Below are 278,160 nucleotides of genomic sequence, written 5' to 3'. Positions count from 1 at the left end.
AACCTCATGTTTCTCCGCAGCCAAGCATGAGTGACTGTGGCACACCATTCCCCAGTGGTCACTCCTTTGCTCTCTGCTGGGGAAATCAGCTATTCCCTTCACAAATGCTGCTCTTCTGCACCTGCCTGCAGTCTGCATGGTGTTTCATTTCCTCCTCTGCTGTGCATGGAGACCCCCATGGTTCTTGGGAAAAAACAAACAAACAAACAAACAAACAAAAAAAACCAGAATGATAGAATCAGATAATCATTTAGGTTGGAAAAAACCTTCAAGATCACCAAGTCCAACCATCAGCCTGACCTACTGAGTCCCATCACTAAACCAGGCCCCTTAGTGCCACATCCACAACGTCTCTTAGATACCTCCAAGGATGGAGACTTTAGCACTGCCCTTGATGTTGCTGCAGAAGTCACTGCATCTCTGGGACCAAAGATCAGCTGCCAAGGACAGTGGCAAAGACAGTACAGATTTGCTAATCTAGCTATGGGTGTTTAATGCACCTGCTTGCTTAATTGTAGTTAGAAACATTCCTGGCCTTGTCAGCTCTCTTCTGCTCTCTCTCAGACAACTTTTCCAGCCCGTGGGTCTGACACTTGACTGATCACTTGTTTTCTTCAGCAGTTCTGGGTGCTTGGCTTTTCTACATAGTTGGGCATAAGCATCAGACTCACGGAGGAGGTGACCCGTGAATATCCATGTGAGGAGGTGACCCAGGTGTCCACGTTATCAGGGATATGCACAACCGAGTTACAGCAGTTGTGGTGATGCTGCATCTAACAATGTCGTGTGATGTGGCACCAGGCAAAACCTTTGCTTCTTCCCAGTACAAAATTACACCAACACACTTATCTAGAGCAATTGCTGTTTGTTCTGCTTGGTTACTCTGCCACTTTTGGTACACAGTCAGTCAGCATGGGCCTTGAAACTACTGGTTGTGCTCAGGGTCAAGCAGGGAAAGGAGCAGGTGCACTGGCCATCCATAATAGTTAACGTGCAACTGCACAGCGGTATTGCTAATGAAGCCAAAAGAAAGGTCGTAAACAGACATGAAATTTGGAAGGTGCCTGCACATTTCTGCTTTCCCTATGTATTGCTGTAACGAGTCTTTCAGCAATGACATTCTTCGGCATTTAATTGTTTGGAGATGCCATCTGTGAGTCCCAAAAGCCACTGCCAGCCTCTTAACAGAGCAACATGAAACCAGTGTGCAGCTGATTATGCCAGTGTGGAAAGGATGTGTGACTACTGCCATCATTTCTCTAGCGTTGCTGCGGTACAGTGTTACAACCTGCACATCAATAATCTGCCAAAGTGAACGCTGGAAATAGATTGAGGCTTTCCTGTGGCCAGCTCCATTAAGGCACACTGAATGGCAGGCAGGACAGAAGATCGTTTTCATGGCTCTTGAAATACGTGGCTACTGCCAGACACCTGGTTTGAAGGCTGTGCAATCAGAACAGGAGTCTATCAGTTATGCAGAACAATAAACCTAGATGTACAACAGGGTCTGCAGGCCTAGAGGACCGCTCGAATACCCCTCTCAGCCAGGATGGTGCTCACCTGATAGCACTGCTCCATCTTTGAAAGAAAAATGCATTTCCACTGAGATCTACACATTAACGCCACCCAGCATCAAATGCGTCACGGTTGATTTCTGTTTGGCAGCAGCCAGAGGTCCAGGAGTAGTAAACAAAGCAACCGTTCAACCCTTCGCGTTATTTATGCGTTCTGCTTCCCACCGCTGGCAGTAACAAACCACGCTCCACCTGTCTGACATGGATCATTTGCTAACCAGAAGGCTGCTAGCTCCAAACCCCACCTGCCAGCACTCAGGCCCCGAGGTGCTGCTGCTGGGCTCCCTGCTAGCAGCACGGCCAGGGGAGATGGACGCTTGCCCTGGCAGGATTCAGGATTAGCTGCCGTGACCGCACGGGTGACCCATCCAGTACCCCATCTACAGGGGCTAAATTGGAACTGCTCCCTTGACTGTTTGGGGTCTTTGTTTTCTTTCTTTAGAAATATTGTACTTGCAGAAATAAAAGCAAATAATGTGATGTTTATTCCTAAGTCACTCTGTGTACTTCTTTTATTGATAAGGTTTAACGATGCATGCCAGACCCTCAGATTATTTATTTACCTGCAGCGTTTCATTTTTCACAATAACTCCAGGACCCTCAGGACAGCTTGCTTAGGCTGTAAAAAAAAAGCTCCAGCAGTCAGTGCTGGGAATACAGGTAACGATGCCAGCAGGTAAATGCAGTTAGGGTTCTCACCAGCCCGCGCTTAGTCACTAGGTTTTACCACTTTCCTGTGCTATAGGATGCATCACGAGCTGGGGAACCTTCTGACACAGAGGGCATCATCTCTGGGGCTGCTGTCCAGGGCTGCCCTGCCATCTGGCAGCCGAGCATCACACGTTTAGTTCCTCGCTCTCCGCATGACTCAGCTGAGCAACACCCGGCTCATTTTATGCTCCAAAGGCTCATTCATGAGATAGTAAGCGTAGCAAAGAGCCAAGCAAAATGTCAACTCCTGTGTCTGCTGCAGCCACTAATAGCACAAAAGGAAAGAGGTGGTACTGCTGGGGTCTGGTACTGGGGGGCTGCTTTCCCACAGCAGCGATGGGAGCCAGGCTCCCTCGTCCTGGGGACTGCCCCAGGTGTCCTCCCGGGAGCCCCTCGAAGTCTGTAGAAACCATCCCTTCTAAGTGACATGTTACCAAGGAGCGGGACATCTCTAGGGAATGTCAAGAAGCTGAAAGACAGCTTATGAATAACAGAGTCTAGAAGTTATGGCTCAGAAAATGGATGCTTTCAGGCACAAAATAAATATTCATTTTGGTTGAGAGAACTTTTAAAAAATTAAAACATACTGTCATCTCTTTAATCTACATTTCCAGAGAAAAGAGTTGATGAGATGTTCTTTCTTCCGTCCCTGACATGTTGTAGTATAAGGAACTTTAAAATTAAGGCAACACTCATCAATTTGATAAAAAATACTGCAGGTCCTGTGAGCTGGTGGAGATGGTCTGGGCCAGGGCAGCTGAGCTGCCTCTTGCCAGGGTCTGAAATACAGAGCAAACCTGGACAGAATGCCTCTGAGACTGGTCTCTGCTCTCTGCCTCAGACATCCCAGCATCTGGAGGGGGATCTCCAGTCCTTCTCTCTTGGACACAGTGAGCAAGCATGTTCACGCTGTAGGAGAGGGTGTGAAAAGCTGCCAGTGCCCACTTCAGCACCTCCAATTCTGTGCAGGGCAGGCAAAGGCCCTTCGTATCCCCTGCTCCTGGGAGCACCCAGGGAAAGCATGTCTGAGTGCTGGGCTGCCTCTGGGATTCAGCCACCCCATCACTCAGGTGCTGCTCACCCTGAGGGACTTACTGGGGCCATGCATCAGAGCTGGATGCAGCCTAGGACATGTGGCTAAGAAATACTTCAAAAAAAATTCCAACACAGCCTGCTTTCATATTCCTCCTTCTCGTTGCTCTCCACTTGTATGTGTTTTCCATTTTTTATCTCCAGTGCTGGTTTACCCAAAAGACGAGGTAGCGCTCCTGGAGGGACTCGGGCTGATGCTGCGATCTGTTTTCCCAGGCTGGGACTGCTAGGCATTAGAGACTGACTGGAAATCAGTGCAACAACTTCACAGCCCCATCCTGTCAAGATTTCATCTGAGTACAAAAATTGAAAACTAGTATCTTCACATATGCGATACATATTTTGATTTTCTGCTTGCTTGGCAGCCTTCAAAAGAAGCGGTTGGAATATTCCATTTACAGATGAAGATTGCAGCAGCAGCCTGTGAAAGCACGCTTAAGGAGAAGAAAGCAAAGCACGTGAGATTAGATTTTCCTGAAGTCAAGTCCTTTCCTTCTTCCTCAGCATTTCATGTGACAGATGCCAACCTACGAGCAGCCCAACCCACTGACAAAGGACTGAGGGCTGAGGGCATGGCTCACCTCGCTGTGGACGATGATGTCCAGGCAGATGAAATAACACCAGCAGTACTGACTGAGGGCACAGCTGAAAGTATGTTCACAAAAAGGCACCATGGTGGAGGCCAAGGCTGCCTTTCCAAAAAGAGCCAAAGATGGAAAGCACCCAAAGGTTTTGGAGTCTGCGGCAATGCCTGGTTCCAGCACAGCTTCACCTAGAAAAACACCGGCTGTAGTTCAGCACACTTCTCTGTCAGCGTCAATAAGAGGGTTTGCTCTCAAGCTCTCATGTGAGTGGTTTCAGGTGCCACAGCAATGATGCTTGCAGCATCTGCTCACGTTCACGTTGCACAAACCTCCCTGTAGCTTTAACATAGATAAAAACCAGATAGCAGTGTCCCTAGGGGACCCCCTACCTGACCAGCTCTCTTACGAAGTGCAGGGTTTGGTGCTTACAGGACACAAAACACGGTTCAGTGTTCACAGGACATGAAACATGCTCCTGAAACCTCCCAGAGAGCAACCAAACATCAAAGCAAGTATTGGCTGTGCAGCAGCCATGGATGTGCATCCCTGCAAGAGAAGTGCAAACCTGAGCCAGGCCATGGGTGACGCCAGGAGAGTGAAATCAGCAGCACCCAAGTTGGAGCTGGGAGTAGGAGGAGTAACATGTAAATTAATACTTTCTTCCAGGCAGCTGGACTTCCACTTGGCTAGAAAAGCTGACCGAGAGCTGGCTGAGAAGAAGAGCTACCCTTAAAAATCTGTTGGAGTTGATGGTTGAACATACAAGACTCGCTGACTTCAAGGCTGGGGCAGCAGCCAAGGATATCGACGAAGATTAGTTTCCAAGGTTTTGGAATGAGGGTGTGAAATCCACTTCAATCATTTGTCTGCCTTTGCAAACCGTGTTGTGAAGCTTGACTGGAACTCCAACTGGAACTCCAGAGAGGCATTAATTGCCCATGGAGTCTCGTGGCAGGGAACAAAACATAATTCAAGGCCATTAACTGGAGCTGATGTTTTGGGAGCTGCAGAGGTCCCTTCCAACCTCAGCCATTCCGTGATTCTGTGGTTGTGTGGTCATGCTCGAGAAGTTAACGCAGAGTTGTTCCCATTTCCAGGTAAAACTCAGCTGAGCCACTCAGCTCAGTGTAATTTTGGTCTTTTTTTTTTTTTTTGGAGGACCATTGAGAAAATGTTGATATCATATACACCCTTGCAAGGGTATGAAGCTGAGCACTTGACTTGAGATACTAGCAGTGCTGTGCCAAGGGAGATAACTGAGGGCCTTTTCCTCTTAGGAAGTTGGAGCTTTTTATTTTAATTTAATTTAATTTAATTTAATTTAATTTAATTTTAATTATTTCATTTCATTTCATTTCATTTTTTATTTGTCTGATATGTTGCCTTCAGTGTGTGAAAGGAAGGCTCATGGAAGAATACCCACTCTCTGCCAGGGTAGGAGAGGATAAACCCTCAGACCAAGTCTTTTCATGACAAACATTACCAGGAGATGGAGATCAGGATTGATTATGGAGATCTCAAAGGCCTTAGGAGGAACAAGATGCCCCAACCCTATTACCCATCAGTGAAAACTGTATCAGAAATTGTTTTGAGAATCTTCCTCTGCCTCCTGTGAATGAGACAGTCCCAGACATCCACTGTAGTACAGAAAATTACGAACACAAAAATATGCTTACGCTGGAGACTTAGAACAAAACCTGAAAGACTCAAAGGGTTGCCTAAATATATGAGAAGCTTCAAACCCAATTAATAACCAGTGTACCTTCTGCTATATCACCAGAAGTTAATGACATCAAACAATAATAATAATAAAAAAGGCTGCTGAGAAGTTAAGCCGTTTCTCTGTTTAAATTTATCCTGCACAGAATGCATTTTTAAGACAGGTTTAATCATCAGACCAGCCAGGAGAAATTAAGTAGTTGAAAAATGAGTTCTCCAAGCTGCTAGTAAAAACCTGCTCCAGACATTGTGAGAGGGGCAGGTGTTGATCTATAACAGGCACACGAGGAGATTTTAATTTATAGGCCTCCCATACAGGACTGGCAAAGTGTTTTTAATGCTGGTGAAAACCCAGAAAAACAGAGGGAAAATCATGACCTGGAAGGAACAGTGAAAGCATCGTAAGGAAAAAAAAAAAAGACTCTCATTACAAAGCAACATATAGGGAAGCTGCTAAATGCAGCATTCGTGTTACCATACTCAGCTCTGTCTTGGGATGTGGTGGGGTCCATTTTATATTTATTGAATATCCCAAATATCCTTAGGAATGTTGGACATTGCGGTGTAATAAAGTACTTCATTTTTTCAGTGGATGCCCTATGTCATGTTGCTTGCTAGGAGAACCAAAACCCTAACACCATTTGTGAACGGCAGCACTGAAACTGTGAGTTTGATGCATGGCGACTGCTCTGCAGATAATGCTGAATCCTTTTTTTTTTTTTTTTTTAATATCAAGGGCAAGGATGCAAACTCTGCCGCTCCCTGAATCTGTTGCAGATTTTGGCCTCTGCTGAGCAAAGGGACCACCTGAGACTCAAACAACCCCAAAACAACCCTTGAGGGAAGGGAGTTTGGAAGCAGTGGGACTGAGCCAGGAAGGGGAAGGCTGGCAAGTCCAGTGTGGAGGTGGACAGTTGCTTTGGAGGAGGACCTGACACTTCGGAGCAAAGCCTGGCAGGGCTGTGCAGTGGCCCCCAGCCTGGGTGGCAGCGCATCCTCCCTGCCACGCCACCCGCGAGAGCCACTGTCAAATGAGATGAATGGGAACCACTTGTATAAGAAAAGCAACATTAGTTAAAAAGTCTTAATATACATTTAGTTAATTACTAAGTGAATGACTCTGATGCTGTACAAAATATGCAGCTGTGTTTAATGAGCTGCTAAAGCGCTCTCTGTGCAAACTTTAATAACGTCGCTGTTCTCACGGAGGAAAACTCCTGCAGGGGAAAATGCATCTGTTCATACCTAAAATGTTGTGAGTGACAGCTCGACCACTATTATCTTTAGGGCACACAGTCGTCGTTTTCATTAGTATGATATGTTAAAATATTTAATGCTTATCACTAGTGCGCAGCCTTCAGGGCAGACTGTAAGCCCAGCTGTGCTGGTGACAGAGCAGGCAGCTCCAAGATAGGTTAAATAAACCTGGAGAGCAAAGTCAACCCCTGCTTCTTTTGGCTTTCCAGCCTTTTCCTGGCCTCAGCCCTGGAAACCTCCTTGTGCTTTCCCTGGACTGTCTCCAGCAGGCCTACATCCCCCGCTCAGACACAGCTCTGCAGCCCCCCGCGGAGACCAGCCGACTGCACCATGCAAGCAGGATGACTGCCCGTGAAACAGCCCAGTATGAGACTTACCTTCCCCATGGCAGCACCGTTGCCTCCTGTCTGGCTTGTGATTGTGGCTGAGGTGCCTCCAGGAGCCCTCCAAGCCAAGGTCAGGCTTGCACTGACTCCTGCCCTTCACTGCCCCATGCCGAGCTGCATCTCTAGTCTGTCAAGAGTCAGCTCCTGGAGCTGCTGCCTTGTGCCACTCTCACAAGTTGAGGAAAAGGCATTAGTCATAAATTAATGCTATGAAAAAGAAAAGCTTACGTACTTCAGAATAAAAGCCATATTGCTTTTTCAGAAGTCCTACCACAAGGCAGCACCCACCAGGCTGAATGTTAAACCATCCCGGTATACCCAACAACTCTGCTTTGTAGTGTAGAGGGCCGTACCAACGTCACAGCTTGTCCAGACCAGGACACGTGCTGATCATCTCACCCTAACTGCAATGACAATTCGTAACCAAGCTGCACCTTCTGTATGGTCTCAGGGAATGGGAAGCGAGCAGTGCAGAGGCAGGCTGTTAGTCTCAAAGTGCCCACAGGAGAGATTGCTGGTGCTTCCTCCAAAGCAGCAGCTGCTGGCCGTGGGCACCCCAGTGCCCTGGTCCTTTTGGGACATGTTCCTCTGGTGTGGCAAGAAGGGATTTGCTCTTACTGGGAACATTCCCACTTCCCAAGCGCTCCTTCTCCCCACCATTGCCTTCCCAGATGATGTGATGGAGATGGACCCTCACCCCATTTCAGATTCAGTGCCCCCAGTGTGGCACGGGCACGCCTGCGATGCGCCTACGCAGTTGGTCAGACGGTCCTGCACTCACCAGAGCATGGGCTGGGTGATTTAAGCTTTGAAGATGATCTCCAGTCTCAGTCCCGCACCTCTCTGCAGCTGAGACGTTTCTCGATTTATGGGCCCAGCTGCCTGGCGGAGAGGGGCAGCACACCGCCAGTATTTCTCTGAAAACTCGCCCCAAGGGTCTGCTGCTGCCACAAAGTCACTTTCAGCAACCTGATGGATTGAGACAACCTGAAACGCGTGGAGATCTGAGAACACCTTGAGAAGCATTTGTTTATCTGTTCTCAGAAGAAACCCAGCCACTTGGGAAGACAAGTTTCAGAGATGTTTTAAACATCTATAAACAAAGCCAAATATTTTGACTGCGGAGATGTAGCGACTGCCACGCATTACAAACACAGTCAGAAGCACATTCTGCTGAGCACATGAGCAGGCTGATGGATACTCGGTCTGCCTGCTATTTGCTGCCTCGTTCAGAATAAAGCACCGATGCTCTGAATATAAATCACGAATACATTATTATATTTTCTGCACAGAAAATGTTTTAGTCTTCCCTGATTTTCAGAAGACTCGAGAAGGACCGAGTGTAAATATTCTTGCCTGGATCATTTCTGGAGGAAAGCAACCATTAGCTGCGGCAAGAGCTACATCTTAACTATGCAATTACACTTCTGTCCTGTCATCAGCCACTAATGCCTAGGGGAGAGAGCGTTTATTGCAGAATTATGCTGAAAAAGAAATAAAGCACCTGCGTGCCCGGGAAATCCTGACTTGGCTTGCTTCGCAGTAGTGGCCAGGCCTATTAGCTCCATCTCCTGATAAATGTTATGAGCTGGTTGTGGTTTATGGCTCTCTGCTCAGGTTTCTATAGCTCACCTGTGAGTAACAGCTACGAACGTCTTGCAGCTTCGCGGATTGCTTCGGTGGGTGCCTCTTCCTCTGCCCTGCAAGAACCCTGGTCCCAGAGCTGCAGACTGCTCAGCACCAGCTCTCTCATCTGAGAAGCAGAGCGTAGAGTGAATTCAACAGTTTCCATCCAGGCCAGGAGTGTCCCCACCTTGTCTTTTATATCATTCGCTCTCTGCATTAAAATTTCATGCTGAGCCTCCATAAAGAGTACAAGCATATTTTGGAAATATACACGGGGCCATAAAAATCCCACTTCATACTCTGCTCTTTTCAGTTCACAGCTTTAAAGGAGGCTCACAAGATGTTTTATTGGCTGAGTTACTGGATGGGAAACGGCTTGTGGATGGAGCTAAGAGCTTCCTGAGATTTTTTCCAAAGCAGGCAAGCCTCCTCTGAGCCTCTTTGATCTTCAGTAACAAGACCTCCCAGGAGACTTACAGCTCTTCCTGGTTACTGCCAGGCTAAAGAGAACAGTATTTTTTTCTCCTTTTTTTTCCCTGCTGTTGAAGCATTTTGCCTTCTGGGCACAGCTTCCCTCCATAACAGCATGATTTTACTTGTCTTTAAAGAAAGGGAGAGGCAGGCTGGAGAGGGAGGACAGCAAAAACAGAGGCCAGCCAAACCAAAAGAACTAACCTGGAAGAAGATTAAGGATGAGAGCCTGTCTCTAATGAGCCCCGTGCAGGGAAGAAGAGGCAGGGACGGGCAGAGTGGCTGTGCAACCCTCCAGGTAGCGCGAGCCAGCAGCTAAGTGACCAGCACTGGGTTCCTGTCCCCAAAACAGGCACCTCGATCGTGCCACAGTATTAAAGGCATTGCAAAACGCACTGTGATACCAGCTGGGTTCCTGCAAGCTGCTTCTTTGTTTGGACCGACCTCCCAGGCCCATGCAACCAGCGCAGCCAGAGCAGATCAAGTGCAACCACTAGAGCTGGAAGAAGCTGAAGCAGAACTATAGAAAAAAAAAGTAGTAGTATCGAGGCAAGAAAACACTTAAGCAAGGGAATAAGGCACCTGGCTGACTCAGAAAAGAACATTTTCAGGCACTATACACCTTATAAAAAGATCTTGACACCAGGTAAGGGGATTTTTGTTATGGGATCATCAAAACTTTGAGCACAACAGAATAGCTTTCTGTTAACAAAACATTTCATCAGCGGAGTGATACAACTCAACACACCCATGAGTTTTCTTCCACAAGAGAAAGCAGAAAGGCTGCAGTAACCCTGCTCTGAGTGCATTATCGTTGCAGAGGCACCTGCAGCATCCTTTGCAGTGATGCTGGGGCTGAATTGAGCTCTACATCTCACTTTTCTGCTTCCTTGCAGTGCTGTTACTACAGCAGACAACATCCCCTTGCAGTGAGCACAGAGAAAAAAACAAGAGAAGCATGGACTGCTTCCCCACCCTGCCAACCTTAATTCCTCCCTCCACTACAAGCCCAGGGCTTGGATTTCCATGACACTCAAGCTAAAAGCACATAGCTCCGTGAAGCAACAAGTTGTTCTCATGCTCAATGTGGAGGTGTGTTTCCTCTGATCTGCTCACAGAGGTTTTCCTCTGGGCATGCAGCACACACCAAGTCCTAGACAGAGCAGAGGGGAGCTGGCTGCTGACCCTATATAGAGTCACTGTTTTGTTTGTTCCCCCAGGTCAGCTGGGCCGATGTGCTAAGTTTTGTGTCTCTGACTCTTTATTGAAGAGGAGAGTTGTCTTTTTCAGTGACAGCAAGTAAAGCCTTCCAGCTCTGCAGAGATTTGCAAAGGAAACATGACAGCGGTGGGTAAGAGAGCCCAGATGTGGGAGCACCAGAAGAAAGAGCAGAGCAGGAAGCAGGAGGCGGGTGGTGGATACGCAGCAAGTCAAGAGGCTGTGAGCAGCTGTGAAATCCAGGAAAGACTGCAGATAACGCCAGGGAACTGGCAGCTGGCAGGCGTCGGGAGGAGAGCTGGGTGAATGCTGGTGCTGGAGAACCAGTGGTGTGATTTCTCTCTCTTCCTGAAAAAGGCTCAGGGTTGGGTTGAGTTGTACAAGTAACAGCCCTGCAGCATCAGGAGGCTGAACTCGGGAGCTGTCCTACTCCCCCCCGTCACCACAAGGAACCCTGGCCAGATTGTTTGGGCAGGTGTGTCTAGGTGCTTGCAAGTGTCCGAGAATGGGTGAGCAACTGCAATCCGTCTTGCTTAAAATTAGCTTTTTCTTCTCCTTCTGCAGTTTCACTGTGAGTTTTACCACAACTCTGCTCTCTCTCCACCACCTCTGAGGCACTGGGGAGATTGGCCTCCGCAGGGCCATTCTAGCTAGCATTCAAGGAGTCCGAGATGACTCTACACCTGCTCAAAACTATCCCCCAGATAATGTTCGGAGTGTGTAAATTACATGGATAATGTAGGATAGCTGCTGCACTGCCTTATTTCTGAAGACAGGTGGGACTTCTGTTTGTTTCTTGCCACCCAAACGTTTCCAGGAGGTGACCTGCAGCCTCCTTGGTTACCAGCTGCATTAGCAGCTGAATTTGACAGCTGTGAGCGCTTTCTCTCCAGGGGCTTGTGTCTAACAAATGCTGAAAGCAGTTCAAGACCAACTCCATCTGAATAGATTGCTAATTTTTCACGTACTAGAAAAAAATGATAGCTACAAAGGCCAACAATGCAGATGAAAACAGCAAGCGATGTGTTCCTTTTTATCACTGGTAGGACAAGTTCACGTGAGCAAAAGATATGCATCATATTTACACTACACTTGTACCCAGAGCCCTCCCAGTCTTCACACCCACTTATATCTTGTGCAGGAAAATATCACTTGCATTTGCTCTCATTTGGTACCAGTGTGGATTTTGCAATGCCATACAGTCACATTGCATATATGCCATACAGCCACGTCCAGCCTCCTAAAAAATCCCTTTTCAAAAAAAAAAAAAATATATATATATATATTTCCAGCTATAGATTTTACCCCTCAGCCCAAATTTAAGGGGTAATTTGAGGTTGGGAATGGCTGAGCAGCACCTCAGGGAGCTCTTGTTTTGCAAGGACCTGCCTCCTCACCACTGCGTGGTGTTCCTGCCAAGAAATGTCCTGTGTTCCCTCATGCACAAAGGGAGCCAAAAATGCCACAGGACACATAGTCCAAGCAGAGGTTTTCAGCCTGGGATGAGAATGTTGTTCAAGTTGAACGTGAACTCAACTTGAACTCCCTCTGTTCAAGCCCTCTGGGTCCGATAGCCATTGACGTGGTTATTACCCATATAGAGGAGCGCAGGTATCATTTTGTTCTTCCAAGCCAGAGCAACAGACCACCGGGAGGCAGAGCTGAGCAGCAGAAGAATGCCCTCAAAAGAAACTTCCAAAAGGTAGTCTCAGACCCATGGCAAAACCTGTGGTTAAGCCAGCTCTTCCATCGGTAAAGCAGGCATCTGTACCCAGAAACCCAAGTGCTGGGAATGTGCAGTAGATGCTCTGTGAAAACCACTTATAAAGGGACAGCTATTCTTGCAGATAAGTCTATATATGTATATATATGTATCTCTCTCCTCCTTCTCCTTCTCCTTCTCCTTCTCCTTCTCCTTCTCCTTCTCCTTCTCCTTCTCCTTCTCCTTCTCCTTCTCCTTCTCCTTCTCCTTCTCCTTCTCCTTCTCCTTCTCCTTCTCCTTCTCCTTCTCCTTCTCCTTCTCCTTCTCCTTCTCCTTCTCCTTCTCCTTCTCCTTCTCCTTCTCCTTCTCCTTCTCCTTCTTCTTTCTCCTCCTCCTTTTCCTTCTCCTTCTCATTTTTTTTTGATGAAATGGAATGAAAAGGCTTAAGACTGTGAAATGAATGCCCCTTTCTGGCTCCAGACCAGGAGGCAGAACAAAAGAACACTCTGGCCATTTGAATATTTAAATGTGGTCCAAAGCCAGTATTTCTGAGACTCTCCATTTTATAGGGAAATGGATTTTTCACAATGCACACTGAAGCAGGGATCAGAGTGGCTGTAGGACCTCCAACCTGCAAAACTCAGCTGAATATGGCCTTGAGCAATCCCATATAATCAGGCCTGCTCAGAGCAGGGAGTTGGACTCAAGATTTTTGGAGGCAACCACCATTATTCTGCGATTCTGCGATTTAAGGGGTGGGAAGGGACTTGCTAGAGCACAGGGGAATGCAAGCCTAAGAAAGCAATCTCTTCTATCTCCCTCTCTTCTCCACACAAAAGCATAATGCGCAAAACATGAAATTTTAAAATCCTAAAAATATTCCGTGGCACAGTCTCACATGGCACAAGGGTGGGTGGGGTCATTCGGTCTTCTTTTTAACTAATTTTTCTTTCTTTTTTTTTTTTTTTTTTCTTCCAATTGAACATCAAACAGCTCCAGTCTGAAGCAAGGCCTGAAGGATTTGCCCTCCCCGGGCCTGGCCTATTCTTGCAGCGGCGCGAGGATGCGATCCGTGCTGAGATGTCGCGGTGGAAGGCACGCAGTGGGGACCAACAGCCCCATCGCCTTTCCTGCCTCTGGTTTTCCCAGCTGCTTTCACCACAGACCCGAGGCAGGATTCTTTGCCTTTGCAGTGAGATTATCACATGTTCTTATTCTTTCATGTCAAAGGCATTGCTCCATATCCAAGTGCTTCCACTCAGCCCTCAGAGCCATTTGTGAATTTGGGACCCCTAATGCCACCCATTGACTGCAGGTCTAGTAACCTCCAAATAGCTTCTGCTTCTTCTTTACTCATTTTTTTTTTTTTTCTGGAAAAGCAGTCACTTCTCAGATTCTACTAATTCTCATTGATAACTAACAAGATACACATAAATGCACAGGTAATATAAATATTATAGAATAATTTTATTGTGCATGTCTGCAATTTAGTATGTGTCATACACACGTGCATGCACATCCTGGATAACATAATGTATCCAACAGGCATGCAGAAACTACCTGGCTTCCAACCAGCAAATCCTGTGATGAACAGCAGTTCCTCAGCGGGTGGGGAACTGAATCATTAAGGTTGGAAAAGACCTCCAAGATCATCTGGTCCAACAGCTGAAATCTGCTGCTTCAGCAAAGCAAAATTCACCTGGGCCCGCTCCTCTTGCCCATGGGTGAGTCTGGTCCATGGATTGTGTGAAACTTCCCCAGTTTCACTAGTACCAGTCACGGTCATGTTCAAGAAGAGCTTCCTGATGGTCAAGGGAACCTCCCGTGTTCCAGTTTGTGCCCACTGCCTCTTGTTCTGGCACTGGGCACCGCTGCACAGAGCCTGGCTCTGTCCTCTGCACCCTGCATCATTTCTGCATCATTTGTTCACAAATTCTTCGTCATTTGTTCACTCATTCTTATTATTCTAGTATAATGCAGAGACTGATGAAATATCAAGATGCAGTGCCATGTTTTAGTCCTTTGCAGACTTATTTCTTGAAAACCATCATCTCAGTAAGCCCTGGTCTATAACTAGCCCTGTCTCTCGTCATAATACCGGGTATACTGTGTGCCATATATTGCAAATCCTGCTTACCCTTTACTGCTGCGTCCAAAGAAAATTGAACAGCACAGAGACCTTTGCAGACTGAGTGTCACAGACGTTACACAGCTGCTTTTGAGTTCTCAGCATTTGTCATCCAGGCTGCTTGGCAGGAATTCACGTTAACGATAGATTACAGTTTAATATTATGCAATTAAAAAAAAATCGAATTTCTTCCATGAGAGAGACTTTAGCATTGTAGAAAAAAGAGTACACAACATTGCAATTAAAAACTCTTATTTGGGGGGAAGACAGTGGAATAAAGTTTGCACAGGCAACATGAAATCTGTTACCTGCTAAATCCTGAGTACTCAGTTTTACAGTGGCAATCACTTTTCCTTTAATGTTGCTTTTTGTTATATATTTTATTAAGCCAGAATTTATTCCAGGCCAGAATCCCTCTGGATCCTTTCTCCTTTGGTTATTTCCCCTACAACATATTGGAAATGGCTGGAAAGCGCTCCAGTTTGAACTAACATTTCAAACTTTTAACTGCACCAGTGTAAAAAATGGATAGGCAGGTTTATACATCAGTATGGCCACCTGGCTTTCTTCAGAGAATTACAAATGCTGAAGAGCCAAATGTTGGACCTCAGTCCTGCAGGGGCACCAGTGATGTCCTCGAGAAGCCCACTGACTCTTCAGCCCCTGTCTTACCTGTACAAAAGTCCTTACTGCACCTCTCATTTGTCAAGGTCAAGCAACAGCTTTCTGCTGCAGACCTCTGCCACTAATCTGCTTAGTTAATTAAACAAATCCCCAGATGCAATTACCACTGCTAGTCAAGACTTCTGCAGATGACAAAGCCAATGTCCTGTTGACTTTAATGGGCGCCTGACAACAGGCACTCATGTAGGAACGGGTGTATCTGTTCCCTTGGTTCGCTCATTTGCTTGACCCTGGTAGTTTTGTACCCAATTAAGATGTAGCAAAGCCATCAGGAGAGCAGGCAGCCCAGGAAACAGCTGCCATCACAGGGCTTCTCAATGGAAGTCACCCAATTTCCACATGCCCTTGCCTTCCTACCTCTGTTTAAAAGCATCGTAGTGACTTTCCACAGAGAAAAGGGGCAGCTCAGTGAGTGAGTGAGAGAGATCAAGGAAACCAGCCTAATGATACTTGCTGCTCTTTACTTCTTCAACAATCATGGAGCCTTTTTTTTTTTCCCTTCCACTTGACCCTGCTGCAAAACTATTTCAGCCTTTTAATGTGGCTTTTAGTGCTTCCCTTTCTGCTTTCCTTTCAATAGCTGCCCAAACACAGCACTCACACAGCAGCCTCCGTGCACGACCACAGAAGCTTCTTCTTTGGTCCCCAAGAAATGTGACCACTAACCCCTGTTCCACCTTCAACCCATCCAGTGCAGGGAAACTCTTAAAATTCCTCTCTTTTAGTTATCTAGCAGCACAAGTAATCCAGGCTTGACAATTGCAGAGTCTTTTTGCTGCCACGTTCACAGCATTCTTGGCTCCAAAACCTATTTTGCATTTCCAAAGCTGCATGAACCAGACCCTTCCTGGCAATTGATTTTATTCCTAAATCCGATCAGAGCTTGGGGATGCTCTGGTTGCTCCCAGCCACCCTGACCTCCTCCTTATTTTAGCTCTCTCCACCACATCCTATTTCCACGTGAATTTCCTTGCTGGGCACTTCTAACGCCTGTAAAACAAAGCAATCCCTTTGGGAACCTTCATTTTCCTAAGGCTGCCGGGTGCAGTCACATCACAGCCATGGTCTCAGCTATTTCTTGAACGAGCCCTCTACTGAAAGCACAAAATGATGGGTGTTTATTAACAGTAGTTCTAAGTGATGTTTTACAGAGGATTTGTCCCACAGAGCAATGTGCAGAGATGTGAAATAAATCTGATCCCTGCTGTTTACAGCTGTTTGTGCAGCTGAGTCATCACTGTGGTTTATTCTAAGGGTCACCGTAACTGTTGCTGTTTCAGAAAAAAAGAAAGTAAGTCTAGAAAAATTATTCTTAAAGCCCCTATCTCAGCAGGTTCTTTTGTGTTTTTCTCCTTTATTACTTTTTTCTTTTCTAAGGAGGAGGAAGTGGAAGATGTTATCGTTTCACTTGTGCGAAATTTGAGTGTCTGCTTAGGTAGATGCTAATGCAAACATTGTCTTGAGTTTGAATAATTAAACTGAATTATTTTAAGATCAGCATCTACCTTAAAAGCACTAAAATCTTATTTCTGAATAAATGTCGCCCATAAATACTGGAAATGCCTGGCATATATTTTCCTTAGGAATAGACAGTATTTGCCTCTGAGCACTTACAATAAACATTAAATTCCAAATGCTTTCCACTCAGCTGCAGGACTCATTCTCCCTTTTTTGTCCTGTTGCTTCCATTCAAAGCTGTGCAACCAATTGTTTTTTCATTTACTTAGCAGTTAAAGAAGAAATTTCCAATACCATTTTTGTTTCTAACTGAGGCCCCTAAAAGTTAAAAATACATTGCACGTCAGCAAATGAATTTTAGCTGGAACACAACTTAAAAAACATAAGTTGACAAGAATATAAATTTGCATAAAAAGCCCAATGCAGTGCCTTGAAAACAGGCAAGATCAACATTTTCTGAGTTGCTGTGAGCAATCTGGTGAAATGGTAACTGCAGGAGATTTTTAGTGTCAGCTGAATGTGATTTGTTACTTTCCCGTGTTTATGAACCAGTTTGCTCACTCCACGGATTGTGGACTGCTGCTCCAGCCACAGACCCCACGCTGTGCTGAGCAGAAGTCATATTCTCAGTGTCTTGTCCTGAAGAGATTTATTAAATGCGCTGAGCAAAGACCTTGTAACTAAGGATCAGGTTAGGAAAGAAGATCGGTATTGGTGTAGCTCTGCCCTCAGCAAAATCCTACTAACTGCAACAACACATTTGGAAAATCCTTTTCGGTGCTGATGTCTATAATCTTGATATTTCACTGCTTTGAGGGATGCGCAGTCCTACTCAAAACTCACATTTGAATTCTGCTTGCGTTGGTCTGGGGCGTTGCTTTGTTCCTCAGACACATCCTGGATGAGATCTCATAGGATTTTCATGGATTTTGCTACATGCAGACATATGCAGGCTGGATAGACATAGGTTCCTATTAAAATCATCAGCAACCAGACCCTTACGGTACGTTAGGGCTGGCAGGATCTAGGCTTTACATCCCAAAAGGGTTTTATAACATGAAGTTAATTGCATCTGATGTTTCAACTCCTCTGTTCCATCGAGCTCATAATGAGACTCTGGCAAACAATTTCTTCTGAATAATTTGTTGCATGAATTCAACCTCTTTCCCAGCTGACAAAAGCCATGAATAGACTGCATTTCCTCCATCACATTCGCTGCTGCCTGAATGAATGGAAATATGTTTTTCCCTGGCTTGCCTTTCTTGGAGGGCAGGCTGGCTATAAAGACAAGGCTGCCAGTTCCCATCTACTCTTATCTTTGTTCGGTGGGGAGAGTCAGCCAGTCCTAGCTGCCCTCTATCCTACAAAGCAACCTGCTCATGGCTGTGGGGTGACTGGACCCCACATTTTTTGGGAAAGGCACAAGGCTGGCAGCTGCCACACGGCTGTCACCACGCTGCGTTTCCTCAGGAGGCTGGGATGAGCGGCATGCAGCACGCAGCGCCTAGGGACAGGACGTCGCCTGTCACGGCTTATCGAGAGAGGCAGAGGCACATTCTGCAAGCGTGGAGCTCAGAGCTGTTCCCCATGCTGGGAGCAGCTTGAAGTGCCGATAGCCCCGCTTTGAATTCGGGGGCTGATAAGCTTCCACACTGGTTTCACTCCCAGATAGAGAAATGCTTGTTTGACACGTTCCCTCAAGTACGTCAGGAGCTTTTCTGCCTCATTGGCCCAGCGCCGGGCACCACAATAATACAAATCAAAAAAAAAAAAAACACCACACATTCTGCACAGACCAGTGGTCCCTCCATTCCCGTGGAAAGATGAGAGGGGGACGGGGTGGCTGTGCCTAGCAGGAGCACGTTACTAGTGCTGGTAGAGCAATCAGCATGCTGAAACCACAGCCTTGCCCCAAACACCCCAGACTTCATGTGCTTTTCCAGCACAAGCAATCTAGGTGACAGTCCGTGGCCGGGTAGCAGCCAGAGGTCCCAGCTGACACCCAGAGGGACACTGCCCTGTTGCCCCCAGGCCAAAGGACCAGGATTTCCTCCGGGCAGCTGTCTCCTACCTGTGCTTGTGGCAATGCGGAGCACAAGCAACAAGGAGCAGTCTCAGTTTCTGGGGAGTAAGGCTCCTGACAGCCAGCATGTTCCAGCACGGCTGGCTGTGCTGAGCAGACACAGTGCCCTCAGGTCCAGGTACAACCACACACTCCTAAAATCGGTCTGCTCACAACCTCAGATCTCATGTCATCCGATTCAGCATCTAGCATTACTTTGCTCTTGGGTGGAAAGAGACCTGGAATTTAGCCTGAAGCTGGCTGCAAGTAAAACTTGCCAGAACTGCGAAGTCAACCCTACCTGATGACAGAATTTTTTTTTTTTTTCTTTCCAGACTGTGACAGCCAATATCCAAAATATCTCAATGACAAGTCTGCTGGACAAAACAGGTGAGTGTTTTTCCCTCTCTGAGTGCACTTATATAAGGTCAGGCTTGGGCTGTATGTAAGAACTGGATAGCTATGCTTTCCCTGAGGATTTTTAATTCAGCCCTGGGACATCCCATCAGAGAGTCAGGGAACCCCATCCCTGGAGGTTTACAGAATCTGTCCAATCCTAGTGCTGGTGACAACAGGGGGTTGGGTTGGAGATCCTCGGGGTTACTTCCCACCACCATTTTGGGGGGCTACAGCTGAACAGAAAGGCACCTCTCCTTCCCAGTGAAGACACAGCTCTACCCTAACGTGGCTGGTTTCAGGCTATCAGTGCAAAGGACACAGCCCATTCCTGTTCCCCTCGCAGAGAACAGCCCAGGACAGTGTTCCCTCCCCAGTCTCCATCCTGGCTTTGCCCACGGTGAACAGGACAAACACCTGGAGAAATGGGAGATCATTTCAGCTCACAGCAAGAAGAACGAGGCAATTACCTGGCCTGCAGACGTAGAAAATGTCTCTCAGCCAAAAAACTAGCTGCTTCTTCCAATTTGACCTGCTGGGAGTCACAGGGCAGCCTGTGCAGAGGGCAAGCTGGGGAGCACATCCTGCACCTCACGCCCTGAATGGCACAGCTCAGGGCACAGAGCCTCAGACACATCTCTCTGTCAGGCTCCGTGCTTCTTACGGTGCCTGTCCCACTGAAGGCAGTGAGACCCCTGCTCCCCCCAGGGCAGCTCGTCCTCCACATCCTTGCCTGGTGAACATAGCCCCATCGCAAGCAATGGGGTGGCTCTCAACCATCTCAGTTCTTGCCTCTGGTTGCTGCAGTTTATCACTGAAGGAAATGCCAAATTTATAGTTAGGGGACGTGTCCTGATCCAGCCATTGATCTTGGCATGACCAAGGCTCTATGATTTTCTTTCCTGATCTACCTCTGTCTTATTTCAGTGGACACCAGTTTCATTGCAAGCATGCAAAAGTTCTAATATTGATAATAACTCAGTGAGACACAGTATTATTTTTCTTCTTTCTGGCCATGTGTTTTTTTATTCAGAAAGACTATGACCTTCACATATTACTGCAATAAAGAACACAGCAATGCCATGCCATGACAGCTGAGTTTTCCACATACAGCACAGACCTTTCTCACCTATTAAAAAAAACGAAGAGGACAAACATGCACAATACCTTCCCTGCTCATACTCTTCTGGACAACTATTTTCAGCCTAGGGGTGTCCTGAAACTGTAGTTTATTTTTTTAATAGATCTAGCAGATGCTGTCCTGCACCCATAGTGTCTCTCGGAAAGGAGTTCCGCAAGTTTACACCTGAAGCATGATGAATTGCCTCACTTAATTTATTCTGGATTTGATCTCAAGCAGCATCATTTTATGACCCCTGGTTCTTCTACATTCGGACACTATTTCTTTCAGACCCCTTGAGATTTGGTAGAGTACTATCACATGCCCTCCCAAGGCTTTGCTTTTCTAAGCTGAAGAGTCCCAGCCTAAGTGATTTATCATTGCTCACAGGGAAGCTGTTACAGATCTCTGATCATTTGTCATCCTTCATTGAGCCTTCTCCCATTCTGCTCTTTCCTTTAGTAGAGATAGGGGATTAGAACTGAATGCTGTATGCAGCCTGATGGCAGTCCATGGATTGTTTTGAGAAGCACAGCAATACCCTTTAGTTTGTCTCTGTTCCCTTCCGTTTAATTACAAATTCTTGATTTGCTCTTTCAGCTACTGTACACAGAGCTGGCACTTTCATGACTTGTTTGTGTCGCATCCACCAGGTCTCTCCCTCTCAAGTGGTAACAGCCAGCTCACAACCCATCACTTTATATATAAATATAGGATTTTTCCTTCCCTGTTGTATCACTCTGCAGTTGCTTTCATCTGCTCCTGAAATTCCACCAGTTTTCCTTGCACTAGTAATAAATTATATATTTTTGAAAGTAATTTCAAAACAACATTCTTTTTCACGATTTTTGATTAAAAATTTGGAAGTCTTTTCTTTCCCTTCTCTCTCTCTCTTTTTTTTTTTTTTTTTTTTTTAAACTGACCCGCGTTTCAAATAAAAGAACATTGGAGAGCAGGGAACAGATGTGACTTTGAGAAACATTTGGTAAGAGAAGATTGACAGAAGTGGTTTCTGACCCCATCAAACTTCTCCATTTTCTTTATGATTATGACTTCAAAATCTTAGCTTCAGAGCACGTAAAAAAACCCTTCACAAGCAGGCACTAAGATAAGGCACAAACCATGCTATCTGCAAAGACTCGTTAGATAAGGGAAGGGCTCTTGTGGAAAGCAACAAAATTCATGCCAACTTGACAAAGAGGGCCAAGAGAAACTAGCTGTTTAAAAGAGGTGATATTTTGGCAGAAGAGAAAATGCTGCTAATGGAAGCAATCGCTTAATAAAGGTAGCTCCTTGTATAACAGCCTGCTCCTGTGTCTTGTTTGAGCAATTACATGGTGTTGCACTACGCAAGCACCGCTATCTAAACAGCTCAGTGTCATGTTCTGATGCCTTCCAAACCATTGCACAGAGACATTATAATTAACCTTAGTGATCCACCATTATCCAAACAGCAGTATTTTTATTTTTTTTTCTAGAGGCTCTGTTTTGCCCTATGGCCATGTGGTTAAGGGTGAAGGCTAGGAAATTATGCCCAGTTTGTTTTGACAGGAAGAGAGGCTGCATTGTCTCAGGGCAAATGGCACATTAAGGCTCCTTATACGTTGGTGGAAACTGGAATTTCCACCTACCACAGGTGGTTTCTGAAGCGAAGATAGAAAAAGATCAAGATGATTTTTCATCTGCTGCCCCCAGGAATCATAATTCATCTTGTCATTGTTACTTGGAGAGGAGAACAAAAAACATTAAGTCTTTCCATCTGACTGAACTTTACAAAATGTGCCCATTGGAGGTGTGAGTGTGCCTGAAAGCATGCAGTGCCGTTTGCTGTGCAGTATTCATGGCTGGTTATTTTACGTCTTCTCTCTGCATTGAGTTCATTACAACTAGTACATGAATTTCTTAGCAACATTCGTCTTACTGCTCACCCAAACTCCCTACTACACAAAACTGATAATCTGATTAAAAAAAAAAAAATCCCCAATGATACTTTGAAACTACTAAGAGGGGTGAGTCATCTCTTTAATTTAGGCCATGGTACTATCTGAAGCAATAATTTCTTTCGCTTAGAGAGAAAACAGGGCTGCCTATGCCCTCTTCCTCCTCTTCTGCATTTCAAACTGCATGCAGAACCTCACCCCACATGGCTCCCACACTTCTCTGGTCTGCCCACTTCAGACGTGACCACGTTGCAACTGTTTCTCATCTCAATTATTTAATGTTCCCTTTTTCTTTGTGAGCGATCACATTAACCCAGTCTCCTCATGTAAGAAAAATTATCTTCCTTACAGATCTGTGAGGTGCTAATTAGCAGCCGTGGCTGGGTGTTTGCAGCAGACATGCTTCTCCTGTCTGCAAAGCCTTGTCACCGTAGATGAGAATACAACACTGCATTAGGAAGCTGGAAATTTGCCCTGCTGGGCTCTCCATCTGCTCTCTGTCTAGAAAGACCAAAAACAAGTGTTTCCAATCAAAGCAGAAAAAGGAGCTCCAACAAGCTCCATTTCACTGCTCTGTCCCACAACTTCTTGTCTGTACCGTTTCATGAATGCAATATGCGCAGGAAAGGTTCTGGGACTGTTCTGGTGAAGGAGAGGGAAACCTGCACTTAACAGCATCTGCTGGTCTAGCTCTTCTCTTGCAGAGCTGTGTACTCTGTGCGTGTGTGTGTAATAACACCAGCCAACAGTACAAGCCAGCAGTGTGCCCTTGTGGTGTACCATATGTGGTGCGTGTGCCCACATATTGGGCTGCATTAGCTAAAAGGCCAAGCAAACTTATTTTTCCACTCTATTTGATACTACTGAGGCTGCACTTGGAGAACTGTGAATAGCCTGCGGTTCCCCAGGACAACAGTCATCCAGCAAGGGACCAGTAAGGTGACCAAAGGGCTGGAACACATCACGGGTTGCTTTTGTCTAGGGAAGAGAAATCTTATTGCTGTCATCAGCTGCCTTAAGGGGGATATCTCAGAAATACGAATTGGAAGAAGAGGAGGCAAAGTCAGTAAATTGCAACAAGGGAAGTCACAACTGGAAACGAGAAAAAAATTCTTCCCTGTGAGAGCAGTTCAGACCTGGAACTTCAATATGAGAAGAAGGCCTGCAGAGAAGTCCCTGAGAGATTTTTTCCCCATCACAGCCTTCCTGCACAATTACTAGCCGTGGTAAAGAAGGCTGCAAACACTATTTCATTGAGATAAAGGCCCATCAGCTTCTTTCCTTTGGTGGAAGAGAGATGCCCACTGCACAGATTGCAGGGCCCCCTCCCCAGCATCAACTCTGGAAGCAGCCCCTGCTTTCTGGTTGAAAGTGGAGCAGATCTCCACGCTGCAGCCCCCCCGTGGAGGAGCCCCCGGTGGAGCAGGTGGATGTGGCCTGGAGGAGGCTGCGGCCCATGGAGAGCCCCCGCAGGAGCAGGCCCCGGGCCGGAGCTGCAGCCCGTGGAGAGGAGCCCCCGCAGGAGCAGGGGGTCTGGGGGGAGCTGCCGCCCGTGTGGGACCCGTGCTGGAGCAGTTTGCTCCTGGGGGATGGACCCCATGGTGCGGAGCCATGTGGGAGCAGTTCTTGAGGAGTGGCTGCCTGTGGGCAGCCCCCACAGGCTCCGTTTGGGAAGGACAGCATCCCGTGGGAGGGACGCCGCGTGGAGCAGGGGCAGAGAGGGACCGTAAGGGAGTGGTGGAGACGAAGCGTCAGGGACAAGACCCCATTCCCAGTTCCCCTGAGCCACTCAGAGGAGGAGGTAGAAGAGGGTGGATGCGGGGGAAGATGTTTTTAGTGTGCTTTTAGTTCTCACTGCTCTAGTCTGTTAGCAGTTGGTAATAAATTACATTAATCTCCCTTACGCTGAGACTGTTTTGCCCATGATGGTAATTGGTGAGTGTTTTCCCTGTCCTTATCTCAACTCGGGAGCCTTTTCTCATTGTAATTTCTCCCCCCTGTTTTTCTGTGGAAAAGAAGTGAGAGAACATTGTGGAGGAGCTTAGCTGCCCATTGCTGTGGTGCACCAGTCTGTGTGAGCACAAGCAGTGGAGGAGAAGAAAACCACCAGGTCTGTACGTAAGGATTTCTTGCCTGGGTCCTTCAGCCCCAGAATATAATGAGTGCCCTCCAAAAACCCTTGAGCATTTTGTTATCTCAGGAGAACTACATGAACATGTTAAACTTGAGCAACACCCTGCTACAGAAATTCCTAAAATGAGCCCAGTCCCTTTGAGGCAAGGCCCATCTCCCTGCCTTGTCTACATAGCACCAAGAACACAGTAGCTTCTGCCCCAGCTATGCACCCTTGGCACAATTGTACTAATTTTCAAGGAAGGTACATTCAGGGGAAGAAGCAACATCTGTGTTGGTATCCAGGGACTTCTCTCCAGTCTTTCCAAATTAGCAGGCATTGCTGAGAGCCAGTTAGCTGCATCCATGGACCTGACTGATCCAGGAATAAATGTAAAACAGCCCAGGTTACTGGGGCTTGCAATCTAAAGCTCATTTCCACCTCCCTGCTCATGGCTGGGCAGAAGGTGAAGAGCTTTTCTGGGCAAGACTTCATTAAGGTTGAAGAATTGTGGCCGTAGACAGTTATTTTCTGTAGCAGAGCTCTGTGATGACTGATGCTTCATATTAAACCTGATTAGTATTCACAGCAGAACAGATATGGAGGTTTAGAGCAAGACTCTGATGTGAACAATAAAATGGAAAAACCCATAACATTGAAATGCTGCTGGTTGATTTTTTCCCCTCCAGTGTTAGCTCCACTTTTGATTACAATCCCAAATGCTGCCCAGGAGGAGCGCAAACAAACAAAAAATCTGGGAGTTAAATCACTTCTCTCAGGCAGTGCAGCTGAACGCAGCAACCACAGCTCTGGTCTTTGCTGCGGTGCCAACAGGATCTGGGGGTTCTGTGGGTGAGCTGGGTGGGGGAGAGGGGCAGGAGGGACTGAGGGACGGGGAAGGCATGGCATGCCTCATGCTGCCAGGCAGCTATGGGGAACTGGTATTTTCTCATGCTAGCCCAGGGTGTTGGCCTTTTGTGGGTGCTGCGCATCTCTTCCTCCTGCCCAAGGGAGGCCAAAAAACCAGGCTGAGATGTTGGACTGTGGGATGGCCAAGCAGAGGAGAAGGAATGAGGATGAAACACTGTGCTGACTTTTAGGGAGGCTGCCAAGGAAGAGCTGAAATTTAAGCCTCGTGTAAGTGTTCTTCCCAAGAATGCTCCATCTCCTGACCCTCACCATATTAAATGCTACTATGTTCCTCGGAGCTTGGCAGGTTAATTTCTGGGAAAAAAAATATGAAGCGAGAGTAAAACATTTCTTGAAGTGTCACCAACCACTATGGCATTGCAGGACACTGCAGAACTCAAAGGCTTTGCACTCAGCCATGTTGGTGAAGAAAGATGGAGGTGCCCATGACTTGGCAAACAAAACACACATTAATTTTTTTTGTTATTCAGGCGGGTTTTCTGATCTGTAATATTTTCCTCCTCTCTCAACATTGCACTTTCTTCTCTCTAGATGAAGCGCATTTACCAGGAAAAGCTTGGTTCCCACATCCCTTGGCCTTTTGCAGCCAGCCTCCACTCCAACCTCCAGCAGCTGCTGGAAGTTTCCAGAAGCCATTGGAAGTTTCTGGAAGCTTCTGGAAGCCACTTGGCCACTGCCCAGCAGACCCAAAGAACCTGCATCCTGAAATTCAATAGGGTGGGGTGCCTGAAGGATGTGCTGAGTGGCAGAGGGTTGAGGACAAAGCACAGAGACCATGCCAGGAGGGTTACGACCTGCCTACATGACAGGTATAACTCAGCGCTGGTTAGTGTCGGTATCAATGCTGATAACGCTTTCAGATGAACAGGAGACTACCAGGAACTACGTATAATTAGACACAGGTATAACAGCGAACATAATAAAGATGATTGCCCATTTATTAAACTTACACAGTAAATGTATCCCATTCAAAGAAGCACATTTTAGTTAGGGCTGGTCAGACGGATTTCCACCATGCAGAAAATGCTAATGCTTCAATACCTAATGGAAATACCTAGTGGAAGGAAAAGACAATGCTTCAACATTGCTTCTGGAAGATGAATTCCCCCTCCCACCTAAATTCTTTCAACTGTCCTGAAAGCGAGGATCTGTGACAGTCTTGTTGTGGTTATACTGCCTAAACAGTGTAATGGAGTATGGATTGTGGAGTATGCTAGTTCTAATACAGAATATAATCTACTGCTATATTCATATCAAACTTGGATTATCAAAGGATCACACGCAAATTTATTTACATAGAAGGAGAATGGTGGAGGAATTGCGGGAAGGGGAGCTGCTTCTTGCTTAAACGTTCACATAGAAATGCCCTGTTCGGTTTTCTCTGTTTCTGCTCCTATTCTGCTCAGCTTTGACTCACAGGCATTTTCTGAAGGAAAAAAAAAAAAGTCTGGCCAAAATCCCAGTGGTGTTATCACACACAAATGCATGGTCCCCCTGCTAGTGAGGGACACAGGACAGGGAGAGGTGAGAAGGCTTTAGCAGGATGCTGTGGCCAGGAGGGACACTGCAGCCTCTGGCTGTGGCAGCGTGTGAGCCACGCCAGGGAGCCTGGTGCTGAGCAGCTTCTGTGCCCGAATCAGATCTGTGCTCCTTTGAAGGCTGCTGGAAAGCTGGAGAGAATCCAGAAAAGGACAATAGAACTCGGCCAGCGGCTGGAGATGATACTTCACAAAGAAAGAGAGCTTTTTCTGCTCCAGTTATCGAGAAAAGGAGTGTGAGGTGGCTGGGTATAGTGCATGCAACCTTCGGGGGATACAAATGTTGAGAGGCTTTTTTAACTGAATGGAGGAAGAAAAGGCTAATGTTTCTGTTAGCATCTTAGGACTGGGGCTGAGGGGTTTTCTTTACACAATAGCAAATTCTTGAGGCTAGTGCAGAGGAAATGAGTGACACGGATGCATTTGGCTGGCCAAGTGCTGTGGGAAAGGTGAGTGCCCCATGCCCTCTCCCTGCCCCAGCCACAGAGAAGGAGCAGAAATTGTGTTGCCACAAGAATACATCCCAGTTCACGTCTGTCCCTTCCTGGCACTGCTCAGTCAGGGCCAACCTGCCCTCCTGATTCAGACACTTGAGAGGGGACCACCTGGCACTCAGTGCTGCAAGCAAACCTTCTGGCTTTGGCAAAGGAAAAGCAACATCTGTCTCTGAATGACTTAAAAGTGGCCCCTTAATTTTTTAATGCCATTGCTAAATTTCTGTGCATATCCCTCTCTCCCCCATCCCATCTCAGCCTTTAAAACCTAATTAGGTTGAAACGACTGCCCCAGGCCCCTGCTCTTGTTTTAAACCCATTGTGTCATGCTTAAATACCATGATGACAAGCGCATTAAAAATTTGGATGAATACACTAAGACCACATTCCTGCTGTGTGCAAAACTTGTGTTCTTCAGCCTTTTTCTGTGAACAAGACTGCTTCTCCTTTTGCAGCACAGCAGTGGTTTGCTGCCTGGAAGCAGCAGACAACTCCAACAGATGTCCAAAGAAGAGAAATCCCATTCCAGGAAGCTTAAATGTGCATGCACTGAAAAATGTCCAGGGGTCCACAGATTGAGAAAGCTGCATGTCAGCAACTGTGAATATATCAGGAAGGAGAATCTATTGTCTTTGTGAAGGTGTTCAATATCTTAAGTTAAATGTCCATCAATTAACCCAAGGTAGAAAGGTTGGAGAACATTTCCCTGAAGCAACTATAAATGTAATTTCCTGTAATTATGAAGCCCTTTCCATTGCCACAGCAGCTTTAAATGGCTTCACTCTACCTGAAAATCAGGTTAATAGATTTGGCTTTAGCTCATGTATCTGTTTTCAAAAAGCTGATAGATTATTAATAGATATTTATTCAGGTTACCCAAAGATGGATGAGGACCACACCATTCTTGGTGCTATATGAACACAGAAGTGCCCCAAGGCAGTCCTGTTCTAGTACTTTCATGCTATCACCATCTTCCCTCTATTTAAGCAAAACCCAGCAAACTCATCATGATTTGCATATCCAGCACTAACTGCACTCAGTGACACTTTACCTTCTATACCAGAGAGCCCGCACTGATGGGACACCCAGTGGACTTTGCTGTCCTGAAGGTTTGCAGTCAGAAACTGATGCTCAGTAGGACAGTAGGAACATATAAAAAAAAACTCTTGGAAGCATTGCCCCTTCAGGGTTAAGGAGCAGCTGACAGGATAGTGTTGCAGTCTGAAATTTCAGATGCTCAGTGCTGAACACAGGTCACACAGAAGCTCTTACAGCTATTCAACAGATATTTGATCTTACAGCTCGGGTACCTGGGGGCTCCTGCGGTAATTTTCTGTTCAGCTTTTCAAGAACTCCTTTTGGTTGCTATGCAATGTGCGTCTTTCCCCTGACTACAGATGCTAGTTTACATCATTCATCACAATTTGACTGATCTCCAGTGTGACCTATCACAAGAGTGAAGAATACAGTGAATAAGCATGGCTTATAAATGTCATATGAACATGCTTTACTTTTTTTTTTTTTTTCGACTACACTGTAGTTCTAATCCCTAAGCGCAGCAAAATACCAGCTCTTTGTATTAAAAAAAAAAAAAAAAAGGGAAAGTAGGTTTTGTTATAATTTGTATAAATCAGTTTGTCCTCCTATGTCCTCCTGTGAAATTAATCCCTCTTCCCTTGAAGTGTGCCTGGGGTGGGCAAGGAAGGTAGCAAGGCATAAACGCTTTTATTAAGAATACAAGGAAAGTGCGCATAGCCAATGGACACAGTGTTGTGTAATGATGAGCCAGATGACATCTTGTGGGTTAAGCTATTGTTGCTGCACTGTTTTAATAGGACACAATCTGTTTAGCTGGAACATTTGGCTTCTAGGTATATGAGCTCGGGAAATATCTGAATGTTAACTTTCACGTTCCTGTCTGCTTTCTGAACTTGTCTGAATGCTCAAATACATGCTTGAAGTTGCCTGTTCTTATTCCAGATGGCATCTCATTGGAAACAGTCATGCCCAATGTGTGCAAATATGCTGTGATGTGCAGAAATGTTTACTGGGCAACCATAGGTCATTTGGCTCCTCCGGCTGCTGCCGAGGGTCCAGCACTGCTTCTCCTAACCAAAGGGATCATATTCAGCTCCAGTAAGGCTCTGGACAGCCACAGCCACACTCAGTGATGCAAACTGATAGCAGTGGCTCGTGGTACTGGTGCACAGCCTGATATAGATCGCTGCATCTCACGTGGGACTTGCTGCTCCTTGAGACTCCTGTGTCACCACTGCCTGCTCCAGCCCAGGTGGGGAGAAATCAGGTGGGGATGCTACACAAGCCAGGGATCCTGCCTAAGGCCTATGGATGGGGCTCAATGCCACAGTATTGTGTCAGAAGTAGGGCACACAGGCTTGAAGGTTGGGATGGACCCAAAGAAGTCATGCTGCTCTTTGTGCTCCCTCCAGCGGCAGTCCCTTACCTTAGGTGCTCAAGGCAAAATGATGTGGTTTGGTGCTGACACCCTGCCCAGCGTGCATATTCCCCTCTCTCCAGCCTCCGCGCTGTGGTAAGGCATCAAGCAGCCCTAGAGCCCTGTGGAGAGCATCCCTGTCCTTCTGCTGGAGTCCCACGTTCTGCTTTCACCCCCCAGTCCTCTTAGCAAGCCCCATAACCACAGCAGTGACTCCTGACAACACTTTGCCCAGACAATGTAACTTAGTCTGTGGAAACATCTGAGCCAGCCTCCAGCTCTGCCTCTCTCCTTTTCCTCAAGGTTAGTTCCTTGTCAGCACTCTGCTCTTCACAACATGGCTCACGTGAAGGATCTAGAGCTCTAGCTCGTTCAAACTCAGTTAAACCAGTAACGTGCTAGCAAATAGCATTCGTGAAGTGAGGCACAAGCCACCAGTCCTCAGGATGCATGGAGAACCAGCCTACCTGTGAAGTTTTAGGAGAAGGCAGAGAAGCATTTCTCCTGCAATGCCTTGACCTGGTATTACAAGCCCAACATTACTACCAAAGGACGAGGCGTTTGCTCTTGGCCTGTCCAGCACAGCCATCAGCATCAGCACGGGAGGTATGGGAGGACAGCAGGAAGAAGACCATGCAAATGTCAGTAAGTCTGGGTGAGCTCAAACTCGCAGCACTTTCTTATGTACCATAGGGACAGGCAGGTATTTGCTGCATGGGCAACACATCTGAAATCTCAGTAGTTTTTCCTCTGCCAGGGTTCATTTTATACGTGCTGAGGAGCAAGTCATATTGAGGCAGGTGAGCACATGCAAGACCACTTTATGCTGGACACCGTAAGGACTCTGCCACTTGCATGGGACCAAGATGCCTGACAGACTGAAGCAACCTTGCTTGGAGAGAATGAGTTTAAAGTTCAATATTACTGAAGTTTAGGGTTGCTCCAGGGGGAGCAAAGGATTTAGGAACCGAGTTTAATTGACTTTCTGTAGAGTACGTGTTCCCAGTGGCTCCAGAAGCATTTGAACAATTCCTGCTCTGAAAGCCTCTGAGCTCCGGGCATAACCTACCCTGAGCATGGATGAGTAGCTACCTGTGTATCCTCATTACTCTTTCACCAAGAGTAATATATCAGGCCATTTAAGAAGGCAGCTAGAGATTCCCCTGGATATCAGCACACTTTGAAATTAAGTATCAGGTAACTCAGGGTTACGCATTTTTTCCATTCTTAACGAGAATTACAGGAGAGGTGTAGCAAGAGTGATTTGCCCCAGGTATTTGAACTCTTTTATTTTTATAATACACGATATTTCCGTATCTTACCCAGGGTCAAATTTGGTCAGGCTGTTATGGCTTGACCTTGGCACATTCCAAGGCTTTTCCCCCATTATTATTATTTCCTTCTCTGCTCTTTAAAGGAATTCTCCGTTCACTTTAATGAACCTCTCCACTAGTTAGAAAAGCTGGACATTTTTTAAGAGCTATGTGGCCAGGAGGGTTTTTCCAAAGTGCTCAGGTATCTGCTAGAAGTGTTCCAGCAATATAGCTGTCAACATGGAAAAATGCTAACAGCAAAACACTGAGATGAAAATTTAAGATATACAGAGGTGAAGATATTCATTTTCTGATTCACTGGCTGAGGTCCTTGCTTGGTTTCTCTCGCTCTCTTGAAAATGCTATTGAGTGAAAAGCATTACCCGCTGAGAGAAAACCATGTGTGATTTTCTCCTTTTCTTGAACTTGCAAAGACTGCGGAAAATAACGGGAAAATAGTGTAATGGGCCCCGCTGTGGATCCCTGAAGCAGGATCTGACCATCTTCCTTACGAGGTTCCCACTGTGGAGCCCACCAGCTCATGGCTGCTCAGGACTATAGGATGGGGGAAGCTCCTCCAAGCCCCCAGCTCCACTTGTCCACGAGAAAGCCCAGCTTTTTGGGCAGAGGGAAGCTGCACGCCTTTGCTAGCAGGAGATAAATCTGCTGCAATAACATGGCATGCCTGCAACCAGCCAGTGCAGAGGTAGAATCACCTCTCAGCTCATCTCGTCTTGGGTCTTGCTGCCTCTCCTCCCCTTGCTCCCTGACATTTTCTCTCTTTTCTGCATGCTCACCATCTGTTGGAGCTATTTTTCTGCATATGGGGATGGAGATGCTGATTTTTAAGTTCTCCCAGTGGATGATCCCAAGGAAGGGCAAGGGCCTGAAACTGTAATTTAACTGAATTGCATCTCTGAGCTGGAAACTCAGACAGCCTTTATTGCTACATCCATTCTCCATTATGTTTTAATCCTGGATATTACAATGGTAAATACAATTCCCAGTTCCTTTCCTGTTGGCCTAGAAAATATCCTACCAGTAACAAGTTAATGTTATCACTTAGATCTTGATATTATTATTATTTTTAATAATAACACACATATAAAATTATAACAGTAATTACTAATTTTGGCTGTTGCAGGCCAAGCAAAACCTAACAGCATAAAATCCTTCAGGGCCAGACAAAGAAACAGCTGCTCTCCTGAAACCCCAGAAGTGCAATTGAGCTCCGATTCACTCTCAGCATCCAGCCTGTAATTTTATTCCTGGTAAGTGCTTGCCTCACAGGGCACCTAGGAGTTAGGGAACCTGTTTGGGCAGCCTGGCTGCTCCGTGTGTTTTTGCTGAGCTGCAAACCCTGACTGCAATGTACACAGCTGCGGCAAATTGGGTGTGCTGTTTTAAAATTGGAAGTGCTAGTGCAGGAGAGGCTTGCCCACCCATCAGAGCCAGAAGAATCTGTTTTACTCCTATTGTAGGCACAGTCTGTAATTCATCTCTTGCTCTAAGCCACTGGCTTTGCTCTGACTTTCCTGGGAGCTGATTGAGCCGAGGGAAATTGCTGTTGCAAATCACACCGAAATTTTGTATGCATTTCCCAGTTGCATGTTTGACATAGTGCAAAACTCACATGCAGTGGTATGATCCAACAAGGACCCTCCAGGCCCCACATCGCTGCACACAGGGGCAGCACCAGCCTCTGCTAATGCTCCAGGTGCAGCAGGGCCAGAGCCTGCTGCTTTCTGCTCTAAGTTTGCTGGGGTCAAACAAGTGTGCAGGCCTGCAAGGCCACCTGCAAGTGTGTAACACGTATTCATCAGTGGCTGATGCGGGGTCTTTTCCCCAACAATGCCACTCAAGCTAATAAAAGATATTAGCTGACCCCAGAAAGCCTCCCTCTGCTTGCATGATCAAGCAGTTGCAGCTACAACCACGCTGCCGTGCCACTTCTCTTTTTGCTTCCAGGTGTAGTAGAGCCTGGATGCTGACCACAGATGGGTGTTTCCTGGGACTGAGCACGTTCTTTAAGGTCACTGATTGACCCGAACTGTGGTGTGGACAGGTTGGGTTTTCCTGGGAAGAGTCAAAGAGAGCAGCACAACTCCCTACCCTCTTCTTCTTCTCCAGGAATCATTTTACAGCCTCTGCTGGTGACAGACGTGGATGGGTTTGCTGCAAGGCAGTTGCTCACCTGTTCCTGAGCTGTGGGACCTGGGGACTGCAGTTCTGTGCTGCTTTGGTCTCTCAGGTGTAGCTACTGAAGAGCTGGGGCAGGACACCCTTGTGCGTCCTTCAAGGTGGCAACAGCAAATGGAAGCCCTGCCTTTGGGAGGCTGAGACACCATAATTAAAGTGAATCAATTACAGCAATGATTCTGATTTCAAACCCACTTCATACTTAATTCTCATTGATTTTAGTTTTACCAGTCGATCACAGAGAGGCAGTGAGGTAGAAGCATTGGTGGTGAGATGAAATCAGTAACCATCAAATGGGTACAGCCATGATAAATTACCAATTAACATCAGCGGGCTAAAAATGGTGGTGATTAACCAGGGAGAGTGCAGCTAGGAGCTGTGAAATTGGAGTGGCAATAGCAGGGCAGCTAGTTATTAAAAAGATGTGACAGCAATCAGAATGGCCTTATTGTATTAAAATACTCCCCCTCACATGGATTGTGTTAGCTGACTTGTCAATGGCATATTAAAAAAAAAAAGAAAAAAAGAAAAAAAGAGAAACAAGCTTCAGCGTAGAGACTGAGGATTATAAGAGACAAGGTACAAACACAATTGCTGCAGATATGACCCCAGTTAAAGCTGCTTTTGTGACATTTAAGCCTGACTATATCAGGCCATGGAGGGAATTGGCAGGCTTGATTGTCGCTGGAGCCATCATGTCCTTATAAACTCTCATATTTCAGTATCCCAATGAATTTATTTTCTATGGAAAACTGTGTTTAACCTATTTCCTGGCTTGTTTTGGTTGGACAGGACCTTGCTCATTTTAACTACCATGAATGCCACTTCTCTGTGAAGCTGCACTGAGGAAGGTGACAAATGTGACTCCAGGCAGCTCTGTCAGAGAGCTTTCCCCGACAGGAGACGCCAGTCCCTCCTCTCTGGTGTTCCCATCCTGAAAGAGCCACAGATGGATAATCCTTGCACATTGCCCACACATGTTGCCATCCAGAAGCTCCTCCAGTGCAAACCCATGGGACAAAGCACCAACAAGGAATGGCCCCCAGGAATCCTTTTTTCAGCTGCAGTCAGAAACATCCACCTTGCCAGACACAGAGAGGCAGGGAGTCCAACACGGACAACTTCCAGCCTTTTAACACAAGGTATTTAACTTTCTCGATTGTTTTAAGACTTTTACAGACAAAGGAAGGTCCACCCTGTTTAGGAGCAGCCAACAGTGGCTGCTAATTAGCACTGTGAGGAAGAATATTCTTCTCTTATGCCAGGATTGGGATAATGTCTATTACAAGCAAAAAGGGCACATTAAATAATTGAGCTGAGAAATGACTATAGAATAGGAAGGTCTTACACAAGCAGAGCAAGAGTTGAGCCAAGACCAGATCTGACTCCCGGAAAACCCTTTAAGCAATAAATATCAGCAAAGTAGTCTCCGTTTTTTTTTTTTTTTTTTAATAGCAGATAATGGACTGAATGCCTTACAGTCATACAGAGCATTCAAGAGCTGTTGCAATAAAGTGACAGAGAGGAGGCCCTTGTTGTTATGTTATTAGAGATGTTTTTAATCTCACCTACCATGGGATTACTGGGGTTTGCATCTCCCATCAGTCTTGCTTAGGCTGACAGGCAAGCACAGCAAGCCCAGCTCCCACCAGCAGCTGTGCCTGTTAGCTGCCAGCCCCCACGGAGACAGCTCTCTGAGCTGCGTTTTTAAGCAAGGAGAAACCACGGTGCTCAGTGGGAAGAAGGGCTGTGGAGAAGACTTGCAGAAGGAAGCAGCAGGTAGAGGAGCAGATTGGGGCCAACATCTTTGTGACAGGCTGATTTGCAGAGAGGTAAGGGGAGAAAAATGTTGGGAGAGAAAAAACAGGTAAGGACGGGGACAGCGGAATAACAGACCCAGTGGGCTTCTCCTGACTTTCACCTTGCCATAGCAGCTGGCAACAGTAAGCAGGCCATGGACATTCAGGAAAACGAGGGTCAGAAAATGGTTCTGGATGTAGTACTTTGGATGTGCTGTGTGCTGCAGGAGACAACCAGGCCAGGGATGCCATCCAAGGCACAAGGGCGCATGATATTCCTGTGGGAAGACGGGGCACTGTACCAAGACTTGGCCCATCGGGAAACGTGAGTCCAGTCACCTCACCATGTACCTGCCTCCAGAGCAAGTAGAAAATCTCCCTGTACAGTGACTACGCAGAGAGCAAGAACACTGCTTCGTCCAGCTTGCAGGTGGAAAGGAGCATTGCCACCTCTCCTTTGTCCCCTCCCTTCCAAGCCAGTGCAGGTGCTATTGTAGGAAAAAGCAAGGAATGAATAGCTCAAATCATAACCCAGAGCTCAACCTCCTGTAGGCCAGCATGGACGTTAGAGATGCTTTCAGATGAATGTGGCCCTGCACAAAGAAACAGTCTGACTCAGAATTAATTTAGGAACTAGGAGAGAAAAGAAACAACAAAAAAACCTGCACCTTTATTGTTGGATTTTTGCCTTTGTAACACAGTGAAATTTAAATCCTTAAATTTAACTGCACAGAAGCAGGTTTGGGCTGCCTGCAGGCTTTTTAGATACAGCATAGAGACAAGCTTGCTTTCTCTTCAGCTCACAATGCATACAACATGGTGTTAACCAAAAGACTTCTCCTGCTCCTTAGCCCAGATGTGTATTAGTATCTTCCCCTTAACCAGGGCAACATGTCAAACTCCTGTATCTCTCTCAACGATTGCCAGGACTAGTGTTTCTAATAATACCCAGCCTCAAATTTTTGATGGCAGATTTCAGGAGGATTTAGTATTACAGCTTGGTAGCCAGATAAAGCTAAATCCTTAAACAAAATCCTCCTGCAGTCTCAAACCTTTCTTTAATACTCTCAGAAATGTGCACTATGTATTTTTTTCAGTGAAACCATTACATGAAAAAGTTGCTCTGTGACTGCAGGTAATAGGGATTCATAGTGTTTGATAGCTATTAATAGTCATAACATGTTATCACGAAGCACCGTGAGTGGTTACAGTGCCTTGCAAATGGAAAAACAGTGTAAATGTGACACTTTAAATGAAAAAAACAGGAGTCCATAACTTTTACTTATAGTCTGGTTTCAGTAGCAGAGAGCAGGCTAGCTTGGAGGGGCCTTTTATTATTTCTTTCCTTTCTTTGATGTGACATAGGTTTACAATTTGTTATAGGGAGAGAAACCCTTTTTACTAATTAAAGCACCATACGGAGTTGCTCTTGCTGTATTTTTAGACCCTTTCACAAGCTCATTTTCAAACACATGGCAAACTTTTCACTCCCCAGTTCTCTTATCCAGTTTCTTTGTGCAATGGCTTTGCAAAGTGCTACAAACTGGCTTAGGGCTGTAGGTTATCTGCCTGGAGGTCTGGTTCCCTGGACAGATGAAAGGGGAGAAAAATTGCAGTGAATTTTCCTATCTCCTGCTACACGAAGATGGAGAAACACAAATGGGCCAATTTCTTAGAAAAAGCTGCAATGCACAGAAAGACTCTGCAAGCTCATTATTACTAAATTTGTCATGTTGTAAGGCTGTCTACAGATGCCAAATCATTATGACATGACTTATTCTGATAAATCTCTTGGACAGGGAGCACAGATAAGTTTGCTTAAGATCAGACCACCAAATTCAAAAGCTTTTACTATTAAGTAAAATTATGCAGTGCTATTTTAACAGACATGCATTGTGGGACAAAGACGACCATTTCCATACCCAAATGTCTCTTGGTTGTAAGCACAGTTTGCCAAGCCTCCCTTGTAATATAAGGAGAGGCTCTTTCACTTACAACAGCTGTTTCAGATCTGCATGATACAGAAGCTGCGTTTGGCAATTCTGAATTTAAAAAGTTTGTCAGAGTGTCTTAGGTTGTCCTTTTGGTAGTACTCAGGTACACTGTGTTTCCCTGAGAAGGAAAACCTTAAAATAAAAGGCAAAATAAATTCACTACAAAATTCACATCTCAAAACTACCTTCTGAATGAATACTCTGGGAATTGCATTTGCATGCTGTTCCAGCCAGGAATATAAAGCAAGGCAAAGCTTAAACTGGCAGTTTCCTACAAAATAGGAAGTGAGTTTGGACTGTCTTCTGGATGAAAGAAGCCTGATACCCCTTTGAAAACTCCAGTTTTATGGCCTCTAACTCATGATGTCTTTATAAAAACTCCCTGCCTCTTGAAACTGCCAGCCTCTCTGCCTTACAATTTCCTTCCACAAGTGAGTCCCACAGCTCTCAGGGCTCTTCATGACCAGGTCGTATTTGCTTTCCTCACCTCCTTCCTGGACCAGCCTCATTCCAGATCAGCTTTTCTACTTCCTGGCTGATTCTTTCAACATCCTTCATTTGCCCTTTTTTTTAAAATTATTATTTTGCTCCAGTAACAGACTTCCCTTGTGTGTGGCTTTGGCTTGGCCACGGGGGAGCATTACTGTCTCCAAGCAGATATCAAGACTTACTTTTCAGCCTGCCTTATTCCTGTGACAGAAGGATTCAGCCAAGTTTCAAAGCTTCCCTGACAGCATTTCTGTAGTCTGCAGTGCGCTCAGAGGAGAGCCTTCACCCGCTGCATGGGGACTTGTCGCTGATCTGAAGCTACCTCTGCTGAATATCAGTTAAGCATGTGTTTTTAAGCTTTTTGGCTGGTTTTGGGAACTTGGGGGAGGTGATTCAAACATGACTGGAAGGACACTTTGTGTCTAAAGATGATCCATGTCTGGAGCATCTGCTGCTAAAGTGCTGAGAAATAAATTGATACTCGATGTTCCCATCCCCTCTGTGTCACAGAGGGTGGACAAGGCTGCTCTGAAGGGCCTTGCTGAGCTACGTTTCCTTTGCTCCCCTCTGTTGACTCAGTTGCAATATGTAGGCCGCAAATTTTGTCTTCAGTCCAAAATACTATGTGGGTGAAGGCCTTCAGGATAGATTGGGTGTGCAAGGAGGCTTCTTGCAGAAAGCACAGCATATTTTCCAAGCCACGGCCTCCTGGTGAGACATGTCAGATTCCTCCCTGCTGGGTCAAAGAAATCAGTCCTTTAAAGGGATGAAAAAGTTTCACTTTGGAAAGGAAGGCTTGGTGCTGTCTTTAAACACAGCAGCTTTGCCTTTAATATTACGTGTGTATATAATGGTGCACAGAAGCTGAAGAGATTGTCTGACTCTAAACACCTTTGCTCCTGCCTTTTTCCCAGGGGAAATCATAAGCACTGGCCTGTGCTGCTTCACGCACCTTCCTCGCCTGGAGGCAAATGAAGCCCATCAACATGGAGCTCCAGCAAGGTGCCGTGCTTCACTTTTTATTGCACTCTTCATGGAGACTGGAGAGCAAAATCACCAGCAGGTTTCTACCTTTGTGGTATTCCTGCTCCAGGAGAGACATTGGGTAAGAGACCAACAGAGGGCCCTTCCCACCCGCATTGGGAGTCCATGAACTTCCTCACACGGGCCACAGAAATGCCCAGGATGGAGAGATCCCTGCACTTCCCTCTGCGTGGAGGCTGCCAAGCAGCCCAGGCCTTGACACTGACGTTCCTTTCTCTTCTTTGTTGATTGGAAATATCTCCTCAGCTTGCCTCTTGCAAACGCTGCATCTGTTGGAATGCTGCATGGTCAGAAAAGACACCCACCATGCCTGAATGGATATTGCTGGGGCTTGCTGCCACTTCATCGCAGAGCAAGGACTGAAATTTGACATATTGAAAGCTGAAGGAAAAGCTCTCTGGGCAAAGCAGTCCAGGGGAAGGGAGAGAAGAAGAGATGCTGAAAGCCTGAGGCTGTGGTGGAAGCACTGTTAGCTCCAATGAACCGTAACTGAAGAGGGAAGAGAGGAGCAAACAGATATGCTGGGTAAAAATCCCCTCCCACACACCCCATCGAAACTTTTATCCTACACAAAGCCACATTGTGTAGCTTTTGTGTAAGCCAAAGCTTACATTGCTCCTTTCTGTGATCTCCTCCTGGTTATGAACTGTAGTGTTCGGCCTGGGGTTGCTTTCAAACCTTCTTTCTTTTTCCTTCGCACTTCCTCAGCCCAAGGAGCCAGACTTCCTTCCACCCCAGACCCCACCATACATTTCCAGACCTTCTCCCCTTCCAGCAGCTGCCTCTCCTTTTTAATTTTATTCTTAGACCTACACCACAGCTGTCTTTGAATACCAACCTCAGGGCCTAGTGTCAGCACCCTTTGCTGTCACCACTGCTGCTAAAGAGATTTGCTTCAGTCTCTGACTCAGGACTTTTTTTCATCTTGCATGAAGAGACCACTTCAGACTCTGAGAGGACCCTGTACTACTTAACAACACAACCTGTTATTCATAAGGCATAAAAACTGGGGCATTTGTGCCATTGGGTTGGAATACAGAACCCTATTTGACTCTATTCTCAGAAGAGCTAAATAAAGATTTTTTGTCAGGTAGGCCCCAAAAAGAGATTTTAACCCTGCTGTGACCAGAAATAAAACAAGGCCTCCATGGTTTATTTCCACAGTTGCTTTTCAAGGGCCAGTAGTTTTCACTGTTTGCGTTTAATTAGGGAGCTGTGCAGATGACACTGCCATATCCCTCCGTTCGCTGTGGTGAAGGACACTGCTGGTACATGAAGCTGGGCTCCTAATTAGCACTTGCTTCTGAGGGTTGTAAAAGAGCTGTCACTTACAAGGTGGCAGACAACATCCCAGGGCCGTGAGCAGCTGGGTGCTGCCATTGAGCCAACACCTTCACTGTGGCCTCTTCACAAGGCACAGATCTCCTGAGAGTGGGGATCCATTCCTACAGCTCCCTCCTCTGCCGTTCCCCATCAGATGGAGGCCGCATCTGTATGGCAATACACCAGCAATGCTGGCAGCCAAAAAAAAAAAAGGAAAAAAAAAGAGTTGCCAGGCAAATCTGAGCAGTGGGAGGATTTTCATATCCTGTGGCCACCTGGCCTGCTGCATGCAACTCTCCTTCATCTCTCTCCTTTGAGGGCTTTCAACCCCTCTTCTCCACCTCCGTGCTTCCCCTTTCACGGCTTTATCTATTCTTAGGGCAAAGTTGCCTCTATCTCACTAGCTCATTCCTTACCCTTCCACATGGGACAACCTCACTGTATATATCCCCAGGTGCAAACAGTGAGCACAGCTGGCTCAGCAGCAGCAACTTCCAATGCTCCACAAAAACACCTGCTTTCTCTATGCTGAAGGTGACCACGCATCTATCACTGAGGTGATAAAGGGGGATTAAGCTCCCTGAGAGAGACCGGCATGTGAGACACAAAGCCCACCAGTATGGCCGTTCCATGGGCTGGCCATGCCCCATGTGCTCAGCAAGCTGGTGACACACGGTGGCTCCTGGAGGTGCTGTCAAAGTATTAACGCTGCACAAAAATAACCAAATTGCTGCAGGCTTCAGCCACCGAAAGCTAAAAGTGGGAGAATGCAGTATTTACGGTTAACGTGCTATTTTTGCACTGTATTTTCAAAAAGAAACAGCGGTACCAAGGCCCTGGCTCCATCTCTGGCACCATCTAAGTAAACCGAGGCAGGAGGGTTTTGTACAAAGCTATGCTCTATCCCAGCTGGGTGCCAGCTCACGGTGGTCATCCAGCCTGCAAAAGGCAGAGCCTGGCAGAGCCTAGCATAGGTTGGCTGTAGCTTGGGCTGGACCACGATCACGTTCCTTCTCCACCCCTGCATGAGCTTAGCTGGGGAGGTGTGCATAGAGACTGCAGCCTTTTTGATGGGGAGCTGGGGATGTGTGGAAATCGCAGCTGAATGAGAGAACTGTGGCAGAATTTGTGGAGGGGAAAGGACATGGATGGATAGAGAACAGCTAGCCTATTAAAAGAAAAGGATGGTATGTAAAAACGTCTGTGACTTCTGGTAGAAAGGTGAGGGGATAGAGGTCTGGGGATAGAAGCGACCCAGAGAAGGGGTAATAGCAATTAAAACCCAATCACCTGGACTGATGGACGGGCTGATAGTAAAGACAAGAGCAATGACATGCTGGAAAGCCCTCCCTTACTATATTGCTCTGCAGTCTGGAAGCAGAAATAGGAGAGGCAGGATTCTCATGCTCCTTCAGTCCAGCCACACTAGAGGAAATCAATTGCCCAGCAATCACGCTGCTTGGTGCTGGCTGACACAGGCTACAACCCATGTAGCCGACAGGTTCCCAATGCCAGTGAATAGAATAAAACACAATAGAGCCCTCTGCAGTAATCTGTATTTTGCTAGATCTGAGATAATGTTTAGCACTGTGGCTGACAGGAGGAAAAAAATGAAAAAGCCCAAACAGCTTTAATAATAGATTTTGGAGGACTTTGAATTGTCAAAGACATTTTCTAGTGACAGTTTGTCTGAATCATATTTGGCACTGGTAATATACCACATCTCCTGTCATTCTTTTAATTACTTTAGAGCCTTTTAAAGGAGCATTTTAAAAATTAATTAAGAACACCTCTGCTTTCAGACCAAGCATGAGAAAATAAAATATCCCCAGCTGTTGCATTTTAAGTGGCAGATTGTCCTGGTGCTGCAGATAAGCTTTCTGAACAAACAGCATGCCAACACCAGAACAATCCCCAAAGATAACTTAATTTTGTATCCATTTAAAGGTTTGGGAAGGGAAGTGTAACATATTTGAATTTAAGGAGACAAAGGCCTCAGTTAACTAATTATGTTACCAGAAGTCTGCACAAAATGGATTGGTTCCACTCATTGCTGATTAAAGCTTGAAAAGAAAAGAAAGCTACACCACAGCTGAGTGTAGCCTAAGGTAGAAATGACTTGCAGAAGATTTCTTGTGTACAAAACCAGAGGATATGAACTCTTTGGAAAGCAGGAGAAATACCAATAATTTTGGATTTATATTAGAGCTGAACGATATTTTTTGAGCTATTTACCTGAAGAATTTCCTTCTCTGCCCAGCATCTGAACACTTTTGTGGTGTCTGGCAGCCATATTCAGGAAATTTATTCAGGTGCAGGTTTGGGGGTTGGTGGAACGGTGTTTTCTCTTCTACACTTGAGCTGTTTTGCTTGGTTATAAATGGTCAGCAACATCCTGGCAGGGTAGGCATGAGTGAATCTAGGGAATGTACTGAAATTCACTGTGAACAAGTAAAGATGATTATTTGCTGAAGATGCATTCCTGGACATCCAGGAAGCGTGTGTGTGTGATGGGGACCTGCAAAGGGCCTAGCTAGGACCTCATACAACAGCATCTGTCCCACTGATTCAGCCTTAGTCCATCTCATACATGGATGCAGGTACAGGACTGGTTGCAGCAAGAGTGAAGAGGGGAAACCTGGAGGTTCACTGGATGAACAGCTTCAGTCCTGACACTCTCAGTGCTGTTGTGGAGGGGCGTGGTGTGAAAACACAGCAGCAGGGGAGACAGCAAATGCTGCAAATGTTTTCAGAGAGGAAGGCTCAAGCATCTCCTAGCACACCTCCAGCAGCTGCTGTGAACCACCTGCCCACCAGGAACGCCCCTGGGGCAAAGGTGCCTTGTGTCTCAGCTCCTTGGGCCATGCAAATCAAACCAGGCTAGCCGAGCAATTTTCAAACTACATGGGATTAAACCCAGAGGCTAAAGGCATTACCCCAGAGCACCTTTTGCTGCCCAGCTGCAGCACCGGGCTAGCTGAGCAGCCACTGCAACCCTGCTGCTCTTGGGATCCCTCCCACAGGCAGAGGAGAGAGGAAGCGAACAGAAGGAACTCCCCCGACATCGTCATGCCTGCTGCAGAGCATGACAGATCAGAGCTGCTGATGGTAGGGAGCCAGTGTGGGAAGTGTTTCCCTTTCTCTTCTGTAAAAAGAAAAATTAAATAATAACGAGCCAGACCTGGAGCTCCAGCTCACTAGTGCTGTCCGTTAAACATGTCAGCCAGTGCATGCAGCATGTGGCCCATCATCCCTTCCCTCTGTGGGACAACTCTGCTTTAAAGGTGTAGTTTTTGTTTGTTTGTTTCATTTTCTCCTCATAGCACTGATAAACCCCCAGCCTGCAATATCAGGAACACTTTTCTTCCAAAGGAGGAGGCCAAACAACTGGGTTAAAGTTACATCTACCCTCAACCCGTCTGACCATGAAGCAGGGTCTATGCATGTTATGTCCCTGGTGATGACTTAGTTGAAATCAACTGCAGGTGAAATCAATGGCAACTAGCTTTCAAATAGCCTATTTGCAAAGGTAATACATTAGCTCACTGAAGAGGGACAGCTACTTTTTTTTTTTCCTTCTGATTCTCTGAGCCGAGGCTTCCTCCCCTCTCATCTCAAGTGGGGAACATATTAAGAATGTCAGTTTCCAAGATATATTTAATTCTTGACCAAGAACCGCCCAGTAGATAGGGAGAAGAGGAAAAAGAATTGTATTACTTTTTCATTTTCTAAAGGTAAGAATACCCTGTCTCCTACGCTCAACCTGTTCTCGTTCATTTACCCTGTGAAGAGCAAAACAGCAACCAGGCAAATAAAAACTCTGTCCTGAAAACAGCTGCCAGCTAGCCAATCCCTTGCTTAACTTAGTGGGAACAGTTGAGGAGCTTCCACATAAAAGGCTCCCCTCTATCGAAAATGGCTTGATCTGATCATGGTTGGATTCAAGATGCTTTTCTTTCCTGAGCTACGTTTGAAGCTGGCTGTGCTCTAACTGAGAGGTTGGACCAGAGATCCCAACCTGCAAAAACTCTAGGATTTTATGTTTTCAAAGCTAGATTTTCAATGCTGGAGGGCCTTTCCTTCAGAATTTTTGTATATTGCAAGTAGAACTGAAGCATATTTAAACTATCTTACCTCACAGTATTTCCTTCTGCGTAACCCCCCTTCCCACTCTAGTACTATTGTTTTAACTTACCCCTGGTGACATTTACTTAGTGAGCTCAGTTTAGAGGTTCAGAATCATCAATAAAATAACATTTTTTTTTGGCCCAGCTTGAATGGGCAGGCCGATGAATAACTTAAGGTGACTCCCTGTCCTGCTGAGGACTGTGCTAGCCATAGCTTAGCCCCTACAGATCTGGTTCTCTTTGCCCCCTCTGGGTGCACATCTAGTGACTCTTAATTGTGTTCAGATGTCCAAAACTGCAACGGAAACAATCCACTCCTTTAAGCACAGGCCCTTCATTCAAGTGTGCAGAAGTGTTTCTGCCACCATAGCCATCTGTGCAGCCACCCAAGGGGCTTCTCCTCAAACCAGAAAGCTGTAGCTATGGCACTGATGTAGAGAGGGAAGCAGGTCCCATCACCACTAGTACTGAGGTTCCTTGGTTAGACTTGGCCATGCAGTGTGTCAATGGCTAGATGGGGCAGGGTCTACTAAGCCCTTCTTGGGCCCATGTGTTCATGGGGTATAAATTTCAGACCTTCAGGTCTCCTTGTTTCTAAGGTTTGTGGTGGCACAACTGACCCAGCACACACATAAAGCTTTCCCTTCGCAATCTGCCATCAAAAGCTTGCTGCCAGTGTCACTAAAGTCTCATTAAAGATGGCAGTTACTTATTTATCTCTAATTGGCAGCAAATAGCAAGGAAAATGAACAAAACAACCTCAGTTATTTTGCTGGTTTATCAACAGATGTTTTGAGGAGAGCCACAAATAACTCTAGCCCTGAACTAAAACCCCTCCATGACGTCACTGGAGAGCTCTACCTGTTCTGCTGCTGGCTACACCGTGTTTCTGAAATAAATATGTTCAGGTTTAGCTCATATCACTGCAGCAACGCTCTCAGCCAGCTGGGAGGCTGATAAGAAAAGGAGGCAATAATTTACAGAAAAAGCTGAGTATTTCTGTTCAAAAGCATCCATGCCATCCTTGGAGCTGCTGCACTCTTACCTGAAGGCTTGATTGTCTGATGCAGTTTGGAGTCACGTCAGTTAACTATAAACTTTAACTAATTGCTATATATAGAGCGTGCTTGAAGGTCTATTGCTGGAAATGTTAGCAACAGCTCAAGAGAGTCATCCCGCTTGCCTTTTTTTTTTTTTAATTTCTTTAGTGCTGTTGCTCTGTGCAAGCCTTTCCCTGCGTGACCTTGGCTCTCAGAATGAACAAGGTTAAAGCAAATAAATGAAAGGCTCTTTGAAGGTTATTGCGAAAATTGATCTCAGAAAGAGCTAGAGATTTCCTGGTTGTCATAAAGCATCCAGAAACATCTCTGGAGAGGCTCTTACCCCGCTGTGGTTTCCACACATTGACTCACATGATCCCGTGTGGGCTCAGATGAAATGCAGCCGTCTTGAATTCTGCAGTGATATATCTACGGGCTGAGGAAGAGTGCTGCATCAGTAGGGAGTATTGCTTCATCAGATGCATGGGTCTGCAGGCCCAGGACAGTGTTAAACAAGCTGAAATTTTTCAGGGCACCTAAGAGATCTGGGACCTCAGCTCTCATTACAATACAAGGATTTGAGCATCCGCAGTGCGTGAATTGCCTTGAAACTGCAGCCCCCACTTTGCTTATGGGTCATAGGATAAGGAAGTCACAGGGCCAGACTTTTCATTTGCATTATCTTGCTCCGAGCCTCCTCTACTTGCAAAGAAGGGATGGGATGGGATTTTCCATTTGCTGAGTGTCATCCTAACTTGACTGCTCCAGGGCCAAGGGCAAAGCCCTTTGTTGAGCTCTTTTACACCATGAGCTGCTCTGCGCTGGCAGACACTGAAAGGTTTACAGGTTACCCAAAGGCTAGGTCCGTAATGGCACATCTATACAGTATTACAGGTTCTGGGAGAAATATTTCTCACAACTCCTCTTTGGTTTGGATTACAGAGACAGTAAATGATTCATGGTTACAACCTAGAGAGGCTGGTTTTGGCTAGAGCTGTTGTGCTGCCTTACAAACAAGCAAATTTGCTGAATGACATTTGGCCAGAAAGGGGTAAGGCCAGAGCATGGAAAACAGGGACAGGTCTCTCTTTGCGCTGGTGATCTGGGGTTATGAAGGGAGGAAATGCTGCCTCTGTCCTCCTGCTGTTGTGTAGTGTCTCTCTCTTGCTGTATGAAATCCTCTTAAGCCTGTTGAAACTGGAGCACAGCAGCACAGCTCTCTCACGCATTTTAATGCAGATTCACTTACCATCGATTAACCGTTCAGAACTGCTTTGATTTCAGGTGCATGTCTCTTTGTTAAGCACTTGTGAGTGTCAAATTGATTTAGCTACAGTGCTCATTTATATATTTCTCTGGAGCAGAAGTTAACCCACGAGACAGAGCCTTTAGAGGAGTCTCTGTGGAAACTCTGGATAAATGACAGGAGTCAGGCTGCAAGGTAAGGATTGCTGCCTGGCAGGGAGCTGAGCGAAGCTTGTGAGTCACTCTGTGTGCTGAAATGCTGGAGATTTCAGCCTGGAAGCAGGAAAGGCCAGCCTGCACGTGAGCCACTGTGCTGGATTTACAATCCCACCTCGCAGGAGCCTGTACCAGCAAACCCTCTGAAAGTCTGGGCAAAGCTTTTCCCTTAGCAGCACCTTACACCCAGGTCTTGGAAAAGTGTGCCTGATGTCCTTTAGCAGGCTAGTACTTAGCTCGAGGAGGGAAGACCCAAATATCTACTTGGGGAAAAACAGGTGGGAACAGCCCTATCTGAATGTTTCCCTGGCTGGCTGCCCATCTCCACTGTTTTGCTGCTGTTCCAAAAGTGCTGGTCTTTACTTGGTCCTTACTACCTGCCCAAGGCTCCCAGTGGATCACTTAGTAGTTTTTGACCAGAAATCATCAGAAAGCCTACTTGACACAAAAAATTTGCTGTAGGAGAAGTATTAGAAGTGCTACTGTGGTTTGATAAGAACTTAAGTTTGACATGCTAAAGGTGTTAGCAGTTACAAAGAGGATGGCACCTCCTTTCCCAGCACTGTTCACCCTAAGAAACACGAGTCATTAGTCACCTAGCTTTAGTACTGCTTCAAATAAAGTATAGTCTGGAAAAAGTACGGTCTTCCTTTACTTACTCATTTAGAAATGGCTTTGCTTATTCCCACCTCAATTTAATTTGCACTATATATGCATTTTGGAGCCCTCACCATCAGCTTGCATCTGAATAAAAAAATAGCTGTTTCCTCAGCCTGCCAGCTGACACATCTCCCATTTCAGGCACACAGCCAGCCTTCCACACCTTCTGTTCAGGAGATGCGTTGCCCACCCTGAAAACAGGTGTCGTGGCTGTATGTCCGTGCAGGATCCATACGAGACAATTTGTGCAGGATTGTCCCTGGTACACTGTCCCTAAGGTGCTGAATACAACACAGACTGGAGGTACTGCTGAGCTTCGTTGAGTCAGATTATGGCACTGCTTCACAATCTCCAGACATCGCTTATATTGCTACTCCCCACAGGAGAATGCAGAGGTCACTGCCAGCTCTAGGGGGACAAAGAAATTGTCCCCTCCAAATAACTGCTCTGAGTTTATACAGCAGCACTGTTGTGTCTTGCAAGAACTTTTTCTGCATGTGACACATTTATAATTTCACTTTTTGGAAGAGAAAAGCAAGCAGGGAGAAGTCAAAACCCTTATCTCAACTGTTAGGCAATATCAAGACTAACAAGACTTGTTCCCGGGATCTGAACCACCATAAGGGAATAAACTTTGAGGGGAGGGTCCATCCCTCTTTTCTCTGCATTCCTTCCCAAGCCCGCAGGTGATTCCTCAGAGGAGCCACTCATTATTGCACGTGGCTTCTAAATCAGACCAGTAGTAAGTACCAACCACCAGCTAACTCACCAGAGTTTGCCTGTGCCTTGAAAAACATGCCAGCTGAAAGCATGTGATAACTGCTTTAGTCATTGCTCTGGGTGGAATTTCTCTTGGGAAATCTCCTTTCCAGTGCACTCTTCCCAGCCATGCTGTGTGCACAGGCCTCAGTACTCTGCACCATGTGGGGAGGGGGCCTTCGCCTGCTCCATCAGCGAGAGATTTTTCCTCTTCCTCCCTGAGGCTGACTTTTCTTCTTGCTTTGCCTCATTTCCTTGTCTCCTGAGTCCCAAGCTGAAATCCCCATCAATGCTCCAAAAAGTGTACACAAAATGGACCAGCTTATTGGAAAAATGCCACTCGGAGAGTTTTCTGCCTCCACAGTTGTTTCTTCTGCCTTCACATGAGTCCCTCTCTGGGTGCTTCATTAGTTCTTTCAGGCAGGCAGAATTTCCATCTTATTAGCTGGAAAAAAATGCTTCTTCAGCCAAGATTTCCAGAACGATGATTTACACAACAAAACCAGCAAGCCCTCACATTTTATAGCAGCACGTTAAAAAATCCATTTTCTGTAAGGTGGAAGAAGATATTATGCAAGAGGGCAAAAATCCCTTTGAAATCTCCTTGGTGGACCCACAATCTACTTGGTAAGCTATTTAAAAATCAGCACTTATAAGGTATGTGTCAGCCTCCAAATATACTAAGTGCCTAATTAGAGGTTTTTGCAGTGAGTTGCGATGAAGGCTGTGTGTTTCTGTTCCCTGCTCAGGCAATCCTAGGCAGGTGAGCACTGAAGGAGATGATGCAGATACAACCATGTTTCCCCCAAATTGTGAGAGGATTTGCTAGAGCTGACTAGAAATTTGTGGGGAGAAAAGAGCAGGAGCCTTTTACGTCAGTCCTAGAAGAACACCACACTTCTGATGGATGCCATGGTTTGGCAGGCCAAGGTCGGCGTTATTCTGACACTGGCCTGCTCTTGAGACCCCTCTTCTGTATTGAAAAGACAAGCTACATATTTGTGCTGCTGTTAAACGTGGAGGGGTTTTAAAGAGACCCATTAAATTAAATGACATAGTTCTGCACAAATTCACAACAAACACAAGAGAAATAGCTGGTATTCCACCATCTTTTAGTCATGGCAGGTATTAAAGGGACAAGACTAGAAATGAAAGCAATACAGCTTCAGAAAACTCTTCCCATAGGAAATCCTCGCATTTTATATCTATCGAAATACCAAACTGGATCCAGAGAAAAACACTTCTTCGTCCCTTGACCTTGAATTTTAGATTCGTTTGCACCAGATATGTTGAAATTTACTGAAAGATATTCCATTCAAATGAAAAAACGAAACAACAACAAAACCAAACACAGTTACTTTTCCTTCCATAGTTTGCTTTGTTTCAACTCAAAGCTACTTGCTCACTTATTTCTGCAGATATTGGGAAGGGAAATACCAGCTTGTCATGACAAATCACGGCACTTCATTGCCAGAACAAACATCCTGTCCATGCCACTGTAACCATAATACATCAAGCTCTGTCAATGTGTAAACTTTTTGGAAAAAATCTATCATTTTCCTCCTCTCTCTGGAGAACAATGCAGATTAGTTTGCACTGAAGATTAGCATCAGTTATAAGACACATCTGTCCACAAGGGAGATGGAGATAATATTTCTTCTTCATTTCAGATAACAGTAGGAACCATTAGGGCACCTTGTATTTTATATATATATATATATTTATTTTTTTTTTCTATTTGCTGATTTAAACTCCTTGTTTCAATAAGCTGCACTGCTCATGGTCAGTGAGAAGGCAGTGGAGAAGGGTTTGCTGGGAGCCCTGGACTCCTGTGTTCTGAACTGCTACGGAGATCAAACAAAAATGAACATCTGCTGTTGAAATTCTTTCCCATTATTTTTCGAAATACATTCTTATTTCAGGAGGTTCCAAGCAACCATCCTTTTTTAGCTGGAACACAAGAAGTATTTCCGAAAACATCTGGGAATTGACAAGACAATACAAAAGAACATATTTAAGAATCACTAATCATTTATAATTAACTACAGCTGCCACTGTGCACAAAGACACAATACTAGTTAAAAAAGACACACGCACATGATCATATAACCAAATCATCCCTGTAAATATGCAAAGCCAGGAGGTAAGGTGGCTATAACTCACATTTTATGCATCATTTAAGAATATCTGGCTGTCTGTGGGAAGCAGGTCAATCCACCTGCTCCAGAAAAGTGCAAGACTTTGCAAAGCACAAAGAGTTGGGTCAAAGTGAGGAGTTTTATCTTGATCATATCGCATCGCTGGTACAGTCTCTGTACCAAGAAGAAGGTGGTACCTGACATAGGTCTAGTATAAAGAGCGTATCACATTTTCTGGATTTTTTTTTTTCATTCTTAAAAAATGTATTTCTCAAATGAAAAGTCCATACCTGGTTTTAGCTTTCAATCAGTCACGGAACCAGATGGAACACTCTTCACATTTGCAATGAAATGCTCCATTTAAAAACAAACAAACAAACAAAAAAACAACCCACAAACCAACAATGATTATGATAATTTGGGAAAGAGGCTACCATCAATTCAACCAGTTCCTTCCACAGAAGCCCACCGGCATCTCTTAATCTCTCCTGGGAGTAATGGACAAGCCAATAAACCAAGGACTGGAAGCAAAGAAAAGTAATTCATAAACATACTGCTGTGTCTTTCCTGTATCAGCAGAGAAAATGAGGAATGCCATGAAATTCTTAAGTTGTGGGCAGTCATGTGAAACCACTCAAAACACAGGGTGTGTGGAATTCCACGTATTGTGCTCAGCAGATATTAGTGGAAAAATCAGTGTCTGGTCCATTTAAAAGGCCTTTTGATGCATCTCACCTCCTCCATTTGTTTTATGAACCCTGAAATATAACTTTGTATCCTCTCTGATTATTCCCCAAAATCCTTTCCAGGGAGATTTTCACCTAAACTTTCCCTAGAACTTCTCTTGCATGGGATGCCCGCTCCCGGCTGCTTTGACGGACCGTTAACGTCCTGGGAAAGAAACCTCTCAGCTCTCTCACCCCCTTACCATCATTTTTTTTTTCCTTTCCCACATTTAGGACATCCACATCTTCTACCACACCTGGCAGGGCTCATGTCTTGAGTAACGGCAGAAAACTGCATTTTCCAGAGCAGCACCATGGATATCTGATCTCGCAAAACTAATGCAAAGGAAAAAATAATAATGTTGGTACCTCTAGGAAAACTCTGTGGCTGAAAATGGCAGGGGCCACCTCTGGATGTGGGTGGTCTATAGTCAATAGTGTAGGTAGAAATGAAGCAGAGCGGAGGAGCATAAGGCAAACTCCAATTTGTTGATCCGGGCTGCAGTGGCAATGAGAACTGCCGACTCAGCTGTCCCCAGCGCATGCTGCTCGCAGCTGGTTTGTGGCTCCCTCTTGCTCCTGAGGGAGGGTTATTTTCCCTTTACCATCAGTGTGTCCAGGGCTGGACAGGGGGTCCTTCACCACCCAACCCCTGGGTGGTGCAAGGACCTGGCTTGCAATCCAGTGTTTCCCCCTGCCAACGCCAGCTGGGGCTAAACTTGCAAAGATTGGCTATGGAGCGCGCTAGTTCATAGCAATTACAGATGTGCTGGTGGGAGGGGGTCTCTGCAGGTCTCTCGTCCAACCTCGGGCTGAGGCTGGGACTACCTGCAGCACTAGGTCAGGTTGGTTGCGTCTTTGCCTTGGAAACTTCCACAACTTAAGCCCACACAGATGCTTTACTCCTTGGCTCTAGAGAGGGGAGAGGACTAGGTAAGGCCTTTCTGTAGAGACACCACAGTAATTCACCACGGAGCACAAGTCCTCCACTGTCGTGTGTCATAACAGAACCCCATGGGGAAAAAGTCCCAGCTGTTTTTATCTCCCTGGAAACCTGTGGTCTCATCTGCTCAAGAACTTCTTCATTCTCACCACAGCCACTGTCTGCTTATCACACGCAGGAGGCATCGCAGCAAGACAGTCTCCGTGCCAATTTGCAAGGGAGGGAGAGCGGCGGGTTTCTCAGCAGCCTCACAGAGGGCTTTAGAAAGGCTCATTTAAACATGCAGAGCATGCACAGAAGGAGAAGACGACTGGAAATCTGGCTGGGTGAACAGCACTTAAAAAGGGAGCAGCCACTGTAAATAGCCTGACAGCAAAACTCAAGTGCTCGCTCACAGCTCCGGGTTTGTTGGTAGCTCAATCGATTTGCTGTGCAGGGGCACTGACTGCGGTGCAGTGACCCTCGTCGTGTACTACCAGCTCTGCCAGGCACCTCCATGCTGCCTTCCTGCCCAGACGGGGAAAAATAGCTGCCAAGCACACAGACAAGCCACTTATTCTTTCTGTGCCTACAAGAAGCACAGGGACCCAAAACTTGTGCTCCATTCCACTTGGGGTCAGCCACCCTCTTTCGGAAGGCAAATTAATTGCCAGCGAAGGATGCAAAAGGTTTGTGCCAGCTCCAGACTAAGTCATCATTTGGAGCAGAAGAGGAATGTGTCATCCCACAGTGGTTTTTGGTATTAGCATGGGAAACATGCTCTGCTTTCTCTGACTCTGTTTATTCACTTGCCATTTGAGAATATCCAATTACCTGCAAATTGCACCAAGCCCCAAGCTCTATAAAAATAAATAAATAAATAAATAATTCGTGGTCTAAAGAGCCAGAACACCAGCAGGATTACATGGTCTAAAAGGAGTAAGCCTCTCTTCCTGGAGGAGCTTGATTTTCTAAGGAGGTTCCCCTCGCACCTCTGTCACACCAGTCCAAAATAGCACACGGGCACATACCGTGGTTGACTACAAGCGTAACTCCTTTCAAAGCTGTCTTGGTTTGCAGTAAGGACCATTTCAGTTTCCATTTGGCAACGTTACATCAGTGTCTCAAGAGCTGGTGGTGGCCTCCCTAAGCACCCAGGTCCCTACAAACCCAGCCTCCAAACTGACACCAGGCATCACTTTTCCCACTTGTATCACAAAAATGGCACATTATGACAAATACAATGTGAACAAAATGTCAGGATCAGAGAGAAGAATGGGAACATGGGCAAATCAATCCAACAAGTCTCTTGTGGGCCTACAGTTCAATTTTTTTCAGAGGGAGAGAAAGAGAGAAATCTCCCTACCCCAAAGGACACATTTGGGGTAAGTCTCTTCATACAGTTGTAAATCCAATATTCCATTTAAAAAACATTGACTTTTTTTTTTTTTATCAGTTAATAAACAATTCTCTCTGGAATCCTGTAATGACACTTAAAAGACGGGGGAAAACAGCTCCACAGCAATACAGAAATTAAGGAAAACTCCATTTCAACAATTTCCTCTTATGATATCCTAGAAAGCCTCCAAAGTGCATTAAGTCCAAGCTGAGCTGTAATCTCCCACAGGTTATCATAATCTTTCTTCTGAACTAAGCAAGATGAAAAAACAGCCAGAAGTGCACGGAAAGATAAGCAATGGGAAAACGGGTTATCTGCTCACAACATCTACGAGCTCCTGGAGACTGCATGCAGTTTGCAGCCAAGCCCATCAGCTAGGTCTTAGTATATTTAGCCTGCACTTCTTGTTACACCAGAGCACAGCAAAATGTGATTTGCCTTGGCTGGCCAAGGTAGAAAGTATTAGGTAGAAGGCAAAAGTAATGCAAGTCGGTGTGGGTTTTGAAATATGGGGCACTGTTGCCCCAAAGTTCCCTTGAGAAGCACGAGAAAGGTTGGGAGTGCAGAGGACAGAGTCCTGCCATGCCTGGAGAAGTGCTGGGTTGGTGCCAGACCTTTTTGGCAAATATGGGAGCATCCTGAAGTGATAGCCCAAATCCCATTTACTCACACACTTACCTTTTTTGCAAAGGTTCAGTACATTCAGTCCTGCAACCTCACCTGTGGCTCAGAGCTTAGGGCATTAACATCACTGCTTTGACTCCTTGCTAGCCCAGCTGTCAGTAGAATAGAGTCCAGAACACCCTTTCTGCTGCTCCTTTGCTCCTTTAACCCAATGGACAAGAGATCTCCATAGCCGTTGGTGGAGAAAGACATTGAGGTATTGGAAATCCTGAATTTGCTCTTCTATGATGTGTGGACACATCTTCCCAGCTCACTCTAACTGTGAAGGGGGCTGACACCACGGAGCAATAAATGCAGAGGGGACATCCATGCTCTTGCTAATCCCATCTGTGAGCTCAAACTGCTCTGAGGTCCTTGGGTGAGCAGAGTTGGATTTCCCCAGGAAAGGCTGAATGCATTTCCAGTGCTGCAGAGGAAACTGCTGTTAGACCTGCCTGAGCTCATCACTCTCAGTCCTGTGCCTAGGTGAGATTTAAGGTTTCTTTTTCACCTCACTCACTTTGCTGGAAATGGGGCCATTTTCTAGGGACTAACAAACAGTGCAGGGAACTGACAGCTCAAGGAGTAGTAGGGACCATTAACCTTGCGAAACGCCAGTCATCTGCAACCTGTCGAGGATGTTATTTCTGTCAGTAGCTGGGAGTAACTCCCAAACAGCACCTTGATTTATTTTTCACTTTGGTTTGAATGGGTGGTGCTGCTCTGATTAGACTTCTTTGGATCATTTGTAGAAATTATGAGTTCTTTACTCCAGCTTCTCCTATCCATCCTGTGTTTGATCTGAGACTCCCTGTATTTGTAGGTGCTCTCAGCTTCTGTGCTCAGTTATCACAAGATAAAGGTCTGGGAGGCTGACTATCTTATCTCAGTGCCCGTGCTTGGGTGGCACGGACAGTGCTCCATCCCACACAGCACATCCACAAGGCACGTGTTGCACCTGCGTTTTACTTGTACAAGACAGTGACCAAGCTGGCAAGGACACAGGACAGTGCTAACTCCCTGAAAATCCCCTGCCATTCCTCCCTTTTATCTTCCACAGTGCAAGGCTCCATGCTGAATGATGAGTCTCAGATCCACCCCAAACACTTGCCAAGATGAAGGAGGAAAATGTATGAGCGGGTGCCACAATACAGCTTATTAGTCATTACTGATCTTGGCACAAAAGCTGCTGAAATCAGTTTTGGTGACGATACAAAGTTAAAGGCTTCTGCAAGACGAAGGATGGAAAGCAGAAAGGTCACGATAACTTCGAAGCTTGGAGTGACAGGAAAAACTGGGAGGAAAAGGAGCGCTGTGGCACAAAACGCAGAACAAAATTCTGTGTTTTCAGGTATTAATAAGCACAGCTCCTACGGCAAGGGAGCTTCAGAGGCTGGAGGCAGCAGGGAAGGGAGGTCTGGCTGTATGAGTCAGATACACCCATTCAGCGCAGGCATGGATAGGGTGAATGGATGGAGTTATTTGCTGCACACACCTATCAGTATCCTGGCACACAGGCACCACTGCTTACACCCCTCATCAGGCGTCCGGTACAGAGCAAATCATGGGGTGCATAGGGGGAGAAAGGCCACTGCACGAAGGAGACGAGGACTCGGTGCAGACAGCCTAGCCAGGGGTGAGGGGAAACTGCCTACATTTCGTATAGAAAGTACCAGCTCAGGGAGGAGTGCAGTTTTGGGAGAGCCTTTCAGTGTGTGCAGGGAACAGAGGGAAACGGTGTAGTGTTGAGCAGTGCCTGAGCAATCTGTAAGTGGCAGAATACAACACAACGATTTTCCCAGCAGCAGCTGGGCCTTGCGTGGATGGCTGTGTTTCTGTGAAGTGTGCGGCCTGGTCACGGCCTGCACTGCCTTATTGCAAACCTCTGACCCACAGCATGATGCGCGCTGGTGGGAAGGGTCTTTGGAAATCTCCGAGGACAGAAACCCCCCACATCTCTGAAGGCTGCACCACTCCAGGGCAGGGTTTTTCCTACTGTCGAACCTGAATTTGCAGCACCACGGTTTCTGGCTGTTACCCTTGTAATAATGTCTGTCACAGTCATCCTCTCTGCTAATTCCCTTCAAGCATCTGTAGCTGCTCCTAGGGCTGGACTCCACATGACCAGAAGGCAATAAGGGTAGAGATAACCAGGTACTTCCCCCTACAGTGAATAACCCAACACCAAGAGAAACATGTGAAATTACCTTCTGGGTGCTGACACTAAGCACAGCAGAAGAGATGCATAAGACTAGCAATTTTATTAAAGAAAAGAAAGCATGCTGAAAATGAGAAATTGTGCTCTAAGGTTACGAATTTTCATTTCTTTATCCTTTTGTAGAATTTGAAACCATAATAAGATCACAATTTCCAGATTTCACAGATAGCACACCTTGAAGAGTGTGAATCATCATTTTCTCCATTTTTAACTCCTGAAAAGTTTTGCTCATCTTTAGGTTTGAAACTTCAGGTTTGTCTGTGTTTTGTTGTTTCTTTTTTTGTTTTGTATTTTTGGGGTCTTTTTGCTTCTTTGACTTATCAAGAGGCAGAAAGCAGCTAAGTTGTTTTTTCCTCTCATCTCTAATATTTCAAAAGTTGAGGATATTGTGCAAGCTTGCAGATCCTACCTCAGGATCATCTGTCTTCTAACATTCAGTAGGAAAATGTCAGATGTTGACAACTTTCAAAAGCAAAATTGAAACAGCAATTTCAATTCCAAACTTTCTTTTTTTTTTTTTTTTTCTTTTGGCAATTATTTTTGGCTCTAACAAGTCTACCTTTTGAAAAGGCTCTTTTCAATCTAAACTCCATTGTCCAAAGGGGTTGTGATTTGAGTCTATTGCCTCTGGTGTCAAACCCAGCTAACTCTGAAGTCGCTGCAAAAAGAACTGGATCATTACAAACAGGAAGAAAAGGCTTTTCTGCCTATTATTAGCACACGTGTATTGTCAGCAAAAAAAGCCACGAGCAAGGGTCAGAGCCTGTAGTAGTCATTTCTTTCAGAAATAGCAGGTATGCGAGGACTAGCATGAGGCTGGAATCCAAAAAATAGGCCAGCTGAAACCTGCTTTGCCTCATTTCAGGATGGACTGGCCTGGCAGAGCCACCCTTGATTCAGTCACTGAGTCATAGAGGAGCTGATACCAAGCAAAGCAGGAACACATTAATAAGTAAGAAGTATTGTCTTCTAATTATCCCATCTCACAAATCATTCCTGCCAGAGTTTTGGGTTCGAACAGAGAAAAAGAAACCAAAAGTGTCTTTGGTGGCCAACTTGCTGGCCCCGTGGAGACAGGACCGCTTGTGTAGGTAACTACTTCAGCATCCCAGTCTCTGCAGTCTAGGGGCTGTTATCACTGAGCTAATGAAGCACTTGGGTCTACCTTGTCACTGCTGTAACAATGGCCACTATTAATACTGGTGCTGACTATTAATACTTTTTCCTCTACTGGTACAGGATGCCCCCATTCCTTGGTTTTCAGCAATAACTAGCACAGAGGCCAGGCTTGCATCCTTTCGCCTGCAAAGAAAATGAAACAGCACCTGGAAATCTGCCACATGGGAAAGGCTGGGGGAACAAATTGTACTGCCAGGGACAACAGGAGAAAAGAACAGCAGAAACTGTATGCCCAGGCATCTTCGCTAAGCTGTAGTATCTTACAAATTTGGGGAAAAACAAATTCTCGCACTAAGCTGTAACCTTTTCTTTCATCTTAAAAAAAAAATAAATTGCAGAATTTAAGGAAAGCCAAGGCACTTTCACCATGTTTAAAGCTGTCTGTTTTTTGTTTTAATTACACCACTGATGGTTTGCAAGAACTAGGATTTAAAGCAGAATGACAGTGATGTTTGGGTCTGCCTAACTTCCGCGTGGCCAATGGTTTTATGCAACTCCCTCCAGCTATCTGCACCTCCTCTATTTCTTCTTCCATTTCCCTGCCTGATTTCAACCACAGACCTGGGATCCCATGTTGTGCCATATCTAGTGAAGAGGGCTTTCCATTAGTGCTAGTGATTATGGACAGGAACTGTTTCAACTAATACATAATACAACTCGCTCCACGGATTACAGATTATAGGCTGGAGCTTTCCACCAAGCCCAATCATTTCCAAATGTCAGATCTCTAGATTTGACCTCAACATTACAGGATGAAGTCTTGTGCACTGTTGGTGCTGTTGTGTTTTGTCTTTTCTACAGAAATCCCAATGTGGGATACAGACTTGTACGCCTGTAAAAATGTACTGACAATTTCCTATTAATTAAATTACCTAGTAATACTGTAACGTTTTCCAACTGTGGAAAAAAAAGAAAAAAGAAAAAAGAAAAAAGAAAAAAGAAAAAAGAAAAAAGAAAAAAGAAAAAAGAAAAAAGAAAAAAGAAAAAAGAAAAAAGAAAAAAGAAAAAAGAAAAAAGAAAAAAGAAAAAAGAAAAAAGAAAAAAAAAAAAAAAAGAAAAAAGAAAAAAGAAAAAAGAAAAAAGAAAAAAGAAAAAAGAAAAAAAAAAGAAAAAAAAAAAGAAAAAAGAAAAAAGAAAAAAGAAAAAAGAAAAAAGAAAAAAGAAAAAAGAAAAAAGAAAAAAGAAAAAAGAAAAAAGAAAAAAGAAAAAAAAAAAGAAAAAAGAAAAAAGAAAAAAGAAAAAAGAAAAAAGAAAAAAGAAAAAAGAAAAAAGAAAAAAGAAAAAAGAAAAAAGAAAAAAGAAAAAAGAAAAAAAAAAGAAAAAAGAAAAAAGAAAAAAAGAAATAAATGCTAGGACAAATATAGTGAGGTGACATATGGTGTTTTCAACTACCTACACAGAGGGAATTCTCTTATTATTTATCATAGCACCTCAGGCCTGGAATGTTCATGGTTTCTTAGTAAAACAAAGATTATGACCTATCACTTTTGAAAGCTCATCCTATGCTTCTTCAGCTCGCTCTCAATAAATACTTACTACAAGTAAGTACTAACAAGAAATAAAGGAAGCAGACAGTGGACAACCAGCAGATCATCAGTTCCAGGAGTAAAAACTGGAAGGTGTTTGGAAGAGAATTTACCAGGAAGTGGTGTTCTTGTCTCTCCCGTGATCCTTTTTTTTTTATTATTATTTTTAATTAATAGTGTCGGAGTGGGGAAAAAATGAAAAGAAACTGGAGGGGAAGGAAAGAAATATGGAAGGAAAGAGAAATGTTATTTTGAAAGTAATGGTACTAAAGAAACCAACCAGATCTTGTTGAGGAAAGCCCAGAAATTTTAAACAGCAGAAGAAAAAAATCCCATGGAAATCTTTAATTCATGAAGATATTCTTCCATGAAAATGCATTAAGGTGCTACTGGAAACTCCCTGACAAGGTGTACTACTGTTTGAGAACCGAGTCAAATGGAGATATTCCTGCATGTCCTAAAAGCTACAGACTAAATTAAACTTTTGCAGGGAAGTTACGTGCAGTGCTGTGCCAAGACAGTTATCACACACCCAGCTGCAGAGCTCCAGGTTTGCTCCTGAGAAATGATCCTAGAGAATGAAATCACCACAAACAGCTATGTGTCACTGCTGTCACTGAGTATCTGAATGGTGGTCCTGTCCTCCCGCACACCACTTGCGCTTCTGCGTTGGGCATTGTCACGCTTTGAGGTACACCGTCCAGTCGTCCAAACCACCAATAAAGGAGATAAACAATATCAACCCCAATACCAGCCCTCTCAGAAACATCACTTGCAAGCCTCTGAATTTGGAGCTGTTGAGCCTGATGAGCTCTCTGAGCTTTATCGTCTACTCAGGCCCACTGCCCATACACTGCCTACTGCCAGCGCAGAGCAGTTTGATCTATTATGACCTGATCTGCCGTGACTCTGAACCTCCAGGTAACCCTTCTCAGCAGTCACTTCAAAACAATGAAAATAATATCAATATGTACAGTGGGATCCCTTTGATCCCTACCTTCGAAGACCAGTTTTCTTGGCTCGAGTCCCATTCTCTACCAGTAAACAAAAATGTCAAACAGTGGCCATGAAACCGTTGTGTGTGTTTACTTCAGCATGCTGCCACACAAAACAAAGATCAATAAAAGAGAAAATAAAAGTCAGAAATGGCCATTAAAAGTTTTGTCTAATTTGTATCAGCTGTAAATGAAAACTGTTAGAGTAGTACTGTAGGAGGCTTTTTGCAAGAAGGTGAGGAGCCCTTCCATTTAAACAGCCTGACAAGCTTTGCTGTCGGGCAGTAGGGAGGAGAGAATCTCGCTTCCTCATCTCTTTTTTTATGCACTAACAAGAAAACATAGAAAAGCTGACATTTTTCTGACAAATCCTTAGAGTTAATCTGTTTTATTCTGGTTGCTGGCATTGGAGTAGTTGAATCCCCACCTACTCGGTTCTCGCTTATGCTACATTAATATTTTAAGACTTTTCAAAATCTGCCTGATTCCCTAACATAATTTGAAGAAAAAAGATGTCAGAAAGGAGGTTACAGGTTCGAGCTCCTCTGCTGTCAACTGTCTCCCCCCACACACACACCTGTGCCCCACTGCTGACCTGTCAGTTATTGAAAGGACATCCCAGAGAGACTGATGTATATCTTAAAAAACACAGAGAGATTCCCTTCCATTCAGGGGAACAAACAAAGAAACAAATCAAAAGGGGAGAAAATAAAAGTAAGGAGAGGTGGTCCTCCTAGCGAGAAGGGCTGAGAAACTCTAAGGTAAAAATATCAACGTACATTCTGACATGTTTTCCTTTCCCAAGATTCATTTTTTGCATTCGTTCCCTAACTATGTTGTAATGTGTAATGCTTATTAGACTTGAATTGTAATTCATTTAATGCAGCCATTGCCTCTCTTGGCTGCTGCAAAGCATGTATCTGTTATCTATAGCTCAGAGAATGCAGCTTAGACAGCCTGACGATGAGAAAAGAACTTTTGAAAAGAACTTGGGCTAACTTGAAAGGAAAACTGTCTCACCCAGCACCCCACAGATGCTGTCAAAAGTCAGACTCTTACATTTTGATGTGCCGTTGAATGATAGATATAAGAAAATGGTCTGTATAGCTTATCTAAGGTGGACTATTACTGGACATATAAGCAGCCTTTAAAGGCTGTAGATGCAGAGGATGATAAGGAACAACCCTTTTCAGTCCGTTTCCAGCAATATCTGATCATGGCATCCACCTTTAAATCCTCACTGCTGACATCATATGACTCCTTTGCCTATATGTGACTTGGTGGGAACATTTGGAGGTCTCCAGACCTACCTTGCCTTTGAGCAGGACAGTTGCAAACACTGGATCAAGTCAGTCATGGCTTTGTCTAGCCAAATCTTGAAATCCTCCAAGATAAACAGTAGCAATGAAAAGAGCCCCAAACAAACAAATGTCACAGAGATTAGGATGAATGTTGACATATTCAAACAAATTCCTCCTTAATTTTTCAGAGTAACCCAATGGATGAATATCCAAAGAGATGGGAAAGCAAAGCATTGCTCTTTAATGGACAGTGGAGATTTTTTTGCATGCATGTCTTCTCTATGGGAAGAACTGAGATGTGATTGTAACTGAATACAATGCCTCTCAGAATCTTCTTAGGGCTTCTATGAAAAAAAAATAAATCAAAGAAATGAAGGAATTCTTTAAGGACAGCTAGACTACTGAGAAGCTGTATTGGGGGAGTGGCAAGGAAAGAAAAAGAGAGAAAAGTCTTGAAGAAAAGCTCAAAAAATACCAGAGATCTTTGTTACAGGCAAAATAGACGCAGAGACCTAGATGGCTTTCTGCAGCATCTCTGTTTCTTGGTAACTCAGACCAAGAGGTTTGGCTGCCAAAAATTAGGCACACCTGTCCAATTATTTTTTCCAACTAATTTGAAGGTGTATCTGACAATAAATACGCACTGAGCTTAACAGATTTCATCAGAAACAACATATCCTACATACCAGAAAGAGGTTCATGCTGCAAAACAGCAATGTCATGACCAAGGGGAAGATTGCTTAATTAGCTCATTATTTTTCTCAAAAGCGATGGAAAAAATTAGCTGACTGCGGTATGGCTCTGCCCGTGTTTCCAATAGTTACAAGACAAAGATTTCTAAAGTGGTGAAACTTTCTAGATTAATAGTTCTCTCTCTCTTTCTTAAATGGCAGTCTATTTTGTGCAGATGATATGGATTTTGAGAGCTCCAAAACTTCCTAAAACAACTCTCAAAGTAAAGGCATGAGTCCTCCTTGCTCGAGGGCACAAGCCAGGTGACAAAGTCAGGAGGAAGAACGCTTTGGGGGGGAGACAGTTTCCAGGGACCTTCCCAAATGCTGACCAAAATGAGCTCCTCCATCCAGGGGCACTTAATACTGAGCATGGCAGTCTAGAACATCCCTTTGGCCATGCCAGCCCCTTCTTGGAGCAAAGGCAGCAGGACACCAAGAGTTTCTTTGCTGTGGGCAATGACTGCTTTCCAAAAGCTGGAACACGGCACATGGTTCAGCAATGGCTGGGTTGCTCCAGCAGGTTTTACTTGGCTCCAGCAGGTGTTACAAGAGTGAGTGCAATCTGTTCTTGGATTGAGGAGATGCTTCCATTAGAAGGATTTCATTTCCTCCCACTCGCGAGGCTGCCTGTGTAGAGTGAGCTGTTAGCAACAGGGCATGGGGTGGGAGAGCTGCTTTCTAGGCATCACACACCACCTCTGCCCTGCCCCAAGGATGGGTTTGAGACAACAGCTCCCATCCATTCACACTCAGGGATGTGGATTTCCCCTGCCTTCCTTTACTAACTTATCTGGATGGATAAAGTTAAAAATGCGTGTGGTTTAGGACTTCAATTACTTCTATTTACACCCACGTAACCCCTTAATCCATCACATTCCTTATCTTATTGTTGGTAGAATGATGAATATTTGGGAATGAACTAAATGCCCTAAAGCTGACAAACTTGAATACATCTTTTCTAGGGTTCATATTTGGGGCAACCTGGACACAAAATCAGGGTCTTTTACTGCAGCATAGAGCCCAACAGACTGTCTCTGGCCCCCAAAGGCTCTCAGCTCAATACCATGATGAGGTCAGGTAACTTGACCAATGGCACAGAAAAAATCTGTGCCAGGGATGGGATATGACTCTTCCTGAGTGCCTCCCCGTGAAGGAAGACGTACCTTTTAAGCCCTGACCTCTCTGCACAGTACCAGCTATGATGCTTAGGCCAGTTGGTTTAAGACCCCCTCACCTCCCCCAGACAGGCATGAATCTGGACTTGAATGTACCCACAAAAAGAGACACTGTTAAGCTCACTAGCTGCTCACAGTGGTGGCTGGTCCCCCTCCCTGCCAGAAAACATGCTTCATTTCTCATATGAACTTTCCTGGCTTTCTTTGTTTTCTGTTAAGGTTTTCTCCACTAGATTAATACAAAGCTCTTAATACCTGCTATTTCTTCTCCATGAAGCTGTGAAGCCCTGTAATCAAGCTGCTTTTTGATCTTCTTCTCAAAAAACTGACTGAGTGCTTTAAGAATTTCTGCAAGGCATTTTTTCCAGAACTTCTCCCTTTCTTTCCAAAACTGCTGTTAAAGAACACGCGTGCTGTGCACCCCAGCCAGCAGTCCCCTTCAGCAGCCCTATTAGATACCAGCATGACCAAGGTTACACAGTACTCCAGATAAATTGACCTTAGTGTTTTGTTAGTGTTCCAGAGCTTTGACTCACGATATGTTTTTGGTTAATCTGCCATAGACAAAGGGCTCCCTGTCGCCACCTGTCCACCCCAACACTGCTGTAGGAACAGAGAGTTTACTGCCTTAACCACATCAATAATCAGCCAGGCATGCCAGCATAAGCTTCATCCCCAGGGTATGAATTTGCACCCCTGGGTGACCCAGCACGCCAGCCTGTGTCAGAGGCACAGTCACGTCAAATGGAAAGGCATTTTGGACACGGCAGAGTGCTCATCACCTGTATCTGCTTGGTATCCTTAGGGTCAGAAGCGCTGCAGATGATCTCTGCATGAAAGATTAAAGCCTTCAGAGCTTTGATTCAGCAAAGCAATTACATACGCTTTTTACTTGTCAACACAATGCTACTTGAAAAAGAGCTGGAGCATTTGGCAAAAGCTGAGTAGAGAATTCATTGCTGAAACTCATTAAAATTGTCATGAAAGATTTTTCCTAAAATCAAGCAAGTTGATCAATGTATTTGATTTTCAGTTTCCTTTTTTTTTCAGGGACTAGGAGAAATATTTCAGAAAGTTTTTTTTCACAGAGACCAGCCTCTGATTTACCATCAGGGCCACGTGCAGGACAGCAAACTGTGGCAGAGCTGTCTGCTCACTGAGGGTATTTATGTAACAAATGGAAGAAGCAACTCTGAGGTCTTAGCCTTGGCAGTTAGGGGGCATTAAACATCTGAGAGAAGAGCAATGCTTTTTGCTCTTCTTGACATTTAATACTATGGAAGGGTTGAGGAAGCGCTATAGCCAGGACCATTCTGGGCACTGGGTGGTAGAAGCAGGGGAAAAAAAAAAAGAGAAAAAACAGCTAAGACCAACAGATCTGCCTAGATATACAGCTGAGGTTAGACTTTCGTGTAAAAGGATTTATGCCATATAGGAACAAGTTTCCTCCTGCACAGGCCCTTTGGGAAGTCCCACAGTCCTGTGTACAATGGTTCATCGGGTTGCCAAGAAAGGATGCAGGGCCAATTGCACGGCCTTTGCAGCCAACACAAGGTCAGAGTAACAAAAAAAGACAGCACTATCCGAGCCTTTAAGCTGTCCTCTACACCAGTAAACTGCTTTCTGGGCAGCTAAAGCAGACAGCACAGTTCCCACATTTGGCAGGACACTCTGAGGCCAACCAACCAGTCAGGAATAAACACGGAAAAAAGATGGGTTTCACCCTGAGCAGAGCACTGGTAAATTACCAGATGGAAGTTATAAACGGCTACCGAGACACTGGGAATACCTGGAGGGGAAGGGCTGATTTAAAGTCCAGTTTCTAGTCCAATCTGTTCTTGGACCTTGGATCTCCAACTATGAAAGATATTTATGCTGCCAGATAAACCTCATCACAGTCTGTCTTCTGCCATAATTGAGTTTCTGCCTCATCATCCAACAGAGAAATGACTCAGCGTCACTTATGGAAGGAAAACTTTGTTTCTCTCCTCTGTCACTTCCTCCAGATAGTCTTGGGGTGGGGGGAGAAAAAGAGGGAATTACTCTCATTCACATCACCCCAATGTTTTAATAATTATTTTTGTCCTAAGTGCTCTGTAGTCCAGGATATATCACATCCTTCTAACCAGAGACAAGACATCATGGGAGATACCACTTGGTGCGTGAGCCCAGCCCACGGAAGAGAATGTTTGTATTGTTTTCTCTAAGTTTTCCACTTTTTTTTTTTTTTTTTAAACAGAAAGATCCTATGGGAAACACTGATTTTTAAAAGGTTGTTTTTTCCACCTCTCAGAAAGGCTAAACTATTCCCAACCAGCTCTGCTCAGAGTAGAATTTATGACCCTACAGTTTTTCCACCTGGGTTTACCTATCAAAGCTTTGCCTCTTTCTAATCAATTTAAAAACATCTCTTCTTCTATTATGCAGATGTGTGGGGATTATAATGGCTCTAATATCTAAGAAGAGCCATACTAAAAACACAGCCTACCAAATAATCTTTGTGCCTGCAAAGCAATGTACACTCCTCCACACACTGACATTTTTCTACGTTATGAACACAAGCCTACTCATGGCATCTTAATCTTTTGATTAAGAAACCTTTTCTTCTCATCTGCAGAGAAGAGCCAAGAGCATTTTGGAGCCTTAAACACTGCTGAAAAGGAACATTCAATATAACGTTATCAGGTTAGCAAGCTGTAGCCATTTACAACTTGCCCAAGATGCTGCTCTTTGCCTGGCTCCATAAGCACAGTCATTTCAGACCCTCTGATCACTTTTTAGCCCATTAGCTGATTTCAGCCCAATCTGGCAGGGAAACCCGAAATAAAATTAATCTCCTATGTGTGTATTAAAAATCATTGTCCAGACAGAAGAGAGGAACACTCAGCAGGGTCCCCACAGCCCTGGACTAGCCCCCGCTGTCTCTGCACTAGCACAGCTGTCCCTCAGGCCGCGATGGGGGGAGAAGTTTATTTTTGTGGAAGAGAAATCAGTTTTGCAATCGATCTGCTGCTGCCTGTGTGGAGCGAGACGGGAACAGATGGCCCAAACACGGGGTTAATGCTTGCTGATGAGGACCTGGGAGGTGGGGGAAAGTCTGCCAGCAAGGAGATGGAAATCACTCCGACAGCCCAGTCCTGGGCTGGCAGTCGGTTGGTGAAGGAGCAGCACGGAAACAGGACCCAGAACATCACACACAAACACAGAGCTGCCCACGGGACTGCTGGACTAAACAAGGTCCCTCTCGTGAAGGAAAAGTGCCCTGCTAGCAGGAAGGGGACTGAGCCCTCAGGCTGGAAAGAAAACACCGAGAGCACGTAAGAGCTGGAGCCCCTCGGTTTGGATTTCAGGTAGTGCGTTACTCCTCCTTTACGCCAGGACAAGGGAGAGCAGAAAGAAAGGTCACTGCCCACAAACACATTGCTGCCTGCGGGGTGGGAAGCATCAGCAAGCAGCATATTCAGCAGAATAGTCGCGTTGTCCAGATATGGCCTTTCCAGGAAGAATTCAATTCTCCCTCTACGCATCCGATTTGTGGCTACAAAAACGCTGTCCGTTTTTGTAGGGGGTAAAAAAAATGCATATTTTCCACTACCAGCTCTGCAGATATTCTCCCTCCTCCCTGACATTAGCTGCCTACCGTTCAAAAATCTGCGTAAGATATATCCATCCCTCTAGTCACATGCTGCCAGTCCCTAATGTAAAGCACGTATGTTCAGATACAAGCCGAATTCTTTAGAACTGATCCCGTTCTTATGCTTTCACAGATATTTCATCCCTCCTCCAACTTGTCCACACTTCCCTCTCTCGCCCTTCCTCCCCCTCCCCAAAACAGTAAGCACAAAATCATAAGAAAAAAGAAAAAAAAAACAACCACACTACGACATATAAAACAACAGAGCAACTTATCTGGACCAGATGGCACCCATGAAAAACTGAAATACAAGCACGCATCAATTACTGCAATATTCAGCCCTTATAAACTTTCAACAAATATGTTCGCATAAACAAGATCCTACATTCTGCATCCTAATTAATTTTCACATTTGTACAAAACCTCTTCCAAGAATGAGAAAAAAATATTAAAGGAACACTTGCTCAAAGTTTCTTTTTTTTTTTTTTCCACTTCTATTCCCAAAGTACCCAAAAGAAAATTCTAGTTTTTCTGTTTCAGAAGAATACTTGAAACCCCTTCTCCACCTTTGTAATAACTCCAAAGGAAGGTTGATTTTTCCCACAGCTGTGCTTTTATTCTCTATTCAAGGGGGTTCTAGACATTTAGATGAACAGGAAATTTACTATTGCTTGAGATCAAAACATGAAGTCAAGGAAGCAAAAGGGAACCCGAACGCAACGAGGTCCCAATCCAATCTGCAGAGGAAAAACTGAATTTTCCAAATAACCAGTTCTTGGACTCAGTAACTGAAATGGGGAGGTGGGAAGTAGGAAGACTTCCAGGATCAAATCTAGGCTATTCTGCAAATCAAAGTGATTTTGGCTGGGCTGAACGCAGCCTTTGCACTGGCGCTGCTTCCCGCCCCAGCTTCAGTGGCTGGCGTGCAGCCCACGTGTGTAAATGACATTGGGTCTAATTTTCAGTGTCATAGACGGTCTTAAACTGGGAAAAGATTGCAAGACCATTTGTTATCCTACCTTAGCTGTCTGTCTTTAAGGCAAAAAGTTCTCTTTGAATGTCCCTTCTCCCCCATCAAACCTTTTCATGTGAGAAATTCTCTGATATTTCTTAGTTATTTTGTTCCTTCATCCTCTACCCAGCAAATATATGAGAATATGAGCTGAGTTTGAGAATTCCTGTAGGTCTTCTTGTGCTGATTTCTTTTTTTGGTATCTAAACAATGAAGTTTTACAGCCCTCTGTTCTTCTGCACCCCATCGCTTACAAGAAATATAAAGTCATCCTGTTTATTTCAGGGGGATATACGGGTTGGCATGGCATACGGTCTCTCTGAGCATGTCTGGACACCTTTTACAAGGAAAATACTGAGAGGAGAAGCTGCATCGGTCTGTCCTGACTGCTCTTCAGTCAGCCAGAGCATGAAGGTGTAGTTATTCTTCACAAAACTGAAACCTTCTCAACTCTCATTTCATGAAATATGTGGTCACGACCCACCACAAAGTCTGGAATTCTTTAAGGGTTTAGAACCACATCTGAGGGGGAGGGGACTACTGTGTTTTGGCCTAAATGTTTAATATTTCTCTGTGCATTTCTGCTTTCTCTGAATGAATTAGCACCCTCCCACCCAGGGTCAAGAGCTCCGAGGAGCATCGAGAGCAAGACAGTCTCGAACATAGCAGAACGCATGAGCCAGACTGCAGGAGAGGCATGCAGAAACAGGGGCTGCCTGGGTTGCTCCCAGTGTAGGCTGGGTAGCTGGCACAAAAACGTGGCACGAAAAATTAGAAAAAGTGGAAGAAAACAAGGATGGAAGCAGGCCAAGTCAGACGGTGCTGACAGCGTGTGTCCTGAGCTGCAAGGCTGTAGGAGCTGAATGCAAAGGGCCCCTCTAACCACATCCCGAGGAAAGGGGATGAGGATTTGCTATCCACAGTCTAGAGGCACTGGGCCCCTTCTCCAAGTGGGAGCAACCTCCCCAGCCCTACGGCAAGGCTGGGCATGCAGCCCCCATCCAGGGCAGAAGCATGGCCCTGGGCATCAGGGGTCAGTCTCCCTCCAAAAAGGTGGTTCACACAGCACCACTTGCTTTTGTGGTCTCTCCCCATTAAAAGGCACCACTAGTGTGCCCAAACAGGTTTTTTTCGTCCCGGACAGCTGCAAGGGACACATCCCTGTATCACCAAAGGCCAAGCTGCATGCAAGCAGCTACAATGGGGAAGGACTTCTCCATCTGACTGCGTTATCCTAGCTGTAACTGCATGGACAAAGCAGATAAAATGAAACAATTTTGCAGTTTGGTTCAAAGCACTTTGCCCTAGCATCTTCCAGAGCAAAACTAGCTCTTCCCTGTGGCCCCTACCACTACGTCTTTGTTTTACCTAACCAGCTTAGTGCAGCTCATAGCTTCACAGCGTATATCAGATATAATGCACGTCTGTGTGCTTTATGGCTGTGTAGGAGTTCGCAAAATTATATGTTTCAGCTCCAATAAAGTCTTTTGTTACAGAAAAAGCCCAAAACGAAGCTAAGGGTTATGAGAGAGACAATGGTTCCTATTAATCACAGCAGAAACACCAAACCCTCTCATTTGCAAAGGAAAATATGGGTACGTTCATTTAGAGGAGGAATTGTCAAATGTGACCTGGCTGTCAAGGAAGATGAAAGCTGATGGATACGCAACATTTTGTGTGAAGGAGGTTGACAAAACTGGCATTCATTCTCACAACGCCATGGAAGTGATTAGACAACTGTTTCTCTATGATAATTTACTCTTGGTGCTATTGGGCTCTAAATACTGTGGAATGATGCTGGATTAGGAGCTTTGATTTTATTTTTCCTCTATTTTTTTCCCCGTGCCAAAGGCCACTTGGATTTGCTCCAGTGCTAATAGCTCTACAGCTGAGTTGTAACACCAGACCATGCTGGTATCAGGTTTTTTTTCCCCCTCACATGTGTGGGAATTCTTCCCAGAACATATGACTGCTGAGTTCCTCTCCTTGTCTAAGCTACTGGCAGTCATCTTGTTCAAATTTGCTGCAAACCAGGAATGCCAATTTCTCTGACAGCAGGGTTACGTTTTTGTTTATTTTATTTTTTCCTTTCCAATGAATGCTTTCCCTTTTTCTGGCAGTTCTGCCTTTCTCTTTCTTGGAGCATCTCCTGTGCTAGACTCGGGACACCAGTTCAGACCACAAGTACAGCGGAGCACAGCATCCTAAGCATCCTACCAAGACTTCCATGTTTTTTTGCAGAGAAAGACTCTTCTCTAAGCAGAGACACTTTCCTGAAATGGGTAAGAAAAGGTGTTGGGAGAACCAAAGAAACAAAAGGTAAATTTGTTAAGATGAGTAAACCTACTCATCTAGCCATAAATCCAGCTCCTGTGAAAGTGGAGACTTCCGCCAGCCTCTCAATGACCAAGGTATAAAATCAACTTGTAGTGTATTAAATGGAAGTGGACGAAGTATAACCAGGGGATAATCCAAACAGTACTTAGATTCCCTGTTGTTCCCAAATCTACAGGGAAGGGAGCACAAATTCCTGGGAGATTTGCAACAGCCCACAGAGATGTTCTCGCCCCTAAAAGTTCGGGCTCAAATCTGTACTGAAGCCAGCTGGTGTTCAGAAACCAGGGGCAGGCAGAGAGCTGCGAGAGCAGAGGGAAACATCACTGGCCTCAAAAGACCGGTGCATTCACTTGAAGGTAAATGTCTACGTTGATTGGTCCCAAAATGTCTCCTGAGAATGGACAGGAGATAAGAAGGGCCTACCTCTGAGGAGATAAAGGCACTGGATTTTTTTTTTTTTTAGAAAGGGGGCAGGAGAGCAGTGTATGGAAAGGATTCAGCAGTGAGCCCTGGAGCAGCCCAGTGCCCTGGTCCCCAGCCCAGCCGGAGCCAAGCACCTGCCTGCATTGCATCAAGCTGCACATCTGCTGCGTGCAAAGACCATGAGGAGCTGTACCTAGGGTGGGACTGCTATTAAACAATGCTGAGGTGTTGCCCTGCATTCCTGAGAGAGAAAAGGAGATGGCAAGTTGTGGACAGAAATACAGCAACTGCAGGGAGCAGACAACATGCTGAGGAGCCATGGCCTACACAGGAAGACACTTCTTTACTTGTCCATCCCCAAAACCTTGCTAGGGATGCTGCCTTGCTCTGCCAAGCCTCTCTTTCAGCTAGGGGACAGGGTTTTCTCTTCCAGCCTTCACCTCAGCATTCATAGCCACCAGTACAGGGAATGCAGCTGCAAAGCTTTCGTCAAGACTCACAGGCAGCAAGCACCTCCTTCACTTATCCTCTTTGCCAGCACACCCCAAACCTGCAGCTGTCCCAATCATGACCGTATCTGTTCAAGAGTGGAAAGCTCAGCCCTACAGCATCCTAGTCCTGACAGACCACACAGCTCAGGGCCCACAGTCATCAGAGCTACCTATGCATTAGCTCTATTAATTTTCATGTGCACAGGAATAGGTCTGCGGTAACCAAACTAGGCTTACAGACAGGCTATGGCTATTTTGGCAGTGTATCAGGGTATCAGCTGTGCAGAAATCATCTCTCCCTATTTAAATACCCTACCAGTGTTGCAGGAACATAGTAATGATAATAATGAATGCAGGATGGGGGACTTCCTTAAAGTTAATCATATGCACTTTGTCACGATACCTAATTACAAGCTTTTCTGTGCAAGTGTCAGATTGTTCTGCACTTTAACACAGCAGGCACGCTGTCCAAGAGAAGGGTTCTTTGGTGTCCAGGCAGCCCATAGGATGTAGAAGATGCCCCACCTTTCCAGCTGCTTGTGCACAGTGGATCAGTGTGGCTGTATCCATGATTTCCTGCCTAGGACTCCACAGCATGAATCAGGTCTGGGTCAGCTGGAAGCAACCGTAAGCACAAGGACAGAGGACACCCCAAATGCCCACATCTGCTAGCCTTCAGGAGAGATATGAGGGCGGCACATCAACAGAGGACAGTTGTCTGCAGATGTAATTCCCCTGTAGTACACAGTCAAAAGCCTTTGGTTTATGAAACCACAACATAATTTATTATTTTGTAAGTATTATTTGTCTCTCTTTGGGAAAGCCAAGCAATGTACCTGCCAAATCTGCTTGGAAAGGACCTGAGAGTGACATTACCTACACTTCTGATGAGGCTTTTGGGGACAGAACTAACAAAGTGGGATAGTCACAGCCCACTGTGCCTTTGTTTCAACTCCTCTCATCCAAGCAGCATCAGCCAGAAAATGCTTTCCCCTCCGTTTATTTGCCCTTTAACAACCAAAACTTCCTATTGGTTTCCAACTGATCCTGGTGGGAACTCTCTTCACTGTCCCAAGGACAGGGACTGCACGCCCAGAATACAACCTCCACACACATGAGCAAACTTAGACTCCCTTTCTTCAAGGGTTTGTGTGACCTGAGCTCTCATGGCCCTGACATTCCTTTCCCAAGGAACAGCAAGATGACCCATAGGAGAGCAGAAAGATCCCTACAATTTACAGCTTCTTCCTCGTTCTCCTCTCTTTCAGCTAATGAATCGTAATTTCATTAGCTGAGCAAAGTTGCTCTCCATCTCTTCCCCATCCAAAAATCTCAGACCTCTATTTTTCCCTTTCCCAGCAGAACCAGATGGGCGTGGGGGATGGCACACCACACATCTGGTACTTGTCAGGGTTGGACTACACAAAACTCCCAGGCTCATTGCTTTCCAGGCAGAATTTAATCAAGGTTTAAGGTCTTTGAAAGCGGAGCTAGTAACCTGAAAGATAAATGGTTAAATAATAAATAAATAAACAAACAAACTACTTGAGGTAGTGAGTTGCAGAAGCAGGCTACAACAAGACGTATCATTTAGTTGCAAGAAGGTTTTACTTCAATGCTACCTTTGCCAGGGCCTGGTAATAATTTGGAAAAGCACACTCATCTAGAGCCAGCCAATGCAATTACAAATACAGGAAAAGCCTGATTGTTTTTCCATGCATGAAACATTAAGAAAATTAAGGCATTTCCCTCCAGTCCAAGTATTGACTGTAATTATAGATAGCAGGCAGCCTTAGCTGTTATAAAATATTGAAGTGCTTTTATATTGCTACTGGTATAGTTTACTATTTAGGGCCAGGAGAAAGGTTGCCATTTAATGAAGTGCAGTTTCACAGAACAATGGAAAGGAGGCCCATTACTACATAATACTGCTGCCCTTTCCATTATTAGCATGAAAGCACTTGCCAGATGAATAGAAACAGGTTTAAGCTCACTCTATTATTTCAGTAATGTTAATTTGCCCCGAGCTGCTCACCCTCCAGGTAACCTCTGCTTGGAATAAAGATTCCTATCTGACAGGACTGTATTTAGCACATTTTAGTTGCTTAGAGTTTCAGGTTGCTCTCCTAGCACGGCCAGGGCAGTCAAAGGTCAGGGAAAGCAGGTCCTCCCGTAAGTGTTTCCTCAGAATCAGGCTTTGTCCTTCAGCTGCTGGCATCAGGCAATACCTAAGAACTCAACCACTGTCCAAAACTACTCTGCCTACTCGTAGCTTTGCAGGTGAAAGCCAGTCTTGGAGACGTCTGTGACCCTGGACAAGTCAGGTGGACTGGAAACGGGTGTCCAAAGGCACCTGAGGAGAGACTCAAAAAGTGTTCTGTGTTCCAGATTTCCCAACTGTGAAACAGCACCTCTACCTAATACACAGAAATGAGGAGGCACAGTGAAGAGCATGCTGCTCCAAGGCAAATAACGACAGTCCTGCCATACAGCATAGGCAGGGATTACTAATATTAGGAGCAGGTGGAGTTGCCCAGAAGTCTTGTAAAATTCTCCTGCATGTTACAACAGCAGGACATGGTAATGACAAACGAACTGCTGGGCTAAGCAGTTTTAAAAATATATTTATTTTGTGTTTGTGTGTGTGTGTAATAAAAAGAAACAGAAACAAACCAAAGAAAGAAACAAGCAAATAAAGAAACCAAGCTCCACTGGAATTCAATGACTCAAACTCAAAAGCTACCAACAAACTCTGCTTTACTTCTAAAAGGTGCCAAACACTGCAGGTAGAGCAAACCTTTCAGCCCTGCCCCACAAAGGCTCAGAATGTGCAGCACTTTTCCAAACCTACGACCTTGAGCAGCAGTTCCTTTAGAAACACCAGCTGGCAACTTCCCTTCCCCTTGTTCAGACTCGGCAGAAAAATCTGATAGTTGGGTATCTCCTCTGTCCCAGGGAGGGATGGGGCAAGTATGTGGCATTCAAGACCTACTTGGTGGAAAGATAAAAGTAGGTCAGTAGTAGACAAGGAGTAATTAGTAGTAGATTAACTAGGATAGTCCCTAGGTTGCCATACCTACCATGTGAAGAAATGGGGTGGCTTCCTGTCCCAGATGTGTGGGCACAGGGCCAAAGAGCAGGAACCCTAAAAGACGGCAGGAACCCTACACCCAAGGGGACCAAGCCAACTAGTTTGCATCACGGCAGGTAAGCATCCAATTTGTTTATTCAGAGTCAACTGTTTCACTATATTGTGCTCCACTGAATTGGCTGAACCTTTTTTTTTTTGCGCTTCCTTAGTTCCCAGCAAGACTTTAAATTTAAAAGGAAAGAACAAGTTAAAATTCCTCAGGAGCAATACCTTCAGTCGTATCTTAGTATGACTGTTTCTAATCTGTTAAAGTAATAAAAAAAAAAAAGTCAACCTCTGGAGTTTAGCAGTTTCAAGGCCTATCAGAGAACATTGTATAGGCTAAGGTAAATACGAATGCAAGTTGTCTCAAGCCTTGAAGGCACAAACTTAGATACTAGGTTAAGACACCTTAGCTGACAATCGTATTAGCTCAAGGAGACAAGATCTGGCTACACTTATGATTTTTGGTCTACTACAGTAAGTACAGAGTCGCATGCAAAAAGCAGAAGACACCATTAATATCCTTTGATTAGCAGGATTAAAGTACCATCCTGACAGCCCAGGGGATTGTTATATCTTTTGTACTCAGCCTCCTGCAGCAGGTAAAACAGACAGCCAAAACAAAGTAAAATTAATCTCATTCCCACGTATACTTAGAGTGCAGCATACAAATATCCCACGGGATATTCAGGGCGCTATCTTCCACTGCTTCAACATTTCCGCTTATCCTATTCACGCAACAGTTACCTTAACGGGTAATAGCTTTCAAAATCTCTGTATCAGAACAGTCCAGCCCAACAGCTGTCCTAACCCAAGCATTGTCTCCTTGCAGACACCCTAATTATTCAGTCAATACACATCTCAACACAAGCAATTAACACATCAAGGCTTTACTGCCATGCTATTCAATTAACAAAACCTAAAGACCGCCTTGGTATCAAAAGAAAATCACTGCCACTTTGCTTTCTGCGAAGCTAATTAAAAATAAATAAATAAAGCCACGGGTGGGCACAGCATTCAGGAGTCCAGTTTATTTCTGCTGCTTGAAGGGCCCAATGATTTTTATCAGGTCAACAACCTAGAGTTTGGGGTGGTTTGTATCCCAGTTGATTTAACATGGTAAAAATCAGATAAGCTAGGCCTGTATTGGAAAAGTCACTAAAACCAAAGCTCTATAAAACTCAAAAACTCTTAAATACAGAGAGTAGTATTTTCAGAAATTCCAAGTTTTAGGGAGTGGAAGTTACGATCACCTTAAGAGCTGCACAGGGAACTGTCCCAGTAAGAAAGTCACTGAGGAATATAAGGCTTGGCTGAGAAGTACCAGGTGATCTAAGTGCCTCGTGAACTGTTTTATGTCCTATCCCTCTGCCTTTTTCACAAGAACTTTGGAAAATATCTTCCTCTTTTCTACATGTTATGAAGTTGTTAACTTCCAGTCTAAAGAGCCCTTTTTTTTTTTTTTTTTGCTGCGCTCTTCTTGCAGTGCTCTGATGACCTCCTGGATCAGCACTTTTGCATCAATTTCTTTCTGGTGCCTCGAGCATCCAGAAGAACAAACCAAGCTGACTTACAAGTACTTTGGCCCAAAAGAGAGGAAAAGAGTTATTTCTTGAAGATTTTCTTTCTAGAAGGAAAGCAGTTGCCAGAGCAACTGGGTTTGCCACAGAAAGCGTTAACTTGTGGAGCGATCGTCTTGCCTGTAAAGAATCGGATCTGTTGTAGTTGTCAAGAAAAAGAAAACAAAATGCTCTGAAATACCAAAATCATTAATAAAATAATTTCCACACTCCATTAGGGATGTAGCCATGGTAAATAATGAGTTTATTTTGTTTTCTCCTACTGGCAAATTGCCTTTTAAATTTTAATCACTTCTCTAGAGCAACTGCCAGAGTTCTTCTCTTTCTATAATGCATTTATATACTGTATATTAATTTCATTGCCAGTTTTGATACAAACAAAATGGCATTGCATTAAAAATATAAATAAAGCACAGTGGCATGCTTGCTAGAATACAAGACGCAGCAACGATTTCATCAGTACATCAAAGGAGATCTCAGAGTTTTCTCCATCCTAGCAAGCATTTCTCCTGAGAAACCAAGGCAGATGCAGTCATAGCTGAGCACAAGGAAAAAGTTTCTGTGCTGGACTTCAAATACTCAGTGAAACATTAAACAGAATTTTCTACTCTAGAAGGGTCTCACACTGCGCTTTGGGGAAGAAAAGACACAATGATACGTAGAAACGTTGAAAACCTGCATGAAAGATTACATTTATCCCGCTGCTCCATAACAAATGTTCTCCTGAATGATTCAGTGGTCCTGGTAAAGCACATCACAAAAGCCTGACTTGACACTTTTCTGGGTAGCTTGCCTGGTAAATTCACCAGGGGACATGTTGTCAGGGTGGTCAGGTAGTTATTAATACTGGTGTCACCAGAGTTTGTGTCCCTGAAGTTTTATTTACTGTTATAAACCCAGTGTGCAGCAGATAGTGTGAAAAAGGAAGCACGCACACAGGGACAGAGGTACATAGCTGTTCGAATAAGCTTTCCAACATACAACATCGGAGCACCCACAGCTGATGCTCCAAAGGCAGCAGTTCAGCACACATTTGCTGCCTGGGGACGTGGTAGATAGCATAGACACAGAGAGGTGGGATTCAGAAGACAGTGTGCGGACACGGAACAAGGCAGGTCTGCAGAGACACGTGACTTCATTAGAAATTGCAACTTTTCCGTAGATTGCTTTTGGCAATTTACACAAGTTAAGGAAGAGATTGCTAAAAAAAAAAAAAAAGCTTCACAACTTCTACTTTGAGAGAAACTGCAAAAGCTAGAGGCGGCTAAGCATCCAACTTCAAAGACATAAGTAGGTTGTCTCCCCAGCTGGACAGGATTTGGGAGTGTTGAAGCCCCCTTTGCAGATGGTGGCTCAGTGTGTTTGCCTATTCTGGGTCTAGCTCCTTACCTCCTCTGTGCTTTGGCTGCCCATCTTTGCGGGACCATGCATAATGAGTGAGTGTTTTTTCTGGCCCAGCATGAGTTCACTGAGTGGCACACTCTCCTCCTGGACTCCGGTTTAAATTATATAGACATCCTTCCCTGTGGACTTCCCAACATGCAGTATTTGTATGCTGGAGGGCAAACCCATCTTGCCCAGAATCAGAAACCTCACAAAGTAGGGCTGCTGCATACAAGAAATGGCAAATACATAATGGCTATAGTTCTTTCCCCACCTCTGTCACATCCCAAAAAAAGAAAAGGGGCTTTGAGTCTGGCAGGCAACTCCTTCCACTAATATGCAAACACTTCTCAAGGCAGCAGTGTAAGATCATATTGTTGTAAGATCAAACACATTGCTGTTAAAAAAGATGCTGTAAACCCCTGCAATATGGCCAACCACGTGTCTGTGGAAGTGTCTCTCCATTCAAGAACAGTTTCTAAAAATGACAGCAAACACCTGCAAATGATACCCATACTCACATAGCACTAAGAAGCCACAGCTTATTGGAAATGGTGACAAGCAGGTATATTTGGGGAACAAAGGGATGCCAGGGCTATTAGAGCCCCCAGATAAGTGACTGCCCTGCTGAGTAGGGGGAGGAAACAGCAGTCTGTGGAAAATTCCCTTATGGGAGAGGGTGCAAGTGATGCTTGTCTAAACATAAGAGGACAAGAAAAAGAGATAGAACAAGAATTTAAGGAAGCTCTTAGTGGGAAAAGAGTGAGGGTGAAGGAGGAGGCATCCGTACACAATCTTCTATAGAAAGATCTTTAGCTCTTCATTGTCTGGGAGCCTGGACAGAGTCCTCCATCTGTGACAGCCAACAGAGGATGTCAGCATATCAGAGTCACTGAAGAAAGCCTCACAGTGACAAGATCAGTGTTAAGACCTTAGCACATTATCACTCAGACTCCCAGATTTGGGCTGGCAAGGACCCATCAAGGTGAAAGCAGCTGAGAAGAGAAGCCTTTCCTACCACTGAAGAACTCCTGCAACACTTGCACAGAAGGATTCTTGCCCATCTCCCAGGTTTTACGCAGGACTTTCCCCTGACACAGCGCAGTGATAACAGAGAGCTCACACAGCCCCTACCTCCCAGCGGCCCCGGGATGCAGCTCCTCTGAGCTCGTGGAGAACCGCTGTTGCTGTCATCTCAGGCAGGACAAGAGCAGCCACAGAGGCAATTTCACAGTTAAGGTGCTCTGCTGAGCAGCTGGCATGGTGTTTGAAGGAGATGCCAGCACATGTCCCTCTTCTTGCTTTCTTTTCTTCCCTGATTCTCCAGGAATAGGCCTGCTTTACCCTTACTCCCATGCTCTGTCCAAGGCATACAAAAGAAAGACAGGGGAAGCTCCGTGTGCTCCACGCTCAGAGCAACTGGTGCAAGTGGGGAAGAGCAGAGGAGCAACTAGCTTTGCTACTCATCCAGGTGCAGTCAGACTGTCTGACCACTGCAAAACAACAGGGAGGGAAGCATGCACAGTTTTAGCAGGGACAGGGCAGCTCGGGGTGTCCCCCTTCACTATGAACACTGCATTTGCCCAGCGCTGTCAGCGAGGGAAAACCTCAACCTAACACACTACAAAGCAGAATATAAGGGATCACCTGCTCTGACGTTCACCATAAGGAAGGTATCTGGACACCAAATACAGAAGTTATTACACCCAGAGTCAACTCTGCAAGCTTCTTCCCTAAAGCCATCACTAACGGGATCAGAAAGCCAAAATCTGTGTACAGCATGACCACCCGATATCTAGTAAGAGAGATGGCATTTCCACATCAGGCAAAGACCAAGATGCTTGTTTCTGCCAGCACACCTATCTGGGGCACATCCCACTTTCTTCCTCCAGCAGGCAGTATCATTCCCTTTAAACGGACAAGAAAAAAATCCCATTAAAACTATTCCCTGACCAGTCTGATAGATTAGATACAAGAGCATTATTTGAAGAAAGCCTGGACATCTCCACTCCAACCTCCCACTAGAAACAGGACTATCACAAAGATCAGATGAGAGCAGCTGCAGCTTTGAAGGGAGCCACGAAGTATGGAGATGTCCCAGACAAGGGAGTGAAACAGCTTTTATTTAAATTACATAATTTCCTTCCAAAATAGCTTTTATGTAATTAGTCTGTCCAGGTTGAGTTTCTCTCCTGGACGGACTTTTTATTTTTACACCCTCCCAGAGAATCTCTCTGTTGCTTTGTTTTCCCTGCTTTCCTCTTCCAGGGCTTGCCTGTTCCCAGTCTCCCCAGGCACAGTGTCCCAGACCAGTAGTTCCAGCGGGTTTGGATCAGGTACCAACCCTGTTCTGGTTCACACCATCTGTCTTCCCTAGTGCCTTGCACTCTCCTGATGAGTCTCCTCCTCCTCAGATGCATAACTTTCTCCCAAACCTCTTCCTACAGTGTTTTTGTTTTTTAAACACAGAAATTTCATTACTCTTGCTGTCCTAAAAAAAAAAAAATATCACAGGGAACTACTTCAACACAAGACAAAGTATGTGTGTGTAGTGGTAGTGGGGAGGTGCACCTTTTCACCTTTATATTTAACTAATAGAAGTAGAAAAAAATGCAGGGAGAATTCTTCAGCCTGAACAAGGGGTTCCCCCAGAAATTTCACATGGGAAGAGAGAGCCATTGTTGAGCACAGTTCTGGCTTTTTCTCTTTAAAACCTCATTTTCCCTGTATCCGTAGAGGTAAGGTCACAGATGCTGCCAGGTTTCACCCCAGGCTGCTGCCTTTTCAATGCTCTGTTTGCTTTGGGCTTGCAGACTTTGATTAGCGAGCTGAAGTAATGGATATAAGGCAGGGGTAGGACTTGTTTGCTCCTCACTGCCATGCTGCTTCATTGCTCGGAGTCTACTTCTCGTTGCAATTGGGATATTAAACTGTTCAATGGATAACTGCATGCTAGAAGAGCAGGTTCTGGAGAGGGTTGATGGTTAAACTACATGACACTACTGAATAACATTTACTTGTTATTTCTCACCTGCTCCTCATTCCCATCCTTACCTGGGAAGCTCCTTGTCACATACATGTCCTTCTCATTTGTCTCAAAAAGTACTAACACACGACACCTACCATACTAAGCATGGATGATGCAACCTCACAGAAAGGTCTAAGTGAGCAGAGATCTCTGGTCCAACCTCCTGCTCACAACATGAAAGTTAGGTCAGGCTGCTCACATCTGAGTCGAGCTTTGAGTATTTGCAAAGATGGAGACCCCACAGCCTTTCTGGACTTGTTCTTGGACTTGTTCTAGCACTGCACCTCTCCCAAGGAGGAACTTTTCCTTCCCCCTCATGTTCAATAAGAAATCCTCTTCCTAAAGCTAATGCTTCCACAATGTGCCTCAGAGCAGCCTGGCTCTGTCAAGAACCAGAAAACAAAAGTTTTTGAAAGGATGAGACTTCAGTATGCAGAATACACGAGCCCCTTGCCTTTCCTGTACCAAGACAGATTTCTTCCTTCCTCTCTTCCTTCAGTATTGTCCTGAAACACAGCTGTACAAAGCTCTTAGAGCACAGGGTGGCAGTTCTGAAAGGTGGAAGGAGTCACCTAGAAATTAAAGCAAGCAGAAAACCCGAACAGCTTTTCCCCTCCCTGAAATGCTTTCCAAATGTTGTCCTTCAATACACCATAAAAACTAACCTTTTCCTTTTGGAAAATCCCACTGAATAAAAGCATTAAGCCTTTGAACTACAGAAAATGGAAACAACTGACTCACTTCCATTTGGTGATGTGTTTTAGCTGTTCTGATGAGAAGAGAATTAAGAAAGAACTTAAAAAAGATTTCTGAAGGGCAAGAAATAATCAAAAAGTTATCAGTCATTTTAAACATCTAATTGCACTAATCCTGAATAACAAAATGATAGGAATACATTCCCAATTGCAAGAAACTTCCTTAAAAATCGAGTTAACTATAACCAAAGGAGTGGCTGACTTCTTAAGGAGGTATTTTAAACACACCTGTAATAGAGGCATGTGCTCTCACAGGCCATCTCTGCAGCTTGCTGAAGAAAGACTATGTTATATTTTAAGACTTGCTACGTGCCTTAGTTTCACCATCTGCTGAGCATGCTTTATCATATCAAGGAACAGGTCAAAGCCTTTGTCTTTCCCTGAAGCACGAGGAGCCCAAGTATATTTTCTCCTAATTACTTACATCAGATTCTCTGGTCTTTGGATATTGAAGAAGGCCACTGTCTATGGTAAACAACTTTCCAGCAGCAGCACACCCTACATTAGACCCTGTGGACCTCTCACAACTAGCCTCAGCAGGGAGAGGACTGAAGGCTCACAGTACTGCTCAGTAAAAGCACGGGGAGAAGAGAAAGGAAACTTGCCAGAGACAGGATAAGACTCCAGGAGTTTTGAAAGGGCTCCTTGGGACCTTCTGGACATAGGTAAAATGTCGAGTCCTCATTTCAGATCAATTTTAGCAAGAGTTTTGAAGAGCAAGAGTATGACCACTTTCAGCTCTGTGTCAAGTCAAAGGGTGTGGAGTGCTTTGTACTGAGGCAAGGCCATCTTAGGAGGAGGAAAAAAGATTACCCGTGGACCCAGACATTCCCAGGGACTACAGCAAAGATTCGCCAAGGCAGACAGCTCACGGTTCACTGACCGTTCAGAGAACAGTGGCCTTTTTCACAGGCTAGTCTCATGCCCAAGTTTTTTGCTGGGTCTATACCTTTGTCGTACAGATATTTGGGACAGGATGTTACACCTCTGTTTTGTCGACCTAATCCCCACAACTAAAGTCCTGTCAGTGCCAAAGGATAACAAGTATTTAACGTATGCCCAGTGCTTGATGCTAAACCTTTAAGATAAGCAGGGATCTCTTCCTCTTTGAAGAAAGTGAAATTGAATACGCACAAGTTTAATCGAGGCACCAGAAGCTCTATCTCTACAAGGCCAGATGGGATTGCCTTTACATGATTAGAGATCAAACACGTATTTCACTATGGTTTTTTTGGTTCCTGCATTAAGGGGACAACAAAGAAAAAGAAAAACAACCAGACCACATTTTGGGAAGTTCATTACTGAATTAAAAAAGAGCCGAAATATCACTTAATAAAACTTTAGTAATATGGCCTCCCATAGACTCATTTGTTTCAACTTCCCCCTTAAATGAACTTTCTCTGAAGACAACCGTAGGATCAGATAGCACAATAAAGACCACCTTTATCAAGGGAGCTGGTGAGCTCCAGTATTTTATAGAAGATAACACTGAGCTTTCATGGTAAAGATGAATAACTGCAGCAGGAGGTGGCAAAATACTGCATCACACGGTCCTAGTTAATACCAAAACTGACGCATCAACAGTGTGACAAATGGCAAGCTCTCACATCATTCTGCAGCTGCCCATGATTGTAGGCAGCTTAATGCTGCTGCAAAGATTGCGCCAAAGCGCACGTTCAGCTGGCCTCTGCACCATGAACTACGTAACAACCCTAATTAACAACTGCAACCCCCTTCTTTGATGGGGCTTCTCTAAAAGCTTTTGCACTCTGCACCCCATTCTAACACACTGGAACATCTCTGAGACGGAGAAAAGATTTGTATTTGGCCAAGGAAGAATAAGAAACAGAAATATTCCAATTTTGAACCGAGAAGTGAGAGACATGCTTACAAACTGAATTTAACTAGGCAAGAGGGAATCCCGAGCTCCACAGTGCTTTGAGCACTAAGCAGTTCAGAGAAGCAGTCTAAATCCTAAAGAATTTAAAGTCTGGGCCTATTGGGCTATAGGGTTGGCCTGCAGATTTCCTTGTATTCGGTGAATCTAAGAACCAGCAATATCTTCCTGACCAAACAGCACTAGATCCGATATAGTTATCCTATGGAAGGTGACAAGACCAACACCTACCTAAGCCATATATTTCATGTGTTTAGTGCCTGCCTATATGGTAAGTTCAGGCTGTACCTACACCCTACCCCTCTCCCTCTTGGGTTCACATACATATCCTTGTAATGCTTGGGGCTACACCAGCTTGCAGACTGCTTTGATTCATATATTGCACGTGATTCAGACAAGCCAAGTAGCCCTTGGGCTGAGGCTCTGAAGATTCTCAAGTCCATTAACGCTACATGCTCTATTAACACCTGGCACACAGCATAGCACACAGACTCCTGCAAGCTGTTCATTTTTTCAGCAGGAGCAACCAGAAGAGCCATAGGCTGAGTACCGTTAATTTTTTTTTTTTCCTCCTGTAGAATCATAGAATTACAAAGGTTGGAAAAGAGCTTCAAGATCAAGCCCAACTATCACTTACCACTACCAAGTCCCATCACCAAACCATGTCCCTAAGCACCACATCTACACATCTCTTTGAAATATCTCCATGGATGGCAACTCCACCACTTCCCTGGGCACCATGTTCCAATGTCTAACCAGTCCTTCCATGAAGAAATCTTCCCGACACCTAATCTAAGCACTCCCTGGCACAGCTTGAGGCCATTTGCTTGTGTCCTATCACTTGTCACCTGAGAAAAGAGACCAGCACCCTCCTCACTACAGCCTCCTTTCAGGTACAGCTGCTGTGATTAAAACATTCACAGGAACGGTTTGATGGAAATCACTGAAGTAGCTTTGGAGATACTGGATCTTATGCAAGAACCAGTTGGAATTAGGGTGTATTTTAAATGGAAAAGGCTGGAAATGTGTGTGGAGTAAAGGTCAACAGATTGAAAGCATATAAAGAGACGGGGAAGGAACTGAAGGTTTGTTCAAACAGAAGGGCATCTAGAGAGCAGTGAACAGGACAGGACTAGATGCATCCCCATCAACAGAGGCCACTAGCACAAACAGGTGTAAGAGGAAAAGTAACACAGAGAAGCAGTTGAAGGACATCAGAAAGAAGAGACAGAAATATCCCTCATACTAGACATCGGAGGATCAACTAGAGAACAGAATGAGAAGCAGCAGGAGAGGAAATCAAGAAGCAGAGAGCCTAAGGGCCTCTGAAACAAAGAGCAAAGAATTGAGGTGGATGAGAAACTGCATCAGAGAAGAGCAGAAAGCATTGGTTGTGCTCAGATAATGGCACGATACTTCACTGCAACAGCAGAGACTGACAGAGCACTTGGGGTTCCTTTCTCCTTTGCAAGGGATGACCTTCAAAACATCCTTCACTTTTTGCATGGCAAGAGTTGCAAGAGATTAGCAATGGCAATACAAGCGTTTAGGGAGGTAACTTCTTTTCCAAGCATCCCATATGCAACGGATGAAATAGGAGGAAAGTAACAACAAAATTAGTAAGTAATGGAGAACAATAAAGATAACCCACTGTGCATAATAAGAAAAAACAAAGCAAAAAACCTTTTGCTGCATTACCACTGCGTGAAGCAAGAAAGCTTCCTGTACCACTGAGAGCAGTCTTTTGAAAAATCAGCCGCACTCAGCTCTTTGATTTTGTATTTAATTCTATATCTCTACTTTGAGAAAAATACCTCGCTCCTGAGCACTACACAAGGCAGCGTGAATGCAATTCTCCTTATCAGAGGCGCAGACTGGTTGAAGAAGTCAGCTTGAGTTCATTGCTTTGAAGCGCCAAGGTAAATTTAGTTACCCTGAGAAACTTTGCAGCAGAGCAATCAGGAGACAACTTTGAGTCGAAGGAGGGTCACTAGAAAATCATCCAGACTGAGAGGCACACAAAAAAAGTGTCCTGCCTAACCCAGCACGCCCTCCTTTGCCAGCCCACCCCAAGAAAGAGAGAGAAGGGAGGCAGCAATTACAACTTCAGCTCCAGCGCTCTGGCACAAATACCATAATCATTCAGAACAAGGGGGATGTATTCAGTTCACAAGCAGCCACTCCACCATAATTGCAGCAATAATTTTAAGGAACTTGGCCCCCATGTGTCACCTCCAGCGGCTTTGTTTAAAAAAAAAAAAATCAGTCTGAGCATTTCGGGCCTCGCGCAACAATAGTTTTAAGAGCAAATGTGGAGTGATGATTAGCTGGGCACAAAAGCATCTCAGGACTCCCCGGTGGTGCTAATATACCACACCCACCTACCTCAGTAACAACAGGCCTCAAATGATTGATGGCTTAAGAGAGACGTTTAACATCCCATCCCCTCAATTTCTAGAAATGACATTTCACTTAAGCCTGCAAAGCAACAGCTCCCATGCTGTGAGTGTGAGTAATCAGAGATGCTCTGGAGTTCGAGACTCAAACCGAACACCGGGGTAACAGAGCTCAAACCAGCAGCTGCACTCAGGCTTGCAATCCCCTTCAAGACTCAGACTCTTTCCAATTGCCAGAGACCGCTCATCTCCAACTCTCCACTTGAAAGTGTTATTTCTACAGAAGGGTGCATGCCCGTGACCCCAGGGAAGGGCAACTTCCCATTCCCAGCCAGGTTTTTTCTGGACCTGGAAGTGATAATCTGAGTGACAGCACCCTGCAACTTTAGGGGAGACTAGATGAAGGTGCCCAAGACAGAGAACAAGCTACAAACCAACCATTCAGCATCCCCCTTCTCTTCTACACACGTGGTGGTGACACCCAGTACGCCCACCAGCATCAAAGCCCAGGCCCTGGGTCACCAGGATGCAGCGACACCCATCCCTGCGCTCAGGGGCACCTCCACCAGCCTTTTCTTCCCCTGAGGACGGAGTGAATGACTCATGTTTTTTTTTAGGGGAAGCCTGGGTCTTCTAGGTTATGATTATCACCACATTGATTGCTGGTTACTAAGAATTTGACCTGAACTGCAGAGGGTGACTGGAAAGCCTAGGTAACGAAGAATTCCAGATAATAAGAAAGCTGTGCTAATTACTTGAAATTCCATGCAACTGTAAGCTGTGCTAGGCACTAGAAATTGTAAACAACAATAAGCTATGGTGATTGCTGAAATGTTTATATAAAAATAAAGCTCTATAACCAGAGCCCAAGGCCAGTCCTCCTGCCAGAGATCCCTAAAAGAACCTGTCTGTCCTCTGTAGCTTCAGGTGACAGTGAGATTTGACAATATCCAGCACGTAACCTGTGTTCTCAAACAGACTTCAACCTGTGAATGTAACCATTCAACAGAAGGGAGAGTTTTTGTTAATTTTCCCACCAGTTTCCAGCAAAGTCACATATATTCCTCAGCAATGCCTGTCATAACTGAAATTCCCTTGGGCCTTACCATCTTGCTTTTCTGGTCACCTGCTACAAAGTTTTGTGCCTCCAAGTTGTACAGCAGCCCCCCAGTATGGACACTCTCAGAATAAAGAGATCTTCTGGCAGAAAACAGAATATAACGGCTGCATAGTAAAATTTTCAGTTCAACACAACTAGTCGTCAATATATCTGGAGCGCTTTATTTGTTCCTTTTTTTTTCCTCAGGGGAGATTTTAGTACTTTTCAGGTTTAATTTGAAAAGACGACTACTCACAGGGAATGCAAACAACTCCACTTTAATATTGTTAATAAAAGCAGAGATTAATCTTTCATGAAAATACTAAAAGGGAAATGAAGGGAACTACTAAAAGGAAAGAGACTAATGCTAAAGATTTTTTTACTCTCACTGCTAAAACTTGAACAAAAAGTCCTATTTTTCCATAAGATTTCATGCCAGCACAGAACAAGAGATTATCAAGTTTGACCTTGTCTTTAACAAACCAAGGCCATCACCAAACTGCACCTTGTGCTACAGCAGGTAACTTGATGGACTGAAGATATCCAGTTGTGATTTAAAGACATCAAGAACTGAAGGAAGTATTGGAAGGATTTTTACTCCAACAGTTACTCACTATGGAAAATGTGTAGCCAGTGTCCAATCCCAATCTGCATAGCTTTGACTAGTCTTTAGTATACCAAATTGAAGTATTGTTATTTCTCTGCATTTTCTCTCCGTAACCCTTATCCAAACAATAAACAAATTTTAACAGTGTTTGATCAGAAGGATTTCCACAACCGTTGAAATTTCTTCACAAAACACCTAAGCACCTAAGACATCACCAAACAAATTCAAATCTTTAGAGATGTGCACTCTACTTTTTGTACCTATGGTACTGATCTGCACTTGCACAAGCTAAAGATGTCGCTGCATCATCCCAAGCCAGCCTCTGCAGCAGGCCAGCTCAGCTGCACCACAAGAGGTAGGCAAGAGCCAGCCACAATTAGAAAGTTACAGATTCAAACAGTTACAATCAATATTAACAGGCAGAAAGAGGCTAGGGGTATCTCTGTACATCCTTCTTCAGGGGCGTTTTTGAGACCAGTTTTTAAAATCCAAATCTCCAGCTTCAGCTTAACTTTTTAATTCAAAACCCAATCATGCTTTATGTACGAGTCATCCTTCTACTCCACTGTGTCCCAAGGCTGGCAACCGCCTGCTGGATCCCACAACAATAAATCAACAGAAGTGACCAGGGCTTGTGCAGCAGACTCACTGCTGTGCCTTGTGCCTAATGCTGCATTTCCAGCCACGTTCCCCCAGTCGCTGTGTTGCTCTTCCTTCCATATGGCCACCCGGGCACATCTCCATCTTATCACACGCTCCCTAATCTATTCCCCACAGAGCATCTCCTGTTGGGGAAGGATTCCCCATGCCCACAGCTGGCAGAAGGGTTGCCCTCCTGAGTCTAACGATACCTCCACAGTCCCCTCCAGCTCTGCCCAGGTCGAGGTCCTGAGTGCTTATAGTTGGGTGAATTCCCGCTGCCCTTCTGCCTACGCTCTGCCTTACATCAGGTAATTAGGTCAAGTTCAGCTCTGGGCAGCCTCCCAACATCCTTCTCAGTCACATATACTTATTGGGGACAGCAAAAATGGCCGTGCCAAGTCCCCACGCACCAAGCAGCCGCTGTGCTTGCACCAGAGGGGCCTGCAGTACGTCTGTCTTCTCTGGAGCTTGTAGTGACCCTGTGGCCGTTTAAACCACGCGGAGCCAATCTCCAGCTCACTGCTGATAAAAAGAGATGCCTGTGAATACTTGCTAGGTACTGTTTAGGGGCAAATCAGAAGGGCAGAGGGACCCTTGGTACGTACCAAATCCATCTACACCATGAGAGGACTGTGGTGCAGAGCCCTTCACACACCTGGAAGAACATCTGCAGCTTTCTCCCAGCACAGCTTCAGTAATTTTGGCAGACACTGTCAAACTGCCTTTTCAGTCCTTTTCCCGGGGCATGCTTCTCCAACACAAATTCATTTTAACAGAATTTGGACGCGTTATGAAAGACCAAGGATGGCTACAATAAAACTGATAGTGCAGGCACTACTTTTCTACAGGGCCAGCTTTCTACTGTGGTTCAATCATCTCTGGTGGCACCATGTATGTGTGCTGGTGTGACCTGACAGCTGCAAAGCAGAAGTTCTGCTTGAGCTGGACGCACAACTCAGAGCTCCTGACCAAGCCAGGCTGCAGCCCTCACCAAAGCGCTGCACCGAGCTGAAGGTGCCCAGCTGTGCTTCTGGGCTGCCCTTGCTGCCACCAGGCAGCCTGACACAGGCATAAGCTTTTTTAGGCTAGTGTTCCAGTGACAGCAGTCTGTCCTGAGACAGCAGGTAGAAAGGGTGTATTCGAAGGAAAAGAAAGTCACATACAATAGAGGCTAGCTGCACAACTTCACACAGGAGTGGAAAGTACTTGGACACTGCAGCAACAGGAAAAATACAAACCTTTCTTTACAAACAGCATTTTCCTGCCTTATCTAGTTCATTAATAAGCCAATTTGTTAACTGTTGGAATTAATTCCAGCACATTTGCAACCTAATTTTTTCTTTTCTACCGTTCCGCACTGCATTACTCCCAGCTTCTCTTCATGTCTCCCAAGACACTTGTTGCTGATCTCCCCTCACAGCTGGATAGGGCAGAGCCTGCTTCTCCCCTAAATGCTGATCCGGGCCCACTACCAGCTGACTTAAAACAGCACTAAAGTGCTGAGTCTATCAGAACTGTCTCTGGCCAGTAATCTTCCCAGTTTTCATAGGAAAAAAAAATCATTAGCTTTGGGAACTCTGCTCATTTGTCAGATTGATCAAGTTTGTCAAACAGGGTCAGGAATTATTGGGAGTGGACGAAAGACCGGACAGACCGCGATCATGCCAGCCTTATTTTCTTAGGAAAAAGATCTCAAACAGTACTGCTAACACTAAAGAGCTGTGCTAATTTACACTAGCCCATTAATCCTCAGAGTCCCTCCAGACCACTGCTGGAAAGCACATGGCTTGCTTCTAGCAATGTGCTGGCACGAGTACCCATGGGTACCTGACTCAGCAGTCCTTCATCTAGTGTGTAAATTACAGAACAATCAGTCAATTTATTCAAGTGCGGAGAGTGGTGAAATACCCACTTATACCTCTCTGTGTTATTGATCTTGTCACGCTGCCAAGCAGACTTGAAATGACAGCTGCGCAATCAGGACACGAAAACAAGAACTGCTGCATCAGACGTTCCTTCCAGAGGCATATTTAGAAAAGGAAAGCGCAAAATTGCAGCAGCTGGGAGGTTACCAAGCACTCTCTCAAACCTGCTTAGCTTGGTTAGCCCATCGAGAGGCCATACGCTCCGCAACAACAGACGTATCCATGGCTAATGTGGTGGTCTGAAACCCCTCACATGCTGGGTTTAAGTCCTTCCACAAAACAGACAGGAAGAATCCACAGATAGAACAGGCTCTGTTCATTGTCCCCAAATCATCACTGTCCAGCTTTCCCTGATCATCCCAATTAAAAGCATGTCTAGATAGAGATGTTGAACTGCAGGTTTTCATAAAGAAGATAAATCCTTTCTACTTCGAGAGGACAGAAAAGAAAGCCAGAGAACTTCAGGATTTTCACTGAAAATTCAGTTCTGGAAATTTTCCCTAAATAGGCAGGGCACCTCCCCTTCCTTGCAGAGACAACTGGAAGGCCAGCAGCCCTTGTGCCAGAGCTGTAACTGAGGCAATGCTCTATCCAGCCACACTAGGCATAAATAAGCTTTAACTCATTATTAGAGAACAACTCCCTTTTTCGCCCCAGAAAAGGAGAGGGTTTGTGCTTGGGTGAGAATTAGTCTAGGCTTGGTATCCCTCTCCAGACTAAGCCTCTACAAAGATGCTAGGAAGTTGAGGAAATTCAAGATACATGCATGTAATGCTTACTCTTCCGACCTCCTGCTGTCTCTCTTTGGTCTCCATCCGCAGCCAGGCTCATTGAAACCACCAAGGCACCTGATAATGCTCCCTGTTCACCAGGAGACATAGTGACAGATGCTACAGCTCCAAATATTGCTGAGCTCCCAGACCTACCCTACAGACTTTGCCTGCAGGGCAGCAACACGGCAGCAGCTGTGGAGCACAAAAACCCCTCAGGAAGCCTGCTCTTCTCAGCAGGCTTGGCAACTGCCACCCAAGGTGCACACCTTTCTTCTCAACACTGCAGCCAGAGCAAGGAAAAGCTGGAAGTGAAGACAAGACCTTGAGGAGATGCCCTGGAAAGGCAAAATTAGCTACGGGTTATGGTGCTGGCCTGCATGTTCAGACACTGCTACAGCTCTATCAACCTCAGTCTGGGATGCTTGACACAGGAAGAAGTGTGTCTGAGGCACACAGCCTCCCCTGCTCCAGCACCATCTCCTCCAGCATATTCACCTGGGGCTCCATTTAGTGATCCTCTAGCTGATGCCATCAGTAGCCTGTGTGGTCCTACCTGGAGAGGTATGTTTTAGTGTGCAGGAAAAATAATATAAATAAACAATTCATTTATTCAGAGCTTCAGCTGTCAGAGTATTCCTGTACTCTAAAATCACTCTTCTGTATTTAACAGGTTTATTTATCCATTTTAACTGTCGCACTGTGACAGGGTGCTTGGTCCTGGCTGATAACCTCGGTTTTCCTCTTCACCTATTTTGTGCAACTGCACCACATCTGAGAAAGGGACCAAAACTAATCCTCACGCACGAGTTCCACAGTATTCATTTCTGCTTCTTCATTATTTGTCCCCATTACAGAATTAGATCAGAAAGCCCAGTATTTCCACCTCCATAACCTTTTCGGATTGTAAAACATTTTCTATCGTGCTGGAAAAACTGGAAGTTAGTTGGAGCATTAGGTTAATTAGGTAGTTCAACAGGGGGCAAGATCTGACCTTCTCGCATTTAAACTCTTGATCTTGCTATTTTTTTTAAAGTCAAGGATCTTTTTATTATTATTATTTTTAATATTCCTTATCACCATAAAGTCCTGCAGTTAAAATGAGTATTATGTATTCTGATACATGCTAGGCTCACACAGCTCACTGGGAAGTGACAAAATTCTTGTTAAGAACTTATCTAAATTCTGGAAGAGTGCCTAGAAGGACAGTTTTGTATGAAGAACATGTAACTGCCAAACATTAACACCTTTTTTTTTTTCCATTAACCCTGTTCGTACTGAATCAGGAAGCTGAACATGCAACTGCTCTACTTACCAGCGGCTGGATTTGAGAAAGGAGGGCAGCTGCCAGAAATTGAGAGCCAATTCCAACACAAATCATGTACCACACCGATCAGAAATCCCATACCACAACATCACAGCTATCCCAGGTTCATGCTAAATCCCTGCACAGAAGTGAGCACCTAGAGGAGCAGACAGCTGTAATAGGAACAGGCCTTCTTCAGAGCAGAAAAGTTGGCTGCTCACAGCTTTTGGACCACTATCTCAAAGCCTCCCAACTAAACACATTAAGCTCCCCATGTCATCTTCCAGTCTACTCTACCACCACCAAAAACACTCAGATCTTTTCCCAACAACCTTCCTAAATACCTATTCTCCATAAGTCCTCCAACAGGTCACCCAGAGGTTGGAAACGTCCATGCACATATGCATTTTAAAAGCATCCTTTCTGCAGGAGAAAGATGTTTTCTATATAGAGGGAGACATTGCACTGCACAACAGCTGTTTTGGTCCACAGGGGTCTGCAGCACTTGCTTTATGTTCTAAGTTTGGCCTGATGCACACCCTACCTGGCAGGAGAGCTGTGTAGACACAGCGTATTTAAGATTTCAGCAGAAATTCTTTGCTATGCAGATGGTGAGGCACTGGCACAGGCTGCCCAGAGAAGCTGTGGATGCCCCATCCCTGAAGGCCAGGCTGGATGGGGCTTTGGGCAGCCTGATCTAGTGGGAGGTGTCCCTGCCCATGGCAGGGGGGTTGGAACCAGGTGGTCTTTAAGGTCCCTTACAGCCTGAACCATTCTATGACTCTACAGGACTTGTAGAATTGACCCCTAGCCCACCCTCACCCAGATCCCCAAACCAGCCTGGCTTCACGACAGTTCTGTGGTGATTTTCACAGAACCGATGAGCTGGAAATGAAGCCTGCTGGAGTCCCAGACCTTGGGCAGGATAAATCCCCTAAGATGACTGCTTTCCTAGCCCTAAAATATCATGGTCTCACCATCACCATTCATACTCTGTGAAGTCCTGATCAATTAAAAAAAAAAATCTCACCCTCTGAGGGTGTAGGCACTATTACTTACTGCTGATGCTTACTTATCAATAATTAGGATAAAAAGCATAAAGGCATCCACTCATATCAGAGATAAATAATTTGGCAGCAGGGCAATAAGCAAATTAAATCAGACTGAAACATCCTTCAATTAATCTGGAGATCATCAAAACATTTGCAGTTCTGGATGTGCAAACACAACCTGTGCTTTTAGAAGTCTCATAGGACACTTAAAATTGCACTCTCATTTTTCCTCAAGAGCTAATTTTGCCAATGTGAACTTTCTGAAGAGCGAGTGAGCAGAACTAGCTCATTAGTCTGAGCTGCTAAAATGCTCCCCGCCCCTTTGCACCACAGCCTGCCCTTGCTCTGCTTGTGCTGGTCCTGGAGGAAGGAGAGCCTTGCAGAGGGTGGGACATCAACCAGAGGAACAGGAGGTGATCTCCAGAGGAGGACAGAGGAAGGGCTTCTCTTCTGCACAGCTGGGCAGAGGCCTTTCCCTCTGGGGAGGGCAGCAAAGATCTTTCTTGCTGTAGCAGAGCCAAGGGGATCCTGTTAGCACACAGCTCAACCTTCGACTAGGCTGCACGACCCTCCCTCCTTGGCGGTACTGAGGCATATACTAGGACACCTCCTGAAGATTCGGGAGCAGTTGATACTCCTCTCCAGCCCATTGGCAAGTGATCGATTTCATTGTTGAAAAAAAAAAAAGAAAAAAGAAAAGAAATGGCTGTGGTACATGTAGAGTTTGGGCTTTTCTGCCTGGAGAAGCACCTGGCAGCCACAGTCTTTAATGGATCAACCCTGAGTAATTTGCAGGTTCCTAGATTCCCCCAAAACCCTTCCCCAACTACTACATTGCCTTCCCTTCTACATGTTAGGAGGAGGGACTGGCCCTATTCCCACTGGCAGAATCCTACAGCTCCCCGTGAGATCCAAGCACTGCCAAGGGCTTCCTTCCCTCCCAAACTCTGTGCTGCTAATAAAACCAGTTGTTCCCCCCATCACCACCCCTACAATCCCCCTTAAAATCCTGAGGACTTTTTCAGTTGAGACTGAAGAATACAATCAATGGAGTTTAGGGGAAAAAAAATAATCCTACAGTGTGCATCTTCACAAGGATATGTCCCTAAGCAAGGAACGTGTCTGAATTTACATTTATTTATGTCCTTCTGGGGACAAGCAGAGAAGAGTCACTTTAATCAGGACTGGCTGGATGATATATAAGCAGCTTACTTACTTGTTAAGTGAAAGTGCTAGGGGTCTGAGTTTTCTCACTAGCACAAGATAACACATCTAGCATGCACATGAGAGCACCGTGTTGATAGCACTATCTCTACAGCATGAATAGGTTTAAGAAAGAGCTTTCAGCCTGTTTGTAGTCAACTACATGTGGATTTAGCAGCTGCGTATGTTCAGACTTACTACAAATTAAACCACATGACAGAGGGTGTAAAATAAGGCAGCCTGCAATATTTCAGCATCAGGCTTTGCACCACTATGTTTAAGGCTGTGGCAGAACTGCTTTCACCAGCATCCTTGTTCTGTGTCTGAACCACATATATTCATGATGCAGCCAACAAGCTCACGAAAGCTTACCAAGAGTTCATGCCTTCCTCCCAAGGCTTTTTTTCCCCCCCTCCAAAGGTTTGCTTGGCAAACACCAAAAATGCCACAAGCTGTGTAGCTGGAAAACTGGCTCTTAACAGCAAAGCTGTCTGCAGAGATGTTGTATGGCTGGGGCACTGGCTGCAGGACACAGAGATGTCTCAGCGTGTCTTCTGATGAATGCTTTCTGAGGAAAAGGAAGCAAGCCCAGCAGGGCTGAAGCAAGGCTGTAGTCCCACAGGGCAATTCCTTTCCCTCTCCAGCTTGTCCAGTGAGACAGAGCTGAGTCACTGTTGTACAGCACTAGAATGAGAATGCAACATCCCCTGCCAGGCTGCTGGCCTCACTCTAAGCTTGAGTTCGGCTTCACCTACCTGCTGAAATAACAGAGCAGACCCTGTCCCCTTACAAATTCACACAGAAGTTCCCTCTCCCAGTGGCTTGTCAGAGACTCCCACTCCCTGTCAGAGGATGGACAACTTAAACCACATCTCTTTCTAATGTATCCTGAGCTAGGTACTTCCCCAGCCTTACCCCCACCATCTCCAACACCTCCTCCAGGCACATTTGCTAGCAAAACTCAGAGTAGGATTGCTCCTTTCTAACATTCACACACGCTCTGGTTAAACCCCTGAGGTTAGGCACCACTGCTGCTATATTTAGCTGAACGGTGCTCTTTAAGATAGCAGAGATGAAGAACAATAGTGTTGTAGAAAGAAACTGGGCTTCTTATCTCAACAGCTAATAATATCTCAGTCATCCCTGCAAAGCCATGAAGCACGGAGATCAAAGCAAGGTCCTGATAAGAGCATTTTCAGGAAAGACAGGAGTTTTCTAAGCCATAATTCTGGCTTGAGCAGACATTCCGCACTATCCCAAGCAGGACACTTGCTATTTAAACACTGCTGACTCCTCACCCTTCAAAATGTTCACAGAAATACAAAACACACATAACATTTCTGACCACTTTCTTTAAATTTTCTGCAATATTTCAGATGTGTTTGACAATTTAAGATCCTCATTGAAGCCGTGCATGATTCCCAAAGATCTGTTTGTAACAATTTCACTCAGAAATCTGCACATTCATTGGTATTCAGTGCACATCACTATATTTAGTTTTCAGGAAATATGACATTCATTCCACAGCAAGACTGGGAAAGAAATAGAGTACCCTATTTCTTTATAATAAACCTGTTGCTCAAGTATTTCCATTGATTTTCCTCTATATAATACAATTCTAAAGCACTGTAGGAATAAATCTAGGATCCAAAGCAAGAGGAAAAAAAAGTTTTTTTCTAGCAAATCTGAATTTGGTCAGTCCATCAACCATTATGAAGAAAAAAAAAATCCTTTTTACTGGCCTGAAGAAGCGATGCACAGCAGTTCCTCATATCTGCGTAGGCCACCTGCAGGTTAAACAAAATTCATCAGAAAGGCTTGAGAATGGCTTCTTGGGAAGTGAAAACAGCAAGACACTAAGTGTTCACAACATCTGCTACCATTTGCCTTTAATCACAGGCTTTCCCACTTCCAAGCCATGCATGGGAAGGTCTGGAGAGTAAATTTGGAGTGACCTTTTCCTTTTCACCAGGGTGCTGGGTAGGAGGCAGGAGTTACAGGAGAGGAGTGAACACAACAGCAACTCTAACCTCCCATCAAACTTGGCCCAAGATAGCTCTGCACCGTGCCAAGACTGACCCATGAGTACCTGACTGCACAAGTGAGGCCTTAGGAAAGCTCATCTGACACCTCAGGGCACGGAGGGAGAGGCCATCACTTCTGCACAGATTTTTTTTTTTTTTTAATGAATACCAAACCTTATTCAACAGTCATATGCCTATAGTTAAATACATGCCTGCCTATATAGGTTAGAGAACTGCTCCAAGTACTCCCTGCCATTTCAATATGCAGCACACTTTCCAGCTCGCATCTGCAGGTGCAATGCAGCGCTAAGAAGAATCAGCGTTCTCAGCCTCCACTGGCTGCTTTCTTTTATTCTGTGCCCTTCAGTGGCCCTATGAAAAAGGTACACCTACAATTCACTCCCAGATCTGGATATATCACAAAAGCAAATGCAGGTGTTCCAGCTCATCCACATCTCATTTTTAATTAAACCACCTACTCTGAAAACATTCAAAAGGTTAAAAATAAAATTAAGCCTACCTTAATTTTACTTGGTGGAGATTAATCATATGTACTACAAACAGAGATCCTCATTACTACTGTTTACAGTGCCCACCCATGACATGACAGAAGAGGGACAAGACGTAATTTATTCTCACATAAACTTGCAAAAACACACACCTGAGCGTTCAGCACAAAATTCTGACCTATGAAGCAAGCTCTTTTAGAAATCACCACAACAGAAAGTTATAATTTGACAAATTACAACAAAGTTTAGTTTCCTCACTGCGCCATATTACAGCAACTTGCTTCTCTGTCTCTATCTGTGGCAGTGGTTTTCAACCTCAGCTCAAGGACTCATGGACTTCTAATGGACTTTACGCGGAACTAAGAAAGCATGGACACATGGTCTACATGGATCCAAATCTGGAGATCTCCTAAGTGGTCTGGCCTTCTGGGGAAAGATTTAGCATTTGAGAAACTGGGGTAGTTGAAAAATCACCTGCGCAGTTTACCAGCAGAGGTTGGAGAGGCTAAGAGCAACACCCTTCCTTACAAGATTGCCACTCAGAAAGCATCTCCCTGGCTTCCCCTCAAGAGAGGGGGGGCAAAGCTGTATTCTAATTTGACTCTCAAAAACACCACCTAAACAAAAAAATGGGATGGCCAAGTCAGGCCTGCAGGAGCAGGTGCCTTGCTAAGCTACTGACTGCAGCACTTATTTCAACTATTCACCCATTCTTAATTACCTGGAGGCTGTACCCTTGCTCTCAACTCAAGCGACCCTCATAAATAACTCCCTGCTTTAAAGGACCTCATTAAGACCTGGATCTCCTTTTAGCAGTGCTCTTATAAATCAACATGCTTTCTACCAGAGTCAATAAACCACATGAGCAGGGGGTTAGTTCTTAGCACCTGGCTCTAATCCACCGCTATTCTGGCTAATTGATATCTCTAAGTGAATAACTGTGTAGACATCGCCTTTGATGAGAAAGGAAGCTTAAATCTCAGAAAAAACATTCCCGATTTTACTAACCCAGGCATCAGCCTTCCCAGAAAAGTTTGTCTTTTCTGAGCAACAGAGCAGAGATATCTTTTGACAAAGCTGTTTTCTGGTTCTTCCTTTTCTACCAAAGACTGGAAGCCAAAAAGGGCTGGACGAAGTTAACTAGAGCTTTTCTTTGAACAAACCCTAGTTACCATTGTGGTAGGAAAATAATTGTGGCAGTTAACAAGGCATTTAGGAGTCCATCTTTCTGAGGTGTGAGTACTTGACCTTATTAACATATAAGTGATAGTCCAGAAAGCCAGCACACCTGGCTGTATTAACATTAACATGATTTTTTTTTCCCTTCACCTCTGTCATTTCTTTGAAACTGTGTAAGTCAGATCTCTGCAATCACCTGGCAGAGAACAGGGAAGCAGAAGGTAGAAACCTACCTGAGCATCTCTCACTATTACTGTAGTTAATAAAGCTTCCCTCTGACCTGTCTTAAATTGTGCTTGCATTATTACACACTTGGAGTCCCAACATTCTCCAACACTATCAAGCCTGAAAATTCAGCAGCATCTTGCAGATGACCTTGAAAGGAAATGGTTTTACTTTGCCCAGCTCTGAGCAGAAAAGATTAACACTCCCTGCACACACCTCACAAAAGCTTTTTTAGCAGGCACAGCAGAGCTGAGTCCAAGAAACAGCAAAGCCATGTTGTTCGACTTTTGTTGCAGACATCTATCAACACCGTAAGACTGCAAGAACTTAAACTCTAGCCCCAGCCCTTCTCTCACAGATAACAGCAAACTGGAAAACACATCCCACCCACAGCCATCTCCCTTCTTCCGCTCACAGTTTTCAGTGTCCTAGAGACAGGTAGGGCTGCTTTTTACTCCCAGAAAATACAGTAATCAAGGAAGGTTCAGCCATCCCCTGGACTAAGAACTCTAAAACCTGGTAGTCTTAGCCTTACAAGCACTTCTCTTTTCACTTCTCAAGGTTCCTTTGCCTGTTTACTCTAGGCTATCTAGGCACTGGGTGACTTCCAGCCCTGGGTAGCTGCAGTAATCATCTCTTGAGTGTTTAAACTCTGCCAACAATCATTATTAGTTATTTATGCTCGAAATCGATTTATTCTCAACTGAGCAGAAAGATACTGATGCCAGTCATATTATTAACATATAAATGAAGCCTTATGCCTGATGTCAAGCTTGGGATACTCTTGAGATACCACCTGATGCTAATAATCCAGAAGACAGCCCTGCAAGGTCCCACTTGAGCCATTGCACACAAGGCATGTGCGTGCAAGCCCGCCCAGCAGACGGCCTATGAGCCTTTTCTCATTTAATAAAGTCTTTTAATAAAGAGTCATTTACTAAAATGGCCAATGAGTTATCTGACCACTATTTTTCATCTGCACAGCACTACACAGAATAAGAGAAACACCAACTCTCAGAATAATCTTGGTCCAAGAGAGACATACAAAGCTAGAATCGAAGGCCATAGGCTGCAGTTTCCAATGAAAGTGAGATCCCTTGTCCCAGGGGACCCATATCTGGGTGTTTTCCTTCTAGCAAAAAAAAAAAAAAAAAAAAGCTCAGGGCCCCAAGGGAACGAGTGACAACCTAAACACATAAGACACAGACAGTCAGAACAGGTGATCTGAAAGTCTCTTTAGGCTCAAGGAAAGCTTCCTCCGGCAATCAATGGGCAGCTTTCTGACTAAGGAGAGACAGCATCAACTTAAATGACACTGACAAACAAGTCTGTTAGATGTGCTTTGCTACACTGCCTTCTGTTTAGCTTCCCCTGAAATTTAAATGCATAAAATAGTATTAATAAAGAAAAGAAGCCAGGTGTGAAATGAAACAATTCAGATGCAATACTTGATCACAAAGTTGTTGATACAATGCAGAGGAAAGCTTATTCAAACAAGAAGCCTAAGACCTATGCGAAGCAATAGCTAGGTGCAATATAAATTAGCTTGCCTTGAGCCATGCCAAATCCCCCTGCAAAGAACAGCTTAGCCATGTTAACTGTAAGCTTTCATGAAGGACTCAGGAAATTTTCTGTGCCACAAGCCCAGCCCCTGAAGTCATGGCTACTGGTGCTTATCTGGTACGTCCCAGTAGAGTGTCTCCCACTGCTAGAACTCAACCCTCCCTTTTGTGGCTTTTAGCATATACAGATGGTGTGGCTTCTTCCTGTAAATCCTTCTCATTGACTTCATACACTACCAATACTTCATATCTGTTACTTGTTGGTACAGTTGAGGTAATAGGTGGAAGAGAGTCATACTGTTGCCACAAGTTACCAGAAACCACGATGCCTCCTTCCCCAAGGTGTTATCTGCTTGCTGTTGATGCCCTTTGTCTGGTAGCCCTTGCAGGCCTCTGCCACAAAGCTCTAAATTTCCTCTTGCAACCTCAAGTAATACTCTATTTCTTGTCTCCCCTCCCTATTACAGCATAGTCTGATAATGTTCTCCTGCAGCTCCTCCACCCCCTTGCCTGACTCCACCTGAGCACACCTACCAAAGGTAGATCTCCCGCCCTCCTCCACCAAGGAGCATATGGGCTACAGATGTTGCAGCCTTCCACCAGCAGCCTCACCTGCAGGAAGCTCGGGCTGGCCGGCCACCTCCATTTGTTCCAGACTGGCCTGGCCATGTAGACAGTTTTTGGCTGCTGCAGAGCAAGGCCCTCACCTGGTCTTGACCACTAAGTTTGCAGATGATACTACATTAGGAGCAGCTGTTGACTCCCTAGAAGGTGGAAAGGCCTTGCAGAGAGATCTGCCAAAGTTCAAGAAGCATTTGGGCAATGAGCTTAGACATGTGATTTAATTTTTAGGTAGTCCTGTGTGGAGTCAGGAGTTGGACTCAATGGTCTTCGTGGGTCCTTTCCAACTTGGGATATTCTGTGATTCTGTGACCATGCTCCTAATGATCTCAAAGCACTAGTTGGCCTCAGAGATCTCAAGGTGCTGGGCAGGTTTATACAAAAACAAACAGGACAGACACTCAGGACTGCGGCCTGAGACTGCTGGCAAATGGAGATGGCCGCCCTTCTCACACACAAATCACCACAGCACTCCCTCAGGGCCAGCTCTGTGCAGCTCCCCACAGCTCATACACAAGAGCCAGCACTGCCCAACTCTCATCAGACTTTCTGCCTGCAGCCACTATCTCCATATGCACAGTGTGTGCCTGTTGGGGCCCAGAAGCCCCCTCTGACATCCCTGGGACCTCTGAGGCCTCATACTCATTTCAGCACGTGGCAGCAGCTGCTGCTGCTGTGGGTAATGGTAGCCGGCTGGTAATGCTCAGCCCTCTGGAGTCAGTTCAGTGCTGGGGAGCACAGGAAGGGAAAGCAAGGACAGAAAACATAGCTGTGGCAGTAAACAGAAGGAAAGCACTCCCTGTAACCTCACCAACATCTAGAGGAAGTAAACTGGATTCCCAGCCCAAACTCTTTCCCTCCTTCTTTCTTCTACCCTCTCAGATCTTCCCTGGTAGCAGAAATACCTGGCCATGATTTCTCATCTTATGGACAGCAAAATCCAACCCTACTTGCCTCACTGTCGTAGATCTGCATGGCTTTAATTTTTTTTTTCCTTCTTTTTATCTTACTTAGTAAATCAATCATCAGTCTGCCTGGAGAGGAAAGTTACAGGCTCATTGCTGGAATTACACCAATTTTGAAGTTCTTCATTATCTCAGTGGTGTCTATTTGGAGAGAGCAAGCAACTATTTTAATACTGTTGGCGTTCTCAGAAATCATTTCTGGAGAGAATTTCTATTTGCATTAGTGTTACTACTCTGCATGGTTACTTCCCACAAGAAATATGGACTGTTTTAACAATGAGCCAGTCACCAGTTTTCCACCCAAAATGTGGCATGCAGTCATTCAAGGCTGATTCCTCTGGACCCATTTATTATCTGTGTTCTTTGCTTTGTAAGTGTTTCATTTTTCTTCCAGCTAAGCTCTGTGTTCCTTCTTGGCACTTTAAAAAGAGCTTTTTTTTTTTTTTTTTTTTAAGTGTCTTGTCACTGCACATACTAAATCAGTTTTTTAAAACAAAGACATGGAAAAATCCACCATGACCACTTTCGTTCCAGAAGTCCACAAAAGTTCCCAGTTCTGTCTTCTACAGTTCGACTCAACAGATGATCCCCTGAGGAGTTACTCTACGATCTTTGTGGGTCCCTTCCACCTTGGGATATTCTATGATTCTATAAGTCCATGAAAACTCCTAAGGCAGTTCAGCGGGTCTTGAGTGAGGAAGGAATGGCATTTTGTGGGGAGCTAAGGGCTTGAACTCCAAAGCGTCAGAGCTTCAGCCTGCCTCCTCTCACATGTCACATCCTCACCAAGCTCCATGCCCACTCCAGGCTAGAGCTGGCAGGCCCTCTGCCCACTTCTGCTCCTGTCTGTGGGTCTGTACTGCCATGCACCTTCCCCTGGGAGGCCCTCCTGCGTCTGCTGACTTGATATCTGCTCCCAGAGGGTGAGAGATTCTTATCCCAGCCTTCTGCATGCTACAGTCAAAGCTTGCAACTCTGTCTGATGACACTTAAGGGAGATTTGCTCCCAAATACAGCACGTCCTAGCAGGACTGCTCAGAGGATAATTCAGAGTTAAGAGCCCACACTCAAAAACCTCGGGGATGGGTATGTGTGCATTTCATAGCTTCTCCCTTCTTTGTTCAAGGGTGGAGGCACTGCCTGGAAAGAGCCTTTCTGGAAGATACAAGGCAGTGACAAAAGACAGGCAAGGGAGATACTTGCAGTCCCAGTTCTCTGCCCTATACTCTTTCATACAAACACATTACAAACTAAGAAAACTAAATCAAACCCTCCCTAAAACAATCAGACAGGAAAACATAAAAGTGACCCTGCAGAACAGAGCAATTATAGGACTTTCAGCAAGCTGATTGTCATTATAAAATCACCTCCCTGACAATACAAGCGAGATGCATCTTGCTTTGATTCTGTGCTATCTTTAATTCACTGTTACACGACACAATAGTCTATCTCCAATGGAGAAAATTGCTGTGCATTCTGCAAACTCCCATGAACAATAAAATGCAGTTTAGTCTCGCTTATTCATCGTATCCCCATGACCTTGAGATATTTAAAAAGATAATGAAAACACCTGAGACCTCCAAGTCTGAAAAGCTTTATGTACATACAAATGGTTTATTTTTCATCATGATGGGCTTTGTTCAAAATTAACAAGATATCTGTGATGCATACTGAAAAGTGAGAGCAACAAATAACTAATAAACATCATTTCCTAGCATAGAAAACTAGGTTACATGTACAGTAATTTTTTCCCAAACTTGAGGTGCGTCTGTTCTTTCTTGTCCAACCCTTTCTATAAATAAAATTCTAGAGAAGGCAAAGAGCTCTTTTTCTCCTCCAAATGAGGAAAATACCTTTCCCAGCCTGCTCTGTATCCCTGCAGTTTATCTGAACTCCCTAACGAACCCCACGTATTTCACAGTCTGTCTCTGACATCTTTTCTTCCAACTCAAACACTAAGAAAAAGCTCCAGCTCAGAGAACTAACTGGTAGTGCTGGTTCTGGTCAGCTCAAAATACCCTGTAGACTCCATGACTTCAAGAGAAAGCTCTCTGTGACTTTTCTTTGTCTTGGAAGATGCTAATATAACTAAGCAGGGTCCCCTTGTACAGCAGCTTTACACAGAGGTGCCCCACCAGTGTCAACACCAAACTAAAGCTCCGGCCCATACAACAAGCATCCTTCTGCAAAGGGAAGGGGATACATCTTTAGGGACATGAATACCTTCTATTTGCTGTTTGCCTGCATCTCAACATCTTTCTCAGAGCCCTTCCTGGAGCGGGAAAAGAGTCAGCAGGCTCAGGATTTGCATGGTGCGTGCCTCCAGCCAGTAAGCATATGCATCTCCCCAGTACAGAGTTTCTGTGAAAACCCCTTTATTTGGATGTCAATAAAACTGATAAAATACCAGATTATGGAATTTGACAGTGTAAAAACAGGAAGTCTCCTTAACCAACCAGAAAAAAGAAATGATACACTGAATTTTCAAGTAGTATCTGATCATCTCATCTGTCAGCAATTAAGTTTTTACATACTAGTACTTTTCCATCTCTGACATTTTAGAAAAGTCACTCATCTGTCTGGTTTGCTAAAAATGAAATAGTTGGCTAAATCTCCCCTCCTCCAATGTGTATGAAATTTGAGAAAAAAATAGCCATTCCTCTGTATGTCAGGTTGTAAAAATAACTATTTCCATTTGTAAATTATCAATTGATTTCCATTTTAGAGTTCAGTATTGCCTCCTGACTTTGAAGTAAATTAATCTTCTCCCCAGTACAGTGTGGGTTCTGGTTGGATAGTGATTTGCTTCTTTGCCCTACTGTAGACCGAAGTATAGTAGAAGCCTTGCAGAAGACACTGTATTAAAGGATTTAGGCAGCATGAAAAGACCATGCCTGCCCTACCAGGCCTCATACTTAGGGCTTGAGCAGCCTGTAGGTTTGCACGAGCAGCTGCTGCAAGGGAACCTGCTGGCGGCCCTGTGTTGGACTGTGCTGTGCACTGGTGGGTGTTCAGACAGAGGTAACAGTCCAGCCTGTCAGGAGAAGATGTATGGGTTCATTGGTTACACAAAGCAAAGGACACCACAGAATGGGAGGGTGGCAGACCACGGATGGGATCTGCACAGCGTGCTGTAGGAAAATCCATCCAGAGTCTGTCCAATGTTGTATGAAAGCGGTGTTCCCAGCATCTCAGGGGGTGAAAGATTTACTTTCCTGTATTTTTATATTCCTACTTTTGTTTTTAGTAAAACAGCTATTTTATTATGCCATTTGTTGTTGGGTCTTTCTTACTGAGATCTGGAGAGAGCCTTATACTACACACACACCTGGTGCAGAACACCAGGTCACTGTAAACAGGGTCTGAAGGCCATCTCCCTGCTCAGAGTCTGCTGAAATTTTAACACACTCTGATATGTGGCTTTGAAACATGGAAGTTTCAGTTCAAATTTGCCTCTTTGCAGTGCCAGGGCTGCATGCTAAAGTCTTTGGGCCAGGACATCTTGTTTGCCTGTGCCCAGCATAGCGAGGACTCCAGGGCTCCCACAAACTACCACAAAGCACACTGCTTGTGCATTATTTTTATGGGTTCCGACAGTCCCTGAGTCAGTGGTGACCAGCTGGTGGCATGCCAGTGCAGAAGAGCACCAGGGTATCACAGATGACACACGAGGGCAATGGGATGATATATATCCCATCTGCTGTTGGCCTTGCTGCTCCTGGAGACGAGAGGTGCTTCTGTCATGATGCACCCCACAGCATTATTTCATGTTTGTATTACAGGAGGCTGAGAAAGCACCAAAAGGACAGAGTACAAGTCCTCACTGAGGAAGGATGGAGCAAAAAAGACATGTTCCTCTGCGGCAGCAGAGGTGATATACATCATATTGCAGAAAAGCCTGGAAAGAGCTATGCCCATTATCACTGGCAAGTTATTTAATTGTCTTCTTGTCTATCCTCACCTTCAGCTCTGCAAACAGGCATCTCCGTTGCTGGAGAGGGAAGCTCATGAAGGGGGTGTCACGAGGAAGGCTCTCACAGAGAGAGATAGATTCATGTATGTGTTGTCCTTTCTATAAATATAAAGAGATGAAAATTTGACTTTGAAAAAAAGGCTGTGGAGTTAGTTGGCAAGTCCAGATTTTTTGTCACAGGTCATGTGGGAGCACCTGAAGCACTGGGATTGCTCCTGTGGACTGCTGCTGTAGAACAATAATGGATAGTTTCTTGCTAGTGACTGAGATGGATGGGAAAGCCTGTCATTTATGAGGTTATGTTAATTTAGCTCCACTAAGCCTCTCTGGGGACCAATAATATTGATTTAGGATTTTGTTCTAATGACAGCTGAAAGGTGTGAGCCAGAAGAATTGTCTGTGCCTTGCCAACTGCTTCCCCCAATTACAGCCTGCAATAGCAGCCTTGAGTTCTCGCTCCTTTTTCACCTTGAGCCTTAGGACAGGATACTGCAGGGAACTGTGATGCATCTCTGTTTCCTGCACTGGGGCACCCAGTGCCACATTCTGGAGTGATGCTACACAGGGAAACTGCCTGCTGTGGGTACCACACTACGGTTTTTACATGCTCTGAAAGTAAAATATGAGCTGCATCTTCAAGTGCAAGTCAGTCCTTAATAGAACCAAAAACTTGCCACCTGGGTTCTGCAAAGCCTATAGCTTTGCGGAGTACAGATGTTAGGAAGGAAATAGACAAAACAACAAAACAAAAAAGCAAGCCCTGAACCTAGCATTTCTCCTAAGGGTGCAGGGAACTTGTCCTGTGGGGAAGACTATCCAGGGACACTATGTTTTAGCAGGTCAGGTTGAGGGATATCTGTTCATACCAAATACGACTGCACAATTCCCCTCTCTCCTCACAATTAAGGGGATTGATAGCTGTTTCCCTGCTATCTCTGAGCCTGATGGGCATTCTGGGTTATTCCCACCTTGTCTGAGACAGCACTGCCCTGGCTCCTTCGCATGGCTGGTACATTCTTGAATGGTCTAAGTGGTGTGTCCCACTGGGAGGGCACCTCTGACCTGAGCCTGAAATGCCAAAACAGCTTCCCTTTTGTGGACAAGGATGCCTTTATTTCTTAGTAATTTTTGTTTGTGTACTAGAGTATGGTTTTATCCTCTTGTGTTTCAGCTTAATGGCTTAATTTGACATGTGAAATTGTTGCAGCAGGAGAACTGGACATGACAAACCAGTTTTCTCTAATAAAAGGAACCATCAGAGCTCTTAAATTTTAATCCTTCATTTGTGGGAAGCTAGCTGAAGATAAAAGCTCAGCAGAACTGCAAGGAAACAAAGGATCACGGGCAAGCTACAACCATGTGTCCCACTTGCTTTACACTGTTCCAGTTCGCAAAGAACCCCTAAACCTCAGATAGCTAATCTTACAGCCAGTGTATCATCTGAGCAGCAGAAATAGCTAATGCACAGTTGTATGGGGGGGTTGATGTTATAAATACTGCAAATCTGAAAAATTCCTAAGGAGGGTATCTTTTTCCTTCTGAAATCCCCGCTAAGGTGTTTGATGTTGTCTGCTACTTTTCCTGAAAACACATCTCTTCTTTGAAAATAAGAAGTGTTAATCCCTTCTGCATGAGAAGAAAGTTTTGCAGACATTGAAATAAGTATAACTGGTGCAGAGCTGCTTGGCTGATTCTGCAGAAAATCAGCAGCTGTGTCTTGCAGAAAATAAATGCTTCCCTTTCATCTCTACTCAGAGGTCCAGTGCTGATCTCTTTAATACCACCATTGCTGACTGCTTTCTTGCTAATGAAACCAGCTCATGCAGGAGAAAGGGAAATTTCTTTATGCAATATACTGCCCACAGAAGCACAGGTGGCCATCTCTGATCACATTTTGAAAATCTCCCTAGCAGTTTGTGGGTAGTCCCTCTGATTTTAACACAAAAACTCTTCACCCCACTCTACTTTGTCTCTTACTGCTACAAATAGGGAAGGACAAAAATTGGATTCATCTTGTCTTGTACAGCTGAGGACAGCAGGGTTATCCTTGCGCTCAGATAGGTCTTACTCCATAAGATTTTCCTTATCCAAACCACACTGATGATCACTTAATCACCTGAATTAATTGGTGGAAACTCGCTTTGCTCCAGAGACCTCCCCAGAGCTCTAGTGAACTATGGAGAAGGTGACTAGACCATGATCAAACCCCCTACAGGGAATATTATGAAGAAATTTCATGACCAAAAAATACACCATGTTTTTTTACAGTATCACACAGATTTCTAGGTTGGAAGAGACCTCAAGATCATCGAGTCCAACCTCCGACCTAACACTAAGTACTCCACTAAACCATATCGCTAAGCTCTACATCTAAACGTCTTTTAAAGACCTCCAGGGATGGTGACTCCACCACCTCCCTGGGCAGCCCATTCCAATGCTTAATAACCCTTTCGGTAAAGAAGTACTTCCTAACATCCAACCTAAAACTCCCCTGTCGCAACTTTCGCCCATTCCCCCTCGTCCTGTCACCAGGCACGTGGGAGAACAGACCAACCCCCACCTCTTTACAGCCTCCTTTAAGGTAACTGTAGAGAGCGATAAGGTCGCCCCTGAGCCTCCTCTTCTCCAGGCTGAACAAGCCCAGCTCCCTCAGCCGCTCCTCATAAGACTTGTTCTCCAGACCCCTCACCAGCTTGGTCGCCCTTCTCTGGACTCGCTCGAGCACGTCCATGTCCTTCCTGTAGCGAGGGGCCCAAAACTGAACACAGTACTCGAGGTGCGGCCTCACCAGAGCCGAGTACAGGGGCACAATCACTTCCCTAGACCTGCTGGCCACACTGCTTCTTATGCAGGCCAGGATGCTGTTGGCCTTCTTGGCCACCTGGGCACACTGCTGGCTCATATTCAGCCGACTATCAACCAATACTCCCAGGTCCCTCTCGGCCAGGCAGCTTTCCAGCCACTCATCTCCCAGCCTGTAGCTCTGCTTGGGGTTGTTGCGCCCCAGGTGCAGGACCCGGCACTTGGCCTTGTTGAACTTCATACAGTTGACCTCAGCCCATCGCTCCAGCCTATCCAGATCCTCCTGCAGAGCCTTCCTGCCCTCGAGCAGATCGACACACGCACTTAGCTTGGTGTCATCTGCAAACTTACTGAGGGTGCACTGGACGCCCTCATCCAGATCATCAATAAAGATATTAAAGAGGGCCGGCCCCAGTACCGAGCCCTGGGGGACACCACTAGTGACCGGCCTCCAACCAGATTTGACTCCATTCACCACAACTCTCTGGGCCCGGCTATCCAGCCAGTTTCTAACCCAGCGAAGCGTACGCCAGTCCAAGCCCCGAGCAGCCAGTTTCTTGAGGAGAATGTTGTGGGGAACTGTGTCAAAAGCCTTACTGAGGTCAAGGTAAACCACATCCACAGCCTTTCCCTCATCCACCAAGCGCGTCACTTGGTCATAGAAGGAGATCAGGTTCGTCAAGCAGGACCTGCCTTTCATAAACCCATGCTGACTGGGCCTGATCGCCTGCTTGCCCTGCAAGTGCCACATGATGACCCTCAAGATAATCTGCTCCATGAGCTTTCCTGGCACTGAGGTCAAACTGACAGGCCTATAGTTCCCCGGGTCTGCCCTGCGGCCCTTCTTATAGATGGGCGTCACATTGGCTAGCCGCCAGTCAACTGGGACCTCCCCCGATAGCCAGGACTTCCGATAAATGATGGTAAGCGGCTCGGCCAGCTCCTCCGCCAGTTCTTTCAGTACCCTCGGGTGCATCCCATCCGGCCCCATCGACTTGCGCACATCCAAGCTCCGTAGCAGGTCGCCAACCATTTCCTCATGGATGGCGAAGGCCACGTCCTGCTCCCCGTCCCCTTCCACCAGCTCAAGGCACTGGGTATCCAGAGAACAACCGGTATTGCCGCTAAAGACTGAGGCAAAGGCGGCATTAAGCACCTCAGCCTTTTCCTCATCCTTAGTAACTAGGTTTCCCTTCGCATCCAGTAAAGGATGGAGATTCTCCTTAGTCCTCCGTTTCGCGTTGATATATTTGTAAAAGGATTTTTTGTTGTCTTTAACGGCAGTAGCCAGGTTGAGCTCCAGATGAGCTTTGGCCTTTCTAATTTTCTCCCTGCACAGCCTCGCTACATCCTTGTAGTCCTCCTCAGTGGCCCGCCCTTTTTTCCAAAGATTATAAACCCTCTTTTTTCTGCTAAGCACAAGCCGCAACTCTCTGTTGAGCCAGGCCGGTCTTCTTCCACGCCGGCTCGTCTTTGGACACGTGGGGACGGACCGCTCCTGTGCCATCACGATTTCCTTCTTGAGGAGCGCCCAGCCTTCCTGGACTCCTCTGCCCTTCAGAACCGCCTCCCAAGGGACTCAGCCAACCAGCATCCTGAGCAGCTCAAAGTCAGCCCTCCGGAAGTCCAATACAGCAGTTTTACTGGTCCCCTTCCTGGCCTTGCCAAGAATAGAGAACTCTACCATTTCGTGGTCACTCTGCCCAAGACAGTTTCCGACCACCACATCTCCCACCAGTCCTTCTCTGTTTGCGAAGAGAAGGTCTAGCGGGGCACCACCCCTGGTAGGTTCGCTGACCAGCTGCGTCAGGAAGCTATCTCCCACGCTCTCCAGAAACCTCCTAGACTGCTTTCTCTGTGCCATGTTGTGTTTCCAGGATATGTCCGGGAAGTTGAAGTCCCCCACGAGGACAAGCGCCGACGATTTTGCAACTTCTGTCAGTTGCCTATAAAACTCCTCATCCGTCTCCTCATCCTGGTTCGGCGGTCTATAACAGACCCTGACCAGGAAGCTAGCCTTGCCGGCCTTCCCGCGGATCCTAACCCACAGGGATTCAACCTTATCATTCCCAGCCTGGAGTTCCACAACATCAACATCAAAAGATTCTCTAATGTAGAGAGCCAACATTTTTGTTGTCTTGCAGGGCTTATTACACATTGCAGAGCCTATCATCTAAGGAGCTCTAGGAAGCTCTGAATCAGTAGAAAAAAACAGTCAGTCATGTCTTGGCTAGGTAAAGAAGAGCTCATCCAAAGCCTGTAAGACTTCACAACCTTGCAAGCCTAGAAAATCCCCTTCTTTAATAGGGGTAGCCCTACCTTCTTTAAGAAAGGCTCTGCATGGCTCAGCCCTGTGGAAAGAAGACACGCTGTCCTGATGATGCTGGACTCCATATCACATTGCAGGTTTCAAGCTGCAAATAGAGATGCTTACAAGCAGCACTTTTTATTAAGGGTAACACCGTCTCTTCCCAAAGAGGCACATTTGATCTGATATCCACACAGCTGATTTTCATCCCTCATTTGTGCTTAGTTACTCAAATCTGCTACTAAAAACTGGTACAGCTGTGCCAGGTTTGTAAGTCTAACTGTAGTCTCTCAACACAGGGCTGCAATTTGGTAAAGCAGCAGAAAGAGATGGGAAGGAATTGACAAATGAGAAGGGGGAAACGGCACTGCAAGAATAGCTGGTAGACTGGACTCATGGCAAGGAGGCTGTGCTGACCTCAGGTGTTTGAGGGAAATTCGGGCTAGGAGGGCTGAAATACAATCCCAGACTCACAGCAGACAGCAGGCAAGGGGTCTCGACTCCCAGGTTTTCCTCCCAACTCAGACATTGACCTGCAAGGACCTACAATTCGGGACTGAAAGCCAAAGATAAGCTTCAGTTTTCCCTTACTGCTGTTCAGAAGGTTGTGAGAGAACTCTGCAAGCAGTCTTTTCTATTCCCTTCTACTCCCACCCTGACTCTCTCCTCACACTTAGAAAAATAAGCTGCAAAGGTTAACAAATTACTACAGAGCGAGCAAGAGGTAGGAAGAGCATACACACCAGAAAAGATGTTTTTGGAGTCTCTGTTTTTGCTTCATAGGAAGGCAGGGCTGTTCTACCAAGAAGGCTTTTCTCCTGTGGAAAAGCAGAACATCACCAAAGCCTGGGAATCAGTGCAGCTTGGGTTAACATGGCCCCAGTCCTGGAGCAAAAAAAATTTGAAGACAACCCCAGCCTTTTCCATCAGCCTTCTGTCCTGTTGCTGCAGAAATTCTATTTCTTCAGAAAATCTGTTCTGAATACTCCCAACAGAATACTCCCAACATTTCCTGAACTTAATATCTTCATCCCAGCTACAGTCTTTTGTCTCTTTGCCCCTTGCATTCCTTTGCCACCTCAGCATCTTCAGCACCCCAGCATTCTTGAAGCCCTTCACATTGCTCTCAGCATTACACTGGCTTTCTTAGAAGAAATCTTGATTGTGGTTCTTTGGCCTTAAGTATTTTAAGACATTTAAAAGTCCCTTTGAAGCTGTGAACCTCAGGGTTTCACTGTGTAGCAGCAGAGATGAGATGGCCCATGCCAACATAGGTATTAAATCAGAGTAAGTATTAAATCAGCCTGAGGAGATGCAATGCCCAAGGCATCAGGCACATCTCATGCAGGGCCAAGTTCACTGCTGGCATGAAGAATCTTGCAGCCCTTGCACTCCCTTATAAACCTGAGATCCCTAATGTGTCCTGCTAGGAGGGCAGCTCAGAGCCATGGCAAAATTTAAAGTACGCAACTACAAAGCTAAGAAATTATAATCTGGAGTATTCCTCTAGGCTACTGGGTGCCTTTGCTTATCAATGCCATAAATGCAGGAGAAAGAGAAGGGGGAAACATCACTTCATTTAGTTGACAAAGTTCTGAGTAATTTAGTTTAATGTTGCATTTTGATGAATAACATGCCCATCTTGGCACAAGAGGCACAGTCACACCTTGCAAGAGGAGGTCATGGAGCAAGACTCAATCAGCACATGTGAGGCCAGCAGGGAAATGAACTACAGTGGATGCATTTTTTGTTGGCAATCCCAGTTAAATGCCTGTCTTTATCTTTCAGTCTGTAAATACCACCAAGTGTCTAACCTAAGAGCATATTGTGCCAGGAAACAGGGGACAATACCAGCCTGAAGGTAAATATGGTAAAACTCAGGAGAACACTAGGCTCGCAGACCCTAAGGTGGCTCCTGACAGATGTGTTATCTTGCAGGGCCCTGCTCCCTTCACCTGGGGTGCAGCCAGCCCTCAATGCTCCCTGGCAGCAGGACAGGTTGGGAGATACTGATGTAAACGACGTTTGCACCATACCCAACTCTAAAAGCCTTGGGCAACCACAGTCCTCCAGAAGAGCTTTGGTTACTCCTCCTTGGCATGAAAAAGACACAAAGGTATTCCCATGCTCATGCACAGTGATTTTTCAAGCATTTTTCAAGTGCATCCTGCAGTGTCCTGAGCAATCTTGCGATCTACAGCTGGCAGCATCTCCATCAAAGGCATGGCTGAAGCATACTGGAGCCCTGCAGAAGGAGCAGATGAGACCTCTGAGGGCCTTTATTCCTGGGAGCCACATCTTGGTCTACAGCCAGACCTGACAAGACACTCCCGTCAATGCTTGACCTGACAAGCATCAGTGGTTCTTGTCTGTGACCATTATCTCTTCAATATAAAACAGTGGGAAGATTAAATAACCTCCTGAAAATGCAGCCAGGTATGCTGCTAGGTCTTGGAACAGCCCTTATGGCGTTCTGGCTGGCTCTGCTTTTATTCCATTTCCTCTGCTGGCAGACAGCATGACTCGTTGTGCATGTGAACTCATTCAAAAGTGTGGCATAAATGAAATGCACTCAGCTTTATGGGATATACAAGAGCCCAGCTGTGCCAGGACCTTCAGTCATTTTACAGGGTTCCAAGCAGATGGAGCAGGTGCCAGTGAAAAGCTTTGTTTTCCTCTCTCTGTTTCTCTCGTTTCCCCCATTTTTCAGAGGTTTCTTGGGAAACAAGGTAAACAAAGCACCGAAGTTCCCTATTGGAGAGTCAATCAGCTCAAGGTCTGCAAAAACTTGCAGAGAAATCCTCCTGCATGCAGCTTTTTCCTCCATGGAAGCTTCTCCTCCTAAGCCAGCCCAGCTTAGCCATGGTCTATCCAACCCCGAGCACAAACACGGGGCCATCCCACGCCACTCTCAGCTCCATCCTCCCTCTTTCTGAGGAGCAAGCTGACGAGGGGCAGCACACACTCAGCTTCTCTGCAAGCTTGAAGACCAGCATGGCATTCCTGTGGCTTGTCAAACACCCACGGAGTGATGGATGCAAGTCACCTGCCAATCAATCAGGCTGTAGCCAGGTAATGAAGCAGGAGGGCAAGCTGCCGCAATGATCCAGGTGAGAAATGTTTAAGCTGAAGTATACTTCCCCAAAGCCATCATACTTCCAACGATTTATTCCTTTCTAGCAATCATCTGTTCACTCATAGGACTGTGAAAACAGCATGACCGAAATAAAGCACACAGATAAAAAGCGGGGCAGAAAAGCCGATAAGGAGAACTGCCCAACCTTTTATTCACATTAGCAGCTATATGTAAATTTTCATAACTCTGAGCCCAGTTCATTAGTTCATGCTGGTTGTACACGCTGCACATCAGCAATATGTTAACTCAGGCACAGCACAGGACTTTTTTCCAAGTAACCTTATTTGTTTGACACATTCCAGAGCAACTCATATGCACCAGGTGTGTTGCTTATATCTGGCAGGAGAGGACACAAGTGTCAGGTTATATTTATCAGGGAATGCAATGCTACTGGAATAAAGAGTGCTTGAGATGATAGGCAGTTTTGATTCTTGTTAATGCTATTGGATACATTTTCCTAGTAACCAGCTTCTGTATAAAAACTTCATCTTGAAAGTTGTTGCAGAGCCAAGAGAAAAGGGTCTGCAATGAAAAGGACTGCAAATGGAGCCTGTTTTTCAGTGTCCTTAAAATGCAGATTAGGATCCAGTTTCCCAATTACCCCCTCTATCTTTCCTTATCACTACTGCTGCTCCAGAAAAAAATCAACATCTTTGTCTATGATTGTGCAAATTTTTGTTAACAGGAAGGAGATGATGGCTTTGTGTGCCTAGATATGAGAATAAAACACATCTCCCCCTCATGAAAACCTCCTGCTGGAATTGAAAACAACTGCAGATGGACCTGAATGCATACTTGCTTCTGTGAACAGAAACAGTATTAATGGTCGGTTCTCTTGCTTCAGTTCCAGCTGATTCAGTAATTTCTTCAGTTTAAAAATGTGTCATGGGAAAGAAACCTCCAACATCATAGCTTACCCCTAAGAGATGACAAAGGCAGTCATTTACACACCTGAATCTCCAGGATTGCAAATGAGAGACTATATGATATCTTACAGTGGCACTTCTCAAAACAGCTACCATACTGCAGAGCTTGATGTGTACTAGCAGAAGACAAGTAGAAATATATGGGCATCAAGTCACTTTTACACCCTCTTTAGGGATTACTGCAGATGTTTCTGTATGTACAAACATACAACAAAAATGTAAATGGACACATCTGTGCATGCAGTTCTTACTATACGTCTACTTTTAAACCTCCCTTAAATGAAGTATTGGACTTGATAGAAAAGAAGGTAAACTGCACAAAGATTTCTAATAAATAAACAATACATTTTTTTTCCTATGAAGTTGTGTATGATGTTATATTTTGTTGGCTAAATACTTCTTTCACCAGTTGTCTCTTGATATTTTTAGCAGTTTTCAATGACTCATCCAAATTGACAGCAGGCGTAGTATTCTTCCATCACTTTTAAAAAGCTCAGGGTGCAGTTCACAGAGTTCAATGGGATCACCAGACTTCCCCATTGGCCTTTATGCCTCTGACTTTGAATCAGCAAAGAAATGAAGGAAACACTCAGCATTCGGTGAGTTCAAGATAAGCAGGTATTCGAGTGTTATGCACACCTAGACCCTTAACAACTTCCCTAGACATGGTCTTAGGCAGAGTTTCACATAACTGTATGGGCTGGCTTCCCCATGTGGCAGGGAAATTTTGATGAGTTGAAGTCTTCTACAGTCTCTATCTTTCCTTACTGTCTCCCCAGCCTGTTTGTCAACAGTATTTTTGCACTATGCTTGTGACAGGGATTCAAAATTGCTGTAAGGCACGACAGCACAGTTATTTTATCTGTTAACCATGCAACAAAATTAAGCCTGTAACATTTTTGCTGGGGTAAGCTGGAGGAGATAGCAGTTTCACCTCTGGCCTACTCTTCTTTCTCCTAACTCCTGCATTTCCTCTGATATTTTCTTCTAATGTTTTGCTCTCTGTGAAAAATAAAAATAAAATGTTATTTTTTTCCTAAAACTCTCCTAACCTAAATCTATCAGTGTGGAATATCTTGTGGGAACTTTTGTGAGAATTTCAGCCTGTTTTGCATGTGGCCATTCTCTGCTCTTAAGACAAACAAGTTGTCCTGGGTACCTGTCAGACAGAAGGACTGGAGATTTGTCTGCAGAGGAGAAAGAGAGATGTTATCCGGACTTGAAGTGCTGTGACTCACAGAGGTAGTGTTTCCCAATCTTTCCATTTCCAAAGCAGTTTGGGATCACAAATAACATCCCAGAAGATATCTTTTTAAAATAACATTTTCCCTCCTAAGGCATCTTTTTAAAGCACATTTTCCCTCTTGATCAGCTCTGCAGAGTCCAACCGATGAGCTGTTTTACTCTGCGTGACTCATGCGCGTCTAAGGAGATGCCCTCCAAACCCAGGCGAGACGTGGCTATGATGTGCTGCTCCCAGTCACAAGCAGAAGGCAAAACTGGGAGAGAAAAGTGTTTTATGATTCGTCTCCAGAGAGAGTATGTGGTGTTTTACAGGAGGTAGAGAACTGTTAGAAGTAATACGCACCCTAAATCATTTTAACAGTTAACTGGCACCAGACAAAACAAAATGAGATAAATATTACAGAGTTTCAAAGTTAGCCACAGAATTATCCAGAACAGCAGTTAGTTCACCTCTTCTGTAATAAGAAACAATGAAAAAGGAAAAGAAACTGGGAACCAGAGTTGGTTTTTAAAATGAGTTTCTACAAGGATCACTTAACTTATAAAGAAAGATGCAGCATAGGCATGTGCTTAACGTATTTTTATGTCTTAGCACCTAGCAAAGAGAAGGAAGAAAAATGAACTCTGCTTTTTTCCATCATTCTTTAAAGCAAACCCATCCATGTTGCATGAGAACGAACAGTTAGGGTTAGTTGTCCATAATTCCCTCGGAAGTGGCTGTACAGAAAGCCTTCTCACTATCTGTGACGGAAAATGCCAGCTTCCCTGGGGCAGCGTCACTGCCACGGCAACATTGGCCTGAGCGAGAGGCAATGGGAAGGAGAAGACCTGTCACTTAAGCTGTTAAGAGCAAGGCCCTTGAATTGTCCAAATCTGATCGATATTCCAGAGGTACCCTGGGAAGCTGTAGCCTTATTATTTCTGGATTAACCCACCCGATTTGGGGAAGACAAGGCATAGTTTCATATCTTAAATGACACGGGCCTCCAAAGGCTTTGCTCCTCTGAAAATGTTGTCCTGACCACCAGTGTCCCTGAGACCAAGTTTCTGTCTACTTTGATGTCTCACGGGGGCTGATCTTACATTGGTGCCTTAGTAAAGACTGCTGTATCCCTGTCTACCTCGTTTCACAAAATTTCAAGGTATTTGGTATCTGTCAGACCACTGCCAAATCTGGCTAAGATTGGTCAAGAGACTCGAGTGCTCTGAGGTGCAGCTGACTGACAGACAGCATGATCATACAAGGCGTGTTTCCTAGGAAACCATGCTAAAACCCGGCATATTAAGGCACTGCCTCTGAAACGCGTAGGCTGTGTCAGGAGCAGGCCAGAGATGCGTTTGCCTGTGACAACTCATGGGCACTGCCTGAGCCTGATTTTCAGCAGTCGAAAATCAGGCAGCGTCGGCTTTCAAGTCATCGGAGAGAGGCCCAAACATTACAGTGCCGAAGGCACATTCTTAAAATCTGTTGTATTGCAGAGAGGTGTGAAAAAAAGCTGCTTCGCTGAGCTGAGGCTTTTCTTGGCCACCAAAGGAGATCTGCAGATGTTAGTGTTAGTAAACCTACCGTTCCCCCTTGCTGGAGCTGGAGCCCTCATGTCTCTGATGTACAAGCGCAGGGCAATGTGGCAGGAAACGTGTCCCACACCCTGTGCTGTAGGGTGGAAAGGAGTCACAAGGACAGGCTGTGTCTGCCAAAGATGATCCCTCATGGGGTCTTGTTGATCCCAAAGCCCCGATAAATAGCTCAGCCTTCACTGTCAGCTGGGGCCCCAGTCCCTTTCCCATCCCACATCTCACACAGCAAGGACCACAGGACAGGTGTTTGTTTGTAGGGCTCTGCAAGAAGAGAGGGGCTGTGCCATTGCTCTCAGTGTAAATGGAGTATGGCCAGAACTGTGAGGCAAATATTCAAGGCCCGTGTGTGAGACTTACCAAGGCTGCAAAACCCACAAGGCTGGGAAAGCTCTTGCTGCATTTGCAGACAGACGTGGTCATGAATCCGTGGGGCGTGCTGGATCGTAGCCTGGAGGCTGCATCTTCTCTTCTGGAGCAACACCTCTTGTCTTACTCACCATCTTTTGACTGTGCAAAGGAGAAAGTGAAGGTCATCCAGACTGTGATGCTGCAAGCATAATTTACTCAGAGCAGTGAATTATGCCACAGGGATGTGCATGTTGCTGCAGACGCTTGAAAAATAAGCATGTAGACGTTGATTTAGGAGGCTTCTGTAAGGCTTCTGGTTTTTTGAACCTGTTGAAGCTGAGGCCCAGCTATGCAAACAAGCAGTGGTATATTTAACTTACTGCTGATTACACAGTTACATAAACATGACACTTCAACAGCTATGTGTGTAAATTGGGCCACTGTCCAGAACTAAGATTCATTGCTCTATATACTTCTTGCTCACTGGCATCTTTATGGAAGCAAATATTTGTATAATGAGAAATGGAAAGTAAATAGGGAAGATCAGGGTGAAATCACTGTGGGGCAGTGGAAAGTTAATTTTGGTGCTGCAGGTAGCAAATCTGATGCATAAATATACCTTAATGTACATGTTAGGCTTAGTGACAGAATGATATGGCTAATTCCAAAATCTGATTTCACGATGTATTGCAGCCTGAAGAATTTTGAAGGAAAGGCAAAAGATAAGTTGTGTCTTTGAGAATATAACAACCTTAATGTGGAGATCTGTGTCAACACAAAGAATGAAAACAATGTATTTTTAACCTAAAACATGAAAGAGACATGGAGAATAGTGAGGAAAGAGAGAATATTCCAAATATTTCTCATTTCTAGTGAAATCCTACCCTACAGCTTTTTCTTGACCCTATAGAATAAGAATGAAATGGGAGCTGTGTGCCTAACCCCTTTATGCTGCTCTTACATCGCAGTCCAAGTGCCTTAACATCTAATATTTTCCCAGGCCCACTGATCTGAAGATAGTTGTCTGAAGACAACAAGATAGAATCCAAATCTGGTTAAATTATTGTGACACTAATATAATTCCTTTGGAGGGAGGGGATTGGAATCTTTTAATGCTCAGCTTTTATAGGTTTGTGCGAAATACAGCATCAGTTTAGCTGGAGACATCTGGACTGTCTCTGATAAAAGAATAAATTTTTTTTGTTTTATGCAGAGGATTCTCAAAGGAAATAAGTTCACTAGTGGGTGAATAAAACATGGAATAAATTTGAAATACTCAAGAGGGAATGAAAAACACTGCATAAAATTGAAAAAAAAGTGAAGTTCTTCGTAAAGAAAAATAACAGAACGCAACACATGTAAAAGGTTATGCAGCCATGAAAAATGACCAATTGTGATATTAAGCATTGCAGAACCCTGATTAGTTTTGTAATAGTGTATAAACCTATGAATGCACAACTTCAAAAAGAAGCTTTAAATGTCCTTTTCTAAGCAGCTTACCAGAGCCCCATTTTAAAAATCTGTTATTGTTTCTTGCTAATTTGTTTTTACCAGATTCTTCTACTATCTCCTGTGCACTGTGGTTATGAGGTGTTAAAAGGATTAGGAGTTCATGAATTTCAAGAGCAGTTGACCTTTTCTACGGGTTCTTGTTCCAGGAAAAAAAAAAAAAGGAAAAGAAAAAAAAAAGGCTTCATTTCTGACTTAAAATAAACTGAAAACTGAATAACAAGTAATGCTTTAAAAAACACTTGGGGAGAAGATGCATGCAAATAGCTCTGTCTATTGCTGCTGACCCGTAGCTACTCTAGAATGGATAAAAAAGAAATCAGAGGTCTGCCTGAATTACCACTTCAGCAAAAATGCTGCCCTCATTTCAGAATTATTCTGAGATCGTGATGCCCACCAGTACTACACAGTTGCTTGACCAAGAATGTCAGCAAGCAAAATCATTTCATTCTTGAAAAGTAAAATTTAAATGCCATATACCCTTGCTCTAAAGCATGATGCCACTTGCACATCCCCAGTTGCTATGATCCCATTATCTTAAAAACCAGTTCCAGTAGGTCCAGGTTTTTGTATCCAACCTCATGGCAATGAACACCATTTCCTACAGCATACTGAAACGACCTTCTTAGCGCACACATGTACTGAAGGGCTGCTCCATGTCTGCCAGTGCCTGGTTCTTGTGGCTTGTGTGTTGGGCTCCTCTCACCTTGCGTGTGCTCTGTGTACCCAGTGCTTGGCAATTGGATGCTGCACAGTGGTGAGGTACACTTTTGAATCTTTATGCTATCACCAAAGTGATCCAGGCCTGGCATACATTAAATATAAGCCCAGGTAGAGGGTGATAGACTGGATTAATCTGGAAAAGCAGAAGCTAAAGGGATATCTAATCACAGTCTACAGCTACTTGGATGGCAGGTACCAAGACAACAGAGCCAAACTCCACTCCGCAGGTTCAGGTGGACAAAGACAACAACCCCAGCTACGTCCTGGGAGGTTCAGCATGGGGAAAAGCTTTTTCCCAGGATGATGGTGAAGTCCCAGTCATTGACAAGATAGGGGATCTCCATTCTTGGAGAGACTCAGGTATACAAAACTCTGATCTAGTGCTTGCTGACAGTCCTGCTCCAAGCAGGTCCTCTGCAACAAGCGCTTCTGTCTGTACCTCTGTGAATGACTGTCTCTTTTTCTTTCCTTCAAATAACATCTTTACCTCTTTATCCAAAACTGCCAAGCACCTTTTCTTCAAATCATCGAAGTGATGATCAGAATTCAGTTTAATTCACAATTTATTTCTTTGATGGTTTACTCTCTTCAGCAACCTCTTCCTATGATTCTAAAGGTTTGTCCACCCTAGAATATGTCTTTAACATATTAACCAACAGCTCACAGACACAAAAATGACATGAGTTTGCGCTAACCGTCCAGCAGTGTTTCTTCCTTTCCATCTATCATAGAATCAGAGAATGGCTTGGGTTGGAAGGGGCCTTAAAGATCTTCTGGTTCCAACCCCCCTGCCAAGGACAGGGATGGCACCCACTAGAGCAGGCTGCCCAAAGCCCCACCCAGCCTGGCCTTGAACACCTCCAGGGATGGGGCATCCACAGCTTCTCTGGGCAACCTGTGCCAGTGCCTCATCACCCTTACAGTGAAGATTTTCCTCCAAACATCTAATCTAATTCTCTTCTCTTTTAGTTTAAAAGCATTGCCCTTGTCCTATCGCTATCTGACTGTGTAAAAAGTCACTCCATCTTTTTTATAAGCCCCCTAAAGGCTATATAATTGAATCTGAAAATGTCTTGTTGAATTGGGACATGTCACTTCACAAGCCCTCCTATCCAAGATTTCAAATGATGGAAACCATCTCCACTCCTAAGAAAGTCATTACAATATATAGCTATCCACCCCAAAAACAATATATATATATATATATATTTAAAAAAACACTTTCTTACATCCTCCTCTGTAAGATGAGCAGGCTCATCTTGCTAGACGCTTCCTACATCTCTAAACTTCTACAAGTAATGAATTTTAAAGGTGAAAGCAAAATCAAATTTTCATTAGGTACCAAATTTTCATTTGGTACTCGGAGGCGGGGGGGGTGAAGTGCAGCAGGAGGGCAGGAGGTGCTCCAGGCACGCAGCACAAGTTCCCCTGCAGCCTGTGGAGAGGCCCCTGGTGGAGCAGGCTGTCCCCCTACAGCCCATGGGTCCCACACGGAGCAGATCTCCACGCTGCAGCCCGTGGAGGAGCCCCCGGTGGAGCAGGTGGATGTGGCCTGGAGGAGGCTGCGGCCCATGGAGAGCCCCCGCAGGAGCAGGCCCCGGGCCGGAGCTGCAGCCCGTGGAGAGGAGCCCACGCAGGAGCAGGGGGTCTGGGGGGAGCTGCCGCCCGTGTGGGACCCGTGCTGGAGCAGTTTGCTCCTGGAGGATGGACCCCGTGGTATGGAGCTGTGTGGGAGCAGTGCTTGAAGAGCTGCTGCCTGTGGGCAGCCCCCACAGGCTCAGATTGGGAAGGACGGCATCCCGTGGGAGGGACCCCACGGGGAGCAGGGGCAGAGAGGGACCGTGAAGGAGCGACGGAGATGAAGCGTCAGGGACTGACCACAGCCCTCATTCCCCGTTCCCCTGCACCGGTCAAAGGGAGGAGGTAGAACAGCTTGGATGTGGGGGAAGATGTTTTTAGTTTCCTTTTAGTTCTCACTGCTGTAGCATGTTATTATTTGGCAATAAATTAATTAAATCTTCCCCAAGCTGTTTTCCCTCTGACCCTAACCCTAAAACATAATCCTAACCCTAACCCCTAACAACTGACCCTAAACCTAGCCCTAACACTTTTCGCTAACCCTAACCTCTAAACTTAACCTTAAACCCTAAATCTAACTATAATCCTAACCCCTAACCCTAAAGCTAACCTTAACCATAACCTAAACCCTAACCTTACTCCTAACCCCACTCCTAACCCCTAACACTAACCCTGACCCTAACTCCTAACCCAAAACCTTAACCCTAACCTCTATTACTTAACTCTAACACTGAGATTTTTTTATGAGGAAAGTGAGTTTCCAAGGAAACGTGCTCATCCGCAGGACATGCATATGCACATACAAGCATATATCTAAGATGGTCAGAGATGTGTATTTAAGGTCAATGCACTGGGCTGCCTTTGCTGACTGTGAAGTCTGACAAGGGCTTGGAGAGCTGCCCAAAATTATAGGGATTTAGCTACTTGTCTGGTACAGAACAGACCTGCAGTTCATAGAAGTCAGAGCTGTTTTTATGGAGAAAGAAATGCTCCAGGAGTTTTATGAGTCTCAGAAGGGACAGCTGAAGGTGTGGTGGAGCCTCTGGTTGTGCATGGCTCTTCTTTGGACAGTGCTAAACCAAGGGTACTGAGAGTCGCTTTGTACTGTTGAATTATTCAGGAGTCCTTCACAAATGACTGCAAATCAAGGAGAATGGGAGGCCCCAGGGGAAGTTCAGCAGTAAATGTTCGGTATTCAAGGAGAAAGTTAAACATACACCAGGTTTTGTAGGACTTTGGGCCAGAAAAGGATGATAGGAGACTCTCCTGATGGACACGTAGACCGCACAGTCTGGGCAGTTTCACCTCACCACTGAAAATCTTTGCAAGTGAAACTTTAGGACAATGAAAGACCTTATCCATTGCTGTGGTTTAAGCCCAGAAGGCAACTAAGCACCACATGTTCGTGCTTTCACTGCCCCAAGTGAGATGGGGGAAGAGAATTGGAAGGGCAGAAGTTAGAAACTCATGGGTTGACATAAAGACAGTCTAATACATGTGGAAAAAAAATGCAATTGCTCACCACCACCAGCCAACCGATGCCCATCCAGTCCCCAGGCAATGGCAATCCTGGCAAACTTCCCCCCAGTTTTTCTCTCTGATCACGATGCCATATGTTATGGGATATCTCTTTGGTCTGTTTGGGTCAGCTGTCCAGGCTGTGTCCCCTCCCAACGTCTTGAGCACCCCCAGTCTCCTTCCTGGCAGGACAACACGAGAAGCAAAGTCCTTGGCTCTTTGTAAGCACTGCTCTGCAAAAACCAAAAAATCAGTGTGTTATCAACACTCCTTTCATCATAAATCCAAAGCATAGCACCATACTAGCCTCTATGAAGAAAAATAACTCTATCCCAGCCAAAACCACCCCACACATAAACTCATCAAAATGAAGTAACAAGGTGGAAGAGATCAAGCACTGCTAATGTCACCTGAAAGCCACACACTGCATTGCAGCATCTATGTGACACCTACAGGGCTGTTCAGCCAGCTCTGAAGAGATGGGATTTCTTTTCTTCATCGGTATAGCAGAGCTTCCTTTCTATAGGTTGCAGTAGTCTGGACATGTCATCTTCCATTCTGCCAACCACTGGACACAGAGAAAACAAAACAAAACAAACAACAACAACAAAATACAGGTTAAAATTTCCCATTTTTGTTCCCCATATGTGTGAAGGAAGGAATGGTAACGTACTAAAATGACATTTGACCTGCCACGCAGACAAAAGCTTAGAGATGATGTTCCCAAAAGCTCTTCAGAGATGTCTTCTTGTTCAGTTTCCCAAGAGCTCACACAGCTGTGAGGACACAAAAGACCTCAGAGCTGCTGGGGCAGTACTTGTGCAGAGACAACGAGGAGAAATCATGGTGCTGTAGCCTCCAGAAAATCATCTTTCCCAGCAGCAGCTCATCACCTTCCTCTTTGAGAGGTGCCCAATGCAGGCAGCTGCATTTACTGCACAGTGGCAATTGAGACAACCTCACACCAAATGGTCCTAAGAGATGCAGCTCAGCAAGTCAGATGGCTGTGCTGAATAGCCTGGATTACTTCAGCAGGATGTTTCTGTGCCTTTTGAAATAACAGAGTTCCCTTCAAGGACGGTCGGCTGGTATTTAATGATAAATCATGTGTCAGAGACAACCTGCAAGCAAAGCACACAATAGACAAAGGATGACCCTATCTATTTATCAAGATGTCTGCTCTCTGACAGGGAAGATTGGGGAATCTTTTTTTTTTTTTTAATCCTTTCTTTTCTCTAATGTGTCCTGCTTGGATTTTTTTCCATTTTTTTTTTTCAAAACCTGACTTTGGGGACATTTCTGGTCATTGGGGCAGCGATGCTGGGGAAGGCAAACCATTTGTTGGATATTTGCTCTGAGGCCTTCAGGAAAACAGCAGCTCTGTGTTGCCAGTAGCAGAACTGCAAGCTGGCTCTGCAAGTGAGCTGAAAACTTCAGAAAAGTCTGTGCTTGTCTGTGATGCATAGGGCATTTCTTTGTGAAAGGACCAGTAAATATCTTCACACCAAATTTCAGTTTTGATGAACCATAGCATTTGCAGGCAGTAGACACACCATCTAAAAGTCATCAACCAGCACTAATTTTCGTTAGTTTTCTTTTGCTTAAACATCTGTGTTTTGTTTTTTCTTTTTTTTTCTTTTTTTTTCTTTTTTATGAAGCATCAAAGAAAGTCACCCTATAACAGCATTCCTGCGGTGAGTATAAATGTCCTTCTCATTACCCAAATGGCAGGAAGTGTCAGAAATGACATCATGCTATCACTCACTAAGCCACAGAACTGCAGTCTACGCTGCGTTGTTTTTTTTTTCCCTTGACAAATTGAAGTTCAGAGTTCCTACTACTTCTTATCTCAGTTATCGTTCGCTGTGAGCCAGAGCTCATTTTGCTCACCTTTCCATAAAATGTGAATCACGAGCAATCCAACAGCTTTCTGGAGCATCTTGTATGAAAAGAAGGTGGATCTACAGACCTAGAAGAGGGAACAAACTCATGGTCCCCTATAAATGGTCCTCAGCCAGCTTTGAAAACTCTGCTTAGTTGACCCACCCCCATGTCAGCCCATAAAATAGGGTTGACATCAAGGAACAGCTCAAGCATGTTCAGCAGGGACTACGTAGATTTTAGAGAAGCCCCAGCCAAGATAAAATCTTGGTGCTGTCAGAGGAGGATATATCATGCTGAATCCAACTGCCTGAGAGTTGCAAGGCTGCCACAGCTCCATGCCCCCAGTCCAACCAGCAGCGAGCCTAAAAACTCTTTTCCAATAGGCACACACACCCAGAGCACACTTATGCACCACTTATAGACGTATGCATGTGGCCAACCACACAGATCACAAACAGAATCAGTGGCCTCATCCTGCTTCCCTCTCTGGCTAAGCAGGATGGAGGCCCACTAGTGAGAATATATTTTATATGTATATATGGATGTGCAAGGTGGAACCTTCCTGCAGCTGGGCTCGGACACCCAGTCTGACCAGTAGCTGCCCCTGAATCCCAGTCTCCCCAGCTGCTGGCGCCCTCACTAAATTTCACTGGGAGATTAAACATAATTCCTCTGTGCAGTTTGCTTCTCTGGCACAGATTTTTTTTGGATTTGTTTTTAAAAAGAGCTGAGCAAGGCTTTTGTTAGATTAACTGGCTTTCTCATAATAAAAGCCTTGAGTAGCTGTAATTGTATACTTGGCTTTGTTTACAACAATTATATCAGCTTCTCTTTTCTTTGTAATTTATTTTCCCAGTGTTGTTATCCAGTACACGTTTATGTATTCTTTTTCTCCAAATGGGCTGATTCTTCCCCAGATGCCTAAAGTTATTACTGTGCTAATTCCTTGACTGAGCTTGCTGTGTTCTGTATCGTCTTTCTCATAACCCCCAGCAAAAAATAAGTAAAAATTAAAATGAAGAAGCAGAGGTGTACTTTCTTATGAGTAACAGTTTGGGACCAGATTCCCAGCACAAGGAATGCAGAGGGTGGATTTCCCAGATATTGTGCCCCTGTACAGAAGCTATATTCCTTTTTGCAGTTGAGATGAAAACATTTCTCAGGCTCTGACAGAAATTTTCCCTGAGTGCAGTCCACTGGGTACAACTCTGTGTTTCTGTTGTACCCACCAACACTGTGGCATTGCTTTTCACATGCTGCAGTCTGCAAATATGAAACCAGCACTGGTCTCTTTATCTTGCCATTTCTCTTTTCTGGTCTTTTCACATTGAAGTATCCAACTTGAATATTCAGGTGTTATTTGCGTGTGTAGTTACATGTATGACACCATGCCTGTATAGATAGGGACATCTGTAGATACAGATATTTAAATATATGACGTATATTTTGGAAGAGGGGAAGGGAAGATACCAAAAACATTTTACTTTCAATTTTCAATCAGAGGAAAACCATAAGCCCATATTTTAAGCCTAGTGATATGGAGAGCATCAGTTCGACTACAGTAATTAAATTTGATGTGTGTATTTCAACCCTGAGTTCAAGCCCCTAGGAACACTGCAGGTCTGCGCTCAGAATCAGCTCCTTGTACAACAGATGTCTTAAAAGCACAAATAACTACTAACGCAGGAGGAGGAAAACAAATCATCCAGAATCAAGCAGGGGACAACCTTTAACAATCCAGATCAAAACTAGTATCTCAGTTACTAAGCTGAAATCAAGTATTCAGCTTACTTGAATTTGGGGGTTTTCTCGCGTCTTCACTTCCCTCCTTCTTCTCTCCTCCAAGTCATGCCTTTCTCCCAGTCGCTCGCTTCTCCTTTTCATGGGTTTGGTTTTGTGAACACTAGCTTTAGTTCAGCACGAGCCCTTCACTGGATGAGACGACCTTGGCTCTCTGTATGCATGTGAGCACCTTGCTTCTCCCAGGGACCCTGCTACAGGCACACTTGATAGTGACTCTCCGAGCAGATCTCTGCTTCCCACCTTGTCTTGGCTCTGGCCAACACAGAGCTAATGGGATTCAGGTTTTGAGTTACTTTGGGTGTTTTTATAACATTAAAAGAATGCTTTTGAGCAACAACTTGTTTTCACTGACTGTGATCTCCTGAAAAGCACATTCAGCAGCTGCTCTCATACATCCAACTTTCTCAGGCCTTAGAAATGAAATTGCCTTTTTTTCATCGTCCAGGTCTTTGCACTCCCCCAAAACATAGCATCTGGTGAGAAAGGCCACGAGAACAACATCTGAGTCAAAATTCACTTTTTTTTTTTTTCCCCCATCATGCTTTTGAAGTTTGATCTGAAAGTTACACTTGCCAGATCTTGAACACAAAAGCCATGGGTTGCTGAAGAACTTATAGCATATCCAGTACTTTTTCTCTGTGAAACCTAAACTGTCCTGCAGTGCCTTTGGCTAACCCAGTATCAAAGTGGGCCTGCTTCTCCATCTACCTGTGGCAATCTTAGCTCTCCTAATCAAAAAGTCCTACATCTGATGTTTATTATCATGAATAATTTAAATAATATTAGCAGTTCTTAATGTCTAGGTTCAATATCCCTTGCCACATCTGTAAAATGTTCCTCATATCTCATCCTATCCAAGAAGACATGAACAACAGCTCATTGCCCTTCTACAGAGAAAGAACTTTTTTTTTAATGAATGTAAGGTTTTTACCATACTCCTATTCACTGTTCCCTTTTCTAAACTGAATCTCCCCAGTCCCACACAGATTGTTGTTCTCTAAGACCCCAAACGAGCACAGAACCTTAGTAACTCCCCACAATTTCACAAAATTCTCCTCTCCAGCTTTCAACTCTGTAATCATTGCAACAGGCTGTGGTTGGAGGCCAATATTTCTCTTTGCTTTTGTTCTTGTTTTGGGTGCATATCCAGGCCAGAAGAGCCCAAACAGGCAAGAACCAGACTGAAGTGTCCCCTCTCCCGCACAAGCCAGAGCCTCATTCTCCCAGATACAGCTATTGCCCACATCTCAGTCCAAAATGTGCTGCAAGCGAGCTGATGGCCTTGTGGAGGTAGGAATGGGATATAAATCATTCCAGATGGCTGGGAACCATTGAGACTCTGACAATCCTTAAGGAGCTGAAGAGCCTCTAAGGAAATTGGGAAATCAGCTAATGTTCCTCTGGAGCATTGAATCCTCTCCTGAACCCCATTCTGCTTGTGCCATTTATATCCTTTTTCCCTTCCCAGCAGAGCATCTTTTTGAGATAACAACCTTCCCCATGTGTTTAAACACTTCCAGACCTCCTACGTAATTACTTCATTTTCTCATGCAGGCACATGCATGTGGTTTTGGGTGATGAACAGATGCATGTCACATTTGAGGGCAAGACCCAGACTTGAAGCTGGATTTGTAGGCTTAAGTGAAAATACCAGTCTGGAAAATAGATGAAAGACTGCACTGCTTCTCTCTCCTCAGCTTGGGACTTTTATGCCTTTGAAGCAAAGGATTCATTATGTGAAAAAGTCCAAAAATTATGGTTGAGCAAGCTGTCACCCCTGTGAAAGGTGCTTACATGTGCAGACTGTCCCAGAATATGTCTCTACCAGCCCAAACTCTCATGGTAGAAAAAAAGTACAAATAATCACTCATTTTCTGGAGAAAATGATAGGCAATAGAAACACTCCTAGGGTTCATAGCACACTATAAAAATTGACAGATAAAAAAAATACACACTATTAATATGTCAAGCAGTTAGCGTTACAGCAGGGAGAAAACATCAAGCACGGGAACTAGTACCTCCAGGAGAAATGGCAAACATGAAAAACAGCAAGCTCAATTATCCTGCAGCTTGCATGAAATTTGGGGGACTGTCAGACACACTAAACACAGCAAAGGAGCAGAGGTAGGCAGCGGGATTGCAGCTTAATTTAGCTCCAAAGTGTGTCTGAGCCTTAAGATATTTGTGTAGTTTTACCTCTTCGCCTGGAAAACTCCAGTGAACAAGTTATCCAGCCATATTTCCTGCTTTTAGTTTTCCTGGCAAGGCTGCAATCATAATAGAAATTTCCTTGTCAGAAGGAATCCCAAAAGCAGTGAAATATGCAAACAGGGGAAGAGAACAGTAATTCATGGGTTTATTTTTTAAGTTCAAGAGTTCATTTGCCTCTTTTTTGGTAACAATTCTAACTATTCCCAATTTACCTGATCCCAAAACACATATGGTAGCAGAAATACTATAAGAGAAAAAGTCTGGATGGTTTTAAGGGAAAAACTATTCAAATATTACTTTGTTTTTATAAGTGTGGCTGCAGTCATCTTGTTAGCCCTGGGGAAGAGGTCCTTTTTCTTTCTCAGCCAGGCTGGGAGATGATCAGAGGGGAACCTTTGGAAGTGGTTGGGGTCCCCCATGCAAACACTCACATCTCTCTGATCTCAAGGAACCACTCTCCATAACAGATTCCAGGTGGTCAACAGAGCAATTTAAAAGTTGGCATCTCTAATTAGAAAGCACATCTTTCCATGGCGGGCAGAAGGGCTGGAGGCTCTGACAGGTCACACTGACATGCTGGCTCTTCTTCTTTGGGCAACCACTTCCACATAAGCCCTGGCTCGCCATGACCTTAGTTTTAAGCTTGTGCCTCAGAGCTCCTGCAGACACTTGGGCACTTGAAGGATGTTATTTCAGTGTGGGGCTGGCAATGACTTGCTTGGCTGTTCATAGAACAGGATCACAGAATCACCTAAGCTGGAAAAGACCTTCAAGATCATCAAGTCTGATCACCAACTTGACCTACCAAGTCCCATCACTAAACCATGTACCTCAGTGCCACATCCACAGGTCTCTTAAATAATTCTGGGGATGGGGACTCCAGCCCTGGCCTTCCAATATTTGCCCACCTTCTCTATGGTGCAACTTGGGATGGTTTCATTGTGCTCACCGAGAAGGGAGAAGAGGATCTAAAGTGAAGATCGGGAAAGACACAAGCTCACCCATCAGCTGCGAAAGATGTCGCTTCAGCCTCTAGTGCTCATAAGGCAGAGTTTTCATCCTTCATTGCTGGAAATGGCCCTTACTCTTTTTGGTCTGAGTTTACCCTTCAACTTCTCTAACTATCCTTGAATCCTCACACCCATAAGGGATGAACGAGCAAGTCCCTCACACAGTCCCCTCTCTAGAAGGCGCTCTGCAATTTCACCTTCTTCCTAGGTTCTGTTAGTGTTGTTTCACACAGCGCCACTGCTGGTGCATCCATAGGGCCCATGCAACACACAAACACAGCAGTGTTAACCTCCTTTCCTCTCCACATGGTGCACGTGCCTACATGCAAGTTGCCATGTTTTGTGCTGAGCAGAGGAGTGACAATGCCAAACAGCAGGACTCGTTGGCTCTGTCCCACGCTCTGCTCCACAGATGGTTCCAAGAAAGGAAAATAAATTCAAGTCAGCCTTTTCTAATCAAAGTGACTCTTTGAAGGAGGGCTCTGTTTTACTTTCGTATTTCACATTCCGCCTGAACAAATACATGTGATCTACAAAACAAAGGCTAACCCTTTGCAAGGTACTACAGTAAGGATCTCCCCATGTAAGTAGACTCTGGAAAAATCACTCACATGTTCAGCAAACAGATGAGATGCAGGCATCCACCTCCCAGAAACTTGCAACATACAGCTCTGTCCACAACATCCCAGAAGCCAAGGACAGCAAAGAAACACTGGAAAGGAGGACCAAGACCACTGGATGGGGAGGAAGCAGGGATCCAATTTGGCTGCTATATGAATGACTGCTCCACTGATATCAGTGACTCACACGCAGCACGTGCCTCCCAGGGTACACAAACACTGCTGTGGGACCGAACAGCCCACCTTGTCATGATCTGATACTGTTTTAAGCTGCCCTGACAGCTTCCTGGCTTTGGATTCTTTCTATTTTTGTTTTAAAGCATGTGCACATTAATAACAGTGGCTGAGATGTATGTTTTCATTATGAATGAAAATCTGTTCTCCAAAAAACTAATCAAGCAGCACACTCTTGCCTGAAGCAGTGCTTTAATAGAAGAAAAGCTTCATGTGATTGTTGCTAAAAGTCACCTCCTTCCAGTTTCATACTGCTTCCATTAATAGACTTTCCTAACACTCAGCCATGCTGATAAATGTCATTTTTCACTACAATAAGAAAGTCAGGAGGCTTTGGATGGATAGGGGTTGGTCTATTTCACATGCCATAAAATACATTTAAAAAAAGGGAGGGGGGCAGAATTCCTTCTATTATGACTTAGTCTTGTCCATCCGTCACAGGATAGTGGATTTCCCAGGCTTGTATCTTCACAGGTGCAGATCTGCATCCTGAATACCAGTCAGAGAAGGGAAATGTGTAGTGATGAGGTGATGCTGCCCCCCAAAAGCTCATGATCTAAGGGAACAGAAGATTGCTTTCTGTCGTGAATAGAAATAAATTGATCTCTTCTTCCTAAAACTAGCCTAAGTTGCTTGCTTAGCAGGGTAGCTTAATTTATAAGCATTTGTTATTTACAATATGCTGAAAGACAGAAAGAAGAGTAAATGCAAAATACTAAGTTGCCTTTATTAAAGCACTGATTTTGTTGCACTCCTTCTTGCCAGGAATGAGAGAGTTCATTTACCCTGCCACTGCCAACACACTACGCATCTTTCTAATCATGGTTATGTTTTTTTCTCTCTTCCGCATCAGGAGATAAGCGGTCCCTGGATCTGAGAGCTAAGTGTGAACTATGGAAGTGTGAACCCATTGCATTCCCTCATCTCCTCCAGTCCTCAGCTCGCACCCAGCCTACAGACACGGGCCAGAGCTAACCAGGAAGGTATTGACATGGGGTACACTTTTTCTTCCATGACCCAGTGGCCCACAATGTAATCCTGTAGCTGTTGGTACCATGTGTGGTGACGAATTTCTAGGACACCGATGCTAGGACACAACCAAGGTGTAGACTTGGTTGTGGCATACACAAGGAGGAAATTACTTGGTATGGATTGGCTCACAAAGACACACCTAACATTGAAAAAAAAAGTAAGCTGTTAAGGAGGAATGGTTTTAATCTAACAGAGGGTAGATCTAGATTGGATATTAGGAAGAAATTCTTCACTATGAGGGTGGTGAGGCACTGGTACAGGCTGCCCAGAGAAGCTGTGGATGCCCCATCCCTGGAGATGTTCAAGGCCAGGCTGGATGGGGCTTTGGGCAGCCTGAGCTAGTGGGAGGTGTCCCTGCCCATGGCAGGGGGGTTAGAATTAAATGATCTTTAAGGTCCCCTCCAACCCAAACCATTCAATGACTCTATGACTCTAAGTGCTTAGAGCCACTTTTAGCTCTGCTGTGGGTCAAAAGAGCTGTTCTTGATTTAATTGTAGTGAAACACTCAATTTCTCCCACAGCTTGTCTGTGGTTATTCACTACATGTTCATGGCATGATATAAGAAACCTGCTTAAAGCACCGTCCAAGGGGAAGTATTCCATCACTTGTGGAAACTGTTTTCTCAGACAAGACCACTTACTAAATCCAGCCCATGAATAGTTTCCATCTCTCTGAAACGCCTTTTCTCTGCTGGTTTACTACTGATCTAAGTTGCTTTGCTCAAAAACGTGCTCAAAAAGTCAGAAATGTGGGCCAATACAGGTGAATTTAAAGGCAGAGCCCACAGCCCCCCCAGGACCTACAAACACAAATGGAGAAACATGCACCTTGGATTTTGCCCAGCCTTGATATAGATGCTAGCAAAGAGGAGGTTTGTTCAGGTAGAACCTATACCTTTGCCTGCTCGCCTGTTAGGGCATCACATACCCAAATTTTTCTCACTTCACTACTATTTTTTTTTTCTGGAAAAAAATAGAGAATTTGATAAAAAGCAGATTCATGGTAAGCAATGCTCATGGGACATCACCACACAGTGCCAGCAGGCCTGGCATAACCATCCTGGTGCATCTGTTTTCCTCATTTCCAAGAAGCACACCCTAATTCTGTATCCTCATCTGAAACTGCCCATGAGACGAGACACTCCAGATTTTGGATTTGTTTTCCTCACAGCGGAAATAAAACCGGCCTGAAGGACAATGAGCAAGCATTGGTTATTGTAAAATCTCTTTCCACGGTGTTTGCCATTTCTGTGGTTTCACCTGCTGGCCACATGAAAGAAGACAATCCTCTCTGTGCAGCCAGAAGAATTACCCAGCGGAGTACAAAAACTCTTTCAGTAACATGCTTTTATCACTCCAGCAACGGCAGTTTATCTACAGCATAAATACTTAATACAAAGGCAGGGAAATGTCAGGGACACCACAAGGTAATCATCTAAAGAACCAAGAGCTGTTGCTGCTGCTGAATCCAGTGGCAAAAGAAACAAACACACACACACAAATCCTTTTCAAAAGAGCTATCTGCTGCAAATTAGTTGTGAGAGATAAGGTTAAGGAGAAAAGAAGCAGAAAGAAATGAACACAGTCAATTATAAACCTCTTCAAATATATTAAAAAAAAGAGAAAAAAACTTTCAGAGAACAATATCCAAAAAGACTATTAAAAATTTTAAAACTTTGAAAACCAAACTAAAACTCACAGAAATCAATGCATCATACTGAAAATTTTCATTTCAGTGCAGTTCATTTCCCATCTTTTAAAGGAAAGAGGCTGTCTGAGAAAATAAGATTCTGAGAGCAGAGGAACGAGGGGAGAGTTTGCACAGATTCTCTGATACCTAATAAATGCCAAATTTTTCTCCAGTCTGTCCTCAGAATGAATATTGGTAGGGTTTCACCCTTCCATTTAGCTATCTACTTTTATTATGTTTGTAGGGCCTTGTCTTTTCATCTGCTTCTCCGGTGCCAAATGTCACTGAGATGGGGCTAGTTTCAAAGTTCTGGCCATTCCCTACATGAAAAAAAATAAAAAATGTAATCTTTCCCCCCAAAGTTAGCCACCCTTCAAAAAGATCATTAAAATGTATAATGCTATTGTAATTAATGTCCCCTTCCTTCCAACCTCTTCCTGTCATTCTTTCAACCTGTACACTGGAAGAGCAAGTGCTTGACTGTACAAGTAACTAATAGCCACTCCACAAAGAAATCCTGTTGCATGGTCATTTATACATGTTCCTCTTCTGAAACAGATTGCAGGTATGTGCGGCTGAATTTAGTATATTAATAGTGCCGGATTAGACACTGTGCAGTAGAAGGTGTGCTGCTGCCAAAAATGACTAACAGAGAAGCCAAGACATCAATTAAACTGTCGGGTGCTATTAGGAGGATCTTCCTGATTTAAAGCAATCCTGTCAGAATGCGTCCGCTATCATAACCAGAGCAAAACAAAAGAAGAAACACAGCTAAACATCAGGCTCCCAATACAATTTGCTGCCCCAAGTGTCTATGGAGCACTTGAAATATTGTTCACTGGATTCCAAGGAGAAAGTTGAGGTCCAAATACGCAAATGTAGAGCTCATCTACAGGAGGAAAAATGACCTATTTTGCTGATTTCTGTCTAGTATGAAACCTGATCTGATGTTGCACTGTTATTGGCAAATGACCTTTAAAAATAAAACAGAAGTGACTTTTCCAAGTCATTTGTAGTCTCTATGAAGTGGAAGGATTTGAGATGAATGACTGGTAACAGGAGATTGATTCGGGCACTAAGTAAACATAAGTGGATGGAAAAAAACAGCAAAATGAAAAGAAAAATGGATTATCAGGGAGCCTGACAGGAACAAGACAATGCCAAGAAAACAAATGAAATGTAATAATGAAATCAAGTTTTGCCTGTGATGCTTCAGTCTATGCCGAAATAAGGTTTATTGCACTTGGCAGTGAACTGCAGAAGAAGGGAAGTACAGCAGTTTGAGCGGAGCTTTTTCTGTTTTCTCTGGTCTCATATGAATTTGTCTTCAGCAGAGCATGACAAGGAAGATGCATTTCCTAGAAGCACCATGTGCATCTTCTAGCTGAAAATAAATACTGGAGAATTGCAAGCTAGTTTCTGATCAAAGTTCATTCAAAGTGCCTCCCATTTCCTTACAGGCATAGCAATCAGCATTGCAGGGGTGATTTTACTGTCTCAGCCAAGAAGGACAGCAGCTTAGTTGGCTCATGCACCCTGGTAGCCCCAAGGAACACCATTCATCAGCCGCAAACCACAAGGCCGCTTTCTCAGGGAACCACGCTGGTGCCGAGAGGCCCTGACCGCCTCTCCGTCCACTAAAGTGAACATGATGTTAACGCCAGCATGAAAAAGAACTTGCCATTTCAAAGCCAATCCAGTCTCTGCCATGGCAGAAGCAAAACCATCTCACAGAAGCTGGCCTGTCACCAGTCAGCTTTGAGATTTTGTCTGTATTTGCCAGGAGAAACAACAGAGTCAGACGAGTTTGACCACAACAATCTGCATAAACACCCTAGTGTGAAAGTACCCGGGGAAAGGCTGACCTTAAGAGGAATTATGCAGCAGGATTTCCAAGCTGAGAGTTGCAACAGACGCAACTGAAAACAGCCCCAGTTCGCCGGGTGGAGATAAGGAGCACGTTTTAAACGCTGCACGGAAAGTCTGTGACCTTGTTATTGTGAGGAAACAGGGGTCTGACCCCAAACCCCTCAAAGTCAACAGAACAACCTGAGATGTTACTGGGTCATCAAAATGAAGGCAACTACAAGGCTTAGCTGGATCCTCCTTGCGCTCTGCCACAAAATATGCAGAGGCTGTGACAAGACACCTACTTGCAGAAGTTTGTAATCCTTATATTTATTATATATTTGATTGCTTATATAATTATATATAATATAAATGATTGTCTAATCCGCAGAGGATATGTCAACTCTATCTAAAGCAGGGTGAGCAAGCACCCTGTCTTTCACTTTTTTTTTTTTCCTGCAAAGAGCAATCTATTGCCTTGGCAAATCAAATGCAGAAAGCTGCATGTCTTTTTTCTTTTTTGAAGAAATATTTTCATATTTTCTCTTCTCAAAAATCAGTCTTGAAGTTCTTTCAGTGAGCACTGAGACATCTGTCTTGCGTAGGTTCAGCTGCCACCTTTGCAAATTACTTGTCATGTGTATTTGTTCTATAAGACGAATCATTAGAGGTTTTTTGGTTAATGCTATATTTATCAGCACAGAAGGGAATCTCCCAGCTCTGTGAAAACTTCATCATAAAGCAAATCTGAGCAACAGTGCTGAAACATATCTTTCTTTTCCCTCTTGAGGCATGGACGCCTTAAAATGAGAGCTTCCCAGCTTTGTTACAGATGTCAGCACAGTAATTCAGGTTTGCAGGAGACTCTCTCTCCCTCTAAGCACCTTGGATTGTGGGATACAAAGCTCACATGCTTCTCAATTGTTACCAAAGCTGTGACACACACTGGTTAACAATTCCAGATGCTTACAGTAAAAGATTTTGCTTTGTCATTTGAAATAATTCAATAGAAAAATCAGTTGCTTTCCAGTAATGCTAGAAAGATACACATATTGCATTTTCTTCATTAAAAAGTGTGCAAACCTGCTCATATCTCCTCTTTGTTCATGTCCTCTCACTGCTGTCCACATGCACATGGAGAGCTCTTGCACTACCCTTTTACTTTTGTTGAAATAATAAGGTTTTGACCTATTGTGTTCCAATTAGACACTAACAGCACTTCAGAGACTGACGTACTTCATCATTTAAGATGTATTATAGCTGCATTCTTGCCTTTCATCCCAAAGGCACTCCACACGACAACCACTGATATTTATATACTTGGTTTACAAAATAAAACTCGAAAGTACATATTTCAAATAGAATCCAACTCAGAGAGAGGAGCCTGTTTTGTATGGCTTATTAATAAAACAGGACAAATGGTTTTGTGTATGCTAGACTCCACAAGATAGGTCTGAGAAGCCAAAGCCATTTCGTGACCTTCAAGAAAGCTTGAAATTAAAGCAAAGAATAAAAGACACAAAAGTTTCAGGAAAGGGAAGAGGTTTGCATGTTATTCAGAAAAACAGAACGTAACCATTTTTTTTCTTCTATCTTGGCACAAACCCTCATGTTTTTCAGATGGGCTTATGAAGACAGGGAGAGAAAATCTGATGACTTGGAAAACCACTTTGTTTATTCTGAACAGCGAGATGATCAGTGCATCTCTGGCTGTTAGACCAGGCTCCCTGCAGGGGAAGTCAAAGCATGGTGTGTGTTCTGAAGCCTACACTACTGGAAGGTAGAAATTAAGCTGCTCATTGGTTTTCTTTGCTCATTTCTTCTTTGCTACGTCACCTGCCATGTCTTAACTCAGGATTCAATCTTCTGTGCCATTCCATTTCATGGTTTTCATCAACACATCCTTCTGGCATGGCATTCTCTGCAAATCTTGGACTTGTCCATTAGTGAATTCCAGTTTGTAGCAACCAGGCAATTTGCAAAATTAAATGAAAATCAAACTCAAGAAAGACTCTGGATTTTGGATGTGAATCTTGTGAGGCATCTGAACATTCACTGGGTTGCATTCATATCAGAGCGGAGTGGACTGACTGCAGAGCATCATTATCTCTGATTCAGCTTTTATTACCATTCGTTACTGTATTCTGAGCAGAACTTGCACAGAAAATTATTCCAAGAATGGCTGCAAACTCTGACATTTTGCTACAGAATGTCACTGCCATTTCAGGAGCCTGTGTCTGCCAGAAGTCAAAGACAGCTTTTCCATTGAGATTATTAGCAGGGAGAGGAATATCCTCTAGTGCAACAAAGCATAGGCGGGATAAATAAATACTAGCCAAATGCAGGTAGATCAAGAGTAATGGGCAGCCTGGGATGATGTCCAGAGAGAACTAAGGTAGTGAGATGAGACTGACAGTCATGCTCATGGCATATCATAATTCTGCTTTGGGAATGATGATGCCCACAAAGTATTTGGTTAAAATCAGGAAAGGAGCCCATACTTCCTGGAAGGGGCTTGATTCAAGAAGACGTGCATGTAAGCTTCGAAAAGTTTGGCGATTTGAGGTTATGCCTAATATTGATGGTACAGGACACACGGAGGATGATATAAAAGAGGACAGGAGTCAGAATAGAGCTTGTCTAAGCTAGCCAGAAGCCGCTAGTTTGGGTCCAGAGGCTAAAAGGTGCATAAACTTGGTGCTGTATGCAAGTAAATGTGCCCCATGGACAGGCAATGACACGTGAGTGGACCAAATTATGAATGCCTTACATGGAAGAAAAGCCTTTAGACAAAGTAATCACTCCAATTGCAACTCATTATGTCCAGTGGAAGGGTGGGATGGGATTTGCCATCCAACCCCTTAAAAGGAGCAAACATTTTTTATAGCTAGTTTTAAGTATCACTGCAAATACAACACACTAAATGACAACAGTCTAAAGCTCAACATCTAGACCTTGATTAACTAACAAAAATAACATTCTTTAAAGCTCCAAAGAACATGTTCTTTGCTGTCCCGATAAAGTGAGATAACTTTTGTAACAGACACTGTATAGATCTGCAGGTCACTCAGAAATGAAACCAGCTTCAGCTCCACTGCTGTATTTTAGAGAAGTCCAGAGCAAGGGGTCTTGACAAGCTAAAGCAGTTACACAATTCTTGCAGAGCATGCATTTAAGATATTTTCTGCAGCAGGAGCAGTAAGTGAAAACATTAAGTTAGATTCTGATTCCTGATCAAAGGATTACAGAATTTAAGCTGTAATACATCTGATCTTCTGTAAAGGAAAAAAAGGAGGGTGGGGTGGAAGAAATAAAGACAAGAAATCACTCCTGATTGCTCATATAATATATGCTGCTTCTCCTTTTTGGCCTGATTCACTACAGCCATGATGTTTAAGAGATCAGACTATTCATGCACTTTTCAATCCTCCTCTAATAAATTTTAACTCGCCAATCAATCTCACTGAAGAGCTGATGTTTCCAGGATGTTACATTGGTACAAGTTTTTTGAAAATTGGCATCTGGATAGAGGAGAGCAGTCCAGAAAGCGTTCTTGCTGCCTGTTATAAGCTGTGCTTGGCAGCAGCTGGCAACCCATCAGCACAAGTGTGCTGGCTGCCTGACGAGCATGGATGCAGCTCATCATTACCTAAAGGCATCATAGATGACAGAGGGGAAGCTGCCTATAAAGGAAACAGGACATGAGCCAGGCTTTTTTAGGAAATGAGGCTTAATTAGCTCTGCTGTTTATTAAACACCTTGTTTTATAGGACATGGAAGTACTTGTGGTGTGTCCTGTCATGGTCCTTCTAACGCCAGGCAGCACAATTTGGAAAAAGAGGAGCGTAAAATGTGATAAGAGGCATGGAGGGCAAATGTGATTAACCAGGCCCAGCAACCAGTTCCTGCAAGATGGGAAATGACTCCTTTGATGAGGAAATAAGGAAAGAGCTAGCAGCTATTTGTTTTCCATTTGTTATGAGAATGAAGGTGTATCAGGTAAATATCAGGATTGTACAAAAGCCAGATTTTATTTGGTTGTTGCATTGTGGGTTTTTTTTTTTTTTGTTAATCTTTTGAGTGATCTGGTAACAGTGTGACTTTTTAGTTGCTTGCTTATCACAGTTTGTGGTGACCAGCCATCTCCATCAACAGGAACCCTGATGCTGGCCTGGAACAAGACAGGTTGGAGGAGTCTCACAGCAGCATAACTGCTCTTCCAGGGCAGAGCTTTCACACCTCACCTGTACCCCCAGACTCTTAGTATCAAAGCCGAAAAAGTGTACAATAAGTAACCAACCTGTAAAAGTGCCAGCCACAGGTCAAAACTGGGGATGGATCAAATTCACTGGAGAGATTCAGAAGCATGCGGAGTAACTAGTAACAATGGTGTTTTCTCCACGTGAGCAGACCCTACAGAAAAAATAAATATATTGTTGACTCAGTGAAACATTTACTTTCTGACAAAGAAACAAAGTGGTGTGGGTGGTCAGAAATTCTACGTGTATTTAGTGATGATATACTCCGCCATTTGACTTAAAAGTTATTTACATGCTTTATGTCCTTGCTCTCTTTAAAGCATCCCAAGTCAGACTTCATCCATGTGATCACATGCAATATCTTAAATAGAAAAGGGACAAAGTTGTCTCAGCTAGTGAACCAAACATGCCCTGACCCGGAAGCCAAATTCAGATAAAATAACTACATCCATACCATGGAATACAGTCTTCCAAAAACAGGCTGGCCACATCCAAATTCACTTTTGGGACAGTAGGGAATTCTCTATCTGTACACACCACCATATCACCACTGCCAGCAGCCCTCATTTCAGTACAGGACAGCAAAGGACAGCAACTCTTTTAGTGAAGAGGTCTTTATAATGAAAAGTCAGGGGACCACAAGAGCAAGCAGGCACCTGTCATACTACCAGCAATGACTCACCTACACAGCAGTAAGCAACTAGTCTGTCTGTTGTGTTTGGATTTTCTCTGGGAAGTCTTTGTACCTCACTCGTGAAGATCCTCAATGTGCAGGTCCAGTGTGGGAGGGGTGGATTTTTCCCTGCACAATTTATCAGCTTCTTCTCATAGATAGAGCAGAAGGTTATTGGAAAAATCTGCCTTGCTCCATTTGACTTTTTTTTTTTTAATATATGCATACGTGCCAGAACATTCATTTATTTTGCACAGGTTGAGTAAGACCAGTTTGATGTCTCTTAGGGAGAAAGGCTTATCTACCATCACTACATAGAGGCTTTTGATCTTTACCCACACAGGTCCAGCAAGCAAATAATTGTTTAACAATCCACAGTGACCCAGAAGCCTTGCTGAGGAACAAAGAACATGACTGCCCTAACCCCAAATATTACCCACAGACCAAGGACTGCAACTAAATTCCTTAGGGACTGGGCCAAGCCTCCAGTTAGAAGCAGCATCCCACACAGCCTTGGCTGTGTGGCATGCAAAGCAAGTCCTCCCTTGCCACAGGGCTGTAGAAATATCAGACACTGCCAGAACAGCCTCTGACGGGGACAGGACAGCAAGGATGCCCAGAGCTTGTGGGAAGAGGGAGCAGCAATACAACCAAATAACCAAGCTATAGCAGAGGCACCTGGGCATCTCACTAACCCCACTGGGTTACTTTTCAATCTTTAAAATGGAAAAACAAACGTCAGCCATCTGTTAGCAACTCCTCCAGCGAGACAGAGCAGAGGGGTTCATTAAATCAGGCAACGGCTTAAAAAAAATAAACCCACCTAAACAGCCTAATAGTGTACCAGAACAAACAAGATAATGATTTCAAAATGCCCAGCCAAAGGTTAATGAGCTGCACGCAAAATCGGGGGAAGGCAGGGAACCAGGGAGGAGGTGAGGGAGATGGATGCTGGCAAAGGCATGGGTGTAGATCTCAGTGGAGAGCAGATAGCCCAGGAATGCATCTCCGTGTACCCAGATGAAGGGTCTGAAATGACCCACACGGTCTCCAGCTTTGCCACGTCTGAAATAAACCGTGAATTGCAGCAGGCACCTTGCAGCACTAGACAGACAAGGCAGTCCTGCGGCAGAGCCAGCCCAAGTGCTCACACACGTGCCCAGTCTGTAGGTTTCTCTGTAAGTTCTGGTACATGTTTGAAGTTGGGCAGGTGTTTACGGATACTTACACTACGGATTTAAACTGTTCTACTCCAAAAGCTCCCTGGCCCACTCAGTGCTGTGACTGAGCTGACACCCTTATGCAATAACCAAGTTAGCATGCTGTGAAGGGGAACTGGAAGTGAAACCAATTCGAGTCAAATCTGGGAACATTTAATTAAGCAAAATAACAGTTTGGAAGGGCAGTTGAGAGACCAGCCTTCACCAGGGGCAGTGTTGAAACAAGTCTCACCCTGTTTCAGTGCATACAGTAACAGGTCAGCTGCACTGTGGCTTCCTTTCAGTTGCTGAAGCCCAAACCCACTCCGTGCAACAGGGCTTTAGATTCACCCCCTGTATGAATAATAGATAGAGGGCCCTACATAGCAAAAATAATCTATGTAAAGTGCATTTGTAGTATCATGAAATCATATGAATAAAATTTGCCAGTAGAATAAAAGTGCAAACTACTCTGAACTGAGAAGCCACCGCATTGGAGAGCTGACAGGAGGAGGACAGGTCTTGAAGAGGAAAGGGTAGGATATGACTGTCATAACAAAGTAAGGCAGCAGGAAATGCTCTCCAAATTTTTTCATTTAAGAAAATGTCTCTTTGCTTTGAAGGCAGGCTTTAAGCTAGGTTAACCAGGCGGTGCTGCCCTGGCTTTGCATCACACCACCCCTGGGTTTTAGTCAAGCAGGCCAGCCTGACCAGTTAGCACATCAGGGATCACGGAATGGTTCAGGTTGGAGAAGACCTTCAAGATTATCAAGCCCAATCATCTACCTGACCTACTGAGTCCCATCACATACAATCATTTAGGTTTGTCTGATGGCTCAAACTAAGCTACTTTATACCAAGAATTGTTGGGCACCCAGTCCCTCAGAGGAGACATTCAAACCCACAATTTAATGCTGACAAGCCAAGGCCTGGGGCACCCAATGTAACTGTCAAAGGGATAGACTGCCCTTTGCCCTTCCTTCTCAGCTGGGGAACAGATTAAATGAAACTGGCTGTGAGATGACATCCCACTTTATATTTCCCATGTGCCTGCACATAACGTAATCAGACCCAAGCGCATGCTTAAGATCTCCAGGTACAACTGCAATGTAAATAATGACTTAGCATAACAATTGCAATTACAGACACTGCTGTAGGCTCTAGTCAGCTAATAGGGCGAATGTGAATTTTTCATAAGATGATAACAATCCCAACAGTCTATAACATGCTTTTTTCTTTTTTTTTCTGAAAATGTATGAACATCTACAACTCATTTTCAATCATCATCACATTCTAAAGAAGTTTATTACCTCTAGTCATGACTCATAAGAGTGGGAAACAATATCGTTACTTCTGCTCCAAGTATAAACAGTACTGACTTAAAAAGCCTTCAGTTTATGTATTCTGAACTGTCTGATTCTCAATCAATTTGAGGGTATCAGAACATATTTACTCTGAAGAATAACAGATGTTTTCATCTTAAGTTAAATTTAAACTCAACATCAATCTCCCAGAGAGAAATGAGATAACACAGGATCTCTTTCAGTCTTTCAGATATGCAAAACTATCCCTGAAAAAAAACAATTCAGAGCTGAGCAGTGATTATACCTAGCCAGTTGAACTAAATCCTTTTCACAGTGGGACTAGCAGCTGCATATCTTTTTTTTTTCCCCCTGTAAATCATATATTCCCAGACAGATGTAGCACTGATCAGCTCAGATGATAAATGAATTAATAAGCTTTACCTGACTGAGGCAACATCTGCTCACATAAGCTCCTTTCTCCACCTTCCTCCCCCACGTTTTGTTGTGTACTCACCCTGCACCCATGCACTCACAAATGTTTGGCACCCCAGGCTTTGTGCCGTCTCCTTCTACAGGGACGGGAGCAATTTCTCCTGCCATTGCACATACTGCATTAGAGCTGGTCTTGGGGTTTGCCCTAGGAGGATGTCCTGATTCATAAATAGTCCAATCTCATATTCCCAAAGTATTGCAACTGTGAATTTTGTAGCAAGAACTACACAAGACAAAAACATCTGAGTCCAGAAACTGTCTTTAAAAGCTTATGTTCTTGGTTCTTATCTAGCAGTTTGTTTTTTAGTGCTTTTTTTATTTCAGTAGCGTTATCCCTACCACAGGGGAAATTGAGGCACAAACTGCCAAACGTTCTCTGTATAAGACTTTCTGCTCCACAGTAAATTTTCCATCACTAGCACAGCAAAACCAGATGTGGCAGTGGAGGGATGGAAAGAGTTTAAGCATGGAAGAACAGAAACAAGGTCTGGGCACTGCGGCGCCTTGGTTGTTTGAGGAAGAAGCAAAACTTGGTGCAGAAAGTCAGACTTTGCAGACCTGTTTTCACATAATCCCAACATTGTTTTGGGCTGGAAGGGACCTTTAAGACCCTCCAATTCCCAAACCCCTGCCATAGGCAGGGACACCTCCCACCAGACCAGGTTGCCCAAAGCCCCACCCAGCCTGGCCTTGAACACCTCCAGGGATGGGGCATCCACAGCTTCTCTGGGCAGCCTGTGCCAGGGCCTCACCACCCTCTGAATAAAGAATTTCTTCCCTTTCTTGGTTTATTTCAGCACTGGGGCCCTGTACGTAACATTTCTTTCTCACTCTTCTTCCAATTCACCTCTGTTCAACCCAAAAACTCTTCTGGTCAGGGGCAGCATCTCCTGAAGGCTGCTATGAGCTTACCCGGTGATGTGAGGAAAGCCCCATGTGCAGGCATTTCCCTCACCATCACCCAGAAGAAGGGACTTTGGAGCCAATGGTTGTAGGAAGCTGCTGCAAGACAATAAATTGCTGAAGCCACATCCGAAGTTTGCTCATGTTAACATTATTGATCATTTTGTGAGACAAGATCTCAAAACATAACACTGAGTAAGGTGATAGGCATAGTCCTTGTGCACAACAGGCTTTGCAAGAACCACATAAGTTTTGAAAGCAGGTTATCCAAAGACCCTCTACTGCAGAAGTGGTGTGAGCATGAGGACAGCTTGCGACCTATCCTTCCTTTCATTCCACAAATATCTCCAATTTCTTTTTTGCACAGTACCTGTACTGCAGTCTTGTCTTCCTTTTCCACTCTGAAATCCCTCACAGCCTCTGCTCCCAGTTCCTGGTGCTCTGCAGCTAGGGGTGCTTTCACAGACAAACAATTTAGACTGGGGATGGTCTGCACCACTAATGCAAATGTTCCTATTTTCAGCATCTCTTCTAGACTATGCCTAGCTATTGTTAGGAAATTAATGGTCAACACTTGGGGACAAGACTTTTCAGCAAGTTCAGCAAGGTGAACAAGTTATCTTTGCTACTGTGAGCTACCCATCTGGCTCCATACTTCTCCCACTATTCCTGTGGGGCTGGGAAATGCTGGAAAATGACCAGTTTCATTTTTAAGGTGAGGTGAATCAGAAAGATGAGGAAGCACAGTTTCTGTTGCAATATACTGGCTGCAGTAGGGGATTTACTCTCATCAGCGATAGCCTGGGTTTCTGTGACCACAAGTGCTGTTGTGAAGAGGCACGTGAACATCTTGAGAGCGTGTCTCCAGAAAAACAGAGGGTGCACTTTTGTAGGAAGGGGCACATAGCATCCTCAAGCTCTGAAAATTTTTGTGCTCCTATAAGGATTTGCAAGAAATCTGGGGACTGACGTACTCCTGAAAATCTTTTCAGTTCCGCTGAGGGATTGGTTACATAATTCAGATAAATGCCAAGCTCCCTTCTCTGCACTTTCAGGATTAAATGTGTACCTTCAGTCATAACATTTTTTCCTATATTTTTCATGCAACCTAATTGTTTCAAGTAAAGAAATCACCTACTATCAAAGCAAAAAAATGTAATTTTACAAACACAGAATTATTTCAAGTTTTCTGTTTGCCAAATATTTTCCTTTTTTTTTTTATGGCTTTAGAATCTCCCTATTTGGGAAAAAAACACATTCCCACAGCTCTAGAAGGAACAAACGTGATTTCGTAATTGCACTTAACCACACCAGGCAAGATGAAAACTTTAATCAACAAAACTTTCTTCTTGCAAGGCATGCTAGAAATACTCTTTTAGATCATGTATCTGGGAGGAGAATAAATGAGTAACTGGTAGAGCTTTATTGCAGCTGCTGTGCAGTTACAGAGAGCACCACAGCTCCCCTTGCAAAAACAGAGTGCAAAGATATCCGTGAATAATTCATTCTGGACTGTTTTCAGCATGAAAACTAGTGTTTGTGCTCCTAACGAACCAGCACCTCCTGGTGCATAAACCTTGTGCCAGTCCACTCAGCTTCAGCAGGTTCCTTACAGACACGTGTGACTGCTGCTCTCCTGGATAACTGCAAGCAGCTCCTAAAGCTCAAGGGCAGGTCCCCTCTCCTCGCAGAGAGGTCTTCTCCCACATCCAACCCTGTCCATGCTATGGCAAAGCAACCCCCAAACGGAGAGATCAAAATAACTTATTAAGAAATAAGCAAGACTAATGTTTTTCAAGGATTTTAAATATATATACATCTTTAGAAACCATGAGAAAGTTGCCCTAGCAACATTATTTCCATTCCCTTTTTGCTCACTGTTTTCTTGCCTGTTTCTCTGGCTTACAATACGCTCAATGAAAGAAGGTTTTGAAAGGGAAGTCAGCATTCAGCCAAATAAAGGTCTGTCTTTCCCCTCATATCATCATGATGCAATCTACAATACCCTCATATCATCATGGTGGAATCTATGATTCCCATCTACGATTAATACCAACAAATTACAAAAGCAAGTTCAGAAACTTTCAAGAACTGGAAAATACTTAATATTCAGAAAAAAATTTTGGACTGGCTTCTGAAGGACAAATGACACTTACATGGGAGGGGCAACTGCCATTCTCAACCTTTTTTCCAGCAGACACGAGCCCAAAATGGAGCCACTATCTCCATGTAAATGCCAATTTTCATTAAGCATACAGAATGTAATGCAGCAGCTAGGAGCTAACTGGAATATAATTTAAGTTGACAGCTCTGAAATCTCTTCCCTTTGGTCAGATCTCATTGAATTTGGCAAATGGACTCAAGAGCTATGAGCTTGCAAGGTAGACAGGTGAACAAGAGGGAAAAATGACAGCATGTCCATTTGCTGCTCTGACCAGAAACCACATTAAAAAATGTAAAACAGTTTCTAGAAAGGCCAACAACTCTCTCACCCCATAGATATCTTGAACTTTCTGCATGTCATGAAAAAGTGGTATCAGTCATATAAACACAAAAATATATTTTAAATGTGATAAGAATACTTCCTGAAACACCCGTCTCTGCACAGCACTGTCTTCTCTTACACCTCATTCAGTGCCCAGACTTCTATCTAATTCAAGGCGAGTATTTCTGACCACAGCACTATATTAATACATTTACATGGTTATTTTAGTTAAAATTTCCATTTTGGCTTCCAAACAACTCTCTCCAGCATGCTTTCATCACCCAATTGCCCAGACAGGCAGGAGGACACATCTCATCATCACAGCCACCGGCTCCCTTACAAAACTTTCACTAAACCTGGGCTTTGCAACGTGGAGGCAAGCTATTTGTACAAAGCTTACAGCATCTTGGATGCACTATACTAATATGTGTCCTGACAGCTGAAGTGCCTGCCAGATGCTTATCTTTCCAAGTCAGGAGATGGACAGCCTTTAACAACTTCAAATCTCTCTCCTTCTCCCCTTGATGTAGCCCACATCTAGGAGTTCAAAAATATTTATTGCTCTCTGTAATTACCTACCAGGAGGAAACTGACAGTGTGTTGACATCGTTTTGCCAGAATTAAAGCCTTTAGGTTTTCTGAGAAAGCATTTAAAACCTTAGTTATTGCTTAGAGATTAGCCAGACTGCCAAATATCCCGGGGTTTTATATATATAAAACTCTATTTTATAGAAAGTTTGAGGTGTTGAGTTTCCTTGCCTTGAAATTTTCCAATACCTTCATGTGACCTTGCCTCAGGGAAATAAAAAGAAATAGAAAGTTAATTCAAAACAGTCTCAGTGAGTGCAGATACGTTCATTTCCCTGCTTCCTTTAGCATTGCCAGACCTGGCAAAGTTCTCCATAAGAGCAAATAGAGTCATCACAGCATCTCATTTGTAATGTATAGCTCCAGACCTACCGTAGTTATCAGGAGCAGATCATCTGACTGTTTCTGTCAAAAAGCAGAAAAAGCTTGTTCCTTTCTTGTGATGGATTAGACTACTGCAGCAACAGGTTGCAGCCCTGAAAGTGAGGAGAGGCTGCTGGAGGTCTCTAGACTGACTCCCACCTGATGCAGTATTTGGATCCCACTGACTGCTGACCCCGTAATGTAAAATTCCCCTTAGAGGTAAGCTGGGCACAGCCCATACCCTCGGGATACAACACTGACAACCCCAGGGTCAACAGAAGACCAACTTGTCTTGGAGAGAGGCAGGATTTTACATATCACATGGCATTTCTGTGGCAGGGCAATTCCTCTTTTGCAATCTAAAAAGACTGTGACAGGGCTTTGGTCAGCCCAATTAAAAGAAAGAGATGGAGGAGAAATAGCCAGAGGGATGCAGGTCTAGGTGGAAAAGCATAGAACCAGAACATGATAAGCAGGTGAAAAAAATGCAGAAAGTGAGCCGTTAAGAAAAAAGTGATGCTGGACAAGAAAAATGTATGGAAAATACCCACACTGCTGTGCCTCACCCTCTACTAGCCATTGAGGAACACTAGCTTGGACAGCTTCTAAAAGAGGACTTGCAACTACATATCAGCCCCATTCTCTGGGCAATGCAGATGTGGGAGGGTATTCCTGGGAGAACACTGCTGATCAGCAGCCCTCCCAGTACTCTTTTTCTAGAGGGGCACAGATAGACACTTCCTTGCCCAGGTGCTGTTGAGCTGGTGGGTTGCAAGAAGATCAGTGAGCTCACTCCCTTCCTCACCACCCTTGATGCTCAGAGTAACTGGCCTTTTTGCAGCTCTTTGTTGTGAGAGTTTTGTTCTCCTGTTCCACTCCTAGAGCAGCCTTCCTTGCATCTTCAAATTATGACTCCAAAATCCTCCAGAATAGATGAAACACATCCCTTGACTGAGAGCAGTGTTTTTGCTTTCCATGAACATTCCTCATTACCCAAAATCTGGCAGGGAGTTTGCAGAGTGTCTTTGGTCTCCTTGGCTTGAGTCCACAGGTTTTATTTGCAAAATATCTGTGGATACTTCTGGTTAGCTTTGCAAAGCTTGAGTGGATGCAAATGAGTCAGAAGCTATTCAGCCTGCTGAGGAACCCTGTGGGTCACAAACGAAACAGGCATAGTGGGACATCAGAAGTGCCTAGGCCAGGCACAATTAAATATTAAGTGATTTGCATTGAAAAATTGAGATTTCAGTTAAGCGTTATTTTGCAACACCAGATTCTAGTGAAACATATGAAGTATTCATCCCACATCTAACATCTAAAAGCTAAATGGATAGCCAAAAATCAATAATAAAACACTGATGTTTGATTTGGTCAGATTGTACTGTGTACATGTTAAACCATGACCTTCTGATTCCCAAGAGAAAGGTAATTTGGATGGCTTACGCCCCCCTCCAGGATATAATAAATTGTTATGTTTTATATATCCTCAGCAGGTTTTCCTGCTCGAGCAGGGCAGCCAGTTCCAGTTTCATCCACTCAACAAACCTTTGTGAGAAAGCAGTATTCCATGAGATGAGGCTTTTCAAATATTCAAAGGTAACCATGAGATCTACCACACAGTTCTTCTCACCTTCCTCTGAAGCCCATTTTTGGTGTCTCTGTAGGTGCAGACACCTTTTCTGGTCACATGCAATATGTCCATAATACAAGACTCATCTTTCCTCATCAGCAAATCAACTTTATCACCTGTTTTGGGGCGATCCTTTCTGTTTGCACTTTTACTTCAAGATCTTTGGTGATTGCGATGTCAACAGGCTCAGAGGAGTTTTAAAAGGTGCCAGCTGATGTCCAAGCATCTGCAGAACTGCCAGACCTGTGTGTTCACAAGCAAACTAGAACATGAGAAGAGCTTAGCATCCATCACATTGTCATGGATGTTTCCAGAATTCACAGAGGTGCTGGAGTCTTTCCCATAGACATTTCTGATTCTACACCTTCAGGACTCATTCACTCAACTCCTCTAGGAATCCAATGACAACAGTGCCCAAAAACACTGAAAATGCCTTGGTAAGAAGCATTCCTCCACTGTTTGAAGGAGCAAACCATTAAAGAGAGGCTGTGGAAATGTGAGTGGGCTGCTCCCTCAAGGAATCAGAAGCCATAGTCATCTGAAGGCCGCCCTTTACAAACTGGAAGTTGTTGTCGTGTCTCTCAATCAGCTGAGGGTTGCTTCCCCTGAAGTGTGAACACCCATTTCAATTAATTTTCCAGCTTGTGCAGCAAATGAAAACCCTAAATCAAGGCAAATGACTCCTATCCATTCATACCGGACATCTTTGCAACTTGATGGACCATAGCAAGAACTGGAGCGACTGCAATATATATATAGTACGAAAAATTAGATTTTATGTGACGGGATTTATTATTCAATTTAGGTTGATAATTATTTATTAGACATGCAGTCATTTAGTCACTTGCCCTCAAGGAGCTGGGATAACATAAAAGCACTTAAAAGTCACATTTACCTTCAGCTTAATTCCACATGCTCTAACATCAGTGTTGTTCATTCTGCTGTAAAAGCACCTTTCACTGTCTTTAACAGACAAGTGTTTTCCCTCCTGCTAGGTGAGAGAGCAGTCCCAGCAGATGCAGGACAGTTCAGCTTTTTGTACTTCCAAATACTTTCAGCTCATTCTGTAAAAACAGCAAAAGCGGGGGAAAAGGTTTGAATCAATACAAAATTAAGTTTATATTTCAATGTTTGAAACAGTCCCAGCTTAAAAGTCAGGATCAAACAATAAGCTTTATGTCTGTTTTAAGTCAACAGCATTAATGAAATCACTTATATTTTACATGCACTAAGCTTTTACTGAACTGACTTCAAATTTCACCTGGAAGCAATATCTATTCTAGGTCATCAGCCCCCACAACTGGACATACACTGCCTGGCTACACAACTTGAAACTTTGAGCTGAATTTCACTGTCAGTTTAGGGACCGACCCTTATAAGCAGCAGTCTGAAATCCAACAATTGCAGGAAAAGGACAAAACATCTGGAGGAGGCAATACTCACCACCCTATCCATAGCGATGACAAAGCAGCACATAATTCAGAAAAAAAGCATTGCAAAGTTATGCTTGCACAGTCAGTGAAGAGGAGGGTGAGGAGACATCAGATAGCAGCCAACAGCTGCATAAAGGGCAGCTAGAGCAACGATGAGCAATGTTCTTAGGAGACGAGGCATCGGAGGGCATCCGGAGAAATTTCTTCCCCAGAAATTCCCCTGGGTGACCAGGGAGGCTGAGAGGAAAATCCCCAGTTGTGGTAACGCTGCAGCTGCCCTGATCTAGCGTTTGCGATATGTGGTTAGATTGCAGATCGCCAGCAGTCCTTCCCACCAACACTTCTGCGAATCTATAATGTGTGATAATGCCTCGCCTTAGCACCCTGCACACTTGCCAGCAGGCAGCATTTTTATCACATCCTGGATCGCAGGGTAGATTTCTAGGTGTACGATGAAGCCTGAACAACATCCGGTAACCAGAGATAGCAAACTGAAGATAAGTTATCTTATTCAAAATAACATTATGAAAAAAATACAGTTTGAAGAATAGAGGGGGCTGTTGGGAATTGGGAGCAAGCCTCAAAAATATTTTAAACAATGAGATTTTGTCAGTTTCCTATTCCCAATTAAACAAAACTTTTTTTTTTTTAGAAAAGCCTTTAAGAAAGACAATGTTCACCCTTAAATATTTTTAAAAGCTTTATAAATGGATTATCTGAGCACAGCAGGCATCGTACTTTTGATAAGTGCAGGATGATATAAGCCTCAGGGAACTTTTGAAGATAGTTCATTCAATAATTCATTCACTTCCCTCTAATACTGCATCGAAGAAAAGTTAAACACTGACTCTGCTTTAATAAGTGAATGAAGGCTCTGAATGCAGATTCCTCACAGGATGAATTCAATTTACCATCTTCCTCAAAGTAATCCGCTGCAAGGCAGTGTCAGGAAAAAGGCTCAGGAGCAAAGTACTGTGCACGTACCAATAGATAACTTTATCACCTAGCACTAGTCCTTTCTGAAATACAGACACTGAGTTTGAAGTGCAGGTACTACAGGTGGTGACTCGTTTTCATATTCTGAAACAGCCTCTAAAGCTCCCTTCTAGGCCAGATAATTGGGTAGAGGTGGTTTTCTGCATGGGGGGAAAGCCTTTCACAGAACTTTCATCGAGATTTTGAGAATTTTTGAGAATTTGAGTGATTCCAGGCAACATTCAAGAGGGTGATGTTGGCTAGAGGAACCTGGAGATTTGAGGACAGGGCACTGCATCCTCGCCTTATAGTTAAGTTTGCAAGCCCCAATGGAACCCCTTGAACAAGGCAGCAGAGGGAAGGCAGGCAGAAAAGCATCCCAGGTCCCTGCTCTGGGAGACAGTGTACTACACACGTAAGAGATGCAAAATCGTGCAAATCGCCTGAAAACTAAGAGAAGTCAAGACTGATATTTCGTAGGTAAAGTATTTCCAGAATAGCTCCTGAAGAAGAGCACCAAGAAAACACTCCACAATACCAAGAAATAACTCCACAATACAGGCCTGTTTTGAGCCCTTTAAAATGGCAGGAGGAAATAAGTGAACCTGTCCAGAATATTCAATAATTTGAAAGTCCTTTTTCCTTCTCTGAAGGGCAGCTCTAGTTTTCAAGCCAATCGGGTGAAGCGGTCATTTTTACACAGTGTGACTTAGAACCTTGAATTTATTTAAGATTAAATGCTTTGAAAAGGTTGTGGTTTGGTTATTTAATGACACTTGATCAACACTGGAAAGCAAGCAGAGAGGCCACACAGAAAAAGAGGTGGCTGATTTTCAGAAACTGATGAAACAGTAAGCGTGAAGGGCTTTGAGGAAGCAGCAGGAGGATGTCCCGTGATGCTCGGAGGTTGCTGTCTGCTCGTCCTGTGCCTGGTTTTGAGGGCTTAGGCATGGTTCTGCTTTTGTTCCCACCACACAGGCATCTGAGCCCTTGCCCACACTTCAACATATTAACAAGGAACTTCTGACATTCAGCATATACCCTGCCTTAAAATGAACTTACACATCTTAGTTGTCAGTCTGGTATAAATAGCCTGGAAATCTACCCAGCCAGGCTGCACCCTTATGCCTGTCCTCAGTCTACAGACACTCTCCTGGGACACGGGTGGACTCTTACCACTTGCTGCATAGCCCTGTGGACTGTAGACGTCCCAACAGTGACTTTAGTGAACACTCACTGCTTTTAATCCTTAGAGCACGTCCTCTGTCCTTTGGTCCTGCGTGAGATTTTCAACAGTTTGTTGTATTTGGACACCATAATGTTTCCCCCATTAAGACTGGAAATGCTGAGAAATAATTTAGGCAAGTAAGGGTGCTGGTGAGCTCCTATACCTGTTGACATAAATATGTTAAAGCTCCTGAAGAAGTCAGTGTCACCAAAAAGGACTTTGGCTCAGCCTTTCCTTCACATGGGGCAGCATGCTGTGTGCCACACATCTGCTGAGGTCTGCTTTCAGGCATTTCACATTCCCCGGCACAGCCTTCAACAGATAATAAGACCTATTAAGAAATGTTTGTGGATATTTACGAAGGCTTTTGATGTCCAAGTCAAATTTTATATAAGTGGATGTTTATATGTTCATTTCTTTTCTTCCTATGTAGGAAAGCCCAGAATTAATTCTCTTGGGACCGATTTTGATTTAGCTTCGACAACTCCATTATCGAATGTAACTCTGCTGACATACAGTCGAATAACATTTGCTGTTACAGCTGCAATATATCTTGCTTGTGAGATCTGCAGATCCCTTGGAAGCAGGAGCACTGCTGTTTTGATTCTGATCAGGGATTCTGCACAGTCTTTCACCACCAGGGCTCCATAGCCCCTTTCAGTAAAGAAGTAGGATTATGAGCGTCATACCCAAGCTTATGATTTCCTCAGCCTAGAACTAAGGTGAGCCTGGCTGAGACAGCTCCTGACCTTCTGCTTCATTCCTGCCACATCCAAGGCCATGACAATACTTAGAAAAAAAAGATTCTAGTTTGAGAACTTATTCAGGAAAATTTGCAGAATCACTGATTAACTGAGGAGTCCCTAGTCCAACTTGATGCTCAAAGCAGGGCAGCTTCAGAGCTAGAGCAGGTTGCCCATGCCCTTGCCCAGTCAAGTTTTGAAAATATCCAGTGATGAGTATTTCCCTCTTCATACTTCTTCCCTTTGTTTTGCCTGAATACAGAAATTTTTCAAGTGGTTCCTCATTAATACATTGCAAACCACCAGAACAGGCAGTTGGAGGGTTCTTGCAATTCACAGCCATCCTACTGACCCTGTTAGAAGTGCTGATTCATTTGTCACTAGTCACATGCTTCCAAAGACAGCTCTCATTTCTCAATTTCTAAGACTGTTTAAGATTATCAAAATGGATGTTAAGAAAAAAATGTCATATCCAGCTTTCAGCGAAGTAATGGCAATATTCCAATATAATTCAATATGTGTCAGGCAAGTTTCCAACACCAGAAAGCCAACATGGGCTAAAGAAATTCCTTAATAAATATTTCTATACCACAGATTTTTTTACAGTGTACTAAGGAGAGCTCCAAGAAGTCTTAATGTCAGGCTACAGCACATCACTCTGGTGAGAAGTCACCATTTTCTTATTTGCAGTGTCTGTCCAATCTAACACCTGAACTCAGAGGGGTGATCCAAGGACAACAGATTCCAGTACAACTTGTTTTGCTGAATTTGACATATCATCAATGAAAAGTACCATCACTAAAATAAAGCAAATGGTTAGAGCTGTACCAACAACAGCAAGGAATCTGAGAATTAACGCCATGTTCTCCCAAGTCAGTCTCCAGTGCCAAACCCCAAATACACTGTCCTACTGAGACTTTTCCTTTTATCCCACAGGGGGGAGAAAAATATTTCTGGCCTGAATGAAAAATAAAGTGGCTTTAGCATGAGACAATACGGTTTTGTCTCTTCCAGTTCAGCATTAGTCCCTGTGCAGAAATTTCAGCCACACTCAAGATGTTCAGTGAAGAGCTGCAATTACCAAAAAAAAAGAAAACGTGGACACAATGAGTGATGAACCAGCAAGTGCAATGAATGTTCCTGTCCTAGAAACCTGGAAGCATCAGGAAAGACAGCCTGTGTGAAGTGGTTCCCACCCTCAAGATAATTGCTAGCTAGAAGTACCATCACCAGAAGACAGTGGGTCCTAATGAGCTCTTTCTTCCAGCAGGTTAAAGGTCCTTCTTCCAAAAGAGAATTAAAAACTGATGCTTTTTTCTCTGTGATTTCTTTTTCCTGGCTGTTACTGTGAGTACAGTCAGAGCAATGGACAAATCTACAGTGCTTGGCAACTTCAGAGCAACCCAGCATGTCTCACTGGAGAGAGACAGACCTGTTTGGAGCTCAGCATCTGGTAACAGGGTAAATTTTGGTGGTCCAGGTTGTGATATGTTTGATGTCACACTCAAACTCTGATGTTTGAATTTCTTGAGGTTTTATAATAAAATAAATACTCCTATTTCCCGAGTGTACCTCCATCTTCTCTACCACCACTGTTTCGTGCTAGTTCTAATCCTGGAGCACTCCAACTCCAAACATGTCCAGACACACTGAGAAGACTGAAATCACATGAGATCTTTCCATGATTTGGATAAAGGTATGATAATACGTACTAGCAAGAAAAATCTAGTAAGGTTATTAAAGGGCATAGATCTGGGAAATACTGCAGCTAGCTCACTAAAGATGTCTGCTTGTTGTTCAGAGACAGCAGCATGACAAAGCATCAGGTTAAATATAGTATTTGAGAGAGAAAAATCTCACGGTGACAAGAGTAAGAAATCCATGCCAGCAAAATACAGTCATTAAGCTGCACGCATGCATTGCCAGGGACAGGACACAGCATCTTCCGCCTCTCACCGAGCTCTTCAGCAGTCAGTGCAAGAAAAAACCTCCCTCGCTGAGGCGAGAGCATGGTTTCTGTCTTCCCCTGGCAAGCCAAGGCAGCTCCTCTCCTGCCAAGCTCTGAGCCTCCCTCCAGCAGAGGGGAGTGCAGCCTGTTCAGCAGGAGCCGCCAGGAGCTCCAGGAGAAGGGGAGAGCTCGACATTTGCACTTGGGACGATGCTTTCCTCTTGCACAAATATTTTTTCTCACCTAACTCAGCGCTGGAGGGAAAGCAGGCTGAGGTTAGCAGGTTTTCAGAGATGGTGAAGCTTGGAAAGAAGCTGGTGCTAGATGAGAAATTTGCTACAGGTCAGTTTTCCCAGCTCACAAAGATTTGCAAAGAACTGGTTGTGTATTTCAATTCTGAATTGGTTGTTTATAGAGCCAAATTAATATGTTTGCAAACTCCTTTACTAGATGCAATGCATGGTTCAGCCTAACTCTGCCCATCTTGCTTTTCTGCAGAGCACCTGATCTCTACACTTCTGCTCACACGAAATTTTGTGAGCAGTTTTTTTGTATGTTCCCGTAATAGATTCGCATTTTCCTCTTGCTACTGCTGAAAGTGTTCCAGAAAATTTTTACTTCCCTCTAAAAAGATATTAAACAGCAACATATATACTTTAACTTACATCCTTTTGGTGTGAGCAGGTAAGCACATCTGTCACAGCACAGCCTTCTCAGAGAGCAATAATCCATGTCAGTGTGGCTGAGGTCACCGCTAAAAGTTTTGTGGAACAAAAAACAGAAAAAAATGAGAGAGCCAAGTGCAAATAGACACACTTGCACAATCTTCCTTGGCGTTCTCATTCTCAAAATGCATTTGAGATTTAGTATTGAGCTGTATTGTCTCATTAATGGTCTTTCAAGATCACATTTATCCATATCAATCACCATAATTGCCACACTGTAAAGAAATCCTATTAGAGTTCTGGCTGCCTAGATTTCACAGTTCAGTGCTAGAAAGAGCCTTTAACAAAATGTACAAGTAGCCTAAAATTCAAATGGGTCTAGGAGAAATTGCCTTTGCCCTTGGGTTCATTTTTTTAACTCCAAATGGGACCTGAAGACCCCTTTCCTCCAGACCCGTGGGGCTGGTCTCTCCTTTAAGTTTCTTCTCCACCACCCAGAACCACACTTCTGCCCTGCCTTGTCTGTTTTCCCAACGTGGGCTCAGCTCTCCACCTCACAAGGCTCAACGCAGACTTTCTGATTAAGTAAACCAGGTTGTTCCCAAGGGAGTGCAGTGTCAGCAGATTTGGACACCAGCTGCAGTAACCTCAGTTTCGCTTTGCTCCGGAGGAGCTGGCAGTGGATCCAGCGCATAAACATGTTTGCCAGACTCGTTCACTAGTGAGGGTAAGAGGAATTGACAGCTCTCACAAGAAATATACGTCAGGAAAGCAAGGATGCTATTAATATGGAAAAGGTAGTAAAAGTAATAAGCCATATGGAACAGCTACCAGACAGAAATCAGGTCCATCAGCAGAAAAACAGAAGCAGCACAATTTGTTCCTCTGTCTCCAGATGCAGGCCTTGATGCTAAATTATTGTACCATGAAGAGAAGATTTATTTAGCTATTCCAAAGGTGTTTAACCTTTCTAAAATTTACAGCACATTTTAAGTTATATTTCTCACACAGATTATGGAAAGAGATGCTATGGCTCCTGGAGTCTCTCCCAGTTCAAAGTAAAACTACAAAAGTCCCCAGGAATGCATATATAAGTCTGCCCATCACAAAGTTGCTCGTTTGTGTGTTCGTTAGATGGGTTTTACTGTGTTTTTTTTGTTTTAATGAAATGTTTCTTTTGTCCACAGGATGTCTGTCTTGTTCAGACCTGACGGATGAAGGTCTCTCCTCTAGTTTAAAATTCAGCATTCTGCACTCTCTGCAATATTGTAATGCTGCTTAGCACAAAGCTTACTGTGCAGGCAGATGTGCTCATTTCCACCAGCCTTACAGTAAGGTAGCCTAGAAAAACCAAGGCCAAATTCCTTAAACCAGCAGCAGTCAGGGACCACCGTCCACCAGGAAGCTCTAGGGAATCCTATTTCAACCACTGCTCATCCAAGGGACTAAAAGGGCAATTGTTTTCCTCAAAGGTACACGAGACCCCATCTTTTTGAAAGCCCTCCCCCAAAATTTGGCTTCTCATGGGAACTGGCCATGAGACACTTGCTGGAGTCCTTCCTCAACCTTGCTTTTGAAGCAGCTGCTGCTGGACACTGACAAGAGGCACATCACAATACAGCAACCCCTACATGGTTCATTTGTGAGCCTGGCAGCCGGCTCCATCCTTCTTCCAATTTCCTCTTTAAGCAGTCAAATAACTCATCTGCTCTGCGTACACGCTCCTGGCTCATCTGCCACCCACCACACAGAGCAGGGACAATTTGGAGGACATCTGCTCTGAACACATTCGCCTGATGCTGAATGATGGAGCTTAGCTTATACCGACAAAGACAGACTTTTTGAAACTTCCCAGGTTGAAGACTAGCAAACATACAAGAGGCAAAATTGTCCATATCAAGCAAAGGGATAAGATAAAACAGCTGAGTGTTTTTTCCTCCTTTGCACCACATTGGCAGCGAGCAAAACACGCACCAGGTTTGCTTTGCAAGTGAAGCACTTCACAAAGCGGATCAAAGCACTTCCCAAATCTCAGCAATAGTATGGATCATTTCCGAGTAACACATCCCATGGAGCGAACTACTCCTTGCAGGTTTGCACCAGCCAAAACAGGATTAGCAAGCGGTAGAAATAAACAGAAATTTTCACACTTCTGAAAGCAATCACTGCTAGAATAACTCACAACGTGCAAAGTGCCTTCACTCCGGAAGATACCTAAGCTCAGGAAAAAAATGCACGCAATGGGATCCCACGCCACCAAAATGCCATTGCTTTTGAGGACAACCACTGAAACTGTTAAATCACATTTTGCATTCTTGTTCCAACTCATTCAGGGACACATGGAAAAAGCTGACTGCAAGAGACCTTGTACCTGGGCTCTTGAGGTTGTATAGAACAAAACAGACTTTATTGTCTCAAATAATGTTGCAAATATCTCAGTGCCATCTGTCCTTGTAAGCTATTACCATCAGTACCCTTTGCAGGGATTACAGCGGAGAATCCAACAAAAAGGAGGGTCCCAACATGCCTATTTCTGTAAATTCACATAATGACACAGCCCTCCTCTGAACAGCTTGAAGCACAATAGCAGGAAGGAAAATGCAGAGAGAGAAAAGCTATTTTTTTAAGAGGTATACAGACCAGAGAGATTCATTATAAATCCGCCTGCATTGTGTGATCACATGCTGCCAGTAACAAATTTGAGGGGGGATACCAGACTAGCACCTCTTTCTCACTATATTTACCTGGCATCTTAGCCACAATAGCTATTATCAAGTTAAATAACCTCTGACAGATCATCTCTGGATGAGGTTCCTAATTTATTGATTGAATGATCGATTGAAGCATCTTCTGTCAAGGAGCTTCACAGCTTCTTTATGCAATGCATGGGAAAGGATCGTTCCTTCTATTTTAATGTTTGTGGTTTTTTTTTTCCTTCAAGTATTTGAACATTTTTCAGTTATTTACTCATTCCCTGTTCCTATTTGTGAACAGAGAGGACTTGATCGCAGCCCTTTCAGTTGTTTTCTTCCCATTTGAATAAGAAATTATTAATAATTCTTTTTAATTCTTCATAATTCTTATTAATAATAATAATTGAAATTCTTAAAAGAGTATTTGCCCAAATTTTGGCTCCCAGATCTCCTCTTCCCATCCCTTCATTGCTCCCATGATATTCTCCAAGACAGAGTGAGCAAAGGTTCGTGCCATGTGTAATTCTGAGGCACAGGTGGGATTTGTACAGCAGTATAATGGTGTCATTTGGTTTCCTCTGTATATCTTTCCTAATAATTACTCACATCCCGTTTGCCTTTTTTGACCATGCTGAGATGTGAACTGATGTTTTCAGACCTATACACAATACCTCAAATCCTTGGATCCTTTTTTGTGAGTGGTGCCTGATAATTTAGAGATCAACAATACATAAGCACACTGAAGATCCCCCCCCCCCCAAAGATATTTTGCTGTTAAAGTGAATTTTATTTGCAAGCCCTTTTTGCAGTTTTCAAGTCAGTTTGGGCTATCCTGAAAAGATCTGTGTCAGCAACAAATTGGCTGTCTCCTCGATCATTTTAAAGACATGCAGGAGATTCCACAAACAACCACTCCCCATGGAGAAAATCAGTGCTTATTCCTCCTCTACCTTTTAAAACATTTATTAATATGCAAAGGACTTTCCTTCTAGCTTCATCACAAATCTATTTCTCATTCTCATGCCCCCACTAATTCTGTTCATTTTTATGATTTCTGCTAACATGCCTGGGAATCCCCTGCAAAACCCAGTGCTACCACCAAGCTTGGAGAACACCTTTGAGCCAAACCGAAGACTCTGGAGTCTTCAGAGGTTGGTTCACCAACCTAGTGCAACTCCATTTAATTTTCCTCCTTTACCAGAGAACAGCGGTGTAGTTTTAACAGCCTGCCATCATGGAGCTCTTTCAGAACATTGCTCAAATTACTGGTGTCTTTATTCTAATTTCCTTCTTAGGTAGGACACGCAAATCTGATTAGTTTCATCAACAAAAGCTTCTGTCTCTTAGCATCTGCCCTTCCCCACCTCCAGAGATAAGGGAAAATTTTTAAACCTCTCAGAAAGTCAAAGTTCTTAATCAACAGGGGGAAAAATATACAGTAAAAGTTAGCAAGGGAAGAGCAAATGAAGTGGCTGTACTGGAGAACATATGTTCCTTCTGAAGAGACACTCAGGCTGATGCCAACAGCACACCGGCTGCTCCCATGCTTGTCACAGCACAGTTTGACTCGGTTCCAGGCAGATAGGAAGCTTTAGCAGGATCACACTGCAGATTAGCTCTGCAAACGAAGTTGAAATTATTAAGAATCTGTCACTGCTTCCAGATAAACTTGAAGCACAGATGTAAAATTGCTTGCATGTTTTTAAACCAGAATCCTTACACTTCTGGTAACCGTAAGAGCTCAGACCGCTATGAATAGCTCTGTGGGCTTGAAAAGGCAAGGTTAAGCCAGAAGACCTTTCCAGACATAATGCTAAGGCTAGGGTTTAGGTAAAAGCTAATACCATTGCAAGAAGTGTATCTTTTTATGCAGATATTTTTAATTGCTAAATCTGAAGATATCACATCTTCTCATCTGAACTGGCAAGCATAATGCCATAGAAAAAAACCAAGCTACATGATCACTTAAGTTTTCCTGGTGGAATAACCTTGGTCATAACATATGTTTGTAACCTGCCCACTAACCCAATACATGACACTGAATGATGTCTCCCTAAGAGATGGCTGGTTATCAAATACGTGCTACAATAGGCCGCAACAGGATTTGCTGCACTTCTGTGGCTACATGTAGCCATAAAAGTTAGGAATGGGCGAACTCAGGAACAAACTGTGCTTTGTACACGTGGTCAACCTCCTCGCTAAAGCACCCGTTTGACTAGAAAGAGCACCAAAACCACCCTCCCAACAGCACATCCAGACCACCTGCACCAAGCACCCAGCTGCTACACAGCAGGGCAGCAAATAGCCTCCAGCTGACAGACCATCAAGAATTAAAAGGTGCCCACTAAAACCTTCAAAAAGATGGCCTTAAAATGACTGAAGTTATCTGAAAGCCAGCTGTTTCAGCTTTTCTAGACAAGCCTCAGTATGCCACTATACTCAATAAACCATAAAAACTAATTCTTTCAGCTTTTGTTCTCTGGCACCCATCCACATATTCTCAGCTGCTTGTGCTATTTAATCTCCTAAAGTCAGGAGATGACACCAAGGAGGCTGTGGCACAGCAACACTGTTAACCAAGGATAATTGTTGGGAGTAGCCAGGCAGGGAGTCAAACAGAAATTGCAAGTGCTTTGCCAGCAGAGAGCAAGGATATCAGCAAAGGTGCCAACTCAGCTAGCCAGGTTCTCCAGGCTGCAAGTGATCAGAAGCAGGCTTTTTCAGAGTAAAGCACAAAAAGAAGGTTAAGAGAAAAAAAAGTACGTGTGGTAAACTTTTACAAAGGGCTTTTGTTAGGTAACATCACTTTCGTTAGTGGCAACAACATACTCAGGAATAGGCAGGGTAGGACACCGGAGTGAGAGCTCATCTGGAGAGGCCTCCAGGCTGCAGTCCTGATCTGTATGCACAGGCAGACTAGCATACAGGAAGATGCATGCTGAATTCCCCTTTTCTCACTACATCTTCAACAGTATTTGCAGCACAAGATCCCTGCCCCATAGCCCTCACATTCTCTTGCCACAGAGCAGGCATGCCACACAGCACCAAACAAATATAGCTTTGGAAGGCACCAGGTCTTCCCTTCACACCCATCCCATCCACTGTAACATGGGAATGACCAGGCAGGGAGTGGCAAGTCTAGAAACCCTGCTTCTTCCTTCCAAGAGACAAGTTTCTCCAAAAGCCCAACTGTTTTTTGTTTCAAGCACTGTGAACAAGACATGCTACTCAGGGCTACTATCTTTACTACAGTAAAACAAGTCCAGTTCAGGAAAACAATTAGTATCACGTGAGTCAATGGACTGCTTCAGGGAGGCCTGGATAAAATATTGATGCCACATAAGTGTGGCACTAGCATTGTCATCAAAGGTATAGGCTCACCAGAGCATCAGTATTATAAACAAATCGGTACCACTATTGCATTCCCTTGTATTCAAAGGCCTTGTTAACCATACGTGGGCAAACCACTATTTTTCAAGGACATTTTATGCATAACTCAACACTCATTCTGTGAAACTTTCTCCAGCAGCCATCCTGGTGTGAAACAACACACTCAGCCCTGCACCCTGGACAAAGCAGAGGCCATGGGCATTTCCTGAAAGGCAGCATGCTGATCACACACTACTGCCTCTTTTACTGGACCTGACCTTTCTTCAGCTCTCATGATGGTGCACGATTTGGGTGTAGCATTTGGATTTAAAATGGCATCGAAGAGCAACAATATGATTCCTGCAGCTCCTGTGGGCCACAGATGCTACCATAACCTTCAGCAACTCAAAGTTGATTATATGCTTTATGCCGATACAACTCTCCACATGAAAACTGAAAAACAACTCCAGGGACAGATTAAAATCCTGCTATATTTAGGACAAGTAAGAATCACGGTATGGTTGAGGTTGGAAGGGACCTCTGGAGGTCCTCTGGTCCAACCCCCTGCTCCAGCAGGGACACAGAGACAATCCCATGCAGGGACACCGATAATCTCAGTAGAAGAGAGCTCACAGTTCTGCACTGAGTGTGGAAGCACCAGACTGCTCAGAAACTCAGAAGAGCTTTGGAAAAGCTAGTGTTACCTTGGTGACTGGCACGAGGTATTGTCCTTGACAATAGCATTTAAGGCAGGCTGTTGCATATCTAAAGCCTAGGCTGTCCTACTTAATGGTCAGAAAAGGCACAGGGGATTTTTTAATTTCAGATTTGCCAAGCTGCTATTTCAATGAATAACCTGGCTAAAAAGGCACACTAACCTTTCCAATTGCTATGCAGACTGTAGCATCTCCCAAAGCTCCAACCCCAAACTGCCTAATTTTAGGCAGTAAGATCACTCATAACATCAGCAAGCTTAGGAAAATGGAGGGCCAGTTCTGAGACTTTTATGCTCTCTTGGAGATGTCCCACCTCCTTCCCCACCTATCATCTCCTGGGGATGATGCCCAGCTGGGGAGTGGAGCAGCCCACAGATGAGAGCGAATGGGCATTAGCTGTGTATGGATAGCGTCTTGGTCTGGGGCTATACCCTACCACTTCCCATGCAACTCCTTAGTTCATGCTTGATTTAATATTTTTTCATGTGTTTGCAAGCCTATTGCCACTAGCTCCTTTCAGCTACAGCTTGTACCCATCTCTTTAGAGAGAATGAGGACTTAAATGCCACTTTGCAAATGTTATCCAACTATCGTTGCCACAGAAAGGAAGGGGGGGAGAATGATGCCTCTGGCTGCCCTGGGCACTCTCCCTCCCAAAATACAGCATCTAAAGCCCCCCTTAGGCAGAGGCTCAGCATGGAAAATTTTAGCCCCATAGGTGAGCATCCCAGAAAGTTATAGGAAAATGAAAACAAAAGTGATTGAATGGAAAGTGGTTTATGACCTCAGTGCCAGGAGATACTACTGAAGCCCAGAGCAGGGATTACTTGTCACGGGGTGAAAGCAATCTTTCTTACACCACTCACAAACATTAATCAAAGACCTTGGAAAAGTTTGATTTATAGATCATGTATTCCCAACAAGCATGTATTTTTTATTATCCATCAGAAAACATCCATACAGATGACACACTGCAAAACTAGAGATGTCAGATATTTATTTTTGCAGTCACTAGATGTAATGTTATTAAGCAATCCAAAGGCTGCATTCAAGAACAATAAAAATAAATTCCAAATTAGTTAAAATGAATGAATTCATAATAATCACCACTAAAGTATCAGGTGATCAATCTCTGTCTCCTCCGCTTTTCAGTCCTGAATCTTAAACTAGCAGAAGAAAAAACACTGCACAGGATTCACTGGGGTAAGTCTGGAGGCAGCCCGCTCCCATGACAGAAACGCTTGGCTCTGTGCCTCTGCCCTGGGCCTGCCAGTAGGTAAGCAGTAGGTGTTAGTTCCAGAGACATTCTCTGTCAAAATCTTGGTCTTGGAAATCGCAAAATAATTGAGATGGGGAGGGGCTGTGGTCCAATTTGGGTGAGGTTGCTCAGGGCTGTGTCCAGGTGAGGTCTGAGTCGTCCCAAGGGTGGAGATCCTACAGCCCCTCCAGGCCTCTCTTCCAGTGGAGGAACCACCCCCATGGGGAAAAAGGGTTTCCTAACATACCTTCTTAGTTCCCTCTGGCTGCTGGTAGCTTCCCCTTTTTAATGCCTCAAGAAAAGAGCAGGGTTGCTGGGGTCACTGCACGCATAGTGAAGGCCTGAGTCTCCCAAGGTGAGCGTCTTCTGGGTATCATTACTGGTTAGCAGTAGTGGGATGATGACGGCTGTCTCTGAGGGCTGAGATGCTCCTGAAATATCCTCCTTTGAGGAACATCCTCCCACCCACAAATGCATGGTTGGTGGTAGGTGCAGTGGGGTCACTTCTTCACCCAGGGCCAGGCAGCTCTTTCATTTCTGAGCAGCCAGAGGCCACCGTTTGATCAACTCACCGCAAAACCAGGCGCAGAGGCATACCCAGACAGTACATAAGGAAGCAGCAGCCAAAATCAGATCCGTCTTTCCCCTTTCTGCCCTCCAACTAAGAGTGAAGCAAACATTTTGAGCAGATATTCTTGCGGAAGGCAGAAAAATTAGGAAACCTGATCACTGGTTGGACATGCTGCATGGGACTGCTGCCCTGAGAGTCTGGGGCTGGTTTAGACCCCTGAGAGCATGCAGGAAATTATTAATGATAATCTAGCAATTATATTAATTGTATATTGCTCCATCCTGTGTTGTATGAACTGTATTAACAATATTAAGTGGCAATGTGTGAAGTATAAGCAGTATTATCCAGAGGTAAGGAATTCTGTGTTCTCCTCTGCTTTCCTCACTCTTGCCAGAGAGGCAGTGAAGTAGGAAGCCACTCATGGAGACTGGAACAACTCTTACTTGTCCTGAGCTGGAGCAGGAAAACAAAGGCTCAGGGTGCCCCCGAGCTGTGCACTTGCAGCTTTATGGCATTTGTGCTGTGAGCCATTTAATGCTTTCAGTGGGCAGCGATATGCTCAGGCTTTGCATTTCGGTTTTATAGGCCACAAGATGCTTCTGAAATGCTTCACCCTTGTCAGGTTTATGGACAAATAGATCTCGTCCTCTAACATTCAGTCACATTCATACACAAATTACCCGATCCCAGCTACACTAGCGCTAACATTATGCTCTTGCGTTGCTCCCTGGATTTGAACATTTATCTGCTCCAGTTTGTACTATTGTGACAGGAGGGGGTGAGGAAAGGTCCCCTCTTCCAGCCCCTACATCTGAAGCTGCTGACTCCAGCAGGGCTTAAACATGTCCAGAAAATATCCCAGCCAGAAGCACAGAGCTACGAGAGGGAAAACAGAGACAGCCCCTTCCTCTGGGAGATCTCAGAAAGGAAAGTATTAAGAGGGGATTTCAGTTTTGCTACCTGTCTTCAAGTATACGCAATGTCTCTTCATGTCTCATTATATTCAGTCCCATGCTGGAAGTTGCCAGCATGCCAAATTGGAACATTTCTTTTGACTGGGGTAAAATGTGGATGAACAAAGCTGGGAAGGTGGCTCCGAGATGGAGTGGGGTGAGAGGCTGCCAGAGTGCGCAGCGAAGGGGCAGCAGAGCAGTGAGGAGCTTATGGAGATGGGGAGCAGGACCATGGGGTATGCACAACATCGCTGCAAATCTCTTCAACAGCAGGGTTTGGGACGAATTTCTTCCAGCATGAACACAGGGCCGGGTTTTCTCTTTTTGGACTGTCTTCCTCTGGGAGCCAAAGCTGCTCACTGCAAGTGTTTGGCTAGATAGCAGGGTCAGGAGGGACAGCACCGACACACCAAGGAAAGTACCACTGGGAAAATGTGAGCTGTGAGCAACATCTTTGCTGGGGCTCCCACGGAGATGCCACCCCCTCCGACTGCGAGCATGCCTGGCTTTGTCAAGACAGCGTGGAGCTAGTGGATAACGGCGCCTACGGATAAAAATACATTTTCCCAGTGAAAGCAATTTTGCTGGATTTAGACTCTTTAATTTTAGCAATACTCATCAGTGTCTCTTCATTCTGATTACAATGTTCGTCTCTGAAAGCACTGTTTCCACAGAAGTGCTGATTAATGTTATCAGACCAACAAGCTGATGAACAGAAACGAAAACACTCTGGAGAAAGGTTGTCAAAATCCCGTCATCCCGACAAGACTGCGGCAGCAAGGGAGCCCCTCAGCCACACCTCTCCTCCCACAGCACGGAAAACTCCTTTCCTAATCCTGGAGGGCTAAAGATGACCTCCGGGATTCCCAGGACAGCTGCTGAGATGGTGACATTTGGGTATGCCTGAAGGAAACCTGCCATGGGGGGCCTCCTCCCCAGGCGGCTTGCAGCCATCAGAAAAGCACAACTCTATGCCTTCCGCATTTCCCTTCCCTTCATCCAGCACCCTTTGCAGTGGTGCCCAGTGCCAGGACAAGAGGCAATGGGCACAAACTGGAACACAGGAGGTTCCCCTAGACCATCAGGCAGCACTTTGTCACTCTGTGGGTGATAGAGCCCTGGCACAGGGTGCCCAGAGGCATTTTAGAGCGTCCCTCATTGTAGATCTTTAAAAGTCATATGGACGTGGTCCTGGGCAACCTGCTCTGGGAAGCCCTGCTCGAGCAGGAGGGCTGGACTAGACAATGTCCAAAGCTTCACTTGCACAGCTCCCCAGGTTCGCTGGGTGCATCTGAGGCATATTGTGTTAAACAAAGCGTCTCAATTTAACACTGCAGGAATTGCGCCCTCGCCTCCCTGTCCTCCGCTTTTGGCGCACAGCAGCAATGTGATATGCACGGGAGATGCCGCAGGGAACTCTGTACAGACTCATACGGCGTTTATCGAGCGAGTGACAGTGCTATCAGCACTGGGGCTGATCCTCATCAGGTGAAAACTGCTGGAGCTGCTTATGCCAGGACATTTCCAGGAAAACAAATAAATCAGGAAAAACGGCAGCATTTTTTTTTTTCTTGGCAACCAGCAGCTCTTTTTTTTTTTTTTCCAGCTGTGGTTTTCAAATTCTAGACGACAACCCAAATATTTTCACTGAAAACAAAACTTTCAGGGAAATCCTCTATCTCTTTTACTTTGTTTCCAAAAAGCAAAACTATCCTTCAACAATACTGCAAACAGCCTTAACGCACCTCCTGGATCCTCTGCTAGCTTCTGCTGGCTGGGAGTCTGGCCTGTTGAGACCTGAGGTTTCTAGCAGAGGATTTTCAAAATTGTCATCCCTCTGATGTTTTAAATAAATGAAGGCAGCTGTCTGAGCCATACATCTATCCTAGCCAAAATATTGTTCATTCCAGGTGGATTTGCTCCATTATAAATTGTCTACAAATAATTTAAAAAGTCACAGTGTTTCTTAAATTATCTTATCAAGCTCTTTAAATATTGAAATGCATCAAATATTAATGCTTGGCAATTCAGGGTATCCTTAGCCTTGGTTACTGCAGTACTCTGATCAGCGTTTGAGCCATCTTCTGTGAGCCCTAGGATCTGGAGAGAGGGCGCTAGCCGAATGAAGGGTCACTTCTATGCATGCTCAGCTCTGGGAGCATTCTTTACAGGAAGGAAACAGGGAATACAAAGAGCTAGGAGGGTTTCAGAAGGAGTGGAGCCAAGAGGGAGTTAGCAGAGCCAGGAGCAAATATGCAGCACGGCATGCACCACCTCAGCATGCTGCTGGTTACATGTGTTGTCTCCCAGTCCTGCAGTGCAGGTGCAGGAGGTGCTGGTATCAGCAGAATTCTCTGACTGCCACCACAGGAGCCCAGTGCTCAGTGCCAGTCTGGCCAGGGAGCCATAAGTGTCCCAGGGGATGTGGAAATGGAGCCCATGAGGCTCGTTTGGAGTTTAGGGATATCGCAGGGACCGGGCTGGTGAAAATCGCATCTCTTCAGCCTCAGAGGTGGCTCTGTCAGGAGGCAGGAAAGTGAGAGATGAAAAAAAGCACTGCATGATGGTTTTACGTGTCAGGGACGGAGAGCACAGATAAGCTACACCTGTGGAAACCAGAGGCCAAGTAAATGCAGCTAATATCAGGCTAGGTCCTCCTTCTCCTCCAGCAGAAATCCCAGAACAAAATCCAAGCCTCGTCTTTCAGAAGCACAGGAGAAGTTCTGGTTGAACCCACTGGAGTATCAAATCTGGAAACGGGGATGGGTCATTTTGCACAAATAAGGGAGCTGGGGACACAGCCAGTCTTGCTGACTTCTGTATTTACTGCTACCATCCAGGAACCAAGAGTTTTCAGGACTAAGTCACCAGCACATGGTCTGCATGGCAGATTGCCCCAAACTCTGGTCCCTACAGCTGCCATGAGGCCTGCAGCCAGGCAGATACACTGGCAGGGGATCAACAAGAGGGTTTTGATGAGTTCCCTCGTTCCTTACTCCCACCGCACCCCAGCCCACCATGTTGTATCAGAGATTCAGCGAGACCAACACGTTCTCCTGGAACTTTTCAACTTTGACTTATCGGGAGAGTTTCTGACAGGAAAATGTTCCACTGGAATATTTCTGACTAGCACTAATTAGCATTTTTTCTATTAGCTTTGTCCTGAAGGCGCCGTAATTTATGCCTTGGTGAAACACAATCACTTAATGATGGCTAAGAGTTGGACACTCCCCAGGTTTGAGGCATCCTTGCTTACCCTAAACAGAAAAAGGCTTACTCACTTGCAGAGCTTTACATACTTAACACAAGGAAAGAACGGCTGCCTGACTTTCTTGTGCTTTACCTGGGCATGGGCCCAACTGCGTTTTGCAATCAGTTTGCCTTAGGAAAAAGGGAGATTTTTCACTTGCAGGGCAGTAAAGTCCAAGCGACGTTGGCCTGTGTATGGCATGAGAGATGGACCACGCTCAAAGAGTTTGTAAGATAAATGGTAACAAAACAAGAAAAAAAAAAAGAGGAAGACAGAAATTGACCCAGGTGTCTTAAGTGTTCGTATTTCTTTACTATGCCTCTGCCATATGTCTGTATTTTAAGCTGAGCTTCTCGCTGAATCACAGGATAATTTAGGTGGTGAGAGACCTCTGGAGGTCCAGCCCCTGCTCAGAGCTAGGCTGACTTCCACATTAGATCAGGTTGCTCAGAGCCATGTCCGGCCCTCACAGCGTGTAACGCTGCATAGGCGCACCTGAGCTGCACATCTGAATGTGTGAAATACGTCAGCTGCAGTCTGTCCCTCCATCCTTTCTCCCCGGCAAGCCTTTCTTTTGGAACAGCGTGTGAGCCAAGCGCAGAATAACAAGTCCCTGGCGGTCTCTGGGAAGCGGCTGCGAATGCTGGGCATATGGTGCAGCTTTTGCTGCAGCGAGAATACCGCTACAGGGTCTCCCAGGAAAGCAAGCAGCTATATTTAAACCACGCTTGTGAAATTCACATTGATATTCAGAAGAGAGGCTTCAACACCTCTTCGGTGGCTCAAAACTGCAGCAGAGGCAGGGTCGGGTTGGCGCTGGGGACCCAGGGTGGATGGAGGGTCAATGCAGGGTGACCAGGGAGGAGGAGACAAGTCAACGGGCACCAAGGGCAGTGGGGTTTTATTTCCACCTCCCTATGGTCCACTGGGTACATGCTAACACCACCGTCCATTTTTTCTTTTGCTTTAGGAAAATGTCTTTCACCTTATCGCCTGCATGCCCTGACACAAACTTCACCTTTCCTAGCAGGGACAAATGGAAAAGCTCTCGATGGAAAATATGAAAAGCTCTTTGGCCAGTCTGTGTGGAGAGCTGAGTTCAAAGAGGGTGGTGCCATTCATCCGGAGGGTGACATGCAGCGGCTGTGCAGAAGGGCAGATCAAAGCCAGAAAAGAGCCTGCCCCCCTTGGCCTTGTGGTTACCCAAACTCAGAGTGCTGCATTATCATCTTTTTTACAAGTACCCAAAGCCACATGTGTTTTTCCTAAGTTATGTATGCCTGTGGTTTTCAACGTTTCCTTTATGATAAGGATGACACTTCTGCAATGAATTGAAAGCAACAGTCTTGTTTTTCTTATCTCGTTTTGGTTAGCCCTAACACTTAGGTGAGCATCACCTCTAATCGGGAAATTTGTAACATAACGCTTATCGGTAACTGCGGAGGTGGTGCTGCCGAGACCTTACCAAAACTTTTATTCTGCCAAGTGTTCAACGAATGTGTAGGCAAAATCTCAAAGAGACAAGGTCATTCATGTGGGGGAATATACCAGGGACTTCCTTCTGCAATGAATCAAACCCACCAGATTCAAGGGTGACATTGTCAATACAAATGGCCTGGTTGTGGACATCTACGTTCAACCTCCAGTATCTAAGCGCCTGAATATGTCTTTCACTCATTTTCTGTCACCCAGAGAGTCTGGTCTGAAGCAGTCAGTTAGGTCCTCCATAATCTTCTTTGCTCCCAGTTGTCACCATAATACACAAAAATAATTATATATATATTCAGTCCAGCTGTTTCAGTGGAGTCTTTAACATTCCTATTTGTACAGCAGAGGTAACAAAGGGCAGAGTTAAGGTTAATTATCTGACTAGTTTCCTGACCTGTGATACAGGGCTCCCTGTACAAAATAATAATAATAATAATAATTTTGCCCAATATCAGCCCTTTCTGAAACTAAAACCTAGAGAGAATGGAGGGGTGGAAAGGAGAATGAGGAGTGATTTATTCATAAACACATCTGTGAGGAGCTTCCAAACTGCAGCTTCCACTCTTCAGTGTTTCAGGCACGTCCCACGGTGGCTACTGTAATATCAGAGGAATGCTTCCTTCTGCTACTGCTGCTAATCCGGGAGCAGTCACGTGGCTCTTCTATAATCTCTCTCTCTCCAAAAATTTGACTCTTAACCTTCCCTTGCTGCAGACATGATGTATATTCCATTGAAATGCTTCCAAGTCATAAAAGCACAAAACCCTGACCTATAAGCAAAACAACAACAGCAACAAAAAAGATATTTCTGAGAATAAAATTATGTGAGCTTGTAGGAAAGGGAGGAGAAAAATCGGACTTGGTCATATCTATTTGCCTCCACCTAGGAATTCCTTTGGAAAAAAACAGCAAAAAGTTAATCTGGGGAGAAAAAAAAGAAGAAAAAGGGGTTCTGAGGTGCAAATCAAAGAGGGGAACCAGCAGAAAAGATCGTTATTTATTTATTTCTGCTCATTTATGTGTTGGATGAAGCTGAAAGCTGCCAGATAGCTTCTTTTCGACAGCTTGAAGTTACTGTTGGGAACAGATCCATGTATGGAAGCAAAAGCAGAAAAGCACAGATAAGCTGAGATCCAGCTATGCAAACCATCTTTAGAGACACTTAAAGGACAAGCACCCCAGCTCCTTTCTTTCTGGTAAATTTAGAGACACTATCATATGAGGGTTTTTTCCATTCTGCTTTACCCACAACGGCTGAGACGCGGCTGGGGTAAGTGAAAATCAATTCAAGCTTTTCTTGGGAACACCTAGGTTTTTTGGTTAGAAAGGCATCCTGCGAAAACCCCGTAAATCTGGGGCTATGGGCTGGCTCTAACAGCGGCATAGCAGTCAAGCTCTCGGAGCGAGGAACATGACATATAACAGCTTTGCCGCTGGAGGGACAGAAACTTTCCAAGTGTCTGAAAGAGTCAAGAAAAAAAAAATTGGAAAACGGGTGTTTCATCGCTCGTGACGCGGGCTTGCAAGCTGACCCATGCTGGAGCCTTGGTGCACAGAGGGGCAGGAGGGATCTGTGGTGGCTCCCAGCGCCTGAGCCTTTTTGTGTCACTACTTAGAAAATTCTTAAAAATAGTCAAGGGGCTTTTTTTCTCCGGTCTGCCCTACTTTCGCTTTGAGATGTCCCGTTCGACGTGTGGCTTGAGCTGAGTGGACATCGGGAAGAGCCTGTTGTAAACGGCTGTTGTTTTTCTTGGCAGTCGGAGGCAGTTTCTCAATGTTTCTCTGCAGATTTGAGGTTGATTACATCCTGTGCGAGGATTTTTGGTATGGTTTTAACCGTCGTTACAGTGTTGTGAAAGTCGACCCCAGCGAAAACAGCTGTGTGCTATTGTGAATATTTCCAAAGCGCAGAAGTAATTGCTCTCCTTCAAACTCTCAGGGAAACATGTTAGGTCTGTGAGCCGGGCATTGGCAAAAAACAAAGTATACCCTTGGCAGAAAGGTTTTCTTCACTAAAGTGTTTTGTTACACGGAACACACACACACACATTAAAAAAAAAAAACTCTTTTTGTAGCCTTGGCTCCAAATTGTGTTGCTTTTGGATGGTACAGTTAAACACAAGATTTTTCTTTAAATGCTACAGAATGGCACTTGCATATCAGTTTGTGTGCTTTCAGGTGTTATAATACAGTATTCATACTCCCACTACAAAGTGCTAGGTAAAGCTTTCTCATTTTTCAGGTGGTTAATAGACTGGAAAAAACAGTAGAGCAGGTGAAGTGAAATTACACAGAAAGAACTGAACATAATATCAGGAATATGACTGAAATTGTCAGAGATTTCCAGAGATATGATGACGGATGATTGTAAAGGGAAATTACTAGACCACAAATGTCATAAGCATTTCTATTCATGAATGAAAATGCTTTCCCTTGTCATTACATAAGGCGAACATAATGGGAGCGTTTGCTTGTAACTCCATAGTAGTCTGTGCATACAGCCCCTTTTCCCCCTTATTTAGCAAGCATTTCCATGGATATTCCCACAGTCCTTGTTTTCACACTCACTGAGTTGCACATCTTCCCTTTGCCTGGTGTCTTCTCGTGCAGTGGAAAGGAAATACTCACAATTAGGCTGAGATTTCTCTGTGCCAGGCTAACTTTTATTTTTTATGACAAGTACATATCACTTCTCTATAGACATGCGAGTACAGAAATGAATCCTCAACTGATTGTGGCCAATAGCTTTTTAATTGCTATTGAGCCAATAGAAAATGATTTTTTTATACATATATATTTTTGCTATTACAATAAAAGGACGCTTCTGCCTTCCTTGCTTACTGGGATTGCTTCCATTTTCTGTTTGGCAGAGCTGCCCAAGAGCCTTGCAAATGACCCCTCCTTTGTGTGCCCCTCCGTGAGAATCAATATCAGGCGGGCTGTGTTATCCCTAAGGTTTATTACTGTTATCAGCACACTAGCTGTTATTAATATTTGCTGTTGATTAGTCATGGGTATTGCTGGTATTCGTTTGGTCCTTCGTGTGAAGCTGACGGGATTTCACTCCGAGACACTAGGCACGAATATAAATAGGCAAATCGAGTGCTCGCAGTAGTATCACTACCGTGTTTTTTGCAAGCAACTAGTCACGACGAGCGCTGCAGCCTCCGAGCATCCGCCGTGAGGTCCTCCCACGCAGCGTTCCTCGCTGGAGCAAGTGGAGGAGGAAGGGGGAGCCCTCCTCTTCCTCACCATCAGGCCCAGCTCGGTGCTCGTCCTTGCAGGCCACGGGCAAGGGGAAGCTGCCTCTGCCACGAGGGCACTTGGAGTGAGCAAGGACGTGCTGTCATGGTGCCTGAGCACAGTTTCTTGTGTGAGGGGAAAAGTCATGCTTGTGGTGTGAGGTATGCCCGAGGAGAGACAGTCCTCGACATAAATCACACAGAGGAGGGCTACAACGTGAAGTCACTCGGCAAAGATTTTACAAACTGGCTCCGACTCGCAGCGATCCCAGTGTGCATTCTCCCCCTTCCAATGACTTCAACGTTTTTATGGTGATTCCTTGAAGGATGGAGTTTGGAAACCACCTCTGTCTTTTCTCTAATGAGTCAGAAGATTGGAGCAGATTCTGGGGACACATTGACAGACTGATCCACTTCCCTGGCCAGATACTTTTTATTGCCTTTGTTCTAGGACAAAGGGTTTATAGGCTAGCCCTGCCCGTTCCCAGCCTTGACACTTGCAGACCCATTTGCCAATTCAAATCCGGTTTGCCTGAGGAACCGAGGCCTGAAAGAATGTAATGTTGCAAAAAACAGCCCATGAAAATGGGAAGCTGTCTTATTTGACTTTCTTGTTCCCAAAACACTACCTCGCTTTTCTCTTCTCTTCGTCTTCAGGATAAGGGACAATGATCAACCTGGGGAAGGTTTTGCTAGAGGACTCACAAACCCAGGCACTCCTCCAGAAGGAATGATATTTTAGGAAAATTTTGAGTTTGCAGGCTGTGAATATTGCCGTGTGTCCCTTGGCACTCGCTGCTTGCCATCTCATGCATGGCTGCACAAATCCACCCAGCATCTTTTATGCACATGTGGCCACAATACTTTTGCGTAAGAATAGAACTTCATGTGGAAAATGAGAATACCTCTACATATCTGTGCTTTAGAGAAAATGCACTGCCATTTATTTATTTATTTATTTATTGGTGTCACAATACTAAACCGTGAGCCATTCAGCTTCACAGGCTTTTTCCTCTTTGTAAAACTTTGGTATAAAATAGCTGACTGCACAGTATGAAGAGATGAGTAAATCACCCTCAGCTGGTCTAAATCCAGCAGTCCATTTTGGTCACTTAGAGACATGAACTACTCCTAACTTTCCATCCCATGACATGAGTTGCCCTTAATGCCTTTAAGTGACACTGAGCTTTCAGGTACTCAGGGTCTCACCAGCAAACTGAGCCATAGTGTTACATGTGTGGATGAAGGATACCACCTGGTAAAAAGACTACATTTCTAGGTCCTCCCCTGCTACACGAGGTTTTGGCTGAGGTTAAGGCGTTTGGGGTCAGAGTTTTTCCATCTAAGATGCACAGGTGGATTTTTCTAGAGAAAGAGGTGGGAGAACTCTAAGTTAAGAGGAAGGAAAAGCCAGAAGAAACCATGCACAGACACCTGCATGGTGGAAGGGCTTTGCCTAGAGGTGGTGAGGTCACGCACGTTGGAGAGGACCTTGCTGTCACCCAGCGTTTAATCCTATGAACAGAAGGAGGTTTCATTATCGCCCCCTCTCATCCTCTGATCTTCCATGTACTGCTATGGTAGGAGGCAGCAAAATGACAGCTTTACGCAGTGCTGGTGTTTTCTGCCAATTTACAGGCAAATCGGGCAATTTATGAGTTGACATTCATTTTTGAATTCATTCTTTAAGGAACTCAGTATTTTTCTGGCAATGCATGGGGGAAAAACATGGCAAAACAATGCAGTAAGTCTGGAGGTCTTCAAAACTCAGTTTATTCTTATCTAGGGCTCCAACCGTTGCTGTGATCTAATCACAATTGTATTCTTATTGCATAGGGTCACTGCAGGGCAAAGCAGAAGTTGTTTTGGTTTCCATACTTTAACATATTTGGATTTCTTTTGCATTTAATGCTCAACTTCCTCCTGAGTTTGGGATGTTTGCTTTTAGGATCTTTCCCAAATCCCTGGAATGCTGAACTCTGACACTGCAAACATGAAGTGCAGGTTTCAGTTTCTGATGTCTCTAGCTGGGCCTTTTCCAAATGTGTGAGCAGAGAAGAGCCACGCGTTGCACTTCAGAAAACTCCACATTTGTTTCCTTCAGCAGAAAGGTGGGCAGAGGTAGGAGGGAGACACTCACAAAACTGGGATTCCAGAAAATACCTGGATTTCAGGAAAGGTACAGTGTGAAGACACGTGCCCCTCACTTAACAGTGATTAATGGCTTGTCTGTGAATACCCAAAGAAGACAAACACTCCAGAGCTTCTTCTGCCAATGAGTGCTGTTTGGGTATAGACTTTTTCCACACTTGACTGGAGTCTTCAGTGCTTGGGTTGTTTTAATCCCCATGGGAATATGTTATACCACACGAGGTGTAAAGCCTTTTTCCTGCCCCCCAGTCTCCCGCTGCTTTCAAGCCCTTCATCCTGTTCAGGATGAGTTTCATCAGAGGTTTTGTCCCTGGGATCTTTCCCAGGTTGTCCTGCAGACCGCAGCATGCCCTGGAGGTTGCAGACTAATCCCATATGACACCAGCACACACCATTTCCTGCTCTCTCGGAGAGTTGTCCTTCCTTTTGCTGGAACATCGACTTGGCTTGTTTTTCTTTTCCTCTTACATAAGCAGAAGCGGGGAGCTGGAGGAAAATGTGAAAATGGAAAAATAACGGCATGTATTAAGTACAGGAATGTGGCCTGCACAGCTACTGCTGCCTTTCTATCCCCACCACCAAGGCTTACTTGAGTCCCTCTTGGAAACCTTTGCACGTCGGATGCTCCCATTTTGCTTTCTTCTCTACTTTGGGGTGTACTGGATACCTTCTTCTGCAGCACGACTGGATTGGGGTCGTGGTGTCATCTTTGTCAGCTAGATAGATCGCTGCAGCCATGCGCAGGGGGAGAAAGGGCACTGCTGCCTTCCTGGGCTGCCTGCAGAGCCCTCAACCCAATGGCAGGTGGGCTTGGATCTTCCAGTGAAACCCACCTGAAAGTGCTCCTCCAGGCAGCAAGGTCCCCCAGGCTGCAGGGAGATCTGACAGACACCAAGTTTGGTCCGAGAGATCCAACAAGCATTAGGAAGTAAGGGGCAGGGCAGGGGCCTGGTGGAGGCTATACAGGGGGCTGACCCACTGCGTTTCAAGCAGGGGCTCAGGGTGTCAGGCCTCGGGCAGAGGCCTGCATGATTTCTGAAGCAGCCAAGAGGTTGTGGTTGGCCATCTGAGGAAGCTCTGGCTACTCCCAGCTTTCTGCACAGGCCTAGGGTTTGACGGACCACTCTTATCTCTTGCCCTGCAACCTCTTCACCCTTCCAAGTCAGCGTGCTTTGATGCCTGTGTCCAAAATTAGCAACCCACAGCAAGGTTTGGGCTTTAGACGGGGAACACAAGGCCCATCCCTCCGGAACAGCCTGCTCCCATGCTGACTGCCAGCACCAGCGATCGCCAATCCACACACTGGAACAAGAAAGCAAAAGGAAGGTGACATCTCCTCTCCTGGTGTCTAATTCACAGCCTATTGCTTTGGCTGCAGTTTGGTAAGCGTGACATTAAAAATGCCCGGCGTTTTCCCTTTGGCTTACAGAACGGCTCCAAGCAGAGGCCTCGTGCTTTTGCACTTGGATGCGGCAATAAACATTTAGATTTGCTGCTAGTGCACTGGGGCTGCCAACATGTACACAGCAAAAGTAAAACCCTTCCTGTGGCCGCAGACCACAACATGCTAGCGATCCGTGGTATTATCCTGTTATTTAGTGAGTCATTGTCGCTGCTGAGAAATACACACAGTCAAATAAGTTGCTAACAATAACACTGGATGTGAGAGACAAGTGTTTGTTTTACTCTGGCGTAACTTATTCCATATGGTCCTTTAAAGCATGTTAAATGTTAAGTCACTTCGGCCCGCCAAATATTATTCTAAGATGACCTCCTGGATTTAGCCAGCTCTTCAGAGCATAGCTATTTGAAGCGAGGCTCCAAAAGCATCTCCTGTCAAGGGTGAATGCCCAATTCAGGAGCAAGACAGATGTTCTGGATTGCCCCATCTTGAGCTGGATAAGTAGGTCTTCATTCCTACTGACTGTCCATAATAACCATGTTTACTGCTGCTCTGCTGCCTGCTGTGAGAGCTTTCAGATGTCAGCCACGTGTTATACCGATGTTCTAGCACACGGCAGAAACCCCACCCTGACTAAGGGGTTAATATAGGTTTAACTTCCAGAATTTACCTCCCTTTTATGTCTTTCAAAATTGCAGCTGAGCCAAGTCTTTGTGGAAACATTCTAGCTGGCCTTCCAAATCTTCTTGGTAGTGTCAATTCATGCTGTAAAAAGACAGATATACAGCTGTGAAAGATGTTCTCCTCGAACTTTCTGGCTATTTTACCCAGAGGTTTAGCACCAAAAAAAAAGAGCCCCAGCACCACAGCAGACCCTTGCACGATGTCCTGCGCTTCTGTTGCTGCTGCATTCTGTGCTTGACCTAGTCCACAGAACAGCTTGGAAAGCAAATGGATTTTAAAAGTTTCTCTCATTTTGAAAGAGAGAACCACTTTTTGCGGAAAATAGATGCTCCAAGAAACAACATTTCCTTATCAAAGAAGAAAAAGCCTTTTACTGTCTGTCAGTGAAAATATGCTTAGCGGGCAATGACATATCTGTCATTACTCATACCTTTGAGTAAGATTCAGGACAAGTCATGAGTACTTCATAAAATGAATCAACGCCTTTCTAGACACTTGAGAGTCTCCATTTTAAAACTTCAAAGACCCACCTGAGGATCCATAATTTGGTCACAGTCCTTGCATTTTCAGAGGCTGGGACAAACCTGTCTGGATGTGCAACTTGTTCCACGTGTGCCTGGTGGATGAAAATGCCTGCAGGTGTACCTCCATGGTGGGGCACTAGAAAACCTTTGGACCTTGCAGATTAAGGGGGTACCTAGTTTAAATCTTTGTACTTTAAAAATAGCCAAGCAGACTATTTTTAAGCGTGTTTTGATGCACAAACCTAGAGGAATGCTACAAAACAGGACAAGTCTGTAAGCATTTAGAGCTGTGCCACTACTCGTGTTTGCTAGTCATTTTCTGTCCTTGTTGATAAAAACATACCCGACTTTAACATTCTTCCCTTTGAAACAGACAGTGTGATTATCTTGAAATGTGCCTTGATGTATGCAGCCTACAGAAACTTACAGAACAAGACAAGCTTCACGACTCCAACCTTAATGAAGCTGATGTTTCACTGCCACAGCTAAGAACTGGGCTGAACAACAGCCCCTGCCCAAGAGGTCCTACGTATGGTACTTGCTTTATTTTATGTTCTGTTTTTGTCCCTTCTATTCCTCCCAGGTCCTGCTTCTTTACCAAGTTTATCTCCTTCCAGACAAGCCATCCACCCATATTTACACTTGCCTTGCGGGCCCCAGGTTTGCTGGCTGTATACACTTAGTTCTTACTCACCATATGGTTGCCTTGGTAATTTCTACTTCGGCCAGCAATTAAACTAGTCCCCTGCTTTTCTTATATCCAGTGTTTCTCTTTTCTGCCATTTTTCATGCTGCTATCTGGTTAGGATTGTAACTGTCCAGGAATAGGCAGCTACATATATATTACTCCTCTTTTTGTTGTTAGCAGGGTCTGGTGGCTTCTGCCACCATTTCATCATGATGCATCTTAGGTAGCCCTAAGTCAGGGTTAGTCACCTGCATGGATGTCACTTTGTCCTTGCTCTGGAGAATGTTCTGGTGCTGCATTTTGGGCAGGGGCAGGCCATTTGTGTGCGTTCCTCTGCTTGTAGCTGGCAGTGGGACAGGACGGAGAGTGAAGGATTTGAGAAGGACCAACACAAGCCCAACACAAGCCTTCCTGCACCACCAGCTCCTGAGAGCATCTGGATAAGCTTCAAGATGTGAATGTGTGCACACAAAAGGCTATCAGAAGAGGTTGCTAAGTGAGTTAATGACGCACGTCTCCTGCTTGTTCACCTGTCAAACACACCTTCCTGATGAAATGATGCTGGGAGCAGGGCCACTGACACTCAATCTGGAAAGAGGCTTGCTCATCCAGGTCTTAAAACCTTCCCGTGACTTCTCCCTCTCTGCAGACAATCCAGCTGGCTACACCATTACTATTGTGGCTAAAAATCCTACCCTCATTTCAAACTTCAGGCTCCCTGGCTGTTGTTTAACCTCTTGACTTCTTATCTTATTGACAGTAGGAGTGGGAGACATCTATTCCTTCGGCTTTATGAGGATATGTCTTCTCTTAACGTGATAGTCTGAGTTCCTGCAATGTTTCCTCTTGGATCAGGTCTTCTAGATCTCTCACTTCTCTCATTTCTTCCCACTGGTGGCTCTGCAGCTGCTGCCCACCTTCCTAACGCCACTGCTCATATAAATACAGCTGTTAACTCTGGAGTCTACTGATGGCAAGTAAAATACCAGACACTGTTAACAGCCCTGGCACAAATACCAGAAATAGCACACTGGTGTCTTGAAGGTGGCAGCATCCAGAAGCTATCTTAGTGTGCGTGATGCACGTGGAAGGGAGCTAAACAAAGGATGAAAACCCTGGTGGGGCAGGAGGTGCAGCAGCAGCTAGGGTTCAGAGCCGGGGCACGTGTGAATCCCGAGGTCCCTGCTCTGTTCTCCTCCCTGGTCTCCAGCCTGCACATGCACAAGTGCCGCAGCAGCCTGCGTTCCCGGACTGACAGCTACGTACAGGAAACTGTCTCACTCGCTGAAGAGATGGGGAGCGCTCGCAGGAGAGCAAGAGTTCATCTGAGTAAGCACAAACACAGAGGGAAGAAGTCGGGGCTTGCACAATCTGAGTTAGGAAACATCTGCACGCATGCGCACGTTCACACACACACACACCCCGTGTCCCTCCTGCGCTCACAAACCCGGGAGCACAGCCTCACAACCCAGGCCGTTTCGCCAGGAGCACGGCTCCCCACATGAGCAGGAGATTTTCGCAAGAGACCTGGGGGTTTCTGACCAAGAGGTGGGTGGCAAAGTACCAGCTTCTGTTGTGTTAAGGCACCGTGCAATCTGGAAAGCCGTGCAGAAGCCATTGGGCTCTGAACAGCTTTGGAAGAGGCCGGGTTTGAAACTCCAGGTGGGGAACAGGGCTGGCACGTGACAACATGGGGGATTTGAATGGAGAACACAGCCTCACAAACAGTGCGGTTTCATTTCTCCAAAGTCCCAGCCTCATCTCCACCCCAAAAACAAAACAAAACAAAACAAAACAAAACAAAACCATAGCCATTAGGTTATCTGTAAGCTAAATCTGCTCTTCTTCTCCTTCTCCCCTCTCTGTTTGAGACGAGGCAGGGCTGAGGCAGAGGAAGGCAGAGTTGGAGCAGCAAAGAGGAAAGGAAGATTTCAGGCCACCCTGCCAGCACAGCACCGGTTAGAGCCCCTTAGAGGGAAGACCAGCTAGCTTCCCTTTAAGAGAAGTCATTTCACATCCTCTTGTCTAATGGGCTTGGTTTTTGCAAGGTGCTCCAGCTGCTTTCTCAGCTCAGAATATATAAATAAAATATAAATAAGGTGCTCCGAAGCAGCTGAGGTCAGTCCCTTCTTGCTTTTAATGAAAAGGTCTCTTCTCCCTGGAGCACCCAGCCTGGCTCAAGGCTGGCAGACTGATGGTGCAGAGGAGGCCAAATTACCTTCATGACCAGGGGCCGCAGCCAGAGCCATGCTCTACGTCTGATTTACCCCTGGTCGCCCGCTGATGGCCATGGGAGCATGGCATTAAAATCAAATGAGGGATGTGGCCTCGTGTGACACTGGAGATGCCGAGGAAACATCACACAGTCTTCAGCTGGCAATGCACAGCTTTTCAGGTCTTGCCACATCGCTGTGGTATTTGTGCTTTGTTTTTTTCTTCGAGTCCCAGCTCCTAGAGGCACAGGGTTACATGCCAATATTTCATCTCTCTCATTATTTTTTTTAACTCCCTTCTGGTTACCAAGTAAACTGGAAAACATGAAAACCCTAGGTTTCGAAAACAGAAGGCAAACCCAGAGAACACACCATTCGGTTACATTTTAATTCTGGTTTTGTTTCACTGGGGGGAGAGGAGGGCTTTTTTTTTTTTTCTTGTTGCTCAGCCAGGTTCTCTCCTGGCCAGGGCAGGCTTGGGATGGCTGTGAAAAGAGCTGGTGCTTCAACCAGGGAGTGCTCGTGCCTGCCCCGTTTTAGTGGTGTCCCAGAGCTGGCACACTGCTGCTCCGGGGCCCCTTGCAGGATGCTCTTCTGGAGGCAGCTGAGTCCCCAGGCTATTGCTTTCACTGGGAAATTTATTTCAATTAATTGACCTTGCATCTGCATTTCTAGTTCCTGTATTCTGCAGTTTTGTAACAGCTAAAGTTTTTTTTTTTTATTTTTTTATTTTTGGTGGGAAAAGATGTTAAGGGACAGGCAGTCAAGCAGGGGACATCTGGTCCTTCGTTTTCCAGTGACTCAGGCTAGGAGGCGGTTTTGGCCTGCGGAACAGGGACAGGAGTGAGATGTTGGTGCTGCTGAGACAAATGACAGCTGCCAGAAGGCTTTTGAGTTTCTACTCAAAGGAGAAGTGAGATTCTGGGGCTGCATTCAAAGCGTGTGTCTTGTTTTGCTCACTAGACGTTTGCAAAATACTTGCAGCCCTCCCCGTTCCCAGGCTCCCTAATTCCATCCCCAGACCCTACAGCTAGTTCTGCTTTCAACCCAGCCAGGTGGTTTCCCGTGCAAAGACCTTCTTTGGTCTGCCACACATCAGCCCTTCCTCCAGGAAAAAGCTCTCCCAAGCTGTTGAGTGCTCTGCCCACCGATGGGTGCTCTGGATTTATTTAAACCTCTGTGAAACGTGGAGTAGAGCAAGTACTCAGGGGAAAGCTTGCGAGTGGCACAAGCAGAGTTTCTCAAGTTACCTCTGCAGGCTCCCAGAGCATCACAGTGAGAGCAAACCACAAGCTGCCAGTTTTTTCACAGACCTACCCAAATGCCCTCGCTGAGTATTGCCTTCTCCCTGGGTCTTAGCACTCGGTTTTCCAGGGGTAGAAGACACCTTCGACATCTAAGCCCTCTGCCTGGCCGATGGACCACTGCTGTGTGTTCAGAGCTCCCCAGGATCATCAGACCTCGGACTGTAACAGATACGGTGAAAGAGCTGGAGAGCTTAAAGAGAAATATAAGGTGTACAGCACAGAGCTGCCCTTCCTACTCACCGCCGTGTCCCACGCTGCCCCTCACATTTCTAAGTGCCTGATTTATCCTCCAACCAGCAAAGGCTGGTGTGAAGGTGACAGTGAAAGTGAATGCTCAGACTGCTGGAAACTATGTTTAGAAATATCTTTTTTGGAAATACAACTTGCAGGGATCTCCAGGTCCCTGCCAAGAACATGCAGAGGGGAGCCAGCGAAGGTTCAGCGGGCGCGCGCTCAGGGCTGCTGCAGCGAGGAGCGGTGACAGATGGATGGCAAGACAGAGGTGACATCCCATCTGCTCCTGCAGGATATCCCTGGCATCTCCTGAGGGACTCAAGGAAAGCAAGGACGGAAATGACTAAGCACTAACCGACGAGGGCTCGCTGGTTATCCTCCAGCATTATCCGTACCCACAAAAGCTGGAGCAGAAGCCCAAGCATCCCACCGAGGGGACGCTCCAGATAAGGCCAAGAAAGAGTGGTGGGACAGATGATCCTGCTGTGTTTGGGCCGAAGGCTGCCCTTTCCCTGGCCCCTCATCTCTTTTACAGGGAATTTAAGGCAGGAATTTCCCACACAAGAAATATCTAGGAGGTTGTGACCCACTCCTCTGAAGCATGCAGGAGTTCACACATCTTCACAAAGTACTGAGCAGAGAACTGGCCTGCACCATCCTGTCCTGTAGGCTCTGCAGCCCACTAACTCCTTTATTTGCAGGGAGGGATTGTCTTTCTGCTCTGCGTACGTAGACAATACCCAGAAACCTCCTCCAGCGACTGCAGAGAGATGCGGGCTGCTGTCGGAAAGAGCTGTGGGTGTGCATGAATGAATGAATGAATGAACCGTTCGTTAGCACCGGCATGAGAAGCTCCATGATTTTGTGACTGCAATTAGTGGTTGTAAGTGTGTTTGCAATGGTAGGTGTTCACTTGCATGGCTGCAAAGAGAGACAGGGAAGGAAAGGGAGATACTCCCCAAGTTAGACTCTTTCTTTCACAGCCCAGCTCCACCTTTCACTTGGGGACTTTGAAAAACAAAGGTCTGAATGTGCCTGGAAAGATGTGTGAGAGGGTCTGGAGAGTGGGGGGACATCTTCTGCCAGCCTCTCGGCCTCACATCCCTCCTAATCAAGAACTTTCCTAGCAGATGAAGGCAGCTGTGCGGTATGGGTGGGATAACACCACACCTCCTTTCACCTTTTCTGTCCCATATGGTTAAAGTTGGGCGATACAAGGCAGGGGGGATTGCATGGGCTAGCGAGCACCACCACGAATGCTGACAGGCTTTGGTTTTCTCCAGCCCCTGTTCCACAGATGTCCCAAAACAACCTTAGGCTGGAGCAGCCTTCCCGAGGGTCTGGGCAGGAGGCACTGGGAGAGAGGAGCGTGCCCGGGGGCAGGCAGGGAGAGGCGGGCTGGGGAAGTGCCTGGCTTTTCGGGGAGCATCTCACCAGCTAGCAGAGCCAGCGTCCTGGTGCTCCCGAGGAGTTGTGCGCCGTGATCAGCGAAAGAGCTGGGAAGTAGGTCAGCAACACAACCGAGGGAAACGGGGAGCTTTAGGGAGAGCTTCACGGCTGACAGCTAATTAAAATCTGAGCCGCACTGCTTACCGTTGCAGCGATTAGATTTCAGCGTGTGGGGCAAGGAGCATCGGCAGGGATTGTGTTTGCTGCGAGCGAGCTGGTTTCCTTGTGCAGCGCCCTGCGTCCCGCAGCTGCTGCCAAACCAAGCACCAGGGAGACACAGCCAGGTCCGGAGCCGGGTCTGGTGCCCCGTTTAGTTGTGCTCCCTCTACATCAGTCACCCTGGTGGGAAAATCGAGTCCCATCCAATTACCACGCGTGGCCAGATGCAACTGTGTTCTTCCCCTGAAGAGTTTAAAAGCGGTGAGGCTGACAGTCAGTTAGCTATTGGACACAAAAAAGTGTCTTCTCTAAGCCAAGTGATTCGGAAATTATGTTCATCCAGCGTGTAGGCAATAAGCTTTTAAAGTGAGACCAGAACTACATACCGATCGCAGCTGTAACGCTAATAACAGCTAGCTGGCTTGCTGGTTCGTCACCTCATCACAGAGAGCTTTAAAAAAGGATGTTGTGATGTTATCCGTGTCCGACACCAGATCCCAACCAAAGAAATGTAGTTTCCCATCCCTGCTGGAAGAAAATGGTGATGCGGAAATGTCACCCTCCCCACCAGAAAAGAATGAAATAAAAAATTTAAAAAAAAGAAAGAAAGAAAAGCACAAATGAAGTCCACAAACAAGCCGGTGGCGGCATAAATTACAGGTGGACTAGATGAGGGGGAGAAGGGGTAGGACGGGGCAGGAGCTGCAGTAGTGGCTCTGCTTCTCCTGGGTTCGTGTTGCACCTGAGCAGGAGGGCCACGCAGGGTCGCCGGGTGCTTGTGGCTACCAGTGCAAGGGTTATTAGCTTTGGTCCTATTTTAAGTTTCTAAACTCACAGTTTTGCCTGGAGGGCGAGACAACGGGTTCATCTGCTCCTTGCTGGAGCCAGCGGAGGGTGGAGGAGCTGCTCAGGCGCGGCGGCAGGGGAATTGCCCACAGGAAGGGCACTTGGGCCAACCTGAGGTGCACCAAGTCCGTCTCTGCTGGGCTGTCTGGGGCTGCTGGCTTCCCGCGGGGCCTCCCAAACCCACTGACCCTCCTGTGGGGACAGGAGGCTCAGAGGGTTCAGGGGCTGGCCTGGAGGTGGCCAGAAACAGGTCTCGGGAGGATGCTAAACGATCTGTATGCCCCTTGCCTGTCACCCTACAGCCCCACGGCACCCACTGCCCTCTGCAAACACCATGATGCTGGGGATGCGAGGGGGGAGCTGAACCCCAAACCAGGGCCCTTTGGGACACCCCAAGCCTGCTGCCTCCCCACAGCAGCAATGGGGATAACACGGGCACCCCTGGCACCATCCTTCCTGGGGCTTCCTAACCCAGGGCTGGGGGAAGAGGAGGGCGTACGGGGGGGCAGCGCCTGCCAGCAGCTCCCTCTGTCCTGCAGGGCGCAAATGGGGTCGGGCTCGCCCCGGGAAGCTGCAGGGGGCAGGATCGGGACCCGGGGTCAAGCGGGGCAGGGCTGGGGGCTGCCCCAGGCAGGGCGGGCAGGGAGGCCGGGGGTGGGTCCGCAGCCAGCCCAGCCTTTCAAAGTCCCTCGCTCCGAGGAGGAAATCGGGAAATATTTCCAGCAACAGCAGCAGCAGCAGGAGGAGGAGGAGGAGGAGGAGGGCCGGCGGTTTTCTCCCAGCCCCCGGAGGGATGCGGAGGGAGAGGAGGCTGCCTGCGGGGCGGGCTGGCTGAGCGCATCCCGGGGGCTGTGCGTGTGTGCGCTCCCTCCATCCCTCCCTCCCTCCCTTCATCCTCCCTCCCTCCCTCCCTCCCTCCCTTCCTCCTCCTCCTCCTCCTCCTCCCGCCCGCCCTCCCGCCGCCGCAGCCGCGCACCGGGGCTCCGCCACCCCGCGCCCCGCCGCGATGCCCCGCCGCTGCTGAACAGGCTCCGGCTGCTGCCCCCCCCCCCCCCTTCTTCCCTTCCCCAAACCCCCCGACAGGTAGGTCCGCGACCCCCCGGCCCTCGCCCTGCCCGCCCCGGCATCGGGGGGGCTGTATGGGGGGGTCTCCGGTACCGGGATGGGGGGAGGCGGGATGGGGATGGGGAGCCGCTGGGGGATGCCGCTGTGTCCCCCCCCCCTCCCCGGCCCGGGAATGCTTTTTGCAAGCCAGCCGCGGTACCTTTAGGCGAGGCGACTGGGGCTCGCCTCCCTCCCCCGCCGGCCAGTCGCGACATGTCGCGACGGGAGGCGCGCCTGCAGGGAGAGGGGTGCCTCCCCTCGCCCCGAGGGTCGAGCGTGCGGGAGCGGGGAGGGGGCTGGAGAGAGCCGCCCCCCCCCCCCCCCCGCCCTCCTCCGGGGGTCTTACGGGCATCTTCCCCCGGGGGGAGCCGTGCCTCCGCCCGGCGGGGCTGGCGGTGCCCGCAGCTGGGCTGCCTTGCCTCCAGCCCCGGGGGGTTCTGCCTTGAAACGGGTGCCGAGGCGAGTGGTCAGAGGCACCTGCAGCCACGCCGAAATCCCCGTTTCCCTCCCCGAGCGGCTGTGCCTTCCGAAGAAGGGCTGGCGTTCAGCAGCGCTCATCACGTAGGCTTTGTCTAGGTGGAAGCATGGCTGGGGCTCTTCCGTCATCGCGAGTTTAATTCTTTCATCGTAGCCTTGTTGCTTCCCTCCCCGCCGAGCCGTGCCAAGCGCTCGGCTCTGTCTCCGGGGCGAAAAGCGAGCGGCCGAGACGTTGGAGAAATGCAGCAGGCGCTAGGGAGAGGACCTGAGCCTGGAAAGGAAAGCCGTAGTAAAACCACAAGGTCACAGGCGTGTGGGTGCGAGTGGCTGATTTCAGGGCTCCTCTTGCCGGCGCTCTGCTTGGAGCCGTTCCTCCCGTCCTGGGTGCTGGAAAACCGGGAGTCAGGCGATGCAAGTGGGGGCCGAGGGAGGCTGGGGTCCCCTGGGCACTCTCCCGGTGGTGTTCTCGTGCTCTTTCTCGCCGCCCCGAAGAGAAGAGGTGTGCTTTTTTCCAGAAAGGGGAAGGTGGGATGCTCGCACGTTGGTGTGGTGATGGCAGCCAGGAGAAAACAGCTGTGCTGTGTGGCTGGGGCAGTGGGCATCACCAAAGAGAGGCAGCTGTGCTCGCTTGGGTGCATCTGATACATGTCTCCTTCTCACCTTTTTCTTCCAGCTGGTTCTTGAAGAGCAGCTTTGCCCCTTTTCTAGCATTTAAACCCAACAGGGGCACAGCCAAGCATTTCTAGAGCCAGAACCCACCAGTCAAGCCATGACCCCCCCCCAGCATCTCCCCAGGAAAGTTGAATCCTCTCATACCCGCCAGCTCTGTTTCTCTGGAAGCATAAACAACTCCAAAGACAATGCTGGGGAGCTGGGGAGCTCAAAGCTTCTCCTGAACCAGGGTTTGCATTCAAGATGTTTGAGGATGCACTCACTCTTTATCCTCGCATCCCTGAATGCCAACATCAAATAGAAGTGATAAGCCATGGAAATTTTGCCTGCTTCTTCTTACCCAACTCTCACTGAGCTTTTTGAGGTCTTTGGTTGTAAATTGCTCCTGAGATGTCTGATCTGGGTCTGCCCAGGCTGCAGCAGGTTTGCTCTCTTGGCACTGCTGTACCCAGCACGGCGTGGACTTGGCTCGTGTCCTTGCTCTCAGGAGTCCCCACAGCACCGTGATGATGCCACATGGGCACATCCATTTCTTTTACTGTCCGGACCTTTCTTTGGGGGTGTGCTGCTCTGCTCAGGACCGTCAGGGTTGCAATTTCCTGGCATCGCACCTAGGACAGAAGTTGGTTTTCTGTTCTATTGCTGGGGCCATACAGTCCTCCTGGCTTTTGGGGGAAAAGCCCCTGTTCAGCATCCTAATGAATCTCATGCCTTGTAATAAAGCCCAGCGTCCTCCAAGGTATGGGCATCTCCGGAGGACCAACCCATTCCTCTTGGACAACACAAGTGGCGTGTGATACGGGTGCTGTGGATAACCTGGAGCAGCCCATGTGCTGGATGCCATGATCCACACGTGTTCCTAGCTCACGGATATCCCGGCTGTGCCTGGGTCTGCAGCGGGGTGCTCGGGGTGCTGTCAGGACTATGGCATCCCACAGGGGCTGAGCTCCTGCCCAGTACATGAATGGTATCTCTCCAGCTCTTTTCAGGAAGCCCGTAGGGACTTGGCTTTCTCCACTATCTCTACCCCTCTGGCAAGTTTAGCTGAAATTGGGGGGAGAGGGGGGGTGAACAGACAGACAGACAGACATGGAAAGTGTGATTTCATATGCCTGGCTTCCTAAGGAAACCTGGCTACAAATAGAAGTGAGATTTGCTGCTGCGAAGAGCTGTTGGGGAGCCGCAGGAGGTGGATGAGGTGGGGGTTGGAGGGGTGGTTAACCCTGCTCTGGAGGCAGGTGGCCCAGGCCCTGCATGCCCGGGGGCTCAAATTGTCTTTCCTGAGATCTGGCAGTCTAAAATCCATGTGTCTGCTCGGGTCCGGTGTCCGGCTCCCTCTAGAGTCAGCGGTGCGAGCCTCTGGGTGATGACCACCCTCCACCAGCCCGGGCTGGACACACAGCTGAGGGATGGAGACACCCAGCTGATGGATGGAGCGTGCCACGGTGGCCTCCAGCCCAGATTAAGCTGCCCCAGCCCTTTCCCCACGCACATGCCCAGGGACGTCTCCCAGCTCTCCATCCCCGGATAGGCGCGGGGAGGTGGGGAAAGAGGGGAGCTCTGCTCTCTTGAAGCCTTCTGCTCCTTCCCCCCATAGAGCCCAGGAGCACATCCCACCACACAGGTGACCACCCCGGAGCTACCAGCCCAGGGGACAAACGGGCACAGGCAGGCAGAGAGGAGAGCAAGCCCTGTTCTACAGAAGCCCTAGGATCTGGGCAAATGCTTCCTTCCCAGCCTACTTGGGAGTGCAAGGTTTGTTAGCGATGTTTTATCCTCCCAACAGTCATTTTACAGAGAAATTGGATGCTTCTCAATAAAGACAAGACAAAAAAAAAACAGGTGGTAGGGATAGAGAAATGATCTGGAGACAGCAGCAACAAGGAGGAGAGATGTTAAAAAAAAATACAGCGCAAAGAATTAAGAATTAAGAATTTCTCCCTTGCTTCTCGTTTCCTGGCATTTTCGTCTCTGAGCTCGTGTATCGCAGAGAAAAGAGACAACTTGCCGCTCAGCCTCGATGCATTAAAAGGCAAAGCTGGAGTCTCCATGAAAAAAAAAAAAATCCAAGCTCAATCTCTACAAGCTGCCCCCAAATTCAACCAATCTGGCTGAAATTTTTTATGGGGGCTGATTTATTTTCTCTATTTATCTGTTTATTTTGGAAAGTTGCTGGGGAGATTGTGGGAGGGGATTGGATGCTGCATGCAAGAGATAGATAGGATACTTGGAAAAATCAGTTGCGGACTGATAATTATTCTAACTTTTTAATGTCCTTTACAGAAAACAGTGTGGCCTGGTGTGTATTTTACTCGATTGGCTTCATGGAGGGCTCATGCCTCTGACTATATTTGGAAAGGTTTTGATGGGTTTTGTACTGATGCAATCAGGATGCTGACGGCCTGGAAATCATTTTCCTGATGTGGAGATCCAGAGGGTCATGGGCAGGGGATGCCAGCAGTTTCGGAGTGACAGAGCTGGGTGGAAGGAAGAAGGAGCAGGGCTGCGAGCCAAGGGCTTTCCAAGCTGCCTTTAAAGTGCCATCGCACTCTGCTGCCCTGCGTGGCAACGTGGCTTTTGGACACCTCAGCTTTCCTCCACGGATCCAGAGGTCCAGCCAGCGTGGCATTCATCTCTTTCTCTTGCTGTCATGGGTAAAAATCACAGCTGGCAGGAGCTACGTTTTACCAAAGCTGCGCCACAGGGCAGTGTCCAGATCAGGGCTGTTGGCATCCTCTTTGTGTCCCTCAGCTGCAGGAAGCTGCACCTAGGCTCTTGGCTGATTTCCTGACTGATGGTCAGAGACCAGTTGATTTGTTGGGGCTTTTTTTTTTTTTTTTTCCTACAGTCATCACATCTTTTCCCAGTGCAGGGTTTGCTCAAGCCGTCCTGCTGTGAGGCAGATTGCTGCTTTCAACGAGGCGCAGGTGTACAGGCTCCAGCGTGGCCGGGAAGGGTCAGAAGGAGGTGGAGAGGTGTTAGCCTTCTGGAGACAGGGCTTTGGGTACAAGTACACTCGTGCAGACGGGGCATGCAAAGCTTTCTGCAGGAAAACTGCTCGCATTTAACTCTTAGGTGCTGCTCTCCTTCAAGAGAACCTGGGAAAGGGGTGCAGGGATTTGGAGAGCTCACGTCTCAGAGGATGCAGCTCCCACCTTCCGCGCACCCGTGACAAAACATGGGGACACTCTCCCATACAGGCTTGCAATAAATTCACTGTAACCATGCTTATTGTGGAGCTGATGTCGTAGTGGGGTAGGCACAGCCGGGTGGCTGTGGTGGCGGCTGTGACGGTGTGAAGGCTGCTGCGTTACAGCTGCTCTGTGTTGCGGAGTGCTTGCTGTCAAGTGATGGAAAGATAATTCCCCACGGAAAGTCTCTCTTTTTGCGTGGCCACTCCTTCCTCGTGAGCCCAACCTTTCCTGCCCAAGCCCTGTAACGAAGGCAGCCAGCCTGGAGGTGGTTTTTCAGCGCTCTGAACAGCGATGCTGCTACCAGCCTGTTGCAAACGGCTGCGAACTTCATCACACAAAGGTGCAGAAAAGCAGCAGGGAGGGTCTAAAAGCGGATACGGCCCGGGTGCCGTGCCCAGATGGGAGTGGGACTTTTGGGAGGCTGCTGCAAAGGAAAAGCTGTGTGTTGCTGAAGCGCGGAGCAGCTTTCAGGCTGGCTTTGCTCGCAGCACGCAGCCAGCCTGGAGGAGAGCTCCTTCAGCCTGGAGGAGCTCGTGGCAGAGCAGAGGCTAAAAGGCTGCTCTCTCCCCATCTGGCAGCTCCGGAGCTGGGGGGCCAGAGCACAAGCTGGCAGCAGGAGCTCTCTCCTACCAGCTTGTAAAGCCCAGGACTAGGGGAAAACCTCAAGCTCCCTTCTCCAGACAGAAGGCAAACATCTCTGCAGCCCTCTTAGCCTTGCTGCAGGCAAGAACTGGGGTTTTACAGCACTGAAGGCTGGAAGAAAGGCTGGCCAAATGTCCCTTGGCTGGGGTCTGGATCTAAACTGAGCTTGCCTCAAAGGGACCATGCAGCCCCTTGCAGGCTTTCTCTTGTGACTGCAAAAGCAGCTGCTGGCACTTTGGGGAGCTTCTGGGAAGTGAGCTGGGGGCTGGCTCTGCTGGCTAGCTCCAGCTCTACCTGAAAGCCTCCAGGCAGCCGGATCCGGGGGAAAAAATGAGCTTTGGGTCTGCCCTGTGTTGTAGGGTTGATGCTTACGGGCAGGTCTGTGCTGATCCAGGGTGGTAGCTTGCAGTTCGTCACCACACGTGTACAGCCAGCTCGTGCGTTTGCTTTTCTTGTTGATGGCCTGGCTGGGAAATGCAATTGAGACACCTTAATGAAAAGCTAACAAAGTTGGCTTTGAAGGGAAGGCTGGCATTCTGGTAGCCTTGCTTCTCGTTAGAGAATAATATGAATGATTTGTCTGGGAATATTCCTACTGCTGGGTTTGCAGCAGCCTGCTGACCATGGGCCGAGACCCCATGCAAATGCCAAGCAAGAGGGTCTCCAGGGACCGAGTTGTTTATTTTGGACTGTGCAAATAAAGAAACACTGCTAATTTTATAGCAGCTGCTTCTCAGAGAGATTTGGAGTGTCAGGCTCTGGTTGTGTATGCGTAGCCAGCATGTTGTGACCAAGCATTTTCTAACCCTCCATAATTCCTGAGCCTGCTGCTAATAACGCTGATTATGAATTGGTTCCAGTAGGAAGGGTGGGGGGTACCCGAATGTTTTTGATGACCACACTGCAGAATGTTGGAGAAAGTCCAACATAGGGTTGCTGGATGCTATGGCCACTCAAAGAAGGTTGCCTGCACATTGCCAAGGCTGGTGAGTTTTTCCTTATTAAGCTCCAGCCCTTCTCCACCCATCTGGGCTCTCCAGAAAAGCTCCACGTCTCTTTTCTCCTGCTGTCTCAGGGAAAAATGTTGTTTGTACACGGAGAGCTGCATGGAAAGGCCAGAAAGATGGATTGCTCAGATGCAAGCCTCTAGGCCTTTGTTCCTCCTGTTTAACGAAATATGGGACTTGATTAAAAAAATATATATTTGTGTTAGAATGTTTGAAAGGGAAGAACATGGCAAATAAAGTTCAAGTGACTTATTAATCTGATTTAGTGAGTAGTTTTTTTTTTTTCTGGCTGAGACTTCCAGTGCTCAAATCCTTTTAAGACTGCAGAGTTGGTCCAAAGTATGATGGGACTCTTCTATTCTTTATGACCTAAATCAGTGACCCAAAGCATAATATTTTCTCTAGAACCATCTGTTTTCTCCTCTTGCCAAGGGGATTTCACAATGCCTGGTTGCTCTGAATAATTGTACATGTGCAAGGATCTGACTTGCCACAGGGAGAAAATTAACTGAACAAGGGCAGGTGGATGCTTTGAGTTTCCTATTGATTGAAACTACTACCCTTTAGAAAGAGAGGGTGAAGAACCACAGAGCTGAGTAATATTTTATGCCCACACTAAATTTTTCTTAAGCCTACATATTTTTGAAATTAATTAATTAATTAAATGCTTAAGAGTTATCTGGGATAAATAGAGTAGATACCAAGCCAGCTTGTGTTTTGACAGCCCCTTTATCAAACATCTCCAAGAGTCGGTTTGAAGCAGAGTGAAACACAGTCGGGATTACAGATGTTGGGTGACTAATTAATGTTTCGGCTAAACTTCAATGACCATGAACGCACATCTGTTTCAACTTAGCTATCTGCAAAATGGCATAAAACAAGGTACTCTTCTTTGTAAACACCATGTTTTCATTTATTTTATACTTAAGATCTGTAAGCAATGACTAGAGCCTTCATTCTGGGAAGCAGAAGGTGTCTAGGGACTGTGACTTGGGGAGCAATGTTTGGGGTTTCTGACTCCAGCAGCAAGAGCTTCTCGTAGCATTAGCAGGATTTCCGATGCGAACAATTCCTGTATTCTAAATTGAGCTTCATACAGGAGACACGCTTTTTCTTGTTCATCTTATCTGTTCTTATCACCCAGCTCTCTGAATTGCTCACTTCCTGCTCGGTGTATCTTTTGCCTTACTTAATTAGAAAATTGGGAGGGGGCTGCTGCACAGAACAACAATTCCCAGTGAGGAGATGCCATTTACATATAACTGTCTTAATATATTTTCAGTATTATTCTTCCCTCCCAATAATCCCACTACAGCATTCTTCAATAAAAGCAAATCGAGCGGAGGGCGTTCATCCATCGTTACAACATCTCTTTAAGGAGTAGATCCCGTAACGTGGGTGCAAGATGGTACTCAATCCTCCAGACACTTCTTCCTTTGCATACAGCCTGTCCCTGCATAACGAGCCCCTGCCCTGATGAGGAGGGGTGATTTCTGCATCATAAGGAGAGGGGCGGTGGTGATCAGGCACTCCTTTTCGAGGAGGCGTTGGTGTGTCCCTGTTGGAGGGTAAATGCTTTTCCCTGGGAACGACTGGCTGTACGCTTGCAGTCAGCAGTGCTGGCTCGGTAGCAAGCCTGGTTCCCGGCTGTGCTGAGAAACAAGACCTCTTTGAGAAGGAAGAGGGAAGGTGAGCTTTGCCATCCCGTTGGGGTCACATCTAAGCACAGGTGACAGCTGGGACGCTGTCACTGGATGCAGCCTTTAGTACAGATGGGCTGGTCTGCAGCTCCAAGCGCGTGCAGCTAAGCATCTGGCACTAAGGGACAGTCGTGGCACTGAGGGACAGGGCTTAGTGATGGGACTCCATAGGTCAGGTTGGTGGCTGAACATGATGATCCTGAAGGTCATTTCCAATCCAGATGATTCCGTGATTCTGTGATCTCTTGGGCCCGGCGCTGTGTTTACTGGAGAGCAGGCAGATGGCAAATGGTGGGGCAAGACCTTCCAGGTATTACAGAGATGTTGCCTCTGCCTCCTGCTCATGTCCTCATCTCTGGCATGGACCTGAGAATATTACCCCTCTCTTAAAAGCTGTTATCTTTCATGACTCGGCTCTTCTTGGTTTTGTTTCTGGGGTGTTGTTTTCTTTTTACGAGCAAAACCTGTTCAGCCTTCTGTAGGCTTCAGCAAGGTAAAGGTATCAACATGCTTGTTTTCCTCTCTTCATAGAAACGTTTTTAAGTACTATGTGATTAAATTAACTTGGAATGGAGAAATGTAGTATGGCAAAGGCTCTCCTTGAGGAGAAAATATAGCTTTAATAACTAGGAATCTGGCTTTTATTGCCTAGTAAAATTGAGAATTTAATACTGAGCATGCTCAGGTTTTTGCACTAAGCATCTCTATGTAATTTAAGGCATCTGCTCTGTAGGTTTATGCACTGTTAACTAACTGCAAACCTCTTTAACAGCTCCCCGACACTGCTGGAAAATCCTGAGGCAGGACAAGGGCAAGTACTGCTGTCATGCCTGATGACTGATGTTGTAAATGGAGTGAGAAAGGCCCTTGCAGGGGGAGCCAGCAAAGCTGACCTAGTGGGAAAAGAGCGTAGGGACAGGCTTCCTCTCAGAGCATGCCAAGAGAGCCATGCTTGGATGCATATGGGGTTCTTTCCAGTTTTGGGAAGGTGCAAAGTGATGCGCTGTGGAAGAAATGGCTCCAAAATCATTAATTAAAGACTGCCCTTCTGGTGCGCCGTATGACCGAGGTACCGTTAAGAGCATGGTTTTGCCAAGGCTTGAGCTTGCTTTGTGCAGATATGGAGTAGATGCTCGGGAAGGACTGTGAGCAAGAAAAGGCTATAAAATATGTCCTTTACAGCGAACAAAAATATTCCAAAAAATGATCAGAGGATAGTAGATTTCCCTGTCCCCTCCTGCTCTTACCCTGAATTCCAATGCGTGAGTGCTCAATCATTTTGAAATGTGAAACACTTCTGCCAGCCGTGAAGCAAAATAACGGGTTTTAGTTAGATGAGAAACAAGAAAACACAACTGAAGACATAAACTTTCAGCAACGAGAGAGAAAATGGCATTAAACATCCGTGTAGCTGAAAGGGGTAGGTGCTAGCCCACTGGTAGCACCTGATTCAGTCCTTGCTCAGATAGCTGAACTAAAGATTTGTACGTGGAAAGCTGCAGTGATCATAACACGGTTAGGGCTCATTAGATGGGTCTTCTTGAGTAACAGGGTAATTTGATTATACATTTGGGAAAGGTGGGAAATAAATTGGATAGAAAGGAAGATCTGTTGTCTCTGGTCAGCCTCAGTGCATCTTTCCTTTTGTCTCTGCAGGTTGAGGACGTTTGGGACCTGCTCAGTGGAAGCGGCCATGTCGCAAGCAACTCACCCACCCACCTTCCTGGTGAATTTCCAACTCCTGAGCATTGTGGTGGTGCTGCTCGTCCATGCAGATGGCATATATGCAGAAAGCCCCAGTGAAGTGCCTGCGAACAAGTCTGAGGAGTGCACGGGCTCGTACATCTGCAAAAGGGGTGTGATTTTACCAATATGGGAACCACAAGACCCCTCGTTCGGTGACAAAATAGCTCGGGCAACAGTGTATTTTGTAGCGATGGTGTACATGTTCCTGGGAGTATCCATCATAGCTGACCGCTTCATGTCCTCCATCGAAGTCATTACATCCCAAGAGCGGGAAATAACCATCAAGAAGCCCAACGGCGAGACCAGCAAAACCACAGTGAGGATCTGGAATGAGACCGTTTCCAACCTCACGTTGATGGCCTTGGGCTCATCCGCTCCCGAGATCCTTCTGTCCGTTATCGAAGTGTGTGGTCACGGCTTCACAGCAGGGGACTTGGGGCCAAGCACAATTGTTGGAAGTGCTGCGTTTAACATGTTTGTCATCATTGCAATCTGTGTTTATGTTGTTCCTGATGGAGAGATAAGGAAGATCAAGCACTTGCGAGTGTTTTTTGTTACAGCGGCCTGGAGCATCTTTGCCTACACTTGGCTTTACATTATTTTATCTGTGTCTTCTCCTGGTGTTGTGGAGGTTTGGGAAGGCTTGCTCACCTTCTTCTTCTTCCCTATCTGTGTGGTGTTTGCCTGGATAGCTGACAGGAGACTTTTATTTTACAAGTATGTATACAAGAAATATCGAGCTGGCAAGCAGAGAGGTATGATTATTGAGCATGAGGGTGACCGGCCCTCCTCCAAAGCTGATATTGAGATGGATGGAAAGGTTGCTAATTCTCACGTGGAGAACTTTTTGGATGGGACACTGGTGTTGGAGGTGGATGAAAAAGACCAGGATGATGAGGAAGCCAGGAGAGAAATGGCTCGGATCCTGAAGGAGCTGAAACAAAAACACCCCGACAAAGAAATTGAGCAGCTTATAGAGTTGGCCAACTACCAGGTCCTAAGTCAGCAGCAGAAGAGCAGGGCCTTTTACCGCATCCAGGCCACTCGGCTCATGACAGGAGCTGGCAACATCTTGAAGAGACATGCTGCAGACCAGGCCCGCAAAGCCGTCAGCATGCATGAAGTCAACAGTGAGATGGCAGAAAACGATCCCATCAGCAAGCTCTACTTTGAGCAGGGTACCTACCAGTGTCTGGAGAACTGTGGCACTGTCGCCCTGACCATCATTCGCCGGGGCGGCGACTTGACCAACACGGTGTACGTTGACTTCCGGACAGAGGATGGGACAGCCAATGCTGGCTCTGACTATGAATTCACTGAAGGGACAGTGGTCTTCAAGCCTGGAGAGACCCAGAAGGAGATCCGTGTTGGCATAATCGATGATGACATATTTGAGGAGGATGAGAATTTCCTGGTCCATCTCAGCAATGTCCGCGTGAGCACTGAGGCCTCAGATGAGGGCATTCTTGAGGCCACTCGTGTCTCAACGCTTGCCTGCCTGGGCTCACCGTCTACTGCCACTGTCACCATCTTTGACGATGACCATGCTGGCATCTTCACCTTTGAGGAACCAGTAACACATGTCAGCGAGAGTGTGGGGACCATGGAAGTGAAAGTGTTGCGAACCTCCGGCGCGCGAGGAAATGTTATTGTGCCCTATAAAACCATTGAAGGCTCAGCCAAAGGTGGAGGAGAGGACTTTGAAGACACCTGCGGGGAGCTGGAGTTCCAGAACGATGAGATAGTGTAAGTGAAGGTTTCATTTGTTACTTACAGTCTGTCATTCTCCTGAAATTAAATGCACGTGGCTACCAGAGCTGCACTGGAGGTGTGTGGGTGCCAGTGAGTTGCAGCAAGCTGTGAATGGTCTTGCGTGCTTTAGGGAGCCTGAAATGCCATGTTCCTGCCTTGCTAGCAGATCAGACAGTGGCAGCTGCTCAGGGGCACTCCACCCCAGATGGAACTGGTTTGTGAGGCCAGCTTCCCACCTTCTACCCGTGAGCCGAGCAGATCTCTGTAGTCTTGGCTCTACAGCGTAGGAGAGAACACCACTGAGCTGGCTGTTACCTCCATCCCCAGGCAGTCACCTGTCTAAATCAAGTGTGTGAATTGTGGTAACCACTTCCCTTTGACTGAGCTCACTTGGGACTGGAACACAGTCTGTTCCACTGATACTTGCTTTTAGTTGGCTTTGGAGAAAGCCACCTCTTCCTTCTCCTTTTCTAAGGGCCTGGGTGACTGTCTAGTGCATGCCCCGAAAAACTGTTGTCATGTAGAGAAGCTTCATGGTTAGAATGCAACTGGAGCCATGTCTGTCTGTTTGCAAATAAAAAAATAATAATAATAATAAAAAAAAAAAAAGGAAGCTGAAAGCTGGTGGAGGCTAGTCCTGAGTAGCGCTAGGCAACAGGTGGAAAAACTGTGCTGTATCCTTGTTTATCACATTTTATGGAGAATGTCAGTCAGCCCAGTAAATCACAGTTGAAAACATCTACACTTGGCTATGTTTTAAATATATTTTCTTGCTCAGCTGTGGCTCTGGGAGAGAAAAAGCTGGGACTTGCATTGCTCCAGCCTCAGGCTCTTCCTACAGTCAAGTCTGTGCCTACAGACCAGGCCCTGCCAACTGTAGACTCAGTAGCAAAAAAAACTGAGTAGGACTTGGAGCAGTCCCTGATAAAGGGCACTCTGTGTCAAGAGACCTAAAAGGTGGCTTGGCTGTTGCATCTTTTACAGCTGGTCTCTCAGGAGCCAGGGCAGACCAAAGATGGGGGTGGAGAGCGGGCCTTATGCTCTGGCCATTATTCGTACCTGCTCCATGTGTACAGGGAGAAACACAAAACTCCTGGAAGCAGGAATATGTCATTCTGAGGCAGGGTATTAGACCACTCGGTGCTTCAAATTCTCAGAAATAATTGAGCAAGAACTTCACAGCTCCAGCATTTTGGAGGCCAGAACGTGCATGTTGCTCTTGCTAGGGTCAAGAGCGCACAATGTGCTATTATTCCTGGTCTGCACTCCTGAACGATAACTGTAGTAGACAGGAACTCAGTTATTTGATTTGATTTGAATTTTTTTTTCCTTGTGAGGGAAGCAGGAAGGTGTCTGTAGAGATGCAATGAACTAGGCTATAAGGACATCCCCCGAAGGCTCTTTACTTTTTAACCAGGTCACTCGCTGCTAGCAAAACTGGGCTGCCATCAGGAAGACCTTGATGTTTGATTTCAGTTCCCCCGAGATGCGGCGTGATTACGTGGCTCTGAGGCAGCACTCAGAGGGGCTCGGGCTTCCCCCTTGTCCTAGAGCCAGCACTCTTGATGAGATATCTCAGATATCTGATGTGGGGTTGGGCTGTACGGTGGCGCTGCTTTCCCTCTGCCGGCACGGCACCAGGTCCCGCCGTGCTGCTGCTGGTGGGCATTGAACTCTTTGCTGTCAACGTTTGTCAGCAGCGTAGCAAGCAGGGGGTGTGCTGGAAGTGGGCTGGCCACATCCTGTCAGGGCTGTACCCTGGCCTCTCGGGGAGTGCTGGTGTGCTCTCCCCGCTGCAAGCCTCTCCCTTCCTTTTCTAACTGGCTATCTGCATGTGCACGCCAAGCAAGATATGGGGAAAACAGCTTTCTTAGAAAACCGAGCATGGTTTATTGGGTGCAGATGCCAGGGCATTGCCATCATGTCTCTATTGTCTTTAAACCATCTTCCCCCAGTACTGCCGGGAGGGAGGGACAGTACGTGGGAAGCACCAGTGTGCACTTTAGGACTTGGCAGCCTGGAGCAGAAGAGAGCTCGGTGGATGGAGTGAGAGGAGGTGGCAGCTGCAGGACCATGTGTTTACCAAGGGGCTTGTTCAATTCAGATGGGAGAAGACACACACGTACCTTAGTACTCTGGGAGAAGGATGGCAGTGATTTTACAATTTGCCATCTGCCCACGTGTCCGGCAGGTAGTAGGCATCCATCTAACACGTAGCTGCTACAGATCCTGTTCAGGTGTCGGATGGCATGAGCTGACTTGCAGAAGAGTTCCCACAAGTCCACGTCTGCCTGGGTGCAAGTTCCGGACAGCCCTGCAGCACAAAGGCAGCGTGGTCCTGAAGCTGAGGTGCTGCTTAGGAGCATCCTCACTTGCCTCCCTGAAACTGCCTGCTATTCCTGATAGGAACAGAGAAGATGTGCTAGCACAATATGTGAACTATAGAGTTAAAGTCTGTTTGCCACGTCATTGTTAGTGTTGTGCTTCAGCTAGATCTTAGCTATGTAGAATTGTGCAATTCTGCAGCATATTTGACTCAATAAAGTTCTAAAACTTCAATATTTCCCATGCTCTGGTGGCCAAGAGATTGCCTTGCTGCCCTTTCTAAAGGTCTTCAGTGCCTCTTCAGCTCTGCCATTCTAGGCTGTATCGATCAGCTCTATAAAATTGAGCAAGATATGTTTCTCTGGGACTCTAACAATGAAGGTAGGGCAAGTGCAGAAGGACAGAAAGATGAAAGAAAAATGTGTGCAAATCTCTATCATTAGAGGGCTTGCTTGCTGGTAAGACTCAGGAAAATTAGGAACTGCTGGGAGGGCGCTGATCTTCTGGAGATCTTCCTCCACTTCCTAAAAGGCCCAATTACATAACATTCTATTTGTTCACAGAGTCCAGAGAGAGTTTCCCATTTTGCAATCTGTTGATGTCTCCTTTCCCAGAATACACAAAATAGCAATGTAAGTGCTGAAGAGATGTACAAAAAGAGATGTACAGTGGAGAAGCTGTTGGTCTCCCTGTGGAAGACTTTATCCTGACACTGCCCTGTAGCCTCTTGGAGTGATGTTTTTCTGTTCCTTGCTCCTGAAGCACAGCTTGTGTGTTCAATGAGTGCATGTTAACAAGTGAAAGAAACAGCATGTAATTGTGTTTTGTAAAAGGATTAGGTGGGTTTGTACAGCAGATCATTCCAAGCTACGTGGGAAAGCTATAGATGTCCAAATTGTGTCTCAGCAAGGCCAGCATCCCGGTGATGCTGCACAGGCACCTGGGGCTCCAAGACATCTATGGGTGCTAAGATGTAAGTTTAGGAGAGACCCTCTCCTCTGGTGCCATCCTTAGCAAGGTGATTCTGTCTTTGCCTTGCATCTCTGTTAATGATTAAAGATTTCTTGATGAGAAGATGAACTACTAAGATGTGTAGTTACAGGCGCTTCCTGCCCACCCATCTGCCCCAGGTGTCGTAATCACAAAAGAGGTCAGTGGTTCGTCTGGCCAATGTGTTTTTATCTCCTGATCAAATGCCAAATAGTTCAAAAGAAGTCCATCCTCCTGTCTGGGAGGAGGAAGCAATCTTTACCCCAGCTGATGGCATCTTTCCGCCTTGCTGTCTTGAAACATCAGGAGGTGCATCTCTTCCAGAGATGACTGCAAAGAGGTATGAAAACTGTGTGTTCTTTCATGGTCAAGAAATAGCAGCTTCCCTCGAGCTGACATCGCAGCTAGAGAGCTATTACAACCTGCACTCTGTATGTCTGCCCCCACACACCACGAGCAGAAAAGTTTTTACTGCATTAAAAAGTCGGTGAGGAAGACGTTATGTAAAATTATATAGCTAACAGATTGTATTGTTACTTCACCTATAAGGTTACACCTGTAAATGCATCATCAATCTTATGTTAATACATCTTGCTGTATTAATACATAAAACACATAGTTTAGCTGTTTTTATACAAGGTGTCTGCTGCAGGCTTAGGGAGTGAAATTCTTGGCCCGTCGTATATGACTCGTCCGAGCCAGCTTTGGCATTTCTCTGGAAGCATAGTTCTAGGAGTCAAATGCTAGCAGTGACACAAACACCAGCTAAACCGTATGTTTTTTATGGAAAATGTCCCCGGAGATCACATAGCCTCCCTCCCAAGAGCTCTTTAAAAATGTCGATGTCAATAAATATAGATTGTGGCGGGGGGAACCAAGCAGTACTGCTTTTTTAAGTTCCCCTTTTCTTTTCCAGAAGAAGTTGGGTGAGGTATTTCTACAGAAATAGCAAAAAGTAAAATCCTGACTCAGCCCTGGGACCTCTCTAGCTCAGTTTTGCATCCACGGCTTGCAGCTTCAAAGGAAAAATGAAACCTCCAGCACAGCCAGCCTTGCATTAGGACTCGGTCGAGGAGAGGGGAGCATCCCAATGTGGCAGAGACTGGTGTAAACTAGGCTGAAGGAGAAGTAAGCAAGCATTCCCCTTTCACCAACAGCTGGTTGTCCCCTCTCCAAGAGGGAAAGATGCAGCTGTAATGGGGTGCGCTCTCACTTCTATTTCTCCTCTCTGTTCACACAATGTTTAGTCTTTCCCGGACACTCCTAAACCGTCTTAATTGGTCTTAATGTTTTCCACCCATGGGCGTCTCTTTTAAACTGCTGTGCTCTTGTCTCAGTTGCACCCAGGGAAATAAGGCCGCATGGTGGTCACAGGCCTTCCCATTTCCCCTGCACCCGGCTGCCTGCAAGTGCTTAAAAGCTAATTCTTGGGTGCATAACTGAAGAATAACCACAAATGGTGACCCCACGATGTGGTGTTCGCTGCTTTGCACCTTATGGATTGATACCTCAATGCAGGAGGAAGAAACCAAACAGGCCTGAAATATTTTCTTCAGGGGGATCGACCTGAATTTTGGCTTCCCATTGTGTTTAGGGCAGTCTGAGCCTTCCAACACCAAGCAGAAAAGCAAAGCAGTTTGGGGCTAGGTTGTTTGGCATGAAAAATAAAAAGGAAATTCACTACCACAGGAAGACTATGTGAGTGCCCACAGTACCTACAGCTTCATCAGTCAGGAAGCCTGGCCTGGTCTGAGGATGGAAAAACCCTGAGGGTGGCAATTCCTCTTACAGTGTCTCGCAGAGAGGATGGAAAAAGAAATGCTGCTTGGGGCCTCAAGGAACAGAGAGATGCTGTCTGCAGTTGAAATCCTGCGATGTAGAGGGCTGGGTGCTGGATTTCAGTTTCTCGGATGCCTCAGAAGAACCACGGAAGGTCTGAGCTTGGAAATTACACGTGCAGTGGTGAGCTTCCAGCTGCATACTGGATGGGCACATTTAGACCTGGCTTGCACTTGCTATTCTCGTGTGCATGCAAGCCGGCCATGGAGTGATGTGGACACCACATGTATATGCACAGGCTGAAAAAAAAAAAAACGTTCCCAGGTCTCAAGCCTGCAATGTACATTCGCAGAACTGTGTCTCTGTGTGTCTTATGAGCTGATCTGGTCCTCCCCAGAGTAAAGCCAGTGGGTGTGCTCCTGCGGCAAGTCATCACAGCATTGTAGGACAAGCCCTGCCTGTGGCTTGCCCGGGGAGGGTGAGCACGGGACGCAGTCTGTGCTGCTTGCCCAAATAAGTCATTTTGCGTGTGCATGAGATCTAGGAACTTGATTTGATGGTGTCCCCTGTGGAGGGGATTAGGCAGCGAGCCTGTGTTACTGGATGAAGCAAGTTGTACCAGCACGTCACTTGGGGGGACAGGGGGAAAGAGGGGCGAGGACAGGAGTGGTTAGCTCTCGCTGAAGAACTGATACAGTTTTTGTCCTTGAAAAACCAATGTTTCCTTATTTGTAATGAGCTGTTGTTGGCAATTTACCGCTGCCAGCTGCATCTCTGTGGTTGATTAAGGGAGCTTGGATCTTAAATATGTAATAACTCTCTGAAAGCCATTGAGAGGCAGTTATTAGCTTCATCAGGGCTTGCGTACACATCCGCTGTGCTCCTTTATGAAAAGGCTACCTATTAAATGCATTGTAGTAATTTATAAAACGCAAGATCTAGGCTTGTTTTAAGAAATTAAAGCAGCAATCCTACCAAAGCCTGTTGGTGTGGGAAAGAGTTACCCTGGTGAACAGCACAGCTCCTCAGTTCCTTGCTGGGGAGGCAAGACCAGGGGGCAGAAGAAGCCCCGTCCCACTTTGCAGTCTCCTTTGCTTCCCTGGCATATGCTTGAGCACTGCTGGCAGTGGCACTGCACCAGCTGTGGCATGCAGGTCTTATTGACAGAGCAGGGACCCATCCCTCTCCCTCCTGTGCACACTTGGCAAGTCCTCGAGCAGCGAAAGGTAAATGCAAACCAAAAAAGTGTGCAGGACCCCGATGCAAGCGCCGAGTTCAAGTTGTTCCCCTGCCTTGGGAATCGGCCTTCTTCCCTCTGACACTTTGCCTCCAGGTCTGACCTCAGCGGATGGCACTTAAGTAGTTTTGTGGGCTTAAATCAAGACAGAGAGAACAAAAAGCAGGCAGCTGACCACATCCAAGCACTTGTGCAGATGGGCAGAGAAGCACCTGCCACCATCTGAAGCCAAGTGGAGCAGAGAAGCTGGACCTGCAGACAAGCAACCAAGTCAGAAACAGACCCCCAGCCTGGTCTTGCTGAACCACCTTATCTCTACAGCACTCCCAGGTCAGGAGCTTTGATTAAAGGTTGGTCTTTCACAGCCACGGTGTTAGTGAAGGTTGTGTGGCCTCGCTACGCTGGAAGTGGTGGGTATGCTCTCTGCTCTGCCACGGGCATGGTTGCAGTGAAGGTCCCTTCTCCACACCAAACACCATCGAGCCTGAGGGCATCTGGGGAGATATCAAAAAGTCTGCTAATAATGCTTCTGACACTGACATCGGTGGCATTGCGCTGGCTTCCAAGAATGGTGATGCTGGATGCTGGGCGACAACAAATAATAATGGCATTCTCCGCTTTAAAAATATCTTCGTGTAAGGGAAAAAATATTCCCACTGCTGTGCAAGTGAGAGGGTGACCAGCATGTGCCTCCACTGTCCAGTCCCTATATGGCTCCATTTCCATAGTGCCTGGATGCCTTCCTACACAATCCAAGCGACAATTAAATGCGCCTGGCAGTGGGAAATAGCACTGATGAAGAACCAGGGCACAGACTGGAATCCCCGCGATCGGAGCAAAACCCTTTCCAGAGGATGTCCTCCCAGTGCAGATGCTCTCAGCCCTTCAGTTTATGCCTGCCCTTTCTCCCCAGCACTTGCCCCTGAGCACACGAGAGATAAGGGCAAGAAACTTGCCTGGAGACTGCAGACGCTGTGCTCCAAGATGCACTGGTTTCATTGGGAACGATGAAGATCTGAGATGAGACATCTTTGGCTCGTGCAGGTGGGGAGCAGGGCTCACCTGGCACCAGAGCCTGCAGAGGGCTTTGCATTTGCTTAGTTCAGTAGATCTGCATTCACACTTCAGGCCTGCTTGTTGAAATTTATGTTCCTCCTTAGTGACTGGATGTGTGATGGGACCTAGGGGGATAAGCTATCACTCCTACACAGGGAAAAAATAATATAAACAAAGTCAGTATTAATGGCCCAGGCACAAATGATCCTACCACAGGGGAAAGGGAGGGAAGTGTAACAGGAGATTTACCTGACTCACGAGCTCTCCAGTGACCTGGAACTTGGAAAGAATCATACCAAAAAAATAAAAACCACAGAAAATAGGTCAGCTGAGTAGGGAAGAGTGTAATGGAGCAGCATGGGTGTGTCAGGTCGGAGTCAGGTTGGGCAGGAGCCGGCCAAGAATTAGATGAGAAGATGTCCTGCCCACACCTTAGTGCAGAGGGAGAAGGGGAAGGGAGCAGAACATCACACCCCACTGAGAAGCATAATTCTCCTTGGATGTGCTTCGGTCTGTGCTCATGGAGCCATCAGAAGACAACCTCCAGGAAGCCCACAGGTGGAGGATGGAGATAATGTAACCCACCTGTCCTCAGAGTGAGTATAGATACATTGAGCCTCCTGGTAGTAGGGGAATGCCCAAGGGGCTCTCAGAGCTGCTTGCAGTCCATTTGGAAATTTTCCTGGGTGAGAGGTGAGATCTGCGGGCAAGCTCCAGAGCTGCCTTCAGCAGCAGTTCAGCCAGATTATGTCTGCTTCTGTACCTGGAGGAGCTTTGAATAAATCAACACATTTGTAAGTACCTTGAAGATAACGAGGAGATGAATAACAGCCAGCAGAGATTTGTCAAGAACAAATCTTATCAAGCCAACCTAATTTCCTTTTATGCCAGGTTTTTGGGTGCAGGAGAAGCAGCAGTTGTCACGTAACTCAGCTTCAGAAGGGCTTTTCATGCTGCCTAGTTTAGTGCTGCTGGGAGGAAGTGCTGGCTAAATGGGCCACTGGGGTGATGGGGTCAAACCTGTCTGAAAAGAGAAACATGGTACTGGACGGGAGCGAAAAGGCATTTGGCAGGTGCTCGTGTTGAAATGGAGCTTGTTGGGAGCAGAAAGTAAAAGTTTGTTGAAGTGTGCAGATAGCATGGACAGGTTGGAAGCGTTATCAAAGCCAGCATGGGGATTTAGAGAGAGAGGCTGGGAAATGGGCTGAGAGGAAGCAGGATGCTGTAAAGACAAGTGCTTGTGCAAGAACTGTCCCAAGCACAAATTTAAGTGGGAGGGGAGCAACTGAGGCAGGGGCTGCCATCGTGACCCAGCAGCCAAATCTGAGCTCACAATGTCATGCTTTTGCAATGAATGAGGCCGACGTCATCCTAGAGATATTCACGAGCTCCAGAAGAAGCTGGGGAGAGTCCAGAGGAAAGTGCAGAAAATGACTGGTGGTCTGAGAAATGTGACCCACAGAGAGAGTCTGCAAGAACTCAGACTGTTTAATTTAGACAGCAGCCTAAGGAAGAGCTAAGCCTTGAGCTATGTAAAGGGCAATCTATGTCTGCAGGGTCTTGAGGCAGCAGTGGAGGCAATTCAGATTAGACAGGAAGGAATTTCCTCCAAGTACGTATGGGTCCACCCAGGAGTAGCCTGGGGGCGTGGGTAACTTCTGTCAACAGCAGAGGTCAATGTAGAGGCACTGGTTGAAGATTTACTGGAGATGCTCAGTGTGTTGTCTCTTTTAGGACAGCATTGGGTCAGGTGAGGTCTTGGGAACTCTCTCTCTCCTGTTTTTCTGTGATAGCCAGGCAAAAGCAACCATGGTGTGAGCTGCACTTTGGGCAGGTGGCTTCCGTCCTGCGTGGTCTTCTGCTGCAAACGGGTGGCGGGGTAACATGCAAAGCAACCTACAGATGAAGCAAAGATTGAACACGTTCACACACATGCAACCTTCAGAGCTTCCCCGTGGCCACCCCATCTGGGCCCTTTGCTCACAACAACTATCTGGGACAGGGCCGGTGCTCGCCTGCCGGCTGTCTCCTTTGCTAATAATTAGCTGCAATCCAGGCTTCCCTGCAGGAGAGCCCCGTCCCCGTGGGGGAAGAAGCAAGGCTGCACGGATTAAGGAAGCTAATTAGCAGGAAAGAGAGCATTGGTGCTGAAGCCCCAACAGCCAACTTTGAAATCTAGATAAGGGAGCAGTATTTAATTATATACAATTAAAGCACCGCGTGTCAGCCCCCTGAGAACTGGCGGTCTTGGAGAGCCCTCCCGAAGGTGCTAATGAACAGACCTGAAGGTGGTGGTGGTGGATGAGGGGATATGCATTTGAAACTTCACCTGGCAAGCATATCTGATTAGAAGACCTTGGAAAATTCCACTGGGATACCAGCTCCTTATTTCTGTGGTATCCTCCCTCTGCTGGAGCAGGTAATGGGAATCCAATCCCATAGAGGGGTTAAATGGGGGGATTGCTCTGCTCCTCTGACACCTAAACACTGAGTGATGGAAACGTGATGAAGAGGAGACAAGGCTATCCTGAAAACATAAGGGAAATTGGAGAAGATCACAGGTATACTTGGCCTGAGGCAGAGAACAGCCTTTGTGGCCTTTTCTCCCAATGCTCAGGAGAAGCCAAACTGCAGGAGACAAAGCTCCTGTGCCTGTCAGACAGGGCCTCCTGGCATCTCCAGGGAGCACCACGCCGATGTTCCCCTTTGCTCCACGGTTCTGCAAGGTTCTCTGAGGTTATTTTCCCACGAGTTTGCTCAAGCCACTAACACAGCTACTTCCCCTTTGCCTTCTGAGCACAAATAGCCCCTGACCTCTGATCCCTTACCTTGCCCTCTCCATGCTAGGAAGGCAGTTTGCTTTCCCTGAAAAGTGCCTGCCTTGTGTTCAGATGCTGGCTGTTGTGCTCTGGGCTAGCAGAGCCAGTAAGCTTTGTGGGCGGCAAGAGCAGCTTTTACCCCAAAGGTGCTTCTGGGTATTAGTGTAGTAAAAAAAGATGAGGAAGGAAAGCTTGGATGGATCTGTATCATCTGGCAGAGAACTGCAGAGCCAACCTGAAGTTTTCTAAAAATCCTCTCCCTCAGCAACTACGTACAAACCCTTAAGAAAGGCTTTAGCTCACCCTTGGGTGTGAAAGGAGGTGGTGCCTGTTTTAATTAGCAAATATGAAGTGCCTGAAGGCAGTAGGTTTGAAAAGCACAAGCAAAACCCTCGAGCTCCCTTTCCTGCATCCTTGTCTCCTGGTATTCCCCTCTCTGTCCTGGTCTTTGTCTCCAGTTCCTTCCAGGTCCATGTGCAGAACCTGTGGGTCACATTTGCAATGCTGTCACAGACAGCTTCCCTGGTGGTTTGGTTGCTTAAATCTCACAAGAGCTGCAAGCGATGCCAATGCCATGAGGTTTATTTTATTTGTCTGAGTGTTTCTGGTGATGTTTTCCTTTGCAGTGCCAAGAGCTAAACCCTCAGGGGGTTCTTCACTCATTGTGTTTTAGGTGAAAATTAAATTTCTTGTTGAATCCCAGAGCTCTCAGAGTTGGGGTTTTAAGAAAAATGTTGAATAGAATCCAGAGAGCCCTGTCTGGCCCTTGCTGTGCCAGGGGAGAATTTGCTGTGTTTCTTGGGGGAGAATTGTTCTCTATTCTCCACCCTGCAGAGCTGAAAGGGAAGGTGAGAGGCTCCTCAGTGCCAGTTTTCCTGGGCCTAGAATGAATGAGTGCCTTGGTCTCTTGCGAATATACAAACAGATTTCTACAAAGCACTTGCTAATGAACTGAAACAGCAGTTTGTCCTTTCAGTGATTTGCAGGGAGTCAGTAAAAGACTCGACCTGGGGAGCTCGTTACGCTGCTGAAGCAGTGCATTTTTAGTGGAGATCCTGGGATGCTGTTGGAGAGGTTTGGCAGCACAGGGAGGAGACCTGTGAGAGCAGACATCGATCGCCTTCATGCCAGGCTGTGCTGGTGAGGGCGGCTTTGATTCTCAGCCCTGATCATTGTAATCTCATGGCAAGGCTAATTGCATGCTGGGACCATCTGTGGCCGGGTCTCGGGTGCAAATTGGAGGAGAGGAGAGTCCATCAACAGGGTGAAGGCAGCACCACAGCAGCCTACCTGGACCCTTTGCCATGCGCGTGGTACAAAACAGAGACCTGGAAAATACATGATAAAAAAGGAAAAATCGCATTTGCATGAGAGCTTCCCCCCAGCTGCAAGCGAGTGCTTGCAGAGCTGCAATATGTTTGGGTTCATGTCCAAAAACCCCTTGTCCCACTGAAGCCGAGAGCAAGGATGGGCTGCTGGTGTTAGCGATAGCTACTTGTGAAAAGCTGCTGGGCTCTTGCTACAGTAAGAGTTTGACATCCATGTCTTAAATTCACTGAGCCAGTATTGCACAAGTTTCAGCTTCAGTGTGCTTGCAGGGAGAGCTCTGGCTTGGCACTAGGCAGCCTCGGTAAAAGCAATAAGGAAAAGAGAATTCTTCGGGCCTTGCCAAGAAAAATCACCATCAAGGCCAACTTGATTTCAAATGGTGCATGGAAAAGGGAGAGCTAAAGTGGTTTGAACTGTCCTGTTATTGATCAGCGTTTTGGTGCCAACGTAGCCACACTTTGTGTGAGTGGCTATATCCATGTACCCATAAGAGTCAAAAAAAGGAGAAAGGTAATGTGAAAAGCTCCATATTTGCGATTGTGCCTTCTGTCCCAGCTAGAACAGAAGTTTAAAATTACTTTGCTGTAAATCAGGGAAAAATACTGATTTTTGCGAATAGTATTTACCTAGGGAAGAAAGCTTTACTTTTGAGGAAAGTTGCAAGTGCATAAATTAGTTTGGCAGTCTGAAGAAATTAACTGAAGTAAGAATTGTGATTTTTTTTAATTTATCGCTTCACAGAAAATTCAAGTTACAGCTTGAAACAAACTTTCATTCGTTGACTCTGGGCACTTAAGCGGGGTCTGAATTTCAGGCTAATGTGTTTTTTTTTTTAAACAAAAAAAAACAACAAAAAAAACATGGCAGAAGTCAAAGCAATAACACTTCGGGATCTCAATGTCTCTGCAAAAAAAAAAAACAGTAGGTTGAAAAGGTATATATTATGTCGTGCAGCTTGTGCAACAGCTCCTTGCAAGCAGTGAGTTGCATCTAGCACCCTCGTTATGTGACAGAAAATCCTGCAAAGGAGCGTGGAGGAGTTGCAGAGCTGCTTTGCACCCGGAGCTGAGCGTGGTGGTGATGTCCACCAGCAGCTGTGGGGAGTAGGGAACAGAGCCCTTTGGATTGTGGCATGAGCTTTATTCGTTTATCTCCTCTTGAGCCTCGGCACATGTACTAATTAGAGGGGAACTGGTGAGCTCTGCTAACGCATTTGAACGCGGGTAGCTTTAGGCTTGCATTTGGATCATTAAAAATGAAGCAAAAATGATGTTCTCTTTGCACCAGCTGCTGTGAGCAGGGGCCTTGATTTGGCAGCGGTTAGCTCCCCGGCACAACGGCACTAATGACTGCTAACAGGGAAAGAGACGTGTGGCATTAATGCAGTAGGGTGGTGTGGGCCTACTGAATGAAAAGGGCATGCAGAGACTGACCGGGTTGTGAGCTTTCCCCTCGCCCGTGGGTTTTCTCTTCTCTGATTGCCAGGCCCGGTAAACCCCCCAGGGAAGCCCACCTCGTGTCTCCTGAGGATCTTCTCTGCCTGCTGGTGTGTCCAAGCAGCCCAAGTGACACCTGAGTGAGGTTTAATTCTTCACGGTGGGATCTGGCTGCTGGCTGCAGGCAGGCCGTGTTGAGATGGAGGCCATCAGTTTTGAAAAGCCAGTGACAACCTGCGAAGGAAGGCTTCATCTCACAGCTGATCTAAACTATGAGCACAACACAGCTACGTGCGTGGAGGCTGCTCGAGGTGGGCTGCACAGGTCATTTCGGTTACGTCCCTGGGGGACAGGCATTGTATAGGAGTGCTGGTTTTCAATCCTACAACAGCTGGGCCTAAGGAAATGTTTGACTGTGGGTTTTTCTTCAGAAGTTCCTCACTGCAATTTCTCCTCTCAGTGAAAATTGGAAACTTATCACAGAAGCTCACTTGTTTTTCATTTTAAAAAATCTAGAGAAAGAGGAATCACAGAGACTATACAGGGGTATTTGGTTTGTTTTTAGAGAAGACACCTGGGGCAAAATAAAATGTCATCCTTGCCTACTCCTGTTCTCAGAGGCAGAAACCCACATTGCAACACGGACACCAGCGACTTGTAGGAATTTCCTGAGCTGGGCAGGCCCCGTGCCAGGGTCCCGCTGTAGAGGTGAAGTCATATCAGCTGGGGTTCAAATGTGATGGAGGAGGAGGTATGAGTTATGTCAGAGCTTTCATTATCTAATTCCTCATTGTCAACCACCTTCTCTCATCTCCGTACGTAATTGATGTGGTGGCAAATAGTTCTTGCCTTCTGGAAGCTGGCTGCCTTTTGAAATGCTCTCACCAGAGATGTGTTTTTTTCAGGCTTGTACTTCTTCCTCATTATCTTGTCAGCTGGGAGCAGAGTGGAGGAAGGAGAACATATCATCAGGGGAACAGGAGCCTGCTCGCTCTTTGCCCTCTAAATGGGGGTGCCAGGGTTTCGGGAGCAGCTCCTGGCAGGCGGATGGAGAATTCCCATCCCTGGCAGAAGAGGTGTGAGGGTGCTGCAGCCTGGCAGGGGGCAGCCAGCTCAGTGACTGCTGGGGCTGGAAATGCCTTCAAGCAGGAAGGCTTGTGGCTCGTCTTGTGGCTGTTCTCGTTTGTAGGCTTCACGGCTGCTCCTTCAGCAAAGGAGCTCTTTGGAAATCTCAAAGCTATCGGCTGCAGACAAAGGCAGCTCATTTTTTAAACTCTAGTTGAGTATAAAAGAAGAGAAACCTTTTTTTTTTTTTTTTTCCCTCCCCGTAGCTAAACCCCTGGGTTTTATCTGCTGAAATTTCAGAGAGAAAATCCAACTACTAATCCAACCGGTGGCCAGAGATAACCAGGCTTCTGAGGAGGGCAGAAAAGATCACATCTGACAGCAAAATGGCTCTAGAGCAAGTGGGGAAGCTGGGAAGGGTCAGCAGGCATCAAGGTGTCACCACACCATAACCCTATTTTTGCTCCTCTGGGGTTTGAAAACAGAATACTGCCTTCTTCCCAGTCATCTCTTTCCTTTCCTCCTATTGACCTTGTGTCCAAACCCAGCTTCCCCTCTGTCCCCTCCACCCCCTTTTTGCCTGCTCATTTTCAGAGTTTCATGGTCTTGTGCCCCTCCCAGGTCCTGGAGAAGCAGGGTAAGGTGAGGGGGGAGCTGCCAAACTATAAGCTCCCATCTGCAAACCTGTGGATACATAGAAGATGGGTATTTTTAGCAGCGAAGAGAAGTGATTTGCAGACAGTCTGTCTCGAGGTGAAGCGGAGATGCCAGCACTTGAAGGCTGTGCACCCTGACCAGGTGGTTTCCTGGAAGATCTGCTGTGAGGTGCCAGGATAAATGCAGAACCCAGCTGGCAGCGGACCTCACAGGAACACTGTCATACTGCGGGAGCTGGGAGCAGCCCGGGGGCCACTGTCAGGTGCTTTGCACCCTGCATGACCCCTCTATAGTATCCTGGGGAGGATGTAAGGGACTGCCCCAAAGCTTCACTCTCGTGCTCAGAACTAGACAAAAAGCAGCATGTCAGAATTACTGTCTTCACTTTCATCATCTCAAGATGTTTCTGTGGCCAAATATGCACTGTGATGCAGCCCACATAATCATTACCAGCAAAAGCTGTGGTGGTTTATTTTTATTTGTTTATTGTTATTTTAAACTGCAGCTCTCAAGCCAGCCTCTTCTTCCTCGCCGTCACTGCAAAGAGGCTCATCGTGTTTGATGGTTTCTTCTGCCCCATGAGCTCGCCGTTTGCTGTGGCAAAGCCAGTTGATTTTAGCGGCACTTTGGCATTGATTGAGATCAAAACCTGGGTGGCTGGTGGTTTTGTGACTGTGCTCTGCTGAGATGCAGCGTGAGTTACAGAAAAAGAAACAAAAGAGGGCTTGTGTTTAAATAGAAACAGTTCTCGTGGTTTTGTCACCGCATATGGCAGGACATATGCAGAAATGAATTTGCTGCTGTTTGCCCGGTAACAATAAGCAGGTTGAGGCAGTATGTTAGGTCTCCGAAAAGGAAGCGTGCATTTTCTTTTATGATCTCTTGTTTTAAAAATTCAGATGTTCACTGCTGTTTTCTTGAAACAGAGTTACATGAAGTTAATTGGTAGCAGGGGAGGCATCCAGCCACAGTGAAAAAGAAGCAGCCTGCCCGGGCAGGATTGGAGTTCATCTGCCTGTCGGGCTGCCTTATGGGACACCTTGTGCAGACTGATCTCTCAATGAGAACCAAGTGTCGTGGGCTCCAGCTCCAGATGAATGCACGCTGGCAAGCCCATTTGACCGGTTTACCATTAACGTTATGGGTGAGCTGTTGGAAGCCTACACAGAGTGGACTGAGAGCAGGGGCGCCTGCTCTTCGCTTCTGAGCATGAAACCATCTCTGTGATGGAGTGCATGGGCTCAGCAGCATGACGGGGAAAGCTGCTGATATCTCAGGCCGAAGATAATGATTCTTCAAGGGCTATGGACCCGTTCTCTTCCCCCATATCTGCCACGCTGGTTTTGAAGCCCATGTATCTGCAGTCCTACCTGAGCGTGCATCCCTACCCTGTGGTTCACCCAAGAGGTGATGGCCTTGCCCTCCCACTGGCACAGCAAAGCCAGAATCAGCACCTCTTTCAGTGTCACACTAAACCTGAAAGCTGGGAGGTAGGCAAAAATTTGCCAGCCAGAGGGAGGACAAAGCTGACATCTGGGGTGTTACATTAGCAAACTCTCAGCTAGGAGCAGAGGAGGGCAGCAAGAAACACCTCCATCCTGTTTCTGCAAGCCTGAACACCAGGAAAAAAAAAAAAAAAACACTCCTTGCCAGTGAGCATTGTGCAAAATGCCCTGCCTCTGCCCAGCGGTGCTGCACTTCCAGAGACCCGTGGGTCACCTGATGACTTTGCAATAGTTAACAGAGCTTTATAATTCAGGACGGCATGAGGCAGGGGGCCATCTCTGTGTATTTCCAGGCACTGTTGCAGATGTGGCGGTGAGCATGGCATGCTCAGACATCCATGGGAAAGCAGAGCTCTTCGCGCAAGCCGCGTGGCAATCATGCCTCAAAGCTGATTGACGATGCGGGCTTGTTAATTTTAACAGAGGTTAATGGATCTCATTGCTAGGAACTTAGCATCCTTTTCTTTGACCATATATAGCCAAGGTATCAACTTACAGGCCTGGGGATTTCAGCTTTCTGTTTAGATTTTAGATGAAAGGCTGCAGTTGGAAGTGATCATTATAAATATTTCCCGCTATCTGGTAGCAGGCTAACTTCAGCCCCTTCTAAGGAATTCACTGGCATTGTCTTTTACAACCGCTGCCCCTGGCAAAGGGCGTTCAAGGGGAGTGTGCCTTGGAGCTGCCTAACCCCACGGTGCGCTGGAGGGACGGGGGCTGAGGCCCCGCATGGCCGTGGAGGACCTCTAACCCCTGTGCCGTGCCGCAGCTCTGTTGCTTTGCTGTGGGACTGCTGCTAGGGCAACGCACGCGTCTGGCATCACGCGCTCCGGCAGCACTCAAGAGCCAAAGAGAGACCATCAGCAGCGCTGCAAGGCTCTCTGCAAGCACCAGGAGAGGGGAAGCCACTGGGATCCAAAATTCTGGGCTTGTGAAGGAGATAGACGCACACGATGAAAAGGGCCACCTGCATCCTTCTCTGGTTTCTCCCGGAGCTGGGGACGGATGCTGTCCATGCGATGGGAATCCAAGGATTCATGGCCACTCCACACAGAAGGGCTAAAAAAAATATAACCGCAGCAAAATCAGTTAGAAATCCTGACTCCTGGGGCCTCTGGAAATTTGTGCCACAGAAATGCTGTACTCTTGTGCAATTTAGTGTCTCTGAAGAAGAATAAATCTGCTTTCAAAAAAATCCATCTGCATATTGCATGTATTTATAGTTTGCTGCAAGCCTTTCCAGTGAGAACTTTTAGAATTTATTTTAAATTAAAGTGACTAGCGTGACATACCACTACTTAGCCTTTTAACAAAAACATTTTAGTCTTATAAATACAGTTGCTATTATTAAACTCCAGGGAAAGCCAGCAAGCTGCTCCAAATAACATCCTTCTGGTTGCCTGCCTGAGCTCTTCTGATGCGCAGAACCAAGGCATTTGAACACCTTGTTGGAGGCCAGGATCGTATTTTCTGCTTCCATGATGGCTGTTGAAGCTTGTTTAAAACTTTTTTTTTTTTTTCAATTTCCATTGCGTTATTCCTTATATTGTTTTTCTCCTGGTGGCACTTTCTGGCCTTCTGCCGGGAGGCAGCCAGAGACCTGTCTGTAAGTCAGCTGCTGGGACTGACTCTGAGGATGGCAGACATTATTGTCTGGGTTAGCAGAAGGTAGGGTAATTTCCATGCTTTTCCACGCCTGTAGAATGACATTTTAGGAAATCTCGGTCCCTTTGTTCTATCTGTGTCCATGGCTTTCAGAAATGCCCAGCAGGAGCAGGTTTTGGTACTCCAGTGTAAATAAAACCAAACAAGGTGCCCTCAGAACAGGGGACAGATTTTGACCTGTGATCAGCAAGACACAGGGAGGTCCTCCTTTTTGGGGACCTCCCTTCCTGGGTGACGGGGCAGAGAGTACCCTCAGCAAGTCTGCAAATGGCACAGGACTGGGGGGACTGGCTGATATACCAGGGCGTCGTGCTGGCATCCAGAGGGAGCTCAACAGGCCGGAGAGTTGGGCTGACAGGACCCTCATGAAGTTCAACAAGGAGGAGAAGTGCAAGGCCCTGCACCTACGAAGGAACAACCCCAGGCAGTAGGATGGGCTTTGGCACCCAGCTGGAGAGCAGCTGGGCAGAGAAGGGTCTGGGGGCCTGAACACGAGGCAGTGGTGCGCCCTGTCTGCAAAAAAAAGGCTGACAGCTTCCTGGGCTGCCAGCAGGTGGAGGGAGCTGATGCTTCACCTCTGCTCAGCACTGGTGAGGCCACACCTGGAGCGCTGGGCCCAGGCCTGCACTTCCCAGTACAAGGGAGACCTGGACATACTGGGAAGAATCCAACGTAGGGCTACCAAGTGATGAAGGGGCTGGAGCACATCTCCTATGGGGGGAGCCTGAGTGAGCTGGGGCTGTTCAGCCTGGAGAAAAGGAGGCTTGAGGGGATCTCAGCAGTGTGTATAAATCCCTGAAGGCAGGGTGCAAAGAGGACAGAGCCAGGCTCTGTTCAGCGGTGCCCAGTGCCAGGACAAGAGGCAGTGGGCACAAACTGGAACACAGGAGGTTCCCCCTGACCATCAGGAAGCTCTTCTTCACTGTGTGGGTGACGGAGCCCTGGCACAGGGTGCCCACAGAGGCTGAGAGATCTCCTCCTAGGGGATCTGGATGTGATCCTGGGCAAACAGCTCTGGGTGGCCCTGCTCGAGCAGGGGGTGCACCAGATGGCCCCAGAGGTCCCTTCCCAGCTCAGCTATTCTGGGATTCTCCAATTCCAAGGAACCAAGAGGTTAAAAGGCAGAGAGCCAACAGCTTGGGTTAATCCCATCTCTTAAACATTGGTGTTTGCCCAGTTTGTTCCAAAACCAGAGCTGAGCAGCTCTTCCTCGTGCAGCCTTTAAGTCTGTGTGGCTGCTAAGAGAGGGAGGAGGCAATAAATCACTTCAGCCAAAGGCATGGACCCATCCAGTCACTTAATTAATGAGGGGCTTTCTCCTTATTTGTAACCTCCTTTCAAAGCAAATGAGTGTGACTGGTAATGAAAGGAAACATATGCAATAGTTTAAAAATAGATGTCAGGGTAGTGAGGAAAATCATTGCCCTGCTGTGTGTAGCTGAAGACAGCATTCAGCATATCCCGTTTGCCTGATGCTCTGTGAATGGGAATGAACCTGAATGCATGGGTGCTCCTGCCCCAAAAGTGTCCCTCTGTGTGTTGCCTAAACATAAAAACAGATCTTGCCTTCCTGACTTTACGGGGGGAAATTGAGGCACAGGGATCTGGGACCAGCCCATGGGAAGGTCCTGGTGTGCATCGTTGCTCCAGCTGCCCTGCCAGCTGGGGGCTTTGGGGTGAGCTCTCTGCCTTTCAGTTCCCCACTAGTGGGGCTGTCAAGCAAGAGGAGAGAAACAGCAGCCGTGTCATGCCTCTTTCTGGTCAGCCCATATCCCTTAATGTGCATTATAAAGAAAAAAACAAGGCAGCCTCCAGTCTCAGGAGCTTGGTGACCCCAAATTATGCACCCAGGAGATATGGGGCTTTCCAAAAACTTGTGAATGTTTGTTTGCTGAGCCTCACAAGGATCCATCTTCATCAAGCAGGACAGCTAGGGCACTGGGCAACAGAAACACAGAGCACAATGGCCCACAGCAGTGTGGATCCCTGGTGTCCCCTTGCAAAGCCAGGATTTTCTGCCAACAGAATCATAGAATGATCTAGGGTAGAGAAGACCTTCAATATCATCAAGTCCAACCATCAACCTGACCCACTGAGTCACATCACTAAATTACATCCCTTAGTGCCAGGTCCACACATCTCTTAAATACCTCCAGGGGTGGGGACTCCACCACCTCCCTGGGCAGCCACATGTTGGAAGTTGGAAGCATTAAGATTTTAGCTTTTATCTTTCTGTCTGGCATGGGACATTAAGAGGTATCAGGAGGCTTCTGTGGAAACCTTTTTGTTTGCTTTGTCCTTATTCCAGGTTTTCCTTTCTTTCTATTTTCCTTCTTAATTCAGAGAGTTTAAAGGACTTGTAAATATTATGTTTCGGAATTAAAAGCAGACAAACTTATTCAGTCATGTTCTGAAAATAGCCAGGAGTTGGCGATTCTGGGGTAGCATCCATCCCTATCTGAGCTCATGCACTTTTCTCCGGTCCTTCCCCAAGTGTCTGTGCCTACATATAGGATCTGTCCCCAGGCAGGCACTCGCCTGCTGCTCTTCTTGACATACATAACAGTGCCTGGCACTGGTACTGCCAGAATGATCGGGGCAATTCCATGTGCAAACCGGAAAAAAAGCAAACACTCAAGCACGTATGGGGGAAAAAATTAGTTAATCTCCGTGACGATTACTTTATTATTGTTTTCTAGCCCTGGAGGTTTTGTGATGGTTCACGAGATAAGAAAAGTCTTTTTGCCGTATATGCAGCATTTAGTAATCTGCCTAGTAATTGCATTGGTTGTAAAGACGGTGTGCTAATAAGCATGTGTGCAGCTGGGATGCAAAAACCAGAGCTAATCCAGCTGGGGGTGCCGAGCAATAGGCAGTGCAGAAGTAATGATTATTAATAGTGTGTGTTGACTTAGGCTGATAATGCCCCAGAGCCTTCATTCTCCGTATCTCACCAGCGGTAAATGGATGCTTGGTGCGGAAGACAAATAGCATGTAACTAGGAAACTGCCCACCACTAGACTTCCTTCATATATTTATATAAGGTAGTGTGTCCCAAGAGGCACAAGTTCACCAGGGTGGAGGCTTTGGGATGTATTTGGAGCTGAGGGCCACCAAAATACCAGGGCAGAGGATGGCACCCTGCTTCTAATGATTTTCGTTGCACAAAGGACTGTGGAACTGTGTTCGGACGTGATAAATGTAGACACAATGCGATGTGTGGGCAGGAGCAAGGCAGGTTGCGTATGGGGAGGGCTCTTGTCTGAGTTAATTATTCCCAGAACCAGAAATAATTAGTGCTGAGCCCTATTTTTGGAAGCAAATGCAAGATGAGCTAGAGAAATATTAAACAGGCAAAATTATTATGCAGTCTGAAGGATAGAGCTGGTTGAAAAGGGAGACAAGAAAACTGAAAAAATACAGAACCTCACAGTGTGTGGGGGAAAAAAAAAAAAAAAAAGCTAGATTAACCCAGGAAAAATTCCTAAACCAACCCAAAACCTAGATACTTCACATTTTCACTTTCTGGCTATTATTCCATCTTGCCAGACAGGATGATCGGTGACTGTCAAAGTCACAGGGAAGGTTGGGGAAGAAATTCTTTGCTCTTTTTATTTATTTATTTTTTATTATTATTCTAATTCTTTCTTAAACTTTTCTCATTTTCTAAACTTCATCTGTTCCAAAATTCCTTGGGTTTGTGGGAAGAAATTTCTGATATGGCAAATGTCAAGTAAAACCATGGCTGTTGTAACTTTATACAGTTTCAGAATTTCTTCAGCTTTAGAAGGTCTCTAGCTATAAGAAGTGGGAGAGTAGTTTTTCCCTTTTTTTTCCTCCATTATTGGCAGATTTAAAAAATTAATGAGAAGATGGAAATAAAATAAATGGGTAAGAAAGAGAAACAATGAGGACTTAAAGCAATGGAATAGGAAGCTAAAATTTGATTCTTAAACATTTTATTTTGAGGATGGTGACGGCTTGAAATTTTCAGCTAAGAATTGCAAAATAACTTCCATGGGGGGAAAAAAAAAAAAAAGTTTTTAACGAGACATTTTTGGACAGCTCTGATAGTAACCTTATTCCTCTGACGAAAATTGTGGACATTTAGAGGAAATAATGAATTTTTCCCTAAGCCAGAGCAGCAAGTGGATTTGACACAAATTCAATGATCTACTCTGCTTTGCTTAAGGATCCAAGATCTCTTAGATTCAAGAAGAAAGCTGGGAAAAACTCCCTCCATAAGGGCAATTAGTACTTCAGAGAGAATATTTAGAGCCAGAACTGTCACAAGCAGAGGTATCTGATTGTAGGGCACTACTTCTCAGATCACACGAGCTGATACTGCAGTTGATAAAAGCAAGCAGCTGAAATGTGAACTCTGGTATGTAGAAAACTGGCCTTATTGCTCTCTTGATCTGGGTTTGATTGCTTAGGGGACTTGGGCCTCTCTTGACCATACTATTAGGTTGTTATCAACAACAAGTTCTCACCTTGTCCTGGAGCTTGTTCCCCTTACTGTAGGGGGGACCTCCTCATTGCCACAACCTGGTTAGGGTTGGGGTGAAGGCCACATAGGAAGCGTTCTCCACCACCTAGGCAAAACTAGCTATGGCATAGCCCTTGTACTCTGTTCTACACGTTGCTGTGGTAGCAGCTGAGCCAAACATCTTGTCCCCTCCTTTCACCCAGGAAGGAGCAGCTTAGGCTCCTTCTGCAGATGCCCTAGGCCAGACTGGCATCTCCGTCACCACTCGTGCAGCTGTGCCAAAGGTGTCCACAGCACAGCAGCAAGTTGTGTAGATGACCCATTAGCTCGTGCCAGCCCTGCTCCAGGCCATAGCAATGCCTGCAGAGACACGGGTTATGCTGGAGAGAGCTGCTTTTTCTTCCTTGCTTGGACTCAAGAGAAGAGAAACATCCTCACTGAGATGTTTCTAGGACGGGAAACCAGGAGGGAATCACATTTGCAGGCCCATCTCAGAGCACACGGATGTTCAGATGGAGTGATACACAAGGGATAAATATGACCCTCACTTTTAAACTCGTCTGGGCTGTCTTTGTATGTCTTCCCCACACCAGACAAACTGTTTTTGTGACAAGACTGGCTGGACCAAGGGCCTTGGCAGCTGGGATCTCACAAACCTTGTCTGTACAAGATGGAGAACACAACCACAGACCACCACAAATGACTGGGCCTCTTCCATTTGATATTTAATACAAACTGACTAAAAGCTTGTGTGTAAACTGAGCACAGCAGTGAGTAGCTAGAACTGCAGCTGTAATGGTGGAAGTAATTTTTTTATTACTTAGACTTATGAATATGTCTCCCAGATCACATGCATGCCCATGGAGAATGGAAATGAGGGACCATTTGGGGAGCTAGCGAACAACTGCACTCCTCTGAAAAACCTTCATATTTGAGGATAGGGGATTTTACCTGTGAGCCTGCATACTTGGTCAAGCATCCATGGGGTTTCTGTCATGGGAGGCCCTAGGAAGATGCATCATTGGTTTTCACAAGTTGAAAACAACCAAAATTGCTTTTGTTGCCGAGTAAGTGGTTTGGATCTCATTTTCCCACTGCATATTGTACCTTGCAGACTAAAAAAGACATGAGAAATAGAAGTGACTGATTTTTCCATTCCTTAAGCTGCCTCCACGTGGGTTGATTGCTCAGGGGATTTCAAGGCAGACTGAAACACAGACAAATGCTGGCTTCATGTACACTCTTAAATATTGCTGTGTTTTGAATTTTGTTAGAAACTTGGCAGACTTTTGCTCGAGCTCTAACTTCCTTTTCTGCCTTCAGTTTATCAGCTGCCATAATTTCAGATGCACAACCACAGTGTGCAACCATTTAGCTCAGCACGCATGAGCAAGGGAAGCACTCTAAGAACATATCTGGTTAAAGTACTCGTCATATTAGTAGCTGGCAGCCAGGGCAAATTAGACCCAAATTGGTACATTGCACAACTGAGGAAACTCATTCTCCGGCATGTCTTATGCCATCAATCCTACTGTGCTTGGACAGGAAGCTTAACTGCTCGGGAAAAGGCCAGGATCTTCTCTCACTTGTATTCTCTGAGCTCTGCCCAAGGAGACCTTGGGTGCATATATACTCAAGGGCATATGTATTCAAGGCAGAGGGTGTAATAAAATAGTGCCTCTGACAGAATGTAAATTCAGCCTTGTGATCTTTCTGAGCTGACTGCAGCCCTAAATCCTGCCGATGAGGCAGCCATAATTCCTTTTGCGAGGCACCGAAGACAGATGTGCAAATCCTAGTCCAGCACGGAAAATAGGTGTTTTTCCATTGCTCCAAAGAAGATTTTGACTTGTGAAACCAGAGTTCTTCACTTGGTTTTGCTGCAGCATGTCCTGTTCAGGGTCAAAAATGGGGGATGTCAGATATTGCTGGTTCTGGCCGTAAACACCCCTGCATTGGACAATTAGGTCTCACAAACGTTTGGGGATGGGGAAAAAACGAGCAAGGTGCGGAGAAGAGATGGGTGCAAACCAGTTGTGCAAGGGAATCGGTCCCTCGTGAGCAGCACCAGCCCTCACCACTTTGATGACCTAAAGGCAGGACGGAAAAAAAAAAAAAAAGGCTGACTGATAACTGATGAAGCTATTAATGTGACGGGATGGTTTTTTGAGCATGGTCCAGACCACAGCATGTTTGGGAGTCATTGGCAGCTTGCCATCTGCAAGGGAGATATTCGCGGTCTCCCTCAGTGCAAGAGGGAGAAATTCCCTGTTTGCTTTTTTGCTTCCCACACAAACAGATCCAGCTGGTGTTCAGACTCCAGCTGGGGAGAGTTTGGGATGCACCTCTCTGAAGCAGCTTGGTTTTCTATGGGAAAGAGAGATTTGACCACCATAACTTCTAGTGCCGTGAAGTATCCTTGCCTTGAACTCCCTCCAGCACAGAGCACGCACCACTGCCTGCTGAGTGCATCAAGGCTCCAGGAAAGGCTGGGAATCAGGGTATGTGTGACTGGTGACCGGGGGGACACAATGGCCATCCCATCCTGAAGAGGTCCTGCAGGCTGGAAGAAGTGTTCATTACCAACTGTAGCAAAAGTTTGTTTCTTCTGCAGCACCACAAGGGGTGTGCTAAGTGGCGCAAGAAGCTGTGCAACCCGCTGTAACGTCCCAAGCCATCAGCGTGGAGTCACCGCCTGGGGACTTGTTGCAGCCATGAGAACGGGCAGTCCTGCTGACCCTGTGGCCACGCCAGCATCAGCCTCGCAGGCAGGACGAAACCTTCCAGGAGGACAAAGCCTTCCAGGAGGGTGGTGTCAGTTTGCTCCTGGTCTGGCAGGTTCTGTCTTGGACTCTTGTGAAGCCTGATTTCTCCACGGTCTTGGCAGCCTCCTGTGCCATACCTGAAGCAGCTAGTATGCTGCATCCCCCTGCATCCCCCGCTGTTCCTGATGGCACGGCATCCAGACGGAGGAGAAATATGTTAGCCCACTGTTATCTTGACCACTGGTGTTGGTCAGCTGCTGGCACCTTCCAAGGAAGAAGGCAAGAGCAAGCCTGTGGGTGCCAGGGAAAACAGAGATCACCCAAAAGGTGGGGACACAGTTGTGCTTCAGGGACCTGCAGCACACACCTGACTAGAGGAAAGCGAGGGCTTTTCATTCATGCTCGTTCCCTCGCTCTGCTTTCCTTTATTTCACCCTGCTAATTGCTCTGCCACAGCACGTTATTATCCTGGTTTATCACCCAGCTGGTGGAAGCTGGGACAGCCTCCCAACCTGCCTCAGAGAGGAGTTTCTCCAGAGCAAACCAGGCAATGTCTGGGAGAATAAACTAAGAAATAAAGAGAGCTGGAGAGCCTGATATGTTTGGGGTTTGATGGTGCAGGATTAGGAAGAGCCCATGCGCCCCTGCCTCCCTTGCTGCTGGGACTGCCTCGAAGCTGAGAGCCCGCTGTTGTAGTGCCAGAAAGCAGCCCCTAGAAAGGAGGTCTCCTTGCAGCCTGCCCCCCCGCGCTTCATTCCTGAGAAATTAAAGCAAATTCTGGGAAAGCAGCCGGGTGCTGGAGACCTTGGGAGATGTGGCTCAGAATGTAAATGCCTTGGCTTTTTGGTCTTTGAGTCACACGCACATCCCAGCCATGGCACCCCCGGGAAATCCCCAGCTCCCCTGGTGAGCTCCACGCATCTGTACGTTTTGCTGCAAATGCAATTCATTAATTAGGGCTGCCTTGATGAGCAAGGTTTGGGGGTGGCTGCACGCTGCTCGGTGTCTCTGTGTCTCAGACTGCGAGGGAGCAGGTGCCTGAGACTTAATGCACATGTGGGGCAGATCCTGCATGTGCAGCAGAAGTTTCCACGTAGCAAGCAAACACTTCAAAGATGCTGACCCAAATCCCACAGGAGAACAAGGCAAGATTTTTGTTGGCTTATCTGTGTGTCTGCATAATTCATGCAATTCAAAGTAGGGAGTAGGTTACGTGGGGACCCGTCTGCGACTGTGGCTCTTTCAAGATAAACCAGAGTGGAGATAGCCTGGGGAAAAATCCTGGGAGATGAGAGAAGCCGGGCGAACAGCCAGGGAGGCTCTGCTGAGGAAGCAGCACGGGTGGACTGGGGGTGGTGCCTGCATGGGGTCAGAGGAGGGGGTGCTTGCAGCTTTGGCACCCCGCAGCACATGGGTTCACCCAGGGCCTTGTCGCACCACAGGACAAGTGCAGGAGCCCCTCTGCAGATATTTTGTTCCCTGAATTTCAACAGCATTGCACAGGATGTAAATCAACATGGCTTTCCAAGGCGTAGGGCAGCGCCTCAGGCTGAGTCTGTCTTTGAATTTGGGGGCATAACTATTCACAGTTGTGTGACCATTCAGGGTCCTGCACATCTGCGCATATCTAATGCTCCCCAGTGATAGGCATGTAGAATAACTCCTCTCTTTCAGGAGTAAGTGAAAATTTTGCCTTGTGTCGCCAGGTTTTAACAGTTATTCTCATCCTTTTATCTGCGTCCCCTGAGACATGAGGAGCAGGGATGGCTCCGTACAGATGCGCTGCGGCACGAGCACAGGAATGAAATGATCTATCCAGTGTGTGATTGAGAGGCCCGGCTGGCTTACTCACCAAGCCCCTCGTAAACCACTTGGTAGACTTCTGCTGCTGGTTTTGGGGGTTAACCACACATTTTTTTAGTCATGAGGAGGCGCAGCCTCTGCAGGGTGTTTTTGGGGGCAGTTTGATTTCATGTGTTTTCTGGAGCTGTGGTTTCTATTTGCACATCAACAAGTGTAAGTCTGCATGTTCAGGAAGAGCATAGAGGACGAGGACAGCCGCGGTGCTGGTCTGAAGCAGCGTGACCCAGCCTGGCCACGGCCCCGGGCCCCGCTGCATCGCCGTGACCTACATACACCCGCGCCAGCGGTGGACGTATTCCCAGACTTTTTAAAAGAGTTTGTTCCTCTTGGCCTCGCTGGGAGGAGCGAGGGAGGGTTTTTTGGGGCCAGGCTCAGTGCATCTTGTCTTAGAGGCACTCCTTAGTATGCGCTTTTTGCTGCGTAAATGATAAATAGCAAGTGTAATATTAAACAGCCTGTGCGCTTACCAAGCCTCGTTGAGCACGTGAGACCTGAAGAGCGTGAAGGCCGTTTGCCTTTAAAGTCACACAGAATTTCTGACATGCCACTCTCCTTTGATGGGGGGAAGAAGCGAGGTTCAGTCCCTTGCTATTCCCTCTGCTCCTCCTGCCACACCTCGCTGGATCCTCTCTTGCACTGGACACCATCCTTTCTGTGACCTGGAGCTCCTCCTTGCACCACGACCACCACCATCTCCTCCTCCTTCAGCAGCCTACACAGGGACAGCTCAGGGCATGGCTCTGCAGGACCCTGGCCATGGGCACGGGCACGAAGAAAGCAGTGAAAACGTGGAAATGACAAGCATGCAGAGCTCAGCAGAGCTGGGACCAAGTTGCTTTCTGGCAGGGGACCTAGCAGGATGCATAACAAGGACGATGGAGGCACTGTCAGTGCAGTGGGTGACACCTGTTCGGCTAGCTCAGACTGCGTGCCCATGCATGGGTGCGAACGTAGGCAAGGAAGGGGGCAGCAGGATGATGCAGTTGGCTTTTCCATCTCTGCTTTCTGTGATTCGATGGCCATCGATCATTTTGGAGAGCTAATCGTGTTACTCCACGGTTCCAGGTGAATATGGAGCAGATCCCCGGGGATCTGACACGCTGCAAAGCAGGCATCCGTCTGCCAGGGTGTTATTGCATTAGCTAAGCATTTCTGTTTCTGTTGATGCATGCTCTGCTCTTGCATTGCTGCTGACAGCGCGTGGAGTAACACACAGCAGCGGTGAGGCGAGGCCGGGCAGCCTGATTCAATTTCGTTGTTTGCTTGTGGAAGATTCATGGGAGAGAGAGGGAGGGGAAAAATCCAGATGAAGATGAAAAATGACGTTGCAGATAAAGGCTACTGATGAATATACAGAGCTGGTCTTTAAATCAGTCTTCAGAGCCTGAAAGCAACACACACTCTCACAAACGCAAAGCCCAGGCTGCACATAATGGATTTTGAGAAAATGAGCCCTTGGCTCCCTCCTCCCAGCTTTACTTTTTAGAGAATGCCTTTCCTTCATTTTGGAAATGATTGCATTATCTCAAACTGCTTGTAAATCTTGTTAGCCAAGTAATATAGTTTGGACTAAATGTCTGTTCCTACATGGGCCCCGGGGGAATATGGAAAATAACCAACGCAGGCCTTTGTGAACTCCCACCATCTCTGCAAAGGAGACTCCTTTTTTTTTTTTTTCCTGATTAACCTCAGTTCTTTCTTTGGTGAGGCAGAAAGAGAAGCAGCAAGATTAATGAAAATTGCTTCTATTAAAGCCAGTGTTTTCTAGCTGTGTGTGCAGCCTTGCCACTGAACTCCTCACCAAACACAGAATTAATCAAACCGGAGCGCAGGCACTTAGCTACCCTGCGTGCATGTACACACACGTGTGCGTGTGTACAACAAGGCGCCTGCACCAGACGCATTTGCAATTGAAAGGAGTGGAGGAACAGAGACAACATGTTAATTTTCCTATTTATTATTTATGCATTTGAGAGTTTGCACCAGCAAAGCTCGGAGAGCTGCAACTGATGAGTTAATTGGACACCACAGCAGCATCGCTGGAAGAACTGCAAGCCCGAGGACAGAAATAGCAGCTGGGGCTCTAGGAGAGCGTGTCCGATGCGTGTTGATGTGCTTAGGGATGCAAAGTTATAGCTGATGCTCCTGCCCTAAAGGGAGGAGAGGCAGGGGGCTTCCCTGGGCCCCCCGACCTGCACAGGGACATGTTACAGGCATTATTTCTTCCCCAGCGGGGTGGCTGGACAGGAATGGCTATGCCCAAGCCCTGGATGCCCTTGTTCTGTACCAGGCAAAACTCAGTTTTTCTTGCTGGGAAACCCTGAGCCAGCTGTGGTGTCTGTTGTTCTTTCTGCAAGCACTTACAGGACTTTGTAGCAAGGGGGTAGTGTGGCTGGGTGTCTAATGATGCTTCTGTGGCATAAGAGGAAAATATAGATGTATCCAAGGGCAGATGGAGCTAAGAAATGAAGCTATTTTACTCTGGAAACACTTCCCCACTACGGCAAACTGTTTCTTCAGGCTTTGAACCTGCTGGACATGGGTGTGAGCAGGTTTAGAGAGCACTTTCCCATAGGAAAGGCCAGGAAGACATGACCTCTGTAAGCATGCCACGGGCTGCCTGCTTGCCCTCTGCAGCTTGCAAGTAATTTCTTTTCTGAACCAATCGCTTCTGGCTGAAATGCCCAGCCGTGAAGCACAAGGTTGAGAGCAGTCGATCCAGCGAGGGAGGATAGGGAAATAGGGCTGCCGTAGGATAAAAACCACTGATGGTCGAAATCTTATCCACTGGGAGCCAGGGGAAACCCTCCTCAGAGGGTTATGCTGAGTCTTACATGGACCAGAGAAAGCAAATTCAGTCATTCCCCTTATCCAGCAAATTCAACACTTCTCTTTTTTTCTGTCTGCAGATATAGCAATTTTTTTTTCTTAATTATTTGCATGGATTTACAAATTTCAATCAGCATCTGGATTCCTCAGGCTTTTCTTAGAACAAATTCAACTGTTGGCCACTGGGGTTAGATCAGCCTCTGCTAAATGAGCAGAGGAATTCCTCCTTACTCTGGGTACAGTCTGCCAGGTGAGTTTCCCAGACCTTGGCTTGCTTTCAGTTTTTATTGGGCACCCCAACAGCCAAGCTTTTTTCTAAACTTGCATTTAAAGTAACTTCATTTGCCACCTAAACATCTAATTCTTTGTTTAATCCTACTAATCTGCTGACCTCAAAAATACTTTGTCAGTTATTGCCACACTTTTTCATGCTTTGAGTAAGAATAGAAAAATCCTTTTGTTGCTCTTAAATCCATTGCTTTTTAATTTTTCCAGGAGATCACTTGCTCTTCTGTTAAGGAAGGATAAATGAGAAGTGTCAGGCAGACCTTTTATATATTGCTTTATCTTTAAGCTAAACAAATCCACTCTGTGCAGCCTGTCTTCCTATGGAAATGTCTACACCCCTTAATTAGCTGTCACCCTGGTACTGCTGTTGTCCCTTTTTGGGGCAGAATGACAGAAAGTGAATATGTGCCCTCCCTGCGGATTTACCAAATGGCATCATGCTGGTTTGATGCTATTTTTTTCAATCCACTGTTTCCATGTCCAAGGGTTTCTTTTCAGAGAGGAGATCTTCACTGGGCTGACTGCTTTTCACTAGCAGTTACAGCTTATTTGCAATGTAGAGCATGAAGGTGCAGGGTTTTATTGTTTTGTTTTGTTTTGTTTTGTTCCGTCAGTGTGTGCATTGCTTTGCATTAATTTCGGCAGACTTTGTCTTTCCACTTCCTTGCCCTTTGTGGGTACCTTTGAAGTTTCTCACAGTCTTCTCTGACCTTAAGTCAAATCTGCATATATATGTATATATGCATGTGTATGTATACATACATGTATATGGAGGGATGGGCATGTGTATATGTTTTGTTTTGTTTTTTTCTCAAAATTTTAAAAAATTTATGAAGCCCTGTATATCCTCCCATGCAACTGTATGACACCCTGCTGTTGAGCATGTCCTCATGAAAACTGACCATTTGTTCTTCCTCCTTGTTTTCCTCTTCCAAGCTATTTTTGAAGCCTTGACCTCTCTCAGATCTCTTTAACTATTGATCACTGGCTGTCATTGCCACCATGTCATGAGGCCTGGACCAGGTTGAAGTTGTTTGAACCACACACCAGATAGTGCTGCCACAGAGTGCTCTTAGATGTTTATCCTCAAATTTCCTGCTCTGACACCAGACGCCTCCAGTGATGGCTCACCCTCTCTCAAAACTTAATCCAGTTACTGCACAAAGCCACTTTGTACATTGAAAAAGCAATTGTTAGAAATTGTTGTGCAGGGAGGCAGGAGAGGAAGCCAAAACATCTAAGGCCTGATATCGCTCTGCCAGATTGCTCATGAGGCTAAGCAGATCCAGGGCTCAAGGTTGCACCATCGTCTGCCCATCCATCCCACAGGTCAGCTGCCCAGCTTGATGCACTGGGCCAGTCTTAGCCTTGAGGCCACGTTTTCCAAAACCCAAATAAGCAAACATGCAAGCAGATCCAATTCCCCTCTGGTAACCCTCCCGGGAGCAAAGAGCCAGCATTTTTCAGGGTGTAAACCATTGCTGCCCGCTGAAGCCAGTTAAGCTGTTGATGGGCCAGCTCTTACTTTTCCAGGTGGGCCATGAAATGATTCCACCACTGCAGATCCAGATAGCCTCCCTCAGCAAAGGAGGGTAGACAGCATCTTTCAGAGTCCTTAGGGAGGCCAGAAACAACACCAGCAAGTTTTACGTGATGCAGCAGAGATGGCAGGCCACTGTTATACAACCCGAATTAAGATGAGTGGCAGCCCCTTCAGTGAACATGATGAGGGCTACTGCCTTTGCTCGCCTTGTGTTGTAGCCTTTCAGCTTTAGACTCACCTTGAGAGGATCCAGGTTCCTTCATTTTATGAAGATTTCACAAGAAGTTTAAGCTAGCTTCATGTTCAGTGAGTCTCTTTGTGACAAATTATCTGATGACAAGGCAAGGGGGGGAGTGTTTTGCTCTAGCAAGGGCTGGTATCTCATTCAGCACGAGGAGCTGCTCTCTTAATGGTTCTGTAAATAAAAATCTGCTTTATGCTGTGAGAAATGGAGTGTATCATGCATGCTGTCACTGAGCCATTCTGAAACAATGCTAAATAGTGTAAAGGGGAAAGAGAACATAAAAACAGACTATGAGCTTTTTTTATCCCAACGCAGCATTGCAATGTGTGTGTTGGGGGTGGAATTCAGAATTTCTGCGTTTCAGTATAGTCACAGTTCCCTTCAAACTGGGAGACCAGTCCCACTGAAAAGCACTAGGTATTCAGTGAAGCATTCACTTCAGGAAGCAGAAAATCTGGCAGCATCCTAAAGTGAGCTGGGCTGGTCAAGCTATGTATTGAAATGACATAGGAAAGGGACAGTGCAGTCTGCAGACAAATGAGGTCTGGGGACAGCTCTGCATGTAAAGTGATCCTGTTACAAGCACCCTCCAGCCCTGCCTGCCAGAGCTGCATTTACTTTCTGCATTGGGTGGCAGGCAGTTTTTCAGCTGCTCCCACAGGTCCCTGCCTCAGCAGGTCTAAAAAGAAAATAAGAACCCCTCTGTGTTTCTCTTGTGGGCACATAGGCGATGCTGCTTCACAGGACCATAGGGATTTTGCCTTTGAGGGTTGACTAAGGCATCTGGATTAGATACAAAGTCTATATAATCCTCACTTTCAGGGCAAAGTCCTGAGGCTATGTATTTCAAAGGCTGGTGGAGGCAGGTGTATTTTATGCTAGCACGTAGTCTAGCTTTTTGTGTTTTTCTTGACGATTTAGGAGCTGAACCAATTCAAGAGTTTAAATGGCTTTGAAGCCCCAATCTCCACAAGTTGCCACCAGAGTATAGATATGTGCATACATATACATTGTTCTAATGGCTGCAATGAGTGCTTGTGTTAGCATCCTGAGCAAGGGGACTCAATTAACCTTGGCCAACATCACTGGACAAATTTACCAAGGTCCATTCCTTTTTTAATCATCCTGCCAACTTCTCCAGCTGGGAGAGTGATGAAAGGCTTCATCTGCTGCCACAAGGCTAGGAGAATAAGGAGAAATATGGAGGTGTTCCTACAGGGAAGTCTCACACAGCAGCTGCTTCAGTGAGGCTGAAGCAAAAGCGACTCCTAGCAGAGGATGTGACAGCTCTGATCTATCACGCAAAAATGAAGGTGCAAAACCCTGGCAGAGGGTCCTTCTCCTGCATGATGGTGTGGCCTTTTGCATGTCCATACCTTCATGGGGAAGCTATGCTCTCACCTCTTTACCCAAGCACTGTAAACAGCTCTGTAAAACTGCACATAAACTCTTCAGCCGTCCTCAGGAGTCCTGGCTTGACCACGTCAGGGAGCAGGACCACATTCCTGACCGATGCATGACTTTTCTTTCAGCGTCAGTAAGGCAGTGGGACTGCTAGCACCAACACTAGCACTTGGAAATCTCCTGTGGCTTAAGATCTGAGACGTCTGGTCTGAATTGTACTGAAACGAAGGACATTAAAAAACAGGAGGGGGAAACTTGGCCAAGATCCCTATGTGCCTCTATGTTTGTGTGAGTGCACATGCCAACAAAAAAGGAAAGAAAAAAAAAGAAAAAAAATACTTGGGTATGATTCACCCAAATATTGTGTGGGGGAATCATTTTCCACCAAGGAGATAATTGCTAATTACATGAGTATGAAGCAATTTGATTTGCAAAGTTTTGTTCTTTGCAGCCTAAGAAACCTAATTTTGCAGGAACTGAGGTTACGGGTGTTTAGGCAATGGAGGTATTGTTGTATCTGTCAGAGCCCTGAGTTTAAGTTTTCAGGAAAGCTGCTGCTCTTTAAAATAACTTAGCTTTATTTATTAGCTCAAAACTTTCCCAGAGCAAATGACAAATAAAGCCTGTGGTATTTTTCCAGGGCTTATTTTGAGATAAAAGTTATCTGGTATAAAGGGCTCCTCTGGCAGCTGGACAAGAAGACCGTAAATCAGTGTCGGGGAGGGGGCAGAGCTGTCCGACAGATGCAGGATGTGCCGAAGGGTTTCTTTGCTCCAGACAAGCTGGGGGTGATGTGGTACAGAGGTGAGGGCAGCTCCCTACAAGCCCTGCTGTGGCCTACCCGCCTCCTCTGGCCTGGGGGCATTGTACCCTGTGAGGCCTTTCGTGCTCACAGCTGGTATGCAGCCCCAGCCCCTTTAACTTCTCCAGATGGTGTGTTGAGATGTCACAGAATCATAGGATGGCTTGGGTTGGAAGGGACCTTACGGATCATAAAGTTTCCACCCCCCTGCCATGGGCAGGGACACCTTCCACTAGACCAGGGTGCTCAAAGCCCCATTCAACCTGTTCAGCCTGACCAGCGTCATAGTGAAAAATTTCTACCTTATACCTAAACCTACCCTCTTCTGGTTTAAAACTCTTACCCCTTGTCCTATCAGTACACTCCCCAATAAGGAGTCCCTCCCCAGTTTTTCATGCAGGCCCCCTTTAGGCACTGGAAGGCCACTATAAGGTCTCCCCAGGGCCTTCTCTTCTCCAGGCAGAACATCCTCAGCTCTCTCAGCTGTCTCTCTGCACGTGGATTTTGCACCCTTCAAGCACCTGGACTGAACTCGCCGTGTTTTACATAGAATTGTTATCCTTCAGGTGCTTCTTCCCATCTTCATGGCGGGCTACGTTTCCCAAGGATACAAGGCCAGATTTTGTGCAGAGCTAAACCAGGCTGAATACAGAGCAGACGTGTTTGAGGAAGTGTAGCTGAACTGGATTTAGATCAGCAGAGCTCAACTCACAAAAAAAATTGAGGAAATTCTTCAAGATAGATTTTAAATGTTGCCAGATCTTTACAAGGCACATCTTTCAATCTGTCTTCCTAACTTCCCCCCTAAAATGCTGCTGGTTGAACAGAGTGGTCCACTTTGTCTCCTAGCCCTGCAGCTCAGGTTTGCAGCTGCAGCCATGGGAGGGTCTCGTGTGGTTTTGTCACCCTCCTGCACCAGGGTGTCATCTTTACTGTGGGTGATTGTAGAAACAACGAAGCACAGAATCATCTAGGCTGAAAAACACCTTCAGGATCTTCAAGTCCAACCACAAACCTCACCCATCAAGTCCCATCACTAAACCATGTCCCGTAGTGCCACATCCACACATGCCTTAAATACCTCCAGTGATGAGGACCCCACCACTTCCTTGGGCAGCCCATTTCAATGATTGACCACCCTCTCCGTGAAGAAATTCCTCCCAGTGTCCGATCTAGACCTCCCCTGATGCAACTTGAGACCATTTTCTCTCATCCTATTACTTGTCACCTGCGAAAAGATGCTGTTGGTATTCCTGTGAGCTGGTTCTGCAGGCAGCTGAGCACATGGAGCTGCAGCCCACTGCCACAAGGAGCTTCAGGAGGAAGGTAACCTGCCTGAGAGCTGGCTTTCACAGCTCAGGGTGGGAATACCAACTCAAGCAGACCTGGTTCCGCAAGAAAATTCCTGGGTCCAAGTGTTCCTTCACAGGACAGCTGGTTTGGTGACAAGAGCTGTAATTAGGGACTCTTCTGTATTGGCCATTGAGGCTGTTAGGTTGTACCTGGTTCACACCTTCAGTTTTTCTGCAAGTGTGTGAAACTTGGTTATGTTTTAAGAAAAATGTAGACTTTACCATAGCCTCCAAGCTCAAGGAGACCATACCTTTGGGTATCATCACCTAGCACCACACAGAGTCCCGCAAACAAAATCCTGCAAAAAAAAATATCCTGTGCTCAGCACCAACACTTGCAACTTGTGACAGTCTACAGGTAATTTCTCAGTGGTCTGTGAAGATCATTCTGTGAGGACAGGAAGCTTGAATCCACCCCCTGAGGGTCAAAACTTTAATTGAAGTTTGAAGCTGCCTGCCTTAGAGGAAAAAAGAAAATGTGATATCGGCTGCTAATGTTGCACAAGAGGCCATCAGCTGGTCCAGGTGCCTTACAGTTCTGTCATCCTGCCTTGGGGGGATGTGATGAGAAGCTCAAGGCTCAGTGCTGTGCTTATGCCTTATTTCCTTCATCACTGAGGCATTGTCTGCTCCATCTTTTTTTTCTCCTTGGGTTTTGCTTTTTTTTTCCTTTTTTTTTTTTTTTTTTTTTCCTCCTGTCCTGTGCATTTCTAATCACATCTCAGGGCAGCTGCAGCATCCTGGCTTATTGCAGTTGCATGTCTGTGTATCATCCACATTTGATCTCCTCACAGTTGAAGAAGCTTTTCAAAATAAAAAATCACTCCCTCGCAAGCACCTCACGGATGAAATATGCATTCCTTGGTAAAATATTAATACAAATCTCTTCCACACAGGCATAGCCCATGAAGATGTCTTTAAAACACACAGGGAGGCATGGATGCAATATTTACAATCTTGAGCAAAGCAATTTATATCTGCCTGAGCTCCCTGGTGCTATTGGAGCTTTTTTTTTATTTTTTTATTTTTTTTTAATGGAGTGTATCAGAACAAATTAATCAACATTTCCCTTCCTAACTATATGCAAATGGGCTTCTGAAGTTTCTGGCTGTAGGTTGTAGCACTAATTGCTCACTGGGCTCATCCAAGCGGCTTGGATTTGATAAGCCAGAGAAAACACCAGACACTTGAGTGAATTTCTAATGCAAACTGACCAGCCCATTTCCCCTTCTGCAATTATTAAAGGTCAACACAAAATGAACAGGAGAGGCAGAGGGATTTGGTCACCTTCTGCTTTGATGCTGGGCTCTCCTTTCTCTTCATGGAGCTGGGCATGGCGGGGGGCACAGGGAACAGGAGTAAACTGCCCCAATCTCTGCTTGTACCCTCTTTTACTCCAGTACGAAGTACAAACAGTATTTGACAGTATTAATTCTGTCAAATTAACAGAAGGCTTACAAAGCCCTGAGCCTGCACAGGGCTTCCTGATGTTGTGACCATTGGCGTTTCAGAGCCAGGCTGTACCAGGCTTTGAGAGATCATCCCCTCTTGCTGCCATGCCAGCTTGCTCCTCACCTTAGCGCGGAGCCCTTGGGTATTTCAGCTCTGCGTAAACCGTCACCAAAATTGGAGTTGCGTGGCACCTTTGCAGCTAGTTCTGGCTCCCAGGACTTGAACAGTGACGACTTTTCCTGGTGGGGTGGTTTGGTGGTACCTGCCACCGCTTGGGTGAGCAGGGTCTGGTTCCTTAGCTTTAAGACATGCCGTGTCTCACTGGCCGGCCCTGATCAGATGGAGCTGCTGAGCTCCCACGTCTCGGCAGCCTGGAGTGACCCAGGAATGCACAAAGCTGTGAGGTGGCGTCTCACAATCCAGGTCTGAAGTCAGAGCAAACCTGGATTGTGGCCATCACGTCAGATCAGCACTTCTGCAGGCGGAGAGTGGCTGGGATTGCACCGGAGCAGGTGGCACTGCCTGCTTAGCCCTCTGGGGACAGAGGCTGCAGAAGTCCTGCCGTAGCTGTAAAGCCATCAGCACAAAACAAGCTGCTTTAGAGAGGTTCAGAGCCTGCCGATTGCTGCTGGGAAAACTCAGCTCTTGTGCACGCAGCATTTTCCAGCAGGAAGAGCTACGCTCTTTGCACCAAAACCGGGGAGGTGGTTTACAATTTGTCACCGTAAATGGTGACATAAATCCTGGTGTGGGGCCTGGGAGCGAGGTTCTCCCGAGGAGCTCAGCAGCTCTGCTGTGGGAAAGGCAGCACGCAGTGAACACAGGCAGGTGGAGCCTTTCTGACCCTGGAGTAACCCCCCTCTCAAGCCAAAGGCAGGACATCAGGGCACAGCTGAGCACTGGGAGAGGTTATTGTTGTCTGGGTGAAACAGGGTGGAAGTATTTATTACAGACAAGGGCTCTGGGTGCTGCAGCAAATGATCCTGCAGCGCTGAATGTGCAGCACAGCAGTGCAGCTCTTCAGAAACAACCACAGAAAACCTCTGATGCAGGAAATTGCCTTTTTCTGTGTGTGCTGCCTGCCATTGAAACTGCAGTTCTGACTGTGTCCATGTAACATGCCAAACCCTCCTTACTACTATTGCTGACATCCCCCTTAACTGCTGGGGATGCCAGGATGGGAGTCCAGGGCTGGCTGCATGGGCTGAGAGAGCAGGGACGTGGCTCAGGGGCTGCTGGAAGTCCTCAGAGCTTCCGAGAGGCATCGATAGGACAAGCGTCGTTGATGTGCCTCTGCAGATCCAGCTGGGCACCTGCAGTTAGCAGGGTTATTTTGGAAGCCTTGAGTAATGTATCAATGTGAATAATGCAATGTACTGCCCCCTGAAACCCATCGGGGGGGGCAAGATCCCTGTGCAGGATGCCCAAGCTCAGTGATGATCGGGAGAATCAAGAGGTTGAGCAACTTGGTGAATTATTTATCCGTTATTCATTTATCCGATGTGCATATAATGCTGTGCGGCAAGTGAGCAAGCGCAAAATTAAAAACCAAAATGATGGATGCTGCCTTATGAAGGGCTCTTCATCTCTACTCTTGAGACTCATTCAGCTTTAAATATTGATGGCGGACCTTCTGTTGGCAAAAAAATATCGTGTAAACCCATCCTCCTCAGCTTGCTGGTACTGTTCAGGAGGCAGAGGGTTTGTGCAGTTGCAGCCTCGTGGGCTGAGGCCTGTGGCCTCTACTATCTGGGCTGAAAACAGGGCTTATATACCCTTTAATTACTTCCAGAAGCTAGGCAATTTATCTGTGCTTGAGGACTTGCCTACCTGGCAATGCAGCATCAATGAGGTGCGGTCTTTAATATGCTGATCCTTACAGCATCCATCAGAAGCTGTCAGGAATTCGGGAAGGGGGTTGTGTGTAAAGAGCTGGGCTTTGTCCTCGCCTCAGCAGCTCCTCTGGGACCGAGGTGGCATATGGATGGCCCAGAGGAGCAGCCAACAAAAGGCATGCTGGAAACATCTCTGTCGTCTCTCCTGGGCCATAGGCACGCAGAGAGGTGCCTCTCTGGAGACAGTGTCCTTGCACAACTCCCAGGCTAGCGTCACCGCGTGCTGCAGTGTGACTCCCATGTGGCACGCCGGGCTGCTCCTGCCTGTTCTGGCAACATGCATTTCAGGGCTTTCAGGCCAGCAATACACAGCAGGTTTTCATCCCTCCCATGCCAGAGAGGGTGACGTTGGCTGCAACGTCCAGGCTCACTTTCGTTGAGCTTGTGATGAGGCATTTCTCAGAGCTGGGACTGCACACGGAGTTTGAAGGGCAGGGTGCAAGGTTCAGTGCTGCCTGTAAAGCCGTGGTGTTCTTCAAAACCTCTCATCCGTGGTCAGCAGGGAGATAGCTGAGGCAGGACAGGCTGCTAGCAGTATTTTGAGGGGGCTGTGCCCAACATGGGGTGACATTGGCCTTGCTTGGTTGCTCCATCCATCTTCAGGCTCATCCCTGTGCCATCAGGAGCGTGGTTTGTCACCCCTTGAGGCCCTGCTGAACCAACTGGGAGGGCAAATCTGGCAGCCTGGTTAAAAAGGTTAAACCCCCTAAACCTGGTTAAAAAGGCTAAACCCCTAAACAGCAGGGTTTAGGTGGGAGGATGCATTGGCCACTGCAGGGAGCCTGCTCTGCTGGTAACATCTCCTTCTATCGCAGCAGTGAGCCTTTCTCAACAGTGAGCCGTAACTCAGAGCAAGCAGGTAAGAACAACTGTTTCCCAGCGTGGAAGTCAGCTTTCAGCTGCCTTTACACATCATGCACTTATCTACCGGCTTGTCAGCTCCTTGTCGCTGCGTCCTCAGCAGCTTTAGGATATGTGAGCCTTCAAAGCCTGAGAAACAAATGCCATCAGCCCCTCTCTTCCCCACTCTCTGGAAGAAAGACCTGATATTCTTTTCATATTTCAAACGCCCAAGACAAGTATCTTAAACATGGAGCAAGGCCAGTCCAATTACTTCTCTTGGTCCCATGCCCAGGGTTTATTCCGTGAAACATCTTAGTGACAAATGTTCTCATTGCGAGAAACTTTCTAGTACTTTTTTCCATTTCTTGATGCAATATAAACTTTTGCCAGAAGCTGCCCAGAACCAAGGTGTAATTCTGATCCATCCAGACCTCTGAAAAGTGCAGCTGGAAAATATCTCAGTGAGGTGATAATCGCTACAGCCTTGAGAAATAGTTCTGTATAAATGAACTCAGTGATTTCTGTTATGGGAATAAATTCCCCTTGGAGATATTATGTCCTTGTCCTCCTTTAATCTTTTCCCTGCGATTTCCAGACCAGCACCCTAAGACCAAATCGGGCTGTGTTGCTCATTTTCAGTCCATTCCAGGCACAGATTGATTGCAGATACCCGCTTGGCTTGCTTCACCTCCTCTTTCCAAATCCTAGTGGTATGATAGCGTTAAGCTAAACCGCTGCCAACCCAAGCACAGCAGACCAACTTCACTTCCAAAAGGAAAGGATCCTGGTAGTGATTCAGGCCTAGGCCCTTGCCTTGTGTAAAATCAGTGCCTGTCCACTGAGCATGATGAATTTGGACATTTTACACTGGCAGAGAGCTGACCTGTGGGTTATCGCTCGCATGCATGTTGTTTCCATGGAAGAAACCAGCAGACAGCGATGTGTTTTGGAGGAGAGAGGAGCATGGCAGTGCCAGACCCCTGGCACGGCACGGCGGGGCAGTGAGGGGCAGCTGGCAGAGCGCCCTGGCCGCTTCACCCTGGCCATGCCTCGCGTCTCGACATCGGGGCTTATTATTCAGCGCAGGGCTCTGCGCAGACGGCTCACCACTTCTGGCTGCTCAGCCAAATTAATAGTGCTGAGTGGGAACAAGGCGTACTGGCGAGCTTCCTGGGGACCAGGCGGATCACCACTGCCCCCCAACATGTCGCTTGGGGCTTTCTCGTCCACATTGCCGCGCTCCAGCTATTTCTAGGCACAGCAAGCACCAAAATGCTCTTTTTTTGTTGTTGTTATTTCAGCAGCAGTCACTCTCTATGCATAGCCCAGGGCAAGCCCCCAAGTCTGTGTCCAGTGTCTCGACCATGCGGTGCTTTCGTTTGGGCAGCATGGGACTGAATGGATGCAGGGGCCCAGGGGGCTGGCAGGACAGAAAATGAGCAATATCCAGGACAAAGTAATCACTTCTAGAGCCCTGTGTGATATGTAACAACCCGACATACCAGCAGGCAGTTTGTCAATGCTTTCTCTTTCATTTCCCCAATGGAGCCCCACGTGTTGCATGTGGTTTTTCCTGCTGAAGTTGCTGCATCTTCCCTCCCCATGACACCTCTGAGAGCTCACTAGAAAGCCTGGTATACTGGCCGTCCAAAGGAGCAAACAAAATGGGAATTGCCATTGTAAAACACCTGGCAGTTTGCTGGGGGCTCTGTTTGGTCATTAAAGCACTCATGGTATCAGCGCAGCTCCCACCACTTCCGCCCTAGCAGAAGGTGAACAATATCCCCTCCAGCCTGCACACCCACCATGGCAATGGGATTCTGCTCAGACTGAACTCAGTAGGTGAAATTCAAAGTGCAATGTTGAAATTTTTAACAAAACGCTCTCATTATCCTAAATAGAAAAAATGTTTGATTCCAAACCATTTTTCATAGTAACATTAGACAAGAGTGTCTTGTTCTAAACGTGTCACTTTCAACAAAACCAGCATCTTTATGGCTGAAAGGAAATACTTTGAGAATAAATCTTTGTGCCAGTACTAGTGATAAGTCTTTCATTTCATGCTCTAATTGAACATTGGCTTTACAACTTAAAAGCAATCATCCTAAATTGCCTTTTGCTAGTGTTAATGCTTCAGACAAAGGGTAACAGCCAGATTAGAGGTTCATATATTATTCAGGCAAATCTGGGTTCTTCATACATCACTTTTTAAAAGAAAATTAATTTTTCCATGTGTCAAAAATGAAAATAGCAATAATGGATGATACACTTACATCATCCTGCATTGCTCAGATTGGCAAGAACATTGCCTCTGAACAAAGTAAGGCTTGGCCAGTGCAGACGCCCTCATGCCTACCCAACGGCTGGGCAATGAGTGTGCATTCTCCAAAATGCCACCGCCTGTGACCCCTGCCCCTGCTTCCTCTGGAGAGACCAACTCGAGTCCTTTGCCCCAGTTAGCAGCATCATCACCATCTATTTGATAGATGTCATCCCTTTCTCTTCCTTGCTCAGTGGCTCACTCTGTGGCTCAGCAATGACTCGCCCCTTGATCCGAGCTGAGAGCCGAGCTGTCTGTTCTTCCTGGAAGACATCCCCAAGGCTTCCCTCTCCCCAGTTTGCTCCCCATCTCAAACACGTTGTACCTCCCTGGTCCTATAGAACACACTCCTATAGGCCCCCTGTCTGCATGCCCCCAGCCCCAGGGTGAAGGCAGGTTTGCGTGGCAGCCCTGGTGCCGCTGTGCTCCCTGCTTTTTTGGCTGTGCCATGGGAATCCCGCTCTTTCCCAGGGCCGTGCTGAGAGTGGTGTATTTTTAGTTCTCCGTGCCGCGGCCGTGTGCCAGGTTTGTGGCCCTGGTAATGCTGGTGACAAATAAAGGTCCCCTCAAGCTGCTGGGGGAGTGGATGCAGTGGGTGACGGAGGGCACCACATCCAAGCTGTGCCATCCCAGGGCTGCTCAAGCCCACGGGCTCCGTCCGTCCTTCCCAGATGTGCCAACAGCTGCCCAGCAGACTGACGGCTCCTTGGGCTGAGCGGAAGGTCCTGAGATCTGCAGAAGACAAAAATAGCAATCCAGTTTAGAAAAAATAAAAAAAAAAAGTAGCTAAGTAGCTGCAGCTAGGAGCTGTGCCTGGCACTGGGGAGTGTGGCCCCCCCGGAGAAGTACTGCCATGAGCAGGCGCTTCCAGGAGGGAGCAGTCCTTGCCCTCGGCAGGAGCAAAGGACACAGGCAGCTCTCCAGGCCCTTTGTTGTAGGAGCTGAGGCTCCGAGGAGAGCTGAGAGGGAAGGCTGTGCAGCTGGAGGCTTTCTTCTCGAGATGGAGACGGTTGGACGAGCAGGGGGCAAGGAGAGGCTGCAGCCCCCGGGAGCTCGCTGTGCATGGAGACAAGCCTGGCGGAGGATTTCTCCTTGCTGACGGAGGGCAGCTGCTACCGACAGGGAGGAATTGGGCACACAGGAAATTCAGGGCACGTTTAGGCTCTGAGGGCCAAATCCCAACTGGCCATACTGCTGTCTGCCTCCTGTACTCATCCCGAGGAAGCCATCAGTGTAAATGTGCAGTAGCTCAGAAATTCAAAGCAATATCTGTGGTCTTATATAGCCCAGAGGTCCCTAGGCACTTCACAAAGCCTTTCATATCATGCTGTTGTACAGACAGGGGAAACTGAGTCAGGCAAAGGTGAAGGTAGAGGCAGTGTGTCCTGGGTCACACCACAGGGCTGCATTTTCCAGCATCTGGCTTGCCTTCGGAGCGCTGCCCCATGACTTTGTGCATACGGAGGAACACTTGGGTTTTATCTGCTTTAGGTGATTTACTCTGCAGTTGTCAGTCTCCTGTTAAAAGTGGTACAGTCCGAAAGCACCTCTTGTTAATAGCTTGTTAGCAGGATCGGTGCCGCTGTGTACAAGCCGTATCGCCTTGATCCCATCTGTCTTGGGAAGCGTAGTCTGGAGGAGAGCAAGGATGGAGCCCAGGAGGGAGACCTGGGCACCCCCCGGTTGCGCTGCGACCGTCTCTAATTCATCTCCGCTCAGAGGAGCACTTAGAAATGTCACCGGGGAGCTGCAGCAGCCATGATTGATCGCGTCTCCGCTGCACACTGACGGCGGAGAGCAACTTCAGCAAGAGGAGACCTTGGCTCCTGAGCCTCCCCTTGAAGTGCGGGAATGAATTATGCAAACTAATCCGTCCCTTGGCTCCTCCGAGAGCTCCTGCTGCTTTCCTGAGGTCTCCCGCCTTTACTTCTTTATCTCCGAGAGGTTTCAGAGGCATGGAGGCAAGGCATCCTTTTGTCTGGTGCTCACATGTGAACACCCGTGGAGCGCGGGGCGATTCATCACTTCTTGTAGGATGTTGTCCAAAATCAGAGGATGAATTACTAAGCCAGAGCCTGATGCAAGCATAGCTCCCTATGCATGCAGCTTCTCTGTGCAGCACAGCTGCCATCACACCACCGAGAGCACGGTGTGATGTTGTAAGGGTGCTTGCTTGAGCACGTGAGAAGGCTGCAGGGTCAGGAGGATGGGGAAGGCAACGCGTCTCTGCATGGTCCCACCGCCTCCCACCCCGGTACCCTGCTGCTGAGCACCACTTTGGCAACCAAAGCATTCAAATACCCACAGCTCGCTCGTGCTGGGATCTTCCAACAAGCCAACTGACCCCACAGAGATGGGTTTGGGCTGGCATTCTCCAGAGCAGCCTATTTAGGGCTCATGTGTTGGAGATGCAGAGTTGGAATTTCTCCCCGTGCATCAGCCGTCTATAGTGCTAAGTCTTCTGCACGTGAGCTAATGAAATCCCGTGTGACTAGCGTTTGTGGTTTGCCACTGTTTGCAGAAGAAAATAATAGCTAGCTTAAATACCTATTAGTCGCCCACAGCTCTGCATGTCTGCACCATGCATTTAGAAAGCAGATGCAATTTAGCCGGCCATGGGATTTTTTGAAAGAGCCTTTTAAATGTGCACTTGTGAAAAATCAGCTGTTAAGTATGGGAGATGTGATGCAGTTCGGCAGCTCTCGCCAGTTAAAAAGCCAGTGGCCAAAGCCGTTCCTAAAGTGCTCACAGGCATCAGGAATATTTCCTGGGGGAGTTCAGAGCCCAGCTGAATACAAGCTTCAGGAAACAGATGCAAAACGTTGTGTGTAGTTTTATAGGGCTTTTTTTTTTTTTTAATGCCAGTTTTCTCTTGCTGGTCCAGGCAGGTTACTTAAAAATTTGCCCAGTGTGCATGGATCTCCCACTTCCCTGGTGTCGCTTCGCGCCGCTTTGCAGGTGAAAGCATCTCCCTCTGAGCTAGGGAGCACATTCCTTTGCATGCGAGGGGAAGCAGAAGGGAGAGAGACAGGCATGTACCTCCTCGTGCTCCTCGTCCTCGCCTGAAGCACCAGCGTGGCATGCAGGAGCTTTGGGGCTCGGGTGTATTGAAAACTGGTGTGAGGCTGATTTCACCTGGCTGGTCCCACATAGCACTGGCCTGCAGAGCAAAGGATGCTGAGATCTAGGGAAAGCTGCAACTAATGGGTATCGATCAGAGGAGAAAAGACATCTGTGGGCACAAATTTATGCGCAATCTTGAAAGAAGTATGTTCCCTAAACGGGGAACAGTGTGAATAATTAGGCTTTGAGACAAATGCTAATCAGCATTACATTTTGCCTCTGAGTCTCCAGACAGAGTGTTTAATCTCTGGAATTAAATATTTCCCTGGTGAGAAGTTAGACAACTCCAAGAGACTCCTGTTTGAAAAATTAAGCCTGGTGTACATTGCTTTTAGATCTCTCCGATTGTGCAGAGTTCAGTCTGTCCAGAAGCTGGCCAGCCTCTGAACATTTTGAACTTTATGTCTCTGAGCAAAACATAAAAACATTAATTCCTCCCCATTTTTATTGAGAGACCAACAGAGAAGCATTTATTAATCAAAGGTGACCAAAGACTGCTTTCAATCAGATGTGAAGGCACAGCATTTTCCGTATGAGAGCTGTGACACAAACATTTTCTTGTGGTGAAATATTTTATTCAAGATTAAAGCTTAGATATTTATTACCTAGAAAAGTGTCTCCCACAAGTTGCATCTCCGTTCTTTTTTTTTCTTCCTTTTTTTTTTTTCCCCCTTTTTTTCCTTTTGTAGTCCCTGGGGTCCCTTGGCATTAAGTATAGGAGCTGAGCCATAGGAAAAAGGATGGATTTAGGGAGACACGAGTTGGACATTTGACAACTGTAGGCCCAGGCAGTTGATGAATCAATAACTGGTATCCATCCCAGCTTTTGTTCTCACTGGTGATATCTGTTTTAAAGCAGTCTCAGATGGATTAACCTTATAGTATATTGTCTGGGCTTGCTTCTGAGAGTCTCAGAAATGTCCTAGATGATGTGCATGCACACACAACTATATGGGGACATACATGAGCACCCTGAGCTAGCTTTGGGGTTGGGTTTGAGGAGGGCATGGACCCTGCCCACCTAAACCCTTTACAACAGTGCATTTGTGACCAGACTTCAAGAGAGTGTGTATGCACTTTCCCAAACCCCATCGGCCCAGATAGGTGTAGAAACGTATGTGTTAGTGGAGAAATACCATCTGAATGAAGCCCCTGCTTCACAAAAAAAGCAAGAAGGAAAATTGTGCACTGCTAATTTAAAATAAAAATAAATTAAAAAAAAAAAAAAAGGAAAAGAAATCTGTATGTTCATTAAAAAATATGTAAGGAAGGAAGAGAGGTATTTGTTCCTCTTAGAAATAAGAGTCCTGGTGTTACGGTACTTATTTTGGAAATTTCATGACAGTGATTTCATCCTTTGTAGCCACTTGTGGCTCAGTACATTTTTGCCATGGTTGCCAAGTAACAATCACTAAGCGTTTTTGTGTGTCGATCAGCAAAGGAGAGTGGAGGGAAGGATAAAATCTATTTTCAGAGGCTTAATCACTGGCAGCTCTTTGTGGGTTAACGGTTAAGTTCGCGCAGCAGTGACAGTATTTGGTTGAAGGCCTTAGGATTTACAAACAGGAAAACAAAGCAAAGAGACTAAAGAGGGTTTTCGATTGTTGTTATTACTCTTTCAGAACGGAGTAGCTTATAAGCGATTAAGCAGGCATTAACTTAGATGGACATCAAGTCCCACATGCAACAGGCGCATGATAATCCCTCCCTGAGCCCCAGGTTTCGCTGTGCCAAACCTCCCGGCACCCAGCTTCCAGCCAGTTTTGCTGACAGGGCTGCTGACAGCGGATGTAAGTGGAGAAGAGGCTTCCCTCACTGCAAAAAACATTAAAAATATGAGGAAAATATATGGTGAGAATATGAGATCTGGTGAAAACTCACTCCATGAATTATCCCAGCATGGCAGAAGCAGTTTGTAGCATAAACGTCCTCCAGGGCACCTCAAGGTCACCCACGTCTTTCTGAAGGTGTCATGCCATGGATGGAGTTGCCGAGTCTTTCTGCAGTTAGGTGATGGAGCTGAACCCCGTCTGCCTGGAAAAACTGCGACGAGCGGTGTGACACCAATGGGAGTCCCACAGTTCGCCCTCGTCGTGGGGAAAGGCATTTGGATTTCATGGTTTGGGCCAGTAGGCCAAATAGCTTTGTGATCTGCTGGGCTCTTGGACCGGCGTGTGTTTAAACGGGGAGATAAGGACATCTTGATTTAGGCTACCAATCCCACCCTGTATCTGGTGGCAGGCGATGCCAGCACTGGTGGGCTGAGCCGGGGACGGAGCTGAGCCTCGCTGGTGACCACAGTTCTCAGCAAGGCGAGGCCAGCCGTGTCCACACGTGAGATGTGGGCTGAGTGCTATGGCTCTTCAGCGAGTTAAAGCAGGCAGCTTCCTGGAAACCGCGATGGAGATAAGGCTTAACGCTCGCATCTGCACAACCAGGCCGCATCTGGGTTCCGGGAAATATTGACCTTTAATAAATGTTCATCTCTCACCTTCTGACTGAAAAGATAAAAAAGAAATCCCCACTGAATTGCAGAATAATGTTTCTCCTTCTTCTTATAAAATCCAGTGGTTAGAAAGGAGCAGCTCTTTGTCTGGCAGGATTTCTAGCTCACGTTCAAGGGATTTGAGGTGGGGGAGTTGAGTGTGGTTCCTTTTCTACAAAAAAGAAAAAAATTGACTTCCAGATCAAAACTTAATCGTCCTCTTCTGATGGCCAGAGATCTGGGAAACAATAGAGCCAGAGCACTAATAACCACCTCTGTGTTTAAAGACTCCATCTTCCTCAGAGGACCATAACTGGGGGGAAAAAACCGTGACATATTTTCCAGAGCCTCGCCTGGCTGCTGTCACGGAGCAGGAGAGATAAGGAGTCCTGAAGGATCTCCGTTTCGAAACATGAGCTCAGTGCTGGTTTTCACACCTCCGTATCAGCCAGGTTCTGCCTTCTTCATACCTTGCCTATCTGGGAAGAGGTATGTGGCACTGCTGCCCTGGAGGTGTCGAGAGAAAGGCAGACGGGGCCATATCTGCTTGGCTTTGACCCAGCGGGACACAAGTTTTCCAGCAGATCTGGACATCCTGACGCACAAGCAACCCTCCCTGTGCCACCGTCTGGCTGGGATGTTTCAGCCAGCACCTACCAGCGCTGCTGCTCAGTCACATCCAACGTGGCTGAGCCGTTTCTGACACCTCCCAACTTGGCCCCCTTCCCCTCTCAGCCTGAGTGATTTTTAGAGAATCACAGAATCACAGAATGATCCAGGCTGGAAACAACCTTCAAGATCATCGAGTCCAACTATCAACATGACCTACCGAGTCCCATCACTAAGCCATGTCCCTCGGTGCCACATCTGCATGTCTGGGATGGGGATTCCACCACTAACCTAGGCAGCCCCTTCCAATGCTTGACCACCCTCTCTGTGAAGAAATTCTTCCTAAATTTGGATCAAACATCCTGATCTCAAGTATTTGGAGGGATTTGTGTGCTTGAAGCTGGTTTTGCTGGGAAGGAGCCCTCAGCTGCTGAGAGGCAGCTCCTGGAGATCCTGTGCTCCAGTGCTTGGAGGCCCCCCTATGGATCAAAATTCATCGCAAAGCAGGCATGATGTGGAAAGGGTAAAAGACCAGCACCATGGGCATATTGGAGTAACAGATATGGGGCCACTTGTGTCGAACCGGTTTCTGAGTCAAACCACGCTGGAGGGGCTCGCAAGCAGAGGGTGCCGGGCAGCCCATGGTCATACGAATTTTTGAAGCTAAAATTAGCAGCAGAGTGGATTCAGCCTATGGTTAATCTGGGTTTGTTAGGGCCAGGCATCCAAATCCAGTTCCGTACTTTCATTAAAAAGGCTGTATTATTTACAGAGCTGCCGAACTGGCCAGTTGCCCACTGGGGTGACACCGGCCACCAGGCACTGGGCCAGTTTGACTGGATGACTTCAGTATCCTCCTTCAAAGGCTGTACTGAGATTGTTGGCCTAACTCATCCTCCTGAGACCTCACACGGTGGGTCACGAGCAGAGCTGGGATTTCTCTGCTGAATATCTCAGCCTCAGGATCACGAATGTCCACTTCTGTCCTACAGAAGCTCAGACGCAGCAGGCTTCCCCGGGAGTTTCCTCAGTGGGTCAGAACCTCTCATCCTCTGTCTTGACCCAACAGTTAACCTTTAAAAGGTGAATCAAACAGGTTTTGAGAGGTTCGGGGAGGAAAACCAGCCATTCTGCAAGAGCTGGCATGAGCAGGTCCTGGTTTGCTACTCGGCTGATCGATATGGCTTGGTTTGCCCACACTGGACACCAGGCATGACCCTACTGCAGAAAGAGCTGCACGTGGAATTTGCATGTGGTTAAGTAACAGAAAGCCCACTGGCAGGGTAAAATGATGGGTCAGGAGGAGAAGCTGCTGTTTAACTGCCTGTCCCAGCTGTGACAGTTCAATCTTCACAGCATCTGACCTCCCGATAGCCTGAACAGTGTCCCTCCAGGCGTCTGTATCTCTGGTGACAGAGGGGGGCTGCTGAGAGCAAGCCCCTCAGTTTTGGCAGGTATGGGATGAGTCCTGTTCCTCAGTACCTCCAGCCTCTGCTTGCAGGAGTGACCTTCAAGATGCTGGTGATCCCTGAAGTAAAAAAAAAATGCATGGACAGCATGGAGCATCATGCCTGGGTGGGTGGCGCAGTGTCTTGGTGGCCCCAGGCTGGCAGCCTGGCTTGCCCTGGCTATCTGAGCAGCAACATTGCACCACTGCTGATGCTGTGGCTGGCTCCAAACTGTGAGTGAGGTTGCTTGGCTGGCCCACAGTCAGCTTATTAAAACGGTATTTTCCGCACATTTGTGCAGCGATTAGGGATGAAACGCAAATCACATGCAAATCGGTGCAAAGCTCTGCTGTGCACAGTCAGCTCTGAAGTCAGGGACTTTTCTTTTCTGAGGCATTCAGGCTCTTTCCGTGCTCGTGTGGAGCAACAGGATGAACCTGCCTGAGATGCGAGCATGCAGCTGAACCCCACAGCACAGAGAGAGTGCCCTCTGCGAGGGCAAAATCCGCCTGGAAGCACACGCTGCCCAGCATCAGTTTGAGCTGCAGCAGCGATACATGGAATCCAGCCCATGCAAAGATCTTTGTTAAATAAACAGCTAGAAACAACACGAATAAGCCTTTCACATAGCTCGCTTCCCAGCCTTGTTCCTCTTGTTTACCAGGGACTGTCTGGAGCCCAGTTTGTGGAATAGCCTGTCACACTGCAAATCAAAATGCCATCATGGTTGCTCGATATAGCAGCAAAATATGTTTCCCTGAGTATCAGATCTGGAAAGAAGGTCTATAAACACAATGAAAGCAAGAAAACAAATTCCCAAACCCTTGCCACAAAGAATAATTGCAAATATATATGAATGTATATTTTTAACTTGGCTTCTGTTCCTCTTTGGCTTGCAGATCCATAGCGCTGCTTCAGCCTGAAACACAGTGAGGCCATGTTTCCTCACTTCCAGGCAGCTTCACAGGGACGGCAGGGCCAAGACAAATAAATAAATAAGGGCTCGCAGAGTGAAATACTATATTTAATAAGGCTGACGAGTCCTCCTGAAACCCAGTTGTGAAAACTTTAAAAAGTGTCTGTTTCCTGTAGCTATCAACATGCTAGAAAAAGGGAAGCCCTGTGGGCCAGTCAAATATTTCCCAACGGCTCCAGTGAGTTTCGCAGCTGGTCTTGATTTGCCTGGATATTGCTAATTTTCCTAACACTCGTTACAGCCCTGGGATGGAAATCCTGTATCCCCTGAGATCGTCTGAAGGCAGGCAGGGCTGTAGCAGCCAGGCACTGCTGTGCCTGCATGGGCACTGCAATTCGGGCTAGGACCTCATCTGGATCAGCAGCCAAAGCCCTAAACTAAGGGGTGTGCTCACATCCAGCTTTGAGCATCCCCCTTTCCTTATGGAAAACCCCACTGAGCTTCTCCTTCTACTCCAGAGAAAATCACTATCTGAGAGAGCGGCAGACAGCAGTCAGGGAGCCGGCGCGAGCGCTCGGTGACAAAGAAGCCTTCCCCAAATTACTCATCCCGATTAGCTCTTGGCTTGAGGAAACGAGGCTGAGCTCATGAATAACAGAGTGAATAACAGAGGCCTAATAAAGGACAAAATTCATGGTGGATATAGCTCCATCACGTCAGCAAACAGGTTTCCGCTGCTTGCGGCATCACCCTCTCAATGCGAGCCAGCATCGAGGCTGCGGCAGCTTTGCCTGCGTGCCTCTGGGCTCTGTGTGTGTGTGTGCAAGTGCCTATTAAATATACATGGCCCTGCTATTTGTGGGGCACCATATGTGTACCAGGGACATAACCCGGCTGGCTGGAGATGGGGTTTGTTCTCGGCTGTGCTGGCAAGGCCCCTTGCACATCAGTTGTCGTCCACTTGGAATAAATACACCTTGGGCATTTCTGCTTTCAGGCTTTCTGGGAGCCTGGAAGCATGCTTTTCTGAAGCCTGTCTGCTAGGTTTTGGACATGAAGCTGTTTATTTGAGGCATAGAAATGGGAAATCTCTTCTTCACAATTCACCCTGGAATTTTCCTGCAAAGATCAGTGAAAGCAATCATTAACATGGGGCATCATTTACAGCTCTGTGCAAAATAATCCTCCAAGCTCTCCAGCAGCTATGAATTGGAAAACAATAAGGACGATTACTAAGGATTCTTTAAAAAAAAAAAAATTGTGTTCTTTGATACGTGCTGGGGCTGGAGACTGCAGGCACGTGGCCAGAAACCCCAGCCGTGCTTGGGCCCTGCTGCAATGATTGTGGTTAGGGCTTAAATTAACCTTAAACACCTAAATAGCTTTATAAAGGTGATCTCCACTGAGAAAATAGAGCTGCAGGTGTGTGTGGCTGTTAAAGGATCCCTACCTAGCTGTAACAAATAAACATGTACACGGTCAGTCTGGGATCCTGATATTCAGTCAAAAAGCAGGTATCAAGATGAGGTGGTGTGAATTGGTGTGAATGCAAGTGCCATCACCAGCACACCATCACTTCTGGTGCCAAAAGCAATTAGTGATAGCTTTGTTTCTCCTTGCCTTGGTCCCAGGCTTTGCACTGGGAGGACTCTGGGCAGCCACCCCCTTGGCCTCCCTCCTGCCCTCCTTCCACCCAACAGCTTCCAAACCATCCCTGTGGTTCCCAGCTGGCCCAGGCTTGGTAGATGCTCCCAAGGACACTCCTTAGGGATGTTTCTGCCTTAAATGCCTCAAGGTCTTCTTCTTTTAAATTGACCAGGTGTTCCCTGGGGCCCTCCCAAAGGCAGCAGGTTCCTTCTGTAGCACCACTCCACCTGCAACCACCCAGCATGATGAGCCCTCTTCTGCCAGGGGCAGGTTGGAGCATGGTCCTACTCCTGGCTTTCACAGAGTTGAGCTTAGGATCAGGACAGACAAAAAAAAAAAAAAAAAAAAAAGAGTTAGAAAAGGAGGGCTGGTCACGGTCAGAGCTCCTCAGCAGCATCCAGGCACAGGGAAAGCCCTGCTGAGGGCACAGCGTCTGCAACGTCAGGTTGGCACCGGGAGAGGATGGAGTGTTTCCAGAGCATATGAAATCTTCCAAGACCTTGAGCTGCCAGTTCGAAGGAGCCTACGCATTTTGCAAGTTTTTTGAGTCTTAGAACTTGGTCTAATTTAAGCAAATTTTTATGGGATTGGCACATCCTAAGCGCTGGAGAGATCCTTCTGCTAAGTTTCATTCTCTGCAGCAAAGCATAAGGAAGAGAGAATTACTCAGCATGGTGTTTGGGGAAAAAAAAATAAGAATCATGGGCAAAGCAGCATACTTTTTCCCTAAACCGAGTCTTTGGCGGATGAACCACTAAGCCAGATGGTGGGGGCTTCTTGTAACTCTCTCAGCAGTGGCCACCCCACATGGAAAGTTTCCATCTCAATAGCTAAAGCCTGGCAAAGTTTCCGTGGAAAGTCCTGGGCAAGTTTAGCGACAGGCGCTTTGACATGCTCCGCCTTTAATTCAAAGCCCTGAGGGCATCAGTAATCCAGATGAGCACGTGTAAGATACACGGATCAGCTGGAGAAACAGCATCTGGGAACTGTTCCCTTCCTGATGTCTGAGGCAGGGGATCACAGCGGGATGGAAACCAGCTCCTGGGCACTGGTGTTTGTGTGGGAATCGCCGCTCCCACGTAATGTCGGCAGTTTCCAGCTGGAGCTGGGGTGTGCGATGTGGGGCTTGGAGGAGCCCTGCCTTCGCACAAAGCGTGGTGGGCCTTTGGTTGTCACAGGAGCAAATCCAGCACGTGTGCCTCCACAGGGCTCTGCAGTAGGGTTTTACATCCAGCATTTTATACATCCGTCAGCTCTCTGGGCATATAGATGGGGACTGGAGGTGGAGAGATGGCCATGAAGGGGAGTCTTTTTAGCACCAGATACGGCTGGATTTAACCTGCTCCCACAGTGAGGCCTCCTCCGAGGGCCTCAACAAACAGGTCTCAGCTAATGGCACCGAATGATGCCTCCTGCTGCCACGATTGCTCTAAACGGCCCTGACACACAGCTGAGGCCTCTGTGGGCAAGGACTTTTCTGTATCGCCATTTTTAGATGTTCCTTGCCTCTTTCACACATGCTGAAATGTGGACTTTTCCCCCCAGCAAGAGCCGCTGGCCGAGGTCAGGCCCGTCGCAGCGTGCAGCAGCAAGCTGTCACAGAGCACTCAAGTGCTTCCCCACGCTCACGTTCCTCTCGGCCACTCCGTTCCTCTTATTTTAGCTTTGTTTAAACAATCTCCTTGGTAACAGGAGGGAGAAGCAGAATTTTTTCGTCCTCCTCCCGGGGCTGGTTTCCTGCCTATCTCAGCACCGGGAGGAAGCACGAAAGCTCTCCTGAACAAACGTCCTCATTAGCAAACACATGTTTGCATCTGTGCTCCCACCGCAGGTTTTAACCCTGTGTATCTTTGGGGATTTCAGGAGACCCCGGTGTCTCTTTCAAAGTGTTTCTGTACCCAGAGTTTTGGTGTAGAGGGCTGTATTTCACAATTTAATTTATCTGGCAGCAAATCAACAGCGTGTCGGTCAGTGAGTGGTAAGTGAAATTGTCCACATGCCCCCGACCTCGAGTCCAAGAAGACCGTGAGTGTCCTCTGCTCGAAGCGATGGCGTTGCACGGCACCAGGGTGTAGCTCACCGGCTGGGTTCTGGTCTTAAGAAATGAGTATCCCTGATGCTTTGAGCCTGCACAACAGCAGCATCCCGTATGCTTCATGTTTTTTATAGCCAGGTAGCACCCTGGTGCTGGTCCAGCACAGGTGACTTGCCCGAGTGAGGCTGGAGCAGGGGGGCACTCTGCAGCCAGCCACTTAAATTGCTAAAATGTGAGCATTGCGCTGGAACATCCCTTGACAGATGATTACTTACAACTTCTCCTAAGAAAAGTTCAATGTGACACTTAGTGACAAGCTAATAAAAGATCAAAAGGCTCTTCCGTAGCTTAGGAGCCTATTAGCATCTGCAGGGCCCCAGCAGGGAGAGGAGGCAGGGTGTGTGCTCTGTGCTGCATTTGCAGATACAGATCACATCTGCACACACGTGCACACACAACTGGTCAAGGCAGATGTTGTTTTGCTCGGCACTTTTACTGCAGTTTTGCATGTGTGTGCACACGCACATGTGTTTTGCTAAGTTTGAAACATTGTCAAGAGCAGCAGAGCATGCCAGTGTGAGCAGCACAGCAGAAAACATTTCGGCTACAGGGACTTTCCAAGGCTCGAAGCCAGTCACTTGATCCCTAGACAAAAGACGATAAAAGTAGTGATGGTGAAGTGCTTTTTTTCTGTGGAGGCTCTGATCCTACATTTGAGTCTCCATTCCAAGATTCTGGGGGAGTGTCTCAACCTCCCATCTTGAAAAGAAGGGGCTGATTTTTGGGGCTGGCCACCAGATGCATCTCTCTGACTCAGTGCGGAGGTAAAATGAGGCTGGACACTGCTCCTGAAAGGCAGCTTGCACATTCAGTATGGATGTTTTTCCTCCGAATTTCTGCAGCGTGCCCTCTGCTGTCACTGAGCATCCCTGCGTCCTCCTGGCACACTTCCCATATAGAGGGAAGGGCAGGGAGCAGTCAAGACCCCCTATTGTAGCATCTTCCCAAACAACAAGGGAGAGCCTCCCTTGATCTGAAACCCATGCTGGGAGAGATTGAAATATGCCTTCCTTTGGAGGCATGGGAGCAGCTGATGCCATGGCACAGCAGACGTATCCCAGGCTTCCTTCAATCCTGATTCCTGATGCTGAAGCCACACTGCTAGGTTTCACATGCTGCCCTCTGTTTTGTCTACTCAGCTTAAACTCAGCAAAGTTTGCTAAATAATTTACAAGGCTGCAGAAACGTCCCCTCTGCTGGCAGTTGCTTATTGAAATTCATTTTGGGAAGTGCCAAAGCCGTTTCAATACGAGTGATGTGTTCTGTTTGAGGAGCATTGTCATGGCAACTATGTCAGGTGCACACAGAGAAGGGCAACTCGTACTTATTGGAAAGGTTGGAGCAATTATTCTCATAAAAGGGAACCTGTCTGTGAAGAAAAGCCATGTGCGTATTTGGGTGCACGGAGAAGTGGGAAGCAATTGTATGAGTTTCCAGTTGTTTTCCCTTGGGGAAGATGTGTATGAGAACAACCAAGTAGATGGGCAGAGGAAGAGCAGAAATACCGGATTTTGGCTCCAGACTCTGCAGCTTCTTAGTAATGGCATTTGCAATGGTTTATATGCAGGAAGAGTCTTAGGCTGGGAAGAGTCCCGGGCACTAAACCCCTTGCTTGCAGCACAGGCTGAATTTTCTGGGACTAACGGCAGTTTTGTGTGAAGCCATGGGATGAGTTATTTCTATTCTGTCAGCTTTCCCAGGCGCCTTAAGCAATTGCTGCCGGGGTGGTTTTGATCAAATTCACATCAAATGTGTTTTCCTTCCTAGTCGTTGCTTGCATTGCACTGTTTATGCATGTTGTCCTTGGAGATCCAGACACTGATCTAGACTTAGTGACTCCTGTTTGATCCCCCCATGATCCTGCCTTCAGCAGGCACTCGGTAAGCTTTAAGTGGTGGGTCACCACACCTGGATGTGCAGGGCAATGGGACTGGGAGAGAACAGCAAACACTCGTTTGTCCTGGTGTTACTGTATCCAGAGCCAAGGGACGGTCACACCTTCAGCTGTCCTGGCATGGGGAAACCTTTAAGTATGACCAAGGGCTCAGGTCCTGTTTTGGGGCACCTCGAGAGAATGTCATGCATTTTTGGCCAGCCAGCCCCTTGTGCAATGTGACGTTGGCAGATGAGTGAAGGCATGTATTAGCCGGAGTGCAAAATTCACATGCAGATCAGAGCAAACATCAGGGATTCCCCAGAAAAGCAGAATCTCTGGTCTGACAAATCCTGCCCAACACAGCCTTCCTAAGAAGAGCGTCAAGCAGAATTCAGTCTAGCATGTGAAATATCTTACCTGGTGATTGTTGCTCCTGAAAAGTCTTTTCTGAGGCACTGAGCATCAGCTGTGCCTGTCATCTCCCAGCTATTCGAGCAGCAACAGCCCTCAGTCCTGCTGCCTCTGCAAACCACCACACACATCTTGCTTCTCCACAAGGCCAAGGAGGAGCGTGGTGGATAGACGAGGCTTTTCCAGGGCTCTCCTGGTAGCGATGCTCTGAAGCAAGACAAAGTTATGTATTTGAGCCGTGTGTTGTCATTTAAACTTAATGCATCCTGAGGCCAGAGGAGCAGTTGTTTCATGCTGCCACGGAGATGACAGCATGGCCCTGTGCTCTTACAAAGATTGATTCAGCAAGACTGATCTCTCTGAGAAAGAAGGAGAGGGCAACCAAGAAAATAAAAGCAGCCAAGTTAATTTTGGCTCCAGTGGTGGAGAGAGAAGGACAATTTCCCCTCCCTTCCCAGTTTGCACTGCCCAGGCTGGTGTGCTCCCTGTTTTGGCAGGCACTGGGCTGTGCAGCCCCATTCAGATATGGGCTGCTGGGCCAGCAAACTGAGCTGCCGCATCAAATCTGCTTACATTTACCCTTCCAAAAGCGTGTGTCAGGCTTAGCTTCAGGCAGGTTTTCCTTTGCCCTCCATGTCATGTTGGCAGCATGCTTTAGGCAAAATTTTCATCAAGCACAGACATTTAACGTCAGCAAGCCTGGGATCTGCAAACGGTCCTTTATGGGTGACTCATGGGGCATCTTACAAACATGGGACCCCATCAGCACAGGGTTAAGGATGGCCAACACCACTGTCTCTCCTCGTGCTCCCATTTCCGTTTGACCATCATGTTCAGTCCATGGAGTCAGTAGTTCCAATTTATTCTCTATGGTGGATTAATTAACCAACCGCAAGGAAGTACATGTCACGCTGATAACCACCTGCAAACTTTGCACACTGGAGCTCCTATATTCAATAGTCAAGCCTGTACCAAGCCAGGAACCCTTTCTGGTTCCCACAGCTCAGCCATTCAGTGTCTGTCCCCAGCATCTGCAGTAGAGCAATGGCATCATCGATACTCCAAGGTGCTTTTTGCACCACCTGGACAGGGGCAGCCATAGGGAGAAGGATCGGGCTGGTCCATTGACTCCCAATAGTGGAGCTGCAGGGACAGCCCCTGCCTCCAGCTCTGATCATACCCCAGCTCATACTCAAAACCACTGAGAATGCTTCAGAAAAAAATAAATAAATAAATAAAAATCCCATTTGACATGCAGGAGCTGAAATACCCCATGTGTGTGCTCTGTGAGTTGCCAGGGGGCAGAGGGCTCAGGGAATCTCACCCACCCCCTCCCAGCATTTGTTTTTGCAAGAACCCTAGGGTCTGTCCCTTGGGAGGTGAGGGCCACCATGCTGCTGGGACACCAAGCTGCTGAGCCTCCGCATGCCCACAGCACGTCATGTTTCTGAGCCTTTGCTGGTGGTGGAGGTTTGGTCTTCCCTTCTGCTTGTGCTTGGGGGTGTTGGGATGGCTCCCCCTGTCTTTTATTGGATTTTAACGGTTATGCATCTGGAGGAGAGGCTGAACCTGATCTCTCTGAGTCGCAGGATCACCCAGAAGACATTTTATGGACTTCATACAGCCTGAACCGCTGGCTGGGAGCTGGCAGGGAAATGAGACCCCCCAGAGGGGACGTCTCCAGCCTGTTGGCATGAGTGGAGCCAAGATTGAGCCCCCTGACCATTGTGTCTTTCCACACAGGCCCATTGCCTGCTACAGCTGCCGTCCCCATACCCTTGGCTGGTAAAGACCTCCAGAGAGCGTGAGGGAGAAGCAGAAATCTTAATGAACCCTCTCCTCTCTCAGAACCCATTGTTTAACACATAAAACGGTGCGTGACAAGGTCGTTTGCACAATCTGGCCTATGTTTGTGCATTTTCTGTCCCCGAGGAGGGAGCGACCCTGTGCTGGAAGGGCAGGCATCGCGTTGCCCTCCCGCGCATCCCCCTGCCAGGCGCACATCACCTGCAGCCGGGATGAGGGCTCCCACCACTGTCACCTCCTTGCTATCAGGTGCAATTTTCTTGTCAACTGGTCTAAGAAAAACCTCATCTCCTCCTTTTCCTTCCCAGCAACAAGACAACTTCCCTCCTCGAGTAGCTGTCAGAAATTTGAGCAATGAAGCTGCTAAGTGCATAAAAGCACTCCCCGGTGCCCGGGTCTTAAGAGCTGCGTGCTGCAGAGACAGGCACAGGAGCAGCTAGTGTTTTTTTTGCGTCTCTAACAGCAGGAACAGGGCCTTGAGTCCCCACAGCCTCTGGGGAGACAAGAGCTCCCAAAGGAGGTGAGGACAGGTATGGAGATGAAGAGCCAAGCCTGGAGAAGGTGGAGATGGGAGGAGAAAGAGCCGCTTGCTCTTGGCAGCTGTCTCCAGCCATTCCCTGGGATTCACTCCCAACACCTTCTTGTGGCTTAGGTTCACTTGGCCTTGGCCACTGGCTCTGGAGGTGCCCAGTTCTGGTGTCCCCAGCCCCATGGTCATCTCTCATGGTGGGCTTTAACTGGGGCTAATTAAGTGACTGGCTGACAAGCAGATGTATGAGAAATCAATGTGGCAGCTTTCTGCAGGAGTCTGGAATGGGCAGCACCAGCACATGTGCTTCTGAAATGTCATCTCCAGAACATGCATCCCTCCTGGTTATTCTCTGGCTGCAGTCGCTGACCCACCAGCATGGGAAGTGCTTGGTTGTAGGGGGGGGTCAGGATTTAGGACATCACAGGACTTAGGCAACATGACTCCTCTCCCAGCTGTCTGCACTGGATATTGTAATTATGAATCTGGAGTTGAAAGTCCTCTGTGCTACACACTTAGCTCTCCTGGGTGATCAGTGGAAGTTGGTTAGGTGACAAGCTGCATAAGAGCATTATTCCCTGCATTGATTTAGGAATAAGTGTCTGTCTGTCCCGGCAGTAAGAGCATGCTATGGGCAACCTACTTACTGACTGCTGTAGCAGTATGTTTTTGTGTGTTTAGAGATGTTCATTTTCGTGGCCCACTGGGCACACCTTCACTAGCTGCATGCAGTACTTGGTTATTTCAGCTCCAGCTCCTGCGTGATCTGGGCACGGTGACGTTGTGCAGCGATGAAAACCATCTTTCACAAAATGTCTGGGTAGGTTGTCACCAGTCACTCCTGGTGCTGCCTGAGCCCACAAGAGAGCAAAGGCTGGCAGAGGTGTCTCTTGCCCTTCCCAGGGTTGTGTCCAGAAAGTGTGGGTGGGCAGGCATGCTTGTACCAGGTACACATCACCCCACGAGACCAGCTATTTGCTGCCCGTGACACCGAGCTGGTCGTTAGCAAGCACGTTGCTCTCCCTGGCACCTGGGATACTGCAAATGCCAGAAGTTTACCCAAGCTCAGAGTGAAATGCGAGAAACCTGCAGAGCATGGCTAAATACATAGAAACCTGGGCTGGCTGGAAACCCTGAGACGCAGATATCTGGGGGCTGGGAGAGAGTTGGTTAGAAATATTGTCTGTATGCCTGTCCTGCTCGCACATCCTCCTACAGGCAGGTGCTCTTGGCAGTGGTCAGAGGAGACTGTGCCTGGTGCCCCTTGGGTCCCCTCAGGCACAGTGGCTGTTCCCTCACTGTGCCATCCTTGGAGCATCACTCACCGAAGGGATTTCTCCATAGGTTTTAGAAGCCAAAGGTTGTGTGAGGATGCTCTGCAGAAAGATCTTTACACTCTGAGTGAAATGGCATAGTTCGAAATGAAAACTATAACCCCATTGAAGATTGTGGGGCTTGGAGCAAGGGCAGGAATTTGTACGCCATGTTCAGGAAGAGCCCCTTCTTTCCCTTGCTGCTGGGTGTCGGCGAGAGGAAAAGAGCTGGAGCTGCAATTCTGCAAGAGTTGTTTTATTCTTTGATTGCTGGTACATGGAAATGAGCTGAAACTCATTCCCTCAGCGATTGCCTTGGCTACGGACTCGGGGACGAGCAGTTTCTGGTACAGAAATGCAGACAGTTGGCTGGTTTTTCCTTGGAAACACTTTGCCCAACTTTTTGTCAGTGTGAGCACGGGGGGGGGGGGGGGCGCCTGGAGCCAGGTGGTTCCCATGGGTGGTTGGCAGCGCTGAGTGGAGTCACCAAGCACATTCCCCCAGTATTTCATCCACCCTGCCTGGACACAGGCAGGAGGAGAGTCCACGCACTGAATGTCCCTGACACATTGTGGCACCAGCTGGGCTGATGCCAGCGCTTTCTTTTACCAGCAAGAACGCATTGCTGCTCAGAGCAATTGCCCCATACAACTAAATTAGAGCACAAAGCTGGGTAAGGCAATAGTTCGTCTCCTGCTAAGGACCCCAGACCTAAGCTGGTTGTTGAGAAAGTCTTGCTGTGCGGTGGTGGGGGATTCAGGGTGCTCTGCAGGACCCAGCAGGCAAAAGGCAGTGCAGTGGAGATCAGGCGTGCTCTAAGAATAAGCTGTGTTATTTCCACGTGCTTGTTTCTCAGACAGATGTGGTCTCCAACACCATCAGAAGGAAATCCTTTCCTCTGGGATTGCAGCATCATCCCAGGGACACATTTGCCTCAGCAATTTTCGCTGATTGGAAATTCATCTGGGGAGCAGACTTGCTGTTTTTTCCTCCCACCCTTTGTCCCAGCAGCCTTGTTACAGCAAAAAACAGCAGTGCTCATGTCTAGCCAACACAGAGCACTCGCTCGCACCCTGGGAAGACCACCTGGAAAGCTGCATTGCAGCAGCACCTGCTGGCAGTGGCTCTTTCAGTCCTGAGGCCCCATTGTTCTGGTCCTGTTTGTGTTGAGTCTAAGCATCAGGAGCTGCTTTTTTATTTTATGGGCACCCAGGGTTCTTGTTGTAAGAGAGGATTATTGTGCGGAGCTTAGAAATGCCGCACACAGGAAGCCAGAGCACTCCCATAGGCAGTTTACGTCTTGATTCCTCTGCTGCCCTCAGTATTGCTGAACGCAGCTTTTTAAATTAATTTTCCTGAGAAGGGCTTTTTTTTCATACGTGGAGGGGATGTGCAGGATACAATTTAATGGGATTTGTCAGGAAAATTATTGATTTGGTTAGTAATATTTTTGAAATCGTGCCATTCTGTTAATACTGTTGGGTCCTCTGATAGCTTGGCTGTGAGCATTTTTGCATCCTTCATTAGTTTTTTAATACACAATAATTTCACTTAACTCGTCAATGCAAAGCAAGATCGGCTGCGTGCTCTGTACCCATTTTTCCTACGTACAAAACCGTTGCAGCAATAATTACCAACAGAAGAAATTATTACAGATATTCATTATACAATACAATTACACCGAGCTGTGCTGTATTGTTACACTCTTCACAGCCATCGCTCGCTCTTGAGTAAACGGTTTCATTATAAGCATGAAGGGCAAACTTAATACACTTCTGACTCATAGCGAACGGCACAAGAAATCATCCTGGCTGTTCCTCCGAGTGCTTGGCGGCGTTTGCTCCGAATGAGAGTAAAATGTCGTCTCTGCTGCCAAATACTTGTCGGTGCACAGAGGGGCTCTGCCACGCAGCACGCAGAGGAGCCGGGGATGGGACCACAGCATCCCTTGCCAGTCGGAGCCTGCGAAGCCCAAAGGGAGCAGCCGACGGTCGTGTTGTGCGTGGATGTGTGGTGTCGGGATGAGGCAGAGCCCCCTGCAGGGGCTGGTTTAAGTGGGAGCAAGTCGTTGAGGGGCTGCGTTGCACCCTGGGTTTTGGGAGGCACCCTGACCCCACGGTCCGTGCTCGTTCTCTCGGCCTCTCGGCTCCTGCCCTTTGCTTTCGGCTGTGCTGCCCCTCCGGCTGTGCTACCAAACCCACTGTTTTCTCTCCGCAGCCACCTTCTCCTGGCATTTCCACCCTCCTCCTCCTCTCCCTGTCTCCCTCCTCCCTCTTCCCCCCTTACTCTTGAATCTCTATTTCTTCTTCTCTGTTCCAGCAAAACGATATCAATCAAGGTGATAGATGATGAGGAGTATGAGAAAAACAAGACCTTCTACCTAGAGATCGGGGAGCCCCGGCTGGTGGAGATGAGTGAGAAGAAAGGTGGGGGACGTGCTCCGGGGCTGAGCCCAGCCTGTGTGTCCCTGTCTGGCTCACTCATGCCTGGCACCTGCAACACCGAGCTCACATCCCAAGCGCCTGCAGGAAAGGGCAGGAGCAGGGGCCCCCCGAAGCCCCCAGGCCTGCCGGTGGGGATGCTCCTGCCCTTCCCCGTCCGCCACAGGGTGATGTGCAGCCGCTTCCCTCCCTCCCCGACCATCTCGGCACCACGTCGGACGTGAACTGCATGCGCGTGCGATGCCAATCATGTGTTTGCCTTTGTCTTGTGTTCCCACAGGAAATTCATTACCCTTAGAATACTTGACCGTGAGGAGTATGAGAAAGAGTGCAGTTTCTTCCTTGTGCTTGGGGACCCGGTGTGGCTACGACGAGGAGTGAAAGGTGTGAGAGTAACACCAGACCAGCTCTCGAGACGCTGCCGTCCGCTTTTCTCTGTGTCTCCCTACTCTCACACTCCTTTCTCCTCGCGCTCTGGCTCCCGGCCGTTTTGCCCTCCCTCCTTCGAAGCTTGGCCCCTTGCAGCTTTTTGCTCTGTTTTTCTTTTCTCTTTTGTTTCGGGGGGACCCTGTCTCACTCACGAGGCCCCCCCTGGAGGACCCAGGCAGGGAATGATGAGCATCGCCAGCCCCTAGGAATATTTTCAGCACACCTGCCTGCCACACCGCAGCCGCAGCTTCATTCAATCTCATAGAAAATTCAGTCTCCAGAAGCAAGCGACACTGCATCATTTTTATCAGAAGATAAAATAGCCTCTGCTTGAAGTAAAATGCCTGGCCAGAGCAGTAATTTTAGCCTTTCTTATGCTGGCACTAGGATCTGGAAATAGCTGAGAATCACGGCACAAGCAGGTAATGCCGTAAGATGCAATCAATCCAGGCGAAATCAGGTTACACTCAAATAAAGTTTCATGGCTCTGCACTGGATAATAGCTTCTCATAGGAATAATAAAAACAATTTCCTCTTTCATCACATAAAATAAAAACATTTCTAAACTAACTGCAAGCCTTCCCAAAAAGACACGGCTCACTTAGTTTTCCAAGATTTTTTTTCTTTTCCCCAGGAAATTAACTAAAAATTAATGGCAACAGCTAATCCTGTGCCCTATTGGTGGCCGAGCAAGAAGCAGTTTTAAAGCTACTTAAGATAATTAGTTGCCCTACAACGACCCCTTATTAAAGCCTTTGTAACAAATTGGTAGCAGCATTGTTCTGGCTTTCTCATTTCTGGGACAAAAGCTCTGCTTTCAGCAGACATGGGGCTGGCACATACTACTTGTTCAGGGCAGAGAGGGTCCCCAGCAGTCCCCATGCTGACCAGGGAGGTGCCACTATATTTCAGCCTCAAATCATATCCACCAGCAATGCCACATACATTCCCCTTCAGAACAGGTGCCATGCAGGTCAGCTGCACCTTCACCTCTGTCAGGTTTCCTGATGGTTTTTGTGACTTGCTGGGTTATATGAATAGCTAGCAGGAGCCAGGCTTGAAAGAAAGAAAAAGAAAGAAAGAAAGAAAGAAAGAAAGAAAGAAAGAAAGAAAGAAAGAAAGAAAGAAAGAAAGAAAGAGAAAGAAAGAAAAAGAAAAGAAAGAGAGAAAGAGAAAGAGAGAAAGAAAAAGAGAAAGAGAGAAAGAGAAAGAGAGAGAGAGAGAAAGAGAGAAAGAGAGAGAGAGAAAGAAAGAGAGAGAGAGAGAAAGAAAGAAAGAAAGAAAGAAAAAGAAAAGAAAGAGAAAGAGAGAGAAAGAAAGAAAGAAAGAAAGAAAGAAAGAAAGAAAGAAAGAAAGAAAGAAAGAAAGAAAGAAAGAAAGAAAGAAAGAAAAATAAAAAAGAAAGAAAGAAAGAAAGAAAGAAAGAAAGAAAGAAAGAAAGAAAGAAAGAAAGAAAGAAAGAAAGAAAGAGAAAAAAGAAAGAAAGGAAGAGAAAAAAGAAAGAAAAGAGAGAGAGAAAGAGAGAAAAGAAAGAAAGAAAGAGAGAGAGAGAGAAAGAAAGAAAGAAAGAAAGAAAGAAAGAAAGAAAAGAAAGAAAGAAAGAAAGAAAGAAAGAAAGAAAGAAAGAAAGAAAGAAAGAAAGAAAGAAAGAAAGAAAGAAAGAAAGAAAGAAAGAAAGAAAGAGAAAAGAAAAAGTTTCTTATGGTCACAAAGATCTTGCAAACTCAATAGCTGGAAGGCAAGTCAGTGTTTTAAAGGATGCTATTTCTGCCTTGGCCATGCTGGGGTTTTTTGTGTGTTTGCCTTTTTTTTTTTTTAGCTAGTTTTTTTTGCTTGATTTTTCACAAGAGGCCGCAAAGTGGGGTGAGCTGCGTGCTCGGCACCCTGTAGATGGGAGCATCCCTGAAACGTCACCCTTGGGCCGCATAGCCAAGGTGAGGTCTGTGCCTCAGGGGCCAGAGACCAACCATGCACTAAGGGAGAGCCTTTTTCTTTTGTTTCTGACACCTAAAATGCTGAGTGACCAGATCCCTGAGCCAAACCTTGCCCCAGACTTTTCTTCTCTCGTTGCATATGTCAGAAATGCAGCCTCCAAGTGTAGTTCTTGCTCCCCAATAGGTGGCTGGAGGAGGTCAAAGCCAGTAGCCACTGCACGTGGGATGTATTGTGTCCTCCCCCGAGGCAGAACTGCCCCCGAGACCAATGGAAGATCTTGCACATATGATTCAAAGGGGAAAAATGAATTTTTGGAGTGTGCCTTTTAACTCATATCCACCCCATGTTGGCAATCATTTTTATTTTAAATCTACAGTCCCATGAAATGTTTCTGTTCCTTTATTTTTAGTGCATCACTCTCAACACTAATGGTGTCCTGCAGCTTTACAGATCTGAAATCTCTGCCCTGGGATCTGGAGTCTTTCTGTGGATATCCCTTTTGATTTCATTATTCATTTACTTTTCTTCTTCTGTGTTTGTCTCTGTCTGTCTCCTTCACAGCCCTGTTGTTGAATGAGCTTGGTAAGCGCGCTTTCTTTTTTCCTTTCCATTTTTCCAGTTTGTCTACATATTTTTGGAAGACGATTGATTTTGTTTGACATTTTTCTTTGCTCACAATGTTCTCTTTTAGGGCGGTCAGCACTATTTAAGTAAGCTCAGGTATCTGATGCCCCAACAGCCCTCGGATTAAAACCCCAAAGTCATTACCATTAATGAGCGGTAGCCCGCTGTGGCAGGGAGCATTTTTTCGGGAGTGGCGTTGTTACAGCTGTAACAAACCCACCGACATGCCGGGTTACAAAACCATGCTGTGCAGATTAACCCATTGCCTCTTACACTGGCATGGCAAAAAGAGGACAGGCTAGTGACTTAGAGGTGGGACAGATGGCCAACCCACCTGGAAGAGGTGGTGCAAGTGGCGTCTCCAGACTTGGGGCTTTTAGAGTCCACCCAGCCTCTGTGTTTTCAGGCCGGGGAGGGATGCAGAACACCCTCAACCTCTAGGTTGGCTCTGCAGCCTATGTTAGGTGCTGGGGGGTGGCAGATGCGACTTGGAGAGCTCAGATTTGGGCAGGGTGTCCCCACGCCATCCCCAGGGTGCAGGTCAGGGACTGGCCCCCAGCCCCAAGTGGGGCAGGCAAGGACTCCCATGTCCCTGGGGGCTTCGGGGGGCTGCTGTGATGATGCTAACCCTCTCTTTCTCTCTTTCTCTCTCTCTTTTTCTCTCATTTTTGGTTTCATCTAGGTGGCTTCACCATCACAGGTATGGATCTCTGCTATCCCTTTGCCCACCCCCACCACCCCTTCTCCTCTTAATGGCCATATGCTCATCCTGCTCTTTCCTCTCTCTTGGTTTCCTCTTTGCTTTTGTTCCACCCTGGAGGGAAACTCTGGAAGGGTAAGCAGGCGGCAGGGCCGCCCTTGCTGACACCGCATCCTCTCACAGCACACCCAGCCTGCCGCACACCCATCATGGCCGCTGCCCTCGGCAGGGCATGGCGGCCATGACACAGCCTGACGGGACACAGAGCAGCCCCTCAGGAGCGCTGCAAACGATCCTTGAGGCTGACGAGGCTCTGACCGCGAGGCTGGGCCCTTCGAGCAGCTCCCCGTGGTGGTGACAACTTTTCAGGCGGGGGGCAGCCGGGCGGGAGCCACGCTAACCCCGTGTGCAGTAGGATGTAGAGTTTACTAATGGCACAACGTGGGTGTGCATGGGGTGTGCAGTGCCTCCTGCTGATCTCCTGCTGGTCGCTGTGATAGGAAGACCCGTCTTCAGGAAGGTCCAGGCTAGAGAGCGTCCTCTTCCCTGCACCGTGGTCACCATCCGAGGTACCCGCAGCGTGGCACCCATGGGCCGTGGCGGTCTAACACGGACTGACCGGCGTGTTTATGTACTGACCCGGGCAAATTAACTCCTCTCTCCAGCAAATCCAGCCCCTCTCAGCCCCGATGGCCTTCTGCTCGTCCCCAAGGGTGGGCTGGCAGGGAGCAATGTGGGGGTGTGCACAGAAGGTGACAAAATGTCCCCCCGCCCTGAGGTTGCGCATACACTGGTGGAAGTACAAAGCAACTCCATGGCTCTTGTAGTCCTGCCATTGCCTCCTCTCTCAGGGTTTGGGGCCAAGCCATGCCCTGGGTATGGCCCGTCACACAGTGCTGGCCGTGCTTTTTCCTCCAGCCCCAAGCTCTCCAGCTGCCAGCCCGCTCTCCACAAGGTAAAGCCCTGCTCAGGAGGGTCTCATCCCCTCCTCAGCCCTGGGGCTGCTGACAGCTCTCTCTGCTTGTAATGGGGCGATGGAAATGTCCTAACCACACCTGGCTGCAGAGCTGGAGGGCTGGGAATTGGAGCAGCCTTAGTGGTGGTCTGTTCCCCCAAGGAGCCCTGTGGGAGAGGCAGCAGAAAACAGGGATACTCCCCAGCCCTGAGGGTGAATTAGACTATTCCTGAGGTTGGACGAGTTGCAGACCTCTTTTGCCAGCATTCCCCAGCAAAACCACCTTGTCTATCACTCCATGACCTCCTTCTTCTCCTCTGCTCTGTCGCTCGTGCTCCTACCCGGAGGCTTCCTGACCTCCCCCTCCGATGGGAAGCCAACTCCAGAGAGTGACCGGCCGGACCTGGCTCACAGGTGGGCTCTTTGCTTTACAGAGGAGAATGAGGAGAAGCAGCCACTGACCAGCAAGGAGGAGGAAGAGCGACGAATTGCGGAGATGGGGCGCCCAGTCCTGGGGGAGCACACCAAGCTCGAAGTCATCATTGAGGAATCCTATGAGTTCAAGGTATCACCAACATCCCTATCCTTCTTTTCCTCTGGTTGGGGGCCCACCTTTTGCACAACATTGGCCAACACACGCTAATGGCATCGCAGCAAAGTGAGGCAGCTGCTGGCATCACAAGGTCTCAGACCATTGCCTGTGGTTTTTACACAAGCACATCATCCAGGTGAGCCTGAGAGCTCACTGGGCTCCAAAATGCTGCACGTTACTTTCAGATATAACCTCGCTATCACAGCGATGCTTTATAGCCTACATAAAGGCAGTTTTGAGTGAGCCCTGACCCTGGGACTCCTATGGCAAAGCTCTTATACCCTAAATGCAAGCAATCATTGTGGCTTTGTGGTGAATCCTGCCCAGGAGCATCCCCTGCCCACTGCAGCCACAGTGCTTTCCCCACTAGCACTGAGCTTCAGCTCCTAAGCAGAGCCTTGCTCAAGTCCCAGTTATTTACAACGCTTTGAAGCAGCCCAGTAAAATTCCTCCCAAGGCATTGTGAACAGGAGCTGCGGCACCTCAGTGTTATTTACTGTTAAACCTCCACCGAGACCACTCAAACTCCCATCGTGAGCAGGTTTCAAAAGGCCTTTTTGAGTGGCAATGAGGGGAATTGGAAATACCTACATTTGCTTTCACTGCTGGGATGCTTGACCTCAGCTTAGCATCTGCTAAGCTTTTTCCATAAGCGTACGGCTGTAAGCACCAGTGCCAGTGGGTTTTAGCCCAGCGCCTCCAATCTGATAGCCACTAATTCTCTCTTCTGCATCTCCATCTGCAGAACACAGTGGACAAGCTCATTAAGAAGACGAACCTGGCCCTGGTGGTTGGCACAAACAGCTGGAGGGAGCAGTTTATTGAGGCTATTACTGTCAGTGCGGGTGAGTTTAGACTGCTGCTCCAGGTGAATTACGATCAACCTTGCTCATGTCTCGGCTTGGCCGTACCAGTAATACAGATCGTAGTGAGGCGGCAGGAGGAAAAACAGGTGGTGGAGTTATTTACAGCATCTGCATAAATAAGACAGATGATTAAATCTTTTCGTGAGATCACCTTGTCTGATGTGTGGGAAACCTCCTGCAGTAAATGTGTAGCGCCCGGCAGAGAAACACTCTGGGTGCTACCAGATGGCAGAGGGGAAAATTCATTTCAGTGGGAGAGATCTGGGGAGAAATCGCAGTGTTTCAATTCAGAACAGCACGGAAGGTGCTGGTGGGAAGTGGCAGTGCTCACCCTCTCTGGTGCTCCCTGCAGTGGGGACAGTGCTAGGGTGAGGGCCCCCAACCCTGAAGACAGTCACTGTGTCCCCCCTCAGATAGCCAAAATTTGCCCTTGACCCCTTGTGCTCAGGACAGCAATGCTCCTGCTCTTCCAGCCCTCTGTGGTTATGGTTCAGCAGTAGATTATGGCTCAGCTGTCCAGTAGCTGCAGCAGCACATCCTATCCGTGCTCATATCAGATCATACCAGATCATATCTCCCCTCTCCTGAAGAACTGCCTTTCCCTCAGAAATACCCTCCTGTACTGCTCTCACAGGGACCAGTGCCACGTTTACCAGTATGCCCAGTATAGGATGTATTAGCACTCCCATTTCTGTTTTAGGTAAAATAAGGTCTGTCACAGATGTGGTTTTAACAGCTGGAGATGTTATAACTCACTGGCTGGATGTTATAGCCTTACAGTTCAGCCCGGGCCCTGCATCTGCAAGCATTAGGGCAAAATCAACCAGCCTAGATTAAATTACTGGAGAAGGCAGTCGGAGCCCACCCAGCTAATTTTGCATTGAAATGCATGAGGGAACACTCACACTTCCTACCTCGAGCTCCTCTGTACATGGCAACCCCTACCCAGTACAAGTTAATTAAAAGTGATGGCTGTACCATCTACCCTTTGCATCTGAAAACGAGGACAGGACATCGCACAGCAGCTATGCCCTCAAATTGCCATCCCTCTTTTTGTAGCATAGTTATTCTTAGAGCCTCCAGCCAAGAGCCTCCCATTATTTCTGATACAGCATGAACATATCAAGCAAGACAATCCTCGCTGCAGGTTTTATAGCTAATATGGCTAAAATAATCTATGCCAGAATCAATTATTTAATTGGATCCCATATTAAAGCAAAGCTAATCACTAGTACTTGGATCTCATCTCTGTGAAGTATGTAAAAGACTGCAGTTACATGAAAACCCCGTCACCACTACTCCTTGAATATACAACTACCATCAGTGCTAATAGGATGATTAACAGACATTTAATAAATGTGGCATAATTTGGTGGGCGTGAGCTGTCCCTTGCAGCTGGGGAAGATGAGTTTGCCTCTGAGCTCTGAACCTAAGTTTTTGCTAGGATTTAGCTCCTCAAGCAAGAACTTGCTGCAGTTTGTGAGCTTGTACCAGAATGGGTCACAGTCCAACTTTGCTCTGCATTTCAATTCACCTTAACAGTATCTGGCCAGCTATTGGAAAGAGGGCCATTATTCCTGCTTAACAAAATGATAGACAGATGTGGATGAGCGTTATGACAGTGGTGCTCATGTTCATTTTTCAGTCCATTTTATCATCTCCGTAAAGATCTAGATCCGCAACAGTCCTGCTGCCAAGTAGCTTGGGAAGAGGATTAAAATACCTGCCTCAAAATTACAGTGTCAGCACAATGTTTCCTGCCAGTACCAGCCTTTGTGCAAAAAGCAAAAGTCCAGCCTAGGCTTCCCAGGCTGAAAAAAATGTTCCTTATCTCCACCACAATGCACAGGAACGGGGCATTTATATCTGCCAAAATAATAATACCATGCTTCCGATTAGCTACTGTTTCTGCCATAATGAGTGCAATGCCTTAAAGCCAACCAACACATCATTTTCTATCAAGTTATTGTACAGACACCAAGTTTCCCACTGCCTCTATCCTACGTCTTGATCTGCAAAAGCTCTTCAAAGCCAAACGATACATGTGCAACATTGCACCCCAGCAGGGTGCTGAGTAGGACTTTCCCAAGGTTTATTCCCATAGCTTTATTTAGCCAAATGTTGAAAACACACAAGGATGGAAATGTCCACCACCCAGGGTAGGTGTCCCAAGGCTTCACCACTCTCCTGGAGGAGACATTTTCTCTGGCTCCATACCTACCCTCTCCCCTGCAGCTGGATCTCTGCTGAGAGCCCCCAGGATGCCGGCAAAGTTTACATGCGCTGGAGCTGGACCAAACCAAGCGCAGGTTGGCTCCCTTTACAGGTTACCAACACTCTCATGAAGGACTGACCTACCTGAGCGATCCTTGGGCTTTTTCCTTTTCTTGCTCCCACATGCTGTGGGAGCCATGAAGGTGCTGGGGGGCCATGAAGGGCTGAAACTTCAGTGCTCAGGGTTTGGCCACCTTCTGAGGAAGTAAGCCATGTCTTGGTCCCCCATTTGGCTTTTCATCACCACCTTTGCATCAAGGCAGAAAGCAGTTGTTGTTATGAGCAATAACTAAGCAAGCAGCACTCGAGCAGCTTTCCCCAGTAGCTCCATTGTCATGGCATGGAGCCCCCATTTAAATGTGGAGTTAATTGACACCTACAGATTGGACATGGCATACAGCAAGACCACTTGTTCTCCCTGAGGGAGACTTTATACATTTTGTTATCCAATTAAACATCTGTGCTGTGGGGTAGGATGTGAAAAGGAAAGTAGCCCTTTCTGTAGTCTTTTCTGAAAGTAGCCCTTCTGGGGAAAGGGCTACTGAGCAGGGGCCGAGTCTCAAAAAGCATCTGGTGGTCAAACCCAGGCAGAGGTGCTGGCATGAGGCTTTGTGTTTTCTGACATGCAGGTCAGTTTTCAAGACTGATGCCTCTGGAGGGTCTCTGTACAACAGAGAGGAGCCAGGAAAGGTCCTTGTGCCCCCCTGTTCTTTGCCCAGAAAATGAGATATTTGGAAGTCAAGGTTTTCCAGGGCCTGAGCCATGAGAGGTGATGTTTGGGGGCTGCAGGAAGCACAAAGGTTTTGCCAAATTGAATGAGCAACTAACCGGGCACTGGTGGTTCTCTCCAGGGGAAGATGACGACGACGATGAATGTGGGGAGGAGAAGCTGCCCTCCTGCTTTGACTACGTGATGCACTTTCTGACCGTCTTCTGGAAGGTCCTTTTTGCCTTCGTGCCCCCAACAGACTACTGGAATGGCTGGGCTTGCTTCGTCGTCTCCATCCTCATGATCGGCATCCTGACAGCTTTCATCGGCGACCTGGCGTCCCACTTCGGCTGCACCATTGGCTTGAAGGACTCAGTCACTGCCGTCGTGTTTGTCGCACTGGGGACATCGGTGCCAGGTAAGGGCAATGGCAGTTTGTTGTAAAGGTCCGTCTCTGCCCAGACTGTGCTGTATCTATTTCTGTGGGCAGCCTCCGCGGCATTTGCTCTCAGTGTAGGAAATGAGTCTTTGATTAAAATGCTACCTGTGTTGGCACTTTCTGAAAGTCTTCTCATTTGACATTGTCTCCCAGGTCAGGTAAGTGCCTGTTCATACTCAGGGTGCTCTACTCAGCACAGGCACCTCTGTATGAGTCCAGATTTAGCTTTGGTTCAGGTGGATCGAGATGCTATTGAGCCAGGGAAGCTGCTAGAAATGCCACTTGTGAAGCTGCTGGAAGGCCATGACCCTGCAGATATTTGGAGGTGTGTCTATGAACAAATGGCCACCGAGCTTCAGAAGACAGCAAAGACTGAAGACCGACCAGGGAGAGAAAAAACATGAGTTTCCATTGCCACATATTACTGTGCTGACCAGGCACAGTCTAGATCCTGGAGATGGGGCTGCAACCCAACCTGACCACCTCCTGCTTCAGTCACATGTTTTCTCACCAGTCCCAAACCTCCAGTGGTCAGCATTTTGTGCGCAAAAACCTTGAAACAGTCTTAATGCTATCAGAGCCCAAAAAGGAACAACAGAACCAAAAGGGAGAACAGATTTGGGCAAAAGAAGGAGTATTTTTTAGATTTCTGGCACTAGAACTTTTAGGTGCAAGTTTTGTAGCACTGTCTCATACCCTTGACAGCCAAAGTCTTCCCTTCTGTTTTTGTTGACAAAAAGTTGACATTTCAGGAAACATTTAAGAGAAAAAGAGAATATCTTTTTGGGATATATTTGTCTACTCCTTTTTCAACTGGGAGACACTAACAGATGGTGTGGTGTTATCTGGGCACTATCTGAGCTGCTGGGCTTGGATGTAAAGCCAACACTTCCTTACAGCACAGGACAGCATCGTGCTGGTCAACTAGCCACAAGATCTGCAGAGTAAAAGGCCAGGCATGTTTTTATCACAGCGTTTTATTTTTGTTGCTGGTCTTGAAGCTGATGGAGCACCTGGGCAAGTATGCATGTACCTGCCTGTATTTTCTCCCCTGTTAAATGGGTGAAAGTTGAGCACTTGTTTCCCAAAATGTCAGGGTCTTCAAAGGACACTGGGCTTTAGTGAGGCAAAAAGCATTGGTGAGAAATCATTAAAGCAAACACAGAAATGAAAATACAAAACTTCAGCAGACCTGAGAGATGGAGACAGACCATTCTAGCTCCCACAAAACTCTCCCAATCTTTTCACTTCTTGGATAAGTCAGCGTATTAGTGGATGTGGGAAAGGGGCCAATACACTGTAGTACTGGGAAGAGCTGTCTCTGGCTTGAAGCACCATGGGGAATCTGTGAGCCATAATGGGGGAAGCCCCATATAACTGGACTTTGAGATTTCCCTCCTAGGCATTTCTGGACCTTGACTGTCCTTTCTCAGGAATGCCTGCAGGCAGGTCCATACCTTTACCCAATGTCTTCACTCCCCCAGTGACGCTTTTGACTTCTGTCCCCACGCTGCCCGCCACCATCCCTCCTTACCTGCCTGTTCCCTGAGGGTTTCTCTCTGCCTTCCCTTTGCAGACACGTTTGCCAGCAAAGTAGCAGCGACACAGGACCAGTACGCAGACGCCTCCATCGGGAACGTCACCGGGAGCAACGCCGTGAACGTTTTCTTGGGCATCGGGGTGGCCTGGTCCATCGCGGCCATCTACCACGCGGCACACGGACAAGCCTTCGAAGTCTCGCCCGGCACCCTGGCCTTCTCCGTTACCCTCTTCACCATTTTTGCTTTTATCAGTGTGGGTGTGCTGCTCTATCGGCGGAGACCCGAAATTGGAGGTGAGCTGGGCGGGCCGCGGACTTCCAAGCTGCTCACATCCTCACTCTTTATCCTCCTGTGGCTCTTGTACATATTCTTCTCATCTCTGGAAGCCTACTGCCACATAAAGGGCTTCTAAAGGAACAATCAGAGATAGTAAATATATATATATCTATATGTATCTATATAGAGCAATATATAGGTATAGATATAGATATAACGCTGTGTATAATGAACAGAGAAAGAATAAAAGAGATTTGCCATGTTCACACACCTGCTGACGGAAAGCGGCTTTGGAGCGTCCTTTGAACTAGGAGGGACCCCAAAGCCGGCCGGACCCCCTTCCCAGGGGTCCTCTCTTTGCAACTCTACCAGCGAGAGCAGCCGGCAGCGACCGAGCCCTGTCCCATCGCTCTCACCGCCCCCCCAGGAGGATGGATGCGAAGGCGACCGGGGCGTGTTGGCACAGGGAAGGCCGGAGTGGCTGGTGAGAAACGGAGCCGGTGGGCAAGGGAAGGAGAGGCGAGCGAGGGTTCTGACCTCCGAGCATCCTCCATCCGCCTTCGCCACTTGGGAACGTCCCCTCTGGCCCTGTCAGAAAGAAGCAAGAGACCAGACTGAAGAAAAAGGGGAAACTGGGAGCTTTCTAAGGATAGAACACAACCATTTTCGTCATTCAATTTTTTTTTTTCATTTTGATGTGTGTATAATTAGCATTTCCCCTCCCTTCCCCCCCATTTTGCCCTTTTCCCCCCACTCTCCGTGCTTTGGGGACGCAGCCTCGTGTCCGGTGTCCTACGCTGAGGTCCCACAGCGCCCATCCTCTGCCCAGCCCATCGCCCCCGCCTCGTCCACCCCCCCGGGCATGCTGTCGTGGTACTAGTAACATTTTGCATGAATGAAATGAACCCTACCTGTATATAGCATCCTATAGCGATAGTCCTTCCAGCCATGTGGGTTGAGCATTGCAGATACAAGTGTTTCCTTTTCACCTGGTTTTATTTATTTTAGGTAGTTTAGTTTCTCCCATAGTTTTTTTGTTGTTGGTTTTTGTTTTTTTGTTTCGGTTGTTTGTTTCCTCTTCACGGGGAGGGGGGGGGAAAGGAGGGAAAGCTTTCACCGTTCACTGCTCCACGCACGGGTCCCTGAGAAGCAATAACAGCCACGCGGGTGTTTCTGTGCCCTCAGGGGCCAAGAGACAGCCCCTGTTTCCAAGTGCTAAGCCATTGGGATCAGTCCTCAGGGCTGCTCCTTCGCCACAGCCATTTGGAGGCAGAACAGTTTGGTGTGAGAGCTGAAGGGCCGTAACGAGGTCTTCCACACCTCTGAAGGTAGCCGTGAAGCATTCCCTGAGGAAAAAGGACACGTTTGCACCGCCAGCAGCGCTTAGCACTAGGCATTGCCTCTGGGATTGATCATTCAGCACGCAGCGAGGGTGAGCTCGGTGCCGAGAAGGGCACAGCCCTGGCACGGAGGTGAGGTGGGGACCGGTGGCCTTGGCCAGGGTGACAGAGAGGAGGCAGAGCAAAGGGGATGCGTCCACCAGGGCATCTCCCCTCCGAAACCAATGGGAAGGGTGAGATGGGGCAGGTGTCGCTCAGCACCACCCCGTCTCTCCAGGATAAGGTTGTGCATGGTGTTGATGGGTGTCTCCTCACCCCACACCACCCACCTGGTGGCCCAGCCAGGCAAACCCCCAGCCTGCACGTCACTGGCGAGCTCCTCCGACCCGGCTGAGAAGCACCTCTGTACCTCAACCGGTTGGCTGGGGTATCTCTACTCATTTTGAACAAGCTGTGGAAACTTCAATTAATCTGTTGTAAAATTTTCTCCAAGAGTCTAAAGATATATTTTTTTTTCCTTGTCAAAGCTTTTTTTTTCATTTTTGAAAGGTTCTTGGGGTTTTCTTTTGGGTTTCTCATTGTTTTGGGGGAGGAATTGAACACAAATGCAGGTTGTTCAGGTCTGTGATTACCTTTATGTACAATGATTTCATTTTTGTTTGTTTGGCTTCATTGATTTTTCTTTGTGTGTATTGCCCACCACTATAGGCAGTGAGTCCACTAATTGTGATGATCCTTATCAATGGTACACGATGCACAGACAAATAAAGTTTGTAATGATTCCTCATGGATCCAGTAGTGCTCCTGCATATTCTCTATGGAAAACCCTCCCCTTCCCGCTCCTTGTCTCCCTTTACGTTGCACCCATCTCTTATTTATTCATCGCTTTGCCTTCGTTGTGTTTCTGCTGCTGATGGGTGTGTCGGGGCCTCCACGCACACCTTCCTGCCCCACCTCACAGCTTTCCTCTTGCTCCATCGCCGTCAGGCTCAGCGTGCTGGGGTGCAGCGGCGGCTCTCGGAGGGACGCAGGAAACCGCCCAAGGACAAAACTTGCAAGTGAAGCCCTTTGGGGGCCAGATGCTGCTCCTGTGCTGAGCGCCCAGTCAGTGCTGGTTTGCCCCAGACTCAGGGAGAGTCACACAGCTGCCTGCGAGGAACTTAGCAGCCCTTTTTTGCCCGTGCTCCCCAGTTGCACAGAACTGCTCCTGTTTGCTCTTGATCCAGCCTCGTGGTTCAGCTGGCAGGGCCCCTCCAGGCAGCGCACACGTGCAGAGGACTCCGCAGAGGGACGCGCAGAGCTGCAAAGAGCCCAGGTCCCCTCCGCACCTTTAAAATGTGTCCCTTTGCAGAGGACCAGGCTCAGGTCTGCAGCTCCTGGGGCGCCGGCAGGCTCAGTATGGGGCTGCACAGACAGTGAGGCCAGCAGCAGCAGCAGCGCCTGGCTTTGGAGCTCCAAAGCAGGTAAATGATGTTCCCCCACAGCCGGAGGATTTCATGCAATCACTGGGCAGCACGAGCCTGGCCTCTTCCCCAAAACTAAACTAGGCTGCTTTTTGCCATCTGAGCCACTGACCCTCCTCTCCCTGCCAGCACTCAGCATCCTCCAGGATGAGTGCAGCTCAGCCGACAGCCTTTGCCAAGCCCCAGCCAAGCGCAGTCAGTCACGCCCATGTGCTTCTCCCAGGCAGTGAATTGTGAGAGCGAAGCAGTTCTCCTGATCCAGTAATTACATCTTCCGAAAGGTGATGCTGGTATTTCACTCTCATCATCCTTTCACTTCTCCGGGATGAATCACAGTCACCGAAGTCATTAACAAGTCAAACAGGACACGTGTAGCGGCGTGGTTTAAGAGGCAGTAAATAAGCGTTCTGCACAGAGAGCTTTCCAGCGGGAGTGATGGAGCACTGCTTGCTTAGGACAAGGCCTAAATCACACGGTTAACACCAGCCTTGTTTGTGCAATTATTCTCCGCCAGCCCCATGCTTTTGGCATCTGCAACGAGCTTATGCAAAGAGTGACACCTGTTTGCCCGTAAACTGCTCTCCTCCTCGAGACACATGGACTCTGGAGGTCCCCGGTGCCGGCATTTGTGGGTTTTTCTCCCCGTTTTCATCACTTCCTTCAAGGACAAGAGGGCAGAGGCGGTCTTTGTACCCTTTCTGGTAGCCACGTGCCTCAGATATGTCAGAAGTCTGGACGCGGTCTGTAAACTTGCTGTGCTATTTCTGCCGTGGGCGGGGAGGAGAGGAGCAGAGGCTGTGTGTTATTGTTAGGGTTATTTTTAAGTGCTCGGGTAAGAACTGCGCGCAGCTGTGTTGGGGACCATATCCATACCTAGGGAGGAGCTGCCTTACTGAGGGGCAACAGCCAGAAAATGTCGGTGTGACAGGGGCAGAGAGAAGAGGGAAAAGTTCATGCCAGAGGGTGTTACTCCGGGAGAAGCCTTTGCGGTTTTTTTCCATAGGCTTTGGCACCCACACCATCCGGGGAAGCGTTTGCAGAGCACCAGGAACCCCTCCGGCCTCTCCCGATGACCGACCACACGCACACGCACAGCCGCAGGAAAGCCTGTTTATCTTGTAAAAACTTGACTTGCGCAGGAAAGCATCCAGAGGCATCTGTATTCTTGCAAAATGCCCCGGGGGACAATAAATACAGCCGGATTCCTCACCTTTTAAGGACTTGAGCCTCCCTCCTTTTGGAAGCCGAGGTGCCGAGAGCCTCTCGCCAGCCAGCGACAGCCCTCGTGCGGAGGGACGGGAAAGCTGCCAAGGCGGGCGCTGCCGGTGGGATGTCCAGCATCGGGGAGCACAGGGACAGGGGGAGCACCAGGGGGTCTCACCCAGAACTGGAAACCCCATTTTAGGTGCTGCCACGGCACGCATCCCCGCCCTGACTGCTGTGGCTATGGGTGCACGTCTTGGTGCAGCTGGTGGTGGGAAGCAGTATCAGCACCACAACCCCAGCACCTCGGAGTCGGGGCCGTGCAAGCAAAGGAACCTGCAAGTTTCCAGGTCGAGGAGGAGAGAGGATGGGCGTGCTGAGCCCTTCCTGCTCGTTCTTATTGCCCTGCTCTCCCTCGTTCACAAAGTCTGGAAGATTAAACATTTCTGCTGAATTTCCACCGTTATCAAGGCCCGCGGATGTTCTAGTTCCCCCAAACCCTAGCCTGGCTCTACACTTCAGAGCAAACTAACTGCTTTAATGCGGGGTTTGAGGGCCATCTCAACTCCTTTACCTCAAAACAGTGCCTGTTCTCAGTGCTCTAAAAAAATATTTACCCCATTAAAGTGGGCAGAGTTTGATTAAGACCCAGCCCAACTGTGTAGTGATGGCATGAGGATGTTCTAAGGAGGGCACAGGCAGGAGACAATGTCCTTCTTGCTATGAAACCTTCAGATGCAAGGACTTGGGATGCTTAACCACACTTAGAGCTCCTAAACCCTTGCAGGGCACAGAGGACAACCACAGGGCTCTCTCCCTGCACCCCTTGACCTCTCTGTAGGGGCTGGATTTATTTCCTCTCTATTTCTAGTTCAGAGCCCGTGTCCCTGGCTGCTATCAGTCATATTCAGGGGTGATAACGAAAGCCTTTGGAAACTGGTGGTTTTGTGATTCCTAAGGATCTAGGGAGGTGTGCGACTGGATTGCTCCTTGCCTTCAGCTCTAGCCCTGTACGTTGGCTTGGTCTCACTAAGCAATGAGAGCCGCAATTAGATGTCCCGTGGCTGGACCCCCCCCCCGAGCAGAAGGAGATGAACGGGCACCTGTTGTGCCTTCATTTGTTGGCTCCGTGTGGCTCCCCTTGTCTGCCCAGCTCGTGAGCAAACGTGATCGCATAGCGAGCCGGGCGGGAGCACTGCTCACCCTGCTCTTCATCGGGAAGCAGGCACAGCTTCCAGCAGCTCCAGAGAGCAAAAGGCTGTGATAACGCCTTGACACAATAGCCACTGCGTTAGCGAGAAAGAAAACTCTGTATTTTTTCCCTGATGACAACTCTGCTTCTGACAAGGCTTGTTCAGCTCTTCTGTTTTTATTTATTTTATTTTTTTCCACAATGCATTAAGCCCTCAGCTGTTAAGCAGGAGGCTCAGCTCTGCAGACAACCCAGCTTTCATGACTGCCCATTGAGGACGTGGCTCAGCAATCTGGCAAAACAGTTTTGTTTGTGGATGGATGGGAGAAGTTGCTGAATTCTCCTAAGTGTCCTAGCTCTAGCGTGCTGCTACGTGGTGCTGAAAGCCACAAAATACTGGGTTTGGTAGGACACAGCCCTCTGCTTCCCGGGTCTTTGTGCCAAAGAGATGTGGCATGAGGTGTGCTGTCAAAACCAGGACTTCTCGTTGGGCACCTTCATACCTCCCACGGCCCATGGTTTGCCTGGAGAGGTCCCTGGTGCTCACCAGGCCCAAATACTGCTCTTAGCCAAGCGAGAAGAGGGTATGGAGTTTTGCTGTCTCCAGACAGAGATCCCTGCAGGCAGAGCCAAGGGTGAGGCCTGGGCTCCCCGTGTGAGCATCAGCCCTGATTTCACACGGAGAGGCCTGGAGGGAATGGCCGTAATGTTCTGACAAAGTGGAAAACGAGACAGGAACTAGGCAAAAAGCAGCTGTAGGAAGAATTTAGGAGTGATTTTTTTCCCCCGTAATGGAGTGGCCCAGTTATCTTGATGCTCGAGCGACCACTCCAGCTCTCAAAAGCCATTCCGCACACTTGAAGCACGGGGAAAGCAAAGCAACATCTCCTCTTTTTGGAGCAGAAAACAGCCTCTTGCCACGAGCCTGCAGAGGACACAGAGGTGCAGCCCTCTCAGCCGAGGCCCAGCCAAGCCAGCAGCTTCTCCGTCCCGCTCTCCGTTCCACCAGTGAGGCGGGCTCAGGCCTCCCATCGGGGCAGGAGATAAAGCTCAGAGAGACTTTGTGGCCCTAAAAAGCCAGGGGAAGGGCTGATGCACCCTGCGAGGTGGGCGCTTTCCTGCTCTCCCGTGACAGCCACCCGGCACCCCCGGAGCTCCCCGCTGTCCCTGGGGCCGACGGCTCCCCCCCCCGGCTCGCGCTTCCAGCCTCCCTCCCCACCATCTCTCTTCCTCTTCCTTGTGAGCTCAACGGCACAATGCAGCTACACTCTTTGAAAAGCCATACTATTTGTTGGTACGACTCTTTTATGACTGTCGATTTATATATATTTGTTGATAAAAGAGGCCATCTTGGGAGACGCTCGTAGTCGACTGGGAAATAATCACCCGGTGCTGTATATTCTGTACATGCTGTATAAACAAAAAAGCAAAGTATTTAAACCTAAATGTTCGTGGAGAAGGGGGGAGGGGGGGGGAAAGGTCGGGACCGGGCCACCCGGCATCCCAGGGGGTGAGTGGGGACATGGGGGCTGGGACCCGGCATCAAAACCGGGGCAGGGCCCAAACTGGGGCCTTCAGCACCGCTGCCATCCCTGTTCACGACCGGTGCTCGGCCACCCGGAGGCGTGAGCTCCAAAAACCCACTCCCTGCTGCCTTCGAGACCATCGGAGGCGGCCGTGGTAGCCCGAAAAGTCATGCTAAGCTCATCTATTTTTATATATTCGTGGTGTTTTCCTATCGATAGAGAGTAGTGAACAAGTAACCCCGTAGCTGAAAGTGAGATGTTCCAAGTAACTATACGACTGCAGAAAATGTTTGTAATAATAATTTATTTGAAATATTCTGCCAAAGATAGCTCTCTAATGACTTGTAAAATGTCATTTCTCTCTTTTTGCTCTGAATGTCATTGTGAAAGCACCTTTCTCCCCGCTCTCTTTTGAAGGTTTGCTTTTTTTTGTATATTTAAGGGCAACGAAAGATGCCAATGATTTTTTTTAATTATTTTATTTTAACCG

General features: G+C 46.5%; 1 protein-coding gene and 4 long non-coding RNA genes across 12 annotated transcripts; 3 read left to right on the top strand and 2 right to left on the bottom strand.

Annotated features, from left to right (window-relative positions):
* The first annotated feature begins 24,910 nt into the window (after window positions 1-24,910).
* LOC136790332 (uncharacterized) lies at window positions 24,911-34,170 on the top strand. Of its 3 annotated transcripts, none has more exons than XR_010830054.1 (3): window positions 24,911-26,073; window positions 32,116-32,242; window positions 33,963-34,170. It is a non-coding gene; the product is annotated as an uncharacterized lncRNA (long non-coding RNA). The 3 variants fall into 3 exon arrangements; XR_010830055.1 differs by lacking the exon at window positions 33,963-34,170 and adding an exon at window positions 33,102-33,952 and having other exon boundaries at window positions 32,150-32,242; XR_010830053.1 differs by lacking the exon at window positions 33,963-34,170 and adding an exon at window positions 33,102-33,952.
* A 6-nt stretch (window positions 34,171-34,176) lies between these two features.
* On the top strand, window positions 34,177-42,601 carry LOC106045597 (uncharacterized). Of its 2 annotated transcripts, XR_010830056.1 has the most exons (5): window positions 34,177-34,312; window positions 35,197-35,294; window positions 37,663-37,789; window positions 38,367-38,557; window positions 38,743-42,601. It is a non-coding gene; the product is annotated as an uncharacterized lncRNA (long non-coding RNA). The 2 variants fall into 2 exon arrangements; XR_010830057.1 differs by lacking the exons at window positions 34,177-34,312; window positions 35,197-35,294 and adding an exon at window positions 34,485-35,002.
* Window positions 42,602-93,110: 50,509 nt separating this feature from the next.
* On the bottom strand, window positions 93,111-162,492 carry LOC125180109 (uncharacterized). The gene is made up of 8 exons (XR_007158369.2): window positions 162,405-162,492; window positions 155,465-155,553; window positions 149,368-149,536; window positions 138,877-138,989; window positions 122,697-122,811; window positions 122,248-122,476; window positions 116,925-117,074; window positions 93,111-95,301 (listed from the first exon to the last, which is right to left on the bottom strand). It is a non-coding gene; the product is annotated as an uncharacterized lncRNA (long non-coding RNA).
* An 8,424-nt stretch (window positions 162,493-170,916) lies between these two features.
* Window positions 170,917-277,575, top strand: SLC8A1 (solute carrier family 8 member A1). 5 transcript variants are annotated; one of them, XM_066995477.1, is made up of 8 exons: window positions 170,917-171,032; window positions 195,114-196,949; window positions 259,485-259,591; window positions 263,277-263,294; window positions 264,684-264,814; window positions 265,587-265,686; window positions 268,833-269,108; window positions 270,706-277,575. In XM_066995477.1, the coding sequence occupies exons 2-8, from the start codon at window positions 195,151-195,153 to the stop codon at window positions 271,080-271,082; spliced, it is 2,808 nt and encodes a 935-aa protein (XP_066851578.1). In that variant the 5' UTR covers window positions 170,917-171,032; window positions 195,114-195,150; the 3' UTR covers window positions 271,083-277,575. The 5 variants fall into 5 exon arrangements, with proteins under 5 accessions (XP_066851578.1, XP_047904295.1, XP_013051625.1 ...); XM_048048338.2 differs by lacking the exon at window positions 170,917-171,032 and adding an exon at window positions 179,869-180,001; XM_013196170.3 differs by lacking the exons at window positions 170,917-171,032; window positions 259,485-259,591 and adding exons at window positions 179,871-180,001; window positions 259,887-259,990.
* Window positions 172,433-183,913, bottom strand: LOC106045594 (uncharacterized). Its single transcript, XR_010830884.1, has 3 exons — window positions 183,801-183,913; window positions 181,984-182,132; window positions 172,433-177,322 (listed from the first exon to the last, which is right to left on the bottom strand). It is a non-coding gene; the product is annotated as an uncharacterized lncRNA (long non-coding RNA).
* Window positions 277,576-278,160: the final 585 nt, after the last annotated feature.

Source organism: Anser cygnoides, chromosome 3 (genome assembly GCF_040182565.1).
Source record: "Anser cygnoides isolate HZ-2024a breed goose chromosome 3, Taihu_goose_T2T_genome, whole genome shotgun sequence".
Lineage (NCBI taxonomy): Eukaryota > Metazoa > Chordata > Aves > Anseriformes > Anatidae > Anser > Anser cygnoides.
The sequence above is the reverse complement of the archived record's forward strand: the minus strand, read 5'-3'. Positions and strand labels throughout refer to the sequence as shown.

What these genes read in the sequence shown, in the direction of transcription:
- SLC8A1 (XM_048048338.2), top strand. Translation starts at nt 179,955, where the DNA reads ATGAGCAGGAGATTTTCGCAAGAGACCTGGGGGTTTCTGACCAAGAG. An exon ending in TGGGGGTTTCTGACCAAGAG is followed by an intron (nt 180,002 to 195,113) that starts GTGGGTGGCAAA and finishes TTGTCTCTGCAG; the next exon opens with GTTGAGGACGTTTGGGACCT. An exon ending in TTCCAGAACGATGAGATAGT is followed by an intron (nt 196,950 to 259,484) that starts GTAAGTGAAGGT and finishes TCTCTGTTCCAG; the next exon opens with CAAAACGATATCAATCAAGG.